Raw genomic sequence first — 255,747 nt, forward strand, 5'->3', positions numbered from 1 at the left:
ATTTATTTATGGGATAGTCACAGTAAACTGAATGACTTTAATTATTCCATGTTGGATGGTGGCACAAATCTGCACTCGCAGAGAGCGAGAGTGTGCAAACACCAGAGCATGTAAACATTAATAAACGTTAGTGCACCAGCAAGCCCACTATAAAGTAAAGACGACGCATGAATACAGTCAATAAGCGTGACAAAACTGAAACGATGAGAAGATTTAAAAAATGTAATTCCAGGTCACATACATTTTAATCTTTAGGCAGGAGGAAAAGAGAATACAACTATTAAATCCCCTCTGTGCTCTAAATACTCCACAGGCTATACACTAATACACTCTTAAATGAACAGTTTCAAGCTGAAGAGCACCAAGTTCCAAAAAAGAAGCATAAATTACAAAGATGACCTTTAATTTCAGAGAAGACGTAATAGGTTAAATGTATCAAGTTAAATATACCTATTTATTGAGTCATATTGCTCTGATGCTGATGTTCATGAATCATTAATCCTAAGACAAGACTTAATTACCAATGTCAGTGTGGAAGAAACAACACCAGCAATAATATCATGGCGAAAACTACATATGTCATTGTCAGCTAGTAAGGATAAATGAGCACACATTACGCTGCTAAGAGGTATTTTTAGCTTATAATAACATCAGGCCTGGGCTTTGCTTAATTTGCCTAATAGAAATAGGATTTCCGCTGAATGTGAGACCCTCCTGTTAAATGTGCCAGCCAAATTTAAGTAGACCAAGTATGCATATTTGGATTTTTCTAAAGAGGATAAAGGTTGAGAGTCAGCTCTCGTTTCTTATCAGGGTTTGCTGGTCATGCTATCTGCCACTATCTTGGTCCCATTCTGGCCTGTTAAATGGATTACTGTTAAATCTGTTATGTTTTGGGTGGCATATTTAGCTTCACTTGCTGTGAATTTGAGCCGTTGAATTTCTCCGCATAGTAATTTGGATGAATAAAAGAGTCTCTTTAGTATGCAGTATGATGGCTATTAGACTAGCATTACACCTCAGGAATCAGAAAGAGAGCTACTGATCCTGACTGATCCTGTGCTCAGGGCTGGCCTCTGCTGCCAGCACAATGATTCATTCCCTCATAAGCTACATTTATGCAAAGGATAATATCTGAAGATATAAATCCAGATTCAGTATATTTAAACCTGCAATATTTCTTGCAAAGGCCAAACTCTGTTACAGCTTTAACTGTATAGCCAGAGTTTTACCTGTGTTTTATTGGCTTTCCAAACAAATTAGCTGCTTTTTAACAGACAGCATGTAGTCTGTAAATCTGGTAATTCTGCTTTATAGAATCCTGAACCTGAACAAATTATTCTTCCAGTAAAAATAATTACTCTTTTTTTTTTATTCATTGCAATCCTCCTTTTCATTTTTGTTTCCTCTCTTCTTTGTTTAAACATCTAACTTGCAATACAATTTAAAGTCTTTATAGCTTTTATCAGCTTTTATCAGAGATGGGTGTTACAATGCATGTGCACATCAATCACTTCAGCTGAAATTCCAATGCAATGACAGAAACACCTGCAGGAAAAATTGCTATTCCAACACTGGCTTCCAACACTGGCTACAGCTAACCTGCTAACCCCTCCTCCCAAAAGGAAGATGAACTTAAAACATGAAAGACAGTATGACAACATGTCAATATTGCATAAGCATACTTACAGAAGTATTATCCCTTGCTTTCCATTCTTTTCTTGGGTGGGTAAGCTGCTGCATTTTAACTAACTACACTTTACTGCAATATAGGGAGTATATTTGCTGTAGTGGTTGGATAAGTTGAGTAGATGATGAAACAAAGAGGTGTGTTACGAAGCTAGATTACTGGGTTAGTGAGGTATCTTGAGCTTTCAGTTTTTAGTGTCACACAAGTGGCTCTTTTTACCTAGTTATGTCATCATAGCAACTTATGCTGAACACATAACCTTGTCTTGAGGAGTTTTTGTGTTCAGAGTTCTGCTTTAACTGTGGTTTGAAGCACCACATTTCACTTTGCTTGCTTGTTTGTTTGGTGTATTTGCAGTGAAGATTCTCTGTTGAAGGAATTATAGATATATACCTGTAGAGGCTTACACTCTACTGGTACCAAATGTGTGAGAGAGTCGGAGGAATTCACATGTCATTTATGCAGAAAATAAATGTTTTTAATGGTTGATCTTAACAGATCTGTCTATTTATGGGCTTATATTACTAATAATTAAACTGGCCAAAAACAAATATCTCACATGAGTGCACTGACGTATCAAAAATGTATGTATCAGAACTGAAATTTGCAGCTTTCATGTTAGAAATAAATGCTAGAATGAACAGCATACAAAATAAATATACCAATTATAGATTAATAATTTCTGCAAAATTGCTCTCTTGACTGGGTTTCTCTTTGTATTTTCATAATATGAAACACGCTTCATAATATACAGTGTAATTTGTTCGTTGGTTAGCCTGCTGTTAACTGTACTGAGAAGGTCAGCTGGCTGCAACTAGGGGTAATTTCTTCTCATTTTTATATAGGGTGTGAAGTGCTAGTATAGTGAGAGGTGGAGGGGAAGGGCTGTATTTTCAGAATAAATTAGGTTTTTTGTTTTTGTTTTGGGCCAGAAGTTCCATTCTAGCTTCTTGCCCATGGGATCATTAGTAATGTATGGCAAAGGCAGAAAAAGAATACAACAGGCTATTTAATAATAACTGAAAATACTCCTTTCAAACAAAACATATTTACTATACTGTGGTCTCAAGCTACTCCTTATTTCTTAATATTTTACTGGGAGAATGCAAAATAAATGAAAACAGTCTGAATTCTCTTAGGCAAGATGTTTTGTTCTTTAAGTAGTTGTTAGGAAAAGTTCTCCAAGATTCTTGAAGGATGTTCAGAGATCTTTGGATGTTGGCTGCCTTTTGTTTTCTGACAAGATGAACTGCATGAATAATGTTGAGGTCTGGGCTCTGGGGAGGCCAATCAATAACTGACAGGTGTCATTCTCAGAAATGAACCTGTTGCAAATCAGACACTTTCCAGATGGTATTGCATGGTTGATCATGCAGTACCATAAACCAGCTCTTCTTCACTAAAACATCCAAGGTGTACTCTCAGTAGCAGACGAACAATACAAGAACCACCAAGACTGAAGATGGAGCGATACTGGAAGAGCATATAGGAGGATGCAACAATGACAATAATGCTCAGTGGCTAGTGGATGTAAGAGTGGACCACAGCAGCCATCCTGAGCAGGATACAGTAACCATCAAAGTAGCAGACATCCAAGAAAACGGTCCTGACATGATCATCACCTACTGGCAAAAGAAGCTAACTGCACTTCATGAGCATCTGGCAGCACAAACAAACAAGCTACTAATGGATGAAATGCACCCGCAATGGCTAACTGAATGGCTAACCCCAGGCTGGCTATGCAAAGATACCCCTGAGACAATTCAGCACATAACAACGGGCTGCAAGACGCTAGCAGCCAGGGCATATCTAAATCCATAAATGGCTGGCAGAGTATACAGCAACATCTTTGCCCAGTACGACCTACAAGTCCTGAGGTCAAAATAGGATATGCCCCTAAGGTTGGTTGAGAACGATATAGAGATATATATCCAGATATAGATGGACAAACTGGTGATGGCTAACCAACCGGGCATAGTAATGGTGGACAAGCAGAGGAAGGAGGCCATATTATACCAAGTGATAGTGACCTAACATAACATAAGAAGCTCAAGAAATACCTAGAAATACCAAGGGCTGAGACAAGGGCTAGAGAAGATGTGGAGGATGAAGGAAACAGTAGTCTCCATGGTAACTGAAGCACTCGGAGCAGTGACCTCCAAGCTGGGCAAAGTGGCTCAAGCAGATCCCAGGAAGCTCCCAGGGCTCTGGTAGAGGACCCGAGCTTGAATGATAGGACCGCCCATATGTATGTGTACTCATTAATCTGTTTTACAGATTCACAGATTAATGCATGTGGAATGAATTTAATGCTTTCAGTGGATAAAAAAAAATAAAACAAAAAAGCCTATATTTTTAATCAGAATTGTAGTCAAAATTGAGAAAAAGAGAAAAAAAAATATTGAGAAGAGACACAGCTGAATGCATTGGAAGTCTGTTTCCAAAGGATGAACGGTGATTTTCCAAAATGGTTTTCCAAAACATATTGTGGTGACAGACATATCGCTGCCTCAACTGTGTTGACACGTAACATTTTTGTGTATTTATCATACCTCGTTAGACATTTTGGCCATCGGGCACTCTGACACATTCTGTGTCAATGTTTGTAACAACATACCAGATATGTTTATTTAACAACAACTGCTCATTATCTTAGTGAAGCTAACGGAGAAGCCACAGTAAATAACACGCCTCTGAAAATTTGCATGATCAAATGTGCAGCAGAGTGACAGACAAAGCAGGACTGAATTGTTTGTTTAAACTACAGTATAATGCCTGTTAAGGCCTGTGAGCTGAACCACACCAGTGATTTGGTGAGTTGTATTTGTTCAGTCATTTCATTGTAAACTAAATGAATCTATTTGCTTTCCAGCTCACAGATTCTCCATTTAATATGTCCGACCATCTGTTATAAGAAACATGGCTGATTTCAATCTCTTCATGTTCATAAAGGAGAAAGCGCAAACAATTAGCCTCATATTTCCCATTCATCCATCCATTGTCTATACTCAACATCCTCTGTCAAGATGCAGCATTGGTCAAAAGGCACCGAAAACTCAGGACAGGTCAGCAGTCCTTTACAGACTAACACAATTTCACACTCACATTCACACATCTGGGAAATTCAGTGGATGCAGTCAACTTGACCTGCATGTCTTTGGACTGCAAGAGGATGTTGGAGCACCCAGAGGAAAAGCTGTGTGAAGTCAACTCAAGTTTATTTGTACAACCCCAATATCACATAAAACGTCTCAATGGGCTTAACAGGCTCACAACAGCAACAGTTACCCAACCAAGCCCAAACTCCCAAAGACAAGAAAAAAACAAGTAAAAGGTAACCATCAAAGGAAAAAAAGAAGAACCCTTATGAGAAGAGAACGAGATATTCTCCTTCCTCTGACAGCTGGCATAAAAAAGTGCTGTATTATAGAAAATGGCAGGACAGAATTTAGATTTAATAGAAACAGAAATGAATAAAATAGGTAACATGCAAATACCACTCAGAGAGCTTCACAGTCATTAGAGAGCCGACATGTGGATATGATTTTTGCAGCCCTTTCAGGTAAGTGGCTACTAAATCATTAACACCTTCTGGTAAAAGACTATAATTGTAAACTACACTGACCCTAACTATGGTTAGTGGTTATTCATTTGCGTCATCAGGCATACTTTTAAAGTCTAAAGATTTTTTACAACAGGGAAAGTGTTCGTCATTGTAGACCAAAATGACTGAAGATTACAAAACAGTAATGGGTAAATGTTCCGGTCTCAGCAGGGGACATATTTTGCAAAAGTGACTTCAAAAAGTGTAAATTTTGAGTACAAAAAGATGTTTGTGGGAGCAAGTTTAGCTCTCAGGGTAAGAATGCAAGCTTGAGTCTGATCTGAGGCTCTTGGTTCACCTCACTCTCTTCCCATATTCCTGTCCACTATTTAGACAAAACTGGCCCAAAAATTATATATACATTTTTTAAATGGATGTTTAGAGCTATTGGAGATTATGTATCGGAATTTCAGGAGCAAGACCACGCCTCCAAACACGCTCCTTCCGGTTGTCATCTATATAGGTTCCCCCAGTTCTGCAAGCTGTTCATTCTCGTTTACGTGCCCCACCCTCTCTCCCTAGTGAAATTTAAATTACATTTCAAATGAAGGGCAAGTTATCTGTTTGGCTAGCAAACTAGTGGTGAAAAGTGGTGAAAAACTCTAACCAGCTTTCAGTGCTCTTTATATGCTGTAAAGCCTCCTTCTCTTGCTTATCATCCATTGTGTACAGAGATCCATCTAGGCTATGCATCTGTCTAGAGTTATGCTGCATCTGTGCCTCATAATTATTAATAATTAGCCAAAAACTGCAAGAAATAGTTAATAAAGTTCATTTGATCATTTTGGGTTCTAGCATGAGAAAGGCCTTTGGTTGGCTGAAATATGATTTATAAAATTTGAATTTTGATGGCAGGGCACATGCTCTTATTGTAATCCCTTGCAATTTAGCAGTATTTTTAATGAAATATTAAACCTTAGCATAATTTCTAAAGTGATATGTTTGCATCAGTTTTACAAATTTAATATCTTTGAGCACAGAAGAGAGAGTCCATAAAAAATAACCCCATAGGTTGTTTGTCCAAGTTCCTTATTATGACCCACAGTTACATTTTATTGTGTCAAAGCCTACTTGTGGGTATAGTAATTATGTTGAGAGCAAAGGAGAGAGCTGTTATAAAGAGCTACATTTCAAATGTTGGCACATCAAGTTAAATCAATAGCTTGACAAAACATTGAACTTTAACACTCGAAGTGGCTGTTCATTTTCTGCTTCAAAGCTGTAGCTTTATTCTGTTTACCAAGACCACGGCATGACCTTATCTATCTATTTATTATTATAACAAGGATGAGACCAGTATTATGAAACTTATGGTGCTTATCAAAGAAAGGGACAAAAACCCATTTGGATATTCAGTTTGGAGAACCAGTTGGCAGAAAGAAGATACACATTCATTCTGTTTATAGGATTGAAGAACAAAGTGCAGGAAAAGATCTGACTCATGGATTTAAGACCAAGCTTTGAATAATACCTCTGCTTAAGCAACTAAACCCCAAATTTCCTGCAAAGCATCTATTGTGTTTGTGTGCTAGATAAAAGTGCATAAAACGAAGTGCTGTGTGAATTTAGTCTAAAATTGCTTTGAGTACTCAGTAAGAGTTGAAAAGCACTATATGCATCAATTTAAGCAAAAACTTGCTTGAATAAATTTCTTATTCTTCCTAAGACAGCAAAGTATAATGCACACGATAAACATGTATTATTATATACTTTTTAAATGAAGATTTCATGTATCCTTCATTTTTACAGAGCCATAGATATACTAATATTATTATATACAAGTATACAGTTACATATTATATAAACCCATTATATTAATATACTAATTTATATATAGAAGTGTTTATGTACATTATAATATTATGTTCAGCTGTTGAATGCAAAACCCCTTTGCATTAGATACAAATACTTCCTTTGACCTACTTATCTTACTGCAGCACTGTTTAATTTATTCCTCCCTTCCTTAATTTTCCTCAATTATTCCATCTACATTTATTTATTTAAGCCATTTAACATGACTCAAGGAATTACAACTCCTAACACATTAAATATAATGCGCAATGATGCAAGAGACACAGGAATGAACTGATTTTCTCAAGTCAGATCTGAACTTTGTGCTTTATGTCACTGTAGTGCAATCTTCTTTCTCGTGTGCAGCTTAATTTGACATTGATTTTTAAGCTTATTCATTATGTGACGGAGCTGTAGGCACAGCTAAATCAAACAAACTAGGTTCTGTCTTGACATATATGATCAGAGCTTGGGAGGCCAGACACTAGATGGATGAAAGGCAAAGCATCAGTGGTGTCCTGATGTAATGGTGTGAGCATATTTATACTGCATGTATTAACACATTACACACCTGTAATATTCTCTTTTATTTAAAAATAAAACATATGTGCAGTTACTGAAAAAATAACTTTCCAGCTTTCCTTTCATCTCACCGTGGAAGACCCATAGGAATTTTGCAATTATGCAGGCTGTCAGGTACAGTTCAGGCCATGTGGATACATCTGCAGAATAATTGAGATGCCCTTATATGGAGCCCTGTGGATGTCAGCTGCTCCAGATCTACAAATATCATGAGTATTCAAATGCGTCAAAGAGCACCAGAGAATGACAACTTACTACAAATTGAAAGTTTAATGGCCAAGCATTGTGATGCAGTTAGAAATTGACATCAAATTGTCCGGGCTCCCCATGGATCACTCTGACTGAGAGTAAAATACAGAAAAGACAAATATCTCTGAAAGGGATTCTTCTTCCTTATTTATCTGAAAGCGCAAAATGAGCTGACAGAGTTAGCCATTAGCTCAAATTACACTCAGGTCTCTTCAAAGAATCACAGCTACTTAATACAAAAGGCTGATGTATCACAATATTGTCGGGATTGTTTTAGTAGTCAGCTCTGGAAAAGATCTACAGCTCTCATCTGAGAGAAGACACTTTTCCAACAAAGCATGTCTAATTTGAAATAGAATGAAGGGAGGGGGAGAGATTTCAATGAGCCAGGAAATGTAATGCATCTGGCCCAGCACCTTTGATGGCAGTCTATCAGCTGCAATATGAATGTGAGGATTTGTGTGGCCATTCATGTGTCATGCTCTCCAGCTGAGAAAGAACGCAGCTTTTATATTACATGGGTTAGCACTTCTACAGAGATCACCTCGGACCTGCTGGACATTTTCCCTCCATATCCTCTCCCGCATTGTCACTGCTGTGCTGAGTGAAGTCAAACAAATATCACCTAGATTATCCAGATGAGAGAGGAAATAGCAAATATAATCTTTGATATTTGAGTCGGTTAAGAGCCGTCATGATGTCATCAGGTGGCAAATTATGTATTTTTTTCATGGTCAGTAAATAGTAGACTCATTTGTAGACATGGTAACAGCACCAAAGTTGATTTAACAAGAAAAATATGGGATTATTTTCTGGTTCAAAATAGCACATTAAAATGAAGCAAATGACACTAATTCACATGTTAGAAGATAATTCTGCCTAATACTTCTTAGTACACTGAGTTATATGAGAATATTAATATCATTCTTTTGTCAGTGCCGTTGATCTGTAGCTATGAGCCACAATCAGCTAAAGCTAACACAAACCTCAGTCTCTGATAAAGACATGCTAACTGGTGTAACTTTTTGGCACCACGGACCAGTTTAATGTCAAACAATATTTTCACGGACCGGCCTTTAGGATGTCGCGGATAAATACAACAAAATAAAATGATTTGACCAAGACAAAAACTGTGGTATTTTGTAAATATAATACTAAACACAAATTCACTGTGTAACTGTTAGCAGCGTCCTCCTGAAATGCACCAACAACATTGAGAGTAACATCCTCCTCTCTGCCCCTTAATGCTCTCTGGTCGCTATGGTAACGCGTAAATATTTCTTTCAAAATAAGACACACAACTACAAAACAGAGTTAAAACCCTGAAAACCCCAGAAACCATAAATTTCAAACCCAAGACTCAACTCTCGCAGCCTGGTACCAAACGACTCATGGACCGATACCGGGGACCACTATTTAAAGAAACTTTGCAAAATATGTATTCTTACATAACATGTGTTGTATTGCAGTCAGCATACTGACTACAACTGTAGCGATCATTTTAAAGTCTCTTTGGGCTGAAAAGACTCATGTCCTCATTAAGATAGTGATTTATGAGCGTGTGTGGTAATGTGAATGTAATGTAACGAACAGTGTACCAAATTACTGTCTTGGAGATCAATTAATTACTCCCAATGATGTCATGTTTAATGTGTAATACTTTATTTTTGAGTAATGACCATTGTATAGCTTAAGAATATTCACTTTATCAGAAAAGTTCTCAAATTTTCAGGGACAGTTCATAATTAAAAGCTATTGCACCCGAGTTAGCTTGCTGCTAATTTGAACCTGTCGAGAATAATTCAAGTTCTGTGCAAAGATTACGAAATCCACACATTCTAATAGAAAGCCTCTTCAAGCTCTAATAGCTTCTTTTGTACTTGCTTGAAATTACCTTTCAAGCAAGTACCTTACCTCACAGACAGAAAAGGGAATTGGGATAGACCAAGCATTCAGACATGATGGCTGCAATCTGGCAATTCAGGAGTGCAAATGTCAAAGGGCGTTTTGGTGCAGTGAAGAGCATGCAGGGGCCGGAGCTTCTCGAACAAGCAGCATAGCCACTCACCAGTAGTGGGAAATAGAGGACATCTTGCCAGGGTTATGACTTCAAACATGTAACAGCCTCAGCAGCTTCAGGCCAAGGGAACAGATTGCTCCAATTACAGCAAGCCTCACGCACCAGATTCCCCTTGACACATGCAACGGTCTATTGGAGTGGACTTAGGGTAGTGGCATGTTGCTCTGGAGCACTGGGGGCCCACATATCCCAATGCCAATCTGTATTCTGTTTGAACCCGCACACATCTCCTTTTAGCCCTGCTTTCGTTTCAGATTCTGTTCATACTGGCTGTTTTTGGCTGCCAGCACAGGTGATTGGCACCTTCTTGCTGAATTTATAACAAAATCAATTCTCTAACAGCATCCCTGAGCACATCAATCTAAGAAAGATGCTTTCTACCCCCTCATTTTCAGCTTCACAGGCTCAGAGTGGTTATAGATGAATCCCTCTGTATACTCATATCGGCTCTGAGTGCTGTGGCAGTGCACGACTTTAATTGGCAGCATCAAGTAATGCACAACATGTTAGGAGCTAGCAGCATTGGGAATCACCTTGTTAATTGAGGGCCGCAGTTGAGAGATTGACTAATTGATCAAGGCCTTTACAAGAGGTAGATAATTCATGGCGGCAACAGTGCAAGGGGAGGAGCCTTGTCAGTGATGATTCATGTGTCTCTTGGAGGAGAGTTGGTCTCCATGGTCTCTTTTGTTCAGCAGGCCCAGTTTGAAGGGGATTGTATCATCAGCACTGCCTCATAGCTGCTTGCTTCGCCCTCTAAATCAGAATTAAAAAAGGTGAGGCAGGTGTTGATAGGTTGCCACAAATGATACAGTGTTGTATGTCTGTATGCTTCCCCAGATGGTTGCTGCACTCCCTGAGCACCATCAAGATACAGGGAAGATGTATGGTCCTGTTGTAATGAAAGCATGAAGGGACCTCAAGTCACAGAGGAAATGTCTCCATCACACAGGTAGGAAGGCAATCATGCCCTTGTGTACTGTACTCTGGGAAAAAAATGTGGCAACAATGCCAAGCATATAAATTGAAAAAGAGGCAGAAAAACCTCCGATCTTCAACCTTGAACTGAGTTGTGATTTAAATATTAGCTTGTCTGAAGGCGCTTGTGTTCTCCTGTTAGAATATGCACAAACATGTATGTGTGGCAGGGTGGATCAGTGGTACTGCGGTGCACTGGTTAGGGCTGTCACTCTAACAGCAACAAAGTCCTGGGTCTGAATCTGCTGGTCGGTGTTTGCACACTCGTTAGGTTAACAGGTGATTCTAAAATTTGACTTATGTGTGAATAGTTGTCTGTTTGTCTGTGGTAGCCCAGTGACTGCCTTTGAAACCATGAATTGAAGAAACTGGATAGACAGGACAATAAATGTATGATGAGAACTCAATGAGATTTATGAATGCAGAGCAAATGTGGGGTAATGGAAGATAATATTTTAAGAAACAGTATGGATTTTTGGGGGTGCATGTTGGAAAATATGATATTCTATATTCATCTTTTATTGTCAAGTAGCTGTAGAAAGCTTGAATAGAATAGAATAGACATACATGGATATAGAATAGCATAGAATTATTGACTAACAACAAACTACTGACTTGTTGTCAGTCATTAATGTTCTGTTTGATTCATCCTGATAAGTCACAGCTATTGAATCGTTACAGGGGTAATACAATCTACATAGTTACAATCTAAGAGTCTACTATTCTTGTACCTGTAAACATAAAAAAAGAAAAAAAGAAGACAAGAAAATAGAAACAAATAAATGGCTGGCAGATATCTTCATCTGGGGTGTTTACTCTAAAAAACTGTTAATATTGCATTATTTAACATGTAATTCATGATATACTAAACGTGCTTAGTAAAATATCCCTTGTATTTATTTCAGGATTTATTACATGTTTTGTTGACATTAGGAAAAATATTGGAAAAACAGCTTTACCAGCCTTATCTATTGAGGTGCAATCATTTTATGAATGAATCACTGGGGAAATACATTTTGACAGAAGAAATCAGATCTGCTGCTGTTTTTTTTCTCTCTCTCTCTCGCTGGTTTGAGATAGTTGTGAGATATGCATCATTCTTCTTCTCATCCAACAGCCTCTGCTATTTATATTTTCTCCCAGAGTCGAAGTCATCATGCACTTCCAGCACAAATCAAGCAGGGTTGGAGGGTCTCCAAATTTAATTTTGTGAGAGTGTCTCAGGAGAATTCAAATAAAATAGATTTTTTGCACAGTGGTAATTTAGGCAAGATTAAGATAACAGTAACTTGGTGCTTGCTGCTAAAATTGTAGACAGAGCCTGAATGTACTATCAATTTATTTTTTTAAATATGTTGTTTATATTTTCTGAGTATTTAGATTTGTTTTCACTGCAATAAGTAGATGAGTATGTATAAATGTACAGGCATATATGCATGTATTAACTCATGCATGTGTTTTATATTCTTTATGTAAAATTAATATCAATAGTTTTTTATTTTATACGGATAAATTTAATTTACTGATGTAAATTACTATCATAATGATTGCAGTGACCACACAGGCATATCATGCATGTATAAATACAAAAAATGGCATTTAATGCTGGCAAAATGTAATACAGCTATATTTTACCTTGTATTTTTATCCTCATATTGTTCACATCATTATATTTCAATATAATACAGGGTTTAATTATATTTTCCCCTTTTCTAATTTGGGAGAAGAGTCATAAACTGCACTGAAAAATGAAATAAAGTGAACAGCTTGAATTATTTCCATGATTTCACACAGACTCTGCAAATGTGCAATATTACCATAATGAATCCCAATATTTCTATGTTTTACTTAGCATTACCATCAGGATTAGAGAAGCATATCAAGGGAGAGGCTTGAGTGTGAGACTTTAATCTGTCTAAGTTAAAACATAACCTAGTGAGGCTTGCCAAGTTTGCCTGGAGTCAGTGAACTGCCAAAGCTTTCACATCCTACAAGCAGAGGATTCATCACATGCTTTCAACTGCAGAAAATGTGAAAAACAAAAAAATCCTTCCAGTGGCCAGACAGGCAATCAAAGGTTTCTTCCTGCTCATATTTTAAGTTTCGTTTTGTTTTTTATAAATAAAGTCAATAAAGTGCAATAGTCAGAGCTGCTGGTAATACTGACTTCTGAATTATTAAACTATTTTGATGTATATTTTAAAAAAGCACCAGTTTACTAATACGCAGTATTCTTTGATGGGCAGTTAAAATGACTTTGAATTCAATAAGTTTTTGCTTTTTTAATTGTCAAAGTCAAAAAGACAATCAAATGAAAACGAATTAAATTGCAGCCCAGTGGCTATGCAGGACAGATCCCCCCTCAGGGCAAATCTTCTCAGAACTAACATAGAAAGCTTATGAATTGCTCTGAGTTTGATTTCAAATGAAATGTAAGAAGCTTACAGAGGACAAGACGCCTTCAGCCAGTTCATCTGTGTGGTGTTCTTTCAGACATTTCACTGATCCCTCTTTGAGAAAATTTGACAAAGAGAATAAGAGTAACACATTTGTCAAATTATCTAATTAAGGATTAAAGAAAATGTAAAATCTAACGCACCTGCCTATGGAGCAGTAGAGGATGTGCATCCTGTTTGCCAGTCCATCACAGACTAATACAGAGAAGCTGACAAACACTGACACTCAAGACAGTGCTGAGTTCACACCTGCTGGTCATTTGGGACCTTGCACTTTCTACCTGTGGCTGTGTTGGTTTTCTCCAAGTGCTCTAGTATCCTCCCAGAATCCAAAGACATACATTAGTTTAGCCACTGCTGCCGCCCAACAAATCTGACAAGGCGAGAAAATGTGCAAAAGTGCTTTATCATATTTTATGTCAACTAACGTAAAATACAGAAGTTGTGGATGGTTGGATAATCTGACATTTCGAAAGACCAGTGCTACAGCCATTTCAAACAAAGCTGCAGTTTCCAAGGTTACCAGAAATGTAGCTTTGTAGGACTTGAGAATAGATCATAATTTCTCTTGGATGAGGAGCAAAAAGAAGAAGAAAAACTTGTAATAGGAAATCTGTGAAAGTCTGCTGTGTCGGGTGGGGGGGGAAAGGTGGAGGGAAGCTGGGAACAACTGGCCACATTTTGTCTGCGCTCTCCTAACTATCCCTGAATAAGACAATAAAAGCAATATAAAGGACTGCATCTAGACACTCACACTGGCACAACGTGTACATTAAATGGGTTTTCAAGCGCAGCTGCTCAAAAAGAAGCAGTTTTCTAATATGGAAATTTTTCGCTGTATATTTCAGCACGATAACCCCGGACATCCAGCTCATTCATATTAAAGATTCAAAGAGGTCAGTGTGTCACAATGTGAACACTGAACTTGGATGATGGATCAGCACCCATTTGACAGCAGGATGTGATAAGAGCCCCTGGGTATGCTCAGAGTTGTTTCTGTGTATTTGTTCATCAGAGAGGCAGGTGGTTGAAGAACTGAATCGCTTTCCTCTGCTTTATTTGTGTTTTTGTTCCGGCTCCCACACAACATATAATGCAAGGAAATTAATATTTTTGCAATCTGAACAGGATGTTGAATGATGCTGATTATAAAAAATTATTACAGCGATGCAGATGAATAAACGGAGGCTTTCCTCTCATATAAAGGATCTCTTTCACGCATGCAAACCCAAAGTGAAATAATCCATCAACACTTCTGCTTTCCTAAATCAATACAATGTGACAACATTTCTACACAGTTACAACCAGGACTATTGGGACAAAGAACACCGCTCTGACACTGAATCTGCCATGATACATTTTCCTCTCTTCCTCCTTATTTACCGAGGCAGTTGTTTGTGACAGAGACGGTGGCAGGTCACAGGTGCCATGAAAATTAACCATCTTCTTCCCTTCACTGCAAACAAGTGTGAACATTTACCCTCCCTTATACTGAAATAGAACTTTGTGGATGCATTCTCCCGAAGCATTAGGTTTCCGCTTGTGCACAAATGAAGAATAGACTCCTCTTCACAAGTGGAGGTGACTGCTAACCCAGTTGAAGCAGGTAATGTGTGCCAAGGTCAGACATCCACAACTTTTATTTGTTCACAAACCACCAAAAGGCATTGTTGACTTGGTGCATGCACTGTTATGGAGTCTCTGAGTGCATGTATTTTCAATTCTGAGTGCCTTTCTGATCTTCTGTAACCTTTTTCTAACACGAAGAAAAGGATAAGGGATGTTTCTGGAACCTGTAATAGGTACAAAAAGCATTCTCCTGTTTTACACGGAGACACACAGGAATAAGCGACTGTGCATCACAGTTTTGGTCTTTGGATGGAATTTGTTTTTTATGTTCCAACTTTAATTTTGCCAAATGCAAAACAGGAGAAAGCAGAAAAGATTAAATACTTTGTTAATATAACTGGATGCATTCAAGTCGCGGTTGAAAATGAGCAGAATTCTACGAGTTCTCAATTGAAAATGATCTGTTGACTGCATGGGTCAACCATAATATTCATAAACCTGAATAAAATCATTGTTCTGTGCGTTGAAAAGCGTGAAGCGATGAAAAAGATTTTGAGAGTTTTCTGTGGTGTACATAGCTATTTTTTTCCTCTTTGTCTTGACTCGCTTTTGAAGTCTTAATCTCTGTTCTACAGCCTCTCTCTCTAATGTTGGGGGTGTCGTTCATAAATCTGACCTGATGAAAAGCCTTTGGAGTCAAGAATTGTCAACAAAGAAAGCATGACATACGCAACTATCTCTGTTTCCTCTTTGCATACTAAATTGTTAAGCCGTGAAGGAGGAGCACTTTGCTGCCACAACACTGCTCTCTGCTGGTAAATGAACTCCTTGTGTTGGACTGACCTTTGAACATTTGCAGGCTAGAATAAGGAGAGATTAAGGAGTCGAGGTTGTATTTGTTCAAGAAAACGGCTTAAAGCTGCAAAAGAGGTACGATTTCCGGGCAGAAAAAGCAAAAACCTCCTGAAATCATTCCAGTCCTTCAACTCTTCATTGTTAACCTGTTATTAAAAATGCATATTATTCACATTTGCATATGTATGCACTGAGAGCAATCAATCAAACCAGTGTCATTAACGTCTTTTTTCTCTGTAGCTCAGAAATGCAGTACATCAGACATGCACTGTAGAACATAGGCAAATGTGTTGTCCTCATTTACAGATTATCCACATTGTGACTTGAAGATTTAAAGGCTGCATAGCAGTGGCAGTTTTACAAATGACTCGTAGGCTCTCCAGCTGCAGGGGCCTCCAAGACATTTGGAGTAATATCACTTTGTTCAGATGCTACGGTTGTATGTATGAGCTCTACACCAGCACCTTGTCAGAAGCTAAGAATTTCCTGCAGAACCCCTGGAGGTGACCACCCACCTCGTTTTAGCCTTGTTAAAGAACCAAAGGGAAATCATATTTCAAGATGATACCCTTTCTCTTCATATATACTATGCTTATTACTGCATCCAAGAAAGATCAAAGCTACCTAAACTACCCTCAGAGCTTGCAGCCCACTGAAGATTTTTCACAGTACTAGAGTAACGAGGTGAAGACTGCTTCCACTTTTATCTCCACCTTGCTTACCAAGTGAGTCATATTTGTCAGAAGTGAATCTTTTTGGCCAGAAGTGCCATGCTCTTCTTAGAAATGCACCGAGGGAAGAGTTGAAAAAGGGGGGGGGGGGGATTTTTCAAGCAGGCAAACACATTCAGTGTCATTATTTTTTTCTATTCCAATGAAAGGTTGAAACGGTATATTTCCCCACCGCCTGGTATTGATTTGCGTATAAGCATCACCCCAAGTTTCCATCAATAATCAAACATGACCAGTATCAAGTGGTGACTGAGGAAGCAGAGTAACCTGGGGACTTTCCCCCTTTCTGTCTACCCTGAAACAGCTGTTTGAGCTCTAATTAAAGGGAAGTAGCAGGTGTCACCTGAGCCCCAACTGCAGGAGCACACCTGGTTGCATTAATTTGATCCAAAGTGGTTTTGACGGACTGTCTGCACTCTAGCGTCCCACAGAAAGCCAGTGGAACTGAGCACCTATTTGGAGCATGTGGGCTAGAGCGCTTCGCTAACACTGCTTTGTGGAGGTATGCCAAGCTGGCAAGCCCATGTCTTCGCAGTGACCCAGGGGACGGCTCTGTCATCCCTGCCTCTGACTTACCAGGAACATCTGTAAGTGAGCAGCCCTGCAACGCTGACCTGTAGTCACACTGAGCTGACGGCCGGGTGTGCCAGAGATAATTGTCTGTGGAAACCTCCCCGAGGCTGTAAAGGCAGCTTGTTTCAGATCTCCTGATGATTTCACAGGACATTTAACTTTACACCTCTCATTTGTTACCTCTCCAGGGCATTTCCAAATATCCATTACCAGGTTTCCAGAATCTGCTAGCTTTTATGTATGCATAAATTGCCTTGGGGATAAATGTGACACTGAATTTGGTAGTTGTGACATGATGTGTTTTCCTGTGCAAGGTTAAGCAAACAGGTGACCTCTAAAACTGAGCAGTGACAAAAAAAATACTCATTGTGAAATTACAGATGCAATATTGTGTGATTTCTCTGACACTTGAATTGCCTGATGAAATTTACATGACCTCAGAATGAAGCTGCAGCGCTTCAAATGGGTACTGCCTCAGGTCATGCTGCACTCTCTGTGGCAACAATTTCTTTGTGCCATGACAATACATTAATTTCATGAGTCAACAGGCTACGACTGGCAGTTTGTGTCAAGCTAAACAGTGTTTAATTGGATTCTGATCCATGGCAACACCACCGGAGGCTTGTTTCAATCTTCCTTTTTTTTTCAGCAGCACCTGGAGCGTAATGGTGGTGATTACATCCCTCCTGTGGTGCCTCGGTGGTTCTACCCTCACGGCCTCTGGGAATATGCTGCTGACAGTCACGGTCCATGCTGCTCTGCTGCCCTGTTTGACTGCTGGCAAACCCTGAGCTGCTGCTGCTGAGATTTTTTGTTGTACCACTGCTGAGACAAGCCCAGGTTCAAAGGGAATTATGATAATACAAACCAAATTAATTGTTTACTGCACAAACCCGGGCACAGCTGAGATTCCAAACAATGTATCAGGAAAGCCTCCTACTTGCAGAGGCATAAAATTAAAACTGTTTACTTGGAAAGAAATTGAATTAAATAAAGCTACTTGGAGAGCACTTTTATGAAATGAAATCATTCAACTTGACCAAAAGAGGAAACGGATATAGAGTACGTGTATTATTATTACGTTATTATATTAGATAATATAATATAAATCTGGTGGTAATGTAATTCAGAAAAATTTAGGTGCTGGAATATGTTATAAGGGACTAAGAACACTATAAAATAATTTAACTTTTTAGGAAAAGTGGATTAACTTTAAAAAAAATTAAAAAAAAAACTGAAGTGTCAGAAACAGTTGTTTACAAATCAGTCTTACCAAAAGGATCTGGAGCTTTAGATCACATTGTCGTTTTCCTTGGTAAATCCTGTATCTTCATCTGCAAATGAAGATCATATAAGATGACTTGAACCTCAACAGAGCTCCTGCAGTCTTTCTAAAATTATTTGACTTATCAGTTGTTTCTTGAAAAGAAGACTACAAATCCAAGGAAACTGCAAGCCGAGAACTGCCCACAGGGTTGTTGTTGAATTGGTTCAGACTCTGTTGTGCTCTGAGGAGTTGTTTTTGTTTTGCATCTGTGTGATTGGTTCATGTCGCTCTGGGCATTATGAAAGGTTGTGCATAAGTTAAACGCATCCTCTAGGAAGCTCAAATGAATAAATGGATGTGTCCTGTTGTGGTTCAGGTTGCTAGTCTTACCGATACAATGATTATGTCATTTTAATGCTTCCAGATTCAGCAACCAAAAAATGTGTTAAAAAAATAAAACTAAATAGTTAATAGCACATTTTCTATGGTTTACGCTTTACTAACGGTGGTATATTCCCCTGCTTAAAAGAACCACTGCCATTGGGGGATGTTGTTGCCATGGAGAGCATGCTTGGTCTTCAAAGACGTTAAGTTAGGTGGCGCTACCAGATGTCTCCTTTATATGGAACTGCACAAATATATGGAGACACTGTATATCACTTTGGGCAGCTTTGAAGGGAATTCACTTTTCTAAAATCTGGATTTTACCCAAACCACGTGAAGAAAACAGGGAAGGCATTTAACTGTAGTCAGATTCAGGTTACCGTGTGTTTTGATGCCAATGCTGGAACAGAGAAAGCCACTGATCAATCTGGAAGCATCAAAATGACATAATCATTGTATTGGTAAGACTAGCAACTTGAATCACAACAGGACACATCCATTTATTCATTTGAGCTTCCTAGAGGATGCAACCTTTCATAATGGGAAATATAGTTTTTGTTATAGTTTTTTGTTTTCTGTTTTGCATAAGGGGAGATATATTGCAATGTGCAGTGTGTGTGTGATAATTGGTTAAAAAATGCTGAAACAGGCGTGCAAATCTTTTGGCTACAGGATTATTAAGACTATCACACGATGCCATGACAACACACTTGAGTTGCCTTTTGTGCTTTTTGGAGTGAAGGTGTTATACAAGTTGTTTCAAATAAAATATATGTTTCCTTAACGTGCTAAATGACAATGTGACCTGCATAGTTATTATTTATTTTGTTTTAATTTTTTAAAGTTAAATTGCTAAGCTGTTCCACATTGTCCACAGAAACAGTCTTTGCCCTAAATTTAATTGTTAGGATGAGCAACATGCTGTTGGTTTTCCTGACATGTATGTGTTAGATTACATATCGGTGGACTCACTAGCTGAAATCAAGAAATCTTTTCAAATCAGGTGTAAAAAAAATATTTAGAAATTAAATTCCAAGATATTTTCTGAATGGCACGCTCTAACTAGGCCCTGGGAGGAACAGAGTCATGGGCCTTTCCTTCTACATAAAGAAGAGAAAGGTTGCTGACCCCTGTCGATGAAGTGTTGGAAGGACGACCTGCACATGAAGTCAGTGCTGTGAGCACAGGGACGAACAACAGTGCTGGGCCTCTGACCTTCAGCCCTGTGCTGTCTTACAACCAGAGTCAGACACATCTGAATAATACATCGACCTCTCCTGCTGGGACCACCCTCACTGCTCACACAAGCAGAGGTTCAGAAACACATCATTCACATCCACAGTGTAAGGTTTGTGTCCCTCGACATCCTACACAATAGTGAGCAGAGCTGAGGTTTGGTCCAATATTTATTGCCTATAGGAACTTATCCGATTGAGTGGCTTTTTTTTTTTAAATCTTCAATGCTTGTTGGCATATTACTTTATTTTTTTAAACCTTTAACATTATTACAGTAGGTCATTGTTTTAGGCAATTGTGCACAAGTATCTTATCAAGCACTCAAATACTGATTTTCTTTATTCTTTTAAATTTGTAATTACCTGTTTTTGCAATTAGTCCTTTTAATTTTAATTTTAATTTTAATTTTTTTGGGAAAAGCTTAAAAAGCATAAAAGAACACAAAGCCTTTTTTGGCTGTCACAGTAACTTCTCACCTCCATGCAGGAGGTGAACAAAAGATCGAGCAATGAGGATTCTGCTGTTTACACTGTGAGAATGAATAGAAACATCTGAAACATTTTAAAATCCCCCGTGATTCCTGGAAAGCCACGCTGTCTCTCTCTTGTTTCCATCTGCTTTACATACAAGAGCGGCTGTGCAGTTTGCACTGAGAGAATATTTGAATTTCATAGAGTGTTTGACATTTGATAATAGTGCACTGTGTTTATAGATTCTACACTTCCCTGCCGAAGGTTTCCTATCATGCTTGTTCAGGCTACATACCCCCTAAAAAAGCAATATAACTGCCCTGCCCCTCCAAATATCTCTGTGTGACATCAAAAAGACAAATCCAATTATGGTTTCACTTGAGCTGATAAATATCAATCATCCTTCTTGGAATATCTGTGTTTACATAAATCGTTTCGAGCAGTGGGAGCAATTAAAAGGGAGGAAAAACAAATAGTTGTGTGCTGTCATTTAATGTGACAAAAGAGCTGGGGTCTCACTGCAAGACAGTCTATTGACTGGACTCTGTCATTTCACCTGTTAAGCCAAATTTATAATTGTATGTAAATGAGGTGGTGCTGTCACCAGAGCGCTGTTTCATTTTAACTGAGCTTCAGAGCATCTGGTTAATCATCTAAAAAGACAGAAATGAGACAGACACAGGTTTTAAATAGCCAGTAGTCTGAGAGGTTGTGAGCAAAAATGTGTGTGTAGGAGTAGGATATGCGTGGGAGTGTGTATGCTTGGCAGGAAACTGGCAGCACATGACAAACAAACAGGGGTGTGCAGTGCGCCAGCTTGACTTGGAGAAGGGGAGGGTGGGGGGGTCGCAAAGTCCAAGGACTTAGCAAAGTACCATTTAATTCAATGCCATCCTGCCTTTGCAGTGGGACTGTAACCTCACGGGTTAGAGGAAGTGCAGATGCTGCCACCATCTACTGGACCACAAAGGGAATCCCAGTTTCTGCCTTTTGAGAAGGAAAAGAAAAGGCTTAAGTTCTTGAAAATAAATAAACCATAAAAGCAATATTTTGTCATTAATAATTTGATGGGATCAGTTTTTATATACAGCTTTTAATATCTACACTGCAGCGTGGAACCAATATGTTTAGCTATTCGAGTTTCCTCCCGGTGTGTTTTTGTTGTGCCACAGGCGTCAGAGCAGCGCGCGCGTGTGTGTGGAGTTGTTCCGTAATTTCACAGATATTATCGGATTATTGGTGTAAATGGCTTAGTAAAAGGTAAATGTGGCATTTTAGGGATTTAATTTGAACTTAAATTAAGTCTCCGTGTTTACGAGTCATCGTGAAACATTGCCGCCAAAACGTTTTTCACAAGTGTGCAAAATTCACAGACTGCTAGTAACAGGAAAGAGACGAAGAATGACAGAAGGAAGAAAGGGATAAATATGGAAAACTAAATATTTTCATGAGGTCTGGTCCTCTATTTCTGTGTCCATAAACCTGTTTCAGGTATTAAGTGCGTTGCGTCATAGCTTTAAATGGGAAATTCCCGGCAAGCTTTAGTAGCAAAAAATAGGAACATTTATATTTATAGGAAAATATATATCTCTCTGTGTGTATGTGTAAGTAGCCACGTTTTAAAGCTACAGCCTTGCGTTCATGTTACATCTTTGTTTCTTGTGAGATTTTGGGATAAAATTGAGCATAGAGTGAATTGCACTGCGTGAGTCTAATCTCCGAGGCTTTAACGAAAAATATAATTGGCTTTCTCCCGCTGCTGCATAAAGAAAAAAAATGAATGAGATAAAGTTCACTCTTTGCTCATACTTTGATGACTTCCATAATGAAATCTCACTGAAGGGACTGTAATTCCCCAAATATCCTAAGTCGTTGGGGTTTCCATTGGATTTTTGGGTTTGCTGCACAGCCCATGTGACTGTGTAAAAATCAGTTGGAGTGCACTCCAGGGTCGTGGATGGCTTAGGCATGTGGCATATCAAATGCTTTCTTTGTTTAGTCCAGTCTGCCTCTGAGTTCACAGGGCTGCGTTTCTGTACTAAAATGAATCAGGCCCTCGGAGTTGGCTGCCTCCTGCTTTGGCATCATCTCCAGCAACACAGACCATCCAAACGCTGATGGAGTCACATGGAGGCGGAGTTGGCGGCTCCAGCAACAATGCGGCAAAAGTGTTGTTTTCATGCATGTGTCTCGCCCCCCCGGTTCTGGCTCAGGATGCCCTCACCTGTGTTCTGTTGTTGCCAGTTTAGTAATTAGTTGTATACATCTGTTTCACAGCACCAAAGAGGCTGAACAAGCGTACTGTGTATTTGTGCGACAATGGCAGGCTGTTTTAACAGTTGGTGGGCTCAATAACCAGCTAAATACATAAGGAGTCATTCAATTACATCCCTCCCCTTTAAAAAAAGAAGAGTCAGTGAATTGGTGAAAGTGAGCCTAAATCTGAGCAAATTTAACTTCTAAGTGCTTCATTATAAAAACTTGAGTTGACACTTCACTGTTAACCCTGACTCACTTTCATTGTTCATTTCACAGTAAAAGTAACGACCTTCTTGTCAATGGCATCGCTGTGGTCAAAAATCTCTCCAGTACTGCCTGCTAATGAAGACCAGTTTCCACTGAAATTCAGTGACAAAGTGGAGCTGAGTGTGGTGGAAATGCTGCAACAGTCCAGGAAGCAGTTGTACGGAGACATCACAAGTTCCAGCCGGTTGCTTAATGCTCAGATTATTTTGGACATTTCATGGGAGAAGCTCAACACCGGAACATGGCGGCATGTGGACAAGGAGTGGAGGCGCGTTTACTCATATGGCTGCCTCTTCAAAGTGGCGGCACTGTGTTGTGAAAGTCCTTCCGAAGACAAGATCCTGGAGGCTGTTCGGACTTGTGACATGGGTCTAATCATGGGCGCGGCCATCATGGGTGATATACTTCAGGTTATTGTTCGGATTCTGCAAAGTCACATAAGGACATTGAGCTCTACTAAAGAAGAGGATGAGAGTGAACATGCTGAGGTCAAGGTCAGCGATTTTTTTTTCTTTCATCTGAAATGCACAATTTTCTGTCAGTCCTTTAGTTTATTTAGTAATTACTAACTGATAGTTCTACTTGTGAGAAAACATTCTTGTACATTTCATTCAACCTGATTCAGAGTTCGAACTAATAGTGACTGATGGGGACATTTCAGAGTAAATCTTCTGGACGCTTGGAAAAGAAATTCCTCTGTGACCTTCATTTTGTTGCACTCCATCAGATGTCACTGAAGATTAAGTGCAGCAACTTTTCAAATGTCAGGTCACTTTGTTTAGACACCATCTAAATAGAGATGGAGAGTTTAGTGCAGGGCTGGCAGGATTTTTCGTGCTTTTTTTCCCCTTTTAAAAGCTATCATCTTTAAAAAGCTGTTGAAATAGTCTACCCATCTGTCACGAGCTGCACAGTGGGGAATGGGGCTGCAACTAACAAGTATTTAGAAATGTTGTCTTTAATTTGTTCTTGGTTAATCAGGGCAAGGAAATGGTAGAAAGTAGCACCACATTTCCCAGAAGCTTAAAGTCATACTATGATTAAATTGCCTGCCACACTTACAGTACAAAAGAACACTGAAATCAGTATAAGCTGGAACCCAGAGAAGACTTAATTGATAGTTGTTTACTCACATATGTGAGATATAATCAAGGACTTGTTTTTCTTATCGTTTTCCTCTAAAGGTTGAATTGATTTATTTTTTTTTTCATTTTGAAATCATTTCCAGAGAATAAAGATTGAAAGCCCGCTTGTCTCTGCAATCAAAGAAGAGTCGGCGGTTCTCAGGATAAAGTGTCCTTCACTGGAAAGTTTCAAAACAAACTTCCTGCTCCCCCTCAAACCGGTGATTTTAGAAGGAATCATCGACCATTGGCCTGCTTTCAACAAACACCCCTGGAGGTTTGTTTGTACAGAATGTATTGTTGTTCAGTTCATGATTGCTATTTGTATTAATTAATTGGCTATTATCAATCATTGTGGTTTGCATATTTTTGTCCGGATGACACCAGCCAGCTGTTTCCCCCAACTATGAACCAATTTACTCTCATTAGTATGCTAATCTCAATCATGCACTGAAAAGGTTAAAGTCGATTTGTAAACCACTCTCAAAATTGTACATTCTGTCTGTGACAATAAGCTTCACAGTATTACCATGTTTGCGCTCCTCCACCTTGGTTAAATGCAGCACTTACATCCAGTCCAGCCTTGTAATCAGACTATTTTACACTTGCGGCAGCAGCAGAGTGCACTTATCAAGCTGAGAGGACAGAAAACCTGAAGGACTTTGGTACAGAGAGGCAGCTGACATGTAGTATGCAGTGTGTATCACTTTGATATCTATCTGTCATTTCCTTAACTATGTGAACAAATAGGGACAACAGGTCTGTTTACTCATCTCTGCATATGTGATTCCTGACTCTCAAGTCTGACACCAGCGTCTGATATAACTTTCTTTCAATTTAATAATATCCTTCACTGTCCTCCCTCTCATTGCTCACTCCTGACAGCAGCCTATTCACTCTGGCATCTGACATACAGCTTCTGGCACCTCAGTCACATCCTGACGTGCTTATATATAAGATGTTTTGAAGCATCGCTTGAAACCAGGATCGCCACATTTATGTGTGACTCACTCAAGTAACTGTCTCCCTCTTGCAAAGCATAGAATACCTGAGGTCTGTGGCCGGCTGCCGGACTGTTCCTGTTGAGGTGGGATCCAGGTACACTGATGAGGATTGGTCACAAACGCTGCTCACGGTCAATGAATTCATTGATAGATATGTTTTGAATAAAGTAAGTGCATCTTGAGCAAGTCTTTAAATCACATTATTTATATCAGTGGTCCCCAACCTTTTTTGCGCCACAGACCGGTTTAATGTCAGACAATATTTTCATGGACCGGCTTTAAGGTGTCGCGGCTAAATGCAACAAAATAAAATGATACAACCAAGACAAAAACTGCAGTATTTTGTAAATATAACACTAAACGCAAATTCACTGTGTAATTGTGTAACTTTATTAGCAGCGTCCTCCTGAAATGCGCCAACAACATTGAGTAACACGCTCCCCTCTGCCCCTTAATGCTCTCTGGTCGCTATGGTAACACGTAAATATTTCTTTCAAAATAAGACACACAACTACAACACAGGAAAAAGACCCAGGGAAACAGAGTAAACAATAAGAACCCTGGAAACCATAAATTTCACACCCAAGACGCAACCCTCGCAGCCCGGTACCGGTCTGTGGCCCGGAGGTGGGGGACTGCCGATTTATGTGAATGAGAGAAAGAGAAGACCTTGGGATTTCTAACATGATATCTGGGCTTTTGTTGTTTGTTTTGTGTATCAACATTGAACAGGATGGAGTGAAAGCTTTGGGTTATTTGGCTCAGCACCAGCTTTTTGACCAGGTAGAGTTCAGATTTTTAGTTTTGAAACACCAAAATAAAAGTGAATAATTTTGTCAGTTTAACACTTACTTCTTTAAAAATGACATTTTCAGCACTATAAAGAACGGGATTCTTTTTCTAGCTGTCATACTAACACAAGATTGCTTTTAACATTAGTGGTATTTTTTAGCAGTAATTTCAACATCAGGGCTGGATAATTAAGATCAATTTTTTGGACTCTATGATTAGATTAGAAGGATCACAGCCACAGAGTCACCATTTAGACCGATTTTCACACAGCATCTATATTTTTTTACATTTCTTGGGGATTTTATAGTGCCATGTTTCTAAATGAAACATTTATTTTTGATGTGCAAAAGCTTTGATTTCTTTATATATCACTTGGAAAATACAAAGTCTGTGCAGTGATTTGTTGAAACATCTGCAAACATACATGGGAATACAAGGTAAAAGGCAAAAACCGAGATTATACAATTCTGATGAGCTTGAAAGTGAATATGTGGCACAGTGTGAACGGTCTTAGGCAAGCTTTCTTGTAATTCCTTTAAGTAGTCTTCATGAACAGTTCTCCAGGCTTCTTAAGGACGTTCAAGGCTCTTCTTTGGATGTCGGCTGCCTTTTGTTTAATTCCCTGTTAGGATGATCCTACACTGTTTCAGTAATATTGAGATCCAGGCTTTGGGGAGGCCAATCTGTGACTGATATTTATCAGGCTGATAAATATCTCTGGGCTGTAATGAGACTGAAAATTCCAATAAATAAACAGACTGTTTGCAGACATGACTCTCTGAGGCTGTACGGGAGCTCATCAGTAATAGTTAAGTAAAAACCAACCTTATGGCAGAATATCTGTGCCAGTTTTCATGGAAATCCATCAAGTATTTATGAATATTTTTCAGTTGGAAAACTATGGTGGATTTACTGACAAAAAGAAGTCATGCATTTTTTTTAGTTTGCATGGCAGAAGGTGGAAAAATAATTAGCAATTCTTTTTACTTGCCAGGAAATGTTGGCAAAGTTCTCATGAGAAAAAAAGATACTATTTAGTAAGTAAAATTAGTCTTAAATGCCCTATTACTGTTTGATTATACCTTAGATACCAGAGCTCAAGGATGATATCCGCCTCCCTGATTATTGCTGTCTTGGTGAAGGCGACGAAGAGGATATTACTGTGAATGCGTGGTTTGGTCCCGGGGGTACAGTCTCTCCTCTTCACCAAGATCCTCAACAGAACTTTCTGGCGCAGGTGCTGTTAACTGTAATGCTTTATGAATTAAATTAATGTCAAAGGTTGATCATGTGATAACAGTTTCCTTACCACATGGGATTCCTTCTGTATATACAGGTAGTGGGAAGCAAATACATTCGCCTATATTCCCCCGAGGACACAGGCAAGCTGTACCCTCATCAATCACAGCTGCTTCACAATACCAGTCAGGTAGGATTGACAGTCCATGGAGATAGCACATGTCGGACGTGCAAATGTATGCAGTATTTCCAATTTCTGACTTCTTCCGTCTAGGTGCAGGTGGAAAATCCAGATGCCAAGCGCTTCCCGGAGTTTGCCAGAGCTCCGTATCTCGAATGCGTGTTACAGCCTGGAGACGTTCTTTTCATCCCTGTCCGACACTGGCACTACGTCCGCTCCTTAGAGCTCAGCTTCTCTGTCAGCTTCTGGTGGTCGTGATTGCAGTTTCCAAATAAAAAACCATATAGCATGTGTGTAATGAAACTAGTTCAGCCTGATTTCTCCTGCTGTTGAAGAAGGTCACTGGAGAGCTTTTAACTAATGTGAGGCTAATAAAAGTATTAGGACGACCTCTGATTACAAAAACCTTTGATCCATGAACTATGCACACACATTGCTCAATGATTACTTTAATTGTGCTGCTGATGATTGCAACATCTATTATGTGGAAAGCGACCGGCAGCCACAGAAAACAACAAATGAGCAGTTAAAAGTGTTTCTGCTCATTTCATTCTGCATATAATTTACAGAGGGTTGTTAGTCATCTAATTTGATAGGGTATGTTTCTCTTTTCAAATTGGCTTATTTAATTGTGTTCTCAACCTTATTCCCACAAATATTCTCAGATGTGTGATTTCCATAATTCATGGAAATGAGGCAAGTCTTCAAATTTAATAACCAAGTGAGCTACAGGTACAGAAATGTGGTAATAAACACGGCTCTCTGGTTAAACTGACAGCCTGAGCTAATCAAGCAGGTCACAGATGAAAATTAATAAATTAAATGAATTAATCCCCTGGGCATACACAGACTTTGAAATTAAAACCATCTCATTGGTAAAGTACTTTGACAGCACAACTCTTGTTTGGCACCAGAAACGCAAAACCTGACAACAAAGGGAGCCGCGGATTTCAGACCTCTGACAAGCCACAGTCGTGTATCCTGTAGGTCCTGTTCAGTCAAGCCTGGTTATTACAACTATGATGTGAGGAAGTGACAAAATTAAGCAGATCTGCCCTAATGTGCGTGTTTGATCTGGATTGAGTCAGAAGTAGCGGCGTTTTGGGAAATCAAGGCAGTGTCAGACAGGTGAACTTGAAGAGTTGTGGGGAATGCTTTGATAAAGCGCTGTAGCTCAAGGAAAGGATATATAATAGACACTTTTTCCTTCAGTTTAAGAGGGTAAAAATACAAAGGAATTGTAGTTCAAAACAACAAAGTGGCCTCAACAAGCTAAAATATTTTTCTGAAAACACAAGCTATATACTGTCTGACTCCGAAAGTGGTTTTGCCAAAAAAAAAAAAGCATAAACACTCATGTGAAACATTCCTTTGAACATGGTGGCTTGTGGGCATTCATTTATGCACAGCTCTCTTGAGGTCCCCCCACAGCATTTCGATCAAGTTGAAGCCTGAACTTTAACTGGGTCATTGCAACACCGTGATTCTTTTCTTTTGTTGTAGATTTCCTCCTGTGCGTAGGATCATTGTCCTGTTACATGACCCAGTTTTGGCTGAGCTTTAGCTGTCAGACAAATGGCTTCACATTTGCCTCTAGAATACTTCAGCCTACAGAGGAATTCGTGGATGAATCGATGACTGCAAAGTGCCCAGGTACTGTGGCTGCAAAACAAGCCCAAATCCTCACCCCTACACCACCACGTTTGACAGTTAGTCTGAGCTGTTTGTGCAGATGTGCTGTCTTTGAGTTTTCAAACCTTTCAAACAAGCCACATTTGTTCAGCCTTCTTCTAATTGTACTGTTGTGAACTTTAAAATTCAACATAACTGAGCCCTTTAGAGTCTGAGATGTAGCTCTGGGATTTTTTTTGCAGATTCCCTGAGCATTGCACAATCTGACCTTGGGGTAGATTTGCTGGGATGTCCACTCCTGGGAATATTGTAGCATTGTTAACACACACCAAACTTAAAATGTCTGTCTCTGGGTCAATTAAATTCTCCCAACCTACACTGCAGTATTGCAATGTTGGTAAAACCAAGCAAAAGTAGTTTTAATATTTAAAAATATGCAAGTTTAGCTATGAGGCCTCTTTCCCTTTTTTGTTTCTGTAGATAAGGTGGCATAATAAATAATGCCCCCTGCATTAAAGATGCCAGTGTTTGGCCTGGTTTCTGCAAATTTCAGGTAATAGACCTATCCAAAGTTGGTTACTTTCCTCACAAGCTTATCTCTCCAAACTTAATAATATGAACCCTGCCAGGATTTAATTCTGTAAGTAAATGCCGTACACTTCACTTAGCCCTTCAGTGCTTTGTTGTTGTCAAGTAAGTGGCACAATTGACTTAAGATCACACAAAACTGCTTACTCTCATTATAATGTAATCAATACTCAATTACCAGTGAAATAATGTGGGACCTCTGGGCCTGTAACCCTTTCCCTTAAACTTAGACCTCGCTTTCGCCTTCTTTTTGATTAATGGCAATTGATTTTCAAATAAATCTGGCAAATCAGGATTAGATCCATTCGATTTACAGTAGGCAATAGACAAGTTTTAGTGAGAAAATGCTGAAACCCCAATAAATCTGAAACACAGATTTGGAAAAAGCTCAAGATTATTTCTGTACAGATATGTAATATAAGTAGCTCAATAATGCCACATTGTTTTAAGAGCCAGAATTTGTGAATTGGAATGAAGAATGAAAGAAAACAACCCAAAAATTAAAGTGCAGGCTCTCAACTTGTTTACAGGTCACATGTAATTTAATTAATACACATGAGCACATTAATGTTTATCTACAGATCAAACCTTTTGTCAGCTGTTACCACTTGCCTTGACTCTAACATTTGCACCGCTGACTTAAATGATGATTTATAATAATCATGTAGACCACAACACAGTCTATACTTGAGCCCCCCCAGTGTTTTAAAATTTATTCAGCAAAATTGGTGAAAACATTACATTAATATGCAAGAATGTAAAAAAAAAATGAAGTGATTGTCAAGCATTAATTAGTGTCATCTATTCTTGTCATTATAAACAGCACTAAACATCCTGCAGTAACGCTTTAGATTCATAAATTAACTTCAACAATGGCACCGTTATTACGAACATGAGCTTCCAAAGCAATGCAAAGCAGATGATAAGGTAAGTTATTAAAATTCCATATTAAGACCACGTGCAGTACAACAGAGTAATAGAAAAATAACTTTAAAGATGTCCGATGACCACTTTGTAGAGTGAGAGGAAAAAAGGATTGTGCAAAGTACAGTGTAGACTTGTAAGGCAGCTTGGTTTCAGCTATGGCATCAATTCAAACTCTCGTTAGTGTCGATGCTATGTGAATCTGCATGACCCTCGGTGCTTCATTATAGAAAGAGATTTTTAAAAAGCGCTTCATGAAATGAGATTTTTTTAAATTACAGGATTTCTGATGGCCTCATTTTATCCTGAAAATGAGTTTCAGAAAGCCATTAATGCTGAGATGAATCCTAAAATTCCTGTATATCTACAGAGAAGTTCTGCATCCTCTCCACCACGAAGAAGCAAAGTGTTCCAGTGAAGCCCAGGATGACCATCAGCAGGAGCTGCCACATCAGCATGATGTAACCGCTGTAGAAGAACGCAGCTGCTGCACAGACAGACTAACAAGGGACAGACAGATTTAATGTTGTTGATTAATATGATAAAGTGCTTTTACAAATCTAATAAACTAAGTTGCACAAATTATTACACAAAAATATTACGTTTTCCAGCTTCACCAATCACCCCCTCAAAGTCATATCCTTGAGTAGCACAGCACAACTTCTGTAATGTCTGCTATTTTCAGATCATTGCCATTCTAAACAATCCAAACAATGACCCTTCAACTTAAGCTTTATTTAGGAGTAGTGGAAAAAGCCACAGTGAGCAAAATGTGGCCAGTGGTGAGTGACGATAATGGTGAAGTGGCCAAAAGGGTTCCTGTATTTTCAATTTGCTGTCTGCCAGTGCATGATATTACAGGCAAACCACACCATTCAGTTCATTTTCACATGATGCTCTCCCTCATACACCACAGGATATTATACTGTCGTAGAAATCCTCATAAACAGTCTGAACCTAAATCAACCATAAACATGCTCCTGAGCTGACCCAATGCTCCGTCTTAAAGTTTGGATTCTGCATGCGTTCCACTGTCAGTTTGGGTTGGGGTTTATATCCTGATCCCCATAAAAGTCTGAATGTTTCTCAAGTGGAAATGCACATGTGGGAGAGGTGTGGCCTACAGAGAGCATGAAAAACAGCACCAGCACTGGTAGCAGTGCAGCGCTGAAGATGGCGTTGAAGAAGAGATGAGATGTGTTTAAATCACACGTGGTTTTCATTTTTCTGGGCAGAATCAGAGAGCTTTAAAAGACACTAAACATACTATTACTTTCAAACTCATGAACCCCACTTTCAGATTTACTGTTAACAATTTCCCAGTAACAGCAAAATCTGAGCTGGACTTCAACTAGGTGGCACAACCATGTCAAGATTTCTCAGTTTGTTTCTGTTCATTGCATTGTGGTGTATTTTCCACGCCTTGACAAAATCAAAAAGATTTTTTTTGAATAGTTATAAAGCATACATTAATTTCTAGAGCTTAATTTTCAATTCAAAAAAAAAAAAAAAAAAGGAAGAAGGTATGATATCCAGCATATCTGCCTTTTTTCTTTGTACTGTGACTTCAGGTGAATTTATTTCACGTGGAAGGAACACATTTTGCAGCAGCTTTGGTCCGCTCTGCTAACAACGTCTGAGAACTGGCAACTCAGGATTACCTGGATGAATTTAAAAATGGCGAAAGCCGGCGTGCTTTCTTCAGCATAAACATGGCCTAATATGCTGTAGAGCTGTGTGTTGAAACAGCTGTCCCCGAGTCCAAGCAAAAAGCTGCACAGCAGGGCAATGGATACACTAAGAAAGAAAAAGAAGAAATAAAATCAAAGCATAATCTCAAACAGTATTTTCTTATATGCTAAATTATCATAAAAACTGGATACCTTGGAGTTAGATATGGCTTCTTTAGGGACGTGGTTTCAAAAACAATGGGGGCATCATCAGGGATGTTAAGAAAGATCAAATAGAAAGCAACAAAATGGGCAACCATTCCCAGAAACACCACAGAAGTTCGTCTGAAGCGGCTGTTCTTGCACAACAAACCAAACAAACCCCCACCTGATGGAAAAGGGCATATTCTGCATAAATCAATCAATCTGCACGGCCTTGAATGACTTTAAATAACTTTGCTAAGAGCAGAAAGTGAACGTACCTACTATTTCTCCAATGCCTACAACAATCCCTGAGATCCCAATCAAGCCTTTAGCTGCTTCTGCAAACTGTGCAGTTGCTCCGATACACGTCCCATACACTCCACTGTAAAAAGATAGCTCAAGGCCTGGAGAACAGGAAGTGCATGCTGTAGCTGCAGGCATTTTTACTGGAGGCTAAAATATTTAATATGCAAAAGCATTTGACTTACCGCTGTACGCCATGCAAGGACTCAGAAGAAGGGTAGTTTTAGTCTTCAGCAGTCGTAGGATGGTTTCTAAAAGGGAGAGTTACAACACAATGATTTAAAATGCTAATAAATGCCGTTCTTCCACTAATACAATCTCCTTTAGCTCGGTATTGAGCTGAGAATTTAACACAGTCCAATGCAGAAAGAAAATATTCTGTCATAATAAGCCATATATAAATGCTCATTTAAAAAAAACAGCCAAGAGAGACTTGGCTGTTAGAAAAATTCAGATTTTAAAAGAGGAAATCCCACTAGGCTTGTTTATATATGCCTGGATGGCCCTTCTTGACATGAATCAGCTTGCATCTTTGATAAAAGCTGATACCTTTAAGGCAGGTGTGCACGAGTCTAAATGCACACAGAGATACACGCGAGACAAGGTGCAATCTGATCATCCAAACAACTTGAGGCTGCACTGAAGGCAGGTGCAAGTGCAGCAGCAGAGTTTCCAGTTGACAAACAGATAGAATCTGAAATAAACTAACGCATAGGCAGATTCTATGTACTCTGTTGTAATGCTAGAAGATTTTTATCCATATGAAAGCGATTTTCGCCTTCAAGAAAAACAAAACCGCCTGTGAGTGCCTGCTAGTTTCACAAAAAGAGCAATGAAAAGCAATGCAAATAACAGAGAGGGAAAGGGAAAATAAATACTTCGGTAGGAACTTACATTCCTTTTGAATGCTCAGTATATCAGATGATACCCATCTACAGTGCAAGGGGGGGGGGGACAGTGAATAGCTGTACAGGCAGGAATTTCAACTCTTTGGTTCAATATTGGCTGATTGCCAGGAAATCTGGATGTACCCCTTAGGATTTAAAAAAACAAACAAACAAAAAACTGATATATGTTCCTTCGTACAAACAGGAAGAGAGAACTACAGTGTTGGAATTTAATGACTTTGAAATGTCACTGCAGTTATCCTTACAAATATACACTCAGCGGCTACTTTATTAAGTCACCTGTTTGTGTACTCATTAACGCAAATGTCTAATCAGCCCTTGGTGCATAAATATGTAGACATGGTCAAAACTATCCACTGAAGAAGAGTGATTTAAGTGACTTTAAACGTGGCATGGTTATTCGTGCCAGATGGGCTGGTCTTTTAGAAACTGCTGTTCTACTGGGATCTCTAGCGACAAAGGGAATAGCTTGAAATAGAGAAGGCAAACAGAGAGAGAGATAGATAGAGAGAGATAGATAGATAGATAGAGAGATAGAGAGATAGAGAGATAGATAGATAGATAGATAGATAGATAGATAGATAGATAGATAGATGTGTGTGTAGAGCTCTTTATTTTCCTGTGAAAGAACATTTATTATCCATGCTGTCTGTCAGGAATATATTCAACAGTGTCACTTTTTCACTCTTCCAGCATGAATAAAACAGATTATAAAAACCTTGAATGAGCTCACAGTATCCATTTAGAGCACATTAGTCTTGTTACTACACAAAGTTCCTTATGTATCCATATATACAGCACATATGGGATTTTCTCAATTACACTTTGCACCAGCATGCATTTACTGCATTCAATATGCACATTTATATGGATGTATAATGAATCCAGTAAATGTATGTAAATGAGCAAGTATCATTTTAGCAAAGCTCGTTAGGTACGCCTCAATGTGGCTTTCCAAAAGTGCAGATAAAACTTACTGAACTCCGATTTAGTATCCTGCATGGCAGTGTTCGCTCTGTGCTTGTACCTAGACAACAACAATTAAATCAATAACAACTTCCACAACACTGAAATTAATCAACAGAGATAAACTGCATACACAGACAATCTCAAACGTCCCTTCAACTAAAGAACAGGTGGAGGAATTTAAAAATCAGACAGTGGAAGGATTGCTCCCGATGGCATTCTTTGTTATTCTGTTGGAGTCATTGTTTCGTTCCAGACTTGGCTAATAAACACTAAAACCCATACATGCATCACGCATACCCGTAACTGTTTTTCACACACAGCTGCTGCCACAAGAGTGCTGGAAAGAGTATGTTTTGCTAACAAGACTTAGTCTCATGGTTTGTTTTTTGCGATGGATGTTTGTGAATGATACATTTATGGAATGTAATTTAATTTTCCCTATGACTTTTATTTGCCTTTGATGCAAGTTTTTTTTTTTTTTTACAGATTTTTTCCCCCATCTTGTGATTTCAGTCAAACTTTGTTCATAATTCAAGACATTAAAATTTTAATATGCCTTAAAAATGTTGAAGGTTGGGGTCTTTAACTGCTGTCTCTCTCAAAGAGAAATGTTCTGTCTTCTCTTCCCCAAATCCGCCTGATTGCGCCCTACTTAAGTAAAGCGCTGTGATTAGACAAGACTCTGTCAAAATTGCATTGATCTAGAGAAAAGGATCAGTCCATTTTTTGTGAAGGACAAGAGTGATTTATAAGTCTTGTAGAAGAGCAGCAGTAAGTCAAAAAGTGGGTGATTTAAGAAAAAAAAAACTGTTTCGTGGGAGGTCTGAAAACACCTTAAGAAGGTCAACTGGATTAAAAAGGACATTTTTGGCCATGTTAGCCGTTGTGTATCCTATCCGAGCAGTAGTTCAGACACTTTATGTATTCTGAGTCATTCTGTGGGTCTGCAGTGAAAAATGTGTAATTATCTAAAGGATATTCATTTACATCGTGCGAGTTGAGAGCAGTGACTGCCCTTCCTCTTCAGAGAGCATCTCCTCTTCATGATGGCTCTTTCTCAACACCAGGAAGCTAAGTGTGCCGAGGATGGATATAACCAGCAGGGACAGAAAAATGTTTCTCCTGCTGTTGTCTGAGACAGGAAGATTAAAGTAAATCGCTTAATGAAAATGTGCTAGAAATATTAATAACATTAAGCTGGAGCATACTCAAACTAAAGAGCATTTTCATGCCGTTAACTTACACAAGTTTGGCCTTACCTGGTATTTCTGTTCTTCCATTCCAGTCAAAATAAATGTAAAGATTACCAAACAACATGCTGTCAAGACAAAAAAAAAATGGTGCAAAGAAAATAAGTAAAAGAACATTTCTCAAACAAAGCAGGGATGTACTGGACTTGCTGATAGGTTAAATTCTTGTTTTCCTTTATTTTGATAAAGTTAATAAACCGCCTCCTCCTTAATTTCATGTTAATAGGTATGTATCAACTTCCACATATATGCCAAGGTTTCTCAGCTAGTTGGTGCATTTTAGCGAGATGCCATTTATTTTAATGTTGTGGCTGATTGGTGCAGCTATGCTGCATGCCAAATTATTTTCATTTCACTGTCGTCCAAATATAATTTATTGCGTACAGCACCCTCCAAAATCTCCACAGCGGCATTCAAAATGTACTAGGTGGACAAGGACTCTACTGTGGATGAGCTGCATTTATAGATGTAAAAATGATGCTGATAGAACATCTGTGTCTGATCATGATGGTGATTTACTGAGAAAATAAACTAAAAGATATCATTTAGACTATACTTCCAAAAGTATTCGCTCATCTTCCTTCACACACCTATGAACGTGTGAATTCATAAAGTTTAATATGATGTCAGCCTATCCTTTGCAGATATAACAGCTTCAGCTCTTCTGGGAAGGCTTTCTTTTTACAAGGTTTAGAAGTGTGTTTATGGGAATTTTGGACCATTCTTCCAGAAGTGCATTAGTGAGGTCAGATATTGATGTTGGACAAGAAGGCCTGGCTCACAGTATCTGCTCTAGCTCTGTCGGATTGAGGTCAGGACTCTGTGCATGCCAGTCAAGTTCTTCTACACCAAACTTGCTCATCCGTGTCTTGGTGGACCTTGCTTTGTGCACTGGTGGATAAAGCAAGAGGCCATCCCAAAACTATTACCACTAAGTCAGAAACATAAAATTGTCCAAAATGTCTTGGTATGCTGAAGCATTAAGACTTCCTTTCATTGAAAGTAGTGTTCTCCTGACAACCATCAAAACCCAGATTTATCCATCTGATTGGCAAATGGAGATTGCCACCGACTTCCACATTGTTATAATACCACTAACAGTTGACTGTGGAAAATTTAGTATCAGGGAAATATATCCTATCCTATCTCCTATCACAGTATCATGCTGGAATTCACTGAGCTCCTGAGAGTGACCCACTCTTTCACAAATGTTTGTAGAAGCAGTCTCCATGCCTAGGTCCTTGATTTTATATAGCTGTAGCCATAGAAGTAGTTAGAACACCAGAATGAAATTATTTGGATGTGTGAGTAAATGCTTTTGGTAATATAGTGTATATGTATAAATAGGGTAAGGAAAAGCTTCATGGGGACGCATTTGTTTTTGGCGTTTGGTAATGCAAATACACCATGCGAGCCAATGAGGAACACAGAAACTCCTTCAGAATTTATCACAGTTATCACAGTTTAACCACTATTGACTTTCATTATTAGTTCAGTTAAACATTCTCTTCTCTGCTCTCTGTGCAATTTATTATGTGTACATCAAATTTTATGCACCAAACCTCTCTGGGCCTTTCAAACCTTAAAATAGTGACCTTTAATTAAAGTGCTCCCATTTGGACAATCAGAGTAATTAAAAGAAAAGACCGTGGACATGGTGTTAGCTGAATCATTTGAGAAATCATGTATGATAGACAGAAAATGTGGAGAAAGTTTATTTACTGGCTGGATCAAACACTGACTTTATAGGCATAATAATCTGCATTTTTGCCTCCGAGGATTCTTCTTTCGTTTTTTTGAAGCTGTTTATTTGCCTTTCACGGTTAACACTGGAATTCTGTGATCTATTTCTGTCTTTAATTACATATCTACCTAAACTAAAAAATGTAGATGAGCAATTAGTCTGTCCCAGAGCCACAGCAATGGATGAAAGGAGTTAGTCATGAAAGATAACAGTGATTTTCAGTCGTATTCTGTGTTTGTGTCTGCAGGCTGTGAAGAACTGATTCATAAGTTTACTGTGGCAGTGATCACCACTGGAGAGTCAGATTAGCATTGCCCTATTGGGAGCGTTGGCACAGGTGACAGCCAATGTTATTATTATACTAATTCAATTTGCATATTTTAACAAATACAAATTAGTCGTCCGAGCCAGTGTGCGAGAGCAATGGGCCAAATGGAGAAGATGAAAAGACCATAACTGTCACCTAGCGAACTTTAAGAGGCTTTCATGTTTTTTAGATTTTGCAGAGAAACTTATGACTGGTTTAAAGAAAAGATCATTTATAAAATGATCTACTAAATATTTCTTTTTCTTTGTAGTTTGCACTATATATTTTCGAGCTGAAAATACAGACAGAACAAAATGTTGGCAGCTGCACTGCAGTTACACCTTTGATCAACTGGAGCAGCTTCATCAAACAGCAGAACAAAACGATAACAAGCGAAAACACGGTGATCAGTCGTGTTTTATGAACCGGATGTACTGGTGGAAATAAATATTTTGATGCAAGGTCAATTAATTGTAACTTTGGGTTTGTTCAGAGCGCAGATGAGCAGGAAGACTGTTATATTCTCAAATAAAACATTACTATTTACTTCACACAGCCCAAAGTTAAAAATTCTCATATACAACGTGATGCAAATGAAAACTAAATCAATGAAATGAAATGAAATACTCTCTGGTTTAAAGAAACTTTAAAATGTTAAAGGTTTGTCTTTAAAAGACACAAAGACTGAGCTCCATACCTGCACTGTAGGAGAGCCCAGAACATTCCAGTGTTTCTGTTGATGGTGGAGGCCTCTGAGTTTTCCACCAGAAACTGTCCTTGAGCTGTCCAGAGCACTGAAGGAACGTGAATGAGGGCGGGTCATTGAAGTAGGAAAAAAGGTCAATTAATTGCCCACATTAATAAATATATAATTTTAATTTTTTTTTACATTGTCAAGTAATGCATCATACCATACAGTAGCCCTAGGACTTGATAAAAATTCATTGCTCTGCAGTGATTTGAGGCTGCATTAAAAACATTTTTTCTTCATTTTTCCAGCACATGCTCAGCATGAGGTCTGCTTTCTCTGTATTTCCGCTAACATTTACAAGCAAACCAAAGGTGTTAAGCACTCTTTACAGAATCAGCCCCTAACCCATTTAAGGTCTAATTTGGGATATACTGTTTATGTTCATCATCATATCCCAGCCATGATAATCCCTGTATGCATGATTAAACTGCATTTGGATTTTGGCACAGAAATTGAGCTTGCATGGACTGCAAAAGCCAACAACAGCCACCTTCAAGTATTTATGTTTGCTGAAAGTCTTCATCTGTTACTACACTGTATCCTGCCTCAGTGTTCATACGCACATTTTAGTAAGTGGGCTGTGATGTGATGTATGTGACAAAGAAAACTCTGAAAGGTGAATATTTAAACAAATCAAAAATACAAATATATACTCAAAAATAAACATAAAACATGAAAGCCTGAACTGTTGATACACGGCTTTCATGTGGTTTATGCCAAATTCTGACCCCTAGCAATGTCGCAGCAATGATCAGTCCAGGTAAGACTGGGTTATTTTAAAGATATTTTATGCAGAAAAAATCAACACATTAATCGATGATGAAACTGATCAGTTGCAACCCAGCTGTGAAAATAAAATAGCCAGTAAAAACACCAGAATAACGACCAAAAAAACCCCGTCCAATCAGTAATTGTTGACATACTCAGGTTTCAAATTTATATTAATAATTATTCAGTTAAATAATGATAATAACCGTACTGCAATGTTTCACACCATTCTGTATGTCTTTTAAACAGACACTAACTCTCACTTTGTATATAATCTGCATGCAATTGCAAGCATGTATTCAAAGACATTTAAAAGCCAGGCTTGAAGTTCCAAAGACAGTTTAGGAGAGAGCGACTTACTGGCTGCTCCTATGCCGATGAGAACGGAGGTCAAGTAAAAAGACCATGTCGAGGGGACGATGAACATCGCAATGTAACCACTAGAGAAAAACATAATGATGATGAACATGTCTCAGCATCTTTGTTCGTTTCCTTTATGCAAACAGCACGTCAGCATTTACCTGTACAGCAGGCCGCTCAGAAACATGGTAAATTTTGGTCCAATAACTGTAACAATCATTGGTGCAAGCAGATTGGAGAACGAGAAGACTCCATAGATGATTCCAAGGCTGTAAAGTGGGGGCAGTAAGTAGCAGTAAGTAAATAAATGCAAGTTGGTGAACTGAACACCAGCATTTTCCCCCGTTTCTCCACCATGACCTACCTGTGGTACCCACTTCCAGTGAAAGTAGAATTTCCCAGGCTTTTCACTACAGTTTGCTGCAAATAGGAAAAGAATAAAAGTCTATGTGAACCACAGGGTTAGAATTTACATATTAAGTCACAGTAATGTCCTTAAGTCATTCATAAGATTTGATTAGTTCAGTGATCACTGAAGAAAATTAGAAACACGAGATGCGCCTCATATAGTCCTTTGGCTGATCTGTTTCATACATCCCATGAGGCGGTTAATTTTTTTTCTTTAGAAATTACTTTAAAAGCTGTTATGACAAGAAAAAAACGTTGTTGTATACGAGCAACATAAATGAACCTCCTGTCTCTTAAATACAAATCTCAACTCAATGCGCTGTCCGCTAACATTCTGGGGCAAAGTAAAAATGAAATGTAATTTAAAAAGCAAAGTTTACGAAGTTACCTCAACATTTCCACAGGTGGTGAAGGCGGTGAAAATAAACAAAAATCCCACACCCAAAATCACAACGTTGAAAGTCCTTCTGTCTGCCATGGCGTCTTCTTAATCGCGTTAAATCAGACACATTTTGAATTCACTGCAGACTCGCGATTCAGTAGCGTCGCTAAGTTTGTACTATAAGCCTAAAGCCTCCCATGTGCACTCGCGTGGATCCATTTCAGCAGCTGCGAAAATAAAGTTCACTTCACAAACTTGTAAAGTTCGCGTTTAGTGAGCGAACAGCGGCCGGAGATGAGCGGTGTGGCGTATATGCAGACAGTTAAAGGAGCAGCACTGTCACGAGAACACGTCTCTCCTATTACCCAAAGTACGCATGACAACTTGTGACTTAAATTAAAAGTTGCTGGGGATTTTTTTCTTTTTTCTTTTTTTTTTTTTTTGAGATCTTCCTTTTACTGTGACCTCTTCGTCATGGCTTTCGTCACTCTCCTTTTCGCCTTCAGTTTCTTCTTCTTGTGCAATTTGCGGACATTTACACGCATTTTATCTTTGCTGCCTTCCAGAGGTGACCAGGAGAAACATTCCCCGTGGGAAATAGATGACTTTTTATTGCGCTATTACGCAATAGGAAAAAGTTTATGGAGTACATGTCCCTTCCACGCATAAGGACGTTGGAGTGGAAAATAGAGATTAGTTCGCATTGCATCCTTATTACCCCTAAATATCTCATTTTTGACTGATCAACACAATGTTTTTGCTATTGTATTATAATTATTGTATTAAATCTAAAAGACAAAAAATCCACACATCCACAAAAAAACCAAAACACATGATCAAACAAAGTAATCCAATACTGTGCAAAAGTCTTGCACCATTCATTTCTTCCTATTTTGCTAGGAAAATGGATAAGGGGTGGTTTATGGAAACATTCTGCTGACATACAGGGAAATACACTATATGAGGCAAAAAGAGAGTTCACACAATTCTAAGGAGCTTAAAAATCAATATTTGGTATGACCACCTTTATTCTTCAAAACAATCTGAGCTTTCTTAGGCAACTTTCTTGTTCCTTTAAGACGTCCTTAGGAATAGTTCTCCAGGCTTTCTGGATAACATTCAATGCTCTTCTTTGGATGTTCGGGGATTTTTCTTCCGGTCTCTTTACAGATGATCTCACACTACTTCAATAATGTTGAGGTCCGATCTCTGGGGAGAGCAATCTATGACCGATTGTCTTCAAATGTGTGTTTTTCTATCCAGGTATACTTTTACTGCATTGCTGTTGTATTGGGGATTATTATCATGAGGAAAAATGAAGCCCCTGCTAATCATCTACTCTCGAGATGGTATTGCATTGTGAATAAAATCCCAACAGTATTTCTCTGCCTTCATAAATCCATCAGTTTTGACAAGATTCCCAATATAACAGAGCCTGTAGATTTTCTTTATGCTTGCCACTTCTACTGTCCAATCCATTTTTTTAAGGACACACTGCACAGTATGCTGAGATATGCCACGTTTTCAGCTAATAGCTTTTTGGGAATCACTATGTTGGTGTAAAAATACTATCTTATGCCTGTCAAACTGTATTTTCTTTAGCATTTTTCATACATTCAACTAAAGAAATAGGAACAAGTGATATTTTTGCAACAGGCTTTAGTGAAAAGAAGTGCCTAACTATACAATTTGCTAAGTTTTCTCTTATATGTAGATACAACACTGGTTCATCTGTTGAGGTGCTCTGTGTTATTGAATGATGGAATGATTCATGGGTCAGTGTTGAGTGCTTCAGCAAACAAACAAACAATTCCTCTGAAAATCAGATACAAGGTCTGGACTATAAATGTGCGAGAAAGCAGACAACGTCCAAAGAAATACTTTGAAAGACCTTCAGAAGGCCTGGTAGAACTATTGCCACTTTAAAAAAAAATTACAAGCAAGTCTGGCTCCGTGGAAACAAAATATAAAGAAATAGCAAGTGACTTTTGCACAGTACTGCAATCAGGGACCAAAGCAGCACATAAAAGAGAGAAATTACTTTCCACACTGTGTAAGAGACTGTAGAATAACCACAGCCGCAGTTTTAAAAAGGTAGAAAGTTCATTAAGTCTACAGAAACTGTTAAAGTCAGATTATTCATTGTGGACTAATTATCCAGCATCCGTGACACTATTTCAGCATGAAACCAGTAACTCATATCTATGTATATATGTATATATATATTACACTGTAGGTTAATGTCTCAAAAATATTTTCATAAGTAAGATATGCATGTTGGTACGTGTTACCATAATATAAAAACAGTATCTTAAAAAATATTACGATCCTGTCCAACGCCATCAGTTGTAAAATGAGTTCATGAACGCCATCTGCTTGGGGTTTTTTTTTCTTTTAATTTTTACTTTTCCATAACTGAAAATCTTGTGTAAAAGAGTTGGCGAGGTAAAGTCATTTTAAATTTCGAACCTTTACACCTTTTAAGGAAAGACTTAGCCAATAGCCATTGATTAAAGTGCCACCTCCCGGTGTCTCCCTTGCTTTCACAACAACAAAGAAACGAAGCCAAGCGAGAGTATTACGTCTCTTCACTTCCGTGTCCGTTATCTTGGCCGTATGTACATTGGACTGTTCGTGCTTGAAAAAGTGTTTTGTTGCCTTTATGTTTAGCCATAATATATCGACAGTAGCGTTAGCTAACCTGTAACAGTTTTTACAAAAACAAGAAAAAGTTATCTTCAGTTGTTTCAGCGTGCGCATGCGCATTTCCATTATCCCTGTTTGCCCACGAGCTAACTGAAACTATTAACGTTTAAACTTTGTTTGGTTGCGTATAGCTATATTAATAATGCGTTTTCAAAATAAATGATTAAATTGTTTCTGTTTCTACGTTGTCACGCGCGAGTGTGGACAGAAGAACAATTTTAGCTGTTGTTTCCTGAATACTGGACCCATCCTGCTTCCTGTAGTATCTTTGCCACAACCTACAACGGATTGTACACAATCATCATGGCGACGCAGGATGGTGAGTATTGAGAAAATTCAGCAGTATTTCAATAATATCTTTAAATTGAGCTCATATAATGTTAATGAAATTATACGTACCTCTAAATATACTGTAAATATACTGAACTAATAATGGACATTTTCGTCTTTCCGCAGGGTAATTTTTTAACGTTCACTAGTGTTGCGGCTAGCTAATGTTAACGGTTGCTAACTACCATTTACATTTAGCTGGATGTGTGAAGCACTGCGGTTAACGTGATGTCATTTAACATATGTTTTTTGTTTTATCAAGTTAACTTAAGCTGTTAAAGACTTAACTGTATAGGATTAAGTATTGTAGCGATCAAACACTAACATACAGCCTATTTACTTTACTAGTTTTGCAGTAAGGCCATTCTTGTTATGAGATGTGTTGTTTTGCGAGTGCTTATTGTTGTTTAAAAACGTTTTTCTGTTTTCTTTTGGCGGCTATTCGCTTTTATGTATCCCATTTCTCAGCACACATCGAAAGACTGCTTACTAGAAGCGGTGGAAAGACCTAGAAAAACCACGAGGGGGAAAGTGGTTAGCAGATAAGACTAAATTAGACTTCGTTACATCTTTGTTATTAACTCATAATAGCTCCATACATAATTGCTTATTGTGTGAAACTATCGGGAACTGCACGAAAGTGAGATTCTTATTATCTCTCTCTCTCTCTCTCTATATATATATATATATATATAAAATAAAGAGTATTAAGTCAACTTCTAGTTTATTGATTTAAACGCTTCCAAACACGTCGATGTTTTGTATTATATCAAGGTAAACAAAACAAAACAAAAGTCTTATTTAAAGTTGCAAAGTAGACATAGATATGATAGGTAGCTAAATATAGTTCACAGGAATGTATTTTGTAAGTGATAAAGGTGAGCTGGGTTTCCCCGTTTTATTTTGTTTCGTTTTAAGCCATTGTGAGTAAGCTGTCTAGGTTCAGCCTCATTTAGTTTTATTGTTAGTTTTTAATGAGCAGAGTTTTGACACTTAGTCACTCAGCTATTTCACAACTATTTTGGTAAATTATTTGTGTTAAATACAACCTGCACAATTGTATGTAGTTTGAGTCTTCCATGGAAAGAAAGCATTGCTACCTTTCGCTTAAGTATACATATATGTGTTCTGCCGCAGCAGATACAGTCTGATTCTGTGGGAAGCGCCACATTTATCCCAGAAAGTCAAAATACATAATAAACAACTCAATTGGCACTTTACTCCTGGAATTTTTAGGACTGTAGCCTCTTTGTCAGCCAGTCATTTTTCCTTGATATGCTTACCAACAGTCTTTCAAAACAAGTCCTTCAGTGGAAAGAGCTGTGGAAAAAAACTTAAGTTCAGCATCACAGCTCTGTTTACGTTTAATCTGAGTCACTTCCAGACTAATTGACATTGTGTTAAAGATGTTATGGCTGCATTTTGCTATAACCAACAGCAAAAAAGTCTGTTGTAAACTTTGCTGCAGTTTGCAAAGAAACTGACACGTCATCCAAAGGCAGTAGGTTGACATGAGGCTTTGAGTTCGGACAAAACTGGATTCAAGCTTTGAAACAGATATTGATATTTCGGTGGACGTTTTGTGAAAAAAATATCATGATTTGAGGCTGTTATCATTCTTCAATTGTTCTTGTGCAGGGATTAGCGGTCGACATACAGTTAGTTGAGATAGTTCTATTTATCTGCTGGTCTGCTCATAGATTGCCGTTATCATTTTGTTATGCAATGACTGGGTTAAACTCATTTACTGCAGATACTAGCATTTCATGTCTTATTAATTTACGGTAACAAGGCTGGGAGGATGATTGTTCCCCCCCACTAACAATGAGAACAATAGCCACAATTTCTGACAACTAAGATATCATCACTATGTTAATCTTTCTGTAAAAATCTGATATTATATATGTATGTCTGCCCTAATACTAATCTAATTCATAGGAGACTGCGACAGTGCAGGTGGTTGTCATTTAAGGCAAGGTGGTCAACCTCCAGCATAAAACACAAGAAACACTTGTAATAAAAAAGTTCCCTGAAAGAAAGACATTTGTAACAAATGTCACGGTAGAGTGAATATAATAGGAATATCAACATTTTGGTTTGTTGTTATTTTTAATGCAAAAAGTTTCTTTGTTGTAAAAGAGAGACAAGTGTAATCATCTGATAGGCTGAGACAACACATTTCTTTCTCTCTTTAGAAAACTTTGTGGTTGTTATTGTGATACATTGTTTTTTGCAGTGCTGTTGCTGGCACTGACGGCCTTCCTGTAATCAGCTTCTGTTATGTGTGTCTTTTAACATCTCTTTGGTGATTATGGTGAATGTGATTAACTATAACTGGGAGTTTCCCTTCGCTAGCATAAAAAGATTTGCCTGACAGCACTCATTTGAGTGACCAATAACCAGAACAATTGGAAAGTCCAAGGAACTCAGGGAAGATCTAAGAAGAATTGTAGATGTACACAAGTTGTAAAGGTCTCTTGGAGCCATTTCTAAACAACTGCAGATTTGAACATCATTAGTTCAAACAATTTTACATTAGTACAAGTTAGTCAGATGTGTCATTACTTTGCTGAGGGCTGGAAGAAGAAACAAACTGGAAATTGGTTAAGATGCTCTAGCACCCAATTATTATTTTGTTATTGCCATTAAAGATGTATATTGTACTATCATTCGATCTTGGAAAAATAAATTTTCAAAGAAATCATTAAAATCCCCAAATTACCACCACATGTGAGTGTATGGAGACCTTTGACCACATCTCTATAGGCAGTATCATAATGCATAGGCACTCTTATATGGAAAATTTGAGATATAATAATTTAAACTTGGAAGGGTTACTTTAAAGGAACATAAGTCTAAGATTTCATTCTTTTCCAGGAAGTGAAGAAGTCATAATGGAAACTGAGGCAAAACCAAAAGAAGCTGAATCACTAGGTGAAGATGTTGAAAAAGGTGGTGCAGAAGCGACGTCTCACACAGATGCAGGAAACTCCACAACTCAGGACTCTAATATTAGCAATGGGGATGATACAGAGGACAAGGAAACAGTGGACTTGAAGATCATTTGGAACAAAAATAAATATGATCTGAAAATTCCTGTTGATAGCACCGGAGCCAAACTAAAAGAGAGCATTCACTCACTCACTGGTGAGAGCCAACAGCATACATTTCTTCTTTTAAATTAATTGTTACAATGAGTGTTGTTTAGCAACGCATAAACAATAAGAACTCAAAGATAGTTCTTTCTTTCCTTTTTATTTTAGGTCTTCCACCGGCAATGCAAAAAGTGATGTATAAAGGATTGCTTCCAGAGGACAAGACGCTACGTGAAATAAAGATTACAAATGGTGCAAAAATAATGGTAGTAGGATCTACAATAAATGATGTATTAGCTGTAAATACACCCAAAGAAGTCATCCAGCAGGAAGTTAAAGCTGAAGAAAACAAGAAGGAGCCTTTATGCAGGCAAAAGGTTTGATTTGTCGCCTTATTGTAGAAAGAGTTTTTTTGTTGTTTTTATTTGTCATTTTAAATCTGCACTATTATCTCAGCAACATAGGAAAGTTTTGGACAAAGGTAAACCTGATGACATCATGCCAGCTATTAAAGGAACAAAGGTAAGAGGAAAATTAACCTGTTATTAGCTGTAGATAAAGGTGCTTTTACATCGATACAGTGTGTTTGAATATACACAACTAAACACAACTGACAGCTGTCTTGTGCCGCTTAACAGGAACGATTACCAACAGTGCCTTTATCCGGAATGTATAACAAATCCGGAGGAAAAGTTAGACTCACATTCAAGCTGGAGCAAGATCAGTTGTGGATTGGAACAAAAGGTAAGATTATAGCTAACCTACTTTTGCTAGCTGCACTGCACCATAAAGATGCTGATAATTTAAATTTCTCATCTGCAGAGAGGACGGAGAAAGTCCCAATGGGCTCCATTAAAAACATAGTGTCTGAACCCATCGAAGGCCATGAGGACTATCACATGATGGTAACTATCTTTTGTGTGGTAAAAAGCTGGTGTGGCTGTTCACTAAAGTGACTGAACTATGTGTGCCTCAACGATGGAGTCACTGTAATAGAAGGTTTTCAGTTAAAAAAAAGTTTCTTTGGTTGGTATACTATCCATTTTTTTAAGTAGTGATGTAATGACACTTGTTCCTAGCTAGGGTTAGGGTTCTTGTCTTTTTAAAGTGCTGTAGCGTTTTGTCTCTTGTTCTTTTGATTTGCGAATAGATACAAAACCCCCAAAAGGGTCACTTACAGGACCCTCAACACATGTCTCAGCTGTGTTCACACGTGACGGAGAAAAGGAGTGGGAGATTAACAGAGTGTGGTGGCAGCAGTGATGTGGGTGCTGTACTGGTCTGTTGTGGTGAAGAAAGAACTCAGTGTGAAAGCAAAGCTGTCTATTTACCAGTCGGTCTACGTTCCTACCCTCACCTATGACCTGTGAGCCCTGGGTAGTGACTGAAAGAATAAGATTGTTGATACAAGTGGTAGAAATAGGGCGAGGAGCTTGGTCACAGTGTAGAGCCACTTCATATCAAAAGGATACAGTTGGTCATTTGGGTTGAATGCCTCCTGGGCGCCTCAAAGGAGAGGTGCTTTGGACATTTTCCACTGGGAGGAAGCCCCAATGTAGATTCAGGACATTCAGGAGAGATTATGTCTTCTGCAGGCTTGGGAACACCTCATTGTGGCCAGGGGAAGAGCTGGGAGAGGTATTGGCGAGAGGGAGGTCTCTATTTAGACTGGGATAACCATTGGAAGATGGAGGACCCTCAGACAGTTTAATACTCATCCTGTCATCCTACATCTTTCCTGTCCAGTGTCCATAATAGCCTGACAATAGATCTCTGGCTAGCTACAGTTGTTTCTTGATTGTTTGTTTTTTTATATAAAATGTTCGTCAGGACATGGTATATCATCTTTAGCTAACTAACAGTATTGCTAATTGTATTGCTGCAAGTCTCCTTCTTCATCCAGTTATTGCTTTTTATTGTTGCTTTTTATTGTAATACCTAGTCAAACAGCCACATTGATTATTTTATTGGAGATTAACAAATCTGAAGTATTTTTCACTCTCAGGAGTATCTTGCTGTTCTGGAGTCTTTGTACCCAGAAATGGCTAACAACATCAGAACGAGCAGATACTTTGTGTGTGTATAGAAGTGATCAATACACCAAAAAAGACTTTGAGACCAAAGTATGTCTCTGTGTAATTTTGTTTGAATTCCATAGCAGCTTCACATGAGTGCATCCAATCAAATAGTATAATGTCTGAGCACATATGAGTGGGGCTTTGAGGGACTTCCCTGGTATTGAGCTTTATTACCACCTCATCAGATATCACCCTCAGTGTAACAGATCTAAATGCAGATAATGTTACAGCTGTAGAGCAGAGATATTCAAATGTATGATAGTGGAGTCAAAACAATGCTTTGTGTTGTCATGTTTTTGGCTCAAAAATGAAAAGTGATGCCTGCAGCTTCCTCCGAGTTTGTTTTTGCATCTCTCAACAGTTGAAAACATATTCAAAGCAGATAGATGAGGAGATGGGAATGATTTAAGATAGAAGAAAGATAAAAGCCAAACATTGGATTTGGTTAGCCAGGTTGTTTACTTTAAAATAAAAGAAAGATTCAGTACAGTGGCTGTTTTTAAATTAAGCATACTATATCATATTAAATTGCAAAATAACATTTTAGTGGATTATAATAAATGACGCTTTGTGTTGAAAGGGCTTCTAAGAGGCACTGCGCACACTCAACATGTTAGTACTGGGTTGTACCCCATTTTTCCTTTAGAGCTATCTTAGTGGTGCAGATTCAAAAAAGTACTGGAAACATTCCTTGGAGATTTTGGTCGATGTCATATTCAGTTGACAGCATCACTCCAACATTCATGCCACGTTCACTATCTCTTAAATCACCTTTATTCCCAATTCTGGTGCTCGGTTTGAACTTCTGGTGTTAGTCTTGGCCATGTTTATGTGCTTAAATGCATTGAGTTGCATTAGAATAAGTATGCCTGATAAAGTATCCAGTGAGTATGTATGACAGTAGACATTTAAGGCTTCCTGAAGTCCAGATTTTTGTGTCTTAACATCTGTTCATAATGCAAGTGGTTGAATTTTATTTATTGCAAAATAAGTTATTTTTTCTATAAATTAAATTTGCTTTTAAAATCTATACAAGACACAATGTGTTTATTTATTCTCAATACATGTTTACATTTGCAAATGCCTCTGAAACCACTTAATGTACTTACCGGTTTGTCTTCCACCTTTGCAGGCTTTTCAGCTGGGTCCAACGGAAGCTTCGCAGTATTGGGTCTACTGGGTGCCTGCACAGTTTGTCGATGCAATCAAAGACACAGTCCTTGGAAAATGGCAGTATTTCTAATGTGCCTCTTTTTTGACAATGATGAACTGGGATTGAGAGGAGATGATAACATGAAACTGGAGTCAGCAGTGTCAGCAGTTTAAGGAACCTCTTGGAGTGTATTCCAAGGACACTGACGGATGCCTGTGGACTAATCATATTCTTTTTAGGTTTAAAGTGCACTATGTGGCAGCATAACATTTCTCAGCCCTGTTGATCATTCAAGGTTTTCAGCAAATCCAAGGGAAAACAATTACAAAAAAAATGTACAGAAATTGCTAACACTTTTCTTCAGTTATTCTTAAAGAAATAAAAAAAAAATATTTAATGAATTGAATGTGCCAGATCATTGCTGTCTGTCTTCTCCATTCAGTATTAAATCCACGCAAACTTCGTCTGCATTATTTTATTTTTCCAAGTTTTACACTTAAGAACAGATGCAGTTCTTTCCAATTCTCTTGGCAAAAAACTGCTCGTGCTGTCTAGTGGAATAGAGGCTGTGAACAAGCAGCAATTTTCATGTCCTGCCACAAATTGTGAATTAGATTGAGGTCTGGAATATGCCACTGCAGAACCTTTAAAGTCAATCCTGTGCAGTTTTGGCTTTCTTGTTGTGGGTCATTGTCTTGCAGACAAACAAATCTCCAGAGTAGCAGCTTTTTTTCAGACCGCAACATGTTTTCCTCCAGGATTTTGCTCTGTTATTAGCCCTGCAGTGATGTGAAGTGCTTGCCTTGTATTAAACAGCCAACAAAAAGTTTTATTATGGACTTGAAATGTTCAGACTTCCTAACCCTTAATTTTCAAGGAAAAGTTACACGATGAGGGGTGGAAGTGAAGCTGAATCTATAAACCACATTATGCAACTTTCTCAAAATGACTTATTAGTCTTGTCATAGCGGAGGTGAGTTGCATAAATTCTAGTAATAAACTCATTTGTCATGATTATTGTCATGTCCAGAGTGGCATTATGTAGTGTTCATTAGTCTTCAACACTTTTTGGCAGATTAATAAACAGCTCTGTATTTTTAGGAGCTGAACAACAGCAGTTGTTGGTATGTTTAATTAGTATTAATTTGTGGTTTTTCATTTTGTTTATTCAAGCAGTGTTTTTCCACAGTAATATTAATCAGCATCACTCACCCCTATAATATGCAACTAAAGCAGTTGTTGAGACCCCCCTCCCATGTGGCTTTAGTGAATATTATGCTGCAGTTAGAGCTATTCCTATGCATCAATGGAGTATGCATCAGATTTAAATAACAAAATGAGCTGCTCCTTGGACTCAGATGTACATTTTTTTTTCTTGGTTTCCCTTCTTTATTATTTTTGATTAAAGTATCACAACCATTATAACGAAGATGCATAAACTGAAGAAATCAAACACAAATTCAGTTTAACAAATTGTTTTAAAGCCATATTTTGCAGCAATCTTGCATAAATTATAAGGGCAGGGATAGCTCAGTAGGTAGAGTGGTGGCCCTATGATCGGAAGGTAGGGGGTTCGATTCCCCTGAACAGCTACCCTGAGGTACCCCTGAGCAAGGTACCGTCCCTACACACTGCTCCCCGGGTGCCCAGTGGCTGCCCACTGCTTCACTGAGTGAATGGGTTAAATGCAGAGAGGGATTTTCCCCACGGGGACCAATAAAGTACACTTTCTTTCTTAAATGGCTATCAGTATTTAAAAGAAAAACAAAAATACCAATGGAGACACTTTCTATTTTGTCCATTTTAAAAAACATGTTTTTTTTTAATATAGCTTCAGGATTGTCGGATTGTAAACATACACTACTGTACATTTCATTCATTATCACAGTTTGCCAGGCTGATTTCTATACAAGGTTTTAGCTCTTTATCACAGCAGACTAAAACTTTGTAACATTCACAAATGGACCTGATGCCCAGAGATCCCCCCTGTGATGCTTACAAACAATACGGAAATGACAGTTACACTAATTAAATGTGTTTTATCTGTGAATTTCCCCTCTATCATATGCTGCCTCCTATTCACCTGCCTGTGATTGAAGTTCAGTTTTGATGCTTTTACTCTGAAGAAATCAGGCGAGGACGTGTTTTATTGCCGGAAAAGAGTGCTGCCACGACTTCCGCTCGTGGGGAGGCGGGAAATGAAAACGCTGTCGCAAGTTGTCCGTCGCTTGACGCCAGCAGCAGTCTGTCAGTGATGTCCAAAGTAGAGAAGACAGACGTGGAAAGGACACGTCCCCCGCCTGTTAAAGTGCTGTCGGGACAGCTGAGGGCGGCAGGGAACTGGGGCACCGCTGATAGCGGGGCCGGCTGTGTAATTAGACTGGGCAGGGGACGCTCTTTGCCTGTCTCGCTGGTGTGGATGCAGGGGACTGTGCTGGAAGTCCAGCAGGACAGAGACACCGTGCTGTTGATGGATGAGACGGGGACTTTCATTGTTCAGGGTGTTAACAACATCCCCAAAGGGAAACCGTGCTTGTCCCAAGGTAACTGACCCAGACCCAAGCTAGATTCTGTTTCAATCCACACAGAAGCTAAAATTTAATTACACCCCCCCCCGAGAACAATTATTGGCTATTAGGCATATATACCGGTAAGTGAAAAGAAACTGCTTTTGTTGCTTAGTCATTATTATTGGGACCAATTAGAAAGGGGACGTATATTCTGTTTGGTTAGAGAAAAATATAGCTTTGTCCCCATTTACTGCATTTTTATCTAGTGACAGAATCAAACACAAAATGACATTACATTCTAGGAGTTATTATGAAGTATCTTAATAGAAGAAAAAAATCAACAGGATAGACTCTTTTTTAATTACAAATAAAAAGTAGAACTACTATTGTTAATGAACTCAGACCTGTATTTTAAAATTCTAATACGGTTTTAACACACTGCAAGTTCAAAAGCTGTAGTTGAACAACAATTTTTAAATGAGATCATTTTCACTCTAGATATTAGTGGCCTGTTATTGAATTCATGAGAATCCTGGTTAATGTGAATATTTTCATCAGTGCACAGCTTGTTAGGCTGAAAGGAGAGCATTAATCCTAAAATCTGTAGCAGCAAGCTGGCAGATTTATCTCTCCAACCACGATTTACCGTTGAAATCACTGTCGGTCAACAGTTCACCACTTGCTGCTGTTCTTACAGGGAAATATGTCATGGTGATGGGCATCATTCAGGCGATCTCACCAGAACCAGCCATCCGTGCAGTGAAGATGGCAGACCTCTCGGAGCTTGCTGCACTTCACAGACGGATGTGGAAGCTTGAGGTGGATGACCTGCAGCAGGTGCTGGCTTGAATGCTGGGCTGAAGTGCTCCTCCTCCTGTAGCTTGCTACATACTACTGAAGTGTCAAATGTTACCTCAGCAGACTTAAAAGATGACTTTCCTTTCTGCTGGACTTGTTTGATGGAGGTCAAGTGATTAAGAAAACTGGTGTGTGGCTCCTAATCCAAAGTTGTCACTGGAGCTGTTAGATGGATAACTTAACCTTGACCAAAAAAAAAAAAAAAAAAAAACTATCTTCATTGTACTAGTACCGTTTTGAGGTTTTGACTCTTTTTCAGAATACCTTTGTTAAGTAAACATGGTCAAATAACTTTTCAATAATGCATCAGGTCTTTATTAAAACACTGCATCAGTATTGACATGAGAGTTCAAAACTCCCCATTGTGTATAAAGCCATCACTGAGGATTGCTCTGAACTTGTGTTTAATGTAAATGATTTTAGTTCAACTCTAACAATGTTACCTGTAACATACAGGCTTGTAATATATGGACCATTATAAGACAATACAACAATCAACAATGTATGAAACTGCTTTCATAATGATTACAGTGAGATGGACACCTTTTCTGTATTTAGTTACTGGAATTGGGCATGTGTATGCTTAAATAAAAGCCATTTCAAAACAGATTAAAAAAGGAGCTTTATTTGGTGTGGTGCCCATTACATTGGTAACACTATTAGATAAATGGAAAGTGAAGATGACCTATGCTTACTGATTAAAATAAAAGAATGTCAACTCAACTCTTTATTTAAGTAATTGATACTTAAAACAGTAAAAGGTCATTAACATATACAAACTGTTTGTGGGGGAAAAAAAAATTTGTTTAGGTCAACTGTAAGAATCTGAACATGACTCTGATCAAGGTTTACTCGTGCTTCCTCCCTCCCCACCATTTTCAGGTATGACAGAATGGTGCACTGCAAAGCTTCTGGAAAGTGTTTTAACACTCAGTATTTGCTTTTAATGATAACACTCCTGTAATTCTGATCAGAGCAAACAGCCATCATTCAGGGGGCCTGTCCTGTATGCCCTCCTTTAAAATCATGCTGTGATCAGGCTATTTCCTGTGCACGTCAGAGGCCCTCAAAGATGACCTGATTCGAGACTGAATACTGCATCATTTGCAAGTGTGCATGAATATTGTGATCACGTCATTATTTAATGTCTTTAAGCAGAAAACTGTATTTTCCAAAGTCATTGTCATTTGGTGCTATAAGATGGTCTTTTGTGGCTTTGGCAAGTTTCATCAAAAGGAATTCCCTGCGCTCCCTCCATTCTTTTAGTTCCTGCTCCCCGTGAGCCAGCTTACACAAGTCATCCTCTGTGCACGTGCCTTTGAGGAACCTGCCAAAGAGTGACAGCAAATGTCAACCATCGAAAACAATCAGACTCGTAACAAGACACATAGTATGCGTTGTTTCTGATAAACCTACCTCTCACAAACTTTGAAAGTGCCTGTGGGAAATCGATACTGCCAGCAATTCTGATCATCCTCAGAGTTGAAAACTCGTTCTTTGTGTTTTTCTGAAGTGATATGCTGCTGCCACTGCTTCTCACTGTTGCAGTTTTTACCACAGAGCCAACAATGATTGCCAGCCTGCAGAAACAATTCCATTTAATTAATTAACAAATAAATACATTTTAGAAATTTCACAAAAATATGCAGAGTAGACACACTAGATCCAACTATTTTCTGCTTCATCAATAAATAGCACTAGGAACAGAATAACATTGTTGTTAATGAAAACACTTTCATGAAAGACAGGATAAATGATGGATTTAGCAATCATGGTATCACCCACTATTTGGCGAAGCCCTGTTACATAAAACTTTCACACTGGCCATCTTGTTCAATTAAAGCTGGATGCGACGAGTGCCGTCCGAATAGGATTGTAAAACCATATGCTAATCGGCTAACACCTATTCAAGCAGAAACCCTGGATAATTGCCACAATGCTTAGAATAACCAACATTTCCAAAAAGAACTTAATGTTCTATACAATAAAACTTAACAAGTGACAGAGCTTGTTGAACTCGACAAGAACGCCTTTTACAGAGGTCAGCTTGAAGGATAGTTTTCCATAGACTTATACAGGATTTGACCTTTGACCTCATGGCCAATAAATAAAAAGGCACATTTAACGAAATTCAGCACTGGCTTTGCTTCCAGTTAAAAAAAAAAATTAAATAAAACATTCATAATTCAGGATGCATAATTACGGATGTTGCCACTGAACAAAGCCTCAATTACATTCTACTGAATAGGACACAAATAGACTTTCCGCTTATAATTCTGAAGTATGCTGCCTGGGGCGCATGTGTAGCTAGTGCATTATAATGCAAATTCTTTATATACGAATCCACACAGCCACAAAAAAAATATAGACATCCACATCCTCATAACTCAGTCTAGTCTGATGACTAATTTATATCACACAGACTTTAGCGATCACACGGACGCAGGAAATATAATCGAGGCAAAAGAGTGTACTTAAAGTAAGCACAGGCTTGTACTCCAGTCCCCACATAGCTATTCCTCTCAATTCTACCCCAAACTCACATTCTGTTTAAGGATCTATGCCCAAGTATAATTCTTACTATTTCAGCTCCCATTTCGATCGCCCATTCACTCTCTCTTTCAGACACCCCTTCCAAGTATGTATGAACACAATGAGATTCATAACTTTATGCACTCTTTGGCTTAACTTAATGGGGCGATCGTGGCTCAAGAGTTGGGAGTTCGCCTTGTAATCGGAAGGTTGCCGGTTCGAGCCCCGGCTCCAACAGTCTCGGTCGTTGTGTCCTTGGGCAAGACACTTCACCCGCTGCCTACTGGTGGTGGTCAGAGGGCCCGGTGGCGCCAGTGTCCGGCAGCCTCGTCTCTGTCAGTGCGCCCCAGGGTGGCTGTGGCTACAATGTAGCTTGCCATCACCAGTGTGTGAATGTGTGTGTGAATGGGTGGATGACTGGATATGTAAAGCGCTTTGGGGTCCTTAGGGACTAGTAAAGCGCTATATAAATACAGGCCATTTTACCATTTAATTTGGGCAATTTTTGGTCCACGCTTGGGCTTGGTTAACCTTCATACTACCTATCACACCACACCTGGGCCCAAAACGAAAAGCGAGCCAGGACATAATGCACAGCATTAAAATGTATTCTGGCATGTATGCATCACTCAGTCCAAGTACACTTTAGTGTACTAGTCGATTAAAAACTGCTAACTTATCTAAAAGGCAGAACTCACCAGGAAACAGGAATAATTAGGGACAATCTAAAAAACAAGGTGAAATAGCATCCACACAAATACCATGTTGTTATACATTAATGAAATAGGAATGATTAAACTACCAGGTAGTGTAGTTTACTTGCAAATTAGGGAAAGAACCACAATTTAATAGTCTAGCTGCAAACATCCCTGAGCACAATATTAACTAGATGCCACTGAGCTACATTTCATATCCACTAACTTATCAACTCACCACTTCCTCTGCGTAGTCAGTTGGCATGTGGATCTGTTTCCCATTTTCTCTGACTGAGTTAGTGGAAGTTTCATCACCCCAGCCAGGCCTTTGAGACTGCAGCCATTGCTCATAAAGTTGATCCATATCTCCAACTAAATGAGGGGATATAATGTGTTTGCCACATCACATTCACCAATTAAATTTTACACATTAAGAGAGCCAATCGCTTCAACAAAACTCACTGTTGTTTTCCTTCATGTAGGTCCAAAGGTCTCTTTCTTCCACACTGTGAGCAAATGTGCAGTTCCCAATGTACTGACACTTCTTGCCAGCTGTCACATGCATGCAAATCTAAACAGAGACCAGAAAACATTTGGTCTCCATTATTCGAAATCTGAATATATTATATGTCTGGCAAATATAAGATGGGAAGACTGTGCTGGAAACATACCTCAAATTGAGATGGAATGGGTTTTTTGGTTGGAAGCGGTCTTACAGTTGTCCACTTTTTCCTTTCATGGGAACTTACAAGCACCACCCGCCTGTCTTTTGCCCACCTGAGACAGAAAGACAGCGTGACTCAATAATGACATAATGGATTGTAGTCCCCCACATACACAAAGACATCCAAATACTTACGTGTGTCTTGCCTTGGCTGTGCAATACTTCTTGTTTTTGTCAGCTTCACTTAGTTGGCCGTTTCTCCAGCACTGGCCACAAACAAACATCATCTTCAGATTCGGAGGTCCAAATCTTCTCAGTGCACTGGGAAGCTGCTGATTATATTTTGAAGGACTTGTTAAAATCTGTGACTAAATATAAATTTTCCCTTCGCGACAATGAAACAACTAAAAGAATTAAAGCAATGTATATACTGCAAGGCTAATGACAATGGCAACAGCTTAGCGTGGGGAAAATAATTACAAATTCAGCAGCAGATCAAGTAAGTTGGCTCACTTACAAGGAAATGAACAATGTGTCATGTTTGTAGTACTGTCATTTTAATGGAAAGAATATCAACCACAAATCCATAAAAACCACATTACATATATACATTTCTTAGCCCTTTTCCACTAGTACTTACTTGACTCAAGATGTTTTCCATTTCAACGGCGCACCACTTAAATGTGCATGGGGTCATTATAGCAATGTAGCGAAAAGTCCTATGACGTCATTTGTATGCAACACAAACACCACAACGATGGAGATGGCATACCTGCTGCTTGGTGTATGTAGGGACCATGGTGTTGTTTTATTTGTAGCAATTTCCCTTGCTGCCGGGTTTCAAAAATGGCCGTTTTTATTTTCATAAAGGAGACGCTCTCATGACTGATCAAGTGACGTCAATCAGTGGCATGCGGTCACATGGTCGGATTGCCTCAGATTGCTTGGAATCCCAGCCAAGTAGGTACTAAAAAGGTTCCAGGTACTATCACCTAATGGAAAGCCCTTAAAAATGAGTTGAGCCGAGCTGACCCAAGTACTTACTAGTGAAAAAGGGCTCTCTGTGAGAGCACAAGTATCTGTAACTGACTAAATGGCTGTTTGCCCAATCTGTGGGAGTCAGAATTCTGTTTGGGCTGTAGGGTATCAAATACTTGTTTCACTCATTGACACGCAAATCAATTTATGCAATCGATTTTTTGTTTTGATTGAATTGTTGTCTCCATTAAAATGAATATACCATAAAAATTAGAGACTGTTTATTTCTTTGTGAGCAAAAAAGAAATTCAGCAGAGCATCAAACAATTACTTCCCCCACTGTACTTTAATTCAGGGCAAAAAACGGTCTAAAATACGGGTTCTTCATTTCCTTATTGTTAAATGTAAAACAGAAATGTTTTACACTTAACCCTTAAATTCATATGTCAGAGACAGGAATTTTCCTTTGGGATCAATAAAATTCTTCTTATTGTTATTTTATGTATGTTTAATGTAGAAATACCTACTAGAGAAAGGGAAAAACAAACAAACACTGGTTTTACCTGAGCTCCCTGCAATGAAGCTGTTGCATTCCAAAACTTATTAGCCTCTTGGACAATGTTTTCGTGAGTGATACCTGTGTAATCCAGAAAACCAAATATCCATGTAATTTGATTTCTTTTTTAAAAACATAGCATTTAAAATGACAATCTTTTATGGGAAAGAAAAGGGAGCATTTCAGATGCAATACCACCCAGTTCTTGTATCATTTTCAAAGAATAGTCTTACCAAGCTCGTGCTGCATCATCCAGACCTTCAGCTCGATGAGGCTGTGGGCGTAGAAACAGTCATCCTCTCTCACGCAACCGTACCGGACTTCGTGGCGACAAAGATCCAGCTGGCAATGGGGACTCAAGGGTCTTATTTTGGAATACCGGACTGTATTCTCTTTCAAAATGTGGACCAGGCACCTTCAAAAAGAAACAGAGTGATCAAACTCGCAATCTGATAATTCTTATGTATTTCCAGAATATCTTCATATTCTAAGATCTAAACACTGTAAGAGTAAATCCTTTAAGTCACAAATAAAATGAGGATGGTTTCATGTGCTGAAATGGTGATTGACTTACTTATGATCCTCAAAGTCATGCTTTGTCACAGGATGAGAACAAACTGAAGGGTCATCTTTGTTGGTCTTGCTGATTATTCTGGGTTTGTGGTCAAAGCACACCTGCAGAACAGCACATTTCCCATAAAATATCTGTTTTAGGCATTAAACTAACAAGACAATAAACTATATATACACACTTTTATGCTATACACACTTTGATCACCTATAAAACGTGAGCAGCATAAAAAGTGTCTCTCATTCCATTCCAATGAAAATGAAAAATATTTACTACTGTGGTTAAATGAGCCAGTTTATTCATTTCATAAATGTCTGCATTGTTTTCTGCATTTAACATATTTGAGCAAAAGAATCAATTTACAATGAGGCCAAAGATTTTCTCCTCAACTCACAAGGAAAAAACAAACAAACAAATCCCCACATGGCCACATGCAGCAGCACTACAACACTATCACTACAGTCTATGAGATGAATGCACACTGATAGATATCCTACTTCACCATCTGTGCATCAGCACATTTATTTGAAACAAAACAGTTTCGCACCAAAACATTTAGCATAATATTAAATGTGAGGATTTTTCCCCCTTGAATTTGTATTTCCAATTACTTTTAAAACACTGAACCGAAAATATAAATCTTTTTAAAGCGAAGATTTGGCACTTTAATATAACTTAACCAGAAGTACTGGTCATGCCTTGCATACATCCACACTAGTTTTGGATAAGACACTAAATCAAAATACACACCCCACAGAGAAACATGAATATCCCATGATGCTCCTGCAAGATCTTGGGAACAGTCAACCTGATGTTGGAGTTTGGCCCAAAAGGATCGAAGAGCAGTTCTCTGGAAATAAATCCTTTCCGCTCCAGAGTCCAAACATCAATTTCTTCTTGGCAGTATGCAAATGTGCAGTGGCCAGGATACAAGCAATCTTTTCCAACAGCCACCTCTGCAACACGCAAGGTCATGTTTTATTATCACAAAGAGTGCTAGAAGCAAAGTCAGTCATAAAACATGTTACAGATGTTCCTCTGAAGATAAATGTGTACATGTTCAGTAGGGATAAGTAGGTAAAATAAAACAGGAAATAGCAGTGCTGTTGCATGATTTTTTCCTGCCTTGCTTTTCTGAGTGAAAGGTACAGAGAGGGAATGGGGCATATTGTTGTTGCTCCTTTAAGCCAGAGGCAGACTTAGTCACAGAGCTGAACTGACATCTGTGTTCATGAGAAAGCCAGTGTGGGGGGGGGACACGCTACACTAGACACTGACACTGTTGTAATACACGTCATGCCTCTGATTTCAGAATGCTGGCAAGCTTTCTGAAAACGCACACTGGGACAGCATTACGCCACATTTGTTGGTTTTAGTGTAAACAAGCAAAGAGGGAATGGGACCTACTAAGAGGGATTTCTTATCTTATTCAGTCTCTGTAAAAAGGTGGTAAATGATTCGAGTTTAAAGTGGGGCTATTAAGCTTTTCCTTATTTTCTATGTCATATATACAGTTAAAATGGTGGATGATCAAATAAAATACAGACCAAACTTCTATTTGGGAGTGGCGACCAATCAGAAGAAAGTTTAAAGACAGCGTAGCCTTAAAAGGGAGAGGAGCTGAACTGGTAATTATATGATAATTAAGGTTTTTTTGCAAAGTTATCAAACAATAACAATGCGGAGCTGAAGATGAACATAACAAAATAAGCGCAATGTAACAATGCAAATGTGCAAAAAGAGCTTTGATAATTCAGGTATTTCTTGGCAAAACAAACGTAAATTAATGTTTTGATTTAGTGTAAAGGAGGGGAACTCCAGGCCGGTGTCCTGCGGGTTTTAGATATCATCCTGGGTTAACACACCTGAATCAAATAATTAGTTCATTACCAGGCTTCTGGAGAACTTCAAGACATGTTGAGGAGGTAATTTAGCCATTTGAATCAGCTGTGTTGGATCAAGGACACATCTAAAACCTGCAGGACACCGGCCCATGAGGCCAAGAGTTCCCCATCCATGCTTTGGGGAATCAACATAAATAAATGAAACAGGTTGTGAGAAAGGCATTTACACTAAAAATAAATTAACTAACCTTTGCAAATGTAATAAGGTCCAACATATTGAGTTTTTGTTGGTCTGGGTCGAATGAGTTTCCATGTTTTGTCTGGCAAATGCTTGATTCTGCCAAGTAATACATCCTTTTTGCATTTATGGTCTTCCGTATGAAGTGTGTAATCCAACACTCCAGGCCCTGTGAATAGAGAAAATATGAAACAAGTTGCACCAAACCCTACTTCCCATCCCATCCTCAAAGACGGTGACAAATTTGAGCTTACAGCAGAACAAAAAGCAGACAGTTAAATAAGTGTACTGTCAAAACAATTCCTCACCAGTTTTGACATAGCACACTGAACAGGCTTGTTTGAATTCATGCGTTTCAGCTAGGGGGTTCTTTGCTAAATCAACAGCAGCAGGGAGGCCTTTTACATCAGGCATACCCACAGCCATCCCCATTGGGGTGTGATTATTGTTGATCTGTAATAACAAAGAAAAACAATGTGATATGAGCCTGTAACAAAGATTGAACTGATGATGGTTCGATATTATTGATAAACAGTAATTACCTGTGGAAGGAATCCACTTGGAGCATAATCTGAAACTGTGACAGTAGGAGGGGAAAAAATGCTTATTTGTGTATCTGATACAGATGGAAAAATAGTGATCTTAGCCCAAGTAAAGAGGTGAAGTAGCATACCTGGTTTAAAGTCTGATATGCTGAGACTATCCAGAGAGTCCAGTGGTGGTGAAATGGGGTCAAAAGTGTCCATACCAAAATACGCACTTGACCCCGATTTGTGATAGAGAGGCGGCAGCGTTACAGTGCACTGATGTGGACCACTGGGGAGAAAAGGGTTGATGTGCGATGGCATCAGGAATGGACTTGACATGGAACTGCCTGAGGCAATACTGGCAGGTAAAGGAAGAGGCCCCTTCACCGTAGGAATAACCTGACAGAGGAGATTAGGGAAAGTCACACGTCTGTTCAAATATAAACTCACTGTCTTATTGATTTGCCAGGGATTCTGCTAACTAACCATAGTAGATTCGGGGCCAGCTTGGTCCAGAAGATCATCTAGGTCGTCCCCAATGATGTCCGTATCAAAATCTTGACTAGTATCAAGAATTGGGTAAGGCTTACTGGCTCGGCACCCATTTACGAATGTGAGTGCAGGGAGGGGATCGGACGTGGATGCAGACACAGGCAGGGCGACAGATTCGAAGCCTGGAGGTTCAGATGAGGGGACAGATGAAATATTGTTGGTAGAGGGGAGTTCATCCACCACTGCTTCATTCAGAGGTAGGTGCACTGCCACCGGAAGTTGGATGGGAGCTGGTCCTGGAGTCAAAACACTGCTATCCTGGGTTAACTGAGGCACTTCTAAAAAACACATAACAGGATGGACAGATTGAGTGATTTTAGCCCTGGCATCTTTTGATATGCAAATAAAAAGGTTATCAAGGACCAAAACTTACCAATTTCTATATTTTCAACCGAATCTGAGCCATAAGAAAACTGGAAAATACAAATTGTTATTGATCACCTTGTGTCTTGGAAAACTACTGCTACATATTTTCTTTTGTGTGGCTGAGGTTGCTTACCTTGTCACATGACGCATCTTGATAACTTGATCCTCTCAAAACATTCAAGGCAGGCTGTAAATAAATAAATAAAATCTTTTTATGAATTCACTTCCTTATCATTCGATTAACACAGCAATTCATTGAAAACCACCTCCATGAATCAGAGTGGTTTTACTTGTTTTGAGCGTAACCGGGGACCCATTATGCTCCAAGCTGGGTTTTTTTTTGGACAGAGCAGTTTTAGCTCCTTTTCCTTTAAGCAAACTTTGTTCTGAGTGGCTATTCCATTGTGAACAGAAAGTCTAAACAACAGGTGGTCAGGTGGAGTATGTGTGGAGAGCAGGTGTGGGCTCACAGACAGGGACAACTGCAGTAAGCAAAGCAACTGATTAGCATCACATTAAGCCAAAAGTTGTAAAATCTGACTCAAGCTTAACTTTTAGTGCACTCTGAATCCTGAGCTTTTGGATTGTAGGGATTACACGTTTATGTCAAATATTTTAGCTGCCTTAAGTCTGACATCATCATCATTTCCAGGTCCAAACTCAAACAAACACTGATATCGCAGAGTTAAAATTGGCCTAACTTGTCAATAAAATGTTCCGTGTGGTTGCTCTCCCACGTGTTACGATAAAGTTTAACATCCAGGTATCCATGAAAAAGGGGCTTTACAGGATTGAAGTGTAACAGAACCTAAAGTCAGCAGGAAGTTAGCTTGCTAGTTTCCATCTAAAGTTGATCCACCTTGTTCTGACAGAGGGATTTATAAATAAAACAAACAAACAAAAAAAACAAAAAACGTGCAGCTCTGCTCTCTCTTTGAACATCAATGGAGACTGAAAACTAAACAGGAATGGAGGATGAACGTTAAGTTGAGTGTCCCTGTTGGGCAGAGACAGATGCAATCATGTGGCAGTGAAAAAGATGCTGAAAACAGACCAAACTTCAGTCAAGAGAATGCCTGTGATGATCGATCCACAACACAGGGTTAGTCATGCACCTACTGAGCCTCAGAGATATTCTTTTGTGAAGAATAGTTACATCGCAGGGTTTTAAAAACTAAGCCTAAAGATGTGATACATATGAACTGTGCTAATGAACAGCTAGAGAAGCATACAACAATCACAGGAATTTTTTAAGGGGTTTGTTTATAAATAAAAAAAATATACAGAGCATTGCAACATGTAAAAAAGAGAACAGCCTTAATGAACACAGTAGGAGCTTGGACCCAGAAGCAGGGTTTGTAAGTCATTGCTTAATTAGCGGATATACAAAAAAATAAAGAAAATTCTGAAAAACCTAACAGGTCCCCTTTGTCATCATACATCCATACCTTACTCCTCACATAAGCTTTACGGATTTTCAACCCCAAAGTTTTGGCAAGGTCCTGAGTCAGCTGTGTGACACTGGAGTCCTGGGGAAACAACACAGGACAGTTACCGCCTTTGATTCTTTATGTTTTACAGCTATTAATAATCTCCTACATCCTATTCATGTTAAATTAAGATTTTTTTTTTCTCGAAATTTTTCACTGCACTATTTTACCAACCTGGAGAGTCTATCTAAAATTAAATCTGACAGATACCCCCCTCCATTCATAGTATTCTATACAAATACATGACAGAAACATGGTGCAGTTGAGACCACTACTTTATAAAGCAGAGCTTCTTAAAGCATGGCTGTAATACAAAGTCTTCCTGACATTTTTTGTATCCAAGGTTACATTTGCAGTCCTTCAAGCAAGCAAATTTCTGTACCAGAATGCGTACAGAGGTTAGGGGAAAGAAAGGGTGTGGGTGGAGGTGGACAAAAATTTGGCTACAGACCAAACTTTCTTCATTTTTTATATTATCTATGATGATTCAAAGTGCACATGTAGAATTACTACTTTTATACCTTTACTACAAAGATCCAGTGAATGTAACAGCACATGTTCATACTTGTGGTATATGGTTTATGCAGCACAATACACCTTTTATGAAAACAATCTCTAACTCACTATAACAAAATCTTTAAAATCTCTGTCTGCAAAATACTCCTACACGATCAAGAGTTAAGCAGACAAACTTGGCATACAGGTATGTCTGCCCCTGAAGGTGCTTCTCTGTCATATAGGCCATGTGGCCAAGCAACCACCTACCATTAGGCTAAAATGACCAATTACTGGTGATTTATGCTTCTGATACGTCGTAACCTCAAACTCCTATAAAAACCCTATGGTCTCTGCGCTCTACAAAGTCTACCTGTGGAAGTCTAAAGCAGGCCTTTGTTATGGTCAGGTTTTTCCCCCTTCAGGGGCTAACATTGTTGTCCCTCACGCTTTTCCACATCTTTGTATATTTCCCTCGTATACGACAATTGCCACGATTACCCTTCAAGAATTTGCTGACATTTGTGAATCCTTATGTTGATGCTATGGTTGCTATTCCTTTTATTGAGAGGATGATTGTTATCCTCTCATTGATAAATTCAAAAAGTGCAGCAAAAAAGCAGATAGGAGGAAACAATGATGAACAGGCCAATCACAATATTTTGAGGCTGTGCCAACTTGACATGTAGCTACATTTCTCGGGCGGCGTACGTAAGGCTATGCCGTTTGAGCGGTTTGTAGTTACGACATAGATGGCGTATTTTTCCTGCTGAAGCATAAATCCCCAGAAAGAAGGGAGACCCAGGGGGAAATAAAGTTCCAGCATTTTATTTATTTCTCTCAGCTGGGACACAACCACAAGATAATTAACACAAAGCACCAGCACAAACATAAATACCTGCGACAATGTCAGCCATTTATGTAGGTTTAGTTGTAAAGAAAACTGTAAAGACTCCCCACAGAAATCTAAGTCAGGCCTTATTAGCATTTATGCACTCGTAACACTTAAAGCAGAGTATTGTTTTCATTTCACAGCATTAAGTAGGAATAACTCAGTATTCATTTGAATCCAATTTTATTTATATAGCACCAACATTAGCCACAAGGTGCTCTATACTGTAAGATAAAGACCCTGCAAGAATACAAAGAAAACGCCAACAATCAAATGACCCCCTATGAGCAAGCGCTTTGGCAACAGTGGGAAGGAAAAACTCCCTTTTAGCAGGAAGAAACCTCCAGCAGAACCAGGCTCAGGGAGGGGCGGCCATCTGCCACGACCAGTGGGGGTTGAGTGATTTGGCAACATTTGGTAATTTAAAACTTCTCCTGAGCTGAGATTTGAGCACTATTTGTACGAAAGGAAGAGAAATCAGTAAATTAAGATGGCAGAAAGCAAAACCGATTGCTAATTACACTGAAGACCAGGGTATATCAGTCTATGAAACTTTCTTAAGTCCCGCTCATTTGCTAAAGCAGTCATTTGGTGTATCCTCTATATATATCCAGTATGAGAATTACTAGCTAACTTGTCCATGACAAAAAAAAGGTGGGGTGATTGGGCCTCCTTACCTGAGGCACTGCTAGAGAGCATTTGGCAACAGCCTCATAGGCCTCTTGATGTCGCCCCAACTCTTTCAAGGCTCTTGCTTTTCTGTACAGAGCTCTGTAGTTGCCCTCATTCAACCGGAGAGCCTTTTCACAGTCTTCTAGTGCTTGGTCATAGAGTCCCTATGGAAAAAAAACATGTTACATAGTAAGAATACTGAGGCATGGTCTGTGTGCACAAAACAAAAGTTTCCTGTGTCCTAAATTGACATTACACGTTCAGTGAGTTGACTCAGGTAAGGGTGTGGTGTGTTGTTTTTCCTCCCTGAAGACAGCAGAGTGCTTTTACTGCCATGTAACATGACTCAATACAGGCAAACACACTAACAGGAAAGTAGGGTTGATTTTCCACCAGTTTGATTTACTGGAACCCAGTCTCTCCCATTACTAAGTTACATTTTGATGAATGAAACCTACACCTTTCTGGTGTATTGTTATATGTTTTCAACTAGTTTGAAATGGATTTAATACATGACATACACTATAATTTAATATCTTAGAGCAAGACTAGCCATTTCTTAAGATTCTTTGTCTTTGTGCTAAGCAGTTGCTATCTGTATTTAGACTTGAGAGGTATTACACTCACAAAGAAAGAAAGCAAATGAGCATATTTCCTAAAATGTGACATTTTAAATATATTTTATTTTTTCTAAATGCAGAGTGTTGGTAACAATTTAAATCAAAGTTAAAAGCAGCACGTGTTATTAAATCACTGTCCAAAATCGAATCAATCTAGTGTCAGCTTCACCAGTACAGAACAGAACTCTTGGATGTGTTTTTATAAAGACCAAAAATATATATCTGGCATAAATCGACCTGGTTATCAAAGTTAAACACCCCACATTCAAGAAGAGATATGAAAAAAAGAAAAAAAGAAAAAAAAAAAAAAAACACATGTTTTCAGAGGAGCTAAGCACAGGGTTAAACAGGGGGAAATATAAACCGTCTGTACAGCTATCATCACGAGGAATGCGAGGACCCTGGACAATATCATGGATGAGCTCAGAGCAGTGATTAAGTTCCAGAAGGAATATGGTGAGTGTAGTATGATGTGCTCCAGAGAGACATTGCTACACTTTCTGGACTGCATTTAGACTGTGCTGAGCCCCTGGAATGTGTCCATCTTACTTACAGAGGAAACTTTCTCCTGTCAATGCAGTCTGAATTCAAACTGAATTCAATCTGAACACACTGTTTGTATTCCTTCACTACCAAATTGCTCTGGCAATCAGTTGAGCAACCAAATTTGGCACACAGATAAATCTTAAACCCATTAAGTTTCTTATTTACATGGCAAATAATGACATTATCATGCTGCCTAGCAACCACATACCACTGGGTTAAAATGACCCATTTCTAGCATTTATGCACCTAAGAAACCTTATTAAAACATTCTGTCATTTTAATTTCACAACATCTTCCCATCCACAAAAAATTGAATAGTGCATGACATGTGTCATAGCAACCATCTACCAACAGACTACAATAACAATTACACAGCAGAGCAGGGGAGCAACAAAAAAAAAAAAAAAAAAAAAAAAAAAAAAAAAAAAAAAAAAAGGGCAGTAACTATATTTAACTGTATTATCTCAATATGATTAAGTAAATCACTTTGCCAACAGCACAAACAGACCAAACAATAAGGTAGCTTGTTTTTCACATCCAAAATTTTAGTACAGTATCTTATCCTTAAAGTTTTCCTTCTCACCATTATGCATTTTACTAACAAAACTAATATGTAAAATTTAAGAGCAAAGTTTGAAAGTGACTTGTGATCAATGTCGTGCTCACAACTTACCGGAACAATATTTAGGTATGCCGCAGCTCGATTTGCATACAGCTTTTCTAGTAAACCTGTTTGAACACAGATATCTTCTGATTCAGCATAATCTGCTATATTCAGTGCTTCAGTAAACATCTCGATGGATTTTGTCCATTCTCCTTCCCTAAACACGTCGTTTCCTTCTCCAAACAGATTCCACACAAGGTCCTTTATGAACACCTGGAAAATTTAAAACATACAAATAAAACAAAACATACAAAGTCTAGTAATATAGTAATACGTCTTTACACAGATACAGGAAATTACATGTTGCCTTTTATTTTTTTACCCAATAAATTAAAATAACGTCAAATTTGTTTAACTCAAATTTTGATGGAACTGGGTCACCGTACATTCAAATTTACACTGCTTACCTCATACTGCTCCTGACTCCCAGGAAATGGAAGGGTTGATCTAGAAGAAAGAAATAAAAATGAAATTACAAAGTGCCAGCCATTAAATAAATTATGTATGTGTGTGAGAAACTGTAAATTACATTAATTACGCTGATCTTTTTTACCCTTTTTTTTTTTTTTTAAAGTAAAACATCCTAAAAACTGTATTGAAACCAAACCATCCATTTTGTAATCGGAAGGTTGCCGGTTCGAGCCCCGGCTCGGACAGTCTCGGACGTTGTGCCCTTGGGCAAGACACTTCACCTACCGCCTACTGGTGTTGGCCAGAGGGGCCGATGGCGTGATATGGCAGTCTTGCCTCTGTCAGTCTGCCCCAGGGCAGCTGTGGCTACAACTGTAGCTTGCCTTCACCAGTGTATGAATGTGAGAGTGAATGAATAGTGGAATTGTAAAGCGCTTTGAGGGGTCCCGAAAAGCGCTATATAAATGCAATCCATTATTATTATTATTATCATCATCATCATCATCTACTGGTTTGGTTCTGACTGTATTGTTAAGTTATACTAAATAGTAGTGACTGCCAGGAAGTAAAATTGTATTACGATTCTAATCAGGGTGTGGTTTATGTCACAAGCAGTTCACAAACCTACATTTCATTTAGATGTCAACACAGACCTACAGTCATTATCAAGCTTAATATCATCAACAGTCATCAATTATTTGATGCAATGTTAAACTAGCTGGATAAATTGCTACACTAAAAGGTTCCATTGTGCCATTAAATGCTATCATGGAAAAGTTTGTCTTTTTTTTCTCAAAGGCTGTTTTCCACTACAGCTGCTGCCTGGTATGTAGAGTTGCATTTCTTCTTTTAAACAGTGGAGTAGGAGGGCGATATATTCTAGGCAGTCCTTTCAACCAAGGCATGATGAGCTCCTCTGCATACAACAAAATACCACTTTGCTCGTTGCCATGTTTTTGAACAATTAAGTATTTAATGATTCGGTGTGAAAAAATCTAAGTGGCAGACCTATTTCATTCATCTTTGTCAACTTTACACACACAGACTACATCACAGTGACGGCATTCACCATAGTATTTTAAGTATCACTTTTGTTTTAAAACAAAATGCCCTTGGTGGATTAGATGAAATGAAAAGCTAAACTGCTTTGCTCAGCTCTAAAACAACATGTGGTCATAAAGGAATTCTGCCTGATGCTTGAATACGAAGCTAGAAACAAAACTGAAGTAATACCAGTAATCGGCTGTCTCTCTTACCTCCAACTGATATTAACAACCCAATGAGATTGTGGTGGACTGTTAGTTACTCTTAAAGGGGGGGTAGAAAGACAAGATTTTATTTTCAATCTGTTCCTTTACAATCATCCAATGGGTATTGTGTTATCTGACTTTAAGTATTTTAAGTAGCGGAATTTAAGTATTCGGGGTCTTGTTTGTGAGTCAGCAGAGAGGGGGGCGCGAGATCGACAGACGGATTGGCGCTGCAGCGATGCGGACACTGTACCGGTCCATTGTGGTAAAGAGAGAGCTGAGTGTAAAAGCAAAAACTCTCGATTTACTGGTTGACGTGCTTACTTTCACCTACAGTCATGAACTTTGGGTAGTGACTGAAAGAACGGTATCGCAGATCCGAGCGTTAAAAATCAGCTTTCTCCAAAAGGTGGCTGGCCTCTCCCTTAGAGATAGGGTGAGGAGTTTGGCCATCTGGGAGGGGCTCAGAGTAGAGTGAAGAGCAAAATAGTGTTTAAAAATAAATAAATAAATAAAAATAGTGTAATATCATATGAAGAAGCCATGTGCTACATGCTTAAAACCTCAAGAAATGTATTTATATTGTGTGACAGGATTACACTGTAGGGGGGACGTCAGGGATGTCACCAGAATCAATACTACTTATGATTCCATACCAACATCCACAGGCGATGTATGCACAGAGGTGGCCATTCTTCTGAAACTGAAGAAGGATATAAGTGTTCTAATCTAGCCAAACATGCTGAAGTAGAATACTAGAAACAAAGCCCACAAGCACAGGGAAAAATACAAATGGGACAGCAAAAACTACACTTGGAAGATGGCAAGTAGTGCAGCTCTGCTCCAACTCAAGAAAGGCAGATTCAGCTATGAGAGTACTTTGCACTCAAGGGTGGCTGACAAAGGGATAATGGTTCACTCTTAAAAAGCAGTGTTCAAATAAACCAAACCTTCCACGACACAATGGAGCTGTGATGTCAACTCTGAATGATCAGATTTAGGGCGTTAAGTTGGTGCATTGCATTGATGTCTCATTTATGTTAATGTTTGTACGATAATGTTTAGGTTTTTACAGTAATGTTTATGTTAGCTTACCTGTCGGAAAACTTCTCAGCATGATGCTTGCTAAGCGAACACTATGTAAATTTTGTTAGCCAATGAGTGATACGCAAGAGGAAATAATTAAACAGAAGTAGCTACAAACTTAAGTCCCCCCCCTCACACATTAACATTTCTTCTGAATAGTCTTTCACCTATCTTTAGGTAGTTAATCTGTAGGTTGGATCATGTCAATAATTATTTAGTTTAATTGACATTGAACACTACGCCATCTGAGAAACTATGATATATAACTACATTTCTGATAAGTAACAGTTTTTTCTAATTCTGTTTTACTAGTATTAAGATGAGTTTCCAGGCTTTGCACCTCTCAAATGGCTGAAGTAATGACAGAGAGCATCTTTAGGATGGTTATCAGCATCTGGGAACATCATCTCAAAGATAAGAGCAAGCGTCACTCCAGAGCATGTTCACTGCAATCGTGAATTCATGAGCTGGAAAGAAAATCTTTTTGATTTAATTTAAACCCTAACTTATGGACAGAAGCCGTTTTTAATTTCCTATTTGCACATTAACTTTTGTTTAAATCCTACTAGCAATTTAATTTGTATTACTAACCTTTAGTTGCAGCCCTAATGCTGATGTAACGTAGCTGTAATATTAGTAGGCTATTCTGCAAACATCCTAACATTTCAGTCTGTATTCTGTCAACACAACATGCATGCATTTTAAATAAAAGATCTGACTCCATGTTTTACAACAACTTTTTAATACATATTTTGTTTAACTACATAAGAGGATCATTTTGTTTGAGTATTGAGAATCATGCGATTCTATTGAGTACTGACTACTAAATGTTTTGGTATCGTGGCATCACTATATATGTTAATGTCAATGATACCCAAATTCAAAGAAGGAAAAAGTGAGTCAAACTGATGTTAAAAAAAAATGTATGTATGTATATGTAAAAATTCAAAAGTAACTTGTTTGAATACCCAAGTAATCTAATATTCTGATACAAGGATATAAACTATTATTGTCACTGATTCCTTTTGCCTATGAATTTTGAGCTTTTGTACCAGCATGTTTCTCCCACTGTTTCTGCCTTAACCTGGAGTAATGAGTCAATGAACCTCACCTCTGACCACAATACTGAGGAGAGTTGTTGAGGATCTCCTGAACCTAAGTAAGCACAGCTCATTACTCAAATTTTCTTTGAAGTGGGTGTAATGTTGTTAATGACTCGTAAACTTAGCAAATAAACTCTCATACGGTCTGACAATGTAATCAAAATGTGAGTGAAAGTCAGAGTGTTTTAGGACACTGGCATAACATTAGCTTACAGCCATCTGTCGTTAGCTGTCCAGAGACAGAAGGGCTGCAAGTCTGATGACAGCTAGTGACAATAACTTACTGTGACAACACTCATTATAAATAAACATTATATAGAGTTTTCTTTTGTTAGATCCCTAATTTGAAATCAAGAGATTTCCTCCTCACATCAAGGCTTGAAGTGAGGAGGAAGTCGATAAGGTGGAGACGAGGGAGGAGGCGGATGAAGAGAAAGATGATGAAAATTTTAATGTACGAATCTTAAAACATAAATGAGAGATTGTGGTTTTGCAGACACGTGATCGCTTCCCATGTGACATGAACGTTTCGGCCATTTTAGATGTGTAGCAATCCTGACACGTCAAGTAAGTGAATAACCTACTAAACATTATTATGCTAGAACCCTATGTTTACTTTTAAGTATGGCAACTAACGTCAGTTCAGGAGTGGGGAGAAAGAGGATGAGAGCAATGAGCAGGAGAGAGTAATGGTGTAGGAAGCAGATGAAGAAGAGGCAGTAATATAAATATGAAAAAATATATATATATATATATACACAAGTTATTGGATGTGATCTCTACCGGTTATCACATCTAATGAGGCGGACAGCTCTTGAGCAATATGCACATGACATCACATGCAAAACCATAATAGAATGAAAAACCACACTTTCACAGACCCAAATTTTTTGTATGTAAACAAACCAATAAGATGATTATCAGATTATCAAAATAGTTGCCAAAGCTGACCAAGACTAACTAATAAATGGCTCAGGAAAACAGTCACACACTGAAGAAAAAGAAACAAACCAGGGACACTTACTGGATGAACTGGAGGCCCTTTTGAATCTCCTGCCAGCGGGTCCTTCTGTCCAGACACGCTCCAGACATGTCTGCGTGTTTTGTCCCTTTCCCTCAGTCAGCACCTGAAATTGTATCAGAATCAGAAGATTCAGTAGAGTCATTTTAAAATGACAGGTGAAAACGAAATAAATAAAAAATTACTTCTCATCATTGACTGGACACGGGCAGATTGTACTAACTAAAAAGCTCCTTTGCTCAGTGTTAACCGTCAGTATATGATTTCAACTTATCAGGGGCTTCTTTGCCGCTTGCCTTCCATTATTTCTAGCTTCCGCATTTAGTAATGACGACATGCTTTTAGTTCCGGAAAGTGACGCTAAACATTTTGTTAGCTTGCGAGGTAATAACAGTAACAACAGAGCAGATACGGGTTAGTATAATGTAGAAGCCATAGAAAGCTACAAAACCTACACACCTGAAGAGTTTGACAATAAGCAGAACCGTTAGGACCCATTTAAACTTAGCATCTGGAATCAAGCGCTCCATCATCGGATAGCTCATTGCCTCATGTAAATATTTTTGGGTTTGTCACGAAATTCATCAACACAAAGTGCACACTGTGTGCTAAACAATGTGCACAAGTCTTCGAGCATTTATCACCTTCTGACAGTACTGCGGCCACGGCGCATAAACCCGGTAAATGAAGCAGTCAACCCTGGATGGTCATAAATAACATGATATCACCTGTCATTTCTAAACATTTTCAAAGGCACTTCTTAATTGTGGTTGCTAATCGGAAGAGAATATGGGCTGCTACCGAGTCATGCGGACGGTTATACTAGCTTTAGACAGTCACCCGTTATGTTCCATTAACTTAACAGTCGGACCGAAATTAACTTTATTATTGCAGTGCTTTTGTGTTTAGACACGCTTTTTTTTTTTCTTTCTAGCCACTAAGCACTCTCCTCTATATGAAGACAGCACTGTGTGGAGAATACATTTATTTCAACAAAGTTTTACAGGAGAGGAGGGAAAGCGCTTCGTGAATATGTCCGATAATGGGCGCATAACAGTTAGCGCACGTGTGTTACCCGCGGCCAGGGACCGTCCAGTTCTCACCAGCCATCACCATCGGCTAGCAAATATTAGCAATTTTCATACTGTTCCAAAATATACCGAAGTGATACAACACACGTCTTCTATGTATGCAGAAATACGCGGACGTTACCAAAAACACGACGCTACTCGCCTAAGTTTCTAGGAAGTAGACTGAACCTAACAAAGCATAGGCATGCCTAAGTTAAACTAGTTCCTCAACGCAAACAATAGCGAGGTGTAGCTGTTTAGCTGTAGCTAACACACAATAAATATCAAAGAAATGGATAAGAAGTAGCTGTCGTTCACACTTACATGAATGAGTCTTTATTCCGCACAAACCTTACATCGGCTATCTAAAGGGAGGGAAAGTGATTTTTCGTTATAGCTAAAAGAACTTGGCTAAATGTGGGATATCGCTGAAGGCCGCCCTTTGCTTCTTTTTCTGCTCTGATGCAAGCGAGCGCAAACATCGAGTCCATTAGCTCTGGTGCCCCTACAGGCACTGAAAGGTTGTAGCAAGTAGGATTTAGGTGTGTGGCGATTAATAATAAAACAAAACACGTGGATATTTGTTTATTCTTATTAGCAACAACCTGTCCAAAGTGTACCCTACAGCTAGAATAGTCCCCTAATCATTGGAATCAGTGTAGCTTACAGAGATAAACTTTTATGTTTTAGACTTAAGGTTTTTTTTTGTTTTTTTTGTTTTTTTATCTTTTTTGTTGTTGTTGTGATTTTTAACCAATACATTAAAATATACATATGCAGAAATTATAGCTAACTGTATAATCTGCATATAATTTTACAATATATTATATAATAAACTGATTGATTATTTTTTCTTTCTTTTTTCCCCTTCTCTCAATCCATACATGGGGCTCACCATAATTCTAAGATTGTCAGTACTTCAGACTCTCTCTAATGCATATACATTGGCAAGGCACCCACTTTCAATCTCCTTACAATCTACAAAGCACAACATTTCAGACCGCTGAGCCCGAGGCATCCACAGCTCCTCTCCATCAACCCTTGTGCAAATCTTTCTTTGACAGCGCGTTTCCTCCTTGAATTTATCAGCACACAGAGCATTTAAAAATAGAAGTGTGGCTCAAAAACTAGAGGGAGGAGCCCATAAGAGACTTTCATGTGATAGAGGTAAAATAAGGTTCACTTTTTCTCGGAGCAACCTGCAAACAGCTCAAGTTGAGTGATTTGGAGACAAAGTTGGAGAGGCAAGGTTGGGGTACTCTGGACATGTGGAGTGGAGGGATGGTGGTTATATATTGAACAAAGGACATTGTATATGGAGCTGCCAGGCAGGAGGAAAAGAAGATAAGCACAGAGATTCATGGAAGTGGTAAAAGAAGACATGTAGATGATTGGTGTAACAGAGGAGGACATTAGGGGTAGGATGGGAACAACTTCAAAGAAGAAGAAGAAGACTAAAAAGCAGTTTAAAAAATATGTTACTCCACTGTAAATGAAAAAAAGAAAAAATAACTACTAGTGGTCCACTGCTTCACATTGAGCTTCACACTTATAAACAAACCAAGCTCGAAGTTACTTTACTAACAAAGTCTGCACAACACACTAATTATTCTGTTTTTGTAAAGGAAGAGGATGTGATAATATATACAGGAAATTCAGGAAGTTTTGACCACAAGTAGTACACCAATATGTGTGTGTGTGTGTGTGTGTGTGTGTGTGTATCTATATCTATATCTATATATATATATATATATATATATATATATATATATATATATATATATATATATATATATACACACACACACACATAAAGTGTGTGTGATAAGGACATAAAGTGGTTTTAGTGTGTATATATTAAGTGTTGGTTGATTAAAAAAAAAAAAAAAGACATAGCTGCACAGATCTTTTTGAGCAAGCACACAACCTGTTATTTGCTTCTTTTTCCCTTCCAAACTCAGTTGGAGAATTCAGGAAATTTTGACCACAGGTTGTCAGCAGGGCAGACAGCGCACATTTAAATATTTAACATTTAAGACATTTTCTTTGTTAAATAACAGTAAAAAGCCAGTAATCCTCTGGTACCATGGAAACCTTCAAAAGTGCCTTCATCTTTCTGCAGTTTCTAAATGATGACTAAAATGTCAAATTCATTATAACACCAGTTTAGTAATCTGTGACTCACAGTAACATCTAGTCATTCATCAAACAAACCCAGGTTTGTCCTAACTGGGTAAACTGTAATGTCTGAACCAGGATGAAATGCTGTTCATGTATTAGTATTGCTTCCAGTTTTAGGGAGTTTTATGATAAAAAAAAAAAAAAAGAAAGAAAGAAAGAAAGAAAGAAGAAGAAGCAACACACTGAATGTCACCATTGTGCTTAGTGCTATTTGACTCATTTTACATTTGTAGTTTGCTCATGTTTAACATTAACATCTTCAGCAGTGTGCATTGAGCCTGATGGGATCCTACTGCTGGCTGGATATTTTGTGGCAATGGCTACGTTGAGATAAGGCTGATCGGATAAACAAGAACTGAAGGATGTGTGCCTCAGGAAGCAGTCTGCCAGGTGTAATAACTGCCAGGAGGAGGCGCTTATCTCATATTGTGCAGAAGCATCCCCGAGGAGCCGAATCACAAAAGAAGTGAAGAATACTGTATGTCTTAGCTATCCTTTTTATGATTTAGCTTCCCTGACATTGGCACATTATTGATGACGACAGAGTCAAGTGTGACAGATCTGGAAAAATACTCTCAGAAAAACATAATAAAAAAGATGAGAAGCAGTGATACAACACAGTGCCATTTTCAAATCGGGCTTGAAATTTGTCATTGAAACAATTTCAGAAGTTAGACACTTGAAGTGCTGCTCTGTAAATCAAACAGACAATAATGATAGCTGCAATATATGCTGAGAGTTTTAAGCAGTGAAAGCCTCTTCTGTTCTCCTCACTGAATTGTTTATTTAGAAAAAGAAGAGTGACAGATGAGACACATGAGCACATCTCTTTATAATTAAGGAAGAAAAGGTATATTATTAGGGTTTAATGACCGTAATTAGCTTGTCTGGTTGCAATTGTTGTGAAGAAGTGGAGACGTATGAATAATGATGTGCTGTTTGAAAGCTTCTATACCTTAAGACGGTGATTCTCAGCCAAGGGTAATTGTAACTTAGATGGTGCTTTTGTAGTTTCCAAGGGATAGTTGAAAAGTTGCAATTGTGTGGCGTTTAAAAAAATAAAACAGATAGTGTCATAGTAAAAAGAAAGCACACCCTCTTTCAGTTCTACATTTTTACATGTCAGGATTAAATAAAAATAACTGGGTCCTTAAAATTAGGAAACTACAAAACATGACTCATTACACAAAATCGTTATTTATTGAGCAAAAACTGAGCCAAAATGCAGAAGTAATGTGTGAAAAACTAAGTACACCCTTCCATAAGAATTAGGAGGCGAAATAGCAGCCAGGTGCTGCTAATCAAATGCACTTAATAACTGATCACCACCAAGTGTGAACACTGTTAAGAAAAGGCAGAGGTTTTAGCAGTTTGCAGGTCAGGTGTGTTAACAGCTAAGGGGGGATTTTCTTTTCTTTTCTTTCTTTCTTTCTTTTTTGTTATGGCTGAATCAGAAAAACATTAGAAATGTACTGTAAAGCACAAGTTGATTAAAAAGAAAAATGAGTCACCAGTGGACAGGAAGATTGTGGCAGTGTAAAATTGATCTAAAAGCAATAAATAAATAGAAAACAATTAGCTGAATAACTCCAAACAATACATATAAAATAGCCAGCTGAAAATAGAAAATGATTGGATAATGATCCTATTATACATTGGTAGATCATCTGGCAACAAAAACTCGAATTGTTCAGGAAAAATATTGAAATTATGGAATATGGCCAAAATGTCCAGGTTTAGCTTACAAATACTAACACAAATGCATAAGTATGAGTGGACTATACAATGACTCTTCAATAGTATTAAAATGACTGTTTAAGTTTAAAAAGTTTGAACTCATTTGGAACATGTAGGTTCAGTGGGTTGGGAGTGCTGGAGCTGATCTAAGACATACTTTTATTCTCCAAGAACAAATATTTTATTAGTTTTTATTTACTATTGTATGGAGACAGAACATTTAAAAAGCTGAAAATAGTGCTCTATAATGCCCGAATTACAGCTCTTCCTGTGCCAAATGAAGTATAAGACAGTTCAAAATCTTACATCACACTCACTTCGGCGAAGTGAGTAAGATATGCAAGTTACAACAGGTGTCAGAACACTTGACCCACATGTTTTGGTCATGCCCAGCTTTAATAACATACTGGTCTAAGATTTTTAAAACACTGTCAGAAGCACTTAACATCACTATCCAACCCAGTGCAGTAACGGCCATATTTGTTATTACAGATAGAAGACATTTGACAAGAGGGAAAAAGAGGGAACAGGGAAAAAAGACATAAAAACATCATTGCTTTTATAACACATTACTGCTTTGGTTTGGTTTGGTTTGTGGATGCAATTCATCCAATTAGAAAAAAAAAAAACCCTTTCAGAGGGTCTAGGGACAATTTTTTCTTTGTCTGAGATCGAGTGCTAACATATTACGGTAGACTTAAAACCTTTCCCACCTAGCAGCCCCTGATGCTCCCTATGTTCTGAGTGGGTGGGTGGTATTGCTTTCCAAAGGCAAAGGAGGGGAATGTAATAATGATTATATGTCACTGTCAACCCCCCAAAAAAGCTGAAAATCTTTTTTTCTATGTTTAAAATTCTTATAATAACGATAATAACAATAATATGTGTCTTTCCATAAAACTTCGACTCATCTTACACCTCTAGAAAATCTAAAAACAGAACATTTTGTTTTCTCAATATTGCAGTGTTAATGCTAAAACGAAAGAAAAACACAAACATTGATCCAACTTCAATAAAGCACTAGAGGGAGCATAGATTCACAAACACTGGATTAGCCTCCAGCCAATAGTTACGCTCAGGAGATTATTCAAACAGCGTCTATAAAAAGCTCTCCACTCCTTTCAATGTTACACTCAGAGGGTGGAAGTGAAGAGCACTTACAGATGAGATTTTTAACTACCTGTTGCATGCCATGGCAGTATTTTATCGGATACTTCTCCTGCTATCTGGTAAGGTGATTATTTACTTTAAAAGAGAGCTCCACAGGGAAGCATAGTGAAAACTACACGCTTAAGAAGTTATTTCAAGAGGTAGTCAGTGCATGTTTGAGGGGAAAACTACCTGTGTTTACACAAGAACAGTGATTCAGTGAGCACTTGAAATGGAGCAAATTGTGTTGATTTTGCTGTAAAATAGTATGTGCTTGTCTGTGATTTTAAGCCTTAGGTATGGTGTTCAGGGAGAGTAACAGGAAAGTCAGTCCTCTGAGTACTGTTACCTATTGCAACGGACATCTGAACATTTCAATTCCAGCTACAGAAAGTTTCTTATATCCTAAATCCAATTTGCAGATACATTTTACAATATAAAGCCAGCAAATAGCAGCACAAACGTCTTTGCAACTCTTTAATGTATAATTTTATCAAGATTGTGTTGCATACCAAATCACTAAAGCATATATAGTACATGGACCGGTGTAGGGACAGAGAGATAACTTCTTTCCTTCTCTTGTGTTGTTTGTGTCTCTTTGCAGTGACTGTGGCCTCTGCGGCAACACGCAGATCGCAGCGGACAAAGCGAGGGTTACTTGAGTTGGCAGGAGCAATCAAATGCAGCACCGGGAGATCTGCTTTGGCTTATATGGTGTACGGATGCTACTGTGGTCTGGGCGGCCAAGGCTGGCCCAAGGACAGGGCAGACTGGTGAGGCAGCATTTATTATCACATTCCCTTAAGAACCTGACAGAAGAAAATACAAATTGGTGAGGATAGTATATCTGGTCACCTGAAGATAGCGCACTCCAAAATGTAAACAGTCAGCTGACACTATATATAACCAACCTAGGCATTACACTTCGCAAAAAATATCCTTCCAAGTACTTAGGTCAAGTTTAGCCTTTCGTCGCAGGAGGAGGAAATAATGTGTACATATTATTTTCTCCTCCTAAATGCCGTTGGTTCTTCCCAGTCTATCCACATCCTGATGTGTACGCATAGTTTCCGCTTCTGAATGAGTCGAGTGAACCACAAATGCAGTGCGACGGGATGGAAGGAGGGAATGCTGTGTAAATTCAGCAGACTCACACGGTCCAATACTTACTCCAAAAATTCCACACCCAAATCCTAATTACCGTCTCCTTCTTTTCCTTCTTAACCACAAGACATCTCACCCCCTCAAGCCAGTTAACTTCTAACTATCTGTTGTGAAAACTCATGTGGTGATCCTGCCCTGCCTTTTAAATAGTCCTGGTGTGATTTAAACCACAGCCTTGCAACCACCCACCTACTGTTTTCTTTACCCTGCCTTTCCTAGATTGAGATCGGGCCGAGTTCAGTTTTCAAAATAATGGATTTATCATGTTGTTAATGTGTCTGTGTGCAGGTGCTGCCACAGACATGATTGCTGTTATGGAGATGCAGAACGTCTTGGCTGCTATACAAAATTGAGTCAGTATCGGTGGACCTGTGAGGACAAGACAGCTGAGTGTGGTATTGCGATTTCTATCATTCTTTTGTTTTTCTTTTTGCGATCCATGATTTAAAGTTAAAACAGCTGATGCTCTTATTAATTCCATGGCTTTGAATTTTAGGATGTTCTTCACTAAGTCCAATTGTACTGAGATTGAGATCAGTACCAATATAAAATCTTCCTTTGCTACCCCTCAGTGTCTCCTAGATGGATTCACAAAAGGCAGACAGATAGCTTTAGTGTAATCTTACTGACAAACAGTGGCAGAAGCACACAATTTTGAAAGGAATGCCCCAGCGGAGACCATTACTGACACTGCAGCGCTGTTATTTATTCATTTTATTTTGAAATTGGTGGTCAGATGGTCATCGCCCTTGATCACTCACTCTTATAATCAGCTTAACTGCCATGTGGGCACCTGCACCTTCATGTTTATGCCACAGAAAGGATGAGGCTGCTCATGCTTTCCCATAGTGAAACACAGAAAGCAAATAAGAAGACAGTTGATTGGAGAAAAGAAGGATTTATCCAGGATATCTTAATGGCATAAAGCACAGTATTTGCTTATCAAAAAGACCAGCTGTCAAAACCCCCCCCCCCCCCCCCCCCCAAAAAAAAAAACAAGACAAAACAAATATTGCATCTTAAAATTGTTTTGTTTTTTATTAGGCAAATAGGAAACTGAATTCATGTTTTTATACCTAGCACACTGGGTTTCTCCTAGAGGTCAGAAATGAATCAAGCATATTATTCATTCACTAAATTTTTTTCTGTTTAGAAATAACTGTAATTTGGCATCTGAATCAAAAAATAATAACATGGTTTTTGTATAACAGTAAACTTGGAATTTCGTGGATAACAGCAATAATTATATTTTCACATAAAAAATCTAGTTTTGACTAAAGAACTTGCACTTACTGGCAGATTAACCATGACAGAAATATATAAAAAATGATTTTGGTGATTACCAAGAGTGTTAATTTAGGTCAGCTGTGTCATAAACCTTACTTCGAGTGTTGGTCTGCTAAATTTATTAAGCACTGTACATTATTAGGTTTAAACATGACCCAAATGGTATTTATAACTGGTTACTGAACTTCTCTAATTATAGACAAACTGCTAAAAATGAAACAAAAATATAGCTGGAGTTCTCCAAATGTTTGTATACGTAGCTATGAAACAGAAAAACGTAAAAAGAGATTCACAATGTTAATGAAAAATTGACTGAAAATGAGTGAAAATCCTGTTCTTCATTGCAGATAATTTGAAGGACCAATGCGAAAAGCTGCTGTGCAAGTGTGACAGAGATGCTGCCAAATGTTTGAGAAAAGCACCTTTCATTCGGAAATATGCACTATGGCCAGATTTTCTATGTGGCCATGAGCATCCTACATGCAATATTTACTGACACAATAAATACATCTTTATGTGTCTTATGTGCCTTTTCTTTTAATATACGCAGCGTTACAGTAAGTCAGTCACTCTGCTTTTGCAGAAATTGTTTTAATAAAAAACACAAAACGTATTACAGTAAATGAACACCACCTATTTTCTTTCTCGAGTCAAATAGAGGGAACAATCAAATACTCAGACCTAACAATAGTACTTTTATTGGCTAGCATGTGTTACTGAACTGTGAAGTGGAGTGCCTGCTTCATAACAGTGAAGCTGACTCTATGCTTTGGGTGTGTTTTTGACTGGATTTCATTTACTGGAGTTAAAAAAAAAAAACTCCCCACACTTGAGCTAATGGTGAGGGTTGTTTTCTTTATATTTAAAATCTGCTCTGACACGACTTCCTCCACTTTTTTCCAAAGCCAGTGAGGGAAAAGTCTCAGCAGCAGCGCCAAATTTTATTTTTGTATTTATTACTGAAAAAAAAAATTGAAACCTCTTGCATGTTTACTTCCTTTTAAGGTTTTAAAATATGGTCACAGTTGCATGTGTTTTCCTATGATGTGTACAGATTACCTCATAATCCCTAAATAGCTACCAAATGATTTTGCATGTGCAACGGCCTGAAGCCTCTATATCCACTTCCTGGATTCGCGGTTAGGAGAATGACTCAGCTGCGGCAATATTTGGTCTGTGATTTGATTGTTCATCTAAGGTATATAGTGACTCAGTCTTTTTATTTCTCTCCTCCAGCTAATTTGAGATTGTTAGAATATTGCGTGCTTTATTTCTTAATTAATGTACCTACCACAAGTACACACATCTGCATACCACACAGGTTACTGATTAAAGATTTACATATTTAATTTTAAATTTTTCTTTTCATAAGGGTTAAAGGTGATCTCAGGTGATTTTGTCTGGGTTGCCATTAGGAAACTTTGCTTGCAGAATCTTATTGTTTCTTCAATGGTTTCCTTTAGTCGCTGAAATAAAGAAACTTTTTTTTTTTTTTTTTTTACATCTGCAGCCCTCTTCATAACAGGAGGCTATATGTAAATACACTGACACATTTGATATTCACCTGTAGATGGAGCCACATCCACAGCTATGCAGGCATCTTTACACATCCAAACAAAGCTCTTGTTAGTGCTTCATAATGATCAGTAACATGTCACTGACTCAATAAAGTATATTAACTAAAAAGCATTAATGTTTTATGTTCTCTTGGATCCACAACTGGTGTTCTGGTTTTGGGACCAATTTTAGATAAAAGGGGTAAAACTTTATTTCCTCTCTGATGTCCAGTAAAGAGTATCTCAGCCAGTAATCAAAGTAGCCAAAGCTTTCTTCAACGTTACTTGATCTGATGTTATCTGATATTACACTTCTGTAAGCTTGGTCAGGGAATTCACATAGGAAACACGTTTTCTTTGAATTAGTGCAGTTCAGTTGTGTGGGCTGAAATGGGAGATGACGCCAAAGACACCCAAAGTCCCGGACTGGAATTAAGAATCTGGGTCACAGCCCAAAAACACTTGTGTGATTGTGTCCAGGCTTGGCCATGTGTAAACTCTGAGGTTAAAGAAGTCATCTCTATCCACCGCATGGCAGACAAAGTGACTCAAAATTCCACTCTTCTTCTTTATTTTTTCCTTTTCCTTTTCATCTGTAAAAATGAAAAGATAAATACTATGAAAAGCTTCGGTCGCACTGGTCTGGTTGCTACAGACGGTGAATGAATATGAATAAATATGTAAAAATAACACTTTTAGCCATTATAAGTTTCTGAAGAACAAACATTTTATTCCGTTTCTCTTTAAAACACATTTTAGATACACTGTAAGTTTTAGGTTGTCATTACATTTAAACTGCCGAAAATAATGTTTCCTTTAGCGCATACAAATGCAAAACCTGGTCTTAGCTGACCCTATATTAGCATCTTGCAGAGCAATGTGGTCCTCTTGAAGAAATCGTGCATCGACTCATAGCATTTAAATCCCCAAAGGAGAGCTGACAGAATCTGCTCCATGCTAATTGCATTCTTTAATCAACTGTTTGGGTCCCCAACGGAGAGCCAGACGGCACGCAGTGAAGTCTGGCTTAAAGGGCGCAAAACATAAACAACAAACAAATATGTGGATATGCCTTGCTAGACTGGAGGTTATCCACATGCTATGTCAGATGATTTTGTATTCATCTAATTCAGTGATGATACTGAAGGACTTTGATTTCCATAATACAATTACCAACTGAGATCCGAATGTAAGAGCAGGTTGAATGGGTCACTTTCTCTTGCCTTCACTGTATAAAAATCTCTTTTGAAAGCAGAGTATACAGCCCACAAGGAAATCAATGTGAGCGCAGCCTAGACCTGCTGCCAGTCTGCCACGTGCTACTGATTCCTTTGTTCTCCTCCTCCTGTTTTACTCCTGTTATACTCCATTTGTGGTGTTTTTCTTCTTTCTAAGGCTTAAATTGCAGAGGGCAGAAAATGAATTCAAGGGGATTCTATTACAGAGATGATACAGCTCTTCACATGGATTATTCACAAAAATAATAATGTTTATAATTAGGGAAAAGTAGAATCTGTAGAAATCTCAACAGTCCCTTTGTAATAACAACCTGCTACTTAAATACCATGTGTCATTATATAAGCAACAAGTAGCTGAATTTATTCAAGTTTCAGCTTGGGGTGGCACTTTTTATATTTGGAAATACAGCCCTGACTCAGCCCTTTTAAACTAATGAATGACTCTGTGATTCTGTGTGAAGACGCATTTTCAAAGTATTTTCCTCCATGTTTCTCCACACAGCCTCCACCTGTGACGGAAAACTCTAGAGGGAAAAGCGATAAACATCTGTCATTAGGCAGTCCAGAGGCTATTTGAGCTTACTAAGTGTCTTGGTTGTAGTATCTTACTTACTATATTAGGATTTTAAAAGCTGCTGTGAAAGCCAAAGCTATTTTGAAGGCGATAATTGCTTTTCTGATCTCATAGGCACTAAGGTGAGACTGTGTCATTATGCGTACATGCTGGTATATGTCATCTTGGGTGACTAGTATAGATCTTGAGCTGAATCTTGAATTAAAAGCATTAAGCACAAGGTTGAAGGCAACAAATCTTAGGATGGAAAAAACGCCCACAGCATTATATACTTGGATGGATGTAAGTAAAAACTCATCTTAGAAAATTTGTCGTAAACATGTTCCTGAAAACTTCTGCTCATAGAGTCAAAAAGACATTTCCACTTCACAATCATGACAAGAAAACCCTCCAGAACCAGTGAATTTGCCATGTGATATTTTTTAGTGACCAAGGTGCTGATTTAGGACCAAGGAAGTGTAGCACTGAGTCTCAGTGGTTGTAGCCAGAGTCTGAAAATCAGCCGTCAGCGGTGTGTTGTCAACATCACTGATTAAAGCTTTTGCAAAGCACTGCAGCATTTTCCAGTTGTTTTCCTTCTATCACCTCTCATTTCACAAAGGGTCACTTCAGCACACAGAACGTGATTGCAATGCAACATGAACCAGATATGAATCATTGATGCTGCAACACGAAGCGTTACCCAGGAAACTGCACTAGTCTACCATCAGTGGTATGTTTGCAGAGCATAAAAAATACAAATATATATTTTTGAGCTAATGAAATGTTTTTGGGGAATAAAATGTACACTCGTGATGTCATAATAGTGTTCAATAAGAAAATGTGGATCTCTGCTAGAGCTGTTTAAACACATGGGTAAATATGCAAATCTACTACAGATTTTTCCATTTCCATGTAATCTTCATCCATGGCTCTTTGCAGTTATGCCTTGCATTGAAATGAGTTCTCATGATACTGATTGCGCCAGTAATTTGATCTTATCCCAAAATTCAAATTAGAAGGTGTGATGACACATAGAGACATCACACCTTGTCCAGTTACTTTTGAGCCTTTATACATTTTTGAATGCTCAAAAGTAACTGGACAAGCTAATATAATTTTAAATATAACGGGCTATATATAAGTACTCAATGACTGTCTGAAATGTAGAATCCATAGACTTGACTAAATGCTGCATTTACTTCCTTGAGATGCTCTGCTAGGCCTTTACTCCAGCCTCCTGCAGTTGCTGCTTGTTTGTTGCTCTCTCTGCCTTTGTCTTTGGTTTTGTCTTCAGTACATGAGAACAATGTGATATTGAGTTCAGACCAAGTGACTGGCTTGACTATTGAAGAATATCCTGTTTCTCTGTCCTTAGAAACTCTTGGGTTGCTTACGCGATATGTAAGTATAGTCTTTTATAATTAAGAATTTGATTGCACGACCTGTTCCCATGAACAGATGCCAAGTACCTTTTATCTGCTTGTAATGGAATTACAAAGTACCAGGTCTCATTTGTCAGTCAAATATCAAAACCTTTTTGAAAAATATGTATTTAAATTCTTAAACATTCAATACAATACTTTCATCAATGCATTATTTGAAATAGATGAAAATATGCACACCTCGATTGTTTCATTTAAAATTTGCCGTGGTGATGTAAACAACATGTCCAAATATTTATGGACCTTTTATCTATATAGGAAAGAGGGTGGATTCTGAATACATTTTGTAACAAATTGAATTTAATTCTGTCTCAGAGCTGATCACAGTGCTATGTGACCAACATGTGTTTCATTGAGAATTATTGAGCAGATATGGGGTACAGAATTTCAAATTTCATAATGTTGAACTGCTATTTTAGTTTATAAATGACAAAAAAACATATTTTTTTAGTTATCAAGCTCAAGCCAAGTATTATTTGTACAGTATTTTCAATGTATGACAAGACATTAATGCAAGTATTCAACATCCTGGATTACAGTGGCTAATTTTCTAGCTATATACTGTTTGAAAAATAATGAAAAAGGTCCCAAATGCAATTACTCTCACAAAAGTTAACGTTTAAAAGTAATTAATACTACAAAAGGCACGGACGGGGTTCGAACCCGCGATCTTCGGTTTACGAGACCGACGCCTTACCACTTGGCCACCGCGCCTGCGCTGTGTTCGTCATCAAGATATCATTTAATAGTTATAAGAATAGCTGTATTTTCATTGTGAGTTTATATTCCATGACTTATTGTGGAGAGCTGCTACTTCAGGTCTTTTTCCCACGAGACAGGCGCCATTATGCTGCTGAGATAAAACATGCAATCGGTACAAATGTATTGTCGACATTTGGCCACAAGAGGGCACTGTTCTCTACTCCGTGAAAACAAGATCGGTTTGTAATCTTTGGCAGGCAGAGGTCTCTGCTCTCCTATGACTAGTGTTAGCAACAGAGAGCTACACAGAAGGTAGGTTTGCTGTTGTTGTTACTCTTTGTTACTCTTTGTTTCTGTTGAAAGCTACTAGAAATGGTGATGTTGCTACACTCTGCAAAACTAAAACAGTACACAATGTAGAATTGAACTAATTTAAGCAATGGGGTCAAGCAAAAGTAAAGATGATGTTACCTGAAGGTTTACCCTTCTTATATATAAATAATTATCTTATTGATAAAGTTATTTTTCTTAAAACAAACAAACAAACAAACAAACAAACAAACAAAAAACTGTTATCAAACAATGTATAAAGTGTAAGTGATTGAAATAATGTCTGCAAGCTCAGGAACTCAAAAACATTGTATTTCCCAGCTTGGCCTAACAGTGGTGCTACAGAAAATGTATGATCAGAACAAATCTAAATCGAATCCAATTTTGTGCAGTCCTATTGTTTTAGTCAGTATGGAATTGACAGAGATGGACATGAATGAGAAGTAGCTACAAAAACCAGCGAGCTGCTTGCAATTCGTTGCTAAGGAATACAAGGAATACAATATGCATGAAATCAGACTGCAGCTTTCCACAGTATTTCTTTGCAAAACATCAAAGATGAATGTTTGGCCGAGCTGCTTTTTATATTTTATTTTATCAGATATGCTAGAGGCTGTTTGAAAAATGAATAAGACTCATTTCCAGTGGGAGTGTGTTAGCAGTGGAAACTGCAGATGTAGAGTACTCACCTTGACCTGCTTATAGCACATACAGCACTACAGACTGAAAATTGGCTTTCTGTGGAATAAAAACACACAGGTAAATTGAATTCAGAGTGCCTTGAAACGTGCCAGTTTCTTTCTGTGCTTTAGTAGACCAAAGCAGCAAACTTTCATCTAAAATAAATAGCAAAGTACTTAAAAACAAGAGTGTTACATTTATTAATATACTAATATATTTTTTCAGACTGTGAGATTTTTTTAAGTTTCTCAAGTATTTAACAAAGGTGACTGTTGAACTACAGTTCCCATCTAGGGAATTATGTGATTTGATTTGGATTGCATGCTCTTAAGATGAACTTTTATTGAGCAGACTGTAACTGTCTTACGGGCAGGTTTCTACAATAAAACCAGATAAGTATCCAGCATTGAATCAAAAGGATTTCAAACTGCTCAAAGGGCCTGTGGTTTATTTTATAGCTCATAGATGATTTTTTCCCTGGTCTTCTTTTTCAAATCATAAACCCCTGCAACATTACAACCTGAGAAATAGAATATTTTCCAGTGTAAGATTACAGTGTGCATTCTTCTTTATGAAGGAAACACCAAGCATCTTACTCCCTGAGAGAATAAGTAGTATCACTGTAGCAGTCTGTTTAATTATTTATTGGTCTGTTGCTGTGAGAAATCCTATTTTGCTATGCTGCCTGTGAATGAATACTCCTTTGCCCTGAAACTATGAGAATATTTATTTATTTATTTTTTGTGGTAAACAGACAAGATTTTTTTTTCCTCTAGACTGAAGCACATTTGCTTTGTCTGAGTTCTGGTAACTGACAGTAAGTGGACAATAAATAAATATAAAAATAAATAGTCTGCACTAACCTTCTGGTTGTTTTTCTATTTTACATCTTTAAGCATTTTTATGGCAGTCACGCTAGACTGGTTTTGATAAAAAGTTGTTCATTTCATAAAAAAATAATTCCCTGTATATTCTTTCATATTGCAGAGATCACAAGTGCTAACCATGTATGCACTATGTTTAAAGTTTGCACTTGTACTTTAGCAGAAAGTATGGAATAAAAGAAAGCCAACAAATTGACAAATTCGACCGAACCAGAAAGTTATCATTCTTGTTTTGATTTGATCGATATAGTTATTAACCTTTTTTTTTTGTTGTGGCAGAAAAGCTAATCAATTGCCTTTGGTGCCTTTAAAATTAGTTTTATAGAATTAGTTTGAAGTCAATGTAAAAGTGCCTCTAGATGGTGATGGCTATTATTGCAAAAAGACTCCTGATCCTGTAGAATTTTATCAGAAAATATTTTTTTCTGTTTGGCCCGTTAAACACTTCCCTGCTGTGTTTATGCACTCAGTAACTTATTTTGTGTCACACTAAATAAAAACCTAAATCTATTTTGGAAATTTTGGTCATGCCGTGGCATTTTCTCCCCACTCTCTGGCTAAGGACTTGTTACTAACAAGCTATGGCCAATGAGCCAATGAGCAAGTGATGTTTCAGACACGCCTGTTCTTATCACATCTGTTTTCCTGGAAAGGCTGATCTCAAGGCTTCAAAATGGGACTTCACAAACCAATGGGTGACATCTCTGTAGCTATTTCTATCTTTTATAGTTCCTTAAAAAGGGCTACGTCAACACGAGTTATTTTAAAGAAAGGATTTTCTGTTTTCATTTCATCCATGAAAAATGCAAAGGAAGTGCTGTCAAGAACATCGTAGCACATCAGGTGGTCAACTGTAGAAAAGTGCTGTCGAGAATACTGTGCACAGTCTGAAGTTAAAAATTAGATAAAAGCATGCACAGTCAAAGCTGATGTTGACTCTTATTTTCCTTGTCCATGCATAAAACGCTTAGAGATGTTTTCCTTAATAACCATGTACATGCAGAGCATGCACATTAGCACCACCATCACGATAACAGACCTTCATTAATCCCTGAGGGCTTCTACTAAATGCTGTCAATACATTGCTCCTTTGACTTATCAGTAATTGCAACCATCTTTGGCTGCGTGTTGATACTTTGTAGCTGCTTCCCATCACTGGGGGTCACTGTCACAAGCAAGTGGCCATGGAGAAGAGCAAAGTTATACAAAAAGCTGATGTGAAATGAAGTGTTAAAAAGAAGGAAAAGCATCCACTGTAGCAACCAACTGTGCTTTTTGCTTTTTTGTGTTTCCACTGTTTGTGGTGAACTCTTCTATTCCTCCCATTTCTGTTATGGCCCAATTTTCAGTCAGTCAGCGCACGTTCATTGACTGAGCTTCATACTGTTAGTTCCTTGGAGAGCTGGATGCAAGCGTGTTTGCGTAAGTTGCGTAAGTCCCTCTGCATAGGCAAATACTTATGGAAATGAAGATACATGCAGAACCATAAAATAAACTTTAGAAGTGCAGAAGTATGTTAGATTACCTCAATAAAGATAATTGTTTCCTCCGTTTTTTGTAGAAAATCACATAAAAAGAGCACTAACCTCTGTTAAAGCAATACACAGTAAAGTTACTTGGACAGCTAAGCGGTTGGAATTTTGTTGAGAAAAAGAACAAAGTAACAAAGTGATAGTAATTTTGACAGATTTGCACAAATATGTTTTTTGTTTTTTTTAAATAGAGCAACCTAAATGTAAGTTTTAAGCGTAGATAGTGTAAATTAAATGTGATGAAGTGGCAGCCAACGCTGCAGGTCTCTGCTGGTGTAGTTTGAAGGGAAAATTGGTCATTGTGCGAAGGGTATTTGACCCTGGTCGCAAACAGACATGCAAGTGTGAAATCCACTTGAAAGGTAAGCAACTGATTAAGCTGCATGACAAAGGGAATATCATCTCTCTTTCTCTCTCCAAATATTCTGTTCACCCACATCTCTTCTCTTTTCTTTGCATTCATTTGCTTATTAACGGGGCTGTTTCCACCGCCTTACACAGCACATACGTGTAAGTTTAAATAACAAATCCTCTCATGGCTGAAAAGCCTGCAAGACGTCTAAGAAACAATTCAATTTGACTGAATACTTATATTTCTCCCTCTCTCTCACTCTTTTCCTTACTCTCTCTCTCTCTCTCTCTCTCTCTTTTTAAAATTTGTACAAGCAATTAGGTGCACGTCCTCATGCCTGTTGGGTCTGTTACCATAGCTACAATACCATTGTGCATGCAATCATCTGGTCCTTGTTTCCTCCAATAGGGTCGCACGGCTAAAGCTGTAATATAAAGTAAAGATGCTCATCTTTCAGCAACACACTAGTAAGAATCATTATGAGCAGAAAGTATTGTAGAGTGGCAGACAGGGGACTGCGCCCAGTCATGGCGGACAACAGAAATAAGATCCGACGAGCCAAACAGCAGGAGAGAAAGGTGAGAGCATCTACCATTTTGAAATTCAACTCCTTTCATTGTTCATTCAAAGAGTTTGGTGCAACAACAGTGACAGTAAACAATATACGGCTTTGCATTCAAGCTTTGAAAGCCAAAAAGGAGCAAAAAAGAAATGTCACTTTAAATGAAATGCATTAGCTGGACGAAAGCTGGCAGATACAGTCTTTAGACTTATAATTGTGTCCGAAGGTTCTTAAGTCAAACTGAGCTTCAGTTGGTGAGATCAAAGAATTTCAGCTGAGCTTTGCTTTAAAGGAACGATGTTCTTTGTACATTTCATATGACGGAATAGCTGAAAATAAGGGGAAGAGACCCAAAACATTAAAACAGATTTGAGGCTTAAACGATCTGAATCCTGAATAAAAATACATGAATTTAATTGTAGTTACACAGATGTGGCCTAAATCAAAGAGAACCCCAAAACACATCAATCAGAACATCCAAAGAAAAGATGCATTCAGGAGCAATCATGGAGGAGCTTTGAGGCCAGGCTTGTTGAAATCAAAGGCCTGAGAGCAGAAATATGTTACGCGAGCTATCCATATAAGTCAGAGAAAAATAAATGCGGTCAGTTCAACTGCAGCTTGGAAAAGGACAACAGCCAATGCAGCATGTTCAAGCTGCTCCCCTACTGGGCGGCCCATGAGCCTGTCGATATGGTGGTTTGATGTTGGATGGAAAATAAGAACCCCCCCACAACAAACAGAGGGCTGGAACAGAGAGACTGGAACAGAGAAAGAGAGGGTAGAAAGGGAAGAACCATCGACAGATGGACTCTGTTGTGATTAAAGATGGCGGCTGTCTTTACTGCAGACTATGAAGGACTATACTCGATGCCTAGAAAAGCGGTGGGAGTAGTCTGCGATTCAGCACAACAAAACCAAGAAGCACACAGTAAGGTAAACCAGCAGGTCTAATGTTTGCTTTGGAATCTGTGAGGATGAAAATTGGTGTTACGTTCCTTTGTCTTGTGTATCGTTCCCTTACGTCTGTTACCGTCTTTCATGTCTGTGCCGTACTGTTTTGTTGTGTCAGCCCTCTCATCAAAAGCAAAGCACATCATCTGATTTGACCAGTGAGTGTGTATCGGATGACCAGACAAGTGAAGACCACGATAGATTGAACACTTAAATTAATTTGGATTTCTTCCAGCCGGCTGATGTCTGGCAATGTATTTTCGCCATTTGGTACATGGTTCTGCATGTATGTCTTTGGTATTATATCACCATGGGAAATGTAGGCCTTTTAATAAGCTTTATTTTCCCTTTTTCTGGGAATATGGTGCTCTGCAAGCTATAATATCCTGCAAAATAAACTCAAGTCTGCAAATTGCTCAATCCTCTGTGGCTAATCCATTCCAAGACTTGTTAGTCATGATCTATTCAGCCTGGACAAAGGATATCAGCAGGACATCAGAATACATTTTCTGACAGTCTTTTGATATTACTCTTTGGATCATTTCCAGAACTTAAAACAAATACAGAAAAGCTTTAATATTCCTTCGTCATATCAACGGTTTTGAATGTTTTTAGTCCATAAGCCCCGCGATTGCTTTACATTATAGTTTTGAGAGCTTTGAAAGATGCATTGTCCTCTTCGTTGTTTCTTTTATACTTCTTAACTTTTGGCAAACTCTTTGAAGACAGCCAGCTTGAAAAATCTTTATTGTGTGCACTGAAAATGGGAGCTTCCATTTAAATATCTTAATGTGGCTTTGTTCATCAGAGAGTCTTCAGCAGAGATAAGCCTGTTTCAGCCAAAGCCTACAAAAGAGCCTAAATCCACACTGACAGGTGGAACAAAAGAATGCATAAAGAGCTGAACTGGGAGACATGAAGTTGTCCTCTGGTAATGCTTAACTGCAGCAGTAATTTGAGAATATTTTAAAATATGAGAACAGTTTTTAAAAGGTAGCTTTGTAGGGTTGTGAAAAAAAAAATCCCCCCTGCAAAGTACAGAATAGTGAATGTGCATTTTTAGAATTTAGTATGAAGGATGGGTGCATGCATAAAGGAATTAAGAATAAAATGTAAAATCTTCTCCTTAAAGGTTTTATACAAGTGTGTTTCCATAACAATTCTGACACAAAGTGCTTATTTTACAATAGGTTTGCTGATTTTAGTGAAAACTTGTTCACACTTCAGAGTTAGGCACAGAGAAGCCTCTTCTATTGTTCCTCTGTGCACTAAGCAGCTTGGCCGAGCCAGTTGCTTGAGGGTTATTTATTTGTAGTTAAAAAGAAAGGGAAGAACATTTTTTTTGTACAAATTTCACACCCAGCTGTTTCAAACTATCAAAGAGGTCCAGTTTGAAAAGCCTTCTGGTTACAGGACTTCTTGAGCTTATGTTTTTAAACCTTTTCACTGTTGCAGTTATTTACAGTTTGTGGTGTTATGTTTTGGACAGCATGCCAAAAGAGGTCAAAGTGTGAATTTGTCTTTTATGATAAAGCACACTTATTTTTAGGGACAGTTCTATGCAGAAAGGCACATTTTATTTCTTGTTAATTGCTGAAGTTAAAAGCAGATAACTGACTTCTGGGAACCATCAAATCTGTTAATTTTGGGGACTTTAACCTCCTCTTATTTACTTCAACTGTAATATGAGAAATCTCTCTCTGATTACTCACAGACACCTCCTGTACAATCAGGAGTTGTGCAACCAAAACTGGCACACAGATACCTCTTGGGCATCTGAAGGTTCTTATCTATATCAGATGTAATGTTGTCATCATATCATCTTAGCCTGTTACAAAGTTGCAAGACAATGTGACAACATCATTACATGTGGTATAGATAAGAACCTTTAGATGCTCAAGAGGTATCTGTGTGCCAATTGTGGTTGCACAACTCCTGATTGTACAAGAGGAGTTTGTACAAACGGGGAGATTTATTTACGGTAAGATTGTTATTCATCTTTGAACTAAAGGTGGCAGCAGGGCTAAGGTTAGAGAGGATGCTATATTGTGCATGGTTTGCCTGCTTCTTGATTCTTTGACCTACTCCTGTACTTTCCTCAGTGTCAACTTGTGTCAGTAGTTTTTGTAGTGCAACAGATCCTACTTGGGTGGTGACTAAGAAAACATCTCAAATTATCTCAGGAGGGACTGAATGACTCAAAGTGTAAAAAGTTGAGCTTTTTAATTCAATTCAGTTTTATTTATAGGGCACCAAATCACAACGCCTCAAGGCACTTTATAATCTAAAGTAAAGACCCTACAATTTTATAGTTTTTTACAATTTTAAACTATCGGTGTAATGGACTGGGTCATTGTGTTGGGCATGAGGCCACCCTACCCTAGTGTTAGGAGCTTTAGCTTTGTTTTTTCAAGAATATTTCGAATGTAGATCAGTAATGGTTTTGGTTTCAGATATATTGCAGCAGAAACATCTTCAAATGAAAATGTTCCATAATGTTGAACTCCTGCATTTTTTCAGTTATGTAGGAACTAGTCTTAACCAATATTTCTTTCTTTTCAGAAGCAAATGGATGGCAATGGCAAACCATTATGGCGACATTCTGCTTCAGCCAGGACTTTCCATTTCACGGGGGTGAGAAGGGCTTTACCTTTGCAGAAGAAATGTGTGCTGAGTAACAATACAATGGAATCTTCAATAAAAGGATGCACTACTGGAGGATGCGTGAGGAAGTCAATCAAACTCAAGGTAATGCAGGTGGATTTGCTTGCAGATCTGCCTTTTCTCCATCTGTGTGTTCACCAAATATAAACATGTAGACCCAGAAGCTGTTGACCCTTGGAGGAGAAAATTTCCAGTTAACACTACAAAGGAGTATACTACAAAAGAAGTTTGACATAGCAACACTTCCTTTGCGCTAGCTGGCTTGACTAAACCTGAAACTCTCAGTCAGTGATAAGGGGTATCTTTCAACTTTCTCCGTTAAACTTGGTTTTCTGGTTCAGGCTTTGTGTGTCCTGACATAAAAGGAGGCGTTTCACTCGCCATATGACTTTTCTTTTTCACAAAATGATTCCAATCGTAGACATTATCAGGTCATGATGATTCAAAAACAATCCGACAAAAAGTACAACACTACTGGAAATAAGCAAAGAGAGTAATGCTGCAACAAGAGCGTTAAAATAAAGATTTTGACTGGAGTTCATGTATTTATTTTAAAGCCGATTGCACTCTTGGTGCTGCTGGTTGTTTTTAATTGGATTTTTAATTGGAGCTTGGAAACTTTAGATTAGATACAAGTAACATCACATGTTACTATTCCAAGTAGCCCACTAAAGGGGATATTAAAATAGCTTTAGTAATGTACGCCTTAGCAAGTTGCTCATGTAAAACTCTGACTTTAAACTCATCATCGCTAACCCATTGATCTTGCTTCATAGTATACTCTCAAGTCTCCAAAAACAGGTACAAAACGCAAGAACCCATAACAAGGCAATGTGATAACAATAAAAAAAAACTAATAAAATATACAATAAATAAATAAAATGGTATGCAAACCCTAGGATAAAATGATTAATTTGTCAGTTAAAATAAGCACATAAATATGTTCTTATGTGGGACGATTCCAGAGTCTGGTGGCAGAGAATGGTTGCCTTTAGATTATAGACAAGACGAAGAGAAATTGTTGGGATGACCTTAAGGAGCAAAATATGGAATTAAAAAACCTGTAATATTTTTGTGCAGCTGATTCATGAAGGGCTTTAACAATTAAAATGTTTAAAATCAGTTCCTTATTTCACAGCTGGCCAGTGAGTAAAAACAACAGTGATGCGTTGTCTTATAATACTATAAGACTATAATACTATAGCCTGGCCAATGCAAGATTTTTAAGGCCAATACTGATATATGGTCATTTACAAATATAATCAGCCATTTTTTTCCCTTTCAAACATAAACAGATTTGCCTATCATTTGATAGGAGTAGTTATTCACGAGTCCTTATTAAGATAACATCACAATGCTTGATTATTGTCACAGCAAGCCATGGATTACTTGTGTACACTCTGTTTACGCTCTGCCCGACTCTGCTCGGACAAACTGGTTGTTATGATTGGGATATTCCAAACAAGTGTTGCCAACTGGGAAGTTACACAGTGCCCCCTGGCTGACAGACTATGCAACATCTCCCATCTTATATTCATCGGCCATTACAAATTCTGATATCGATATGTCACGAATATGTGCAGGGATTTACAGTTAACCAGCTGAGGAGTGACAAAGGTTTGGATAACTATTTGTATTAGCACTTGTAGTTCGTAAGAAGCTGTTCTTCACAACATTACCTGTTTGATTGTTAAAAGCTAAGAATGAATCCATAAAAACATCAAGATTTAAACTACAGATCTACATATGTGACTAGAGGACCAAATTATTTTTGTTTCACTCAAAGAAAGTACCAGTTAAAAAATTGACAGTGCTGGAATTATTCTGATTTGCTTTTGGAAGAAACAACAATAACACAGAGTAACTGATGCTATAAAGAGAGAACTGTCAGGGTACTTAAAATGCTTAAACTGCTTCTGCACAAAATCAATTTTGCCTCGAGGAGGCTGCAGTGCATTGGGCCTTTTTCATGTTTTATGTTGCCCGCATAAATATTGTAAGAACTACAGTTCACACTTGAAAGGTTTCCAGGTTTGAGCCAGTGTTTGGAGTGATACGTTGAGACAAAGTGTGAAATGTTTGTGTTCTTGTTGTATACACCTGTATCCTGTTATCCTACTCTAGTTTTTTTTTTTAATGATTTCATGTAATTACTTACTAATCAAAAACAATATGTTATTATAGTGTCCCACTAGCTTTACATCTTAGGCTCAGTAAAACAGTGTGACAGCTGAGGAATTCAAATGACACAATCAGTCAGCAGCTGCACATTGGCTATTGCAAACTGCTTATTATATTTGTTAATTCATGCATTTCAGTTTTCTTCATAAAGACACTCGAACAAGATCTCTTTATCCCAGTTGCTTTAAAAATACTTGCAAAAATTGCATTTACACAGAAAATGTACCATATTTTTTTGTGTCATGAATAATGAGGCCAGCCAGATTCATTGTTTTCACACTATTAGTATGTTAAAGTTTAGCTGATGGCCTCATCATTATGTGTTATGTACCGGTACGTTTGATGTCTGCTTTATCAGATGTTCTAGCGAAACTTCCTGGTGGTAAAAGTTTATGATAAAGGCCGCCTGAATGCAGCACATAACAGGAAGAGTAAACCTTTGCTGATTTTAACTGATCAAAGCGGCTCTTGTAGAATAATCAGTAAAGTCATCTAGTGCAGTCTGTGGTTGGAATGAAACCTGTAGACTCTCTGACTCCGAAACAAGTGGTTGCCCAACCTGCTCTGAAGTGTAGTCTACTCTTGCTGATAAGTGCTACTCATTCCCTGAAGAAGTTCTTTAGTGTCTTTTGTGGATACATTCTGAGTCTGTGTCATGGTTTCTGCCTGGCAAGACACACTCTGACAAAATAAGGCTCCTCAAACCCATTACGGTAAACATTTGAGCATTTTTGAATCTTTATATATACCAGGGATTAAAAATCAGGGCAACGCTGACATCACAGGTTATCATACTGGCTGTAGATCTGATGTGAACAACAAAAAAACGGCTTTTCAGCTTAATGTGCACAGTGATGCTGATGTGTGTAGCAGTTAATCAGTTGACTTTTTAAATGTGTTGTTATGTCGTATTTCTGTGCATTATGCATGAATTTTCATGTATTTCACCACTTGAAAGAGAGAGAGAGGGGAGGAGGAGGCGGGTGGAGAGGAAAAATCGGTGTACCACATGTACCGAAGCTTAACACCGGCAGTTTGTGAAGTGAACAGGCGAGGCGCTGTGCATCATCTCCTGTAGCCTCAGCTCCATACAGACAGTGAGAGACAGCCATGGAGAGGCGGAGAGCGGGCTGCTTTCTTTGTTATTTTTAAACTCTTGCAATTCGCAACAATGACACTGTCGGCTGGGACTCGTGTCGGTCCGATAGCCCGATGCACTCGCAAGCAGAAAGATTTTCACCGGTTAAGTATATGTCACTTTTTTTAATGGCTCCCCCCTTGCTCAGAGATTGGGATTGCGGTAATCGGGGGGGAAATATACCATCGCTTTGCTTTGCTGATTGTAAATGTGTTCGGAAATGGTTGCTGGGATTCCCTCTGTGTCCTCTGACGGTAGGGGAAATGTTTACGGGTGCTTATGCTGTGTGTTTAGTTTAGCAGCTGTTAGCGGGTACACCACAGATATTATTAGTGTGACAAAGTTGTGCACTTGTCGGTCGGCTGCTGATAGGCCTGGCTCGCTCTCTCCCTCTATGTGTGTGTGTGTGTGTGTGTGTGTGTGTGTGGAGTTTGTTTCTGGCTCCCCTCCCCCACTCGCTGTCGTTCTGCTCATTCTGGAGAGGCCAAGACATGGATGTGATGAGAGGCTCACTTCAAAGGAACAACCCAACTGACACGGTTTCAGAAAAAAGGGTCATTTTCCCCCTGTTTTAACTCGACTCTGACCGGCGGAAATTGTATGGAATCCCTTCTAAATATACCTCCGCCGGAGCCGCACACCTGAGAGCACAGAAGGTTCATTTATATATTAATACGCGGATGCATCGTCTTTACAGGTAGCAGCAGTTTGCCCGGGTGATTTATTCCTACCAGCATCGTTAATAGGCCTGAAACGCTCGTTTTCTTGGAGGGGAGGGCTAATTTTCATTCCAGCACATCTGGCCTGATGCACAGTGCACGTGCTGCTCACACTCCAGGGCTCTGCAGCGAGCAGAGCCGCTGCTGCCAGTTTTGTCTTCATACAGCCTTTGTTCAATCAGAAAGAAAAGATTTGTATCAGTACTGAACCAGACAAGAGAGTGGGTGTGCCCTAAAGGGAAGGGTGATCTTGCTACAGTAAACCCACCTGTCATTTGTTCTGAAATCATAATTTGGCAACATTTATATTTAATCCTATTAGTCAACAAGTAGGCTGCACTGGGATTTCGATTGGGAAGTGATTTAGGCTGAAGTCAGGGCTATTTGCGTTCAGCTTCTCTACCCGTGATTTGGATCTGCTTGCAGCTGTCAAGAAGTAGTGGATATGTAGTGGAGCTGCTGTGGATATGTGAATTTAAAGGGTCAGCTGTGGCTGCATTAGACCTTAAATTGAATCCTGACACAGTATCTGGGAAGCTTAGCCATAAGCTAAGCAGTCCGGACTGCGTAGAGGTGGAGATCCGGGCTCTACGGTGTCGTTCCTCAGCAAAATAGCAGCACACTTGGTTATTACACAAAGACTAAGATGTGTCCTTGATCCCTAAAATCATTTGATACACCATCCCAGGTCCTTCCCTAACACCAGGAGGTATCATATAAAACGAGAATATGGCATAAGGATGTAGAATGTGTCATTTGCAGTACTGCTATGTCAGCTAGTGGGAAATAGACTTGGGCTGCTTCATTATCAATTTAATTTTGTAAACCCCAAGTGAATTTTCACCCTTCCAATACTAATTTGAATGAAACTGGAATAGATGTGTGAGCTAATGATATGCATTTGCTACACTGTATTCATACTGCTGTCTAGTAAAAATACGCCTCTAGACTTTCGGCGCATATTAAAGGCCTAATAGCTGTAGATTTCGATTTCTGCTCAGGTTTGCAGATTGAATGTCGAATATCTGATCCTAGCGCATGAATGCTTTTCTTTCACTTTATGCTTTTTTGATTATAAAGTACCGCTGTACTGATTTTTACTGTGGGTGTGTTATTGGACATGACTCAAATGTGAGATCAATGTGCTTTAGGGCTTTAGAGTAGTTTTCAAAAGCTGACACAGAAATAAGTGATATTTATTTACCTGCTTTAAAAAAATCCGGCAAAAGAAAAAGCCCAAAAACCACATTGGTATTCTATTGATTGTGAATTTCTCAGTGTGGAATAAATTGTATTGTAAAAACCTCAGAGCAATGTTACACTGTTAGTGCCCTGTCACTGAGTAGCAAAAGACTGCCTTTCTATGACGTGTTGAAGCTGCATCTCATTATAAATTTTCCTCCTTGCAGGAGTTCTTTTGCAGTGGCATAAGTAGAACTCTGGATCGAATAGTTGTGCAGTGTGGGCTCTACGGGGACGTGGTATATGGATGCTGGGACTATGAGCATAAGCGACAAACGGGGCTACTTAGCAGACCTAGGAGGCAGCTTCACTGAGGATGCTCCCAGACCTCCTGTCCCCGGTGAAGAAGGAGAGCTCATATGCAGTGATGGTCGCCAGCACAGCAACCTCAGCTTCTCCTCGAAGAATGAGAGCCTCAAATGTGAGCCGTCTGTGGCTACACCCAGGCGATCTGACTTGGACCTGGGTTACGAGCCGGAGGGCAGCGCTTCGCCAACACCACCCTACTTAAAGTGGGCGGAATCTCTTCATTCTCTCCTGGATGACCAGGATGGCATCCTGCTGTTTAGGACGTTCCTCAAGCAAGAGGAATGTGCAGATATGTTGGACTTCTGGTTTGCCTGCAGTGGTTTTCGGAAACTTGAAGCCAGTGAGGTTACTGAGGAGAAGAAGGTGAAACTGGCAAAGCTGATATATAAAAAATACATCCTGGACAACAATGGGATTGTCTCTAGACAGATCAAACCAGCTACAAAGTCCTTCATCAGAGACTGTGTGATGAAGCTTCACATTGATCCTGCCATGTTTGATCAGGCTCAGACTGAAATACAGACTATGATGGAGGAAAATACCTATCCATTATTCCTTAAATCTGACCTATATTTGGAATACACACGGACAGGGGGTGAAAGCCCAAAGTTGTACAGTGACCAGAGCTCGGTTTCTGGCAATGGAAAGGGGCTATCGAGCTATTTACCACCTTTAAAGGAGTATGAGGAATGGAGATGCGACCAAGGACCAGAGGAGCTGCCTGAGTGCGACCCCACGCCAAGCAGCCGTCTGACTCAGAAGCTGCTGATGGAGACGGCACAGCAACGAGTTGCCAACAGCACAAGATTCCAGGACAGTCACGAGTACAGGTAAATCCTCCGAGCAATCGAAAAAGCTTCACTTCAGTTTTAGCTGCACAGCATTCCTCTGAAAACTGCTGAATTAGAAAAATAAAAAAGCCCTGAAACTGCACACCAGCACTTGGGCTGATGTGACTGTGAGTGTAGCTCAGGAGATGGCAAAGACTGTGTGTGAAGAGAGTTTTAAGTATTTGCACTTATGGTGGTGAACAAATCTCAGAAGATAATAAGGCTGCATTACCGACTGTTTGGAGGTTGCAGCAGAAATCTCTGTGGTGCTTGTGAGGGCGCTCTAATAATCATGTGTTTTGCTTAGGCACTGGAACAGACTTTGTATTGAAAGAGTCAAACAATGATTTTGTTTAAGGAGGAGTTCTCCTGAAATCATTGACCCTGGAGTTTGTAATCTTTGCCTTCCCTTTCCTCTGTATATGAGGGCTCCATAATAAAATATTGCAAAAATCCTGTTTGACTGTTTAGTCTAGAGCACCCAAACATTTTTTTACTGTTAGCCAGGGCTGTTAATAGATCCTTAAAGTAGGGATCCTTTTTGAATTTTAATTCACAAAAATATTAAAATCTTCACAACAATATGACATGTTGGAATGCACAATCCTATATGATCTTTTTTCAGTTTACACATCTGCTACAAGCTTTCAGTACATTACATGGTCAATAGTGCAGCTTAAAGTCAAAGAAAATATGCTAATAAAAAGTGGAATGTGTTATGTAGAATTGGGACAAAGTTCATTTTTTGTATTCTGAAGCACATCAGCTGCATACCAATGTCCAGGTCTACAAAGTCTTGGCTTTTTAGCGCCAGTCAAGTGTTGAGTCGAGGTGTACTGTTTTGTGTTTGCCTGTCATGCTCCTGCACATGCTCTTGTTGTTCACAGTATTTATTCCAGTGCTGATATTTCTGATTGCATTGTTAACAGCTGAACAGAACTGGTGGTTTATTAAATTACCTATAGCTATGTGCTGTTATATTTGGTAATGTCTGCATGAGTGAACTGGAAATGCCCCGGAAGACCAAGTCTGATTAATCAAACAAGACAAATCTTCACTGATGCAACACTTGGATTTCTTTCTTGTTCTTTTTTTTTTGTATAGGCTGGCCTTAGGTTGTTGGTAATCTTTTCCTTGATTTTTAAATATGCATAATAGTGCAAATAATTAATAGCTTGGAGCTGTATGAAGGGAAAGAAAACTTTGGTTTAAGGTTGGTTATATTACAGAATGTACTGGATATATGTGGGTAGATCTCAGTGATATTTTATGCATGGAACCTTTCCAACATACAGCAGTCGAGAGACTGGCAGAAAGAAGTGATATTTTATTGGCTTTGGTAGGTTCTGAGTATTTAGACCAGGATCTAGATGATTCAAAGGCAAAGGAAATTATAATCCTGTTAAATTAAAAAAAAAAAGCAGCTTAGAAACAGAAACTTTGTTACAAGGGCTGATAGGAAGTCAACTTCTAAAACTTAGTGTGAACTAAGGTTACGGCTTCAGCGGAGGGTTAAGGACTCTTGCAGTAAAAATGGCCAACAGAAGCATGTTTGGTGTGCGTCACTGTTGAAATCTCACAAGGAGCACTTGTAGCATTGTTCGGTTATTGCTACAACGTAAATAGCTACATTGTAAGACTTTAACGCAATTGCCTAATTTGCTGTTATGTATAATTTTCAATTTGCATCACTGTCAGACTACAAAAATGTTGCCATGTTTGACCTCTGTTCCTGCAGTAGCAGCGGTATGATGGTGGGGACAGGAATTTACATCAGCTGACAAACATAGAATACCTTACAGATAGAAAGTTCTCTGTTGCAGCAATATTGAACACAGCCCTGTACTATGTATCTGTGACTGAAAAAATCCCGATAATCATTTGGTCAGTTAAATAGCGTGAGCATGACTACTACCCTTTCTTTCCAAATTCGTTCACTGTGGGCACCTAGACTCTTACTAGCTGATATCTGAAGATTGCAGAATGCAAAAGGCTCTGTTGGAGGATATGAATGTTTGAAATCTTATCCAAAATATAGAAAGGAACAAAAAACAAAAAAAGCTTCTGCCGCAGGCATTTCGGGCGTTTGCTGGTGAAAATCTACACGGCAACTGATAAAGAGGTTTTAAGTTGTGATTGAAACACACTTGTGAGCTTATTTCCACATCATTATTTCAGCAATCAAGCATTTGGCCAGAATTACAAAAAAGCATTTCATTTTTAAAGCATCACCCACTGGGTTTTTGTGAAACTAAATTTTACAGCAGTTTTGTCAGATCTCTTCAGAGACAGGCAACAAGAGACATTAAATAGTCTTTCAGAACAGCTTTAAGAAATCAGATGACTTGAAAGAGAATAGCCTTTAAGTGCGTTAATGTTTTGGGAGATTTTTGCAATGTGAACGAGTCAGATTTGTTCTCATTAAAGTTAAAGTTATATTTCAAAGGCACGACTTCACTATATTTGTTATTTTCAATGAAAGTTGTTGTTGCCTCTGAGTAATATTAAAAGCCACCCCACAACAATCACCAGGCTTAAGTAGAGTTGAGTTGCACATGGAATAATAATATTAGTCACAATTTTTATATTGTGTAAGTTAGATAGAGATACTGAGATACTGTATTGCATTTTTCAAGTTAAAATCTTGAACTGCCAGTGCCACCCATGCTTTCTTCCTGGCTGGCAAAGAATGCTGAAATGCACATGTTTCGAGAGACCTGAATGTATCGAAGAGACGAGTGTTCAGTGTTCGGTGACAGAGATGGTTCGATACGACTAATGGCCCTACGCTCATTATCGCGGGTGTCGTGTGCTGATTTTGACGTAGCTTCGTGTGTTGCATGCCAAAATCTTTGTGGCGCTTCAGCCAGTCAGGTCGTGTACCTCGCCGTTTTTGAAACCGGGTGCCAAAGCTGGGTTGAAGACACGAGTGTACGATCGTGTCGGGTTTTTTACGGCCACTTTAATGATATTCCAGCACAGAAGCTCAAAGACTTACAGATATACAGAGGAAGATTTTGCAACTTTTTGAAAACTTGAGAATTTGTGAATTTGCGAAAACTTTGCAAAAAAACAAAAAGTCAAATCTTTGCTTCTGGTTTTGGCTTATTTTCCTTGTATATCAGTATTTATGTGCCAGTATTATCTGAGTTGCAACACCTATCATTCAGGAGAATACTGCAATTTGAGACAATGTTACAGTGGCGAGAAAAGCGACAATTGGGCCGGGAAAATCTGGCCTTAAAGAAAGCATCTATGTACCCAGTGAATGACTATCATTGAACAGAGGTGGTGGGTTAAGAAACCAGTAAACAGATAACACCTTTTCTTCTTTCAGTTGTATCAAAACTGTTACCACATACTCCACAATTACCAGTTTAAAGGTTTTGATAGAATGCAATTTTTATACTTGTACTAGCCCTTTGCTAACCTGGCGTTCTAATTATTCATAATTATAACATATTTATAAGCTAAATGTTAATGAAGTTGAGTGCAGTGATTTTGTTTTGAACTCTGGCTCTTAACAAGGAAACTCTTAACTCTCAAGGGAGACCTGGCCAAGATAGGCAGCAGCAGGTGTCTCACAGTTACAGAAAAACATTTATAGAAATGTTTTCTAAAAATGTAAAAGGTTTTAAAAGAAGTTTCCCTAAATTTCATTAAATCTATGAGGAAGAATTGCATCTGGATGTGTCTGACATTTGACTGTCCAATACTCTGGTATTGAATTTGAAGAGTATGGCATGATGGTGCAGCAGTCAGCACTGTTGCCTCAGAGCAATAAGATCCCTGATCAGGCCATCTGGAGTTTACATGTTCTCCCAAAGTACTCCAGCTTCCCCCGACTATCCAAAAGCATGCACGTAAGGTGATCCTATAATTGTCCGTAGGTGTGAATGTGAGCGTGAATGGTCATCTCTGTGTTCCTGCTGTGGACTGGTGGTCTGTCCAGGTTGTACCCTGCCTTTTGCCCTATGACAGCTGGAATAGGCCCCAATGCCCTGTGACTCTGATTTGAGCCACAGGGCACACAGGGCATTTGAGTATTTTACATGCTGAAATGCTATCAAAAATGCTGTTGCTAGCCTTTCTTGCTCTCTGTTGCTCTTACTTTACTCTGGTTGAGAGCCTGTTTGTGTAAGCCATGCCAAAGAGATAGAAGTGCGAGTGACAGGATATTACAGCAGCAAAAAAATAAATAAAAAAGATAAAAACCTTTTACACTGTATGAACAAACGGAGTCACTCATAACTCGCAGTTAATGGCTGTTTATGGCCTTTGAAGCCTCTGCTTCCTTGTGCCAGACATTTTTCAGATGTGAATCACTGGCAGTCAGGTGGCGCGAGGGGTCAGGAAGGGTCAGGGGATTGATATAAACTAGCATTAGGCTCACTGTCAAACTTGGGAAAACACTGTATAGTATTTGCAAATGACCTAAGTTGTGTATAATTGGTGGGCCTATATGAACTTAAATCCAATCTCACTTATGCCAACAATGGCAAAAAATTAAGCAAATATGAAGAATTAAATTGAAGGACTCTCATGTTCTCCTATCCTCATTCCTGTGGTTGAAGATAGAAATCTTCATCCAGCTACAAGAGCTGCAGGTTCTGTTATAATAGTAGAGCTTTCTGACAGATGGAAAACATTTAAATGAGTATGTTACAGAAAATAAATAGCAGGAACAAATAAACTCCAGAATGTAGTGACATAGAGTTTATCCATCCTGCTTACTTCATCCTTACTTTGAGGCAAACTCAGTTTAAAAAAAAGCAAGATAAAATATCAATCAATCAACAAATATTCATTCATGTATTGATTTGTTTTTATATGCAAATTGTATGTCCTCTGCTCCTCTATTCTTTGCTTCAAAGTTGTGAAGACAGCACACTGCTGCCTATACTGCACAAAAAACAAAACAAAACTGACTTCTCATTAATGCACTCAGTTCAACTGATTCTTGGCCTGAAGGCTGGTGTTTTACAAGATGTAGCATTTCTAATCTTGTTTATGTTGGTATGTTAACTACCTTAGAAATCATCCAAAAAACTTGAGGATACCTTTCATATCTCGGTCTACTTCTGTTTGTTACCCTTTTGTCACCATGTCCTGTTTTTTGTTTTTTTCTTCTTTCTTTTTTCCCCCCTCATTTTTCCAGGCATGCACCATGTCGGGAGACAATCAACCCGTACTACGTCAACACTGGCCATGTTATGGCTCCTGCCACCAGCGCCAATGACAGTGAGCAACAGAGCATGTCCAGTGACGCAGACACCATTTCCCTTACAGACAGCAGTGTGTATGTATTTTGGCTTCATCCAAACATTTCACACACAGTTGTACCAGTTAAAACAGGCTATGCAGGTTACAACTTTTAGGGGAATGACAGTTTTACCTTCACCAATAAAATAGACAGGATCCTATTATATGTGGGAATAGTTTATATTTTAGTGCAACTTAGATTTCAGTGTTTTTAAGTCATTGCCAGTTGTGTGCTTTTGAATGAAGATATGCAAAATAAAGACTTTTAGTTGCAGATATGACACTGGGGAATTCAGCCAACGAAGCTTCAAAGCATGCACAACTGCACAAAAATGTTTTTGAAGCTGAATGGATTAGAGGCTGTTATCAGCTAACTGATCCAGGACTTCCAGAACAGGAAAAAAACCCCAGAATGAGTAATATCATATAAAATGACACTCTTCTGCATGTGATATGTGACCATAATGTGCAACGCCGCTTGTGCAGAAGGGACACTATTAGCCTGTGAGCATACCTGTCCTGCTTTACGAATTAATCACTATCTAGGTGTTCATTTTAGGAACAAATTCTGTGAAAAGCTTTCAACTTCAAAGCTGCCTCTGTTGTTTATTCATGAGCATGTTTTATGAAAATGTCTTTGTTTAATTCCAGAGATGGGGTTCCACCCTACAGATACCGCAAGCAGCATCGCCGCGAGATGCATGAAAGTGCCAGAGCAAATGGGCTAGTGCCACTACCTCATATTCCAGTGAGTTATTCATGGGTTATTTCCCTTTTCTCTCCATTTCTGCCTCGACACCTTTAGCTGTCGGTTCCTGGCTTATTTTTTTCTGCTCCGCCATTGGAGATGTGCATATTTAAGCTCTGCTGTGTCGCGGGGTCCTGTGATGGAGTATAAGAATAGCTGATGGTGAAAGAGTAGTCTGTCTAAATGCAGCTTGATGCTTTCCTAAGCTGCGTGCGCTTGAAGCCTAGTAGACATGAACCTTTCCCTGTGACAGCCTGATGCCTCCCTCTGCAGCTCCTGCTCTCTCTTGGTAGGAAACTCGAGCTCTAATTAGGCCTTGGAGTAAAGCGTCAAATTAAAATGCCTCATCCAGCCTCTCATTAAGATGTAAGAATTGACTATATAGAAGAGCCCAAATCTCTACCCCTAACAAATTACTCTTCAGTTTTTTTTTAATAAGAAAAAACAGAGATTATGTTTTAAATATGTTTAAAGAAGAGTCTCTTGTCAAGTTATTTTTGCACTTACTGGATTCAAATCGGGGGCACAGTTTGAATAGGTAAGATTGCAGTGTAATTGCATACACTGACAGGAGAAGAAATTGTACACTTTACAAAAAATCCCAAGACTACAGTTGCAGTTCCTGTGTAATTAAGTAGAATTTCAGTAGAATTTATTTTATTTGAAATGACAATGTAATTATATTAACATACAAATACTTAAAGGTAGGTACACTAAAAAAGCAATCAAACAAGGAAATAAATTAAAGTGGTGGAAAAGTGGAAGGAAATCATGCAGTACTTAATATTATTTAAAACCTTATTTAAAAGAACAAAAAACAACATTAACTGTCTTTCTAAGGTGTTGGGCTAATGAATGCTGGCACAACAGCTTTAGTGCTCATTGGTGTTAATTCTCGAGGTCCCAGGAACTCTACTGGACAGTTCTCCCAAAGCCTCCATTTAGAGTTTTTGTGACTGTGGTGTGTTAAATCTGCAGTCGGTTAACAAGGTTTAAATATGCCTATGGTAAAAGCAGTAGCATATGTTTTACATCATTTTGATACTCATCCCAACCCCCACAAGACCTACGCATGACTGTCTTTCAATTCAGCAGACTACTTCCATCATGACAGACATGAAAGACGAACACCCGGAAAAGCAGGGGTCTAGTTGGGCCCAGCTATGCCAGAAAAATGCTCCCACAGCATAACAGCTCTGGTGGATCCCCCTCACTGTAGGGACCAAGCATTCCTGCTTTAAATTGAATTTGTCACATATCTGTAGAATGAGGCCGTTATTAAATCTGGTCTAAATCTCTTTATGTCCTCACAAAGAAAGACACCTTTATCAAATATATGTATTATAATGTAAGTAAGTAAAATAATGTAAGTGATGTATTTCTAAGATAACTGTGTTTATGAGAAAATGTGATTTGATCTTTATGTTAGTTAAATATATGAACTACATTGCCCTGTTGTTTTTACAACGGGGCAATAGCCCTAATCAGTGCTAACAGCTGACCTGCTTAGCTATTTTTGTGGGGGGGGCAATAATGCACAATGAACATTCATTCTTTAATTTATTATTCATATCTTTTTTTTGCACTTTAAGGTTTACTGTGTTGTGTTTTTTTTTTTGTGTTTAGTGCCGACATGGGACAGTTTTCCAATTTCGTTGTGTTATTGTACGAGGTATGACTGTGCAATGACAATTAAGAGTTATCTTATCTTACTTTTATGTCAGAGAACCTCCTTAAGCAGCACAAACAATAATTTTGTGCCATTTTATTCCAACAAAACAGTTTTAGCTCATTAAAATTATCATTAATATTTTTAGTTCATGCCTTAAAACTTCAATAAGATTAACGTCTTGTCATTCATACTTATGTTCTTTCTGTCATTGTCTTTTTCCATTAGTCAACCTCTCCTAAGGTTGTGCTGCCCTGATATTCTTCTGTAAAAGTTCTTTGTACAATATGGCAAGACACTTGTCAATGAAATATTATTAACTGAATTGAAGACTAAATGATTCAGATACCAAACTGGTGAGTCCCTACTGCTGGGGAGCAAACCCACATCTTCAGAAATAATTACTGTTAATACTTATTTTAAGGTTTTTCATGGTTCACACCAATCAGTCTTGAGCAAATACTCAGACTTGCACGGTTAAGAGTATTTTACAGCAGTGAATGAAGCATACTGAAAAAAAGCCCATCAGCTTTAGTGATATTTAGTGGTAAAGTTGTGGCACATTTGCTAATACTTAAATTTATTATCCCTTTGGTGTTTTTAACACTCAACACCATCTAGTTTAATGTCTTCCTGCTTATGTTTAAGCACTTTAATGTGATTGCTGAAAGGATGTTGGAGGCCAAGGTGGGAAAACATCCTGGGACTGCTGAAGTGGCTTTGACAGTAATGCAGCAGTGCTTACATTTTGACATTTCTTTCTCCAGCGCCCAAACCGGATTCCAAAGGATATACACGTGGAGCCAGAAAGGTTTGCTGCAGAGCTGATCAGGAGACTGGAGGGCGTACTGAAAGAGAGGGAGGCTCAGGAGAAACTAGAGGAACGACTGAAGAGAGTACAGTTGGTATGTTCTCTCTGTTTTCTGAAGAAGCGTATACTATTGAAAGAACAATCAGAAGCTGTATTTTGTTAATTCTGCCTAATTTATATGAATAAGAAGCATCCTTTAGCGGTTTCTACAGAGGTTCAGGCTCAATGGAATCACGTGTTCACTGAATGACCTCTAATATAGTCTCAACAGTGCAGAGCTACTGGTTACACATTCAAGTCATGTGAGGAAGTGTTAGGAGCTGAATATTGCTACTACTGTGTAACACAACTGAAGAATTTTAGTGATGAGGGGATAGGGGAAATTAAAGTATGAGTTCCTAAAGTTAAAAATGCTTTGGGGCAAAGGAACAATTCTTTTTTATTTGCTATATCATCAGTAATATGTCAGCTAATAATGAAAAATGCAGTACAGTGACCTAAAGAACTAAACTTAAAACATTTTTTTCATTTGCAAAGCTTGAGTCAGAGATTGTTTGTGATTGCAACATGAAGGGCTGGTTTTAAAGATCACATTTAAAGTCCTCACAGTGCAAATGGTAAAATCAAAGAGCTCTGTTTTCCCAATTTACTAAGTTTGGTTTACTTTAATAAAAGAATACTTGAATAGATTGTGAAAGCTTATTGAAAAGCAGATTGCTGGTTGAAGTGTAACAGTAGATTCTACCGATGCTTATTTCTGAGCCAGACTGTGAGGTGTGTGCTCGGCCGTTGAGCTTTAAGTCTTCAGTAACAAAGGAGACTTAAATCCACCTGGCCTTAATGAAATTAATGAGGCCAACCATTTGAATAGGGAATAAAAAACATTATGAATCACTTGGAGAATTCTGTCCTTGGCCTGTCAGCAATCTGGCTTTGTCTGTGAATCAGATGGAGCACCTGCACATTCCGCCACTTGTAAGCCTGGAACAGTGAGCCGCCTGTTTGATGTCACTTGAATGTTGATGAAATGGTTCCTGAAACCACAAATGAAATCTCCCTCAGTGTACGGTGCCAAGTATTAAGTCTCAAGGCAGGCAATTTATGTGGGTAGCTATGAAAGGAAAGAAGGTGCCATCACGCAGCTGAAGGTTTGGCCTGTGGAAACGGGAGGCGAGGACGCCATTCATCAAGTAATACTTTGGAAATGTGAGCTTGGGTTTTAGCTTGTAAATGAGGATATCAGAAGCAGTAAAATGTGATATAGTTACTTATATGCAACTTTTCAGCTTTCCACAGCTCCGTCATGCATTCTGCACAAAATTTGATTAGGACTTCACATAATGTAATTATTGTACGGAGTAAGCAAATTATCGGCAAAAGATTGTGAGCAGGGCTCTCATTGATTCCTCGAAATATCTGCTCGTCTCTTCTTCATTGTTCTGTGTGGATTTTGTGGGCTCGGCTAGCGCAGATATCCGGATGGAACGCGGAGATGTAAAGAAACATCAATTACTTAAAAACTTGCCAAAAAATACTTGGCTGCATGGGTCATATTTTGCAATACAGCTGCATCTAAGAAAGCCGTGGGCATGAGAAAGTTAACTGCGTGTATGAACAGGCCGAGTTTCCTTTTCACACAGTTGGAGTAAGAGGATGGCGAGCACAGAGGCAGCGCTCAAAAGATGGTTTGGCATGTTTACAAGTGGAGATCTATTGAAGGTTGATTTAATTATTGACATAGCTGGCATGAAAGGTTTGAGCTTGTGCTGGTTAAAAATGAAAAGTAAAATCTGTCTTTCCATATATACATATTCTCTCCTTTACCTTCTTTCTCTGCCAAAATGTTCCCACCTTTATACAGGAGGCAAAATAAAAGGCGTATGGTGCTCATTTCTCCACCTACAATAAAATGTTTTCTCTTTATCCAAATTTCCCCGGGAAATTATGATGAATATATTATTATCAGGGTAAAACTGAATGCTTAAGGTCTTTACTGTCGCCCTGGACAACCTACTGGCATGACTGTTGAGATTACAGGGGGCAGTAGGATTACATGATGACTGTGTCATCAGTTTTAACCACAAGTCAAGAGCCGTTGTTGTAAATAGGTGCTCATTTTGGTTTGGTGTAAACAACATGTGTTTGAATAGGTGGAGAAATAGTTTTAAAGTGCTCATGTAAATCTGCCCTTTGCTTAATGCTGCTTCGTTTAAATAGCCACGGGGCCTTATTGTATAGTAGTGAAGCATGCTAGTGCTAAGCTAAAATATCATTCACATCAAGGATTATGTGGAAACAAGTTAGAAGAGGGGAAATTATATATCATTCGTGATCCTGTCATGATCGGTAATCTCTGATAGGGATTTATTTTTTCAACCACGAGTATCAAATAAAAATGCTCGAGCTCAAGTGTGGATTTCTAGAGACATTACACTCCTAGAAGTTTACATTAAAAAAATCTAGTAATGTTTTATGATGGTTTGTTATGTCAGTATTTCATTTAGAATAAAGTATTTCTGTTAACAGAGGCGTGAGATCCTGGGCCATATAGGAATAACAACATGACCATGCAGTTCTTGACCGGCATTCTCCGTTCAATCTTTCCGTTTAACATTGCACGTCCTGCACTTCCTACAGTGCCTGCTTATCAAAACCTATTATGAAAGCCTGCAGCACCCCACCCTTTAAATCCCCCTGGAGACGAGTCTGTCAGAGAGTTTTGTCCCAGTCAGTCAGCGCTCGAGCTGTAGCAATTCTGCTTGTCATGACACGAAGCCACAGAAATATGCTATTTGGATGCTGAAACGGTTGTATTCATAGATTGTCTCCAAACTGCTGCATTAAGAAGGAGAACACACATTTCAACTTAAGGTTAAACCTGCCATCTTCAGGTTGAAATAAGTACTGCAGCTGCAGCCTGGTGGAATAGCATCAGTTGTGCTGGTAGTGCACATGGAACACAGCTGGTGAATAAATAAAATGCACATTTACATATTTTGTATTTCTTTGCTATATGATTTAAACATTCATTGTAATCCATGCTACGAGTATATATACATTATTTATAAATTAGGTTAGCCTTTTTTGTGTTTTCTTTGTGTTATATGTTGTGTTTATCTTTATTTAGATTTTTATTTCAAGGTTTTATCTTTTACATTGTGCGTATATGTGTTTGTGCTAAAGGAAGAGGAGGCTGACGAAGTCATGATGGCCACAGCAACATCATTATCCAGTCACAGGTTCCCCCCTGGTGCTTATTCACAGAATTACAACCCTCGCTATGCTGACAACACCTACAGCGCTCCTTTTGTCGGAGATGCTCATGAAGAAAACCCAGAGAGCATCTTGGACGACCACGTGCAGCGAGTCATGAAGACCCCGGGCTGCCAGTCGCCGGGAACCGGCCGTCATTCTCCGAAGTCGCGCTCACCAGACGGTTTCCCAGGGATAAAAGGGATTGGGATGCCAGGCCAGGGTAAACATGCATCCAGGCACGGTTTCAAGGGAGAAACTAGCCACTTGTACCACCACAAACACCATGGCCACCACACAAGCGTGGGCAAGCCCAAAGAGCAGGTGGAGGCTGATTTAGTCACGCATGTGCATGGGAGCTTTCCCTGGAGCACCGAGTCAAGTCATTACGGATCAAAGTCTCGCAGCTATGCAGACGGCATGGGATCCAACCCCATGGACTATGCAGGGTACATGTAAGGAACAAACTAAGAAAAACTGAATTCACACATGAAAAATACCTGTTGTTTTCTACTTATCAGTTATTTATTTTCTATTTTGCAGCGGCAGAGGTGGCACACAGTGTAAAAGAGCATCAAAGAGAGGTGAGGAATTGCGGCCTTATGACATGCCGGGGCCTGGAGAGGAGATGGAGAAAAACCAGAAGATCCTTTTGTGGCTGATGGAAGGACAGAAAGAAATGGTTCAGCATAAGAGAAGCCCATATGGGTCAGTGATTACCTTTTATTAGAAAACATAATTTTTTTTCCTTTTTTTAAATTAAATAAAACTAAAACATTTTAGACATGTGCTCATGCCACTACGTCACCAGTGCACAAGTAAAGCTAAAATATGCTAAAATAAGCATGTTTCTTTATTTTATTAAATAAATTGCTGATATGTTTTTTATCATAGGAGCACCACTGGGTCCAAAAGGACTGTTGGACATGAGGGATCCCGCCTCGGCTCAACGGGGTCGATGCATCCGTGCATCAGTGGTCAGCTGCGGAACAGTGTGCAGCCGTCTCACCCTTTCATCCAGGATCCCACCATGCCGCCCAACCCAGCTCCCAGCCCCCTCATTCAGCTGGAGGAGGTTTGCCGGCGACTCGAGGAGGAGAAGATGAAGTCCGGAACATTGCAGCCTAAGCAAAGGTAAAAGAACAGATATGACTCATGTCCACTTGTTTAGTTCTTCAGTTTTTCCAAAGAATATAATATTCTGCCATATCTGTACCCTGCTCTGTCGTACTTGTGACAATTGCTCCCCTCTTCAGCTCTGGGAGCTAAGTCATTGCTGGCTGTCAGCAGATAGAAATCTCAAATATATTGTGAAATACAAAGAGATTTAAAAGGCACAGACAAGCTTGTGTAAACGGTTTGAAAAGGGTTTGCATGTCACAGACTGTAATTTATATATATTAGTTAAGCCACAAAAGAGAAAGCCAGCCCTTTCCCTGTTATCTAGTGAAAATCTTTAGCCCGTGTGCCTCTTTTTTTTTTTTTTTTTAAGCTGGTCTGTGTCTAACCACCGGGGTTTTTTGGTCTCTCAGGTATGTGCTGGAGGTGATCCAGAGGGATCGCACAGCAGTCAGGCCCGTACAGTTCCCTCAGCTCAGCGAGCTCTCCGAGCCCGAGTACGTCCACTGTGTTCCACAAATAGCTTTTAACATTGTGTGCAACATGTTAAGTCAGTGGAAAATAATGGACAAATAGCACTTTCCTGCAGTACTGCCCTTTTGCAGGATTATTACTGATTTAATAACAATGGTTTTACTGTTAACTGTATGTGGCAGAATATTTTCATGATCTAAGGTTTATCATTTCCTCAACTGCTCACAAATAAATTGATCAGACTTGAAGGCTGAGATCATCAGATTTCTTGGTGATTAGTTTCTGTGAAGACCAAAAAAAAAATTAGGTCACAGAGGAAGTAGGAGTGTATGTTTTCTCTGTTCCCGGAGCGGCAGACTAGCTAGAGTGTTACAAAAAGGATCTGTTTTTGATGTTATTTGAGAAACATGTATTTCTGTTTGATGTCTGACTGCCTGATAGCTGCCTACCAGATGAGGAAGAGCATGAGAACTGCAGATGGAAGAAAGATTACGTGACACCACCTCCTGAATCCTCCTGTTAGATTTGCGAGGTCTGGCATTCGTTTACTGACCGGACCTTTCCGTAACTCGAGTACGCACCTCTAAAAAAATTACTTAAAGATGACAGCAAAATTGGAATACAGAAAATATGAAGGACAATAGGATACTAATAATAATAGTATTTAGGAATTATAATTATACATAAATCTAAATTATAAATATAGAATTTCTGATACTTTTGGTGAGACAGCTGTGGGCTGGGGCGTATACTGGAAACCCTGCATCACTGGCAGTATAAAAGCTGGGCGTAGCCACTGTTGTCACTTATTTTCTTCGAAAGCGTTTTTGTCATCACCGTCTTAATATTTTGAAACTGAACTTGTTATTCACGATTCATTAGCACATGAGCATAAACTGGAGAATCCACCAGTCCTTTTAGATGGGCCGTATTTTACAAAATGAACTTTATTCACTGTGACCCAAAATGACGGAGCCTCTAAACCTGAGGTGTCAAACTCATTTTACATTGCGGGACACATACAGCCCACTTTGATCTTAAGTGGGCCGGACGAGTGAAACTCCGCCTTCCTGTCAGTGTAAAGAAATTCCATGTCCGTTTTTCTACACGATAACGAAAAGGCTCCTGCGACAAAGAAAGAAATCTGTCTTGACTCTTTGGACTTAAATTGTAAGAAATAAATGTGTAAAATTACAAAACAAGTTCTGTTAGCTCATTGCCCAGACTGTCCTTTTTTTCAGCTGTAGTCGTAAAAAAATGTCTACAGTAGAAAGTGAAAAGCAGAAACTATTCTGTCATTTGATTATTTATTGTTTAATTACTTTGTGTAGTATGAATGGCTACAAGGGAGGGTTTTATCAATAGGAAAAGCTGCAAAAAATATGAAAATACAGTTAAAAGTCCAAAATGTCTGCTTGTGCTTGTTTGTGGTGAGCAGCAGATCAAACAAGTTAAGAATTATAAGAATTATAAATGGCTTCATGATGCTCATTTTACATTTTGCTCCTTTCTTCACTTCTTCCCGACACTTTTGAGTTTACTTCTGTGTACCTGGCCTGTATGCCTATACTGGCTGGCTTCAGAACGTCTGCACCCCTTTCTTGTTTCACATAAAGGTTTGCATGTGATTGGCCGGATGGTGTGCCCATCAAAATAAAGTCCCACTCCTTCCTGGATTCTCAGCAGGGCTGAAGATTCGGCTCGCACATACCAATGGGCCATTAATAATTGACATATGAAATTATCTCACTCGCCTGATACAATTATATCCGGCCCACGGGCCATATGTTTGACACCGCTGCTCTAAACTCATCAGGAAAGTGTTTACTGAGGTCAGAGCTGAGAGCAGTTTTACCTCAGATTTCTACAGATTCGATTTTCTTCATTTTTGAGACTCGGAAGCTTTTATGCTCTCTGTGCTGTGTACTGGTATTAGATTATTTGAAGTGTCTTATTAAAGAAGCTTAAAGGCTAGGTTCTCACAGAAATTCTGGAGTCATAAGTATCTTCTCTCTAATCTTTCTGTGATTTCTAACTAGATTTATGGATGTTTACTTGAGGGAGCATGTTTGAGGTGGATAATGACATCTTTGGTAAATGTGACACTGAATCCAAAAGCATGCGTGTCGTGTTTGCATGACCAGCTGTGACTCACAAGGATGAGGATTTTGGAAGCAAATTGTGAATATCAGGCTTAATTTGCATCCGCAGTTCTTGCAGAAAAGAGAAAATCATGCGGCAGAGACGTATTAATACGAATGCATCAAAACCAATGTATGTATCCTATAATGAAAGCTGTGTGTTTAGATCGATGGAAAAACGGCCACCTGCATTTTGCCATCTGTTAGAGGCCAGATGGATGCGATGCTATGTAAATGCACTCCTACAGTAACGTGTTGACTAATGATAGCTGTTTATTCATTGACATCTCTCAGCTGTGATTATTGGCCTTGATTCATCATGAAATCACAGGCTATAAATTGCGGACAAAAATCAGTTTATATCTGAAACTTTCCGTAACTTGAATCAAGTTATACAATTGATCAAGTTTGTAGCAAAAATGTAAACCTCCTTTCCAGTCCATGAATTCAATTAGTCTTTTTTTCCCCTGTTCTTCCATCTATTGCTGTGATTTTTTTGAGTAACTTACAATTGTCACTACTCTAAGTCTCAGCAAACTCTATTCAAAGTAGACTTTTTTCCCTCTGTGTGTCTTTTAAGTGAAAAATGTTTTACATAGCTTTGGACATGAGAGAACTTCAAATGTTCTAAAAAAAAAAATCCTCTCTTTACTCTTTTCAGACACAAAGCTACTAAAAAGCAGCCATGTGAAAACATTACTGTGGCGTACTACTTCTGTGAGGAGCTGATACCTTACAGGACTTCTGTCAAAGGGAGGGTTGTCACGCTGGGCCAGTTCAAAGAACTGCTAACAAAGAAAGGAAATTACAGGTGAGACTCACGGTGCTACTGGGTAACATGTGGGGTGTCTTCTGGTATCAAAGAAAGTCAAGTTGACCTTGTATTATTTTTTTTTTCTCTTTTTAGGTATTATTTCAAGAAGGTAAGCGATGAGTTTGACTGTGGGGTGGTGTTTGAAGAGGTACGTGAAGATGACGCTATCCTGCCCATCTTTGAGGAGAAGATCATTGGCAAAGTAGAAAAAGTTGACTAAATTTTAAAGAGGAGAGAGCCGAGTAGCCAGTGTATGATGGACTGAGGAGCAAGTGGATGGTGAAGAGGAAGTGCTTTACAAAGGAGAATGGATAAGGAGGCAAGAAAAAAGGTGGATCCAGCATCAGAAGATTATAGTAGTGGTCATTGACTTCTGTATCACGGCTGCAGTGAAGTTGGACTTGAAGAAGAAAAATCTCATTTTCTTTTTGGAGTGTAATGTAGCATTGTAAAGTTTACTAGAAAACAAGAACAAAAAGTGCTACTAATGCTACGTATTTTTGATAATGACTTATCAAAGGGTTTCCTTTCTAAAATAACTGCACTTGTAATTTTTATATGTATTGATACCAGATGTGTACAGTTTGTGTTAAAATACAGCAAAAATTTTCTATCTATTTAAGTATTTAAATTGCTACTTTTAAGCCTAATTAAAGCTGAAGCGTTGCCCCTCGTGAAGACGATCCGATTCCTCGATAGGGCTGATTCTTGTTTGCTTTTTTTCATTAATTGTAAGAGCCCTCTGGACGCTAATGTTTGTGACTTTAAAGTGCTTTTAATACTTCACTTCTCAGAACTTTATTTAGAGGCATCAAATCAGACTGCTTGTTCGTTATATTATATACTACTGACTTGGTGTAGACCTTCTTAAGAACCCATTCTTGCAACCCAGTGTAGGAATTTTATTAATGTATTTAAAAATATATTTAAAAAGTCCAATACAGAACAGATTATAATGTCTGTCTTATGGCTCAGTCACACATGAGTAAAAGTAGGATGGCAACCTTCTTGCAACAGTTTGATTGCACTGAATTTGTTTGCTGTTGGACTGCAAGTAGTTATGGTCACAAGCCACCAGTGGTTTAATGTGTAACACCCTCAACCTGTGGGTGACCACTTTAGATCTCCTCTGCCATTTGAACAGGGCCAAGCAGTAACGATTTGAGTTGGACTGACTGCAGTCACTCTTAGATTAGCAAAGGCTGACAAATATCTGCCATTTGATTTATAAATGCAGACTGCAAACATATTCCAGTCGTTCTGAGTCAGTCTTGCTGCCTTGCATCATTTTGCATTAGGGGACTTGATAGGTTGTCAAGCACCCATGCTATTTTGCAGTTAAATTACTGTCCTACAGAAACTATGTCACTATTTTTGCAGGAATCTGTGTTTCATATCTGTGAGGTTCTGGCTTGACTCTGAATGTAAGTAGTTAATGTGAATTTCTGTGTATGTTGTTGGAAACAGATTTTCTCTTTTTGGCGATTTATTGCGTGCCAACTTGACCCCAACGAAAGTTGCTTTAAAAATGGCAACTTACTACATCTGGTTGAAGCAACAAGGCAACAAGACCACAAGTTTATTGCATGTGGCTTCAATTAATTTTTTTTGTCACAGTCTCTCAGCCACTGTTTTCCCTGGTATAGGTGACTGTAACAGAGAACAACCATATCCTCCATACATTTGCTGTATATGGCATGTAAGTGTGGCTTATTGCTATGTTCTTTAAGATTTGTCCATTACATTGCTTTTATCCTAAATTAAACTTAACAGGTGAAAATGGATGCAATAATAGTGACGAAAAAGTTGTGATTAAAAATCCCAAGGTGAATACCTATGCAACTTGGTTTATAATTTTGGTTACTTAACAACAACAAAAAAAACATTAGGCGTTGCGTTTTTTAAGTCAAAATAAGCACATTAAATAGAAAAAAATATATAATTAAAGACTTCACATATCTGTCAGGCTATAAAAAGTCAGTATCAATAAATTAAATAAAGCCAACATTTGAAACGGCACGAGATTTTGCAGATTTTTCGTTCTAATTATTTATTGACTTGTGTAAAACTGATATTACCAGTTAAAATTCTAACTTTTGCTTGTTTGAGGTAAACAAGTTTTAATTTTTTTTTAATTTTTAATTTTTAATTACAGAATCTATTTGAACATCGTGATGCCAAAAAGCATCTCAATATCAATTTCAAGTTTATTTTTTGTCTTTTCAACTTTGAGGTCCGTAGTTGGCTGGTAAATTAATAAGGGACTGCACTAAGAGCTCATGTCTACTCGATCGCCTTTTCTAGCTTATAACAGTCACATATTGTGCCTGACAGGATGTGTTTATTGACGTTTAGTAAATTTGCAACGGACACATTAAACCAAAGAGGAGGAAAAGGAGGCAAATGCTCATAAATGTTGAAGCCTCGTTTCCAAAATAGCTGTAAGTGAAAGCCTACAGAATTGATTTGATTTCAGCAACTTGCTTCAAAAAAGATTGGGCAGTTTCATAATATACAAACATGTAAAATGTATTATCCAAGTAACAGGGTTTAAACCATTTAGGCTTTAATATATTTGAATAATACAGTTTAACTACAGTGGTGTTTTTCCACCTGTTTGTATTTTCTGACTTTTTGATTATGGCACCAGGTTTATACTGAAATATCTCACACAAAAAAAGTCAGCTAGAGTGTCTAAGGTGACATTAAGATTCAAGCTCTCCATGTTTTATTTTTTCTTATTTTCTGTTCTTCCCCATTGTGCTGAAGCAGTGTGCTCTAATGAGTGTGTATTCCTTTGTAATGGAAAGACCCGTGGGCCTTGAATTCAAAGTGCTGTATTGTATGCGTTGTTGCGTAGAACCTTGTGTAAAGAATGCCTGCTTTTTTTTTCTTGACATGCTGCTTTTTTTAGATTTCTAATTTAAGTCAGTTTAATATATGAAGTGCGTTAGCCTTCTGTTGTCGTTTGCCTGGTAAATTGTGCATTTAACAAATTGAAATTCCCATTTATTATTTCTTTTAAAATATCAACTCTATCATCAGTCTTACTGTAATAGTCCCAGAAGTGAACTTCTCTTATTTAAGATCAGTATGTGGATAACAAACAGCAGAGTGCCTTTATTGCTATGCTAATGATGTCTTTAGTGTAACTTTCAGAGGGATATGGGGACGAGCTTTAATTTTGCATTGCCATGAGTTTAGTTCAGTATTTGTAACAGTTCCACCTTTTAATGTAAATATGTAAAACTTAAATTGCCCCTGACCAGCAGCCCAACTGTCTCATTCAGTACCTTGGAGCGGTTTCTGTTCAGTGACTAGCATGGGAACCATTTGAGGTACCAATAAATACTTGCAATAAAAAAGCACTTGTGTTCAATACAAATTGTTCCGTTGCATCTTTATTTGCTGAATTGGTTACGTAGTAGTGAGTGTTGTGGCACAATAAAATTTGTAGCCGTGCTAGGAAATGTAAAGGTTTTGTCAAAATTTTCCCAAGTGCTTTTGGTCAGATGAGATGAAGCGAGAGCTCTCTGGGCATAGAGACGCTACTTACATTTGTCGTTGTTTTGACTTCCAACATGACAGTGACCCAAAACATATGTCGCTCCCGGTGAAGAACAACCTCGAGAAGACCAGAGTGAACATTACTGACAGCCCTGCACAAAGCCCTGACTTATTTATCTGTGGGGTGAAGTGAAGGTTGAGGTCCATGCCAGAGAACCACTAAATCTGGGGGATTTGACGAAAAAAGAGTGGGCTGGGATTGCTCAGGAGACGTGTGGGAGACTTGTTGAAAACTCAAATGACTGCAGGCTGTCATCCCCCCCCCCCCCAAAAAAAAAAAAAAATACACAATTGACTGTTAGCATCAGTGAGGCTAAATGTTTAAAAAAAAATCCTTGCTCTATTTAAAAGTAATTGGGGAATACTTTAAAAATAAATACTTCATAGGGTTGCTAAAAATGCCTTACTATTTCTATAAGCTTTTAAAGTGCAGCACATTCTGGAGCTACACCTTAAAACAAGTGCTAACCCAGGGATAAAGTAGGCTAAGACACAGTGATAGGGGAAAAATCACATTAGCTAATTTCTTCCTCCATCACAACTATGCAGGTTGAGCTTTTATTTGTTGTTAAAACATTTCATATTGTTGTAGCTTAAATTTATGATCTTAGCGTACTGACACATGCAACTGTACCCATCTGAGTCATGTCATCTTTCAACCAAATTAGAGGTGTTGATGGCTTTTGGAGCACTACAGTACTGCATGATACACACCACTAGAGAACAATTGTGCCTTTGTTTTGGTGAGTGTGGTGGTGGTAAGAATTTTAGCATTTGACTTGTCTGTTTCTACTCATTAATTATCAGGCTTCTATCTTTCATATACAACCTATGGTTGGAGCTCCAGTCCATACGGATGGAGTGACCTGTGACACCAATGAGCAGGCCCCCAGGATAATGATATTTAAAATGTAAACTTACTTTAAATAGCTAATTACATACTGAATATTAAAGAGACTGGATATTCAACCATGTTTTGTGGAAAAAGGCCACGGAAACCTTTGACCCCATAGTTCCAGTATCCTTTAATCATTACCCTTGGGTCAAACCACATTGATCTGTAAACTTGACCTCTATTTTGATCCCAGCCACAAATTTTGTGTCTTGGAAAAAAAATCTGTCCACAGACATATACCACTAACCACACCTAACTTTTTGATATTTACTGCTGTTGTAGTCATCTCCAGGCCCATATTTTGCTGCGATAATCAACATGCATAGACGCACAGACTCATTAGGTGTAAACAACCCTGTCCACACTGTCACTGCTGGTAATCATACCATGCTTCAGATAGCAGCAGCTTGGTACAACTGCAGTGTTTTGTTGCAGACTGTAGATGGCACTCACAGGGTGCTGGTAATAATAGATTTGCTGCACCTTATTTTTACATAATACTCATATTCTTCCAAGCCAAATGGTTAGGACAAGCATATCGGATGCTATACACGAAAAATGAACGGTGGCTCAATGTGTTTACTGAGTATAAAGAAAGAAAGGATATTGTGGATGTGAAGAAATCAGAATCTCGCCGGGAAATCCTGCTGAGCTTTGTTCACCAACATTAGAAGATTACAAGAATGGAGGATGCAAACACTGCTCAGTTCAATTCAGTTCAAAGGGGTCTTATGGGCATGAAAGTTTTATAAAGCAATATTGCTGAGGCTTTAGGATATAATTTGGACAAACATATGGATTGGAAGCTACACAACTACAGTGAAATGAATTTCTGTGCACAATTACCACTGATTCATGTGAAACGTATTTAGTGTGTATAATATGTTTACTTGTCTGAGAGAGAGTGAACAGCTGAACCAGAAGATCTCCTCACACATCTCAAACTTGGACCAAAAAGAAAAGAAAAGAAAAGAAAAAACCCATTTTACAAAATAACATTGAAACAAATCTCCTGCGAGGAGCAGGTAGCAGAGTTAATAACTACTCGCTCTCATTGCTAACGATGGGTTTCCTGCATAGATTACCAGGAAGTGCTGTGTTTGTCACTTTACACATAAAGTCTGATCAGCATTTTATATAATGGAGAGTTAAATGAACATGATGCTGAGAGCAAATAAGGCAATCTCTGCTGATGCTGCCATATTGTTAGTTATGTTGCTGTGGTTTATTATCATATTTGGGGAGGTGGGTGGGGGTGTGGGGTGGGGTGTGGGGTCTTTTTAGGTGACTAACATCTCCTGATTCAGTTAAATAAACGAAAGTAATATGAATGGCATTATCAATCAGACTATTTCTCTGCTTTTCTCTTTCTCTTTGTACTTTTGTCTTTCTAGTAGAAAACATAAAAAATACTATATGGATATGCATTTGTGTATAGAACAGTATGCAAATGCTTTTGTGTATACAATGCACAATAGCATTGCGGGAGTTTTGATGTGATTATTCACCTCACCAAGAAACTACATGACAAGGCTACACTTGATCTGTCTGAGCCAGTCTGACCTGAAAATCGACACTATACTTCACTCTGCTCCTCCTTTGAGTCATTTTGCCCATTAGTCTGTAACCTTACTCAGTGAGTCACTGGGTTTAAATGTTAAGGAATATATATGAATATATGTGAGTTGGTCTGCAAAGGCTGTAAGACTGTAGTTACATGGCCTCTGTACAGAAAGTTAAGAGAAACTAGTTTCATATAAGTTAATAACATTTAAAATGTTCTGATCACTGACATAAATGCACAAAATGTCATCATGAAGTCACCATTATGTCACCAATTGAAGTTATACTGAAAATAATCAGGTAGCAATTGAAGAAATAAATATTTTGATAATGATTTCACTATCAAATAATCAGGCAAACATTTGATTTATATTGTTTTGTCATTGATTTATACAAGTTGCCTTCATTATTTTTCTGGAGTTACATGTCAGCTACTCCAGTCCTTCCTGGTTTGAGTAAAAGCGGAGTCAGAGAACAGAGCTAGTTCTAATGGATAGGTCAACAAAATAGACCCAAACACCCACTCTGACTGGATGAGGGAGAACTACATTCCTTTATATCACATTTATTTATTGTTGCAGTGGTTCAACCCTTTGCATTTAAAATGTTTTACTCCACTAGTAAACAGATTAAGCTGGTTCTTATTTTTTAAGGTCTTATTTTGTTAACCATTATTTTTGTGTAGTTCTGTGCATTACAGTTAGTTTAGTTAACTTTTTATGATCCCACTCTTAAAATGCACTTATGTTCATTATGTTTATGTATTATTTTTGTCTTTTTCAGGAATAATAAAACCCACATGTTGAAAGTAAGACCTTCTGCCAGTATTTCCTTTGAATACTTGGGCCCTTACAAATGCAGTCACCAATGTTAGGTACTCTTCAAATGACTATATACACTACACATGAGAATGACGCATCTGCAGCAAGTGAATTTTTATTTTATAACTGGATGTTGTTGAATTCAAATTTAACCCTAAGTTTGATATTTTTCCAATACCTGGGGTCATTAGAGAGAAATCAATCTCCAGATCATATTTTATGTCTTCAGCCATTTTAATTTAGATTTTAGTGTTTTATTTATTTATTTATTTTTTAACATTGCCCTTATCATGTAAGATTATGGATTTTTCCATGTCTTTGGGCTACTAATTGCTGACTCACGGACTCTTGCACTGTTTTATAGTTACAAACAACTCACATTGGGTGATATAATATGTTTGTATTCTTAAGCAACCTCTAACACAAACTGCAGAGTGGTTTCCAAAGCAACCATAAAACCAACACAGACACTGTCAAGGTTGTCAGTGACGTAAGTATAACTTTCCTTGAATCATTTCCAACCTAAGAGGGCTAATTTGTGCATCTTTCTGGCATGAAGCATTATCATTCACTAAAAAAGACCCACAGTGATCCCACTTTGTAGCTACGCACTTAGTCATCTGCAGGTAAGAGGTGTTTTTTTTCTATTAAAGCATTGTTCCATCAGGAATAGTACACTAGTCTACTACAACAAAGAAGCTGCTGAAAGTGTTGACACTTCTGACATACAGAAGGCAGAAAACACCACGGGTGTAAAATACTTTTTACAATAAGTATTTTACACCCGTTGCTGTGATAACAGCTATTGAAAAATTCTGGCAGTCACCAAAAAACTGTAGATTTGTGTATTTGAGATTCTGATATAAAATATGCTTCTATTCTTCTAATATGCATCTATCTATCTATCTATCTATCTATCTATCTATCTATCTATCTATCTATCTATCTATCTATCTATCTATCTATCTATCTACAGACACCAGAATAAGCTGTTCCTGCAGAGGGAATAAAACGTGTATAATAAAATGATGTAAGAACTGCAACAGTGTCTCACTGACTAAGGAAAATTAATTATTCTAGACATGTGTAAGAACATGCACTTGTTCAGTCCCAAAATATAATTTGATATATTGCGTTGAAAAATGCCCTTTCCCCTGATATTTATATATATTTGCAACAGATTGATACTATAATGTAGCCTCTCTTGTTCCGGCCTTCCATTAAGGATTCAAATAGCTGACAGTGGCTGTATCCCAATTCAGGGTCTGCAGCCTTAAAGTACGCATTTCAAGGCCGATTACGTCACAGCGGCGCGCCGAAGGCTGTCCCAATTCAAAGGCTGCTGGAAATGCGGCCCTGAAATGCGTCCTTCATTTCCCTGAATTTTAAGGCTGTGGCAGTGTAGACTTCGTGGCCCAACATATCCCAGAATGCATAGCGCGGCGGTGGGTGTGGCTAATTTTGCTGAAAAAAAACGGCGGATGAGGGGCAGCCGAAGAGCAAACTTTAAGTAAGTACTGAATATTATGTCACTTATTTATGTGCAAATGTTTAATAACGAAGAACATTAAAACATTACTGTTGGCCACATGTCGGCAAAGTTATGTGACATTAGTGACGTTTGTACTAACTTGATTTTAAAGCCTTTACTTTAAAATATACGCCGTTCAATAGCTGAGCTTAATCTTACAGAGAATGATCAAAGCTCATGTAGAAAGAAACAAACAAATGAACAAAAGATTTTCTCCTTCATTTCTGTTAAACAAAGCTGTATGAAACGTTTCCAGCTGTTAGTATCATGGTTGCTAGGCAACCTGGGCAGCGCAACGGAGGCTAGACCGTCCCATTTCACAAGCCTCGCACTTCCGGCCTTAGCGGTCTTTGAGTACGCGGTCCTTGAGGATCGTTGAGGCTGCGTACTTTAAGGCTGCAGACCCTGAATTGGGATACAGCCAGTGTCTTTGTTGCACTTTATTATCCATGATGTACTTACCATTGTGAACCTAACAAATCTTTTAGATCGCTCAGCAGACATCTGCAGCTAAGTCTTGAGTGTAATGCCTAATTCAATTTCAATTCAATTCAATTTTATTTATATAGCGCCAAATCACAACAAAAGTCGCCTCAAGGCGCTTCATGCCTCTACAACATCTTTACAACATTCCAGTGTACTGACTGGTTTACCACTTCATTGATTCATTAGTAGCTTTCATTCAAAATGCAACATCGCCTGTAATGCCTCTGGCTTTGCCCTTTATTTTCACTGAAGCAGTAGTCTCTTGGGGAACTCCTCTGGCATGCTGTATGTGTATGTTAATATCTCTTACTCCAGCAGCAAAACAGTAATTAACAATATACAGCAGCAAGTGAACACAGTGGAAAACCAAATCGATTTTTTTGTCCCTGTGGAAGAGGACAGATATGGGCCGTTGAGTTTCTAAGCTTGCTGGAAAAGACATTAACATGCGGCATTTGGGAAACTCTCCTTCAAAATTAAATTAAAATACAAAAGTAAAAAATGTGAAACAGTAATATTCTGCTACAATATAAAGTGAAAATATCTAACTATGAATTCATCTAAAATGTACAAATAAAAAAAGCAGTAGCATTCTTTCAGGGCAAGCAAGCCGAGCAATGCTTGCCCATTGAAATCGAAACATAGACATCAATTAAAACCTACAAAGTTGAAAGTAATCCCTGTTCTTGCATATCTACCACTGATCTATCCTAAAGCTTGTTGCTGGTTTGCATCCGTCATTCATATTTTGTGGCAGCCACTGGAAATCTGTTGCATCTTTTGTTCCCATATCTGTTTTGTTTCATTTAACAAAAGCTGGTGCTGCTCAAGCTGTGAGGTCAGCGGCCTTTCTGGTTGTTTGTACACTCTGTTCTTTGAGAGGAGACTGATGGGAGACTCACATGCCAGCTAAGCTGCTGCTGACTCTGCTTTTACTGCTCTGAGATCATCTATAATCTGTGCTTTGTGTTGAAACAGAGATAGTATTAGCTAGTAAACAAAAATGTAAAAAACTGAAAAAGAGACTTTGCGTAAGCTTTCGCTTACAGATAAGCTTGCCCAACATGTTTAATATAGAGAAATTAGTGTGCAGGTTGATGATTTAAAAAACTCCTTTAGCATGTTAACAATAAAAGCCTTGATAATGGAGAGCTGACAGCCACTAACGGACACCTGATTTTTAATGCATTATAAGAGGTTGAACACAATGTAAACTGCGCTACTTAAAGTCGGTTATTTAAACTGAACATTAACCCTCAATAAAGAAATATTAGTCCAGATAAAACTGATGGGGAAAGGTTTTTTTTCTGCTTTTTCATAGTTTGGTAATACTCCTTTCACTAAAGGATTATAAAAAGCAATACGTCCAGAACTCCCCATTGTATGTAAAAATGGTTCACAAAGCTGAATACAGCAGCTAATATAACCATCATTGCATAATTAAGAATATTAAGTAAAATATTTTGGATTACTAATAGATTTCTCAAAACATACATTCCAAACATAATCTTACAATCAGATTTGTTGTTATTTTTCAAAAACAGTCATTTGCAGTATAGATAGGGACAAAATGCATACTCTTTTTGTGGATTTTGTATCAAAAATGTTTTACAATAGCAGACCAATCACTAGATCTGACAAAAATCTACAGAAAATCCTTTACAGAGCTTTTTTGTGGCTGTTGAACATTTACCCGTTTACTTCACAAACCTCTAACTCAGACAGTTTACCAAGTATGGCGGGGAAATTTTGCATGGCTCTAATTTTAAGCACCTACTCATGTTCAGTTGAATGGCCTAGATGTTAAATATTCTTTGAGCTGCTTAATGCTAAGTTTTATGAAGTAAGCTTCGCAGTAAATGAAATATTTCTTCGCTGAGTGGACAAGAAGAGCATTTGAAGATATTCAACACAAACAGTTTAAAGCTACAGTGAGTGTTGCAAAAGCAGAATTTTTTTTTCTGCTTTTGCATTGGAGAAATAAGAAAGAATTCTATTTACCTCAAGTGTTAAACAGAGCTCCTTATGTAGTATAAAATAAGCAAAGACAGATGGCACTGACCTAGCATTTTTGTTGGTGGCAGGAGAAACCAGAGTACCTTGATAAAAAAAAATACGAAGATGCAAACTCCACACAGGTTTGAACCCAGGACTCTCTTTCTGAGACAATAGATCTAACCACTGTTCCACCGTGTGCGAGGTAACCTCCTGGAGCTTATTTTGCTACAACAAATAACCTCAGTACAGTTTCACAGCAGAAAATAGTTTATTTGTTTTTAGGTGTGATACACATTGTTTTAAATCACTTTGATAGATATTTATTTAAATATATTTTCTTAAAATGTACAACAGAGATATACTTAAGTAAGCTGTATACCATAGGATGGGATGGGAAAGTATTACAGCAAACACATTTCAGTATAATTTTGCAAAGAAACGTGTTGCATCTTGAAAGAAGTGCAATCTTTCAAGGTGAAAACTGCATCTCGCACAACCTGAACAGAAGACAACAAAGAAGCTTTGTACAGCTCTGAGGTAGGAGACAACCATACAGCAACACAAAATAGGGACACCCTGTGGGTGTGCTTTCATTTGGAAAAATAAAGCAAATGTATGATAACCAGTTCACAGTTTTTTAAATACACAAATAAAATACACTTAATACATACATTTTAAAATACATAAATCTCAATATATAAGTATGCCTTTTGAGAAACATATTTATTTAAATATAGCATTTCACACCAAACATGCCATGAATTTGTTAATCACAAAATACAATTATAGCAATAAACTATGCCCAGTTTTTTTTTTAAAGATTTCTACCAACAACTGCTTGGTATCAAATTTTGCTGACACCAAACATGTTATTTTTACTTAACATGTACCACCTGTCAATATCTTCAAAAGACAGAACAGCATCTTCATGCAAAAATACAAAACAATGAATCCAAATAACATTCTGCTCCACTTATGGAGCCCTAATGACTTGGAGGTTGAAGTAGGTCAAAATGTTGTATATAGTGCAGCTAAAATTGAGCTAATGCCGGATAAATGCCATATTAGGGCTCGAAGCACCTGAACACGAAATCTACAGTTGAACATGGTGTTGGAAATGCTAATGAATCCCATAAGATGGTCTTTATATGGAGGAGGAGCACTGCTTTGCTGTGCATTGCCATATTTCTGACTTTGATGCCTGAGCTCTAGAGGGACCCCAATCCTCCATGAAAAAGCTTGTTTGAAGTCAGAAAAGTAGCATATAGTGCTGACTCACATGAAATTCCCTCCCCAGTTGCCAACGTATTAATATTTTTTTTTTGGGATCAGGTGAAGCATACCATAACATTATAGGACAGGTTCTGTGTTGGTCCTAGAAAGTGTTAGGACAATATGAAGTCTCAAACATTGTGACAAATGACAATATGAGGTAAAGTGCAAACCATGATTAAGGCAAATAGTGAAGACAGGGGAAAGTGAGAACATTTCTCATTTAGCTTAACAATAAACATTTCTAACTTTCTAAGTAACAGGAAGTTGTTTTGGGATATAAAATATATGTTTAGGTAAGTGATAAAACAAATACATTTCTGTAGTGGACTAGCTTTATGCTCCTTAATATCTTGTCTCTCCAAATATGAACAAATCCCTGTTCATCTTTTTTGCCATCAAAAATATGAATATATGACTAGTAAATTTTTAAACATTAGCTTCAACGTCTTTCACAAAAGGCAATCTGTGCTGAGCCAATTTAGCCAATCTGAACCAGTTGTCAAGTCTGCTGCTGCTGAAAGGGCAAATTCAGGGACACGGTGGCTTCTCTTGGCTCTGCGACTGGCCTGTTGATCATTTCACATTCATTCTGTCGCACGTTCTCCTCGTTCATCTGTGACACCTCCGTAGAGCCGGCTTCAAACCCAGGCACAGTGTTGGCCACATGAACCACGTGAACCTTATTTCTCCCATGCTTACTGAGGATGCAGCTGAACACCTTCTTGAAACCTTTGCGAAAGTGTTTGGAGACCAGAGCGTACACGATGGGATTGACACAAGAGTTGGCGTAGGCCATGCAGTGAGAGAGAAGCCTGAAGGCATATGTGGTCTGATTAAATGGGAAATCTCCATACAGGTAACACAAGATCACCACGTGGTACGGCAGCCAGCATATACAGAAAAGTACAGTGACGATGATGATCATTTTGGTGACTTTGCGTTTAGCCCTCTTGGATTCTGACATGCCGTCCAGAGGGTCAACAGCCGTCCACAGGTACTTGATAGTTCGAGTGTATGAGAGGCTCACGATGAGCACAGGGATGACATAGCCAAACAGGAAGGTGCACGTATCCAGCACCTTACGATTCTGCTCCTCCCAGCCGGGGATACACACAGTGCTGTTGGCATAATCAATCAGGTCATAGTAGCTGAGATATGGACCCGCAAAGACCAGGGAAAGACCCCAGATAACTACCATGGCAACCACAGCATTACAAGGGGTTCTTAGCTCCCTGGAGCGCAGAGGATAGCGAATAGCCAGATACCTATAAAGACAAGAAAATAACATGTTTGAGCTATAATCTAGACTGCAAAATACAGAAAAATGGGGACAGCAGGTTAAAAACTTTAGTAATTAAGTCTGAATTTATAACTGTATAAGTTAAAATGTAGAAAGTGAAAGATTACTTGTGACTGCATATCTTTAGTCTATATAGCTGTAATGTACTTTAAATGTTTTAACTGTAATAATACAAGAACAATACAAAACAGTCAACATATCAAAAGCACTTAAGGGAGAAAAACAGCTCACATGAGTGTGTGATTATGTTGCATATGTGTCCTAAATTCTTGTATATACTCATGGATAATATAACTGACAACAATGCATTACATTTAATTAGATTTACATTCTGTAATATTTATTCTTAATTTGCAAAATAACCAGTAACCAAAGCTGTAAAACCAATTTTGTGGAATAAAAGGTGAAATATCTGAGCTTCAAGAAGCTGAAATCAATGACTTGTCATTTTATCATTGTCTTGACCTATAAAAGTCACTTGAAAGCAACAGTTTCCTCAAAGAATAATTTCAAGGGCAACAAAATAATGGAATTTTATTGCACACAGTCACATGTGATTGTTCAAACACAATTTTCCCTAGTGTGATTGTACTATAAATCCAGAGATTTATAGTAAAGATACCAGCTTTTTGGCATATTTTCCAATACAGCACTAAAAAAATAAAAGAAACACTTTGAAAATAAATCAGATCTCAATTGGGAACAAAAATGAAATCTACACTAATATGAACTGGATAGTGTATTATGAATGAAAGGATGCCACATTATTTGATCAAAAATCAACCTATAGAGGGCTGAAGACAATGAAAATCACAGAGGATAAAATGATGTGACACATTTGTCCATTTTACTGAAACTTCATTGCAGCAACTCAAACAGGTACTTAGTAGCTTGTAAGGCCCACATGTACTTGTATGGATGCATAACAACATTGGGGCATGCTCCTAAAGAGTTAATGCACGGTGTCCTGTGGGATCCTCCTCCCAGATATGGACCAGGCCATCACCAAGCTCCTGACCGAAACATAATTCCCCTCAGGTGTTCTATTAGATTTATGTCATGATATCAGTTCCTTTATTCTCCGAGAACTGCCTACATACTCTCACCACATGAGGCTGGGCATTGTCACATACCAGGAGGAACCCAGGACACAAACCAGTGCAGTCAGACCATCACTGACCCATCCACAAAATGGTCATGCTGAACAATGTTACAGGCAGCATAACGTTCTCCATGACTTCCTTCATGTATGTCCCATTTGCTCACCCACCTGCTGTGGGAAAGGATAGGGTGCCAGTGGTGGACTTGCTAGTTTTGGTATTCTATGGCAAATGCCAACTGGGCTACACAGTTCTGGACAATGAGGAAATCTTAAGTTATTTCTGATTGGTCAGAGAGATTCACTCAAGTGTCCAGCTGAAGGTCATTTTGTAGTGCTCTGGGTGTGCGCATCTTATTCTTACTTGCACAAAGAAGCAGATACCGACCCTCTGATGGCTTAAGGAACTTCTACGGCCCTATCTAATGCTCCTAGAGTAACTGCCTGGAATATCATACTCTTGTGCTTGACTGTGCTGGGAGACACATCAAACTTTTCAGCAATGGCACATATTAAAGTGCCATCCTGGAGGAGTTGGACTACCTGTGTGATCTCTGTAGGCCCCAGGCATCGCCTCATACCACCAGCAGCAACAGGGACTGCAGCCAAATGTAAAACGAGACTGAAAAAGAGTCAGAAAAGATGTGTAGGGAAAAATGTCCCCTCTAGTGCATCTCTAAGTAATTTCATTGACAACAAAGCACCTGAAATTGATTAACCACCCTCTCTGCTACTTAACCGACCAGATCAGTATCCCAGAATTTTAACTGACTTGATTAAAAAGTGTCTCTTTGATTTTATGAGCAGTGCAGTTGGATCCTTTGAGTAGGTATTATTGTAACAGTAGTGCCACCTATACATTCACAATGAATTCACTCACACTGAAGTTTTGTGGTTGACTGGTAATCATTCACTTACTCCACTGCTGTTTGTTGGTTCTACTGAATAAGACACCTTAGAGACAGTAATGTCCAGAGAGAGGGCTTTTAGGCTTTTTCAGTAAGACGAACTTGCATAAATTGTAAAACAGCAGGAATAACAGAAAACATGCTTGGTGCTGTGCTTTTGATTTTACTCAGCAGGTAGGAGATGAAGGCACAAATCCCACAAGACACTATGATGCTTTCAATAAAAGCTGTCTCTTTCAATAATCTTACAGCATACTGATTATCACATATTATCTCTGCAGTTGGAACCTCATCATTTCTTGGTTGGTTAGCCTTTAAATATTTGGCATATTTAACATGCTGCTTTATGTGTTATATGTTCTCCAAGGGAGTATTTTCACTAAAGAAGTGGACATTGCTAAACATCAGCACTCTGAGAAGATGCAGCAGCAGATCTCAGAGAATGACTCGGCCTCTGTGTGGAAAGGTTTTAGGAATATCACCAACTACAAGCCTAAAACCCCCCACTCCACTGACGACTTGCTCTTGGCCAACACCCTTAACGACTTTTACTGCCGTTTTGACGAGCCATCAGGCAGCCTTCACACCTCCAATGGCCCCAACAATAGAGACACTTTGGACACTCATTCCCCCACCTCTCCCCCCTCCATAGAGCCATCACCACCTTCAATCACTTCACCTGCAACACCCCCCTCCTCACCCCACACAAAAGAGGATTTCACACCACCTCCTCCCACCACAACTCTTCATATTCATGAAGCAGATGTGAGGAAGCAGTTTAAGAGTCTGAATGCTCGAAAAGCTCCCGGCCCAGACGGTGTGTCTCCTGCCACCCTCAGACACTGTGCAAACGAGCTGGCCCCAGTGTTTTCTGGCATTTTCAACTCCTCACTGCAGGCATGCCATGTGCCTGCCTGCTTCAAGTCCTCCACCATAATCCCTGTCCCCAAGAAACCTAGGATCACTGGACTAAATGACTACAGACCCGTGGCTCTGACATCTGTGGTCATGAAGTCATTTGAGCGCCTAGTTCTCTCCCATCTCAAGACCCTCACGGCCCCCCTCCTGGACCCCCTGCAGTTTGCATACAGAGCCAACAGGTCTGTAGATGACGCCATCAACATGGCCCTACACTTCATCCTGCAGCATCTGGACTCCCCAGGAACCTACGCCAGGATCCTGTTTGTGGACTTCAGCTCTGCCTTCAACACCATCCTTCCAGACCATCTCCGAGGCAGGCTTTCCCAGATGAATGTGCCTGATCCCATCTGCCGGTGGATCACTGACTTCCTGACGGACAGGAAGCAGCATGTGAGGCTGGGAAAGAATGTCTCGGACTCCCGGACCATCAGCACCGGCTCCCCTCAGGGCTGTGTTCTTTCTCCTCTGCTCTTCTCCCTGTACACCAACTGCTGCACCTCCACCCACCAGTCTGTCAAGCTAATCAAATTTGCAGATGACACCACCGTTATTGGGCTCATCTCGGACGGGGATGAGTCTGCCTACAGGAGGGAGGTTGAACGTCTGGTGTCCTGGTGCAGCCACAACAACCTGGTGCTGAATGCCCAGAAGACAGTGGAGATTATTGTGGACTTCAGGAAGCACACAGCCCCACTCCCCCCCATCATCCTGACTGACACCCCCATCACCTCTGTGGACTCGTTCCGCTTCCTGGGTACCACCATCACCCAGGACCTGAAGTGGGAGCCCACCATCACTTCCGTCATTAAGAAAGCCCAGCAGAGGATGTACTTCCTGAGGCAGCTGAAGAAATTCAACCTGCCAACACGGACGATGATGCAATTCTACACTGCAATCATCGAGTCCATCCTCACCTCCTCCATCACCGTGTGGTACGCTGGAGCCACTATCAGGGACAAACAGAGACTGCAGCGTGTTGTGCGCTCTGCTGAGAAGGTGATTGGCTGCAGACTCCCATCTCTGCAGGACCTGTACACCTCCAGGACACTGCGGCGTGCAGCTCGGATCTCAGCTGACCCTTCTCACCCTGGACACAGTCTGTTTGACCTGCTCCCCTCAGGCAGGAGGCTCCGGTCCATTCGCACCAGAACCTCTCGCCATAAGAACAGTTTCTTCCCCTCTGCTGTCGGACACATGAACAATAACCATATGACTGTTCCCACCACTAACACATGACCCTACGCTGTGTTCACTGCATCATTCCATGTTTGGCACTGATCACCACCTGCACTCATGTATATATCATGTATATATCTATCCACTTAGCACTTTTAATTCTTATTCTTATTTTTATATTTTTATGACAGTATGTTTGCACTGAAGCACCGCAGCAATTTCCTAATGTTGTAAACCTGCTCAACATTTGGCAATAAAACCCTTTCTGATTCTGATTCTGATTTTGCCAAAGGCAGGAATTCTCAGAAAACAAAATGTCCATGTCCTTGCTTTTCACATTTGTAGGACACTTCAGAAAGCCCAGTAGAAACTGAGAAAACAGCCTTTCTGGTTTTTGAAAGCTCAGTGAATTGGGGCCACGGTGTTTTACATTAAATTCAAAAAGCAGTCACTTTGAACCTGCTGGTAACTTGAAACCTCAGTGGTTTTGAAAACTACAAGTATTCAGACATTACTCTTTAGTTAAATTGAATTATCTTTATAAGGATTAATATAAAACAAATGGGTCTGTTTATGCGCTCATGGCAGAAATGAACTCTTTATGTATCCAAATAATGTTTTACTAAATTTAAACAGAAACAACATTTATGAATGATTCATCTGTGAGCCTTTTTTAATACATAATTCTGCACCATAAAATCAGAGAATACATATTATCTGCCTGCAGATAGCACATTCAGCAGCAAGTCATCCCTTTACACCGTTTTGTCTGTGTGTGTGTGTCAGTGCTGCTATTCCCCCAGGCTTATCTGTGGCTTAATTTCTGCTGGGGATTCTTGGTGTAAACTGTAACAGTTAGCTTTTTCTATGCGATGTTGCTGTTTTTGTTTTGTTTTTCCTTAATAATCAGTGAAAGACAAAGGAAGAAGACAGGACATGTTCATTACCCTCCCGACTCAGGTGTTACTGTTCTTTTCCACACTGAGGGGGAAATGACTATTGAATCCTCTGGAGTGTAAACACAGCCAGTGTGAACAGAGGGGTCTGCTGGAGAGGGCAGCTGCACACTTACAGCTCATATTGACTGATTATTGCTGCCCAACAGCTATAATGATGGCTTACGGCTTATTCTCCGAGGGATATAATTTTTAGCTTCTGGAGTCCATGTTTAAACTCCAGATGCGAAAAATGCATTTGTGACCAATTAAATGTGTAATATTTCGCAGACATTGCGGGAGAGTAAACAAAATAAAGCACAACAAAAAAATTAACAGCGTGACCATGCAAATAAAAGCTTTCTCAATGCTTTCCTTAGGGAGTTTTGAAGGCTTATTGTATGTCCTAGAAATGAAAAACAATGGATTCAGTCGTTCAGTTTTTCCCAAAATCTTGGCAGATTGATGTATTTTTTTCTTCCTTTATTTAAAACTATATTTGTTGTCATATTTGCAATGTGGCAGGTGGAATATCACATTTTTCATCATTTACACAGGCATTTTTCATCCCACCTTTAAACTAAATTTGTATTTGAGCCCAGATATTTGTGCCCTCAATATCCTTCTCATTTCCTCTCTTTAATAAATTTATGTCCTTGCATTAAATAATTTCCTTACATTAATAATCCATGCCCTTGCTTGTTTTTCTCTTCTCCTTTCTCTTAGATATAAGACGCTAGAAAGCACTGGCAATACACATTGGCATCAAAGACACTGAATGTCTTAGATGTTAGAGAAAGAACATGTCGGCTTTTAACATGTTTTGTGCAATATCCAAATGCCTACATTTAGAGTTTAACAATAAAGGACAGACTGTGAGAGACACAGCTATAGCTGTTGATTTGATGGAAGTAATTTCTGTGTACAACAAGCTTGAGGCTAATATTTTCTAGATTAAAGAGAAATATGTGAGTGTGTGATTAATTAGGTTTATTTTAATTTCAGATCCATTTTTTTGTGTTAAAAAGTATGTGCCACCTGAGTTCCCTGAAAATTTATGTTGACACCAAGAAAATGACCAACAGCTACTCATAGTTTGATTAATAGAATATTAGTAATGAATAATATCATTTTGGGTGATATATCCAAGCACAAACATAGAGACAAAGAAATACAGCAAATGCTTAAATTGCTGTGGCTCAGACTTCGGTGGTAGATCTGCTAAATGAAACGTAGGTGGTTCGATTGTGTTTTCTTTTTCTTGTTAGCCAAAATGATCGTCCTGTTTAATAAAACAGAGTATTGCAAGGCATGTTGCTAACCAAGCTAGCTAGTCTTAGCTAGCCTTAGCTGATAGAAAAATAAGAGCAATAACAACGAAGTGGCAATAGCCAACATAGCAAACTTCACTTCAAAATGTTATCCACAAATGGGAGATGTTATATATAGGCTATGCATTTATCAAGCAAATAGAACAAATATGATTGATTTCAGATTCTTAAATATGATAATTTGCTAATTTTTCTGTTCTTTGTGGGTGAAATTTGCTTTAGATGTTCGGTATTTCAGCAAAACAAGTATTTTGAAGCAATACCTGTCAACAGACACGGTGGCCAATGTGAAGCTGCTGGCGTACATGGTAAGGTTGATAAAGAAGTGGACGACTTTGCACATGAAGGAACCGAATACCCATCCCTCCAGAGAGTAGATGGTAGCTTGGAAAGGAACGCAAAAGATGATGAAGAAGAAGTCAGCCACGCTCAAGTTGAGTATGAACAGATTGGTCGTGTTGTACGCGACCTGTCCGCTTCGCAGCAGTACAGCGAGCACCAAACTGTTGCCAATGGTGCCGAGCAGGAATATGAGAGAGAAGACCACTGACACAATCACACTGGTGGGGTTCAGTTGATAGCTTTCAGATACATTGGCCTGCCCTCCCGGCCAGGTGAAATCCTCAAAGTCTGACATTGTGCAGGTCTGGAATGAGAGAAGAAAGGAGACAAATGTTAGACACCACTATCTTGGTGGTTTTAGAGTCACTTCTGTGTACGTCTTAAATCCCATTAACTGATAACACTGTTGTCCGAGCCAAACCCTTTCTTATCGGCTTATGCACTGGTGGTCGATGTTGACAATATGATGAAGAGGTAGTTTCTTGACAAGTTATTTACAACTTTTCAGAGTATGCAAAAAAAGGCTGCATGCACCAGAGGATTTTTTCATCCAAATAATCCCTAGTTGGCTCATGTTACATGTATTAATGAGACAACAATGAAAGGCTGCTTTTAATTGGATGATGTTTTTGACAGATGTACTGGGAATATTTTGAGTGTTTAATTGCAAGAAATGTTGCTTTTAAATGTTACAGGATGAATTTCAGTGGTATTGCTTATTTTATTCCCTTTATCACAGCATTAAGTATTTTTATTAATCTTTCTAGGCTTATTCATGTATGGGAGACTTGCAGTTAACAGTTTGCTGCTGTTTAATCATACATCACAGCTGCTGGTTTTGAATATGAAGCAGGTGGTTTTCAGTTTAGTGGATCAATCCATTAACAGGTGCTGATTGAGTAATTCTCCTTTGTAATTCAAGGAATTTTTGCAATGCTCACCGGCAAAATCACTCTGTGAAAATCAGAAGACCAGAAGCTCATCTCTGCTTGAGGGGATTTGCTCTCAGGAAGATTACATCAGAAGGGATCATCTGTTCATGATGACAAATGGTGAGCAGAGTTTTTTTTTTTCTTTGTGTTTCTTTCAGTTTTTGACCAGCAACAATATCATATTAGAGCTTGTGATGTGCTGCAGTTTCATAAAGTGATGTCTCCAGTGAAATCAGGGTGCACTTTCGGCCATTTTTGGTAAATTGTTTTGTGACAAGTGGCGCAAAATAAGGACTTGAAAGTAAAGAAGTGCTCTTAATTGTGACTTAGTGAGACATACATGAGGTAGTCTCCAAATGTTTTATTCAAGCCCTTTTATTTGTCTGATTTCAGCTAGATAAAAATGTTTAATCAGCTGTTTTTAATTATTATTATTCCCAGCTGTCATTTAATAATACTATTAGCTTCTGGTTGTCATTAAAAAGAATGCTTGCTGAGTACATAAGAGCCTAGAGTTTGCTTTGTGTGCTTTGTCCTTTTGGGCCATAAATATTTAATTCAGAAAATTCTGAGTACCATTATAGGTAGCTGGAAACAAATACACTGCTTCCAGCTATTGGGAATACTAATTTTTCTACTGAGTGAACTTCAAGAAAACACTGACATTGGTTCCTAATAAGACATCACAAAAGAAATCAATGATTTATCATCTTTTAAGGATGGGCTGAAAAAATATTTTAAAAAAGTCAATATTTTCCTTTTAATCTTTTTTTTTTTTTTTTTTTTGTAGAGTATGCCATTCAATTTGAGCAAAATAAAAAACACACATAAAGCCGATATTTTGAACAGATTATTATTTTCTTAACAATTTATTTATTTGATTGTTATGCCCGGCCATGAAAGCGACTAAAGACAGAAAACCATCCACATATTTGTTGACACCCATCTTTGTCTACCAAGCTCAAACTACAAACATCAAAATCAAAAGAAAAGAAGAAGAAAAAACATTTTTAATAATAGATTGCATTTATATAGCACTTTTCAGGGCCCTCAATGCACTTTACAACTCCACTATTCATTCATTCACTGGTGGAGGCAAGCTACAGTTGTAGCCACAGCTGCCCTGGGGCAGACTGACAGAAGCGAGGCTGCCATATTGCGCCATCGGCCCATCACCAGTAGGTGGTAGGTGAAGTGTCTTGCCCAAGGACACAACAACCGAGACTGTCCGAGCCGGGGCTTGAACCGGCAACCTTCCGGTTACAAGATGAACACTCAACTCTTTGAGCCACGATCGCCCTTCCTGAAACTGGAATCTCCCTAAAGAAGGAAAACAGTTGGACTAAATTGAAGCGATGTGAATAAAGGTTGCTCATTATCCTACCTTAATCAATTTTTTTTATGAAAGACGTGGTGAATGATTAATGCTTCGAGTCTGTGGTAGCAGAAAACTGCTTGTAAAAGAAATCACTGAGCTTGGGTGAAATTACAGCATGGACACGTTCTGACTGCAAATGGACAGAGTGGATTTTAATTTGGCAGTCTCCTTATAAATTATGAAGAAATCAATCTTCTGTTTTTTTAAAGAGAGGGAAGCAAAATCAAAATGAAAAAAAAATGCTGTTAATGCAGATAATAAATCGTCGTATGTTGTGGCTTACTTTGACTCACTCTCAGCCTTTTTTGCTTTTATGTATCAGTCCTCAGCAAGCTGAAGATTAATTATTGAACATTGCTATTAAACATTCAGCATCCTTTGGGTATTACACTGTACTGCCATCTACATCCACATAATCAAAATTGTGACAGAGCAAAATTAGGAGATATACTGATTACAGTCAGTGGCAAGTAAGTGGAACTTAACGTCGTGAGAGGAGATAAAGTAATATATCCTCATTAACCTTACAAAGAGACAGGAGTATAATATCAGCTGGTTGTTGCTGCAGAGGTATTTTCCTCACAGCTTTGAGTTCATGCCAGGCTTTAACTTTCTCAAGCATGGTGAAGATGAGTCCCCTTCTTTCCCACTAGGAAAGGTAGTTGGGGCTGATATTACATTTCCAACTGCAGAGGGATATCTTGGCTAAGACTCCACTGAGCAGGGAACATGTTTAAGCCTCAGTGGAATCGCAGAAAACAGAGACCCGTATACACGAGTTTGATCGTCTCATAGCAGAGCGTGCAGTACCTAACAGGTTGTGAAATTTACAGACTGTGGTTGAACTGCAGACTGAATTTTCGGTGGAGAAGCAATGAAAATAGCAGAGCTAGAGAAAAAATAGAAGTGCGATGGGGATGTAGGGCAGCCTGAAGCAGACATTGCCAAATGCGGCTTTATTGTGAGTCTAAAAATAATGACCACAGAGAAGACATTGCATCACTGGATTTCACATCATTATCAATAAGAAACAGAGCTCGAATAGAGTATGTCATTTTAAATCTTCATGTCCGGCAAACTTTAAATATCAGCAGAGGGGCTACAACATTGTTGCATCCTATAATCAGGTGATACAAATATGCTGATAAATATAGACCGCAAATGTTCTATACATACGAATGTTTACACTGCATGAACAGCAGAATTAGCATGCAGATCAGGCAGATGCAGTATGATAAACCTACCAGATGGGTGGACAGTATCCAAAGCGTCAGTACTCCTCTCAGATTAGGAATGACACTCCCAGACCCTTTCTGTTGAGATGCTCATACTCTTTGCTGTGAAACCTCTGTTCTACCAGTGCACACTGATATCTGCCTCCCGTTGCTGGTATCTTACTCTTTCTCCGCCCCCCCACCCCCACCACTCTTTCTCTGGTGAGGACTCCTCCTCCACATTCACTTTAATGTTCACACTTCACTGCAGAAAAGCATTGCAGAGCCAAGGTATGAAGGCAAGCCGCAGCAACTGGCGGTCTATTCATGCTCACTGTAAAATCAGGGGGATCACTGACAAATAACCACAATAAGTGGCAGTGATAGCCCGTCTCTAAAGACTACTCTGCACCCAAGCCAGCCTGCTCTCAAATGAGGTGCGGGTCTTAGCATTTAGGCTTTACCCTATCTTACAGGTTTGTAGCGAGTTTAGCTGAGGGGGAGAACAATTCAATTTACTCAATTCAAGAGGGAGCAAAGGGAATGCAGTATTGTCAGTGGTGGAAGTTGAATTATTGGGTAAAGTTAGGCCAACATTAGGTTTTGATATTTAAAGGGGTGTAAAGTCAATAGGGAATGCAATCCATTTTACTGAATGGATGCTGCTGTGATGTCACATGACCAGTGTCAGAGACTATTTAACTGCAAGTAATTAAACAGAGTTAAAATTAGTAGTTGTTTGCTGGATGTTGGACTACTACTGTTAAACATGAATTTGTAAAGCTGAATGTGAATATTTCAGGTTTTTTCTAGTTACAAGTTTTAATTTTTGTTATTTTGTAGTAGTTTCACAGAGGTTGTTGCATGTCGTTTTAAAAGTGTCCATTAGATGCAGTGCTTCCTCCTGATGGATATGTACTTACACCCAGCGAATATGGGGAAAATGTACTTATTTATTTTTACTGCACAATAAAAAACAGAATGGTCATTAAATACACATAAATAATACTGCACATGCAACATGTAAAACAAGGAAATTGAGATTTTTCTGTATTATATGTAGTTCTCAGTTTTATGCTGGTATTATGAAGAGAAACATTTGGAAGAGCCCATGTTTACTACTGCATTATATTTGCTTTTAACTGAGAGACTGAGCTTGTGACCTAATCTGTGTTCCAGCTGTTTTGACCAGTAAAACAGTTTGCAGTCTCTCATGTTGTAATGTCTCTTTCAAAATGCCCCAAATGTTTTCGGTGGGTTACAAGTATATCATATTGAAAAAAAGCATGCAGGTATAAAACTGTATTTTTGCACCAACGAGGACAATCCCAACATTCCCGTTATGGTGTGCAGCGTACGCATTGCTGTAAATGGAGAGACTCTTGAGGGATGGCTGTTATGAGGAAAGGCGGCACAGAAACTTTACCAGCAGCACATATCGTTGTGTGCCTCAACTTCCGGTCTTTTACCCATCTACAACCATCTACAACCATCTGTAAAAAACACGGCAAAGACTCTATCATTGTTTGGGACTGCATTCAGCCAGTGCTGTTGGGGAGCTTGTCAGAATTGATCCCTGTTTTCTTTTTTTAGCACAAACTCCCAAACACATGGCAAATGCAGTAAAAGCATACCTAGATAGAAACAAAAATACACAATGGAACATTATCAGTCATGGACTAGCTTCCCCAGCGCTCCAGACCTAAACATTATAGAAGCAATGTGGGATCATCTTGACATAGAACAGAACAAAAACCAGGCAACTTACAAATAATAGCTTTGGATATATTCCTCAGTAAGACTGGAGAATCACTCCTGAAAACCTCTTAAAGAAATTACAACAAAGCTTGTCTAAGAGAGTTCAGGCTGTGTTGAGGAATAAAGGGTGGTCATCCAAAATTATTGACTTGCAAGGTCGTTAGAGTTGTGCAAACTGTTTCAATAAACCTATGTCAAAATTTCCTAGCAAAATATAAGGAAATGAGAGGTGGCTCAAGACTTTTGCATAACACTGTAGTGTTTAGAGATTGTCTGTGTCAGACTTCTGTAGTTCTGCCTAATGTTTTACTGTATGCATTCATAGCCAATAGTAGGTGTAAGTGCTTTCATATCACTATGCATGTTTTATATCAACATTACTAGACAACTGCTAACAAACAAACAAACAATAAAAACCATAGATAGAATCTGATTCATGTCAGGTATAAAATTAATGCTTTGAGGGCCAGTAAAGGGTCGAGTTGATCTGATTCATTCAAAATGAAACGGGGGACCAGAACGACTCATGCTGCAGGGAATAGGCACTCATGACCAATATCGCTTATTACTCATGGCGAGTTATGATTCATTTAGTCACAGCCAATACAGTCTGCTAAATAAAAAGCCTCTTAATGACATGTTGTCTGTAATACTACAGAATGAAACATCTGCACATCAATCAAATTTTTTAGTGTTTGTTTACCTGATAAAATAATTTACATTTTATTAATAGCGCTGATTTTTGGGGGGTATTTTTGTTTGTTTGATATTGTGATGTTTTATTGGTTATATTAAGGGTAGATATGGGCTCCTCATGTTTCCTCTTGTTCTTTTTCGCCCGATCAATTGTTCCTCTGGCCACCCATCCATCTATCAAACTGACAAGTGTGCACTCAGCATTACCCACTGCCTCTGCCACCTTTTATAAACAAACCACAGCACATGTCAGAGGGAGTATGGATTACCACTACATGTTACAATGAGGCCAAACAACTTTTATTAACGGGCTGAATTTCACATTGTGTATTTACACACTAATTAAAATGCAAACCCAATTAAACTATTCAAGCTTTTGGGCATTGTCATTCCTACGTCATATTGAGTAGAAAATCAGCAGGATCTGACGTGGGTCTGCCCTCGCTGTGCTGCTTGGAGTGAATCAAATAACATTCAGATTCTATCCCAGGAGCATCAATCTGACACATTTCCACCTCTTCCTGTTCCAAACACAATCTCTGACAGTCTGTTTTCACTGCTGTCAGCCACCATCCATCAAGGAATTACATGAAACCAGGCTGGACCAAACGTCTGGGCACATCATCATTTCTACACCTGTGGATAAAACACACACACACACACACACACACACACACACACACACACACACACACACACACACACACACACACACACACACAAAACTACCTCCATCTGCATCCATATTTAAGATGACCATCCTATATAAAAAATGAAAAGAACAGCCAGTGAAAACAGCTTAGTTTGGTCAATGTTGGATTGTGCTCTTGGTGTAGCATGGAATAACATTCAGAAATACCTCTAGGTTTTGTTTTATGTGAGTGTTTCCATGGCAACAGCATGGATCTCTATGAAGTGACACACACACGCACAAACCCACCGCCCCCAAAACAGGACGGATTTCCACCTAGAACACGAGGACTAGAGTAGTGTGACATTTTACAAAGTGGTCTACGAGGAAATGCAATGATTTTCTGAATTATTAAAAGTCAGTCTGAGACTAACGATAGCCAGCATTAGACATTTCTTTGTAGAATTCAGCAGCGTTGTAGTAAAAACACAATAACCTTTTTAGCGTTCACCCTTGACAAGCAACTCAAATCAATCAGGACTCGTTCAATTTAAAAACAAGGGGGCGCACCAACTTATTAGTCTTCTGCTGAAGTACAAAAACAAGCGTTCAGTATCGATGTTTTACAGTATAAGTTATTTTGCGCATTGTTTGTATGCTGCTGTGATCCTGCCTCATTAGTCCTTGCTCAGTGGAGAAGATCAATTACAGCAATGGTCTCAGAGGAAATGAGAAGTGCATATAAGGTGAAATGTTAAACTCACATTCACACCTTGACTCTTGATCATTGGAGCGTTTATATTTGCTGGAGCCTGCTTTGCACAGACTGGTGAACCTGAACTGTGTCTGAACTGTGCAACTAACCGAAGCTGGTAATGGAAGAAGCACTTTGATGCAACCAGTATGCAACTTTAAAGACAGAAAACATACAAAATCATACAAAATCCCACAGAAGTCCGGTCAGTTGGAGCACAGGTGATTCCAAAATGTCTCCCGTGACTGATATTTGGTATCATAGGAAGTTCTGCTGAACACAGTTTTACTTATTTTTATCACATTATTTGTCATTGTCAATCAACTAGCTCAGAGTTTTTACCAACAGGAAGTAATGAATTGACAGCCAGCTTATTCAAAGCAATTTCAGCACATCAGCCAGGGGGGCTTTACTCAATATGTAATATTTGACAGCAACACATTGAATGAGACTGAACTGGATGATGGTGCAGTGATTTTGTCTTTCTTGTCTCTCTTTGTGCACAACTTTAAACTCTTCTGAAAATGACGCATCATATATAACAAGAGGAAAATCACTATTAAAGGTGAAGAGTGGAAATTTACATTTTGTTCACTGTTGAATTGTTACCAATCACATTTGGGGCCAGTGTTAGCTTGTTCTATGAGCTAGCAAGCTCGGTAGCTAGCAAGTTCTCATTTGTAGCTGAGCTGCTGAACATAAAGAAGCCGGACTGGTGACAAAAATTGGGAAGAAATGTGTTTTAAGCGACTTTGAATGTGGCAGGGTAGATTTCCTATTCTCCTGAGCGTGGTAGAAATATTCTTGCATCACCAGTAAAAGTTGTGTTTTTGCACTTAATATCAACACTGCAGCATGTCCATGGATAGAGCCTGGTCAGTGTTCTGAATGTGGCTTATTTATTAGCAAGTCACAAATATTCAACAATGGCTTTACAGATTACAAGTTTTAGAGTTTTATTACTGTTTACATGGACTACCACCATCTTGGATTGTGAAATTGGGGTTGGTGTGACTGCTCTAACGTTCGATATTGGAAGTCTATCTTGAGGAGAAATTACTGTACTCAGAAATTATGACTTCTGACTTCAAATAAAAAGCATGAATATTCAAGAAACTGCTACTCTACTTGGATTTTCCCACAACCATCTCTAATACCATATGAGTATTGTTGCTGAACATTTACGACCACTATGTATCCATTTTCTGACGACTGCTTTCAGCAAGGTAACACTTCACGTCTTAAAGCTCAAATAATCTCAAACTGGTTTCTTGAATGTGAACATGTTCACTGTGTAAAGTCCTCCACAGTTACGATCATACAATCATACCTGCTATTAATCTCTGTCTCTCTTCCACAGCATTTATCCTGTTTTCCTTCTCTCACCCCAACCGGTCACAGCAGATGGCCCCGCCCCTCCCTGAGCCTGTTTCTGCCGGAGGTTTCTTCCTGTTAAAAAGGAGTTTTTCCTTCCCACTGTCATCAAAGTGCTTGCTCATAGGGGGTCATGTGATTGTTAGGTTTCCTCTGAATCTATTATTGTACGATCTACTGTACAATATAAAGCGCACTGAGGTGACTGTTGTTGTGATTTGGCGCTGTATAAATAAAATTGAATTGAATTGAATTACGAGATATTCATTCTGTAGAGCATGTTTGGAATGTGGTGGAGATATAGCTTCATGCCAACAAATCAGCAGCAAATATGTGATGCTAGCATGCCAATATGGACCAAAATAGAATTGGAGCAATGTTTCCAGCATTGCAAAAAACAACAATAAAAAAAAATTACTCTTAGATGTTAAAAAGGAGCACCTTTTCCACTTTCTCTGTTTTGTTTTGATGGTAAAATTTCATATTAATGTAATGCTACCAGCATGGCTTAAGGACTGTCAGTGGTCAGCCTCAGTTGTTCATTAGGCTTTTCATTCTAGCATCATTAACTAAGATGGTGAATATGGTAGCTTGTCAGTATGCCCCATGTTACCATGGGCACTTCATTAATGAGGCCATAGCAGTCTCTGTGGGTTATCAGCCATAATTGATTATTGATAAAATGAGTCTAAGAAAGAGAGGAAATGTAGAGCGCTAGAATGTCGTAGTACATACAGACGGGGAAGCTAGCCACCCAATCATAAGATAAATACATCAAAACACCACACTAATAAAATGTGGCACAGCAAACTATATCACCATCAGGAAATGGCAAACACTCAGCCCACCACTACAGAGAGTGAGAGGCTAGATTAAATCAATTCTGAAATGGCAAATAAAATGGCAAGATAAAAAAAGAGCTGAAATACCTGATAGTATATTAACTCTAAAGTAAGTGGCAGCCTGCACTCGGTAAACAAACAGGACACTGTCACGGATTTGTTGGCAATCATCTCTTTTCAGCTTCACTACAGGAAGAGTTATGGGAGAACCATTAAATCAATACTAATAATAAAAAAATACAACGCCACCTCTAGAGCCACCATACAATAAAAACACTAAAATTAATACAGCGAGTGAAAGGTTTGGCTTTCCGAAGCCACAAGCATACCAAACAATCTCAGCCACGTGAGCTGACTTTATTGTGTCTGTGTCTCTCACCTGATTGGTTATTGTCTCCTGTTTGGTTCTGAGTGTTCCCAGGAGACATTAGCATTTTGCTCAAAGTGCTGGCCAAGCTACAATTTTAGTCCTCTAATAAGCTTATGGAATAAATTACCTTTTACTGTGAAAGTACTTTTGGTACTTTTTAAGTGAACGTCAAACAACACTTGGGCTGTGTAAAGTACATTAAAGAAAACAGTGTGTTGCAGTGAATCCTTTATGTTTGAGCTGTTCAAACACTAGAAGTTGTTTTACCAACTCTGCTGTGTGCTCTGGGACTGTGAGCCAGAGGAATTAGAGATGAGAAAAGAAATTGAAACAGAACAGATTTCCTTTCCGACTGTCCTAATTGCTTGCTTCATGAAAAGACTAATCACGGTGACAAAATGAGGGTAGATTGCAGACTGAAATAATGCAAGGATTGCAGTGCTCCCACAGGTCAGTCCAGGTCTAAGCTACACACTATATATGAATATCCTGTTGTTGTCATAGAAACCGGTACAAATGATGTCTCATCTGTACTTACTGTTTAGTGCAACACATTTGTCTTACTGTGCATCTGGCAGAAGTGTTTGGTTTTTGTTCTTTTTCTGTCAGGCTGTGCTGAAGCTCTGTGAACAGGCTTCTCCTTCAAAGGGACTTTATTTTTCTTGAGGTCTCTGTAGGTGACAATGTTTGAACTTTTGCCAGGTTTACTTTCTAAAAACTGGCATCTTAAAAAATGATATCGATCCATGTTACATGCTGTGTTCACGCCATGGGGTTCAAACTGACTGTGAAAACAAGCCATTGTTTGACTTACTTGCAACAGGCTAATTGGTCGCATTACAAACAACTAATTTTCACCACTGTGCTGTAAACACATCTACTGTTATTTATTCAAGCATCCAGTTCAGCTTTGATGTGATCCAAACTTAATGTGGTGACACTAAATGACTGTGTGGATTTTGGTGTGATTTAAGAGAGAAGTCAGTAGTGGCTTGTTCCTGCTGCGAGTACAGTTATGAATGATAAAGGATCATTATTTTTTCAATCCAGTAGTCCCAATGATGTTGAACCTTCTGCTCCATGGAGAATCTGACTGATTTAATTGATTAGCAAAGAGAGAAAACATTCATTAGCCTTAGAGACACCACTTCAAACAAAACATCATCAAAACAACAGATGCACATCTCTTGTGATGTCATGATGAAAGGACTGCTGCTACATAATTAAAACACTTGAAGAAGCAAGAACAAACAATGGAAAGCTGATTGAAAAAGAAGACCCAACTTTTGTCACTGGAAAGAAGACCATGAGATAACTCAGATATGGTTTTTGTGATATTACAAAGTGAAACATTTCAATTAGTAATGTCATAGCTAACTCGTGTCCTGCAGTTTTGAGATGTGTCATCAATCCAACACAGCTGATTTAAATGGCTAAATGACCTCCTCACATGTCTTGAAGTTCTCCAGAGGCCTGGTAATGAACTCATCATTAGATTCAGGTGTGTTGACCCAGGGTGAGATCTAAAACCTGCAGGACACTGGCCCTCGAGGCCTGGAGTTCGAGACCCCTGCATTAGAGTATTAGCATGAGAATTCATTAATGCAAAAACATTTCCTGTTTACCCCAGAAAGGTAGGCATATTGGTCTGTCAATGAAATTAATCTATTTATTTGTTTGTGTTGATTCTGATGTACCATTGTTGAGTTCTCCAGATAAAATGTTTTTAATAACATTGACATCATCTGGTTCTTACCAGTAGGGCTGGGCCATATCATACCGTTCACGGTAATACCGGTATAATGTTGGGCAACGACAAGAAAATGAAATATCGCGATAGAATATGGGTAAAACGCGCATGTGCAGTGCCTTTGTTTTCATACGCACATGAAAAAGGCACTTCGGCGACGGAGAATGACAAGGGCGAAAGCGGATCGTTGAATAAAACGGATGAACCAGAATTGGTTTGTAAAAATGCTGCAACTTCAGTGGTGTGGAACTGGTTTAGCTTTCGTCCGTTAATACCGTGTTTTTTGGAAAATACGGCACACTTAAAATCAATCCTTTGATTTTTCCGAAAATCGACAGTGCCCCTTATAATCCCGTGTGCCTTATGTTTGAATTCTGGTTGTGTTTACTGACCTCGAAATGATTTTATGTGGTACACGGCGCTCGAAAATCTGTCAAATGTTTTAGTACGACTTTGCAAAGCTACGAAGCCGCACCGCTTGATGGATTGTCGGAGCATTACTGCTATTGTAGGCAGAAGCCTCGCGGAGTGATACGTACTGTGCTTCAACATAATATTACCGTATTGCGTGTGTATAACCTCTTTTTCGGTTTTGTGGATATTATACATGGTTATGCTGAGGATATGTCGGCCAATTTCCACTGGAAATGCCTTTTGGTTAAACTGTCAGCAAGGAATTTGCATTTGCACTGTTACGTTTTTATATAACTTTAATGCAAAAAACATCTGCTTGTTTAAGTGAAAATACATTGATGTTTTTTTTTTTTTGCACTAATAAAATTGTGGAGTTGTAAAGTATTTTGTCTAGTGTCAATTATATTGTCAGTTATATCGTTATTGCAAATTTTCAAATCTATATCGTGATAAATATTTTTGGTCATATCACCCTGCTCTACTTACCACGTTCTAAAATTAGGGAAATATCACCTCAAATAACCAAGAACATATAACATATTACACCATATTTAACAAAAATGAAGCCAAAATGCAGAACCAGTGTGTGGAAAAACTCAGTACACTCCATGATTCAACATCTTGAAGAATCGCTTATTGTAGCAGTAAGCTAAAGAAATCATTGTCTGTTTAACTATATCAGTCTCTTACATCATTGTGAAGAATTTTGTCCCACTCGTTTCTTTTTTTTTCTTGCATGACCTTAATTCTTTCATAGATTTACTGCTGCTGTCTTTGAAATCACTGACCTGATGCAGGACCCAACTCCAGTGAAACCTCTGACATCTGACTCTAGAATACTTTGGTACACAGAGAGTTTATGGTTGACTCAGGATGCCCAGGTTGTCACCCCTCCACCATCATGTTTGACGGTGTTTGTTCTGATATGCTGAGTTTGGTTTTCATCAGATGTATTAGGTTAGATTAAAAAAAATAGTCCTGTTGCTGTGCATTACAACCAGGCATCTCCACTTTGCCTCTTCTGTCCAAATTACATTTCTCCAGAAGTCTAGTTTGTGCAACTTTGCAAACCTAAGCCATGCTGCCATGTTTTTTTTTTTTTTTAAAGATAAGAGGCTTTCTCTTGGCAACCATTCAAAACAAGCCATACTTTTTCAGTAAGCCATAACACTGTTATGAACTTTAACATCTATCATGCTAACTGAGGCGTGTAGAGTCTGAGATGTAGCTTTGGGTATTGGACAATCTGAAGGTAAATTTGCTGGTAAAATTGGCAGCTGTCTTAATATTTTTTTCACTCGTGAATAACCTTTATCATTACAGAATGATGGATTTCAAATTGTTCAGAAATGGCTTTATAACTGTGCCCATATTGATGAGCAGCAACAGTCACATCTTTCAGTTCAGTGCTGATGCCCTGCTTCCTTGACATTGTGCTAACACACACCTGAATGCTTCAGACCAGCAAAACTACCAAAGTCTCTGCTTTTATAGAGGTGCTCACACTTACAGATGAATTTAGATTTTCACTGCTTTTACATTTGGCAAGATTTTTAATGACATGCTGTAATATGTCATTAATATGTCATGCTTTGTTGTTCACCTGAAGTTACATTTACCAAATTTTAAGTCCTACATAAAAAAACAGATACCTTTTCATGTTGTGATACATAAACCCTAAAAAGAGGGTGCATTTTATTTATCATATGAGGACAAAGCAGTGTATCTGCATAGTTAGTTGTTTTTTTTAAAAACCAATAACATGAAATTGCTGTTGTAGGTCAATTGATATCTTAAGCTTGACTTCACACTTAATGATCAGTCCCACACTATGACTTCAACAAATCTATGATCAGTCAAAGTAAGAGGTACAAAAATGTCAGAGCTTACAAAAGACCTTCCTGTTATTCTTTAATTATTTCTTTGTGGAAAAACATGCATACGTTGTCTAAAACAATTTATTCTGAGATATAAATTAAAGTGTGCCCAAGCGTCTCATGCTGTCTTCCTTGGACTGGCTTCTATTTGATCATAGTGCAGTGTCAAGGCAGGCACTCCCCTGGGTCCTTGGACTGACTGAGATATGAATGTAGTGTTGGTTAAATGAAAAGCACAGATAATTACACACAGAGGTACAGAGCCATAGCACAAAAGAAGGCATATCAATTAATGGGAGCTGAAGTGGAAAAATTGGCAGCACTCAGAAATGCCTCAGCAGTTTTTACCAATCTTCCACTAATGCTCATCCATATTTTATGCTTTGAGATTCTATTGAGTGCTTTTGTTATATTTTATAGTCTTTTTCCATCAAGCTGACAGCAATCACACTACCAAGATGACTGGGTCAGATCTGTTAACACTTATATTTAGCTTAACAAAATGCCATAGGTCTGCAAGACATCACATTGACAGACAGGCACACGATAATAGCTGTGCATGTCTCTCAGATTAGTTCAGCTCAGATTGTAATTTGTAACACGACTGAAACATTTGTTTGTGATGCATTATTGTCATTCCTGTTGCAGAAAGGAGATATCTGTGTGTATGTGTGTGTGTGAATCTGAGTGAAGGGCGGGGCAGTATTTATAGTGGCAAGACCTTTGAGTGTTGTTACACCTAAGTAGAGTCTATGCTGCTGCTCTTTGTGTAAAAACTTTAATTTAAAGATGACCTATGTTTGAGTGACATATGTCATTAAAGCGCTGCCACTTTAACAGACTAATGAAACCAGAAACTGGCTTTATAAATCTTTTAAAGTGGCATCATATAATTTTGTTTGAAAGGGGCTTAAAAATGTAATTTTATGTATGACGACTTCCAAACGATTGCATGGTGCTTTAAAGAACATTTGCATTTCATGTCACAATACATTTTAAGCTTTTGCATTCTCCCTTGGCTCTAATTATGAAGTTGTGTTTTGCACCCTGCTTGTATCTGCCAGGCTTTATTCTTGCACACTACTCATCTGTTCAATGACAAAACATGTTACACTGTGGAAAAGAATAATAGCACTCAGCCAGAGCTCTTTCTGTCCACCGTCCCACTTTCAAACCTTAATGAGTGTCAAGTGTACTTAATACCTAGAATAAAATTACTCTGACTGAGCTTCAGAGCTCTTGGTGAGCCTCTAGCTCCCGGTGTTTAATGGCTGAAATTAATGTTTTTCTGCTCAATGACACGTTGTTCTCAGAGAACAAATATTCAGTAAAGCATGAACTGTTGTTCCTGTTTTGAAAATAAAAAATATGAAGCTGCTATTCTGTTCTGCTGCTCGAGTCCTGGGAATAACCAACTGTGCCAATTCAGCTAGCAGTGTGTGTGACTGTGCCAACTGTGTCAGCTGTGCAGGGCTTATGGTTTCTTTGTGCTAAACAAGTTGCACAGGTGCTGGTGCTGCTGGTAAACTAGCAACTCAAGTATAGTGAAAAAGCAAGTTCCTTAAAATTCAGATTATGCTAACCGCTCCCGAAGCAAAATCCTAAAGAGCACTTTGCTTTGGTTAATCTGTTTTACACACATATACATATGCACAAATTCTAATGTTATAATGTAGAAATAAATACCCTGAATTTCCTACTTATATTAGATGTGCATTTCAAAAATACATGTGGAAGCACCTTGCAGGTTTGGAACTTTTCAGCAGAAGGTTTTCTGACCCCTTAATCTCACAACTTTTCCATTAGCACTGACACAACAAGGCCACGTTTTTGCCCGTTTTCTTGTTTTCCTGCTGTGCTGTGAAATAACATTTGTGATACCGGGAAATTGGAGACTCTTACAGATTTATGTTTTCCTCCTAGGCTATAAAACTCCAGCTGGGAAGCATGGCTCCATCACTCTATACATAACAACATGAGCTCTTATAAATGCATGTGTTTGGTCTTCCTGTGATCCTTATTACCTGTAGACACCCTTTGGTTTAAAATGATTATATTCCTGTTATTGGGAAATGCATATATGTAACTTTTATGAATTTATGATAACAAACTGAATGGTTATTTTTTGTTTTTCACTTAAGAAAGGGAATCTTTACTTTTAAATTTTAATTTACTTTATTTTGGACACACACAGAGAATAACAGCGCTACTGACAAAACACGATTAGTAAAACTGACGCATGCTGAACCACTTGTAAAGTCACTCACTTGATCCATGATCGCATTTCGTGGCAAGCAGAGCTGACTCATTTTCTCCCCACAGAGATAATCTTTACCATTTACCTAGAAACAGTTTGTCAATTTCTCTGCAACAGACACAGCAGCACTCCAGCAAAAATCTCAAAACTTCCCCTGAATCAACAACACAAACGAGATCATGTCTCCATTTATTACCGAGATTAACAACATAATTTGTTTTGGCTCTCTTGATGGATGCTGTCGTGTCTGAGAGCCCAGGTGCATAAAGTGTACGCCTCAGAAACCTCCATTGTGACCTGGAGTCAAACCAGGAGAGACAAGGGCAAGGAGAGACGAAAAGCTGCTATTGTAAACCTGTCAAAGTCTGAATGTTTTCCACACCTAGAGAAATGACCTTTAAGAAAATCCCAGTGAGATTTCTATTTTTTAACATTGGGTTTTCTGCTTTCCCTCTTTTCACTTCAAATTTTACTCACCAGTTATCATGAAAGTAGAGGAATGTGAGAAGGTTTGTCTGCTTTAGTTGTTAGATATCCCAATCACCTTACTTAACAAGTCTGACAATCTAGGGAACAGCCTGTCTTCAGTTTCCACTTATAAAACTATTTACAATGACGCAAGTAGAATCTCTCCTTTTCATAATTATGAAAGTCGTTTCCACCAAGGCCACTGAGACTGCTATCAGGGAAACACAATTATGTCTGACAGTGTTATGCAACCATCTACATTTAATATGAAGCAATTTGTGCCCTTCTCCTTTGTGGCTTATGTAGAGATACTCACTAATAATGTTTAATAATAAGTCTGGAGAGGGAAAAAAATGCTTAGCTTGTTTGCATTTCTCTGGTATAAAAAGAACTTCCAGTGGAGAAGACTGGACACATGGATTTATTGCAATTAAATGCAAAAATTACATTACTGTTGGCTAATAAGGTTGACTGGAATATTTCAAATAGTAACAATTTGGTATTCCTTACAATAAATTAATTGATTAAATTAATGTTGTGCATAAAATGTAGGTTTTAATGTGTGCCCCAAATCCTGTACAGCTGTTAGCATCTACATTAGCTTAAGGAAAATGACTTTCCTAATGAATATGTAAATTTATGCGGCAAGATCTTACAACTGATCAGACCTTCTAGTGGCTACAAAATTTAAAAAAAAAATCATCCAGTGTTTTTAACAGCAAAGCATGCTTTGAATAACCACAATTGGCTGTTTGCAGATAGCTGAAATTACAATTACGATCTATAAGGGATTAAATCACTGCACGATGTAAGTGATGCATGCATAGATATCTAGTGCATCGTGCAAAGTGTGAAATGACTGAGTAACCATTTCACTGTAATAATAATAATTATAGTTTTGTGACACATGGTAAACGCAGTAGGTTAAAGAGGTCATGTCCAGCAGCTGTTCGCCCTTCAGCCATGCTTATTAAATATTATTATGTAAATTGCTTTGGGCAGCTAATATCACAACACTCTCCAACACTTCATCTGCTGCCACATAAACTGAAAAGCTTAGTGAGCTTTTTTTTATCCTGACTGTTCATGTAAATGGCAGCAAAGGAAAAAAACAAACAAACAACAAAAAAACATTAAAATAGTTTTAAAAAAGTTTTCTCAAAAATAAAGAGTTTGTTTCTGACTAACAGTTGTGGGATAATAATCAGCCTCCTATGGAAAGAAAATGAGCACCATTTATGATGCCTTACTGCCCTCTGCTGTACAACACCTGAATAATTGCTATAAGTAAAAGAGTATAATAACCAGTGTAACCAGTTCCATTCTTATATCTGTATTTTAAAGATTTGTCAACAAAATTTCCCACATCCCAATTTACGTTGCTCAGAGGGATAATCTCAGGTACAGCAGGCTACCCTGATAGTGCAGCAGCAGTGAAAAGTGCATTTATTATACGCTGCTAATTACACTGCTGTCCACATATTTTTATTCATCCAACCTTATCTAGCCATTGTTCACAAAGAACATTACACTTTTAAACATAATGATTAAATTAATGCTTGCTTTAACTTCTTATGTAAAATACAGAGCAGCCAAGACCAGCATGCTGTTAATTATTTGCACGCATTTTCACCATGGTTTGCATTAGACCTTTATTATGGCTGCTGAAGGGCTGAAGGTCAAAGCATTGTAAAATAAAGTCCTTAATTGCTTGTGGTAATAAAATTCTCTGTAACTTCTCTTTAACTTTTTTTTCTCTTCTTATCTTCTTAATGAAGTGAAACAGGGTGAAAAGGCTAAGATTGGAGCTGAAGCCTATCCCAGCTACCACAAGGCGAGAGGCAGGGTACACCCCAGACAGGTCGCCAGTCTGTCGTAGGGCCAACAATCCAATTTTTGGTTCAAATCACCATTAACATGTACAGAGGTGGTCAGGAGAGCGGTAGAACAGTGAGTATCTACAACCATTTGTAAAACATAGTGGAGGGTTGGGGCTGCACTTCAGCCAGTAAGTGTTTATGAAAGTAGAAAAATACAGGCAGATTTTCATTGACCATGGAAAACCATTTGGAAAGTGTTTGGCAGAGTCTTCATTTTTCAGTATGACAATGCAGTAAAAGCACACCTAGAAAACAACACACAATGGCACATTATAACATTATTTACAAATGACAAGAAAGCTTGCCTGAGAAACCAAATACTCATTTTCAATCTTAACATACTCAGTTTTCACCTTTTAAATTGTATTTACATGCACATTTGCAGACATTTCAATAAATTGCTGCCACCACTTCCCCATTTTCAATATATAAAGAAAAAAGGAATCCCTTAAGACTTCTGCATAGTACTTCATAATTAGTAAACCTGACCCAAATTTAACAAACTCTACCCTCAACAGCTAAAAGGCTTTATAGATCACTTGACAATTCCAAATCACTAATGGATTCAAATGGACTTACAGATTAGACCAAATAAGAGCCCATCTTTTCCAAGTGCAAGTGTAAATCTGAATTAACTGACAAACTCGAGGGTTCAGGGTGCGTCTTTGACATAATTTATTCAATAATCATACATTTTAATATAATGGATTCATCATGATAGCCATATAAAATATTTACAGAGCAAATCATTTGTAAAAATGACAGATTCTGCTGGAAAGTATATGTGCTTATATTGTAGAAGGCGGTAATGTGTCAGCAACTTCCAAGAGCGAGTATGTGCCACTGAAGAATCACTGATCCCGGAAAGTGACACCTCACATGTGCAGTTTCTAGGAAATAATTAGCACAGCTTGAAGTCTAAAATGGTGATCTGAGATTAAGAAAGGCTGCAGGTGGACTGTTTGGAGTCTCTTCCCTAAGCAAAGAGAAAACAAAGTTACAAAGATTCACCGCACTTGTACACGTCACATGACAAAAAATGTATTAAAAAGCAATTTGGTCTCATCTTCTACCAAAAAGACTGTTTAAAAAGGAAGGGTTGCTGTGACAACAGTGTACCTACATGCGTTCTTGTTAGCATGCTACTGACGGATAAGCTTTCCTGGTACCTGTTGTCTCTGCTGTTGGCGTCTGTATTCTTCTTCACTGGCAGCGAGAGCCTGAGCGAGAGCCAGATCCTCCTGCTCCTGAGGGCTGAGACACAAACAAGAAAATGTTAGTGGGGAGAAAAAAAAAAAAAAAAAACACATTGGAAGGACTGAGAGAAATTTGTTCAAAAGAAGGAAAGGAAAAAATAAATAAATAAATAAATAAATGAAGAATATAATTATTATATGAAGCTGATTTTCCTGGCTCAACATGGACATTCAGTCCACACGCAGAGATGCAGTTAAAGATTTTATCTTTTTATTTCTATCCATTTTTAAAACTAAATCAAAGTCCACGTGATTTTTCCTTGATGGAAAGAAAACATTTTTGCTGGGCACCAAAATTGACCTCCCCCAAAGACAAAGAGAAAAAAAAAAAAAAAGTCAATGTTTGCATAAACACATTATGCAGTTTTTGTTATGGACTTAAAATTCACTGCTACTCTGCTGATCTGAACCAAGCCCATAAAAAAGGTCAGCAACTCCATAACGCGTCATAGCACCATGAATTTTACATGAGTTTATGAAACATCCTGCATCATGTTGTAGTGAGTCATGCATTAGTGAAGCATCACTTGTGTATATAATTTACACCACCATACATTACATTTTATAAACATCAGGTCTGCTAAATAGCTGTTTTGGAGTTTCCTATCATAAGTGTGAAGAAGCTAATGATTGGCCGTGTGGTGAAACTGTCTCTGTCAATTAAGACCGCTTGTTTAGGGGAATAAACTTGCAGCAAGCAAAGCTGAGGATTCAGTTTCCTTTAGCAATTCCAGGAAAACTGTCAAAACAAAATTTTTAAATATGTTCACACCATGTAAGATAAAAGGAAAAACTGCAGAGCACGTTTCCTCCTTTATTAAATCTAATAAACCATCTCTATGGTTAAGATATGACATTAGATATTATTGCTTTCTATTACCGAGTTGATTGGAGGACTGAAAGTCAAGAGATGTATGAGAAGCACATCTCAGCCACACTGTGTGCGTCTCACAGGCTATCTGCTACTGGAAAAATGTTTCCAAGTGGAATAATATTTCCATAATGCACATAGATATGAGTGTTATAAAATATTTAAACCCCATAGAGGATAATGCAACAGCGATATTAGAGGATAAAATAATAGTCCCCTCTCAACATATCTGACACTCAAAAGCTGCTTTTACACATTTACCTGAACTTTCCTAGACACTGCATGTCCGACACATTTAGATCAGGCATTAAACAGTTTTCAATTTGGCAGCTTGCGCATACCGAGTCAGTGTTATGTTCGACTGAATAAATTTGTCAATTATCTGGTTGGTTCACAGTCAGTGAGTGGTCATCATGTTTCCTGTCTGCCTGCTCGAGTCAGGCAGTACCTTTACCCAAACCAAGGTATTTCAAGTAATTAAACACAGCTGAAGCCGACTCTCTGCCGCTCTGACCTACATGTAAGAAAGGACTTTTGAATTTATGTGTGAAAATAGACAACTACTACTTTTGGCTGCTCCCTTTAGGAGCTGCCACAGCAGATCATCTGCCTCCATCTCACCCCATCCCTAGCATCTTCCTCTGTCACACCAACCAGGGCTCTAGAGTGCGACCAATTTGGTGGCAAATGCGACCAAATTTTTCAGTGGTGCGACTAAAAATAAATATTTGGTCACACAGGTGTGACCAACTGTTCCGGTAACAAAAAAAAAAAATCTCTGTAACTCTCCGTGTGGTCAACAACCGACACACATTATGCCCCTATCATGGACTAAACCAATCAGAGATAGTCAGGGGCGGGACCTCTCTGATTGGCCGTGGTCCAGTTGAAAGTGCAGGTGGAAGAGAGAGGTGAGTAGCTTGAATAAAGCGATATCAATTCATTAATGGATTCCACACAAAGACCTAAACACGGAGCGGACCCAACACATCAGAATCAGCTTCGTCTTTCTCGGCTTTCTCACCCGACGGCCCGAACACGGACACGCTGTCGGAGCTTAGCGATTCTTCGGGTCCGCGCTGTGTCTTTTTGCGCTGATTCTGAGCTGCAGGTTTTGCCTCTCTCCAACCAAAATTCACCGAGCCAGCAGCAAAAGAAGCAGCAAACTGCGCTTCACATTTGATCAATGTCGTCATGAATTCCCTCTGACTTTTGCTGTTTTGCTTCCACCACGATAAAAATCACACTTCCTGCACAGCTCTCTCTCTCTCTGTACTTCAGGAACAGTTTCCCGTCTCAAATCTGTTTTCTGCATTATTCATTCGCTTATTACCCACCAGTCTAGCGTTGTTTACAGCGCTTTTTCTTTTTTCACTTAAATGACCTCAGACAAGAAAGCCTAATTTCTGCTGTTCAATACTGAAGAAATTTAAATTTCTTAAAATTATGCAAAATTGCAGAATATTGCAGAATATTTTTAAGGTTATCTGCTATAAAAAGCCAGACCAGGAAAATCTCCTGTGTTTTATTCTCAGATACTTTCACACAAAGGCATCTGCGGTGATTTTCACAATTCTGATGAAGTCTCATGTGTATCAGTACTGATAAATGATCAGAATTATAATATTTCTGACTGTCTGAGGCTAAATTGAATCAAATCAGGACTTTGAGAACCAGAATTGAATGGATTATAGAAATCAGTGATGATACTCAGCCCTAGTGAGCAGCCTAGGCCTGAGAGAAGTGGATGTACTGTAGCTGTGGGTAATAAGAAAAGATGAAAAGAACTATTGATAACTTTTTTGTTAAGTTAAGGCCTGATCTATCTGAAATTCATAGCCAGTGCTCTGACACGGTGCCATCAATATTTGAATGCTGAAAAAGCACAGTGTATCCAGAAAACACATTATATGCTGCAATAAATGCACTGCCCAAGCGTCCCCTCTCCCCACGGCCTTTCAGCAGCAGACAGCAGCAAACAGGTCGTCAGAGGAGAAGATGATGATTAAGTTTAACATTTTCTACAATATTGACAAAGCACTTTAAGCACAAGTTTGTTAGTTAATAATTTAGAAATTAATATTGTCTGTATAGATTCCCCCCCCCAAAGAAAGTGCACATGTAAAACTGCGGTGTTAAGCGATGCGGTTGAAAAATTTGAGTGCGCCTAACTTTTGTGCCGGTATGCCTAAATTTTTAAAGTTAGGCGTACCAGTGCGCCCATGTCAAAAAGTTAGTCTAGAGCCCTGCCAACCCTCTGCATGTCCAACTCCACTACATCCTCTTTGGTGTTCCTCTTTTCATACTGTCTGGCAGCTCCACATTTAACAACCTTTGTCCAATATATCCACACTCTGTACTTTATCCAGACCATCTCAGCCTTGCCTCACTAACCCAGTCTTCAAACTGCCCAACCTCAGCTGCCCCTCTGATGTACTAATTTCTAATCATGCCCAGTCTCACTACTCCCAAAGAAAATCTTAGTATCTTCAGCTCTGCCTCTTGTCTTTCTGTCCAAACCATATATGCTAGTAAGGCTCTTGATGATTGTTTTATTCAAATACAAATTCAACTGCTAGAAAACTTTGGATTTTTTAATTTGACCACTCCTTGAGGAACGTCACATGAGGTTCATTTCCTTCTCATCAAATGCAAAAAACAATACAACCTGATAGCCATGGTACCATAAGAGCACTTGTGTTTGCTGATTCAGTCTGATTCATTAACATTGTTTAACACTTAATTTTCTCCGTTTGCCTTCCCTTTCATTGTTGCTCTCAATGACTTTCTAAGAAGCAGCACTTTTAAGCTGAATGTCAGTGAGAAAAACACTCCTCCATTCACACCAGCACAGACATGAGTGGCTTCAAGGGGGGTGAACAATTTTGGCATTCGGAGAAAAACATACTCACCTAAGTGCTGGCGCAACCGTCTGCCTTGAATCAGCCAAAGACATCTCCAAAGCTCTTTGTAAAGCCTGTTCTTCTGTCTGCAATGAGAGCACAGCACCACACCTATGTTTACATTGACCAAACTTTTTTTTTTTTTTTTAATTAATGGCATCATGCTGTGTAAACAATATACATACCAGGCCGGCCTGAAATGATGCTGATGGTGGTATAACATTCTGAGCTGAAACTGAAGTAGAAATTCGCTGGGCAGAGCTAAAAAACAAAATTGTGCATAAATAAAAACAAAAAAACAAATCTTAAATTACAAACATTCCCCATTTTCTCTGACACCTTTAAATTCAATACGAGCTAAAAACACTCACCCAGTGCTGTGACTTCTGCTATTTGCATTCAGACCATTAGAAACAGGTCTTGTGTTTCCTGAACTAGAAGAACTGGAAGTAGAGGCAGATGTGGAGGAAGTACCTTGGGTCCTCATTAAAGCAGCATGTCTGAGACATCAGCAATTAAAAAAACCAAACAAAAAACACAACAACAACAAGGGGAAAAAATCAGTTCAAAGGTCCACACTGTCAGATTTCAGATGAAAGAACAGCATTATCGATGAACAGTTCAACGGTACTCACCCAGATTTGGACAGAGGTTTCCCGTCAGTCTTACAATCGTGGTCTAGTGGGTGACGGTGTTTAAGACAGTAATTTAAACGACACTGGTCACAGGTAACTCTTATCATCTCCTTCTGCTTACAGCCTCCTTTCGAGCATTTATTTGTGAAAATCTGAAAAAGAAAACATCGTCAGTTATTACTTTGTGGATTCTAACTGGCTGCTGGGTAAAACACAAATCAGTGTTATACTAACCTTTCTCTTTCTTTGTGCGGGGTCGGATTTACAGTCCCGATCAATGTGTTCACCAACTTTAATGTCAGGCATCTCTCCTCTCTTGACAGGAATGGGAGTGTCACACAAAGGGCATACTGGTACCTGGATATCCTACAGGGACAAATATAAGAAAAAAAAGAAAATATTATTTAAAAAGGAAACATGATTACAGAACACCAAAACAGTCCAGTAGATTACTGTGTCTACTTTTGCATTTCACTTCAGTAACTGCTTAAACTGAGGGGGAGGAGAGCCCTGGAGTCAGAGCCAGTGTCCTGACAGCATGGTAGGTGCTTATTGTTGCTATGTGGAGAGTTTATTTCATTTTTTGGCAATATTTTTGTTTGTATTTATTTATTTATTTGTTTGTTGTTGAGGGTGAAATCAGATTTTCCCTGTCTTTTAGCCTTTTTTTTGCCTGGATCCTGCCTCCTTTTCATTCAGGAATTTGTTACAGTCACCTGGCAGAAACAACAAAAACACCTAGTGGAAAAGGAGACAAGGAGGCAGAATTTCCTATAAATTTTAAGACTTTATTACTAATTAAACTCAGAGATAGACAAGCTGAAAGGAAACAAAACAACAAAACTCTGGACGCAAAGATTAAAAAGTCAAAGCACTCTCCCCTCCACAGAGGAGGAGTAGACAGACAAACACTGAGCTACTCCCTCCCTCATCTAAAGTACTCCCTAACCTGATTACTGTGTGGAGTCGGCTGCAAAGAGCAGCACCTAATGCAGGTGAATGAGGGTAAAACACACACAGGAAAACTACAGCAGGCCCTGCTAAGGCCACAACAGTTACCACAACCTCTCTCACTAACTGTAAACATAACATCAATTGCAGCCACAATAAGAACAAAAATGTGAAAAGCATGAACAGCATTTATCATGATGCAAATAAATGCTAAAATATACATTTTTCTTAGACTCTAATATTAGGTTGAAATACCTGAAAATCAGGGACATTTAAAACTAAAGGATTTTTAAATGATCATTTCTCTAATCTTGTGTATTCTTGCCCAGTAATTACATACTTTAAACAGTAATGTTGACTTTAATGAAATTTATAAGGATGTTGTAACTAAATAATAATAAAACATTTTCAACAAAGCAGTAAATCTGTACTTTAGGTATCGCTTACCTTTTTGTAGGATGATGTGCATTTGTGATTTGCATAGGTTATGTGATCCTTGCAGAATATCTCTTGACAAGCATCACATCTCATAGGCAGAAAATCTGTATTGTCGACAAAGTTATTATTATTAAAGTTCCAACCAAGCCTCGAAACGTAAACAATGGAGGGAACATGACTGTGCGCTTTAAACTCACCTAAACGTTTGCAGGTCTTCTCAGAGCAGTGCTCTCCTAAATCTGGGAACTCCATCTCTTAAAGCTACTTTTGAAGCAATATCCTGTGAATTTCAAACCTAAAGGAAGAGAAGGGAACATCTCACGGTAAGACTGGTCTTTCTGTACGCCAGCTAATGTTTTTATTGTGATAACATATGGTTACGAGTCCCTGATCTACGATGAGATTGCTAAATTGCTAGCCAGAAGCTAAGCTAACTTAAACGATTAGTTTAGTTACATAACCAAGTTTCTCTCAAGCTGGTTGCGATCTTGTGACAGCAAAGGGAAAAAAAATGTCCGATATTGAATCAGAATTATAAAATATTTTCAGCTGACGCTATTAACGCTTGCTTGATATAATAACACAACTACTTAGCACTTAAATAGAGCTAACAAATAAGCCAGTATGAAACTGTCTGTAAACGTCGAACAGGTGAAACCAAACAAATTAGCTGCATTTGTTTTAGACTAGACCTCAAAAAAAGGCGTAGTAAACATGTTTAAAAGACAGCTGTTTTGTTCATGTTTATGTTTGCTTAGCTGTTTGCTTAGCTGTTTGCTTAGCTAACAAAGCTAGCAAGGTGAATCTGACAGTTAACCTTAGCGTTGGTCTAAATTTCACTCACCAGATTCCGTTTTCCTGTCGCTCTGCTGTGCTACTGTAGGAGGCAATAACGTTATCTTAACTCATCCACCTTAATTCTGACTTTGTCGGTCCTTCTTGGTAATAGTTTCACGGGTGATCCCTTAGCACCGACATCTGCGTGCTGTTATGCTCAGCTGGCTGTTTTCGTCGAATTTTGATGTGTCACGCACGCTCCTCCCACGTCAGGACGTACTCTACGTCAGAGAAACACGTCATCCTGGGTGTAGTTTCCTAGAGCTGAATCACAGATGAAATGTCTGGAAGGATCCACAGTTTTACTCACTACTCATGATGACTGTCATTTATCTGGACGCCATGTAGCTGCTACAAAGAAATTGGTAGATTTTATTATTTTTTTAAGAAAGTTAAATGAGATTATTATTGTTTTTATTATTTTAAACAGGGGTATACAAACACTGCTCTATTCTGACAGTTTTTTTTTTTTTATTTCACAGGAAGTGGTGTGACATTCTTAAAAATATTTTTTAAGTAGGTGAAACCACAGGCTGTGAGTGAAACAAAAACAAAGCACAGTATCAGATTGTGTCATAGCATACTACAGTATCTACCTGGCAGACATGGCAACATGAGCGTTTTATATATTTGCATTTACTCTCGTAAAAATGAACAATCTTCAAAAGAAAGAAACGTAATAATAAATGAAAAAGTTACACTGTGATTTATCATGAAATTCTAATGGCTTTGTACCAACATATACACTAACTGAATGGTAACACTAGTGTCATATAATTATAAAATAAACAGCTATAAGCATACAAAGTCATTCATTACAGTATTCTGCATAGCCTATTTCTATGAACTGTACCAGTAACAATCCTATTGAAGGCTTTTGCTCTTTTATTTTATTTTATTTTATTTTATTTTTTTGGTCTTAAGAAAAGCCCAACTTGGATCTTGACTGTGCCTACCAATCTCTTCCCTGAGACATTTTCACAGCTTTTTAACAATATGAAACAACCTTCAGAAGCTCTACTTAATGTAACAAATGGGATACTTTGAATTTGATTGTGTCCTGTATCAGTTTGTCTGCTTTTCCCCTTAATTTTTTAAAAAAGAAGAAAGAGTTAAAAAGAGTTGAAAATACTTGTAATTTGTTCCTGGAATCACTAGGATCTCTGGCAAACTGATCACCACATTTATATCAGCCGGAGAACCAGGTTACTTTTATTTTGAAACATTTAACCTGAAAAGCTGTTGCCTACAAGTCACAAAAACATGTGTAACCTGTTTGAATTATGATTTTATGATGTGGAGACCAGTGCAAACTCTACATCTAAAACATTATTTAAGAGGAGTGAAAAATTAGTTTGTGGTTTTAAAATATTTCCCAAACTGTGATGAACAAAGTATATCTTGCCATACTTTGTTTATTCAGCTCATAGAGCTATAACCTAAATAGACACTGAGCGAAGAAAAACAATGAAAACCTTTAACAATCACATTAGTGCTGTGTGTAGAGTAGTTGGAGTTCTCATACATTGCAGGATGTTATCTTGTTCACACCGACCCATAGTGGTCACAATGTGTAACTGCTCCACAGAGAATAAGGACACTGTAAGCCAGCTTAGTAATAATAGTGGTGGCTTAAAGTTTGCTTGAATAATAACCACCTTAATATTGATATTATGAACCCCAGCAAAATGTAATGCAGTTGAAAAAAAAAGGACCTAAATAATAATCTATCAAGCATTCTTCACATCTGTGTGTAAGAACACCCGCTTTTCAGGTTCCCTGTAGCTCTGGCTAGCATTGAACAAAAGACTCCCATGTGTTCCTCTCTTGAGTGCAGAGAAACATAATGACACTTAACATCTCTTCAGCATTTTCATTTTCTGAAGCACATTATTTTTTTTCAGGCAAGCGATGCAGTCAAGAACACTTTACTTGTCAGGGGCTATTTCTTTCCCCAGCCTTGTATGTACTTCCAACACTTCACAGTCCCTGCCAGCTAATTGTCCTTGAAAAAAGGGTTGTATCTTAATTAATTTCTCACTACAGTTCCCTTTGTCTGGCTCCTATTCATCAGTTGAAGTGACGCGTAAGAGTGAATCATTATCATAAATTCGACATAATAGTCTAAAATTGAGTTTCACCTTCTGGGCTTTTCCAGAGCCTTTCAACTGTATATAGGTGTTTGTTGAGTTTCATTGCTTTTATTCACAGACAAGGTCAATAGAAGTCAGAAGTAAGAAAGGGTGTAACGAGGATCTTTATAGGACTATATTATTTACAAGACCATTTCTCCTGAGTTTAATACCTTTCCAGATATTTCAGACAAAACTGTTTAATGACATGAAGTCAAATTTATATTGGTTGTATGTTTAGTAGGAGTTCATTTAGTGTGAAAAAGCAGAATGTCTCTCATTATTTCTCTTCCTTATCTGCAGGTTAAATCTAGGCTGAAAAGAGTAATTTGTTACTCTTCTGTATGCATCTCAGGATATCTTCTTCCTGCAGGCTGTGAGGGAAGAAGGAAACAGACTTCTGAGATTGTTCCAAGTCATCAGTAAATAATCAAGTTTTACATTTTGTACTGCAGCAGCATTCTGCAAATCTTTGTTGTTAAAGACCAAACTTGTTTTCTAGAAAAGGGACACATCCTTACATCTTCACAAGTCCAAAACATATTCATTAAAGCACTGTAAATTTTATCCATAAAGAGTGGATTTTTCCAGTGGAGTGGGTTATGTTAAGAAACTTGAAATAGGAGAGCAATGGGTTTGATACTAGATGTTAAGGATTATCAGCATATTATCCAGTTCCTGTCATTAAGTCGTATTTGAGGTCTTGGATCCAAACCTTTTGAAGGTACAGAGTTTTTTAAAAGAAATGTGACACTTTTGTTTAATTTTTGATCCCCTTGTTTGACTTTGTTGATACTGAATGCAGTGTATGTCATGTGTTTTCGTTGGTTTATTAATGGATGAATGGATGGATAATTGGCAACACAGATTGACAAAGAAAAGGTGGGACAGTTAGGGTGTTAAATAAGGTAGACAGGAGTACTTGGAGTCTAGGCATATGTTAAGAGAGTTGTGACAAAGGCAAAGAAAAAAAAGGCTTGCACTGAGTTTTATGTAAGGCTGGACAATAAGGAACGAGAACAGGACTTGTATTGACTGGAAAAGCTGTGCAGCAGGTTAGGGTGCTTAAAGATAAAGATGGACTACTTTGAACCAAATAATTAAACTGAGGTTCCAGTGCAATAACTTTTTTGTCGTGTTTAAGTTTTTCATTGCCAAATTGTACAAATTAGTGCAACTTATTAGTGTATGAGTAGAATTCAGCTGAAAAGACATGAGGACTTTATTGGGTGGGGCTTGACCCCTGAGGCCCATACATAACAGACACTGGAGGAATATAGAAATGGTCAGAAGGAGTTGCACTGTGTCTTTGTGGATCTAGAGAAAGCAGATAGAGTACTGAGACAAGAACTGGTACTGAGTGGGGAAGTCAAGAGTGAGAGTTATCCAGGGCATGTATGAGGATAACAAGATAGTGGTAATGTATGTGGTAGGAGTGACAGATGTGCTAAACGTACAGGTGCAATTACATCAGGGTTCAGCTCTAAGCCCTTTCTTGTTTGCAGTGGTGATGGATAGGTTGACAGATGAGATCAGGTAGAACTTTCCATGGACTACGATGTGTGCTGACAGCTACTCATACAGTAAGGAACAGGTGAAAGAGAGCCTTGAGAGTGGAGGTATGCTTTGGAGAGAAGAGGAATGAACCTCAGTAGAACAGAGTACAGTAAAGATGCAAGGACTAGAAAAAGAGAAGGTGGATGATTTTAAATAACTTATATCATACCAAACCAAAAAACAGTGCACCAGAGATGTGAAGAAAAGAGAGCAGGTAGGGTGGAGTGGATGTAGATGAATGCCTGGGTATAAGTAGTAAGAATAGAAGGAAAGGTTTGTGAGATGGTAATGAGACATAGTGAGGCCTATTGACCAACAGGATGTCAGTGGAAACTGTGCTAATGTTAGAAAAGGGAGAAGGTGTGTTTGGCATCAGGGGGAGAAAAGGAAAAGCAAGAGTGTGGAGGTGAGAGTACTTTAAATGTCGGGACTGTGACTGGTAAAGTAAATTGAAACCCTGTATAATGTATGGTTTGGAGATGGTAGCACTAACATAAAGACAGGAGGCGGAGTTGGAAGTAGCAGAGTTGAAATGCTCAGATTCTCATTGGGAGTGACCGAAAAAGACATTAGAAATGAGTATATCACAGGACCTGCTAGGGTAAGAGGTTTGGAGACAAAGAGGCAAGGCTGTGATGGTTCGGACATGGAATAGAGGGATAGTGGATACATAGGACAAAGGATGTTAAGACAGAGCTGCCAGGCAGAGGAAACAGAGGGAGACCACACAGAAGATACATGGATGTAGTGAAGGACATGCAGAGGGTTGGTGTGACAGAGGAAGATGCTAGGGTTAGCATGCAATGCAGAAAGATGATTTGCTGTGTCTCCTTAATGAAAGCAGCCAAAAGAAGAAGAAGAAGAAGAAGAAGAAGAAGAAGAAGCAGAAGAAGAAAAGGAAGAAGACTATTAAAAAGGATTTTGTGTTTCATATGATGTTTCACAGCTTTTTTATAATAAGCCTTTTGAGATAGGAAGAAAAAAAAAAACTCCAACAGGGAATAACAATCATCCATACTTTGGTGTTAATTATGTGCTGTATTCAAGGTTTGGCTAAAATTCTCAATTTTACTATTGTTTGGTTTTAGCTAACTTGATTTAGACTGAATAGGATTCATAATACATGCCATTTTGTGGTCCTGGAATTACAGTTAAGTGTCTCCCTGGCAAATTGATCATCACAGATATGATTTGTCAGCCAGAAAAATATTTTAGTGCTCTCTATCTTTTGAAATATTCAACCCCAAAAGACTCCTTGAAAGTAATGCAGTTCATGAAAATGTGTGTAATTCAGTTTTATTAAAAAGTTTTATAGAGCCATATAATAATAATTCCAATCGACATTAAATATTTAAATCCAGGACCAATCATCCAATCTTCTGATAATTTGCCAGGAATGGATTCCTAAATTTTAGTTTGGACTGTTCCCTATAATGAGTGAGCATAATGTAGTGAAATAGACTTTAGCATTGTTTTAGATGGCACACAGTTTAAATCTTGCGCAAAATGATGGCTTAAAATGTTAATTTATCAGAGCAGAAACCCTGTTGGTTTAATTCCCCACTAAGTGGTGTCTTTGCAGGTTTCACCAGATGATGGCAGCAGGATTCTTCCACAAGCTGGCACTCTCTGGGTTAAGGGAGATCCACAATTCCTGACACAACAGTTACACTTTGCAAATGCAATGTTTTTTTGTTTACATGGTCATAATGACTCAGAAATCCAGTCATTTCTTTAATGATTCAAATTTCCAACACAAAGACAAAGAAGTTACACTAAAAAAGACATTCGCATGATAACAGCAGCCTATATTTTACTGCATTTAAAGCTTCTGTAGTTCGAATGACTGACCAAATATCTCCAGTACTTTAATGATTTACACAAATATTTAAAAATGTTGTGTGTATTTGAGATCCTTCATAATTACAGCATAATTATTTATAAAAGAATCAATAAAGGAAGCGATCTAAGTGACATCAGTAGAAATATTTCCCCACTGAGATGTTTGTGTAGTAGGCGAGTGGATCACAGGGTACTGACAGAAGCAGTTACACAGCTTAAATATCTCTGCTGTTCTACAGCACCTGCCTCATAAGCTGCCAAAGCTGAGGCCAGATGGCACTACTCTGAAAACACCTGGTGCTCTGCACACATCCCTTCCTCACACATTGTGGACTCAAACCTCCTCTTTTTCTGCTATTGTTCAGGATGCAGTTAGATTATCAGTTGTATTAGAGGATTACAGCAACAACTCAATAGAGGATTTGAGTAATACAAAAGTACATCTAAAGAAAAGAAAAAGTCTTAAATCTCTATTCTTCACTCAAAATCTGATGAAACGTCTTCACCTAAATTCAGGCCATCAATATTTAATAAAAAGCTATTTAAAAAGTCAGCGTTGTCAAACTTGTGTGCTTTTGACATTTCGAGCTGTGGGCTTATTAAGAGATCATAGGTCAGTGACATGGTGAGGAATGTGTTTCAGATTAAATTGCACCCATCTGTGGTATTTGTTTTATTTTGTGGGATTTATCTAGATATAGTGAACCTCTTCAAAGGCGTCTTTATTATTTTTGTGTGTCTGTCCACTACCTACCTTTTGCCAAACAACTGAAAGTGACCAGCCACTAGAGGGCACAGCAGGTCTTATTATCCACCACTAATGCGTCCCTTGAGACGGGTTTTGGTGGAGCTCTGATGTGGGGTCAAGGTGGCCTGTAGGTTTAGAAATGTATGGATCCATAGTGTGTAAGTGTATAAACTGTGTGAGAGGAAGGCTTGTAACAAAGTAAACCACATAGAATGTGTGAGCATGATTGTATTCATGGAGAAAATACCAGCTTGATGAGAAACACAATAATAACAGCAAGCAAATTTTTCAAAAATCCTTTGTAGAGCATGAGCAGTCTTAAAACATGCAGCTAAAGCTCATATTGAGCTTCAAAATGTATTTTTTTCGCCTTGTTTATCCCCAGTGTAGTTCTAGTGAATATCTCTGGGGTTGGTTTTTTTTTTTTTGTATTTTTTTGTACAGAAGCAGATGGCCGGGCTGCAGAGTACAGTCACCGCTCTCTCTACCAGCTCTGCAGCGAGGAAACAGCGAGGGATTGATGGCAATCCTGCCATCACTTCCAAGTTGGCTTGTAAAGTGAACAAGCCTAGCAACTAGTTAATATTGGACGGTTAAAAAATAGCTACATGTCTGTGGCCTCCACTCAACTTTATCCGCAGTTTTTTATTTAATACTTTGATTAGTTGTCAAAGTTTGGGGATGCGGCTCTTGAGCAGTTTACCTGCACAGCGTGTAAGCAGAAGGTGAGCTGAAGGGCAGGAGCGTTTATTTACTGAAGTTTTGGAGGATGCTGCTTCAAATCAGACAAACCCATCACTTGTAAGTACAAGTCTTAAGCACAGCCAAGCACAGAGGCTGCACTGACTGCAATAACGCACACGGTGACAGGCAAACTGCATGCATATATGCACCTATTCACATTTTCACCCATCCACACCCATTTGGGATTATACGCAGGGTGGCTTAAAATGTGGATAGGCTACACTTTGTCATATAACTGTAGAGTTGAATTATTAGATTGAAGTTGAATAATAAGCACTGAGTCAAACAGCACACCCTTCATCTGCGGAGCTGTAATTAACGGGGGCAAAATGCAGGCGATGGCGAAGGAAAAAAAAAATGCAAATTATTCTGCACAAAGGCTCCTCACAAATTGGCGTCACCATTTCTCAAATTATATCATTACTATATTTTGAAAATGTTAATCTGTTGAGCGGATTTCCCGGGGGAGTTGAGTAAATTAGTTCTATTTCCGAGACTGCCTCTCTGCAAAGGCACGGCAGCGACAAGCACCTCTGATTTGCTGATTACAATTAGACTCCCCAGTTTGGGCTCCTTCAAGCATTGATAATTTTCGGCATATTAAGCACGTTTTAGCAAAGGTGATAAGTCAGTTTTAATTGAAATGAAATTATTATTCTAATGGAAGTTTGGTTATTATTATTAGGAGGCACTAGTCATTCTAGCTTCATTTTTAATATATAAATGCTGGGGAGTAAAAAAAGATTTTGAAGGGCATTAGGGTGTCAGGATTGAATGAGGTAATTTGAAGGGAATTACTTTCTCTTCTATCAGAAATGAACTGAATTAAAAGTCCAAATCAATCGCTTTCACTTCTCCATTCTACTTTGACAGCGGCACAATTACAGATAATTAGATGGGAGGAAACTTTTAATTGTGGGATTAGAGGGAAAGAGAATTTGTAGGATCAGAGGAAAATTTCTAGGCAGAGTTTCTTGCTTAAAATCGAATCAAAGGATTTGCGAGCTTAAAATGGCAACCAGCTTTTTTTTCCTCCTGCTGTTTAATTGGAATTGCATCTAGTTCATCCAAATCATCCAAAACAATTAATTTAGATTTAATTCTATAATTATCATCAAATCGAATAATGTGCAACCTAATTTAGATAGTTAAAAATTAACGTGCGTGAAGTTAATTGAGTAATTAAACTCCTAAACTGCTGCCTATTAATTTGCCTGCCTAATTAAAAATGAATTTGATTCTCTGCTACTAAAGTAGGCATCAGTGTTGGATGGGCATGTTGATAAGGCCTCTGTCTTTTTTGGGGTGAGGGGGGTGGTTGGGAGGGGATTGGGGTGTATCATTTGAACACCTATATTAAGTTGGCAAGCCTATGAATTTCAGTTATCTGGTTATCTGGAGTCAGGTGAGTGTGCTGCTGCAAAATCCTCTTATTGGATGCTCAGCCAAACAGACAAACAACACACAAAGTTGGCATTAAAGAGTCTTATTTAGGGAGGGGAAGATAAAGTGCAAGTACACAAAGTTAACTTCAGGTTATTTAGTTAAAAATAATAACTTTAATGGGTGTAAAACTCTAGGCAAATATGCGTCTGAGTTCCTATAGTCTGCTCGCTTGGTCCTTTGAGCCCTTGATTAGAGTATGACTAGTAAATGAATGAGTGGGCATGGGGAGTTTGTGTGCTAAGGGGAGTTTAGCACTGCCACTGCTGTTTTTCTTCACCTAATTCATCACTGTGGCGAGTAGTTGATTTACAGCCTATAGCAGCCACCTTAAGAGCACCCCTAAGAGAATAAAGCAACATTTAACACTCCTATAAATGATTTAAATACGCGAGGATTGATGCAGTGGTAGAATAAAACTATAAGGTGTGCGTAGCTCCGAGTATATGGCGCTCATATAAGAGGAAAAACACACTCTCAGGGCTTCAGTCTGCGTGACTATTCTGCTATTAGCCTTAAGAATGAATTTAAATATATTACTAAGGGTTGGGGAGGCCTTTTGTCATTGAATCTGTGCATAAGGAAAGAGACTAAGCCTCAAAGTGAGAAATGAGCCATCCATAGGGAAATATCAAGTAGCAGGAAAATGTCACGATAATGTTGAGTTGCTTTAGACAGAGCAAGCTGTTTTCTACGTGTAAGTGCACACCTTAGGCTTGTCAAGTGCTGTAATTTACAATTATTTTTAAAGGAAAGTGTTGAAATTGCATTAGTGTGTATCTGTCAGCCTCCCCTGTTTACTTGTCGTGGAATTTATCTTCCTGGATAGAAAGTTAATCAATTAGTTTATAGGCCCTGTGCACTTATTGATTCAGATCAACAATACATAAATGCAATAAAGATGTTGTGTCCTGTTGTAACAAACGGCGTGGACATATAAATCAGGAAGACAAAAAACATTAATATTTTCTTTTTCTTTTTTGCCTCTGAACAACTGCCAAAAGGTCCAGTTGTAAAAAAGGTAACAAGGCAGGGCAGCGTCGCGGCTGAATGCTGGCCTTGTTCGCCTTATTATCGGGTTAATTAAAGCTAGAATCTGACAATGTCACCCGTTGTAGAAAAACGGATTTGAATGCAATGTCTCAGGAGACTGTGTCAAGGGCTGCTTTTCACTGAGCTCCTGTGTGCGCCCGAGTGGGGGGAGTGGGGGGTGGGGTGGGGGGTGCAACCCATATATATGCTTGGGATTGACTAAAAGCAATTATTTAATTTTAGATGTTCAAAAAAAAGGGGAATGAGCGGGGAGGAATTATTCATAAGATCTTGGCCATGTGCGTTAAAATTAAAGTTAAAATACAAAGAGAGAGCGCTTCAAAGACAAGCCCACCGCTGCTAAAAAGGAAGATGGATAAATGGGCGAGATCATTTCTGAGGAGTTCATTAAAATGTAGAGCTACACGCTGAAATACAGAGGGTTGTTATTTGGGCTTGGGGGTCAAGTGACGATCGGATTATATACTTCCTCATAATAATATTAATTAAACAATTTGCATGCTAATAGGGTAACAATTATCGCAGCTTCTGTTGAGAGATTCAGGTTATTACAACATGCCAATCCGGGTGCCAAGGGTCAGGGAATGAGTGGGGTGCGAAATTTCAACTCTGATTAACATTATGACAGCGCCAGACTTGGGATAAATAAAGTCGAATTAATTATTTGAAAACCTAATGAGCAGATAGGATTTAGGCTAGTCACATATTGAGTGCCAGGTTGCACAAGCAGGGGAGCTTTCCACTTTTGTTTCCTGACATGAAATGTTGTGTATGTTTGTATAGTGCACATATGGGACTGGCTTTTTTTTTTTTGTTGTTGTTGTTGTTAATTCTGCTCGCTTGTATTGTCTTTGATGTTAAGCAGTAATCTCTAGCAGCTGACGCTTTTATTCATATAGTTATGTATTTTGTTCATAAAACCCTGGTCGTAATCGAAGCTTTCGCCTTGTAACAGTAAAAGTATTATCGGTTGACTTTCACTTTGCGCCTTCAGCTACCCTTTAAATACAGCCATATTTCCAACAATCACCCTATTTGTTTTACGCCCTGCAGTATAAAAGGTTTAGTGCATTTAAATGATGATCCATACCTAACGTGGGGGGTTCCTCTTAACTCAGTGGTTCCCAAAGTAGGGTTTAGGGACAATGCTTGACCCCCACTGTCCGCAGAAAAAGGATCAGCCATCCCCAGGATCGGAGGTCTTTTTTTTTAATTTTTACTAATATATATCTTTTACTTTATCCCCATCCTTTGCACTTCATATATGCAAGTAAAAAAGAGAAAGAAACAATGGGTCAAAAAATAATATCAGCAAACATATTTAAAGACAATGGGTCTACGTGATAAAAAATACATATATATCATTACTGTCGTTATTATTTAATCAGGTCTAATATTTATCTATCTGCAGGTCCTCTAGTGAACAAAAAGTCTGGGATCGAGCCTGTGGCCTAATCTATCCGCCTGTAGCCTTTTCTTCCCGGCATTCAGTGAGCCCTTCCTCCCGGTGGGTCCCCCGTGTAGTTGCGATGTAGTTCTTATCAAAGCCCTCCTGTCTTGTTGTGACAGCTCTGATATTGTTTATTGAGGTGGATGTCAGCTTTAATTAGCAATCGATACGGGGAGCGTTTGCAGAGCGCGTCTCTGACGTCAGAGTCCATTACCGCTTTTCATTGGGTCTCATATTCCCAGAGCCTGGGCTAATTATTGGGAGGTTCATGTGGATAAAGTACAGCTCATCGCTCCCTTCACATCATGTCCCCTACTCGTTGGCCACACTCACTGCATGCTTTTTAAATTCCCATCACCGGCCTCCAGACGTCGTTTCCTTTTGCCTGCGGGATGATGGACAGCAGGATACTGGATCCACCTCACGCCCAGTTCGGAGGCTCTCTCGGCGGGATGGTGGGCTTCCCGTACCATCTGAGCCACCATCACGTTTACGAATTAGCCGGGCATCAACTTCAATCTGCGTCCGCGGTTCCTTTCTCAATAGACGGATTACTTAATGGTTCGTGCGCGGCTTCAGTGGGTAATTCCAACCCCCTCTTGTCTTCGGGTTGCGGGATGAATGGAGATAATCAGCAGTACAAACTGACAGGTAAGCCACATTACACAGCACACAATAACCTCCCATCAATGCTGGCTTGTTGCACAGAGACAAAAAAACCCAGAAAGAAACAAAGACAGGATGTTGCGATACAAGTTGTCTTCTTCATCGCGTGTTTAAAAGGCGAGCAGAACCTCGCACACAGGCACAGATTTATCTTCTTCGCCCCCCGACTTCATTTCATTCATCGAAAGCTGAAGATGCATCCAAGGAAAACAATGTTTCTGTCAGTCAGTAATCACTGGAGCAGGGGAATGCCCGTGTTAGTGTTTTAAGCTTTGCTTATTTATTTATTTATTTATTTAAAAGAAAGAATTGCGTGGAAGCTGCAACACACACGTGTGAAATGCTGCAAATTTTCAAATGAGACCATAATTTTCGGGTCTAAACTTTGCAAAACCCTTTACCCGTGCATGACACCGACGCTGTTAAAAATATACTAAAATGTGACAATTAAAAGAAAAAAAAAAAACTTATCCTCTGTTTACATTTATTCTCATTCTGCTGTCAGACTCGGGAGACCCAGACAAAGATAGCCCTGGCTGCAAGAGGCGAAGAACTCGCACAAATTTCACAGGTTGGCAGCTGGAGGAATTAGAAAAGGCTTTTAATGAGAGTCACTATCCGGACGTGTTCATGAGGGAGGCACTGGCTCTCCGGTTGGACTTGATAGAATCAAGGGTTCAGGTAAATACGTATTTATTTTTATGAATCCGAGTCGTGACTGTGAGCTCTGTCTCTCTGTTATCTCTTTGTTTACGTTTTATTTATCCATGATAAAGATTAGGTTTTCAATTTTAAGCTATACAGAGAAAGAAAGTGTAACTCAGTCTTTCAGCAGTATGGGGAAATCTGGGAAATAATATAAGCTCTATTATATGTAGGATATGTTTTTGTAATAAATAAAATATTTCACAATATGATTGTGTTTTTTCTGGCATTTCATAAATTATGTTAGTGCATAAATATAATAATAACAGGTTTCTTTAAAATAACAAACAAGTGATGAAGTTTTAGGTAATTATTTGGGGGGCAATGTTGGCTTATATTCGTCATATATGTTAAAATATAACCAAAAATAATGAGATATAATAAGACATGAGATATATGTCCCTAACATACCTGTTTTGTTTTGTTTGTTTTGGTTTTATTTGATTATTTTATTGGTTAAATTTTTGAAGACAGCCAAGTAGAAGTTTGCAAAGTTTGATCGTATTCGAGAGTTTACCTTGAAAAATATTATTTGAAAAGTCTTCTAATGACCCACACTTCAGTTATCATGTAAAACCAGAGCTTTTTATTTAAGGCTATTTGGATGTAATCAAAGGCCTAATTAAAAAGCTGCACAGAATTCAGCAAGAACGAGACATAACCTGAGTATTTGTTTAATTACCATATTGTTAACACACCGGCGATTTTGGGCCTAATTAACTTCCCCTTTGCAATGACAGACGTGCTCATTACACACATGTTCACCTTTCTTTTCTCCGCAGGTATGGTTTCAAAATCGCAGAGCCAAATGGAGGAAAAAGGAGAACACAAAGAAAGGTCCAGGTCGACCTGCTCACAACGCCCACCCCACCAGCTGCAGCGGGGAGCCCATGGACCCGGAGGAGATCGCCCGGAGAGAGCTGAGCAGGATGGAGAAGAAGAAACGAAAGCAGGAACGCCGGCTGCTAAAGTCCCAGAACAAGCTTGTTTCTGGGGATTTATTTCACACCCCGGGATCAGACAGCGACAGCGGGGTGTCGCATGTGACCGACAGTGACCACAACACAGGCCCACCTTTTGACTCTGTGGGGGGAAATCAAACGCAATCGAGCTGCGACCAAACACCTCACTCTCTCCAGAGCCAAAACCACAACCAAAGACACTTGGACAGGGACGCTGGCGACTCCGAGCTGGACTCGCCCGACCCCAGTCACGGGCCAAGCCTGTGTTCCAACAACAGCAGAGCCTCCAGCATGCAGAAACTCAACCCTTTTAGCGTCGAAAGCCTCCTTTCGGACCACAGACCGAGACGCAACCCCGCGGCCTTACCCTCCTCACGGCCTTTGATAGGGAAGGGACACTTCCTGCTCTATCCCATCACACAGCCGCTTGGATTCATTGTTCCTCAAACTGCCCTGAAGACGACAACAGCAGTAAACTCTGACTGTGACACGCCGGCGGAAAGAACCCAGGCTCACGTCCGCTGCAGCGTCTCTGCGAGCTCTGCGGGATGTACGAGCAGCTCGCCGGACTCTGCAGAAACCACGCAAAGGGCACAGGTGGGATCAGAGGCAAAGACAAATTCACCGCACACGAGCCCGCCCAGGGCCGCCTTTTCCACTGGCAAAAGTACTCAGACCTCGGTTATTTGCAGCGATTCGACTTTCGCTCACGAACACGGTTCACAGCTCGTTGAGTCTGTGGATGCAGGCAAAAAAGAGCATTTAGAAAACAAGGATCACCCCAGCAGCTCCGAGTCTGTCCTCAGTGACTGTCCTGCAGATACAAAGACAGACTCTAAAGAACATGTCGACATGGAATAAATGAGCAGGGGGGGTTAAAGAAAAAAAGAAAGAAAAACAGCAGAACCATATCGATATAGCCCCTAAACTACACATTTCATTAGGCCAAAGGTTAACCAGAATCTACATCTTTGCATCTAATTTCTAGCCCCCCCTCCCCAGGTGATATTTTGACAATGTGCTCTCTCTCTCTCTCTCTCGTCTCCTTCTCTCTCTCCCAATCTCTGCGAGTGTGTATGTGTGTGCGAGTCGGGAGTCTATAGATATCCTTTAATGTGTGATAACTTGTCAAGAAAAACAAAACACGAGACCACGACACCAACAAAAATCCTCAAGAGCTGTAAGAAAGGTATTATACTATTTATATATGTAAGGTTTTTCTTAAATAAATCTATTGTATACAAGCACCTCAAACCGTGTGAGACCTTAAATAGCAGCACATCCAGTGCAGGACTACAGTAGGAAGGGCTTTCTTAAGAAATCTCATGTTGTACTTTGTATATTGCCTTAACAAATTTATTCATCTATAAGCCCCCACTGAAATGAGGTTACGAGCCTGAGGCGAAAAGGACCCGCTCGACTCCTGCAGAGTTTTGATATGAAAGTAATTATTTTCCCGGTGGCTACTGCAGGGGGATTCAGTTTATTTTAGCTCAAAGGGGGTTATAATACATTACCGATTTCTAGTGATATGAAATCACATAAACTTCCAAGAATAATAGAATTAGCATGAAAAGGCCTGGGTGTCAAATTGAAATAGGAAAATAATAGCCCTGGCAGCTGGGAGTGTGTGTGTTTGTGCATATTGGATAGAAGATGGGGATTCGTGGGGAGGCATTTTCATGAGCTTTTTTTTCTTCCTCCTCTCCCCTTCTTCTTCTTCTATCTCTCTCCCCACTTTGTCAGGGCCCCTTGTAGCAGGGCTATATTAAGATAGATGTTCGATGATATCCCTCATTGTTCTGTCGCTTTACATTGATGTTTCTGTGTTATCAGCCTATTGATCATGCGTCGGCTGTAATAGGACGGGCTGAGGCAAACGTGCCTATTTACAATAGCAGAACACATTTGTTCTAATAGGGTTGGTGTTCCCCAGGGATGCCGTGCAGGATCTGGGACATCTGCTCCCTTTTGCAATATTAGCAGTGTTGACCACAATATCAAGACGTCCAAAGGAAGAAATGTCGAGGCGACTGTGTAGCTACATATATATATATATAAAATCTTTAGACAAAACTACAACAAAAACAACAACAAAATAAATCCCGTCCAGCTATATGTAGAGTTGCTGGTTCACTATTAAGAGCCACAAGCCCTTTAGTGTTCTCTTTGGGTCTTGATTTGCAAATAAATTGAAAATAAGAGGGGTGAGCTTTACATCTGAGCCGGCGCAAATGAATTTCTGAGCCAGTGTCCCTTTCAAAATATTTACATAAATTTCAACCCATGCAGCTGTTTGCTCTAGGAAGCAATGTCTTATTAGGTTGGTGGGGGGCAGGGGCAAGCGCAGCCAACATGGCACACGCAGTGAACACGCACAAGATTAGGCCTGCACGGCTCTGGGTTAGAGGTGTATCTCTGCATGGTGTTTATAGTGCTGAGATGATAGATTCCACATCGATTTTGTGCTTCTTCTTTTATTATTAATTTATTTTACATTCCGCTATTAATCCCAGTTTTGAGGGGAGTTTTGCAGTGTTTTTGTATGATGCATAATGGATTACATTTTGCGCGTTTCCGTTCTAAACTCTGACACAAATGCAGACAGAAAAGACCAAACTGCAACCACTGCGATTTGGTTAAAAAAATGGTGTATTTACTAAATTGTGGGATAACCGAAGCCAATTTGAAATAACCCCTAAGATTCTTCGGTGTGTGTTTTTCCATGCTACTCTGAGGCTATTTGGGACGTATGCCCAGTTCATCCATAATTCATTAGCGCACTGAATAGGAGTATCGCTGGCTGCACATTGGTGGCCTTAAGGTGAAATTAGCGATTTGCTTAAGTAGTTAAGCTTTTCTTGCCTGAGAGCTGCACGCTGCATGATTCAAGACAAACTATCAATCGATATGCCCAGGCAGCCTCCAGGAGATGTGTCGTCCATGAATCATACTTTATGAATTCAATTTATACCCGGAGAAATTTTCAATTTGAACGCCGGATCATTATGGGAGAGTGTAAATTGTTTTTGCTCTATTATGCATCGGACGCCATCATTTTTCTTTCTAATTACGGAGGTGTCAGGTCGGGCTGTCATGCAGACGCTGATTTTCAATTTAACTGATCATCATGCATTCATTTTCCCATTTGATAAATCTGCTATCTCGAAGCTTCTCCATGCCCGGAATGCTAAAAGAGAGGCACAGATTGGCAAAGTAATAGGGGCCTGTATGCGGCAATAAGTGCAGATCAGGCAGCTAATTTAGCACCTCCTGGTATTTCCATTTCCATTTCTCATTTCCAACTCTCAAAGGAGGAAAAGCAGCCCAAAGGCAGAAAGCTGGTAGGCTTTTCATATCGGAGAAAGACAGAGAAAAAAAAATCTACCAAAACGGCTTGTTTTCAGCCACACATTCCCTAAATTAGGATATCAAGCTTAATTAAGGCTAATAGAGTTTTCTCAGTATGTGTTAGTTTTATTTAATAGAAACAAATTTGCGCAATTAATTATGGCCGAGATATTAAGAGTCTCATTTGCAGCATTCGAGCTGCAGACTAAATCAGCGTCCTCAGAAATAAGCCTCTCATTTCCAAGCCAAATGACTATCCAAATGTTTTTATACGAGCTTCCATCACACACGGTTTATCGGTTGATTTTCTGTAATATATACAAGCAAACTAAGTCAGATTGGAGACAAATTTACACAAGTGACGATCTATTAATGCACAGATTTAAATATAGATTTGTGGGGTTTTGTCTCGTAGAAATTGTATTATTTTGCGCACTGAGTTTGATTTGATATATATATATATATATATATATATATATATATATATATATATATATATATATATATATATATATATATATATATATAAATATATAACTTTTGCCTATATTACTCAAATATATTTTCAAATGAGAGTGGCGGGAAAGGATTTACAATTTTCATGCTCAAATCAACTCAAATGGACAATGGTGTTCTCCCCACAAATCCATCTGTCAGTACAGGCTACTCTTGTGCGCTTTGTGTTCCTGCATGAGATCTTAGAGGCTCTGAAGGCTCAGTTTGGATAAGAAAAAACCGTGTCCCTTTAAAAAGGATCCTCCATAAAATAAAATGGCACTTGACATTTGGCTTCTCCTGCAGCAACTCTGCCATGCCTTTAAGGATTATTTTACATCTCATACTCATTAATGCGCCGGCGGATTTAATCATTCTTATCTTTCCTGTGCATACCTGGGATAATCCTGAAATTACCATCTGCATTGATTTCTGGACAACCCTTAAAATAATTTTAATTATGGCTGAGTATTGCGCGAAAAAACCCTCTAATCAAAATCTAGTTAATAACGCTTCGACTCTCAGATTTCGGTACGGTGTACAGGTGAAAACTCAATTTTAGGATTTTTTAAAAAAAAAAAAAGAGCTTCACGGTTTTGCTAAGATCATCTGCTCATTTTGCCCATTTAACCATGTGCACTCAGGTTTTTAAAAATAAATAATTTTTATTTTTATTTATTGTTTTTGCACACATTCAAGTATTTTTGTTGGGCTTGATGATTTTCACACAATAAAGTGATAAAGTATTAGAAGACATATTTCACTATGCCACAGTTATTACACACTCTGAATAGTTGATCTTAATAGCCAGATTTAAAAAAACCAAGTGAATCATATATACATACATATATATATATATAGAAATGTCTGTGTTGATCTATGAGCGGGTATAGATGGATTTTTTAAATTGTTTGCAAAAGACTAGCGGGGAGCTAATTAATATATAAAGCTTTCTGATTAAGTATATAATCAATATGATCTTCCTCAAAAACTCTAACATGGTACATATAAAAAAGAAAATCACTCTGCAAACAAGCATTTCATTTCCTCAACACATCTCTTCCTCCTGATGAGTAAACTCATCATTAGTTGTATTTACACAACTTTTCTTTTTTAACAGTGTTTTGTTTCCCCTGCATTGCAAACGTGGGAGTATGCGAATATTTGCAAAACACAAAACATGACCATTAATGTACATCACTGACAAGTTCTGCTATAATACACAAAAATAACACAAAGGACTCTCTTCGCTGTGACAAACGAAACAGTTAAACTGATCTTTTTTTAGACAAAAGTGAAGAATGGGATGGGAGCAACAGTTTTCTTAAGTCCAATAACACAAAATTTCCATCTTCTCTCTTTTTTTATGTCTTTCTCATTAAATGTTGCATATTTCTACATTATGAGAGTATATTGTCTTGAAATGGCTGCAGGGAAGGATTAGATATTAGACTCCTCTTCACAATGAGAGCACTTGAATCGTGGTATGTGAGAGGTGACAGGAGCCTTTTCAGAGTAGTAACACCTGTTGCTATCTGTCTGGCCTCATTATCTGAAGGGGGCTGAATTGTGCTTTTGGATTACACAACCTAACAATTCATATGACAAAGAAAATATTAGAAAAAAATAGATAATGGTAGTTTAAGAGGGATTTATGTGACTACCACAGCAGACATGCTTCTAACATGGCTTTTTGACAGTGTCTTCCTTTCAAAAGGCCACCTTGAATTTATCATGTATCAAAATTTCGGATAACAGATAACTGAACATGTTTGACAGTATGCTACTTTGATATTTCTCCTACAGAATTTCTCAGTCTTAATACTGAGGAATAGTTTAAAAAAAACAAAAAAAAAAACAAAAAAAACCTCAGGTTCTCTGAATCTGGCATGTGTACTGACTTAGCTACTAGGTGAGTATGTGGGTCAAAACAAGAAGACATATCTTGATATGAATCATATTTATAGGTTCAAACCCCTTTTCAGGGTAGCCTCGGTACGGTAAAGTTTGTATACACTTAAAGAGTGGGTCACAGTACAAATGTATTTATTTATTGTTTTTATTCTAGGCAGTGAAAGTAATCACCTGCAAATTTAATACTTAAAGAAGTAAGAACTGAAAATAGCGTGTAAAGCCTACACAAAAAACACAGAAACTACACAAAGTTAAGCAACAAATATGTTAAACTCATATTTAAGGCATTGCAATTTTTACAAACTAATTAGGGTGTTATATTTTGTAACAGAGCAAAGAACCATGGACATTAATTACATAAAAGGAAAGCACTTTAAATAAAGTAGATACATTTGAATGAACTACATGATCTGACAGCCCAGTCCAATGTTGCACATATATAGTTAATGAAGGTTGCAAAGGGTGTTTCTAAGAGGAGAAAATAATGGCAAGTAACATTTTCTATTTTGATTAAAAATATGTCTACAAAATTGTATTGAAGGTTTGTGTTATTTCAAACATCCTGCCAACATATGAGTTACGTGAATAATATATCAATGTTGATACGTTTCCAAAGAAGAAAAGAAAAACAGGTGAACCAGTACAGTAATATATCTCCATATGTATATGTATATACATAGCAATTATCACCTTCTTTGCTGGTCTGATTCATGAAAATAATATAGCCAAAAAAATAATGAATTCCTTGTCCTCTGTTTGGCTCCAATTCCATATTTACAGAATGTAGGATAATTGGCAGACTATTGCTCACGAGTATGTGATGTACTTGGAACATTCAAATATACTTCAGCTAGCTCCTTTACTAAAACTGTTATTAAAAAACCCCATATAGAATATGATACTCTAGTCCAAATGCATTGCAATAAGCTCAACTGAGTGATAATGTTTTTTTTTAACAGATGTATAAGTAACTGTTTAACAAGTTCACCATATAAACTTACAAGAAAATAGCATTGGCAAAGAAATGCTGAGGTGACAAAAACATTGACCTTCTTGGCTATCATATATTCATAAACAAACTATTATTAATTAATAGAAGCATAATTATACAGTCTTGCAGTCTGCTACTTAAGCCAGCCAGCCAGTTAGCAAATGTGTACTATAGTTTACACTAAAGTTTACTATTAGTTATCAACTGAATATTACCATAGCCGTACTGTATAATGTGTGACAGGCGATTGTTCAGTACAATTTTAGCATGTATGGCAACTAATCCACAAAGACTGAACTTTAAAGTTTGGTAGTTATTCCTGATTTAACTGCAGTCAATCTCCAATAACTTATTTAAGGTTAGCTTAAGGCTGTGATTAGGACAGAAATGCTTGCCTAAAGTCAGTCTTTTCTAAATTCTGTCTTGTAATAGATGCAAATAAATGAAATCTGTAGGAATCAGGGTTGCAGAATATAAAAAAGAAAAAAAAAAAGAACTAATTCACACTGCCAACAGTAAGTTCATGAAATAGTTGATAGAGCTGGGTTACTTTAAAAAAAAATTCTCATGGCTAGATACAGGACTTGCCAGATCAAGGGGCAGTGCATAATCACTGGATCCACCATGTGCTAGTGGCTACGCCAAAGCAATGTACAAGATGTAGGCGGGGTTAGACTGTCACTTAGCCCTGGCTCTAGTTTAACAAGATGTGAAAGCAATCCTTGATCCAAGAGGGAAGGGTGACACTGAAAAAAATAACAAAAACTCCAGGCTATAACAGCAATCAGCCTTGCTTCTTAAAAGGTTTGGTATAGTATGTGATGACCAGTAGCGATGATTAGCCAGCTGAGGCAGGAGCAGAGGCTCTTGAAACAGCAGTTCAAGGAGGCAGAAGACAAAGTGCAGAGCACATCAGAAAACCTTCATTTCATGATGAAAAGGGACCTTTATAACATTAATAGTGCAGAATTTCACAAGTGGTCCTTAGCAGAAACAGACTGAGGAGCACTGCGAGATTTACGCAAGAGCAATCAGGGTAACAAATAGGATCCTTTATAGTCTCCAAAAAGATCAGTGGCTACATTTATAACATGTACAGTTATGCAGACATAGAAGAGCTTGAACTGCCAGAAAGAAAAAAAAGCTTGTATCGCAGAACAGACCCTTTAGAGTGATTTTTTTCAGCGCATAAAGTTGGAGTTGATTTTACAGGACCACCAATAGGAGTAAAAAGACAGTAAAACATAAAGCCTGACACTTCAAAGAGAAAGTGGCACTCAAATAATCCTGAAGAATTCTGTAATGCTAGCAGCTGCCCATGCCCCAAGAGCCAATCAATAAGCCAACCTGGAAACATATGAGCCAGTCATCTTGTCACTGTGACATGTGCACACAACTGATGTTCAGGAAAGATTTGGCTGTGTGGTAGCAGTTATCATAGTAAAGATGTAGGTAGGCAAGTGTACATTTGTTCAAGTGCTCTGGTGGGGAAAAGAGGCTGATCACATCAGCACTCTGGATTGAGTTGTAAATAAAGTAGTTATGTTATTATATATTTGAGCAAGAGTGCTGTTTTTATTTGAAATGCTTTTTGGAAGGGGTATATATGAGCTAACAAAACAAAGTATAAAAAAGGCTTCAACATACAAATACATCAAAACATAACACCCTTTTTAGAGATCTACTGCTCCAAAACATAAACTGGTGCACAGTTATCTTCAGCCAAACACCTAAACAGCAACAGCATGATTGGGTCTAAAAGCTCTGCATATGTGTAATGCGGATCCAGGCATTTATTGATTTTTATTTTTAAAATGAGTTTACTTAATTTAATTAATTGTAAAACCTCATTTGTCATCTAGGCTGGAATGCCCCACAGACAAAGTTAATTACTCTACTGTTGGACACTACACATTCATATTACAAGCCTTTGGCACTGACCACATCCCATTTTCCACATGGTGAAAGACATGAGAAACTGAAACAAAAGGAAACTTTCTGGATTTATAAATTACAGACCAAATTAAATAATATTCTGGTTTAAATTAGGACCTATACTTTACTTCTTTTTTGAAGACTTTTTTTGTTTTCTTGAATATTTGGGATGTGAGCATTACTAGGATACCTACCAAGACTTGCTTAATTCCTTAAACTGTTGCCTGTAAGTGGAGGTTCCAGCTTACCAAAATATAGCATTTTGACATAGCAGCTGCTTTTTCTGAGGCTGCTTACATTTATTCATAGAAGATGTTCTGACTTGGCTTATCTTGTTTTCTGATTTTGCAGTCTACCTCTCCTGCGTAAACCTGAAAATCTACTATACACAAGCAATGGTTCCTGGTTCCCACTGATGATGGGAGGAAAGTGGTTATCTGCTTAAGTCATTTATCTGTCCAAGCAGGAACTCGTTGCAACGTATAGTAGTTGGCAAATTACTACAGCTAGGTAACCTTGGTTCTAGAGGTCCTGGTATAGGGTTTCATGGCACAATAATCACATAATTTCTCGGAATTTCTCATTGGATCAGTGTGAATCATAACCAGTGTGACTTCAGCGTTGAAGAGCCACCAAGGAGGAGGAACATCCTCAGCTGTTTGGAGTTGAAGCCATCTTTTGTTCAATAAACACCTCCCAAATGCTTACAGAAGTAGTATACAAAACATTGATGTGAACCAAGAAAGAAGAAATAACAGTTTGCATAAAGAAACAGTTATACATTGTCACAGCTAAATGGTCCCCCTTGCAAAAAAATAAAATAAAATTCGTATGTTTACTTCCTCTCCACTCAAGGAAGTTTAGTATTTGTCAATTGTCATAATTTTGAAAATGTAATTTTTCAATTTTTCTGTGGATGGGTTAAGGAATCTGCAGTTGGATTTCTGTGCATCAAATGTTTTCAGTGGATGAACTGTAGGCAGGCCAGTTTAGCACCACGACAGAGCCATGCTGCTATGATACACTCAGAATGAGGTTAGTCATTGTCTTGCTGAAAGAAGTTAGACCTTCCCTGTAAAACACTTTCTTTGGATTGCGGAATACCTGCATCTGTCATTAAGCATTAAAGGTGCCTTTGCAAATATGTGGGCACTCAAAACAATCAACAATCAATATTATTGTGTTGTTTACCATATAGCCTTAAAGGAAAACACATTCTGGCTCTAGGAGAATTATGGCTGGAAAACATTTAAGAATGACCCTCTATAAGACATCTGTGATTCTGAACTTAGATTTTTTTCAATAACATTTTATTCAGATACCACTAAATCACAAAAGCAGTTTCTTCAAGGGGCTTCATATTCTAAGGTAGAGACTCTACAATAATACAGAGAAAACCCCAACAATCAAACAACCCCCTTTGCAACAGTGGGAAGGAAAAACTCCCTTTTAACTGGAAAAAACCTCCAGCAGAACTGGGTTCAGGGAAGGACTACCATCTGCTGTGATTGGCTGGATGGGTGCGGTGAAAGAGAAAAGATAAAGGAAAGAAAAATAGATGTTCTCAATATAAACATAACGTCAATTTTAAGTAATATTTTTATGTGTACAAAGGGTTAATGGTAAAAACAGGAGACAGATATATATCTATTTTCCTCTTGTAAATTAATGATGTGGTTTGAGGCAAAGATTCATGGGGTTTTTATTGTGGGTTAACACACGTCAACTTAAGATCTACATTAAGTCACAGCATTTAAGTCGATGTTGAATTTTGCATAGAAGATAGATAGATAGATAGATAGATAGATAGATAGATAGATAGATAGATAGATAGATAGATAGATAGATAGATAGATAGATAGATAGATAGATAGATAGATAGATAGATAGATGCATGTTGGATTAGTGGTTGCTGGCATATGCATGTTTCAAACAAGTAAGGTTTGCTTTAATTCCAGTTGTTTTTTGGAATTAGTGCAAGCATGCTTTTCTCAATAGCAGAATATTGTATTCATGCACGTATGTTCATGGAAATTTGTGATCGAGTGCATAGAAAGAGCATGCTGAATTGCACCAGAATATCAGTTATTATCTGGTATATTGTGTGCATGTAAATATTGTCATTGGGAGCTTACCACTTGGTGGTGATTTATATGAAAAAGACAAGCATTTTCCTGCCTCGACTTCCCAGGGAATCTGTGCCCTAGAGGTTAATGAAGTGTGAAGTGTGAAAACTTCCTGAGATGGGATGAGTTAAATAGTGTTCTCAGATGTTAAAGCAACACTGTCCAAATTTATTTGTGTGTGTCAGTTCTTTATAAGTCTTAAATCTGGCAAACATGCCCCATGGGCCATCTGCTACCACTACTGGAGCTAATGCTATCTCGTGTATCCCAGTTGGTCCACAATAATGGGTGTAATAACAAGATCTAAGTGAGAATTTGAACAGAAGTCATGGAATTTCTCAGCATTTGTTTTCCTGTTCAGTGTTTATAATAACAAATATGTTGAGATATTTCCCGTGCAAAGGTGACAAACCAGTGAAAAAAATCCACATACGTAAAATATATGAATATAAAATTTTGATTTGAGCATAAAAATGGAATTGTGTGCAATTTAAAAACAAATAAAATAAAACAACAAAAAACAAAACCGTATAACAGACATTCCTTTAAAAAAACAAGGCATCTAATTTTGCAAGATGTGATTATAAGCATAACAGACATACTACGAATACTGCTACTACTACTAATTGCAATAATAATAATTACAATAATAATAATAATAATAATAATAACAGAAATAATAATTTCAATGGCATATTCCAGTTTAACTGTATGACCTCTTTAATGGATATAATATGTGCCTAAGGGAGACTTCACTAATAGACATTTTTTGGCTGCAATTAAAAATGGTTCCCATGAAAGGTCTGACATGTCTGCTAAGGCAAGAGTCTCAGACCTGGCTCTTTCCTTTCGTCATTAAAGTGGTATTGCAAATGTTCTTAGCACATCAAGGCCAAGACCTCAGATCTCACTATTACACGCGCATTATTTAATCCTAGGGCTCTCTGGTAGTACTGACATGTACAATTTCTGTCATTAACGTGCCTGTAAGCCCAGGGATGGACCAGACTCTGAGATCCACTTGAGGTCCAGGTTTTCATTTAATGGCCCGGGGGAAATGGGGTTCAACTGGGCCTGAAATTTTTACTATAAAAGAGCTCTGTAGAGGAGCACGATATGGTTCTGTGGTCAGTCCAGTCGATCACGTTAGGGCTGAGGAAGTGGTGAGATGTGACAGCACAGGAACATTTCAATACTGACACAGTGTGCTCAAGAGCTTCAGGCACTCTTTCTGAAAAAAGAAAAAATGTCTTGTATCAGTCCTGTAAATAGGTGTGATTAGTCATGAAGGAGCTTATTGTGCACAGGCTAGAAGCAAGTTAGAGGTGATAGTGGGACACAATCAATCCCGTTTACCTCGTGGAGGTGTGAGCATATAAATCAGTAGCTCCGAGGACGGTTGAGGATGCCTCCTTCTCAACTCATTATTGACAAACTGAGTAGGACCTGAGGAAGGAACATTTTAGGACATAACATTAATTTCTTTGCGGTCGATGAGCAGACAAGGCTTTCAAAATAAGGGATTAAGAGAATGAAGGTATAATTAAAGCAGCATCTTCAGCTGAGTATAGGCAGGGACAGCACACTACAGTATTGTACAGTGTCTAATCTTCACAAGATGAGTTATGTTTTTAACTATACGTTTGATGCAAATACAAAAATGGTGCATGCAAAAGCAAATGTGTAGATTGAAGTCTGTTACCACAGAACCTGTAGCTGTGAAATCAACATGTTGTGCTAAAAAGGTTTCTTTATGGTTTTATTTCCACTCGTGTTTAGAGACAACATTAAACAAGTGAATCAAAAGGAAAGTCACATACTGGAATGTAGACAACATTAACGGAATAATGGTATAACTTCCAGCAAAGAGGTGAGCTGACCTAGTTCTAGCTGTAGACTCACAAGCCATGCTGTCTCTCAGAGGACTCGATTCTCCTCCAGAGAAAGGTGACTGTGTCCTTGATGGAAGGCAGTCAGTGGCCTCTGCAGTGCAACACATTTTCCCCCTTCACTAAGGCAGATGTGATGCTAAGTTCATATACATACAGTATAATAATCTGAATCTAAAATTAGAAACATGCTCAACATTTTGGTAATATCATGCACTTAATATAATGTACTTCTAGATTGTTTCTATAAAGTTATTTTGTATGATATATTTGAGCTGGAAAACTATTCCTTGCTACAACCAAGTTTTGGAAAATGGTGTGGTTCTCTAACATTAACTGACCAAATAAATTAGTAATGCCTTATCCTGAAATGGTAGCTATGCTAAAATGCAAAACTATGTTAAAATAATGGCTAAAAATTTCTAGCCATAGGTAATACTAGATTAACAAGCAGCCCATCTCAATACAGGAGTGATGCGCCTAAATTTCCCTTTTTTCTCTATGATTCAAGTGATAAAACATCACTTCAGTTTCTCATATAACTGTTCTAGAATACAGGTAAAGTGGATATTTAGTACATTTTCTTGCTCTTAAATGAGTTAGTTTCATCCATTAAAAAATTCAACCCAGATGATACTCAGAAAACCTAAATTTAAGTTAAAGTTAGTTGCAGAATACAAAATCTGTTATTGACACTTGTTTTCCAGTCAAAAAAACAAAAAACAAAACACTTTTATAACTTGTTATACTGGAAAAAAAAAGTTTTCTTCTTTTCCAGAATTCTGAGAAAAAAGTCAGAACTCTGACATTAAAGTCAGCCATATAGCCATTTGCTATATGGCTGCTAGCCACATAAGATAATAATATCTGCTATAAATAGGAACCTTCAGAATATCATTGTAAAATTATGTGAGGTATCTATTTTGATGATGCATTCCTGACTTGTCAAGTACATGGCTGCACGTTAAACACAATATCTAAAAGAAATCTGAGGATTTTATTGATGTCCTTGTGAACGAATATGTAAATGCCAGGAAAGTTTAATCATGCTAGTGATGATGCTATGCTTAGCAGTGTTTGTCCAAGACAAATTTTCAACACAATTAAGTAAATTCTTGCTATGTTATGTTATGTTATCTTATATTAAACGAAACCCAATACTACCTTGAATAACATGCAACACTTACTTTCTGGACTAATACCTGAAAAAGACACACATTTGCTTTAGAATACTGAAAGACAATATCAGTAAAAAGATAACTCTTTGAAGTAGACTTGAAACAATGGTAGCATTTTCTGTTACAGCTCAGTAATAAAGTAATCGTAGTAGGGTAACAAGGCAAAAATAAGAATGTAATAATGTGGTGATTGAAGTTATTACTACTCAATTACCAAAGTAATAACCAGTTAATATCCTATTAATATCATGGTAGCAACAGTGTTTACAGCTGAGTAATATTACACTGAAATTTATTTAACAGAATGTGGAAATAAAGACCTCCATCATAACATAGAGCATAATATCTTGGTAACAATATGATAACCTGCTAGAAATAAAAAGGTAATGTCTCTGAGTTTAAATTGTAATATCCTCATAAAAAATAAGGTAATATTGGGCAATGTTTTAGGATTTTTGGATAGTATTACTATAGTATAATGCGCAAATTAATCCTACCTTAGGTTCCCAGCTTTCTGCCTTGCTTAAAAGGAAAAATTTAAATATTATGTTTAATGCTCTGGATTATCAAATAGAAACATCTGTGGTAATTCTATGGAATAAGCAGGAAGCAGAGCTGCAAAATACAAAACAACCAGTTTCTATTTAATATCACAATAACAACCTATTAAAGCTAACTTAATGAGTGTTTGATTATTACGTGGAAATAGCTGTGGTAGTTTCTGTGTAATAAGCAGAGCTGCAAAATGTAAAACAGTTTCCGTTTCTATTTAGTAACATATCAACTATATTAATAACCTTTTAAAACAAACTTAAAACAAACTTAAAGAACAGGACCCTCTTTCATGGCATATTTTATATATGGATGGCAATACATAACATAATAAACATAATAAACATAAATAAACATAACATAACATAATAATATTTCAGGTTGGAAAAAGTGTTCATGGAATACATATTTAAAATGTCCAGTGAACAAAAATAAGATGTCCTCCATATTATTCTGCTTATCCTGCTGCCTTCTTCACTTTAACCATCTGAAGTTTCAGTCTCTCCTGCAGTAAGAAGCACATAACCGCTCACTTGCATACTGAAAATGTTAAAGTTTTGAAAGAAGACTAATGTTAATGCAAGCATGATGTAATTGCCAGTTCGTTAAACAATTTCACAGATATGCCTTATTAAAAAACAAAAATGCACTATTATAATTTGTATATACAAAATTCACTGGGGGTGGAGCCTATATTCAAAGTACACCTTGCCTACAACCCCCTCACCTAAAGTGTTGAAACTGAATTGCTTAATTTTCGGGCGAATACTCTAAATATCATTAGCCACATTATATCAGTGTTTACTGAAATTGAACATATTTACAATAATTGTCAGCTTATTTCAAGACAACCTTACTTTTATACAAACTTAGTTTTTTAAAATACTTTAATTAACATTAGCTACTAAGCTAAAGTTAGCTGCTAAGCTACTCTTAGCTTCTCTAGTGTAAGCTAATAGTATGTTTTTTTATATATTTTTTTACTTTTAACTTTTGTTTCTTTTCCTTTTTTTCTTAGCTTATGTAAAATCCTTTTTAGCATGTTTGCACAGTCGGGGGGAGTACTTTTTTAGCCAGAAAAAACATTTCACTGTATGTTGTACCAGCTATAACTACATGTGACAAATAAATAAAGAATTGAATTGAATTGAATATGTGGTTTAAGCTAATAAGCACAAGAGACACGATCCTAAATATAACTTAAGGAAAAAAAGGTTTTACTTACCTTGCAGTCCTAGCTAGAATGTGGATTTGATTCCAAATTTGTGTTATAATCTACTGGTTTATGTAAGCATATGGGGCAAGCCAAAAAGGAGGCAAAAACCGGCTCTTCCCAACACATGCGTACTGTATTTTAGCAGTATTTGATGTTGTACATTAAGGTTGTCTGCCCACTTACTGTGTTAATGGCATGTAATACTTTAAAGCTCATTATCTTAAACCCACTCAGGCACAATTTATACCTCATAAGGTGGTGCGCTATATAAAACCAGTGACCTGTTTGTTTGAAAATTATTTCACGTGCTCTTATTATCATTGTAAACAGCATTTTGTCCTCCTGTGAGAAAATAAAATTAAACAGATTTAACAACAGTAACTAAAGGAATGGTCAATTAACAGTAAAGGTTGATCTCTTGTTCCTCCTCAGAGGAGGCTTATATAGCATCATAATTAATGAAATGTAGGGCAAAGTCAGTTCTTTTTCTTTTTTGTAAGTCTTTAAACTCACTGAGAAGTATTATTTTCAATCTTCTGGATATTTGATGAGAATATTTTTTAGATAAGATCTATTATGACAAATGCATCGGCTTGAGATATCAAAGGACTTTTGTGTGCTCTTGTTTCAAACTGTTTTCTGATTTTCAGTCATGTAACAAAGATACCTGCTGAGTCTCTCCCAAAAAACTGTTTAGAAGTTGAATCAAGTCAGTAAATGTAATTTCTAAGTTTTGTTAAAAGCAGCTTTTTAAAAAAATAATTGACCCAACACCACAGCTTTTTCTAACAGCCTGTTCTGTCACAGATCTTATAACATGTCTGCAAATTTGAGATATCCTCCCCTTTAAAAGTGCTTTCCCATTAATGAATAGAACATGAGCCAAGGAAATTACTCCTTGAATTCTCTGGGCAGATAATGATTTTCATCTTTATCAGTGGTTTATCTTCTAAGGTCAAGATTAAAGTGAAAAATGATGTGAACCCCCAGTGTCTCCAATTAAGAAGAGAGAGAGAGAAAGACAACGAGAAGGGGTGAGAGAGACCAGAGGTGGAGTCTGCTGAATTACTCTGGTTTCCAGTCCCTCAAGTATCCACGAGAAATAGAAAACAACACAATTAAATTATGACACCTGACACCTAGACCTCACATCAGTGTGAATCATAATGGACTAACCGCTGAAAGTGAGATCCTGCCAGACGATTAATGTGATCACACACATTAGCACCTTTCTAACTTGACTTTTTAATGTTTTTTTATTGTTGTTCTCGACAAAGACCTTATATCTATAGAAATGGTTTATAGCTGAATCTTAGAAACAATGATGATAATAATAAAAGAAAGGCACTGATATGTGTCCATGGCAAATGGATTCTGATAATTCATTTCCCAAATATATAAGAACATATAAACAAGTAGGCATCACGGTGGCACGGTGGTTAGCACTGTTGCCGCACAGCAAGAAGGTCCTGAGTTCAATTCCACCATCAGGCCGGGGTCTTTCTGTGTGGAGTTTGCATGTTCTCCCCATGTTTGCGTGGGTTCCCTCCGGGTACTCCGGCTTCCTCCCACCGTCCAAAGACATGCAGTTTGTGGGGATAGGTTAATTGGAAAATCCAAATTGTCACTAGGTGTGAATGTGAGTATGAATGGTTGTCTGTCCTTGTGTGTTAGCCCTGTGACAGACTGGCGACCTGTCCAGGGTGTACCCCGCCTCTCGCCCTATGACAGCTGGGATTGGCTCCAGCGCCCCCTGTGACCCTGAAAAGGAAAAGTGGTAGCGAATGGATGGATATATAAACAAGTACCATCAGCAGGTAGCCAACTTGTAACAGGAAGTAGTAGGCTTCTGTTGTGCACTTGCAATATTGAACGACCAATTAACGCAAAACCCCTGCACAAAAATGCCCCATAAAACAAGATCTGATTTTTAGTTTTACTGAGTGCAGAGTTTTAATGTTTTAGAAATGTATAATTTTACTAGTCTTTGTTTTGTTTGTTTTTTACAATAAAGAAAAGAAAACCACTTTAGCGCACAGAAAATAAAGCTTATGATGCTTTAGCAGCAATAATGGTTTGCATGGAAGCAAAAGAAGAGATTTGTTACTTGCAAAAGAAGCCACGCATAGCTGAAAATAAAAGATCAGTCCAAATTTTTTGATTTAAATATTCAATATTTTGATTGTAGTAGAAACTTTATTAATTGCAGTTCAAAGCTCTCTGGCTTCATTCATCAGAGTTAAGAGGCTGAACAAGAGCAAAGGTCTTTCAGTCTGCTCCCCATGGTGCAAACTGTGTGGATTTGCAATGAATTTGTTTTTCTCAAACATGCTGTGGCTGGTAATGATTTTTTTTCTTTCTTTAAATATGGGCGATGGCAAAGAAGCTTACAAGGTTTTACAAGCAGGGGTGCTACTAGAAATTCTGTCTCCTCTGACAAGATGTCACACTGGACACCCCCTACCTGTTATCGTATAACAGTAGAGTATCACCTTAACATACCCTCCACCTCAGGGTCCTATTAGGATTACTCAGTGCATTTTCATGAGACCCTCTACCAGTGGCCCAAATTAAGAGGCTTTCAACACCAGTGAAAATAGCTGCCTAGAGCAGTGCCTCCCCACTGAGTGATTGAAGGAGCTTCAATCAAGTGATAGAGGGAGTTGTGAACATGTATTTTTTTAAACGTGTAGTCAGTCGAATACCTTATAAGTAACTACTCCATAATTATTAATAGATTAGCTTCGCCAGCTGAGCGTCATCAGGTGGTACAAATGGTTGAGCAGAAAAGTTGGCTCTTTTGGGCAAAAGGCTTTTATAATTATAGCAACTTGCATGTCTTAGCAAGATCTTTTGTCCTTTTTATAATACTCACACTAGTGCATTCCTTAATCAACAGACACTGCTCTAAGTGTACCTCTGCACCACAGTTTCCTTACTTTTTTAATGCAACCCATCAAGACAACTAGAAAACTTTAAAATACATAATGTGATTGTGTCTGTAGAAAAACATACTCTGTTGCTTCTTGGTGTTTGTTAGATCAGTTTTTTCTTTAGATTAAATACTTCTGTAGGTTATCATTTGAGAGTTTGTGAGCCTTAGCTGATAAATTTAAATACATGGATCTCCAGTTATACTTCAGCTGACTGGACTTAATGCACCAGTTGAATTAAGTAGATAAATGCTGGGAGGTATGAGAGGTCAGCAGAGTACTTATGCAATAATAAATATATATAATTTGCCTTATGATGTTTAAAAAATAAAACAGCAAAGCTAAGGAGCTTCATACTGATGAGGTTTATTCGGTCAAATAAGCCCGTTTCTATCCTTCCATACACAAGTAGACCTGATTGTCTTAATATAAATTGTTGATTTAATAGAATGAAAGAATTGATAGTGGCCACTGATCAATGGTCACGACAGTTTGCATATTAATGATTCAGAAACTGAGCTCACAGCCCATTGTTCACCAGTGGTGCTAGTTTCAGTCATCATGCAGATGTACTATTTATAAGGTTGGGGAAACCTGCAATCGACTGAGACTAAAGAAGTCACATGACAAAATGTTCCTCCCACTGAAAACCACTTCCTCATTCAGATGACCAGAATCAACTTTTTGGGTCTAATACAATGTCTGCTGAGTGTATTTATAATGTAGACTGAAAATGCGTTTTTGGGAGAGGCCAGCTGGCAGTTCAGTCACACTAGGATATTTAACTTTATCAATAGATAAATCACTGTCTTTTTATGAAAAGTTAAAGAGAAAATCATGTTGTTCCTTGTATTTATTTGAAATAAGAGTGTGGAAAACAATAGAAATTAGGGTCTACATTTGAGCCACTGTAGAACAGTCTGTTCAAAAGCATGCTTCTGTGTATTCAGCATGAATAACTTTGAGCTACAGCAATTTTCCTTTGTTTCCAAATGAACAGAAATGATATTTAAGCACTAAAAACACAAGCGCACATACGCTCACATAACACATAACACCTACACATTATGCCCACATTATAACAGTGGGTGCTTTGTTATCAACATGGTTCCTGATTCAAGTAGGATATCCAAGTAATTCAGTGGTAGCACAAAACAAGTGCAACATATTTAATTGCCTTATAGTACTGTGTCGCCATAAGAAACGAGAAAAAATATGTGTTAGTTAAATAAAGCCCACTCAAAGATGAAAATATCACTGTAGCTACAGAGAACAAACATTATAGTACTTTCTGATGTTGAAGTTTGACACTTACACTATTTATACAGGAGAAACAATTCTTTACTCTGCAATATGAAAAATATAACTTTTAAAGAAATTAATAACCTTTGATTCTTCTTGCCCACAAAGAATAAGAGAGAAACAAAATCAAACCTAGTGGAACCACTCCACCATAGCCAATGCCCAGTTCCTGAGTTTGAAAGAATATGATTTTAATCTGCACCAACATTTAACATGCTCTTCTATTAAGTTTCATGAAGTGCAGCGTGGTTGTCTTTCAGTAATCCTAGTCTGAGCCTGGTTCTGCCTGAGGTTTTTTCCTGTTGAAAGGGAGTTTTTCCTTCCCACTGTTGCCAAAGCCACTACTCATAGGGGGCCATATGATTGCTGCAGTTTTCTGTTTTCTCTGTATTATTGTGGGCTCTTTACTTTACAATATAAAGCATCTTGAGGCAACTGTTGTTGTGATTTGGTGCTATATAAATAAAAATGAATCAAATTCAACTCAGTTGAATTAATTGAACTGTGGCAATTGATCCTGTTGCCACAGAGACAGAAAATCTGCTGTGAAAAAATAGCCATTTCAACAGCCTCAGAAAATAATATAAACAAAGTTAAACTTTATAGGTTTTCTTTGTTTTAACATTTTAAAACCATTACATTAACAGAATAGAAAAATATAAAATTACTTATGTGGCTAAAATATGACTCAGAGAGAGTACGTAGAAGGTTGTACTACCCCTGACTTCCCCATGGATGTCAAAGTGTCCACTGTGCAAGGAACAATAATCCAAATTATGTGACTATGTGGGTGATACATTAAAACCATTCAAAGTGCTTTGGTTCAATATTTTCAGATTATTGTGTTTTTGATTCACGAATTAAAAAAAATAAAGCACTGTATCCATGAAATATGTGTCTATCTATGTGTAAAAACACTTTAGGTGCTCAAAAAGTGCAAAAAATAATAATAATAAAGTACTCCATAAATGCCACACCAAATTAAAAGTAGTAATGCAATTATATCACTTTACATTACAAGTACATGCCTAGCCTTTGTTTTGCTGGATAATAAACCATCCAACAGAATATATATATTTAAAAGGAGCTCAGTCTTAAACATCTGCAGCATTAATGACCGTTGTAGCTTAAAGCTAACATCCTATAGAACAGCTAAAAAAAAATCTGCAGAATAAGTCATTTTACTTTTGATATATTAACTAAAAATTACTAATGCTCATCCCTTTGTAAAATTTTGAATGCAGAACTTCTGACTTCTTCATAATTCCTCCATCCCTGGTTATTGTTGGCTAAGGCTAAATATTTTGCTAATCAAAAATATTTTCCTTCCATACTAAAAACTAAAATGTTAAGAGTCTATTATAAAATGATAATCATCCCACGTCTTTTACCAGGAAGTGCAGAAATGTGGAAAAAGTCCAGGCAGAATACTGCAGGATGTTAGAGAGGGTTTTAGGTATGCAGGAAAAAATTACTAATTTGACCATTTACCTCTTCGTGTGTTCTACAGCTGAATCACCCATTAAGATGAAATGGAAATGAGTAAGTTGAATCAAAGCACATCTCTGCTGTCAAGACCTATGAGTCATGCCTGAAGCATAAAGGTCTGTCTGCTCATTCTGACTTGCTATGTTATCCCCACTCAAAAACACCATTTGGCTTAGTGGCTCCAAAGAGGTCTTCATCACAAAGATTATTATTGCCTATTAAAACATTGAGTAACACTGTCAGCATCGCTGACAACTAATACCATTATCACACTAGTGGTTATGCAACATTAAAACACCAAAAGTTGTTTACCAGGAAAAGATTTGAGCTTGCAGATTTTGATTTAGAATTCTATAAATCAAATTCCAACTATGCAAACATTTAGCTATTCATATTATGATATTCCAGTTATATAGACTTACATATTGAACAATATAGTCCAGTTACCATTTAGCCATTCATTTTAAAAGCTATAATGAACAACAATAGCAGGGCTGTCTTCTGCAACTGTCTAAGTTGCAGAATCAATTAGTCTTCAATGAGTTTTAATGTGCTAAAGAGTCTCACTTTATTTTGCAGGAAGCATTGAAAGAACAAGGCAACAAAAGAAAAGCAATCTTTTTGCTCCAGTGGTCAATGGCAAATAGAAGATTCCTCCCAGCAGATTTTTTTTTTTACTTCAACTGAGCTGCATTGATTTGGCAGCAATGGGAGGATGTCACACATACACTGAACAATACTCAATGACTTTGCTATCCTATTCCCATTTAAATTGCCTTTACGTTTTCTTTCTGACACCTGTTTAAATCAATGGCTTCCTCTGCAGGTCATGGGCTGGATGTACTAAGGCGCACACCAGCCGCCTCTCAAATCCACTAAAATCAACACAATAATTGAAATATTTTCAAGCTGATTACACCGAAGCCCAGGGCTTGGCTGGTTGCTAAGAGTACGCTCCCTAGTTGCTAGGGGGAGTAAATCATCTTGCATTATTTGATTTTTGTTACTGATATGAAACTGCTAGTCCCTCGATTAAATGTCTCACAGTCAAACACCTAGGGGATGGACAGGAGAGAAAAAAATAAAATAGTCACTGCGAACCTGTAAAATAGCATCTCTAACTTCTGTTTTCCATGGGGCGTCAATACAAATCTATCTGCTTGTTTATATTTGTTCCTGTTGAAATAAACAAAGCTCTGGCCGTGTTCTCATTGAAGGAAAACAGAAAAGACAGCAAAATATCCAGAAATCCCACAACACACTCAGGTTTGGAGAGATCATGAGTAATCTGTCTGTTTCTCTTATCAAAACAGATTGCATAGTCAAGACGATGATGTTTGTTTTTTCTTCAGCTGCAATCTTGGCAAAATTTGGGTGTTATCAGTGTTAAAAATAATAGTCAGTCAAATGGAAGAGGGAAACGTCAACCAATCAATGTGTTGTCAAAGGAGATTCAAATATAAATCACCTCGAGTCGTACACTTTCTACATCTCAGACCTTTTTGTGTGTCGTATCTTTACAGGATTCTTTACATGAAATTCCCCCCCTGAAACACAGCAGTTGATTATAATAGAGTCCATTTATTTTCTTCCTTCAGTGTGAATACAGAAGGAACTACAGCCTTCTGCTCTACACACTTGGATCTGATGCTCACTGATTACAACTGGACCTTCACTCTCATTCCATTTAATATTAATACCGCATTGAGGAGGATTTTCTCCAAAGACTTGTCAGACATTGAGGGCTGCTCCACCCGGCCTTGTCAAATGAGATCAGTGCTCACCATAATGGTGAGGTCAAGTGCCGGGGCAGCCTCTCAACTCTATAACAGCCTGACAGTGAGCATTATATTATGTTCAGTAAGTATAAAGTCCATAGACATAGGCAGTCCTGCACATTACAAACTGCAGATGTGCTTGATGCACACCCGAGGTGTGCCCATATCATTTAAAAAAAGTGTCAACATAATCCTCCAAATGGGTGACAGTTGAAGTAGTTAATCGACTTATGCAACATTAGATTCTATCTATCAAAGAACTAAACTCCCGTGAAGTGAATACAAGCCATTTAACAGTATTCCTTGACCTCAGCTATTAGCTGGCCCCTGATGTTGTTGTCCTGCAGCCAATAGGAAAACCCTGCCTGACAGCTCCACTAAAGGGAGGCTGAGCAGTGATCAGAACCTGGCTGCTAAGTCCCTTCATTAGCTGGCCATCAGGTCTGGCTGGCAGCAGTTGGATCGATAAAGCAGTCCCACTCTTTTTTATTTACCAACTAGCACATTTCTTGTAGCCGAGTTGTCTTTAAACTGTGCCGCTGTTTAACTGCTTTATTCAGCCCCTGTATGAGACCATCTGGTCCCCTGTCCTGTAAGTCTCTTCTAAAGCCCAGGCCTGACAAGCAAGAGATATGTCAATGCAGTCCTCAGCACAAAGCAACATCTGCCATGCCTGACGCCCACTATTGTATGGCCATTTAATCTGTCCCCCTCCTCCCCTTAACGGCACACAACAGTTCCTAGTATTATGTTTTGCCACTCAATTAGCATTATCATCCCGCTGAAATAGAAGCCAATTTACCTTTAATGACGTGATTGTTAGATGAGTGACAGCAGTCGGTGCTGCCACTATCGCTAGATAAACGGAGGCCTGCCCCTGTTTTCCTGACTGGTCGTGCCGAGGGCTGGGAAGTCAGAGCCAGCCAATCGTGATGGCCTGACTTCACCCCTTCACCACCAACATTGTTTCCTCCGGTTCATAGAGGCAGTGTGCTGGAAAATTGAGTCCAGATTCATTAGGTTTTCAGTGTGCCGCTCGAGTCAGTTAAATTGATACATTTCCTAACAAAATTGAAGTGCTTTTGTGGTGCCTGCGGATGGCTGGTGACCCCACTCGGCCCACTGAGCAGCCGAAGCAAGCTGATGGATCCATTAGACCGCTTAGACTGCTTATTCCTCTCTCTCCATCTCTGACTGACACTGTAAATCTGAACCAATTTCAGACTCTAATCACCATTACAAACCCCTTCCACTGTCCATTTGTTACTCTGCAATTCGAATACACTACCTAGATTGGTTCAGAAATACCAGTTTAGAGGGGCCCTCCTGCTTTCCCATGGTTAAATGGCTCATGACTGGTCCCTTTTCTCAGCTGAAGCAGAGAAGCAGTGGCTACTGGAGGAGGAGGAGGGGGAAATAACACACAGTGAAACAAAAGGGCCTTGAACAATTCCCAAAAGATAAACCGGGATTAAGAAAAATGATAGATAAATGAATAAATACGAGGAAAAAATGGGGAGTGTGAAATTCAGTGAAATGACAGACAGGTCTCAAGGCCACACTGCCGGCTGTGGCAGAAGGGTGTTCCTTGAATAACAATCACTGTTACACCTCCAAAACATTTCCTCATCCACTAGCCATTTTTACCCAAGCTTTTATCTGCTCAGTCAACCGCACAGCACTAGCGAAGCGGCTGGAGGATATTATTTCCCTGTTGGCCCCAGTCATATAACTCTGCTTAATATGCACTCTATAATTTAAGAAACTTGAATTATAACCCGAATATGCCTTGCTTTATATTATCTATCTAACCTTCAACTTTGTTCAACTTTGAATTAGGGACTCTGAACATTTACACATAACAGGTAAGAAAATGCTCCAAAAAGACTCAAAGTAAAGTCTTGCATGCATTATTTATGCCCTTAAATCATAGCAGTTCAATTGAAGGGCTTATATTGAAAACCGGTGAGCTCACCCGTCAGTCTCTACATCTAATTAACTGCTGCACCTCATATCCTCTAAGTGCAATGGAAACACATTTTAATTGATATTGAGATGTTTATGCCCTTAGAAAGTAATTAAGATTTTCAATTAATCCTGTCTTATTTCTGGACATCTTGGTTCTGTGTCCTTGAGCGTCCAGCGATTAATTCCCCAAACCTTCTCCAAATGAGGGAACCTCAATTACTTTGCACTGAATCACAACCCTGCGAGTGACCTCATCCAAGGCTGCATCATCATTTAAATTAAAAGGCAATACAAACCCAATTAAATCATATAACGCTGCTGAAATCACCAGTAACTATTTGGTATATCCCACACAGTGAGCTGAGAATTTTCCTTCAGGTGCACTGGGGGTGAGAAGGGAAGCTTTTAGGAAAGAAGCTGCTTTTAGGTCATCAGTAGTCAGTAGCAATCAATTAAAAAGGCCTTTTCTCAGAAAGTTGGGTTCCCTTTGGGATCACAAAGGCTGTATGTGCCATTTACACTGACATCTTCCCACCTCCCTTTGTCTCCATTTGCTTGTTTACTATGCTGCGTCCAAGCATTCAGCACTCTGCACTACAAAAATGTTTGCTCAAAGGAGACACACTTTATCGATCAACTCAAAAAAACATTTGTTTCCGCTTCCCAGACACCCACACTGATATGGGTAGAAGGTATGGACTGATAGGAAAACACAATCTATGTGCCACAGTACTTTTTATTTTTTTACCTTTGGAATTACATCTCCCCAAACCTCAGTGTACATACAATATGACAACACTCTGACTGTCCAAACCTCTATTGTCATGCCAAGAATAAATAATAATTTCTCCTTGCTGCCCTTGCAGTACTGCTTTGCTCACACATAGAATCACCTGCCCATCTAGGCAACAAAAAGCTTGCTTAGGGATTATGGTGACATAATCTTAGCAGTGGCCTGTGAGTCGGGGGCTGAATGGGTTTGAACCCTCTATGCCATGCTGAGATAACATTTGTCACTGGGGTTCCTGGGAGCCCTATTCATAGATTAGTGGACTGTCGCCTTTTCAGAATGTGAAATAGCTTTGGCACCGCTGCATGTTTATTTTCAAAACCTATGCCTCCAAGGATGAGGGGAGCATCTTGTCCTCTTCTTGAGAGCACAACCGCTTGGCCTCATCCAAGCACATAGAAATCAGTGGCCTCTGTTGTCTATGTGAATCTGTGAGAGCAGTGTACACAGGGTGGTTCTCCAGAGATAATGCATGATATGTCTGTGGGGTACTATTCCTGATTCAAATAAGGCAGCCAGATTTTTATCTAAATATTGACAAAATATTAAAGCAATAATGAGCCATTTTGTAGGAAACTTTTGTACTCTTTCTTCATGAGCGACTGCCTTGTAAATTTGCTAAAAATTATTAGTTTAACTTGCCGTTAATAAGTGCTAAAAACGGGGGGGAAAGTTAATTTAGGTTCAGCGAAAAAATGTAAAGCAAGTATGTGTGCTTGCATTATGTTTAATATGTATCAAAACAAAAAAGGTAATTTGCCATTTTATTGGGGGCTTCGCAGCTGTTTCTTCATCTCTTGCTAGCTGTACTTACAACTGTTTGCCTCCTATGAAAAAAAAACAACTTGTAATTTTCTCACAAACTGTTTTTACTGAAAAATAAGATGCTCATTAATGACTTGTAGATAATCAGGTAGACATATTGCGTTCTGTTTGGATAGCCGTGATACATCCTTCGGCTGTTTCCCGTCTTTACGCTAAGATATGCTAAAACAAGCTAAAATAAGCTAGCCTAAATGACCGTAGCTTTGTATTTGATAAAAAAATATAAGATTTTGTTAATGTTCTCTTGTGGCATTTTGCCATAATACAAAAATTGCTTTCTACACTGTCTAATGAATTCTTTAAGCAATAAACGTTCCATTTTCCAGCCATCAAATTAGTGTCAACTCATTTTGAAGCGCAGGTTTTGCAAGGTTTCTTACTTATTTATTCACTGACATTCATTCAGCAAACAATTTGTGGCTGCTCACTGCTGAAACATCTTCGCTGTCCCCTCCATAAACATCAGCTGTGTATTATTTGAGCATTCTTCAAGGGATCTTTAATCAGCCTGAGCGGTCCCCTCAGTTAGCATTTAAAGCGAATCTTTGCATCACAAAAGGGTGGGATGTGTAAATGAGATGTGACATTTTATTTGTGTGGGGCTATGCAGCAAATAAATAAATATCAGGCCATGACAGACAGAGACTGCTGGGAAAATCTCCTCTACATTGCAGTCGCTGGTTAACTGTCACACCATTAAATTGTCTTTCACGTTGACATGTTTCCTTCCGATTGGTTAGCAGATGTAAAAAGAGGGAACACACTTGCCAAACAGTTTCCAAGAGCATGAAATTGATATTGTGAATCATATGTGACAGTGACTCTTCTGCCCTATAATTGATCTACATTAGGGCTACAAGGCATCAACCTGTGATTGGAAAGCGAGGCACATCATGAGGCACTGTGTATCCCCGGCTGGCAGCCAGAGGAGTTTATTCTTGCACTGGAAAGATTACATCTTCAATTTTACCTGGGGTGTAGAGACCTCAGCGGGCCAGCAGATATCTCTCTATAAGTGGGACCTTACTTATTGCTCTTTCAAGTGGTAGATCTATCCATTCACTCTAATTAAATTGAGCTTTTTAATCTGGTTCTTCTAATCCAGAGTCAAGTGTGTTGGGACTTGGATGATGTGATTTGAAAGGGAATACTCTTGATTCACTGAAACACTGTTATCTCTTCTCCACTATTGAAATAAATTTGAAAATGAGGTTTGTGCTCTTAAGCACCACACACTCAGATGACCTGAGCCAAGTGCTTTGGCACACGATGTATTCCAAGTAAAGCAGAAGGATATAATGGAAAGTAAAAGCCTCCAATCACCAACTGTCATCTTTTTAAACTGAAATGAAATTACAGGAGAGGCAGCTAAAACCAGATCTCAGCAGGGATCAACAATAACACTGCTTTAATTTTTTTTCCTCTCCAATCAAACATGGCATTATTGTCCTGTTAAAACCTTGTCATAGACAGATTGCAAATGTAAAATTAAAATTCTTGGCCAACCAGTCAATTTCAGTGCCAAACTCTACAGGGGGGGATGTGGGAAAAAAATAGATAAATAGATAAATTAGTCGGATCTGTAAGTTGAAGATGACCTCTCTTGGCAGCCCCAGCGCCCATCTGGCAAAAGGTAAGCCCTCCTTCTGAAAGAAGCTAAGCATCCATTGCCCCTACTATATAACCTCTCGGCTGGGAGAATTCATGCAGTTTGGTCTTTAAGATCTAGATCAGGACGAGGCTTGATAAAGCTTGTTCTAGCTGGGTATCCAGAGATAGGGGTCTTACCTAAGTCATTTTCAGCATGATCACCCTTATCTGTGTTGAGCTGGGCTCCCCTGGCTACTCTGGAGCCTCTGTTTAACCCCGGCCCTCACATGGTTTCACCACCAAACACAAAAAAACACCCACAGCCAAAGATGCTTGTTTGTCGGGGATTAAAGGTATTTTCCCTGCCTCTGTCACAGCATCTGTATTTGGCAACAGTGGCCCTCTAATTCAGGTCATGGTGCCATCGCTCTCATCAACAAACTGTAGGCCACTTTCCAAGTTACATTGGCTCCCATAAAACTGTGCAAATCACACTGGACAAATATAAGAGTGGCCAACTTTCCAAGCGAGAAAAATAAAATGCTATGAATTAAATATAAAAATTTAATGGTGGATATTTAATCATGGTGTGTTAACATCATGAGAAAATGAAACAGGCGGGAATGAAATCAAAGCTATGGGATAAATGTTGCAGGGATATGACTGAAAATAATGGGACAAAGGATACATTTTAGGCAATAACCTCAGAGAGCAGAGCAGAGTTTCATAATTTATGTCTGCCTAGATAAAAGTAATCCACAACACAGAAACTAAAGAGCTGATCTCATAATGGATATTTTAATCAAGCCCCTCAAAAAGAAAGAAAAGCCTATTAAATTCCACTTTTAATTTATGAATAAAGAAATGATTTTTGCTCCTCGGTGAAATTACCAAAGGCGGCCTACAAGATGTGCAGGATTAAACATTTAACCTAAAAATTATACAAAAACTAGTCTAAATGTGCCCGTGTTTTATATTTATCAAAGTCATATATTTGTTTGTCCGTCATTATCTACAGTCACTGAAATAATTTATGGAGTGGTACCTCTGACAAAAAACAATGTTTTCCAAGAGGGTTTTCATCAATATTTCATGGCGGTTTGACAGACTCAGAAAGGCCAGTTACAGGCGCAAGTGTTGTCTTGACGGCAATAATATATCTACTATATTTACATCTCTTCCTCATGGGAGTGTGCATGCATGTGGGGCTACCTCCTCCGAAAGGAATATCACCGTAAACTAATCAGGAAGCTCTGACACAAACGCTGTCTGTACATCCCAAAGTGGAATACTCTCCTGCAAACTAATTGCTAAAGTTACCTGCTCTATGTACATCCGCTGGGACATCACTCAACACGTCTTCGTCATTTTATTAACATTCATGATTAAAAAAAAAAAAAAGCAAAAACAATGAATCATCATCTCTGGTTTTCTGTGCAATCATCTGGAAAGGTCAAAAGAGGATCTCGTTTTAGGCCTTCATTTGGAAAACACGCAAACATCAATTTCAAAACCTTGATTCCATCTATTTAGGCCTACATACATTACTGCTCAAATAGCCTAAATGGATGTCTAAACGGCAGCTCGTAAACAAACAGCAGCGGGGTGGGAATGGTCTTTGCTATAGCGCAAAGCATGTCACTCTAGGGGGTTGTGGGTGGAATCTCTCCATAGTGACAGGATGTGATCAGAGGTGTCCCTGCTGAAATCTATCCAGGTTACATGAAACTCAAAGCAAAGGAAAAAAATTTTTTTTTCTAAAAAAGGAAGAAGAAAGAAAGAAAACAGTGTAGCTGTTGACCTCAATCGCACATATCTCACAAAAACAAAACAAAAAAAAGCAATTCTGGGAAAGATGTAACAAAGGCAAGACCTTGGAGAAAAGGAGGATGAGGGTAGGAATAGAGAGGAGAGGAGATAGACATAAAACATGTGGGTATGCTGGTTTATGTAAGACCAAGGGGGGAAAATAAACAGGGAGATGGGGGCTGAAAAGAAGGGAGATGATAGGAGAGGGAAAGGAAGTATTGGGGTCACACTGATGGGCACTGAATTGTATTGTGAATTGAATGAACTCATCTTTAAAGGACTACTGTGTATTTTCCCTTTATTGAGAGAATAGCCATATTAACATCCTGTTCTCTTTGTGAAGTCAAAGCCATATCCGATGATGATTGGGTTTGGGAAATGCTCTGATGGAAAAATAGAGCCCATTGCATCCACATCACCATCTCACACCACATTGGCATATGCGGCTCACTGCCTCCCACTTTTGGCCAAAATTGAAGAGCTTGCACAGAGGAAAATAAATAGATGGTTGAATAGCAATGGCCTCTGCCACTGAACCTTTTATCAGTGGGAATCTAACAGCCGTGCCGTTTCAGAATTTCAGTTTAGCTTCCGATTACGGTATGTCCCGGCATTTTATTCCCTACATCTCTATGCTTCATAGCCTTCAAACACTTCTCGGTAACTGCCTATTATCCAACAGTTCCACTTCACTGACCCTGCCAATAAAACTTTTCATATCCTTATAAATGAACTCAATTGCCACGTTCTAAACATTTACACTGCACTAACAGATCATCTCCACACCTTGGAATTGGCTAAATTCCCTTTTCCTTATGAATATATAGGAGGAGATTAGAGATATGATAGCTTTTCAGATTGGCGCACCCAGTGAAATTAGTTTAGTGAGCATTTACAGACTAAATTGGAACCATTAAATAGCGGATTGAATTGATGGCACATTCATTGTCTCTCCATCGGTATCACTGTAAAATCAATTAGCCGTCACTTTTCCATTCTCAATAAAGTATGATTGTCAGCTACGGATGAATAAAGAAGACCCTGACAGCCACTCAGACCAGAACGCCATGTGAAAACAGATCTCCGTGTAGGCCAGGGGCTGGCAAATGTGATCGGTAATTGTGCAAAAAGGCACACTTGTGTTCATCAGAAGACCACTATGCATAAGATGGACCATTAGTTTAAAAATGTACCACATCAAAGTGTTACCGAGCACATGAAAATCTGCAATTATTGTTTCAGTGGAAAGATATAGAAGGGATGCTTATTGATTCTTTTGGAGGATTACTATGTGTAAATATTTGCCACTGCCAGAGCAGTTTGATGGTCATGCCATCAGTTTTGTTAATTCTATAATAGCTTTGAATAGTATAACAAACAAATGATTAAAAAATTGAACAAATGAACATAATTATGTTGATTATAAATAGCACTATTGTCAATACCAATAATTTTTGCCTGTCATATGTGGTAAAGTAGATGTTTTGGGTGGCAACATCGATGCATATAAAGGCACGGTGGTGTGTTAGTTGTCAGTCATGTGATACTCCACTTGTGTTTTTTTTAATCAGTACAAGGCATGCATTTGTTTAACCAAATGCTCTGTTTGTAACATACGTTTATTGTTAGTCAGCTGTTCTGTTTTAGTTGCAAATCAAACAGTATTATGTCTGTCAATTTGCCAGAGGCACTGCTAAGTGTCCTCTGAGATCAAGACTTTCATCTAATTTTTTCTTCTAATGAAATCAAATAGGGTCTCCCAATATCCCTCATCAAAGCGCTTTGTGCAATATCTGCACAGAGAGCCTCTGCTCCAACAGCTGAAGTCCCTCCTCTTTATTTTCTCCATATAGAGTAACATATGAACATGCATATGAAAATTACTGAAGGCAGCAGCATCACATATGCTGCGATGCCATGAATGGCACAATGAAACAATGCCAGTTTTTCATTAAGCCATTTTACTGAACTGATAGAACAGCTGAAGCATTTTTTCTGAATATGCCAACAACAGATTAAACCAATGTGGCCAACAGACTGATGGACTGAAAACACTGTAACTTTAAAGACCTGCCAACAACCACTAGCCAAACTCTCTAGCTCCAAGGCACTGATGCTAATGCAGTGCAGCAATAGCACTTTCCCTTCAATATTTGTTTGAAAGATTTCTTTCAGATTATTTTTTTGCACATAATGCGTAATTTTGACAAATTTAGCTTCATAATACTCCATTATTTAAAAAAAAAACCAAACAAACAGGCTGCACAATTGTTGTTGTTTTTTTTTTGTCAATTTAATCCTTATGATGATCCGTAAATATCAACAGTCAGACGTCCATTTAAAGTGTTCATTCCTGGATTTTAAATATGCTCCACCAAATCCAATGAAAATTCAAACCTTTTCATTTTAATCGCTCGATAAGGCTTCTTAGTTCCTGATGGAAATCATTATATTCAGCTAAAATGCAATTTGGAGTGGATGCTAAAAAATAATATGTGCCATAGCATTTGCACGTATAGGTATTAAATTCACTGTCAAGATCACACTGCTCTAATTTCTGCAAAAATAAAATAATTAATGAATCTTCATCTGCCTGCTGCAATTACTTTCATGTGCATTGTACTGGTAGAGGATTGGTTATCACCACCCAAAGTAAAGGGCTTTAGGATTCTCAGATGAAAGGTGAGATGGAAATGCGATCGGGTATTATTGCTTCATGTTATCAACACTTCAGCTTCCAGTATATGTACCAATACATAGTAGATGCTCATCTCTGAGGTAAATACTTTGATTTCATGAATACAAATGGTTGTTCACAATAGCCAGGGTAAGAATTCAATCTATATCAATCTGATTCAGCGACTATTCCAGGTCCTTAGAAGAGAATGAAGGGATCCGCCGTTATACTTCAGATATGAGCTCAGTGTTTGGTTTGAGCAAAGAGGGAAGGTATAATAAACTGCCTGTGTGTTTTGCAGTTGGCCAATCGCTGCAGAGCTCCCAGGTATGGTGAGATTGACAATGTTAAAGGAAGCAGGCCTGGCAGCATAGGGGTCAGAGGATGTCCCAGGTAACAGATCAACCTCAGACCAGCCGAGGAGATCTTTAATGTTCAAGAACGAGGGGGAGGTGAGAAAAGCTTAAAGTGGGCTTTCTCATGAACCTGGCTGACCTGGAAGACAGGCTGTAGGGGAGGCCCACGGCTTCAGAGGAAAAACAGACAGCTGATGTTTGGTAGCAGGTGGGGTGCTGCTCTGTCCACAGGTGCTGCACAGATGCCTCCAAAGCAGAGCAAGCACCAGTTATCCAGGGACGGAGGGACCCACTGGAGCCTCCTGATTCAGTCTCACCCACAGCCCTCGCATCTGCTCAGCCATTCTCTAGGAGTAATTACACATGGCACCGGGTGGGCACATGATGGATGCTGAAAAATAAGGACAGAAATCTGACATGATTGTTTTTTTAGGGTTCAATGGTAACAAATGAAACGAGACCCCTCTTCTTTTAAATCATTTCCACCATAATTTCAATGGCATTTTCTATGTAGAAGTGAGGTCAGGCGCAGCTGTTCTCTTCTAAGAAGATTTTCAAGATGTTCAGTATTTCAAGGCCATAATGGAGAATAAATGAAATGTATGAGGAAATGCTGTCCAATTGGTGTCATAATTGCTATTTGGAAGATTCATAATTACAGAGTGCAGCCATCAGATAAAAGAGTGCAGATAAAAAGGAGTTGGGCTGGTAATGGAAATCTGTTTGGAAAGGAATAGTTTCTAATAAGTAATTTTGCCTAATAAACTATAACCGATTTAATCTCCACCTTATCAGGCCAAGATTTCACCACTTTCCTTTTTAATTGGCTATTTTGTAATCCTGATTCCCAACAGAGCGGATGGTCTGTGTCCCTCTCCAGAGAGTTAGCATGAAATCAGCTTGAAACACTGTGTCAATCTCATTCTGAAGTGGCCATCTGGCCAGTGTACAGAAGCTGGGGATGGCACGCTGAACCACAGGGTCTCTGCGAGGCAATCATCAGCAGATTTACACAATGTGTTAATGCAAATTTAATAGAGACTTCCTATCAGCTTCTTTAATCTTCCATGTGTTCTCAGTGTCATTCTGACCAAAAACTACACTACAACGGGAAATCATCTCGGTATATATTCAGCTGCTGTGGAGAGATTTTCTTTTTCTTCAAATCAACACATAATTTAAATATATTTTATCGGCAGTTATGCTTGGTGTAGCAGTAGCGTGTAACATTTAATTAAACAAGTACAGCTTACTATCCCAAAATCATATATTTGTGTTAGTTTATAAAGCTACTTGAATGTTATTCTTGTTTTTTATATTGTTTTTTATTTTATCGTTTTTTAAATTGTACTTAAAAACTAGTAAACTGTTGTCCTGTCTCATATGTAAAATTCATGGATTGAAGATAGACTGTGCTGACCGTATAAGTGATCTTTCGCAGTGGATTTCATTTGAACTCTGGACTCTGTCTCTTTAAAATGTGCAAAAACATGCTGGTGTCACGGATTATATTTTAGTCAGTGCTATAGACTGAATACTGGCACAGGCCCAAGAGTCTTACACGAGTGCAGACTTGTACATTAGTTAAATTAACATTAGTGGCTGTCTGGTGTGACGCATGTCAACCAGTGATGTAGCTCACTGATTTTACTGTACAATCACAGACACCAAATAAATGTCATTTTATTTAAATAGACAAATAATCCGCTGACATAATGGTTTTTATATTGTATTTTACTTTTTTTGGGGGGGGAGACAGAAGTCTAATTCCACTGTGAAATCCCTAAAAAGTAACTTTCAGGTTTGTTTACCAAAATATTCCCTTTATTCATTAAGGTGGAATATATCACGAGGGCCATAGTTAAGAAGTTTTGGGACGCTTAAAAGATATTGCTTAATTAATTCATGCATCCTGCTAAGATTTTAATGGCCCCTCTCTAGCTGTGAGCCCACAGTGTTATCGCCACCTTTCTCTCTATTATGTTTACACTGGCATTTTTTAACGATGTTACTATCGTTAATTTCAATTAGGGAAATATTACGTTCTTTGAACATCCACATAATAAAAGCAAGACAATGAAAACCATGTATAAATCACTTCTACAAAGAGTAAAACACTGTTATAACACTGTATTTATTAAAATTAAGGTTTTAGATGGAAACATTTTGATCACAATACAGTCATGATGTAAAGCACATTCGACCATCTTGATCCTAAACACCATTTGGTAAGAGAACAAAGAACAGCCATATAGCCTGAAGGGGAGTCAGTGAATGGGAAATACTTTTATTAGTCCTTAGTCTCAAAGCCAGAAAATGTAGTCTGATGACCAGAAAATTGCCCAAGCTGCTCTCTCTATGACCTTTTTACATTTTTTCACCCCCATTCTCTATGAAGGGACACATCACTGTGACATCAGAGATTACAAGGTGTGGAAAATCCTCTCTTGTTTCCAGTTATTGCAGAAATTTTGGAATGTGTTTCTTGAGCTATTATAAGTGCAGCAATAGCACATTTCAAAGCAGAACTACACTATGTTCACAGTGCTCATAATCCTTGGTTATGTTGGCTATTTTATTCTTGAAAGTGAGACTGTTTAAGTTTTTGCAAGTGTATAACTGTATATTTCACACCGAGACAACGGTGTTCTAAAACTTCCTTAAGCAGTAAATCTATTTATTAGATCTATCTATTTTAAGGATTCTCTAACTTCTAAGCTTTACTCTTAAAAAGTTTTTCTGAAATGTTAGAGTCTTACATTTTCCTTCATCTATCTGCATGGTTCATTTTAAGAGGAGGAGTTGATACTTTTGTTCATTAGACAATACACTTTTATTGTGTTGCCAAGACCGTCTCTTTATTATTTGCTTTGCCCATGTCAGACCCATTGTTGCTTCATAATGCAGAGCCACAATGCTACTACACCAGTCATATATGCATCAGTAGTCTCTAGTGGGAGTATTGTTATGTAAATGCATATGATTGAACTTCCCTGTGATCAAGTGTTCTGCCACTGGTGGTGAAGGCAGTACAGAGCATTATGCTCTCTTCTTACTTCACTCATGAGTAAAACCACCCTGTTAGTTTTACCACAGGCGGTGCCTGTGACTTTGATTGGCTCAAGACCAATACTCCTCTCAAGCAATTTGATAATATAATTTATTCCAATCAGTCAAGTGTTAAAAAAATCTAAATGCACAACTGGTTTGTTTTGACACATTTTAAATTTCATCAAATTTATACTTGTCTGACCTTTTTTTTTTAGCTCCCAAATATTATTATTATTATTATTTTCTTTTTTGTCATGCTGAATTTTAAACTAATTAAAACACGCAAAATGATTTTCAACAAAATGACATTGTCATATCTGCGTAATACAGGTCCTGGATTTTTTAAATGGTTAGGAACAGGTAAATAAAAGCCTGTGATTTCATTTCAACCTCAGTGTTTTATAACAAAAAAAGACATGGCTAAAGACAGAAAATTATATCCAAATGGAAATTTCCTGGGCTGTTTAATTGGATTGCCACTTTTATTTTACTTATCTTTGCAGTCCAACTTATTCAATGGAAGTGAGCACTTCCAGTTAAAGGAAATAACTGTTTCTTCTTAGTTGAAGAATATGTCTGTTATTGTGGTATTCAGCTATGGCAGCATCTACAAATTCAGCGGAGTCCTTTCCTAACCCTGATTGTGTCTGTCAAACGTGTGTTTATAAGGACATAGTGTATGTCAAAATCATCCTTATCTGAGAAGAAAATATTCTTATTTATAGGCCTGAAAAATCATTCTGGTACTAACAATCACCCCGGAGAGCATCTCTAAGTATGTCAATATGACAAGAATCATGATGAATAAATAGTGTTTTAAATGGCATACAGTAACAATCTTAACAGCATTGCAGGCTGAGTTAAGAACAAATTATTTCATCCTGTATAGCCACAGAATAATAGAAAGGACTCCTATATTATTGCCCTTTTTTTCCTGGAAGCTATAGAGACTGACATTAATCCCAACTGTCTGTAAAATTGAAGCAATAAAAACCACAAGCAGTGGCATCAGATTTCACCATGGTGATGCTCCTCAAAAATATAGATCCACAGACAAACAATGATATAGTTGATTGTTTCAGTAAAGATTCCTGGACTCTCTGCATTCTCTTTGTTGTACATGAGAGACACATTACACCAATGGTGGAATATGACCTCATTTGCTGCAAAGAGGAAATTTAATTAACAGAGCAAACAGCGTCTGCCAATATACCTCCATGGAGACCGCAGAGGATAAGAACAAGAACCTGCAATACTGTCTTAAGACTGGACCAGCAGTTGGGCACATAGCATTAACCCTGTGGAAAGCTTTTAACGCACACCTTTAAAATGAAATGCGGTTAATGAAGACTATAGAAAGGGTACACTGTACATAGCATAAACAATGGATAAATTAGCAAAAAGTCAAAAGCTACAAAGTTTTGAGAACAAAAATGAGAACATGTGCTTCAGAAAGACAGTAATTCTAATAATTTGTCTAAATTCATGAGTCTTTTTTCAATCTTAAGTAAAACTGCTCACTTGACTTTATCGCTGTTCTTCTTTGCTGCTCTTATTGTGCCAAAGTAAACTGAAAATCCTCAGAGGAGCTTTCTTTGTATTTCTGATCCAATATACTTTATTTTGTCTTGTGGATAAACTTACTTTAATAATAACTATTTTCACACTTCACATTGCTACAGTGACTTAACATGCGCAGTATACGCAAGCTGGAGCTGAAGTGATACAAACAGTCCTTTATTTTTAAAGTTACAAATCATTATCCAAAGATAAGCAAAGCCCCCTCACCTTAAAAATAATACTTTGTAGTAATTATTCTTGAGAGTTTCACTTTTAAGATATATACTTCATAAGCACTGTGTGAGATATGGTTGGACTGATAGGGGCCAAACCGACTGATAAAAGTATGTAACATCACTTGTTTCGAAATCAGTCTCACCCACTTCAAGTAATTTGAGTGCAAATCATGTCAGGTGTTTGGCTAAGCAGATTTAAGGATTTTTTGTATGCAACCAATGCAAACAACCTCCAAAACCCCCACAAACTTCCAACTTTTGTAGCCTGATGATACCGTGCAAAGGTATAAGGCTGAAGCGATGAAGCTTACCACAAAGAGAAAAAAGCATAGAAATACAATAAAAACAGTGGCTGCAGTGGATAGATTGATTATTTTTGACATTTGGTTTAACTTTATTACATAGCGTTCTTTTTCTATGGCTTCTGTGTTCTTAGCATGGAAAGAATAAAAGATGGATGTAGCTACTGTGACATCAGAGACTGGTTTCTGAAGTCCTGCTAAAATCTCTGTTGCAAAACCCTCCGGATGTTACGAGGAGGGGGGGTTGTCTGACTGTGAAACCACGTGCTTGTTGGCTACTGAGCTATGATTGACAAATTGTTGGTCAATGAATGCAGAGCTTCATACCACAAATAACCCCCCATAATAAAAGTATGGTTAAGTTTTACAAAACAGACTTTATTTTTCATTCCAGGTGACCCAAAATGAGTGGCCGAACCAGTAAACTGAGTAGGGAAGTGTTCACAGAGGTCAAGTCAAAAAGTCATTTTGCCATAGATTTTGATAGATCTAAATGTTAACAGTATGGTGGAAACTGTTTGCTGATATATTTCGATACCAAAGATATTTTATAAATATGGGTATAATCCCTGTGGCTTTATCAAGTTTGTAGGATGGGGGTGATTAGGGAGACCCAAGTAGACTCAAGACTATAGAGTATTTCAGTAGGAATGTCTTTGTGTTCCCCCAGGAATACTCCACATGTGTCCTGGACATGTAGGCTGCTATCTGAATGGATGTATGGGGTAATACTTTAGAATAAAGAGTTATAATACAAATTTATAGTCATTTAAATTAATAAATTTGAATTAATTATATTACATAAGTGATACAATTAACTCATGCTCAAGGAATCAGCAAAGAATATATATATATATTAGGGGTGCAATGATACTCGTATCGATATTGAACCGTTCGATACAGTGCTTTCGGTTCGGTACGCATATGTATCGAACAATACAAAACAACAATACAATAATTTATTTTATCAACTTTCCTTCTGACGATGCTGTCTGTGTTGAGCGCTCAGTGAATCTGCGTTCGACTACTCCGCCTAGGCTGCACTGTCGAGCGCAGATCTACTGAGCGCTCAACACAGACAGCATTGTAAGAAGGAAGAGCGCAGGGCAAGCTAGCGAGACAGAAGTTAAGCTCTGCTTGCAACATGGAAAATTGAACCTCCCCCACCCTCATTCAGATCTGGCGTTTGGAATTATTTTGGTTTTCATGTGACATATGACCCTGAAGGTAGACGCGTCATGGACTAAAGTAAAACAGTATGTTGGATGTGCCACGCACTAGTGTGTTAGCGCAGTTAGCTCATTAACGTGTTGGCCGTCTAGCCCCACGCACGGAGATTTGCCGTGTTGTGGCGTTATCGTCATTTCAACGAGATTAACGCTGACAGCACTAGTGGGAACACAACGAATATGACTGCACATTTACACCGACATCATCCTAGTGCAAAGAAAAGTGGAAGAAGACAAAAACAACAAGCATGCATGCTACAAACTTTACCCGAGTCATTTAGACAGCCGTTAGCACATGATCCTCCTTATGGGGACCTGATATGTTTAATATTGTGGCGAGCTCAGACAAGGTGGAGACGGAGGTGTCGTTTGGTCTTGCTTCCCGTGAGCTAGCCTGGGAGCACAGCCGTTTATTGACATCTGCAGAAGAACACTGCCGCTAGCTAACTGCTCAGCGCGGCAACCGCACAGCAACAACAACAACAACACACCGTCGCAGCGAGAGGGCGTCGTCACCCGTCACTATGGCAACATAAACTAGAGATGGACCAATCCGATATTATGTATCGGTATCGGTCCGATACTGACCTAAATTACTGGATCGGATATCGGAGAAAAATAAAAAATGTAATCCGATCCATTAAATATCATGAAAGCACCTCACAAAACTTGCAACACGCCGTAACTCACCTCAGAACATATGCATCAGGTGATAGAGCAGCTGTGGCATGCAGGACCTGTCGGTGGTCTGGATAGCATGTGGAGCTTCGCTAGCAACCTGGCATTTCATCTCCGACAAAGTTATCCCCGAGAGAAGTAAAGCAAGTGTGTAAGTCCATCTCTGAATGTTTGTAAAGCATTCCCACGTTAAGCTTAACAAGCGACTGCCTCTCGCTCTCCGGCTGCTACTTCAATCGTGAAACTGCTTAAATCAGCTGATCGGCTTTTCTGTCGCGAGTCTGTCTCTTGTTTTTGGTCCACTTTGCGCCAGAAAGAGCAAACCAGCGGCTGAACAACAGCAGCACGTTTAAGCTTGATAAGCTGTTGTTAGAATTTATTTAATATTAATTTCTACACCAGGATCTTTTTCTACGTAGCTGACGGCTGGTAACTGTGCAGGGGCGGATCTAGCAAAGTTTAGCCAGGGGGGCCGATAGGGCATTAACTGGGAAAAGGGGGCACAAAGACATACTTTTCTTTCTTATTCTCATTTAAAATGTCTAGCTTTTAATAAATAATTATCTGACACCCAAAGTTTTAATTTGATGTAAAATGAATAGAAGTCAATTACTGTACATAGTGACTATTAAGTCTAATATATATACCCTAGTAAGCTATAGTACTTTTTACTTTGGGAAGGTACCATCTGTGCAGTCTGCAATTTTGTTGAAGAAAGATGTTGAATCTATTTAATATTTCTTGAAAAATAATTGATTTCTGTGCATTTTTTTTCACACTGCATCAAATTAAGGTTGATTACGTCGATTAAGCATCATGAGGTGGCGCGTGAGGGGTGGTTCCCTATTTTTTATTTATTTATTTTTGTTGTTGCTGGGAGTTGGAACCCTATTAGTTAGGTTGCTTAATATTTACGCTAAGTACTCTTTAAAATACCAGAATAGGGAGGATGGTGTAGGTCTAAGTTTATTAGATTGATCAGTATTGCTGAACTATGAAATATTTTTTTTGTATACAGGTATAACAGAATAGCTTTAGTGTAGTTGTTGTTTTAAACTTGAGTATGAACTTGCAGACTTGCAAAATGCAGCAAGATATTTTAAAAAACAGTTTTGTTGATTAAAAAACACTATATCGGATTCATATCGGTATCGGCAGATATCCAAATTTATGATATCGGTATCGGTATCGGACATAAAAAAGTGGTATCGTGCCATCTCTAACATAAACAAAACATAACTGTACAAACAGAACCCCGAACAGCCCTGACCCGCTACATAGCCCCAACTAAGGGGTCAGTCGTCCCCGACGACCCCATTACCCCACACAAAGTCCTGCAAATGTCCAGGTGCCTTCTTTTGCCGCACCGGCCGGTCATGACCGGCGGGGGAAAAGTCACTCGGGTCAGAACATGGGGTGCCACCATCATCCCACTTCTGACACCAATGTGGCGAGCTCAGACAAGGAGGAGACGGAGGTGTCGTTTGGTCTTGCTTCCCGTGAGCTAGCCAGGGAGCACAGCCGTTTATTGACATCTGCAGAAGAACGCCGCTAGCTAACTGCTCAGCGCGGCAACCGCACAGCAACAACAACAACACACAGGGCGCCCTCTGCCCCCGGAAGGACACACCGTCGCAGCGAGAGGGCGTCACCCGTCACTATGGCAACATAAACAAAACATAACTGTACAAACAGAACCCAGAACAGCCCTGACCCGCTACAATATGCTGCTGAGAATATAGCCCAGAAGAAGCGTATAGTATAGCTTTTATTTTGGAAAGAGCCATTTCTCTGTAATAAACTCTCTTTTCCAAAGATGAGTGATTCCTCAATCAGATTTATTTTTTTATTACTTTTGTTTCAGCAACATTAAATTTAAAAACTGTACCTTTGAGTTAAAATATATATTTATAATTTTAATAAATGAAAAATTAAAAAGGCATGAACATTTTTTTGTATCGAAAAAATATCGAACCGAACCGAACCGTGAATTTTGTGTATCGTTGCACCCCTAATATATATATATATATACCATCAGGCCGGGGTCTTTCTGTGTGGAGTTTGCATGTTCTCCCCATGTTTGCGTGGGTTCTCTCCGGGTACTCCGGCTTCCTCCCACCGTCCAAAGACATGCAAGACTTGTGGGGATAGGTTAATTGGATAATCCAAAATTGCCACTAGGTGTGAATGTGCGAGTGAATGTGAGTGTGAATGGTTGTCTGTCCTTGTGTGTTAGCCCTGCGACAGACTGGCGACCTGTCCAGGGTGTACCCTGCCTCTCGCCCTATGACAGCTGGGATAGGCTCCAGCGCCCCCCGCGACCCTGAAAAGGATAAGCGGAAGCGAATGGATGGATGGATGGAATATATATATATACACTCACACACACACACACACACACACACACACACACACACACACATAAAAGAAAAAAGAAGACAAAAAAACATATACTTTTTCTTTTTAGCGAATTGGATGCCCATTTAACATTTGCCTCCAACACTTTGAAATAATGTGAATACCTACGGTTGGGTATATTTATTTATATTTATAAAGTAGGGAATTCAGGCTACTTGATTGAATTAATGCATCATCTCTGAGCTTTGCTAATGACTTTAGGTGCTGTTGTGACCTTTTGCTGCCTTTACAATGTGACAACGTCTCACAATTTGTGTAAAAACAACACCCTCACACAGCAAGCAGCAGCAGAGGTGGTGCTCCATTACCCATGTAGCCCATTCATGGTTATGATTGTTATTCCTCTTTGGTCTCTGCCTGAGACTTAAAACACTTCCAGGGAGGACTAGTTTCACTGAATTACCGGTACCCTGATGGTTGAGTAGACTGATTTGTTTGCCCAGAGAATTGTTCATGTGCAATCAAGAACCAATAAAACACACAAAGAGCTTGGACTGCTTTTTGTGGAAGCAAATCATTGCCTGACAGAATAAAAAAAGAACAACAGATGCCCAACCGAAATGTCAGTAAGTCTATGCTTCTTTCTCATTCTTAATCTCTTATTTTCCAACATTGTTTTCTGTGGAATTCATGGCTAAAGTGAGCAGCGTCTATATTTCAGTAAACAATTTTAAGCCTAATTTGGTATGAGACATAACTGGCCCAGTGGCAGTGTGCAACTCCAATTATGATAAGGATTAAGCACATGCAATCAAAAGATATAACAAGATAATGCGCAAAGATACATTTGGCAAGCAAGCAATTAATTGAAGAAGCATGACACCCTGCCTGCAGTAGATGAGGCAGAAGATGATGCTTCAACACTTCAGTATTATTAATGGCAAAGACAACTGATTTCTCCCCGTTCCTGTGAATTGGCTGCAGTCATCACAGGAAAGGTTGTCTGTATGATTTGGAGGAGCCAGACGGAGCTGTCAGGGAGTCCACTGCGTTTGGTGGTCACCATCTCTGACTGCTGTCTTTGCCTAGTGAACCCAGGAGGCAGGAAATGACCGAGTTCACGAGTTGATTAATGAGTGCTCTGCCACCAGTTGTCAAAATCTGACACTGATTGTGAAGCTTCAAGCTCTTATATGTGGCAAAAAACTGAAATACTGAAATATGTCCTTTGATGAATCAATTTAGCGCCAAAAATTAATTATGATTCATACAGCCTCATCATGAACACACATTTAGAAGACTAATTGCTGCCTAGACTCAAAATAAAATGAAATAGATTGCAAGGTTTTGTAGAATTGGCTGAATTCACACTGATACAACTGTGATCTTGACAGGCTGACTTGGCTGCTCGCAAAAATATAATGACAGATCTACTTTTCACTTTGTAAGTGAAATGGTTTCAGAGCAATGGTGATAATAACATATGTTAAATCTGTTTGGCTGCTGACTGTCCAACTGTTAGGAGAGATTATGAGATTAATTAGGAGTGGGATGGCTACTGAGGGAGAGATGAAGCTGTCATTATACAGTAGGTGTTGAGTAATGATGACTGCCTTGTCTTTATCCTCAGCGAGACTGTCTGCGCCGCGCTTTTAACTGTGACCCAATTAATACCCCAGGTAAACAGGCTCCTGCTGCGGTCATGGGCCTATTCCTCCTGAGACTGCCAGTGAAATGAAGCTGTACATTTTATCTGTGCATCATGGTTGGAAAGTCAACTTGACAGAACACAGGGCACTTGATAAACAGTCTATCTAGGGCACACAGTGTATAGCAGGGCTCTCAAGGGGGTAGACAAAACCCAAGACATTACAGAGAAACCCAAAGCAAATTATCCTGACATGGATGAAACAATAGCAAATTGGACAAATGATATAATTTGAGTCATATAGGCCCCAACAGAGTCTGGTTGTTTCTTGCACTCGAAGGGATTTGGAAACAGGAATAGTGTTTGATGGTAAAGGTCAGGAGACAAAGGTGGCTCCCTTCATGGTTTCCATAGTTGGAAGTCACTACATCTCTGTGAAAAAGCCTCTCACCCAAATGTATTCATTATTTTGTTCCTGTTTTGTAATGCGCCTCATGTACGAGGAACGCTACCTTTATTATTCAGGAGTGTTTTCTTTTGGTCTTTGCTCAAAATACAAAGAGATTTGAGGGATTGTCGAAGGTGCCAACCAGAAGGCAGGTCTGTCTCATTGTCTATGCGCTATAAATCATATTTATACACCAACCACTGCTCATCCCCAGTACTGCAACTAGATATCTTTACTGTTGGGCAGCTTCAAGAAATACAGCATATATCTCCTGTTAAAACCCCCCAAAAATAACATTTACTGTGGCTCGTAATATCTCCACTTTGTCCTGTTAATTAGACGTGATTAACCACGAGGGAATTTCAAGATGTAAATGTGACTTTTCACTTCAAAATCAATCAAGTTTTTTTTTGAGACACGGGAACAAATATGTTAAATAAGTTAGGGGGACACATGCCTCTATGGGACTGAAAATTCCTCAACTGGTGAATGGATGTCCCCTTGGTAGGGAGGTGGTAGGTTAGGGAAATCTTAGTCTAGACTGAGTGTGCACTTTTCAGCAGGAGGGAGCCACAGTGAGTCATTAATCACCCGCTACTGACACTGAAAACCTTCTGCCCCTCATAAGGGCAAAATAACCTCCAACAATGAGAGGAACTAAGTGGCCAGAGACAATGGGACATTGCGTGGTAGTTTATGTTCCTCTCATAAGCAGCCCAGCCAGCCTCAGAAGATGGAGCAGCCATTTAATGCAGCTCCTAGACTGTATACAGCAGCAGGGAGGGACATTACATGGTTGGCCTCAGTGAAGCGGCCTAGAGATTCAAAGTGCATATTGGAACATGTGCTTTTTCCTCACATTGAAACTGACCCTCAGTAGCATCATCATGAACATTTAGAGCATAGAAACAAAAAAATGAGCTGTCATACCAAGAAAACTGCAGAGTTTAATGGTACAAAAAACCCCATTCAAACATTAAACTTGAGATATAGTCAGCAGGCACCATTTACCTTCTTGCTTTTTACTTCTGATTGATGCCAGGAGCAATGATGACATAGAGAATGGGAAAACCAAAAAAAAAAAAAAAAAACCCAAAACAAACAAAAAACTATTAAAGTTACATTTTTAAAAAGTGTTGATCATATGCTGTAAAAACACTCAGTTACTGTTGAAAATCTGACATTATATGTTAAAAGAGCCGCAATTTACATTCTGATGTGGCATTGTGCAAGAGGTTTCCGCTAGAGATGAACCAACAGATTATCAAAACTATTGCTCAAACCTTCACCTCCCCTCAGCTTTACAAGTATCATAGAGAGTTTCAGATCATCGTTTAGCTGTTTTCACAGCAGGCAGCTATTTTCAGAGAACAAGCTCTTTAAACAGAACATGCACTACCTGTTCAGCACTAAAAAGCAGACAGCCACAGTTAGAGGCTGGCTGGTGAGTGCAGTATAGCATTTAACTGCACATTGTCAGGACCGAGTAAACAATGAAAACCGAAGGTGAACATTGTACTAATCACTAATCACTAATGCACAACAAGTGCATTAGTGATTAGTGATTAGTAAATGTCCTCATTCACATCTGCTTAAAAGCTCATTATGGAACATTGGTGATCATAAAAAAAGGCTTGAGCAATATATTACATTAAAATATTCACAACTACGTTTTTTTTCCCCTTCATAACTTCCTAATTACTGCCCAAAGGTATCAAACTACTAGATAATTAGTGATAACAAGACACTATTTTAGAGTACATATTGTTAGGAAGGATCTGAGGATTTTGTGGACACCCCTAACCACCATTTACAATTGCACTTTGTTGTTACATGAATGGACCACATGTATTAAATATCTATATGTTACAATCCAACCTTAAATGTACAAAAACGTCCTTACTTAATACCAGTATGCATTTATTATGAGGTCACTGGGGGAAAACAGTGGTGGTCTAATGGTTCTGACATGAATATGACCATTCAAAATAATCATTTCTTTCAAATGCTGCTAAATTCAATGGTATAACCATCTAATCAGTGGCGCTTATGCACATCCTAAAGTGTTACCAAGTAGGGTAAAATAATAATAAAATCAAGTATATTATCACTATTCTTCATTTAAATGCTATGCTTTCTACTTGTGGAGCTGGATTAAAAAAAACATATTTTCTTTTAATCACAACAGCTTCATATTTTAAAAAAAAACCCTTGTGCTTGAAAGTCTCTAAGTCACCATTTATGCCTTTTTGTCTGATAACAGAGGTGAAAGATATTGAATATAAACACTCACATATTTATCATTTTCCTTATCGGTTAAGTGCTTACTAGAGACAGAGACAAACACAGCTGCCACCAGAAAACAAAACCAGCTGAGTTTGTTCTGCTCCCTAAATTGTGTTGTCAGTATCATCATGCTACACATCTCCAGTGAGAATAAACTGAGGAAGAAATGACAGATTTGACAGAGAGAGACACCAGGATGAATTTTGTGGAAGATGCTATTGTACAGCATAACTGAGAAAATCCTTATTTGATTATAAATCCTTAAGCACACAGTAACATCTATCTGCAAGCCAATTCAGTCATTAGCAGTTGCAATATTTAAATATTTGGTCATGCTTGATGTTTTCCAAATGTAACCGGAGAGAGTTGTGAAATCGGAGTGAGAGATTTTCTTCTGCTGCTGCTATTTATTGTTTTAGCCCCGTATTTGCCCTACATGTATGTCAGAGGAATTTGGCACCCAAGGAAATCCATAGAAATGGGACTACAGCCATTACACAAATTTGCATCGCAGATCTCATGAAGGCATGAAGCTGATTGATTAATAGAGACAGAGCATGCCAAGCCATATCAGGGCTCCCGCACAGGTTAAGTGGTGCTAAGATTGTTTTATATAATCTGTGATTAGGGGATGAGGAAGGAGAGTTTGATCTCTCAGACTTGCTGACCTCCTAATCACAGGGGGTCTTTCGATCCAGCCTGCACCAACAACTTCAATCAGACACACTCTGCGAGTTTAAAACTGGCAGCAGGGAAAAGGAAAAACTAACAGGGAAAGAAATCAATGTTTTTGCATTCCTTTTACAAGAAGAGATATATGGGAATACATAAATGTATATGTATTTGGTATTTATATAGGAATTACTGAATTCTCATGGTGCAATATTCTGCTTTTATAGCTGGTTGATGTAGAACAGGTTCCAGCTGCTTTATATACAATTCAGATGGGTAGTTACACACAGTGTTATCTCTCCTCCAAAGTGTCAGAACACAAGTCCGACGGGTACAAATCATACTCTATATGGTACAATGAGGCTCTTCTAGCCATCACCACAGGCATTTAACTTAGTTCTGATAACTCTGCAGCCAAGTTTAAAAAGTAATTGCTGGCAGTTATGATTTTTATTTGCAAACCCAATAATTAAAACACCCTCATTTAGCGAAAAACGTAGCCATTTCAAAATTCGACATAGTATGAAACCAAAAATGGATGGAAAATTGGAAAGATATTATTTACACGGGATACTTGTCCAGAAAATACAAAGGATTCAAGGTTTTTCTGTAAATTTCCTAGTGCAAAAACTCTCCAGAGTACAACATAATTATCTACATCATCAAAAGCAATTATGGAAGCATAAATTGAATGCATGTCTACACCCCCATTGTCCCTGGCATATTTGTCCCTTGCACAGATAACGCAGCATTAACATTACAATGGAGGGGCAATAATGGAGTTGCCCAGCTGGGGTTAAAGGGACGTGACAATAGGCGTGACAAGCTGCGGTTAGATGCAGCGCACAAAAAAGAAATAAATAATTTTAACCCATTGAAATGTTGTCTTGTAGAGTCAAAAGCCTCACACACATCGTGGTTTAAGATATGAGCTGCCATGACAAGCATAAACAACGTGAACTATACTCAACAGTCTGAAGATGATTTAAATGTTCTATTTATCATCCTGAGATGAGTCATGATAGTAAGTGAGGATAAGTCATAGTAATTAAAAAATAAATGCTGTAAGAACTTCAGTGTAGCAATAGATATACTTTTAGTCCTTTGTGGATGAAAAAAACATGCAAGACGACAGTGATGCTTACTGGGTTAAAGTTTTAGTTTAATCATATAAAGAGGCCATGAGGAAAACCACTGAGCATCATCTTCTTTATAACCGTTTACTTTGAATTTGTGCACTATCCACTTCCAGGTCCAGTCTTTGTATAATGCCTTATGATTTAACAGGTGTAGATATAAAATCTTGCCATAACTTCTAACAATTAACAGCATTAGTCAGAAAATGACATAAAAAACACCAATTATTGATTTGGTTGTAAGCAAAAGAGGAAATATCGTTCATTGTCATTGCCAAAGTCTTCCTGAGACTCTACCTTAGCTAATAGGTTTAAATTTTGGGGCTAAAAATTTGTTACCAGGAGAAGGTTACAAATAACTAATACCATAACTATGAGCCTCCTGCATTCCACGTGTTCATTTTTAATGCATCTATCAAATAAAGACAAAAACTTTCATTATGAGTTGCTCTGTCATAGTGTGTTAAGACCAACATAGGTCAGTCAGATAAGCTGGTTTGTCATTAGCCATAGAAATAGTTTGAGTCGGTTATTTTGCACACTGCCAACAGAAATACTGTTGATGCTGATGAATGAGCACCTTATTCAGTGTTTTAATAACAGTGAAAGAACATTAACAGTTTGCTATCAGAAAGTAGAATTCTTTTGAAGTCTCTTGAGAAATTAATAAATTTTTTTCGTCTTTTTTTTTAAATCAGAGGACCAAATTCTTTAACGGATCCATTAATGAAAGAGTCCCAAACTGCCATTTTCAGACTAATTACAAATGATTGGAGTGTAAATATTCAGACACGCTTCGGTGACTTCAAGTCCACCGACTAATTATTTGTCAGGAGAAGCTGAACATTGCTTCTTTACTTCTTTTTCATCTGCAGTCTGCACAGATAAAATTCAAATGATCAACAGAACCAATAACTATTTAGAAATATTCAATATTTGAGCTTGTCATTGAGAAGTTGGCATTTGTCAGATGGTAAAAACGACTCTAAAATGGATTGTCAAACATCAATTCATCCTCTGATCTAACATCCTTATCCTCAATCAACAAGAAGTGATAAACGTCTCCAAATGCTTGATCCACATTATTATCACGGTCTGCTGCAGTGGCTCATTTTGGGCCCGTTTCCTGAGCTGCAGTCAGCACACCAGGCCTACTTTTCCTCAGCTGAGACATTCTGAGAATCCCTGGCAGCTCATATATCAAGGGAGATCCTCACAGCAGTACTCCTCTTCCTTTTTCAATGCACAGGGTAAGTATTTTAATTAGTTGGCTAATTGTCTAAGTAATTGGAAGACAACTTAGCTCAAAGAGTAATCAATCTCTACAGGGCTACGTTCTATCACATCAAAGGATCTGTAATTAACACTGCAAACCATGGGATGGTCTTTGACTGAGCTCGATAGCATGGGGGCGTATGATCACAGATAAAACAGAGGTTGAGGAAACAGATCTGGGAGGCCTCCGCTGAATATGGAGAGGTGTTATCATTTAGACACAAGCAGATTCAGACCCAAACAGAGGCAGTCAGGCCCTCGTGCAAAGGCTGTGATGCAAGAGTTGCACTCCTTAAACAAAAGGCAGATAAAGCCACTGGCTATTAAATAATGCGTATGTGTTTTCGTGTGTTTGGCTTTCACACATCTGAGCATCGTTGATTCTTTTAAACTCTGGGAAAGCAGTGTTTTTTTCTTTTTTTGTTGTTGTTGTTGTTGTCAATTTAAAAAAAAAATCAACCTGAATGTCCAACTGCAAAGCTTGAATGTTCAAACGTGCATCCAACTCCCCCCTTAAATTTCCCCAAAGAATATCTGTTAGCTTGATTTTGACAATAAAATTGGCAATTCATTAAATGTTTTCATATACCGAGTATCAATTTCACTTTGCAGCAAAGCTCACGCTAGGCATTAAAAAAATTATACATTTGGGATGAACAAGACTAATCATGTCTCAGATTCATCCGTTCGAGGCCCCTTAATTTCCCCATTGTGGAAAACAAGACATATAATGAACAATTATACATAAAGTCAATTTCAGTGTTGTGTGGAAGACTTAATTAAAATCACTAATGAAAAAAAAAATGAACTGCTTACAGTGTGGAGGTTTACGTGTCAATTTCAAAATGACTAAATGCTTTGTCTTCGTGGAATGTGATGAAAATGACCCGAATGGCAACACACTCCATTTTTCTGTTTACAAACAATCATCATGAATTTAAATTACCGACCATAACCCCATCCTGTAATTCACTGAGAAAAGAAGTTGGCATAATTGGGAAAATTGTGGAAGGAAACAGCAGCTAAACATCAATACCATTATATTATTGTGGAACAGCGTCTCATACTATCAATTAACAAATGCATTCAAAATGCAGAAATGACTGTCATGCTTGTGGCAGCAGCCTAAAAAGGATAATTATGATGAAACATCCAAAGGAGAGCAGTCATTGGAAGACATGATATTCCCTGAAGTGATCCCCTCCCCCCCTCCAGCCCTGCACTCCCTGCCACAAGGCACAATTCACACAGTGGTACTGACAGATTGACAAATAAGGTTAATAAGTACTTTCCACCCCTCCTAAAGGCTAATCAAATATTAATCCTTGAGGTGTGGTCAGCAGAAAAAAAATACAACAAACAATTGGTAGAGCGGAATTGATCGAATTGATTCTCTCGCGTAATGCTTGGGGCCGGGGAGGAAGAAGAAGAAGAAGAGGAGGAGGAGGACGAGGTGGGAGGGGTGGAGTTGAGTTGGAACTGTAGGAATTCATTTCAGGCTGAGAATGGACAAATATTTGGATATAAGCGCTTAAAGCAATTTCAATTTTTAATCCATCTCCACGTTCTGGTGGCTCTGTGGGCGCAGTTTATACGCAGCACGCTTGCAGTATTGGGTGGGTGTGAAAGTGGCTCATGACCCCCCACCCACACACAACAAGCCCTTCCCAAACCCTCTACATGTACACACACACCTACGCCTGAAAAACACTGGTTTTTATGTGATTCTGTACTCCATGCAATGGGGATGCAATTGAAAACTCTCCTTAGCGTCTATTTTTAAAACAAACAAAATGAACAGAGGTTTTCAAACATGAAAATCCACATTTATATGACTTTGAGTGTAACCTTGTTCACAAAAGGGTGAGGGTCAAAAACCTGGAACCAATAAAAAAACAAACAAACTAAAACAAACCATACTATTGGTGACAAATTTGAATTTTACACAAATCTCTTCCCCCCCTTCCTTGAACAGTTGTCACTAATCGGAAGCCTCGGGACATCTCGAGGCCTGGTGGACCATGTGAGCAGAGCCACACACACTCATGCTCTGATAGGGCAAAATTGGATCCAGTGAGAATGCAAAGAAGCTTATCAACCAACACTTCCAGGCAGTGCTCTCTGCAAGAGCATATGTCAACATCATTTATTAGATGTGGCCAGGGACTAAATTATGTATGATCACAAAACGAAAAAAGAAAAAAAAGTGGGGCGTGGGGGGGGGGGTAGGATCACACGCAGCAGGTGGATAGAATAATATTTGCAGAGAATATGAAATTATTAATAGAGGCCCTTAAGGGAGAATATTTGTTAACATTAACCGGTGAGTCATTTGTAATGCTTGGAGTCTGTAATTAATCATATTGGACATTTCAAAATCATATATAGACTTAAGTGAATGTTTTACTCACTCTGTTTTTAGAGAAGCAATCCATATTATTATTGTCACATATTCTTCTATATTAATATGTACTGAAAATTGTGCCTTTTCAAATAACATCCACTAAATTATATTTTTTTTTAAAGCTGCTTTAAAAAAAAACTGTTAACTGTATTTCCTTCATTCCAGCCAAACATATACTAAGTAGCTTTAATATTGCCAGATGAGCAATATCTCAAGCAAAATACTCTTCAGAGATACTATGTAATTGACTCCACATCTAACAGTATGGAACAAATCCCACTAGCAGAGGAAGTTGACAAATTGCATTAAAAACACTCAATTGGGCCAGGATTGGATAGAAGCTCATGTTCCTCCTTATCCCATTAAACATGAAACAGTTTAATCTCTAAAACTTGCTGACATACCAGGGAAACGCTTAAGCGTGCAGCTTGTATTTGATTTGCAGAAAAAAGTCAAGATACAACAACATGAACTACTGTACGCGTCTGTATGCGCGTAACACATGTAGACATAAGCAGAATTTACACTTGCCTCAACATAGAAACTGCATTATTTTAATCAACATCAATTACAGCGTCATTTAGCAGCACCGGAACAGCAAAACCATACGCACGCACATTATTTGTTTCAGCCTCCTCAAAGTGAGCAATATTAAAGAGACTCAAACTGTCAAATCATCCAAGTTTTTTTTTCTTCAATAGCTTACCCGATTTGAACATGTTCTGCTTCTTTTCATGACATGTAAACAGGTTTTGACATGGGTCTAGTTAAATGTGTAAGACATGCTGAAAAAAAGGAAAGGGAAATGCCTGAGAAAAAAAAACTCCAAACCTGTCAACACACAGTACCTGCTTTAAATCTGTTCCCCATTTCAGGCAATCTGTGGGAACCAGGCCTGTGGAGTCTAATCCTGTTTTCATCCGTACCCCTTCAACACCCCCCTCATCTGTATCACACTTTCAATTCCACTTGCTGGTGCCTTTGTGCGATTTTCATTTGATCTAGCTTTTAAAATTCTAAATCTATTCAAGGTTTTTTTAGTTGGATTCACGCTGTTGCCGTGAAGCCCTATTTATGTTCTAGATTTGGAATTGCAAATCAAGAGTGTGTGATTTAGGGGGAATGGGAGTCCAAAATTCCCCGGCATCACCTTTTATGATGCCGTAGGTTTAAAATGTTAACAAGGGTGTTTTACCAAGCTGATTTGTGCAGTATCAGTCTGTCTCTGGCAGACAAGCCTTTCAGACAATAATCATGGTAAACCTACACTTATTTACAGAGTATGGTAGTTTGAGTCACAGTTTAATTCAAAGGTCTGGACACAACCTGTGTTCCATAGTTATGGCATATAAAATGTGTGATTATGCTTTTTTTTTCTCTTTTTTTTTTTTACACCGGTGCACAAAAACAACAGCTAATGTTATACAAATTATTTTTTGGTCTGTTTATTATTATTACTATTATTATAATTATATTATAATGCAGCATTTCAAATATGAATACTACCAGAAATATCAGGCTGTAGTTAAAACTACATTTACAGTTCTTTATTAGTGATGCTCAGATTTATAATCATACTGTACGTACTGTATTTTATTTTTTGCAATACTTAATAATGCTGCATCTCCTTGACTAGATATATCAAACCTGCAGGTTACAGATATGAATACTGAGGTGCCTGAAAAATGCTACACCGCTGTATAGAGTCATTGTTATGGTGTACTTCTCTTCAAATGTCTGATTAATGTTGTCTCCAAAGTCTCAACAAGATGTCACATTTGCCAGGCTGGGTTTCAACAATGAAACAAAACCAGGAAGTAAACCCAGTCAGTATAAATAGATGATAACTGACTGCTGAAAAATAAAAGTGTCATTCCGAATAGTACTGTCTTTAGGAAGAAAAACATCTACGTGTACAATAATCTTTGTACACGTAGAAACCTTTGAATCGCAGACATCTAAATCCAGTTTCTATGCAAAAGTATAACAGCATCAAGAATACATGAGACAAAAACATTAGCATCCATAAAAGGATAAAGTTCGGATTGATTTTCTCTCACACCATTATAGTGATACCAATGGAACAATATCAGTATCAATATCAACCAAATTACCGGTAATGACTTCCCTACTGTGAAAGAGCTCTTGCCTGTATTGTACTTCTGTCTATTCACCGTCTATAAAAAGTAGTGAGGAAACAAACTTTGGATCTATCGAATAAATTCCTGTGAACAATTTATGCAACGAAATTTAATATTGCTGCAGACTCTCATCCGCTCTGCAAATAAATGGTTACTTCTGCACTCAGATATGACTCTAAAGAGCACATCACAGAGAAGCCACAATCGGTCGATTCATATTCCCGAATCACAGACATTAACATTCAAAAAAGATACACTTGGTTGTTTTTCAAATGTCAAGGCATAATAAACAAGGAAATATTTTTTATGTGTATGTTTGTGCTCAGCACTATGTTGCTTATCTGCGGCGTGAGCTTTAGTAAGCACGTGTGAACCTTTGATGATCACTTTTCAGCCAATGTTTGTTTTGGAGTAAGTTGTAACTGATAATCGTTTTACGGTAAAACAGTGTATCGGCTTATCAGAGAATAATATTGCCCCACTTGATGCCCAGTCAGGGATTTAGGTGAGCATTATGAACTCAGCTATAACAAGTCCCGCGTGATTATCTGACACAAGGTGCTGACAGACACTCACTGTTGACATTTCTGTTCATATTGGCAGTGAAAAAGACAGCAATAGCAGAGACTTACAGCGCTTACAAGGCTCTAACAGTTGTATTTTCTCTTTGTAGGCCTGTGTTGTGGGACTTGGCGTATCATCTGCAACTGAATGAGCTGTGCTACTGACCTGTCGTGACAGACCAGGATTGTACATTAGGGCTGTTTTCTCTTTGTCATCACAGTTGTGTGGTCAGGCCTGACACCTGGAACAGCTGAAACATCACAAATGCAAAATGTAAAAGCCCCATTGTAGAGCTGCATGTCAAAAAGTAGTATGTGTAATGGATAGAGGGTCACAATGTCAGCGTTTTTTTTATGTTGTGGTCGGATCCTAACCTGATTGGTTTCTGTTAGAAGTTATTATTAGAATAGCACAGACCCTACTTACCATAAAATAACAGGTGAGGTTAATGGCAAATGATTTGTTGCATTAAAACCACAGTTTTTGCATTTCCATCGCTTTTTTTTGCCCTAATGGATTTTATTTTTACTGAATATTATCTGAAAGCATACATAATTCTGTGTGGAAGCAAATCTGTGTTTCATGAATACAAAGCAATATTAAAAGCACAACTTAAGAGACTATGAATAGATAATTTTGTATTACTAAAAACCAAAAATGCACAATTAAGACCATTTTTCCACACCTCCTGTATGGTAGCATAGTCGATAATGTATTATAGTTTATGCTGAAATAAATTTTGGGTTTGATCCAACATGTAACAAATCCAACAAGTAACATTGGGTTTAGTTGGTACACTACATTTTTATGTACAAGACCATCAATGATGGTCAAGTATCCAAAAACACATATTTTATATATACATTACTCTGAAAGTTCACCCTTATTGCTTCTAGAGGAATTAAGAGGGTATGCGGCAGCCAAGTGCTGCTAATCAAATGTACTTGATTAACAAGTGTGAGCACCGTTTATAAAAACAGCTTCCTGGTGTGGAACATTCAGGGTGTGTTAACAGCAGAGATGGGCAGTAACGCGTTACTTGAAATGCGTTAATGTAATCTGATTACTTTTTCAAGTAACGAGTAAAGTAAGGGATTACTATTGCAAAAACGGTAATTAAATTACCGTTACATTCCCGTAGGAACGCTGCGTTACTGTCTCATGACAGTGACGTAGGCGAGTGCGCCGTTGGTGACAACAGCTGTGTGCAGATCAACAATGGATAATATATCGAGTGCGGGAGAGAGTATGAGCGTGCAGCGTTTAAAGCGTGGAAGTACTGACCTTACTTTAAGTTTGATTCCATAAAAAGTGACAAAAACATTAGCATCCATTGTGCGTGGGAAGAAAACTTCTTTTTACAGCGAAAAAAACCCCTAAACTTCCAAGCAAGCACCGAGTGCGCAACAATGTAATGGGAAATTCACAGAGAAACTCTCGGATTCTTACACTGACCGCTGCGGCACACCTGCACCAGGGTAAACCTCCGCCTACCCTACTCCTGCTTTACAGGTGAAAATAGAGCAAAAGGACCGCTGAGTCTTTGACTTTATTTATTTTCTGCTGTGTTTTACTTGCATCTATTTGAAAGAGTGAGTGTAAACACACAAAAAAAACATTTTATGTGCTGGAATGTGCAGAAAATAGGTTTAAATATTAAACAAATTTCTTCCAGTCAGAGAATGTTGCATATAATTACATTTCTGCTTGATGCATAAAGTTAAAAGATTAAAACTGATAAAACAAGTTTTAAAAAGAGACTTTTCCATTTGATTACATTTTGTATGATGGATTATGCAGAAAAAGTAGAATTGGGCTGAAAGATCTATCGCTTTATCACCTATTCAGGTTGTAAATCGTGTTTTTAAAATCAGTAAAGTAACGGGATTACTTTTTGGGGGAAGTAATCAGTAATTAGTTACGGATTACTTTTTTCAACTAACTTGACCAACACTGGTTAACAGAATGCCTACATTTTCCCGGGAGTGAATGTCCCAGGAAATTCACATCAAGGATCAATGAAAGATAAATTCCAAAAAACTCATGTGACAACACTTGTAATTCAAACAACTTGCAGGTCAAGCTTTTTCCTTGACCTTTGACTATACAAGCCCTGTCTACAGTACAGCCTTGATGACTGTGATGACGGCCACGACCCAAAACGTGTTGGCCAAGTGATAAAACTTTTCTCAGTGCACCTTGGAAGTAGCTGAAGTTGTGCCAGAAGTTGTGTTTGGAGAAGTTCACAGTAAGAGACATATCAGCACAAACACGACATAGGGTTTGTTTTGCAGCCACAGGACCTGAGTACCTTACGGTCACTGAGTTGATCACAAACTCCTCTGTATACCAAAGTATTCTAGAGTCAAGTTAGCAGAGACAACGTCTGGCTGAAACGACATCATTCACCGAAACAATGATCCCAAGCACACCAGCAAATCTACAACAGAGTGGAAAAAGAATCAATGCTGCAATGGCTCAGTCAAAGACCAGACCTTAACTTGACTGAAATGCTATGTATAACTGAATGCTTGTAAACCTCAATGTGTTGAACCAATCTTGTAAAGAAGAGTAGACCAAAATTCTCCATAATGATGTGAGGAAACTGATAGTCATGCAGAAAATTATTACTTCACCTTTTTGCTGCTAAATCTGGTTCTACAAGTTACTGAATGATGGGGGTACTTGGGTAGTTTGCTGTAAAGTTGCCAAGCTTTGCTTCTCTGTCTGAAGGTCTACTCTTAGTATGTAAGCAACTAATTTACCACTAAGAAAAATAGTATTTAAAAAAAAAAGGTCGCTCCAGCAAGAGTAAGTGAATAAGCGAAGAATTATTTTTAAACATGTAATTGGCAACCATAATGGCTACTTAGAGCATCAGGACAACATGGATGCTTCTTCAAGAAGAACTCATTAATAGGATATTATGGTCTAAATGGTCATTGAATCTTCCATATTTTTGACTCATTTTATAATCTCGTTTCTTCTCATTAATAGCAATACACTGTACATACCACAGACTCAACATCAATAATATAACGGGACTTTACTGCCTCCTATAATCTCATCGGCTCACAACCCAGATGACATACAACAGAATTTGTTGCCTTCTGATAAAGCATCAATATTAATTACATGTATTTATTAGATTTTAATATTTATAAAAGCCTATTAATATTGATATATGGTTCATAAATAGATACTTCAATTCCTGTGATATGCATCTATATGTCCACTATAGTGCAGTCACCAAGATTTATCTCTAAAGCACATACAGTAATGATTGTGGCACTAGCTTTTCCCATGACATTTAGAGGTTAATTTGCACTGGTTTCATGGTCATTTATCGATGGAGGGTTCAGAAATTAGCATTCACCACGCTTCTTATTGACAGAAGTGTTTAATAACCCATCAAATCAAATGGGATAGCGAGCCAGGAAGTGCTTCTCCACCGAGAAAATATGGTCTATTCAAACCACATGCATGTTTAGTTAAAAGCATAGCCTGCTGATGTTGGATGTTAAGACATAAAAGTTTCTGTGTAGAATAAATTTTAATGTAACACGGGAAGCTATAAGACTGATTCTTTCAAGGGAAGAGATAAATATTCTTTTGGAAGTATGCCGTATGTGTGGAGAGATTTGCAGATGACACACCTGCATGAGATGCTTCGATCCAGATGGACCTGGTCAGTCTAGTGGAGACAGATGAGACAAGCGGAAGGAGAGGCTTCTTGTTCTCGCCACAGGTTTCCCTTTATTCTGACAGATTTACAGCATTACTCAATCTTTTATATCTGTTTTCACCTTCTGCTAGGCACATTCTGTTTGAGATTTACAGTCTTTCTTCTCACTTCCTTTCACAGCCCTATTCCCAAACTTTGTCACATTCCTGTGAGTAAGAGTGAAATTGTTTACCTGTGTGGTTGAATGAAGGACAATTTTCTATTTCAGGGGCTGCAGAGGAAGCATTGTGGGTTGTGGAACAACATAGCATGTTCACAAACATGTATTTTATTCATCAGACAAAAGTGCTCGTACTAGCTGGAATGCCAAAGCAAATCATGCACATTTTTGTCTAGGAAATTAGTTCACGCCTAGGAAATGCACTGCACATAATTTCTCTGATCTCCTTTAGAATTACTAGCTTTTTCCTCCACTCTTATCTTGCTCTAACCACTGTTTGCTCGAATGTGTATAATTTCACATCCGCAGATTCACACGGCATGTCACTAACTCAGAGTGAAATATACTTATGTTCAAAGGAGTCCTAATGTGGATTGATGGGTGGGCCTTCAGTAGCCTCAGAGCCGTTGACACACAGCTGTCTTTGCTATAAATCTTACAAATCCACAAAAAAAGTCTCTTGAGACGCCTTTGAGTGCTAAATTACTTCAGCTCTGAAAGAAAGTGTAGCACGAATCTTCCTGTATACACAATTACTGAGCAAATCATTTTAGTCCAATAGAGTTACCCCGTCCTATCACAAAGCAGCTCTTTCATGTTACGCGTATGTGACCAAATGTAAATAAGTAAACAAATCTGACTTCTAATGTGTAGTCGCTGGACAAGGTTAATCCTGCAGGTTAATAAATACAACATATTCCCCCTCTTAATAGCACACACGTCCATGTCAGAGTTCCTTTATCTACAAGCCTTGTCTTTGACTCTATTATATAATTATATCATTGCATTTGTCATTGGGTTTCACCCTTGGGGTGAAGAACAAATTAAAGGACTATGAGTATGTTAGCTTTATATAAGCAGAACGTCGGCTACACAAACCATAACAAAAGTTCATATTTTCGGTGTAATGAATGTTACATTATTTATGCTATGAATTATGGATGAACTTCTGCAGACCTATGCAGCCCTGACTGGGATGGCTTGTAATCAATCCTTGTCTGATGGACCTCTCCGACAAACATTTATTAGTGGTTACTCTTTCAAGTCTGTCTGGAAAAACCTCGCAGAACAATAATTATTACTACGATTACTCTTTTTACCTGCACTCAAGGTGTATATTACACTACTATTTGCAGAAAAAGTAATGCTGTGAATAAATATTAAGATATTGTTAGTGTGATAATTTGAAGATTGTGGCAACAGAGATTAAGCAGCTCACTGGTTCAGTGTCATTGAAAAGCTTATTGAAGCAGACTGTTAATACTACTCGCAAAATACTAAAGAGAATGCACGTTAAATGACAGCATCCTTTGAATTAATACACTTTGTAACTTCACAGGCAGCGATATAAGCACTGAGCTGAGATCGGAAAGAAACATTATTCATGGTGTTTTTCATCCTAACTCTACTTTATTAGCTTATTTGATTCCCCATTCTCCTCATAGTTGATTCAATACATTTCCTATTTGCATAAAACTGTCCGGTAAGATTATCTTCACTTATTCGATCTATCCTAAGAGTCACCTTGTTCAGGATCTTATATGAATAATGAGATTTTAAATTGGAAGACACTCACACAGAGAATAAGGCATTTACAGTTAATTCATCTCATTGAGTTACATTGCTTAGAGGTATTGGAGGGTTTAGATTTTCATTCAAGCATCATATTTAACAGTGTCTGCTTCCCCCACTTTACTGGCATTGAAATTTAAATGGCCCGAGCCTGACAGATCCAATATTGCGACCCACTGTTGCTATTTTCCTGGGAGCAAATATATTGTCAAAATCCGTATATTGAGAGAATGAGAAGGCACAAAAAAAGAGTGATCACATAAAAGTCTCACCTTTGTGGTCTCCCCCCTTTTTTAAACAAATATTTAAAAGGAAAAAAGTACTTTTTATTTGCCTATCTATAAGGACCTATACATATCTAAATATTGCAGGAATTATTCCAGCATTTTTTTTTTAAAATAATGTAATGTTTTCTTGAGAATACACATTTGTACATTAGCATCACATACTCATAGTGATTTGACAGAGAAAGAGACAGAGAATGAGAGAGAGGGAAAGAGCAAGGGGGGGTGGGGGGGTTAATTGGCTTTTTATGACTCCAATTAAATAACATTATGCATATACTGGCTTAACGGCTTATATGTGGCCTCCATTAACAATGTCCTCTTGATTGGTTCTTGGGCTTAAGGTCTCCTCCAACTCAGGCTTGTCATAGTGTTAAAATCCATATGTGCAGAAAACGCTTGTGACAGGGATTTTATATATTTATATATTTATATACGTGTGTGAATAACTTAAAAGAAACACCAGAAATCTTTAAAATATCAATGACATTATCTCTACTAAACACAACCTGCAACAAGAACACTTCAAATGTTCACTGTCTGAGATGACAATTGAATCAAATAAATCTCATCATTAAGGCCTTAGTGCGTTATCTTGAAAGCAAAAGAGAGAGAAAGAAAACAAGCATGTGCCTGTCCTGAAGCGGAGCTCCTGAGGTGTTAACTAATCTCTGGTGGCCAGTCTATGCAGTGCCTCCTCTAATTGCTCCCTGTATTTCAGTCTGGTGTGAGAGCAGCCATTGTAGCGAGCGCCCAGTCAGCCCCCAGAGGTCTCACACCTTCATTATCACTCTTTATTGCAGAACCTTATACGGGCACTCGGCACCAAACAGCCTGCCCGTTAAAAATAGAGCCTTCTCCTCTTCTCTCCTTTTGGTGGTTTCAGTTTTAATTACTAACACAGAGCCAAAGCCAGAGTCCTCAGCAGGCCTGGCGTTTTTGTTCACTAATTAAAGCGAGGATGGAGTTTATTGAAGGGACCCTGACTCTGCTCTCTCATCTATTATTAAGAGGGCAGGACAAATCATTTTCAAATTTATATGCTGAAACCTGTCCAGGGACAGGCAAGGGGCAGCAAAGGTTGGAGAAAGGTGGGGTGAAACGGTGCCGAGCACAAGGGAAGGTGGCTGAGACGCTGTATATGTGGAGGGTGGAGGATATCCTTGAGAAGGAGCATTGATGCAGAAAATCAGCTGTTGTATAACACAACACGAAGAAAGGAGGTGCAATAGATTAATGCTAACTGCTTTTTGTGAGCAAAGTTTCTGTGATGCATTTTGCCTTAATTTTGATCATTAAGGGATGAGAGACCTGCACCAATAGTATTAGCAAAGATAATGGCATTGATTGGAGGACCCCCTCTGTGTGCTCTGTGTAAACAGTGGGCATAAATACCAAAACAGCAGGGTGGTAATGTAGGAGCACAATGTCCAGCCAGATTGATGTTCTCGGCGATTCACTAACCTCCTCTGTCTAACATTCTTAATTGTCTAAACAGCCCCGACCCTGACAGCTGCACAGGTACCTCAATGAAGGAACAACAAGACAAGGATCGGACCAGGGAGATGAGGCAGGACAGCTGGCAACAAAATGCTAAATAGAGCAGATGAGACACTGTACACAACTAGTCTTTACACGCTCAATTTTATGAGAAATAAAGTGTTTTTACACAAACATATATAAGTAATGTTGCATTTTAAAAAACTGATATAATATGAGGATAAATGCTACATTGCTTTGCAGATATACAGCTGCTTTAAAATCCTGCAACACTCACTTCTTGCCCAAAATTGTTGAACATGACATAAATTGATCATAGCTCAGCTTTAGAATAAACGATTCAACTACATTTAATGTGCTGGGTTGGTTTGGGAACCCTATTAATTTGATAGTTTAAAAAAACAAAAAAACAAGGAATTAAAAATCACCACATTATGGTTGAAGTGGTCTCAGAGTTGCAGTTCGTGTGAGCTTAGCCATGCTGGGAAAAACACAACCGGGAACAAGTCTACACAGAAAATTAGCAACATACAATTAGAGAAGAAGAAAACCTTCATATCTGGCTTCTAACCTTTATAAGATGAGGTAGAGTGAATTGAAAAGGAGAAATAATGAATTTAGCCAGCTGAAGAGCAAGAGAATCCTCTCTTAGCCTAACAAGCAGCTCGCATCCTCAGGGCAATTAGTCACTGTCATATGAGGGCAAATGTAGAACCCTTTGCATGCTTGTTAAGTAAAAACTTACACAGAGGTCACTGACATGTAAGAGAAATGCAGTGTAACCACTGAGATATAGACCATTTCTAGAGTAACAGACAAAAGTCCAGCATTACAATAAATCTGTTATTAAAAACAAAATCTATTATAGCCTTAATAACTGAAGGTACAGCAAAACACAAAAAACAAGAAAGATTATTTATAAGCAATTTAGTATATAGCATAAGCACAAAAGAGAATTATTTTGGAGTTATACAGAATAGCTGCTATGTTTTATACATGATTTCATGTGCTGCATCTATTGCACATATTTACATCTAGATAATTCTCTCCACTTCTTCACCCAGCTAGGCACAAACTAAGGAATAAAGTGAATTTCATGGCCATTTAATGCACAATTGTTAAATTTGGTCACTTCTTTGCATTATAAATGTACACTTCTTTCAGGGTGAATTTTTCCAATACATACAGGGAGGGATATATAGGTCACAGACCCCAGTGCCTTATCAGTAATTCGCCATTGCCTGGTTATTAAGGACAGCTTAGGTGGAGAGGGCTGGAGTACCAGGAGGGGTTAAGGTGAATTGATTGCCTGTGGACATGTTAAACATGACCCTGTCAGGCCTCCACTCCACTCCTAAAATGCGCCAACCTGTGCACCTCACTCCAAGTAATCAGCTGTAGAGGCTTTAATAAAATTCAGAAAGCCCCGAGAACTTCCCCCCAGGGACTGTACCAAGTTGGAAATAATCGAAACCTGAGGCAAAAGACATTTGCACTGTGTTACTGTAGGAAGCATAACAAAATGCCTAGTGCTCTGGCCTCTAAAAAATGTTTTCAAGTACGGTAAGAAAAAAAAACAAGTTGTGGTTTATGAGCGTAATGGAAGCACATAGGTTGTTGTTGTTCACTGTTAAACAGATTGGAAAGTAATCACCAAAGTGTCTTTCCCTCTGCTGACTGGGTTCAGATGCAGCAGCTTGCAGCAGAGGGGCAGTGGCAGGGTAATTACGGGGTAACTTGGGCTCAATCTGTCTGTCGACGCCCTCCCTCTTGGAAGGGGGTGTTCCCCTTGATTAGCCGGACTCAGGGTGAAGCCCCCATTGCAAACGGCAGATTGAAGTTCATCACAGGGGTCTCAGCTGCCAGTATGTTGCAATGAATTGCTTGCTGTAAGAAGGTGTTGACAGGAGCAGCTGGACATCAGAGAGTGATGAAAAGAAAGGGAAATTCATGGACAACCCAGACAAAACAGTCCACTCGGGAAAAGACAGAATCGGTCATCTGGTGGTGAAGATCAGAACTGCAGCTTTTGTAGCCTCAGGGTGTGTGTGTGTGTGTGTGTGTGTGTGTGTGTGTGTGTGTGTATGTAAAAGGCATATTTGTTTATGTGTGGCCTTCTCTGAGGAGAACGCCTGCGTCTGAGTGTTGGGAATACCAAAGTGTAAGAAGTTCAGTCACTCTGATTGATTGGATCACCAATGCCTCTGGCAATTACTGAAGTGATAACCTCCATGAAAAAGATATTTAAGTCAAATGATAATACAAACCATTCAGAATGATGACACGCCTGCAGCATGTATAAAATGATATTACCTTTAAGACTATATAATAAATATTCCTATTATCTTTACATCACTTGGGCAGCAAAGTGAAAGTGGCAGGAATGAATGTCTGAAAGTGTTAAATGTGTCACCGTTTCAAACACAGATCACGCCGAACCATGTTTAGCATCCACATGATAAATAATGGGAGGTTTCAGAGGGGCTGACAGTGACTGTAAAACATTACATACATATGTGTCTATTGTCTCACAAGTGCTGCTCCTTAGTTCAACAATGGTGACTAATGTTAGTGAAAATGAGAAATGTGTGTGTGTGTGTGTTTTGATGAATAGAGATGGTGCCCTAAGGTGAGGACAGAGTATATTGGTGTGATTCTACCATTCAGTATATTAATGAACTGCCTAAAGGTGCAAATTAGGTTTTAATGGGTGTTACTTTACTATCTTGGTAGTACCACACACAAAGCCATTTCAGTCACTGTACTCCTCCACTTAAAAAAAAACAAAACACAGCTATTATAAATTTTAGTCATTTTATCCAAATCAAAATACAAACATGTACTTCTGGAAACAAAATAAAAAAGCTTATTCATTTTGTTATGACTCTATGCTCCAAGTCTAAGCTAGGCACTTGAAATGCCTCAACTCATACTGCCAAATTCTGTCTTCCACCAGCTTTACTGCGAACAAAGCTGGGCTATTTTGCATGTGTGCATGTCTGCTGCATAATTTGCTGCTCTTTATTTTGAAGCAAGAGAATTTGAGGGAAAAGAACTGTGGATTGCTACATTTCAAAGAAATGTGTGACAAAAGATGAGTTTAAGAAAGACGAAAGACTCTGAGAACAAATATCTTTTAAGTCAGTGGTTTGAGGGAACAGCACCCTGCCTAACATGGTCTCCTAGCACACTTGACACCAGCCACTACTTAATTAGCTGCCATCATTGCTGAGCCCTGGAGAAAGGAAGACAGGCTAATGATTAATGATAAAAAAAATTCCTGGAAAAAAAATTGTGACGCAACACGAAGTACTTTTATTTACCTGCACTGATGCTGATCAAGCGTGTGCTATATATGCACACAGGCTGAAACCATTTTCTTTCTCACAGTCAGTAATTGATAAGACATTTTTGTGGCACAAAATATGTGACATGTTTCTGTCTGTATGGTCAGGCTGAGTTGCATTTTTCATGCTTTAACTCCTCCACTGGATCTCTGAGCATACTGCAAAATAAATAGCTTTATTGATCTACAACTAATTAGGAGAAGATAAATGGTTCAACTGTACAAATACAGGCTCTGTAATGAGCCGATGTCTAGCAAGACGTTTTAATTGAGTTCTGCATATGAGGCTATTCTTCTGTATTAGAACTTGCACCGTGTTCAACATGAACCAGTGTGACTGATATACTCTGCAGATACCTGCAGCCTGAACTGATGTGGATTTCGAGTTACAGTTAATAGTATGTCAAACCTTCGTACCAAGATATTTTTTGGGCTCATGTCAGCGTAGCAACCAGATCCCGTGGTAAAACCACCTCTCGGGTGTGACTCGTGTTGTGTGCAGTCACCAGCGATCAAAGGCTAATTAGTTTCAGCTGACACGGGGTATGGCCCTCAGGTCAAAGATCATGACTGATGTTATGGAGATGATGGCGGAAAGAGGGAGAAGCAGGGAAGAGCCGAGGGATCCGAATCCTCATTAAACAGATATTGTTGCTTTTGTATCAAATCCCAGGCCAACCGTAACATAGTGAACATGCTTCTTATTCTAATCACTTGTTTTAGACTCAAAAAAAGAAAAAAAATCTGAACTTTGAGTTGCTTATGTGAATACCTCTCCTTTCAGTCCTTTCATATAGAGAAGACAAAAATAGATAGTGTTTAAATGTAATCATTTTTCAGTGCATTCCCCAAAAGTAATTAAAAATTTTAAAAAAATATATATATATACAAATGTGTGTGTATAGAGAGTGTATATATATATATATATATATATATATATATATATATATATATACAGTGTAGCCAGTGTACTTTATAGACAGAGTCATGACGAGGGGCTCCCTCTACAGGCCGACCGCTAACTCCAACAGCAGGCAGCTGAGGCGCTTACTGACAGCATGCTCTCTTGCAATGCTTCATTTGTCATAGCAGATGTTCAAAACTATTTTCCCTGGAAGCCTAAAATCTGAAGAAGTAAATTAATATCCCCTCCCCTCCCATTTTAAGTCCCTCAGACTCAGTTCATAGCCTGCACTAAGTGCCCTTGTTGACTCAATTGGATTAGCACTAATATGTAAACACAGGAGGTAAGAGGACTAATCCTCTAATGAGAGGAGAAAAAGTGAAATAAATAAGTTGAAATGCCATGCCTTGCCTTTAACTGAGGCATCTGTCAGGTAAGCCGGATATGTGTAGATTGAAAGTCGGTATCAAATGGGGACCAGGGGGATATTGTGAGATAAACAGTTGTGACCATTCAGTGACAGCGCAATTACTTGTTTGTAACTTAGTTGGATAATAGGAATAAAGCCTCAAGGGGATAAGACAAAGACTTGTTAATTATTAAAGCTTACATCAGCCAGGCACTAGAGAGTTGCAATTATTAATGTTGTTGTTCTTGTTTGTGCTTAAACACTACCTCTGCTGTTAATATACTCATTAACCAAAATGAGTGATTTTATTACTCTTGATTTGGTTTGGGGTTTGTTAAACATATCAGAGCCCAGCTGTCGCTGTTTACTGAGGGATAAACACTTCTGGCATATGCGGACAGGTGATGAGAGAAACATCTCGTTATATTGCATTAATTATAAAACTGTGAATTTAAAAACACCTTGTTGCTCTTTAGGTACACAGTGTTCTCTTACTTTGGTAAAGTTAACTGTATTTCTTCTCCTTTTTTTTCCCCATTCAGATCTAATCACATAGGGCTCACCCCTCCCTGATGTCACTTATTGCGCTGCAAAGATCTGCTCACAATTTAAGCATAATATAATATTATGCTCTAAATGAAATGCTGTATTTTACCTGGAATCCTGAATATAATGCCTTCATGTTTTTGTATTTTTAATCACTCTGTTAAAAAATATATATATATATGACGGCAGAAACCACTTTAACAGTCAAATATCATGACTCTATTGTTATTCTTATATAAAAATGTGTTATAATCTGGCATATTGTAAATGAAAAAACGATTTTATTCTGTCACGTGCAGCTCGTCAAATGTTTTGTTTGTTAAATTCTTACAAATGAATTGAAAACAAGCTTATATCTTGCCAATAGTGACTTAGGTGTTCATACCGCTCTTGCTGCTCAAGAAGTCTCTCTAATTAAACCTTTTCGGTCGAGCGCAGCGATAAGGTGGACGCTGATATCGGAAAACAACATGATTAAGAAAACAGTTATTTTAACTAAAACTTGAGTTAGCATAGTATCCTCAGCTTGCGTCAGTTGCTCTGTGTTTAATTCACTACTTTTGATACTGAGCTGTAACTGCTGTGACTCTTAAAATGTGCTCCATATCTCCATGTACTGTAGCCTTTGTCTAATTTAGGGAAAAAAATATTACATGAACATATTCTTGAAATACTCAAAGAATTAAAAAAAGAAAGAAAGAAGTAAAGCAAACAAGCAATTATACTTGTTCACCCTCCATTGTGAGCTAAAGCCATATGCAGCTTTAAAGGGTGTTTCTCTTCCTAATGGGCCCCGTGAGGATGAAGGGGTTAATTGATGCAGATGTTGATCGCTTTTACACACGATGCAGGGAGCATCTCCCCGGTGGCTCCTATTAGAGGCAGTTTTAATGAAGTGCTAAACAGAAGGCTTTCCTACAGTGTGGTCTGTCCTCAGGAATACACGGCAAAGAAAGCACTTCACAGGAAAGCAAGGTCCCCTATTGATTGCCATGCCAAATAACTGAATCCCTTCCCAATCAATGCTTATTTATGGAACCTAATAGAAGACAACATGAGAGGAAGTCAATCGGAGGGGCGTTATGTTGCTTAGGGCACGTGAACGAGTACAGGGTTGTCATGTGGAGAAAAACTACTGCAGATTTCTACCTCTTGATGGTAACGGTCCCCATAATTTAACTTTAATTTGAGTAACATGCTGGAGTTCCATTAGTGAATTTAATATAGTATTAATTAGGATATACTATGCTTTCTTATTGTTAGATGTTTTGGGATAAACAGAAAAAAATTTAAACGCTTGTGGGAACTTCAATACCCTTAAGACACAGTGTTCAGAAAGAATGAATTATTGTTTTGGCCATATTAGAATTTAAGGACAAAAATGACATTTTATATGTCTAAGATTACACATGAAGAAAATCCCCCACATACTAGTCAGTGGAGGTTGGTTAAAGTGATGGTAATGCAATGGGGCTTCTCATGCAGCGTTACCAGCCCATAGTCACTAAATTCTGCTCATTAAAATGACAAACCCAAACACACAGTTACTCAGGCGTGATCTTCAGCTGTGTATGGCATCTGGCCCTGATGCACCTCCACCCCCAACTCCCCAGAGCATCACACGCACACACACACACACACACATTTGTACGCACGCACAGACACACACACACATACAGAGAGTAACCCCAATCAAATTTTAAAACAATCAGCATCCCTTTCATTTCCAATTTAGTCACCTGCCACAGTTTCCTATTAGTGTCCACTATGATACAGTATTAGGGGTTTATAAATACGGATGGTGTCTCGCTCCCTTTCAGTCTGAAAGAGTTTTCTCCATTTCCCCCAGTCAGCTTCCCACTCCATCCATCAGCCTCTTCCATCCTGATTATCAGGAGACACCAGTTTCAAAGAGACATCTTAATAGTGATGTCAACGTATTAATTAGAAGTGTTAATGAGCTAAAAGCAACCCAAATTAAATTAATGCAGCAATAGACAGAGAGCGAAATTAGCTTCAATTTCTGTAAATGATTCTGAAGTGTGCACAACATATCAGCCTGTCTGAACATTCCCATCCCCCAAAGCTAATCAAGAGCTACATTGCAATTAGCTGCTTAATTAAAGCAACACTCTGCTCGGAAAATCCGGCACAATTAAGTAATGGCTGTTATAGCATGAAGACAGACTGTATTTTTCTTCTGGAGGAAAAAAAAAATAGAAAACAACATATTCTATCCCTAATGGCCTGCAGGGGATTGAGCCAGCCAAGATGTGCCAAGATGGAGAGGTTTCTATCTCACGCTTCAATGGGAATCTTTGCTCCAGCTGGAAGCCTTGTGAATCAGTGACAGCAAGGCAGATCAAACTGCCGTGCCCAGGGTTGCTAAGACATCTGAATTGGCACTGACTGGGGTGACTGCATCCTAATCACCAGTTCTATTTTAGCAGCTCAATAGCTTCCAGTTGGACAGAGGGGCTCCAGACTATTGACACTTTGCACATATTTCAGCAGCAGACCTGTTACTGATCCCTGTGGCTATGGACACTGTTGTCCTTCAGTCCCTGCTGGTGTGGCTGGAATTCACCACAGTGTGGAATAAACAGTCTTAGAGCCAGAGGGAAAAGTGGCTATGGCTTTATATGCAATGTTTACACATCTAAATGGATAAATTAGGTGCATTTATCATTCAAAAATAATCTAAACAAAGAGGCATTTGGAACGCTAATTAGTCCCTGACATTGAAATGCCCAAGCTGTGGATGTTAAAGCATTTGTTTTAGGTGCTCAAAGAGGGCAAATGGTTTATACCAGGGCTGCCCAATCCCGGTCCTCGAGAGCTACCGTCCTGCAGCTTTTAGATGCATCCCTACTCCAACACAGCTGAATCAAATGGTTTGATTACCTCTTCAGCATGCCATCGTGTTTGGCAAAGGCCTGATAACAAGCCATTCATTTGATTCAGCTGTGTTGGAGTAGGGATGCATCTAAAAGCTGCAGGATAGTAGCTCTCGAGGACTGGGATTGGGCAGCCCTGGTTTATACTGTTGAAAACATATCTGTATTCACCACTTTATACTACTAACTAGTATAATTAGCACTGAAACTACAAATTTTGTAGTGAATTGTATTGATATACTGCTAATTCTCAACAACAGTTTCTTCAAGGTCCTTCTATAGATAAAAAATGTGGAGAGATCACAATATGATCAAGCACTTGGCAACAGTGCAAAGGAAAACCTTCCAGCAGAACTGGACTCAAGGAGCTCCCAGTTAGGGGGTGCATGGAAATAAAAGGGGGAAGAAATGGATATAGTAACAAAACAAAGGATACACAGGATGCTTCAGTCATCTTAACCTTCCAAGATAAAGGAGAAGAAAATAATTTTGTGTATTATTCACTGCATTTTCAACACTGATGTTAAATATAAGCAAACTACATAATAAATTGGGGGGTTTTGCATCGTCTCTTGCAATAAATATATCTCATTTGCAACTAACAAGAAAGAACAAAGCCAAGTCCAAGTGAGAAATCCCCTCTGCTACTCAGTTATTTTCTGTTTTTAAAACTGCCTGAATGAGTGGTGAGCTGTGATTAACAGCCTTCTCAGAGGTGGAGTCCGGGGACTGTGGTGTAAACGCCATCTTTCAGCAGGTGTAGGCCACAGCAGACCATATGCCGTCAGGTAACCAGACCGGTATGCTCTACCGAGACTCAACTGTGATCATTTCCCTGGGCCTGCTTCTACTGGGAACCAGTGTCACTCACAAACACCATCTGCCAGGAATCAGGTCTGCTGCAAAGAGCGTTTATCAACGGGTCAAGGAGTGGTGCTTTCCTTTCATAAAAAGCCCACACACCTGCTGAAGGAAACAAAAGAAGAAGCTGCTTTGCACTGCTTTAACAGCAACTAATTTCTTCCAGGAATCAGCCGTGAAAACATAAAGCAGTAATAGCACCATGCACAAGAGATGGCTCAGTGCTCCAGGATACCTTTCCCTTTGCTAAAGAGAGGGGAAAAGACACCTGAAGTGTTTGACGCTAAATTAGCTTTTCAAAGACAATAATTAGACTTCCACCCTAAAGGTAAATTACCTGCTAACCAACTGAACTGTGTTCTAATTATAGGATCTTGCCTCTGAGCCATTCCCAAAGATCCTTGTTCCTCACAAGATGTAAAACACATTTAGAAAAAAAAATGTTGAAGTGGTAGAGCCTACATAATACAAAGTGGAAATGTGTTCAGTGCTTCCATTGCTCTGTAACACAGAGCTGGGAAAGTGACGGATCACTTGCGTAACTGCAATAACCTTTAGAGGATTTAAACAAGATAATTTCATACAGCACCCAGATGGCAGCAATCGCTCCCTTTGTGCAATTCTGACAGAGGAAGTTGACTGAGCAACACTGGATGGGTGACAACTAGGTACTTATCTGTGCTTTGCATATTTTGCAGTTGATGTTGTGACACTGCAAATTGATTTGTACGACACAGTCAGTGGAAGGATATTGAATATGTACACTCGCACAGTAATAAAACCTATCATGTCTCTGATGAGGAGGGCTTCTTTGGCCTTTAAGTCGAGGTAATTTCTTATTGTTCTGCTGGGCTTAGGACTGAGCCTCCCGCAAGGTGGCACTGTGACAGTGGATCCCTGCAAAAACGCAGCGAAGGGCCACACATTTGAATTCATCACCTGTGCTGATAGCCTGTCTCTAATTAATATGTAAATTTAACATTGTTTGTTTACAGCTGTGTCGAACTTTGATGTGAAGAGTGGCTTCCAGGTTAGCAGAGATTTAGTGGAGATTGAGAGTTGAAGACTTGCCACATATTCCAACCAGCCTGTAATTTAATATTTTATTTAAATACACCGACTAATACTGTACGTCTCCACAGCTTACAACCTGGGAGACAGGCTAATGATATTTTATTAAGCCAGAGTAATTGAGGATCCCATCAAAATATGTAATTAAACACTTAAGCATAATTATCCAACACAGTAGGAACCCAAATGAATTAATTAAACGTCAATACATCAATTTATCTGAATTCCTTTGTCCCTTTTCTACTTGTAATAATTAACATTTTAATTGCCTTAATTTGTGATGAGTAAAAGAAATTCACACTTTATTTGACACCAGCAATAAAGCAAAGAATTCGAGCTCGCAGTATTAGCAGGAAAATTATGATAAATTTTAGCCACATATAGCTCATTGCAGGAAAAAAAACATGTTAAAATGTATTTTAGCATCTGTGTGTGTGTGTGTGTAGAATAAACGTGGGGGATGTGATTATGGGTATATCCATTTGCGTGCATGTGTATATGTGTGTATCTTTGCTTGCTTGCCTGGGTATATGTTCATTATCAGCAGGCTGCCTGGGTTTGATGCATACCTGGAGAGCAACTTAATATCCTCGGGCCACTACTACATGTCAGGCCATGAGAAAGATACACACACAAGACAGAGGAACATCTCTGGCCCCGGTGGAGCCATTTACCTTTCTCCAAGTAGGTTCAAGATATTAATTAAGATAAATCTACCTCAATTCACACATTCTGCCATCTGCCTATTTATCAGAATTATGTTAATCATTTCTGTAGGGCAAAAGAATTATTACCCATTTTGTACGTAATTCGTATTAACATTCAGAACTAAATGATTTTGCATTCTGTTCCATATGGACTCCTTACACCATGACATCTTTTCAGCATACAGTGGAAAAATAAGGGGACACATTCATAACACTCGTACAGGGCGTATGACAGCACTTTCCCTGCGGTACTCCCACAAACAACATGGAAATGTATCCATTCTAATCATACACAGCCTCTCAGGATTTATTTGTCATGAAGCACCTCGTGCGTTTGAACAGCTTTAAACAAAACAATAATTTTATGATGATCCATGCCGTCTCCATGGCTGTGATTTCATGTGATTCAAGGCAGCTTTTTTTTTTTTTTTCCCCCTCTTTCCTTTTGGCCAATAGATGAGCTAGTTAATTAAACTCTGAGGAGATAATTAAGATGAGATGGCTGCTTGAATCAGTCTGGTCATTTTGCCATTATCTGGGGCAGACCGACAGGTGGCACAGGCCTGCATCAGGTGACAGCTAAGCTAACAGATCACATGATATGCTGGTATGGGCAAATTTCATAGCATCCCCTGGTGCAAGACACTTCATCTCACACACACGTCGTGCTATTCTGTGGATCTTCCAACTAGTTGTGCTTTGGAATCTCAGCTTTGAGTTTGTGCCTGCGTGGATACTGGTCGCACGTTTGGGTCAAAGCTGGGGCTGGAAGCAGTGCCAGGGCGAAAACAGGGCAGATCAGACTCCTGCACAAGCCAAGGACTAATGAGGGTGAGGACGGGGCCAGGCAAGGCTATGTGATTAAATTTAGATCTGGAGGGATATCTTGACCCATGGTGGCCTATGTCTAAGTGACATTTACCCAAGAGAAACACACTGCAGCTGAGGCTTATTAACCTTTTATAGATCTAAGCACTGCCGCCTGTCTTAATTGGCAATTGGACCATTAAACAGACCAAATTCAGAGTGATTTGATCCAACAAGGTCTACAATGTGGAGGCTATTTTGGAAGGTCCAGTCTGTGACAATGTGTGCATCCAATCCGTGTACGTGATTCAATCCTCCAAAGTATATTCTCTGAGATCTTCAAACTATTACAGGACTATAACAAGCCTTATTTGAGGTAAGTCATTAGGTTAACTGTGAATCACACCGTCGGTAGTACAATTTGAATCAGCTCCCATGAATTATAAGTTAGAGAGAAAATTATATCAAAAGAAGACGACAAAAGATGGACACCGGGTTGATCACTTTGAACTCCATCCTCAAAAAGTGTTTCTTTGAAAGCACAACTATTTGTACCAGTAGTGGTGTCAATCCAGCTCATTAAAACATAATTGAAATAAACTAAATGATACAGCCATGAAGGTTGCCGGCATATTAAGAAGTATACCACAACATATGATTACTCTTTGAACATTTACAAAAAGATCCGAGCTGCTGAAAACACCTTCATTTATATGTTAAATAAATACAGATTAGCCTTTAACAAAACTTGTTAATTATTTTGAGTCTGGCAAATTTACACGTGTCATCGTAATTCCTAAAACATAGTTTCCAGAGGTTGTCTGTTAAAAGCATTTTTTAATAAATCTGAATTCATTAAGAGTATCATGGAAACACCGAGTGCATTTTATCTGCACCAGTTAATTCAGTGATATAATAATGACCTAAACTGGGGCAATTACAGTACAGTGCTTTTAAAATGCTCTTTTCAGAGCAAAATGCTGCTTTTGATCATATTTGGAACTTTGTATTAATCAAAATTCTGCTGCAACATCATTTTAGAAAATGCAGGTAATTGGGTTTCACTGAATTTTTAAAAAGTCACACATAAACGGGGGCTCATATCATACACACAAAGTTTTTTGTACGATAAAGAAATTTATAACTGTTTACAATATTAATCTGAATGCAGATGATCAGTGACAACAAAGATAAGCTCTGCAGTTTGTTAACGTTGCAGGTAAAATAAGTAAAAGTTTAATTATTTGCTTATTTAAAAAAAAAAAACCAACAATTTACATGATGTGTCTAATGTTAAATAATGATGATCGGCGACAGAGTCAAATATAATCAGCGCAACAAATATTCCGAGCAGCTCTAAAACTCGTGTCTGCCTTGTAGTGTTGATGAAGACTCATTCAGTACATGACGGCCACTTTTATGGACTTCTTACAGTCAGTTAAGATGACCGACAAGCACTGGGAACATTAGTTCTGTGCCACAAGTCCCTCACATCAACTGTCTTGTGGCGAGTAAGGGAGGGGATCAACATATTCTAAATGAGCAGACATAATCCCACTGAATGTGGAGTTAAGCCATTTCATAATTAGCAGATTTTCTAATGTATGCCAGGCTTTAATGACCTTTGCAAATGAGAATGGTTGTTTGAATTTCCATCCTTCACATCGTTTTATCCCTGCCATATCTGCCTGATAGAATGAGTGCACCAGTTGATGATATGCATAAGCTTAATGAACAAGTGCACACACTTCTGAATGGAAACTGATGAGCTCAAGGCAGGGAGATTGGAAATGCATTTCCACACCTTGCATATCATCATCATGACCATAAGTGGTGTCTCTATGACCCGTTAACAATGCATTTCAAGCCTTTTCCTTTAATTAGGTACACTTCTCCCTCAGATTTCTCTCATCAAAATATTATTAGCAAACTATGGCTTAAAAATACACTAGAGTTATAGAGCAGCACACGCCTTTAACTATTCTAAATGACAAAATCATCATTCATTCAGCAGCACTGATGACATATTTCATCGCTAGACTGATGTTTTGTTTGTTAGATGTCTAACCTGAAGCTGAAATTCTCAGACCTTCAGTTTAAGATTGTGCATTGCTTTTAGACTTGGGTTAAAGGATATACCAAACTGCCGGTGTGGAGGGTCATTTACTCCATGTTTTATGGTCATGTAATAAAGTTCGGGGCTTTAAAAAAAATGTCCTAGTGATTTTCCGCTAGTATAGGGAGTGCAGAATTATTAGGCAAGTTGTATTTTTGAGGAATAATTTTATTATTGAACAACAACCATGTTCTCAATGAACCCAAAAAACTCATTAATATCAAAGCTGAATGTTTTTGGAAGTAGTTTTTAGTTTGTTTTTAGTTTGAGCTATTTTAGGGGGATATCTGTGTGTGCAGGTGACTATTACTGTGCATAATTATTAGGCAACTTAGCAAAAAACAAATATATACCCATTTCAATCATTTATTTTTACCAGTGAAACCAATATAACATCTCCACATTCACAAATATACATTTCTGACATTCAAAAACAAAACAAAAACAAATCAGCGACCAATATAGCCACCTTTCTTTGCAAGGACACTCAAAAGCCTGCCATCCATGGATTCTGTCAGTGTTTTGATCTGTTCACCATCAACATTGCGTGCAGCAGCAACCACAGCCTCCCAGACACTGTTCAGAGAGGTGTACTGTTTTCTCTCCTTGTAAATCTCACATTTGATGATGGACCACAGGTTCTCAATGGGGTTCAGATCAGGTGAACAAGGAGGCCATGTCATTTTTTTTTCTCTTCTTTTATACCCTTTCTTGCCAGCCACACTGTGGAGTACTTGGACGCGTGTGATGGAGCATTGTCCTGCATGAAAATCATGTTTTTCTTGAAGGATGCAGACTTCTTCCTGTACCACTGCTTGAAGAAGGTGTCTTCCAGAAACTGGCAGTAGGACTGGGAGTTGAGCTTGACTCCATCCTCAACCCGAAAAGGCCCCACAAGCTCATCTTTGATGATACCAGCCCAAACCAGTACTCCACCTCCACCTTGCTGGCGTCTGAGTCGGACTGGAGCTCTCTGCCCTTTACCAATCCAGCCACGGGCCCATCCATCTGGCCCATCAAGACTCACTCTCATTTCATCAGTCCATAAAACCTTAGAAAAACCAGTCTTGAGATATTTCTTGGCCCAGTCTTGACGTTTCAGCTTGTGTGTCTTGTTCGGTGGTGGTCGTCTTTCAGCCTTTCTTACCTTGGCCATGTCTCTGAGTATTGCACACCTTGTGCTTTTGGGCACTCCAGTGATGTTGCAGCTCTGAAATATGGCCAGACTGGTGGCAAGTGGCATCTTGGCAGCTGCACGCTTGACTTTTCTCAGTTCATGGGCAGTTATTTTGTGCCTTGGTTTTTCCACACGCTTCTTGCGACCCTGTTGGCTATCTTGAATGAAACGCTTGATTGTTCGATGATCACGCTTCAGAAGCTTTGCAATTTTGAGACTGCTGCATCCCTCTGCAAGATATCTCACTATTTTTGACTTTTCTGAGCCTGTCAAGTCCTTCTTTTGACCCATTTTGCTAAAGGAAAGGACGTTGCCTAATAATTATGCATACCTGATATAGGGTGTTGATGTCATTAGACCACACCCCTTCTCATTACAGAGATGCACATCACCAAATATGCTTAATTGGTAGTAGGCTTTTGAGCCTATACAGCTTGGAGTAAGACAACATGCATGAAGAGGATGATGTGGACAAAATACTCATTTGCCTAATAATTCTGCACTCCCTGTACATGATCTTTATTTTATGAAAGTTTATAGAAATGTTTTGGTAAAAATAAAATAAATGAAACATACAGGAAAAAAATACAGAAAACATCTGAAAAAAAATATTAAAAAACAAAACGTGATATTATGCTGTATTTTTGTTTGTTTGTTTTTTCCAGTGTATCTGAATATTTGCAATATTTTATATATTCAAATCCATTCAATCCAAGTCTGTTCTGGGTGATGATACAGAATTGTCGAGAGAAAGTA

General features: G+C 38.5%; 10 protein-coding genes, 1 long non-coding RNA gene and 1 other non-coding gene across 22 annotated transcripts; 7 read left to right on the top strand and 5 right to left on the bottom strand.

The window, feature by feature from the left end:
- Positions 1–21,686: 21,686 nt before the first annotated feature.
- Positions 21,687–29,055, top strand: kdm8 (lysine (K)-specific demethylase 8). Its single transcript, XM_085454622.1, has 8 exons — positions 21,687–21,775; positions 23,051–23,535; positions 24,270–24,442; positions 25,204–25,336; positions 25,902–25,952; positions 27,049–27,198; positions 27,298–27,390; positions 27,475–29,055. The coding sequence occupies exons 2-8, from the start codon at positions 23,074–23,076 to the stop codon at positions 27,637–27,639; spliced, it is 1,227 nt and encodes a 408-aa protein (XP_085310748.1). The 5' UTR covers positions 21,687–21,775; positions 23,051–23,073; the 3' UTR covers positions 27,640–29,055.
- Positions 29,056–30,283: 1,228 nt separating this feature from the next.
- On the bottom strand, positions 30,284–43,747 carry LOC146711680 (UNC93-like protein MFSD11). 2 transcript variants are annotated; one of them, XM_085454624.1, is made up of 13 exons: positions 43,655–43,747; positions 40,124–40,179; positions 39,921–40,028; positions 39,760–39,839; positions 38,578–38,674; positions 35,839–35,897; positions 35,567–35,711; positions 34,588–34,637; positions 32,888–32,953; positions 32,678–32,803; positions 32,409–32,583; positions 32,187–32,322; positions 30,284–31,025 (listed from the first exon to the last, which is right to left on the bottom strand). In XM_085454624.1, the coding sequence occupies exons 3-13, from the start codon at positions 39,977–39,979 to the stop codon at positions 30,873–30,875; spliced, it is 1,146 nt and encodes a 381-aa protein (XP_085310750.1). In that variant the 5' UTR covers positions 39,980–40,028; positions 40,124–40,179; positions 43,655–43,747; the 3' UTR covers positions 30,284–30,872. The 2 variants fall into 2 exon arrangements, with proteins under 2 accessions (XP_085310750.1, XP_085310749.1); XM_085454623.1 differs by lacking the exon at positions 43,655–43,747 and adding an exon at positions 40,556–41,076.
- ubfd1 (ubiquitin family domain containing 1) lies at positions 43,087–50,312 on the top strand. Its single transcript, XM_085454625.1, has 8 exons — positions 43,087–43,163; positions 43,455–43,574; positions 46,463–46,732; positions 46,849–47,057; positions 47,137–47,202; positions 47,319–47,424; positions 47,503–47,585; positions 49,891–50,312. Exons 2-8 carry the CDS (start codon positions 43,559–43,561, stop codon positions 49,999–50,001), a joined length of 861 nt encoding a protein of 286 aa, XP_085310751.1. The 5' UTR covers positions 43,087–43,163; positions 43,455–43,558; the 3' UTR covers positions 50,002–50,312.
- A 1,758-nt stretch (positions 50,313–52,070) lies between these two features.
- Positions 52,071–54,502, top strand: rmi2 (RecQ mediated genome instability 2). Its single transcript, XM_085454632.1, has 2 exons — positions 52,071–52,454; positions 53,119–54,502. Exons 1-2 carry the CDS (start codon positions 52,166–52,168, stop codon positions 53,268–53,270), a joined length of 441 nt encoding a protein of 146 aa, XP_085310758.1. The 5' UTR covers positions 52,071–52,165; the 3' UTR covers positions 53,271–54,502.
- On the bottom strand, positions 53,884–74,614 carry zc3h7a (zinc finger CCCH-type containing 7A). Of its 4 annotated transcripts, none has more exons than XM_085454630.1 (23): positions 74,447–74,614; positions 73,056–73,158; positions 68,589–68,628; positions 68,191–68,394; positions 66,357–66,515; positions 64,251–64,331; positions 62,936–62,989; positions 62,810–62,849; positions 62,371–62,714; positions 62,031–62,283; positions 61,900–61,934; positions 61,666–61,810; positions 61,368–61,526; positions 60,026–60,231; positions 59,279–59,379; positions 58,938–59,119; positions 58,712–58,785; positions 57,366–57,499; positions 57,178–57,283; positions 56,969–57,077; positions 56,745–56,878; positions 54,696–54,859; positions 53,884–54,606 (listed from the first exon to the last, which is right to left on the bottom strand). In XM_085454630.1, the coding sequence occupies exons 2-23, from the start codon at positions 73,121–73,123 to the stop codon at positions 54,417–54,419; spliced, it is 2,982 nt and encodes a 993-aa protein (XP_085310756.1). In that variant the 5' UTR covers positions 73,124–73,158; positions 74,447–74,614; the 3' UTR covers positions 53,884–54,416. The 4 variants fall into 4 exon arrangements, with proteins under 4 accessions (XP_085310756.1, XP_085310752.1, XP_085310754.1 ...); XM_085454626.1 differs by having other exon boundaries at positions 57,366–57,502; XM_085454628.1 differs by lacking the exon at positions 74,447–74,614 and adding an exon at positions 73,512–73,640 and having other exon boundaries at positions 57,366–57,502.
- Positions 74,615–79,174: 4,560 nt separating this feature from the next.
- pla2g10 (phospholipase A2 group X) lies at positions 79,175–82,159 on the top strand. The gene is made up of 4 exons (XM_085454631.1): positions 79,175–79,269; positions 79,794–79,962; positions 80,642–80,748; positions 81,988–82,159. The coding sequence occupies exons 1-4, from the start codon at positions 79,233–79,235 to the stop codon at positions 82,134–82,136; spliced, it is 462 nt and encodes a 153-aa protein (XP_085310757.1). The 5' UTR covers positions 79,175–79,232; the 3' UTR covers positions 82,137–82,159.
- A 4,915-nt stretch (positions 82,160–87,074) lies between these two features.
- trnat-cgu (transfer RNA threonine (anticodon CGU)) lies at positions 87,075–87,146 on the bottom strand. Its single transcript has one exon. It is a non-coding gene; the product is annotated as a tRNA-Thr (tRNA).
- Positions 87,147–92,109: 4,963 nt separating this feature from the next.
- On the top strand, positions 92,110–118,588 carry axin1 (axin 1). 5 transcript variants are annotated; one of them, XM_085454634.1, is made up of 12 exons: positions 92,110–92,411; positions 94,992–95,177; positions 100,541–101,512; positions 106,671–106,811; positions 107,426–107,522; positions 109,959–110,096; positions 113,186–113,709; positions 113,798–113,962; positions 114,149–114,388; positions 114,787–114,870; positions 117,650–117,799; positions 117,896–118,588. In XM_085454634.1, the coding sequence occupies exons 3-12, from the start codon at positions 100,617–100,619 to the stop codon at positions 118,020–118,022; spliced, it is 2,562 nt and encodes an 853-aa protein (XP_085310760.1). In that variant the 5' UTR covers positions 92,110–92,411; positions 94,992–95,177; positions 100,541–100,616; the 3' UTR covers positions 118,023–118,588. The 5 variants fall into 5 exon arrangements, with proteins under 5 accessions (XP_085310760.1, XP_085310763.1, XP_085310761.1 ...); XM_085454637.1 differs by having other exon boundaries at positions 113,186–113,703; XM_085454635.1 differs by having other exon boundaries at positions 94,995–95,177.
- Positions 118,589–125,919: 7,331 nt separating this feature from the next.
- Positions 125,920–233,500, top strand: LOC146711687 (uncharacterized). Of its 2 annotated transcripts, none has more exons than XR_014920195.1 (4): positions 125,920–126,158; positions 138,873–139,002; positions 156,444–156,615; positions 232,999–233,500. It is a non-coding gene; the product is annotated as an uncharacterized LOC146711687 (long non-coding RNA). The 2 variants fall into 2 exon arrangements; XR_014920196.1 differs by lacking the exon at positions 232,999–233,500 and adding an exon at positions 166,872–167,120.
- galr2b (galanin receptor 2b) lies at positions 130,349–141,649 on the bottom strand. Its single transcript, XM_085454639.1, has 3 exons — positions 141,505–141,649; positions 137,872–138,254; positions 130,349–131,203 (listed from the first exon to the last, which is right to left on the bottom strand). Exons 2-3 carry the CDS (start codon positions 138,243–138,245, stop codon positions 130,438–130,440), a joined length of 1,140 nt encoding a protein of 379 aa, XP_085310765.1. The 5' UTR covers positions 138,246–138,254; positions 141,505–141,649; the 3' UTR covers positions 130,349–130,437.
- zfand2a (zinc finger, AN1-type domain 2A) lies at positions 157,197–164,630 on the bottom strand. Of its 2 annotated transcripts, none has more exons than XM_085454640.1 (10): positions 164,444–164,630; positions 163,797–163,894; positions 163,609–163,703; positions 162,445–162,576; positions 162,211–162,362; positions 161,947–162,075; positions 161,761–161,836; positions 161,585–161,661; positions 157,715–157,799; positions 157,197–157,521 (listed from the first exon to the last, which is right to left on the bottom strand). In XM_085454640.1, the coding sequence occupies exons 2-10, from the start codon at positions 163,849–163,851 to the stop codon at positions 157,483–157,485; spliced, it is 840 nt and encodes a 279-aa protein (XP_085310766.1). In that variant the 5' UTR covers positions 163,852–163,894; positions 164,444–164,630; the 3' UTR covers positions 157,197–157,482. The 2 variants fall into 2 exon arrangements, with proteins under 2 accessions (XP_085310766.1, XP_085310767.1); XM_085454641.1 differs by having other exon boundaries at positions 157,669–157,799.
- uncx (UNC homeobox) lies at positions 175,563–178,985 on the top strand. Its single transcript, XM_085454633.1, has 3 exons — positions 175,563–176,056; positions 176,577–176,752; positions 177,559–178,985. The coding sequence occupies exons 1-3, from the start codon at positions 175,798–175,800 to the stop codon at positions 178,597–178,599; spliced, it is 1,476 nt and encodes a 491-aa protein (XP_085310759.1). The 5' UTR covers positions 175,563–175,797; the 3' UTR covers positions 178,600–178,985.
- Positions 233,501–255,747: the final 22,247 nt, after the last annotated feature.

This window comes from Copadichromis virginalis, linkage group LG4 (assembly GCF_057382275.1).
Source record: "Copadichromis virginalis isolate Kocher_CV1m ecotype Utaka linkage group LG4, C_Virginalis_male_GT1.1, whole genome shotgun sequence".
Classification (NCBI taxonomy): Eukaryota; Metazoa; Chordata; class Actinopteri; order Cichliformes; family Cichlidae; genus Copadichromis; species Copadichromis virginalis.

What these genes read in the sequence shown, in the direction of transcription:
- kdm8 (XM_085454622.1), top strand. Translation starts at nt 23,074, where the DNA reads ATGGCATCGCTGTGGTCAAAAATCTCTCCAGTACTGCCTGCTAATGAA. An exon ending in TTCAACAAACACCCCTGGAG is followed by an intron (nt 24,443 to 25,203) that starts GTTTGTTTGTAC and finishes CCTCTTGCAAAG; the next exon opens with CATAGAATACCTGAGGTCTG. An exon ending in ATAGATATGTTTTGAATAAA is followed by an intron (nt 25,337 to 25,901) that starts GTAAGTGCATCT and finishes AACATTGAACAG; the next exon opens with GATGGAGTGAAAGCTTTGGG.
- zc3h7a (XM_085454626.1), bottom strand. Translation starts at nt 73,123, where the DNA reads ATGTCTGGAGCGTGTCTGGACAGAAGGACCCGCTGGCAGGAGATTCAA. An exon ending in ACCTTATTACATTTGCAAAG is followed by an intron (nt 60,232 to 61,367) that starts GTTAGTTAATTT and finishes TGCGTGTTGCAG; the next exon opens with AGGTGGCTGTTGGAAAAGAT. An exon ending in CTTCATTGCAGGGAGCTCAG is followed by an intron (nt 57,503 to 58,711) that starts GTAAAACCAGTG and finishes AAATATAATCAG; the next exon opens with CAGCTTCCCAGTGCACTGAG.
- ubfd1 (XM_085454625.1), top strand. An exon ending in GTTGTGGATTGGAACAAAAG is followed by an intron (nt 47,425 to 47,502) that starts GTAAGATTATAG and finishes TCTCATCTGCAG; the next exon opens with AGAGGACGGAGAAAGTCCCA. An exon ending in ATGAGGACTATCACATGATG is followed by an intron (nt 47,586 to 49,890) that starts GTAACTATCTTT and finishes CCACCTTTGCAG; the next exon opens with GCTTTTCAGCTGGGTCCAAC.
- rmi2 (XM_085454632.1), top strand. Translation starts at nt 52,166, where the DNA reads ATGTCCAAAGTAGAGAAGACAGACGTGGAAAGGACACGTCCCCCGCCT. An exon ending in GAAACCGTGCTTGTCCCAAG is followed by an intron (nt 52,455 to 53,118) that starts GTAACTGACCCA and finishes CTGTTCTTACAG; the next exon opens with GGAAATATGTCATGGTGATG.
- zfand2a (XM_085454640.1), bottom strand. Translation starts at nt 163,851, where the DNA reads ATGGAGTTCCCAGATTTAGGAGAGCACTGCTCTGAGAAGACCTGCAAA. An exon ending in CCGCACAAAGAAAGAGAAAG is followed by an intron (nt 162,363 to 162,444) that starts GTTAGTATAACA and finishes TTTCTTTTTCAG; the next exon opens with ATTTTCACAAATAAATGCTC. An exon ending in GCCAACAGCAGAGACAACAG is followed by an intron (nt 157,522 to 157,714) that starts GTACCAGGAAAG and finishes CTCTTTGCTTAG; the next exon opens with GGAAGAGACTCCAAACAGTC.
- uncx (XM_085454633.1), top strand. Translation starts at nt 175,798, where the DNA reads ATGATGGACAGCAGGATACTGGATCCACCTCACGCCCAGTTCGGAGGC. An exon ending in TCAGCAGTACAAACTGACAG is followed by an intron (nt 176,057 to 176,576) that starts GTAAGCCACATT and finishes TTCTGCTGTCAG; the next exon opens with ACTCGGGAGACCCAGACAAA. An exon ending in TGATAGAATCAAGGGTTCAG is followed by an intron (nt 176,753 to 177,558) that starts GTAAATACGTAT and finishes TTTTCTCCGCAG; the next exon opens with GTATGGTTTCAAAATCGCAG.
- axin1 (XM_085454634.1), top strand. Translation starts at nt 100,617, where the DNA reads ATGGATGCTGGGACTATGAGCATAAGCGACAAACGGGGCTACTTAGCA. An exon ending in CATAAGAGAAGCCCATATGG is followed by an intron (nt 113,963 to 114,148) that starts GTCAGTGATTAC and finishes TTTTTATCATAG; the next exon opens with GAGCACCACTGGGTCCAAAA. An exon ending in ACATTGCAGCCTAAGCAAAG is followed by an intron (nt 114,389 to 114,786) that starts GTAAAAGAACAG and finishes TTGGTCTCTCAG; the next exon opens with GTATGTGCTGGAGGTGATCC.
- galr2b (XM_085454639.1), bottom strand. Translation starts at nt 138,245, where the DNA reads ATGTCAGACTTTGAGGATTTCACCTGGCCGGGAGGGCAGGCCAATGTA. An exon ending in GCCACCGTGTCTGTTGACAG is followed by an intron (nt 131,204 to 137,871) that starts GTATTGCTTCAA and finishes TTGTCTTTATAG; the next exon opens with GTATCTGGCTATTCGCTATC.
- pla2g10 (XM_085454631.1), top strand. Translation starts at nt 79,233, where the DNA reads ATGGCAGTATTTTATCGGATACTTCTCCTGCTATCTG. An exon ending in CCCAAGGACAGGGCAGACTG is followed by an intron (nt 79,963 to 80,641) that starts GTGAGGCAGCAT and finishes GTCTGTGTGCAG; the next exon opens with GTGCTGCCACAGACATGATT. An exon ending in GGACAAGACAGCTGAGTGTG is followed by an intron (nt 80,749 to 81,987) that starts GTATTGCGATTT and finishes TCTTCATTGCAG; the next exon opens with ATAATTTGAAGGACCAATGC.
- LOC146711680 (XM_085454623.1), bottom strand. Translation starts at nt 40,645, where the DNA reads ATGGCAGACAGAAGGACTTTCAACGTTGTGATTTTGGGTGTGGGATTT. An exon ending in CCACCTGTGGAAATGTTGAG is followed by an intron (nt 40,180 to 40,555) that starts GTAACTTCGTAA and finishes TCCTATTTGCAG; the next exon opens with CAAACTGTAGTGAAAAGCCT. An exon ending in CTGCTCTCAACTCGCACGAT is followed by an intron (nt 34,638 to 35,566) that starts GTAAATGAATAT and finishes GTTGTTGTCTAG; the next exon opens with GTACAAGCACAGAGCGAACA.